The 204,477-nt window shown below is 36.5% G+C and overlaps 28 protein-coding genes, 2 long non-coding RNA genes and 2 pseudogenes across 52 annotated transcripts; 17 read left to right on the forward strand and 15 right to left on the reverse strand.

Moving 5' to 3' along the window:
* Window positions 1–773: 773 nt before the first annotated feature.
* On the reverse strand, window positions 774–2,144 carry LOC148210524 (uncharacterized). Its single transcript, XR_015791792.1, has 2 exons — window positions 1,878–2,144; window positions 774–1,137 (listed from the first exon to the last, which is right to left on the reverse strand). It is a non-coding gene; the product is annotated as an uncharacterized LOC148210524 (long non-coding RNA).
* Window positions 2,145–3,580: 1,436 nt separating this feature from the next.
* On the reverse strand, window positions 3,581–18,663 carry OVA9 (glutamine-tRNA ligase, putative / glutaminyl-tRNA synthetase, putative / GlnRS). 7 transcript variants are annotated; one of them, XM_088124977.1, is made up of 24 exons: window positions 18,355–18,660; window positions 17,040–17,267; window positions 16,704–16,754; window positions 16,501–16,572; window positions 16,243–16,342; window positions 15,886–15,981; window positions 12,198–12,259; window positions 11,970–12,071; window positions 11,786–11,878; window positions 10,404–10,556; window positions 10,241–10,296; window positions 9,958–10,048; window positions 9,796–9,882; window positions 9,363–9,560; window positions 9,184–9,282; window positions 6,217–6,348; window positions 5,986–6,122; window positions 5,778–5,877; window positions 5,606–5,701; window positions 4,990–5,090; window positions 4,809–4,914; window positions 4,623–4,712; window positions 4,415–4,544; window positions 3,581–3,904 (listed from the first exon to the last, which is right to left on the reverse strand). In XM_088124977.1, the coding sequence occupies exons 2-24, from the start codon at window positions 17,175–17,177 to the stop codon at window positions 3,810–3,812; spliced, it is 2,385 nt and encodes a 794-aa protein (XP_087981103.1). In that variant the 5' UTR covers window positions 17,178–17,267; window positions 18,355–18,660; the 3' UTR covers window positions 3,581–3,809. The 7 variants fall into 7 exon arrangements, with proteins under 7 accessions (XP_087981103.1, XP_087981099.1, XP_087981097.1 ...); XM_088124973.1 differs by lacking the exon at window positions 3,581–3,904 and having other exon boundaries at window positions 4,100–4,544; window positions 11,955–12,071; window positions 17,040–17,182; window positions 18,355–18,662; XM_088124971.1 differs by lacking the exon at window positions 3,581–3,904 and having other exon boundaries at window positions 4,100–4,544; window positions 11,955–12,071; window positions 18,355–18,662.
* Window positions 18,664–23,709: 5,046 nt separating this feature from the next.
* LOC111007150 (ribonuclease TUDOR 1) lies at window positions 23,710–32,792 on the reverse strand. The gene is made up of 17 exons (XM_022279380.2): window positions 32,540–32,792; window positions 31,877–32,057; window positions 31,424–31,498; window positions 31,174–31,287; window positions 31,006–31,110; window positions 29,276–29,482; window positions 28,945–29,160; window positions 28,771–28,878; window positions 28,166–28,336; window positions 27,880–28,077; window positions 27,448–27,804; window positions 27,114–27,344; window positions 26,857–27,045; window positions 26,713–26,790; window positions 26,449–26,643; window positions 24,347–24,724; window positions 23,710–24,130 (listed from the first exon to the last, which is right to left on the reverse strand). Exons 2-17 carry the CDS (start codon window positions 32,036–32,038, stop codon window positions 23,945–23,947), a joined length of 2,970 nt encoding a protein of 989 aa, XP_022135072.2. The 5' UTR covers window positions 32,039–32,057; window positions 32,540–32,792; the 3' UTR covers window positions 23,710–23,944.
* A 7,947-nt stretch (window positions 32,793–40,739) lies between these two features.
* LOC111007240 (short-chain dehydrogenase/reductase 2) lies at window positions 40,740–44,487 on the forward strand. Its single transcript, XM_022279533.2, has 4 exons — window positions 40,740–40,997; window positions 41,705–41,963; window positions 42,208–42,402; window positions 43,619–44,487. Exons 1-4 carry the CDS (start codon window positions 40,906–40,908, stop codon window positions 44,012–44,014), a joined length of 942 nt encoding a protein of 313 aa, XP_022135225.1. The 5' UTR covers window positions 40,740–40,905; the 3' UTR covers window positions 44,015–44,487.
* A 4,467-nt stretch (window positions 44,488–48,954) lies between these two features.
* SDHAF2 (succinate dehydrogenase assembly factor) lies at window positions 48,955–51,458 on the forward strand. 2 transcript variants are annotated; one of them, XM_022279708.2, is made up of 5 exons: window positions 48,955–49,239; window positions 49,331–49,631; window positions 49,734–49,860; window positions 50,945–51,013; window positions 51,100–51,458. In XM_022279708.2, exons 1-5 carry the CDS (start codon window positions 48,984–48,986, stop codon window positions 51,244–51,246), a joined length of 900 nt encoding a protein of 299 aa, XP_022135400.1. In that variant the 5' UTR covers window positions 48,955–48,983; the 3' UTR covers window positions 51,247–51,458. The 2 variants fall into 2 exon arrangements, with proteins under 2 accessions (XP_022135400.1, XP_022135401.1); XM_022279709.2 differs by having other exon boundaries at window positions 49,104–49,239; window positions 49,366–49,631.
* Window positions 51,459–51,773: 315 nt separating this feature from the next.
* On the reverse strand, window positions 51,774–56,636 carry LOC111007331 (putative beta-1,4-xylosyltransferase IRX10L). Of its 2 annotated transcripts, none has more exons than XM_088125469.1 (4): window positions 56,160–56,636; window positions 53,955–54,339; window positions 53,546–53,787; window positions 51,774–52,552 (listed from the first exon to the last, which is right to left on the reverse strand). In XM_088125469.1, exons 2-4 carry the CDS (start codon window positions 54,222–54,224, stop codon window positions 52,039–52,041), a joined length of 1,026 nt encoding a protein of 341 aa, XP_087981595.1. In that variant the 5' UTR covers window positions 54,225–54,339; window positions 56,160–56,636; the 3' UTR covers window positions 51,774–52,038. The 2 variants fall into 2 exon arrangements, with proteins under 2 accessions (XP_087981595.1, XP_022135359.1); XM_022279667.2 differs by having other exon boundaries at window positions 53,955–54,343.
* A 6,077-nt stretch (window positions 56,637–62,713) lies between these two features.
* On the forward strand, window positions 62,714–65,331 carry LFY (floral meristem identity control protein LEAFY). The gene is made up of 3 exons (XM_022279592.2): window positions 62,714–63,816; window positions 63,908–64,278; window positions 64,740–65,331. Exons 1-3 carry the CDS (start codon window positions 63,426–63,428, stop codon window positions 65,088–65,090), a joined length of 1,113 nt encoding a protein of 370 aa, XP_022135284.1. The 5' UTR covers window positions 62,714–63,425; the 3' UTR covers window positions 65,091–65,331.
* Window positions 65,332–69,407: 4,076 nt separating this feature from the next.
* LOC111006998 (E3 ubiquitin-protein ligase ORTHRUS 2) lies at window positions 69,408–77,977 on the forward strand. The gene is made up of 9 exons (XM_022279124.2): window positions 69,408–69,988; window positions 72,418–72,950; window positions 73,347–73,472; window positions 74,166–74,265; window positions 74,344–74,405; window positions 74,527–74,629; window positions 76,639–76,783; window positions 76,885–77,099; window positions 77,182–77,977. The coding sequence occupies exons 1-9, from the start codon at window positions 69,536–69,538 to the stop codon at window positions 77,425–77,427; spliced, it is 1,983 nt and encodes a 660-aa protein (XP_022134816.1). The 5' UTR covers window positions 69,408–69,535; the 3' UTR covers window positions 77,428–77,977.
* A 1,515-nt stretch (window positions 77,978–79,492) lies between these two features.
* Window positions 79,493–80,136, reverse strand: LOC111007360 (Integrase-type DNA-binding superfamily protein). The gene is made up of 2 exons (XM_088126082.1): window positions 79,920–80,136; window positions 79,493–79,848 (listed from the first exon to the last, which is right to left on the reverse strand). Exons 1-2 carry the CDS (start codon window positions 80,134–80,136, stop codon window positions 79,493–79,495), a joined length of 573 nt encoding a protein of 190 aa, XP_087982208.1.
* Window positions 80,137–82,239: 2,103 nt separating this feature from the next.
* LOC111007093 (protein BONZAI 1) lies at window positions 82,240–88,209 on the reverse strand. The gene is made up of 16 exons (XM_022279282.2): window positions 87,621–88,209; window positions 87,265–87,312; window positions 86,762–86,910; window positions 86,621–86,669; window positions 85,951–86,007; window positions 85,577–85,765; window positions 85,350–85,484; window positions 84,933–84,994; window positions 84,750–84,852; window positions 84,540–84,654; window positions 84,209–84,285; window positions 83,989–84,126; window positions 83,722–83,886; window positions 83,375–83,488; window positions 82,892–82,988; window positions 82,240–82,799 (listed from the first exon to the last, which is right to left on the reverse strand). The coding sequence occupies exons 1-16, from the start codon at window positions 87,759–87,761 to the stop codon at window positions 82,705–82,707; spliced, it is 1,734 nt and encodes a 577-aa protein (XP_022134974.1). The 5' UTR covers window positions 87,762–88,209; the 3' UTR covers window positions 82,240–82,704.
* A 615-nt stretch (window positions 88,210–88,824) lies between these two features.
* On the reverse strand, window positions 88,825–99,995 carry LOC111006933 (uncharacterized). Of its 6 annotated transcripts, none has more exons than XM_022279041.2 (9): window positions 96,326–99,994; window positions 94,947–95,160; window positions 94,372–94,528; window positions 94,107–94,282; window positions 93,837–93,988; window positions 93,594–93,638; window positions 90,648–90,813; window positions 90,013–90,383; window positions 88,825–89,738 (listed from the first exon to the last, which is right to left on the reverse strand). In XM_022279041.2, the coding sequence occupies exons 2-9, from the start codon at window positions 95,136–95,138 to the stop codon at window positions 89,420–89,422; spliced, it is 1,578 nt and encodes a 525-aa protein (XP_022134733.1). In that variant the 5' UTR covers window positions 95,139–95,160; window positions 96,326–99,994; the 3' UTR covers window positions 88,825–89,419. The 6 variants fall into 6 exon arrangements, with proteins under 6 accessions (XP_022134733.1, XP_022134732.1, XP_022134731.1 ...); XM_022279040.2 differs by having other exon boundaries at window positions 94,947–95,183; window positions 99,398–99,993; XM_022279039.2 differs by having other exon boundaries at window positions 94,947–95,183; window positions 96,326–99,993.
* Window positions 99,996–100,925: 930 nt separating this feature from the next.
* On the reverse strand, window positions 100,926–102,232 carry CHLM (magnesium-protoporphyrin IX methyltransferase). The gene is made up of 2 exons (XM_022279855.2): window positions 101,592–102,232; window positions 100,926–101,423 (listed from the first exon to the last, which is right to left on the reverse strand). The coding sequence occupies exons 1-2, from the start codon at window positions 102,156–102,158 to the stop codon at window positions 101,043–101,045; spliced, it is 948 nt and encodes a 315-aa protein (XP_022135547.1). The 5' UTR covers window positions 102,159–102,232; the 3' UTR covers window positions 100,926–101,042.
* A 2,664-nt stretch (window positions 102,233–104,896) lies between these two features.
* Window positions 104,897–108,465, forward strand: LOC111006832 (uncharacterized). Its single transcript, XR_002600899.2, has 4 exons — window positions 104,897–105,302; window positions 105,693–105,887; window positions 105,995–106,179; window positions 107,272–108,465. It is a non-coding gene; the product is annotated as an uncharacterized LOC111006832 (long non-coding RNA).
* Window positions 108,466–110,999: 2,534 nt separating this feature from the next.
* ARF2 (auxin response factor 2) lies at window positions 111,000–116,083 on the forward strand. Its single transcript, XM_022278949.2, has 14 exons — window positions 111,000–111,525; window positions 111,603–111,715; window positions 112,007–112,102; window positions 112,252–112,308; window positions 112,404–112,559; window positions 112,643–112,727; window positions 113,003–113,093; window positions 113,228–113,392; window positions 113,518–113,637; window positions 113,833–113,908; window positions 113,983–115,113; window positions 115,208–115,398; window positions 115,492–115,696; window positions 115,811–116,083. Exons 1-13 carry the CDS (start codon window positions 111,450–111,452, stop codon window positions 115,670–115,672), a joined length of 2,538 nt encoding a protein of 845 aa, XP_022134641.1. The 5' UTR covers window positions 111,000–111,449; the 3' UTR covers window positions 115,673–115,696; window positions 115,811–116,083.
* A 2,469-nt stretch (window positions 116,084–118,552) lies between these two features.
* Window positions 118,553–128,130, forward strand: CLPC1 (CLPC homolog 1). 2 transcript variants are annotated; one of them, XM_022278939.2, is made up of 11 exons: window positions 118,593–118,711; window positions 119,099–119,164; window positions 119,257–119,833; window positions 120,179–120,294; window positions 120,386–120,508; window positions 120,600–120,785; window positions 123,740–123,955; window positions 125,001–125,218; window positions 126,248–126,323; window positions 126,409–126,498; window positions 126,706–128,130. In XM_022278939.2, exons 3-11 carry the CDS (start codon window positions 119,269–119,271, stop codon window positions 127,882–127,884), a joined length of 2,769 nt encoding a protein of 922 aa, XP_022134631.1. In that variant the 5' UTR covers window positions 118,593–118,711; window positions 119,099–119,164; window positions 119,257–119,268; the 3' UTR covers window positions 127,885–128,130. The 2 variants fall into 2 exon arrangements, with proteins under 2 accessions (XP_022134630.1, XP_022134631.1); XM_022278938.2 differs by lacking the exon at window positions 119,099–119,164 and having other exon boundaries at window positions 118,553–118,711.
* A 1,949-nt stretch (window positions 128,131–130,079) lies between these two features.
* LOC111007103 (cytoplasmic dynein 2 light intermediate chain) lies at window positions 130,080–132,811 on the forward strand. 4 transcript variants are annotated; one of them, XR_015791592.1, is made up of 5 exons: window positions 130,081–130,463; window positions 131,235–131,423; window positions 131,756–131,960; window positions 132,081–132,210; window positions 132,441–132,811. XR_015791592.1 is itself a non-coding variant. In XM_088125424.1 (3 exons), exons 1-3 carry the CDS (start codon window positions 130,212–130,214, stop codon window positions 131,843–131,845), a joined length of 531 nt encoding a protein of 176 aa, XP_087981550.1. In that variant the 5' UTR covers window positions 130,080–130,211; the 3' UTR covers window positions 131,846–132,392. The 4 variants fall into 4 exon arrangements, 1 of the variants encoding a protein (XP_087981550.1); XR_015791594.1 differs by lacking the exon at window positions 132,081–132,210 and having other exon boundaries at window positions 130,080–130,463; XR_015791593.1 differs by lacking the exon at window positions 132,441–132,811 and having other exon boundaries at window positions 130,080–130,463; window positions 131,756–131,983; window positions 132,081–132,392.
* A 713-nt stretch (window positions 132,812–133,524) lies between these two features.
* On the forward strand, window positions 133,525–135,000 carry LOC111007102 (Rubredoxin-like superfamily protein). The gene is made up of 5 exons (XM_022279295.2): window positions 133,525–133,772; window positions 133,934–134,133; window positions 134,227–134,285; window positions 134,553–134,670; window positions 134,757–135,000. Exons 1-5 carry the CDS (start codon window positions 133,596–133,598, stop codon window positions 134,833–134,835), a joined length of 633 nt encoding a protein of 210 aa, XP_022134987.1. The 5' UTR covers window positions 133,525–133,595; the 3' UTR covers window positions 134,836–135,000.
* Window positions 135,001–135,115: 115 nt separating this feature from the next.
* On the reverse strand, window positions 135,116–138,670 carry LOC111007100 (serine carboxypeptidase-like 45). The gene is made up of 9 exons (XM_022279293.2): window positions 137,207–138,670; window positions 137,011–137,112; window positions 136,817–136,912; window positions 136,501–136,593; window positions 136,299–136,378; window positions 135,819–136,231; window positions 135,634–135,726; window positions 135,432–135,549; window positions 135,116–135,340 (listed from the first exon to the last, which is right to left on the reverse strand). The coding sequence occupies exons 1-9, from the start codon at window positions 137,457–137,459 to the stop codon at window positions 135,185–135,187; spliced, it is 1,404 nt and encodes a 467-aa protein (XP_022134985.1). The 5' UTR covers window positions 137,460–138,670; the 3' UTR covers window positions 135,116–135,184.
* Window positions 138,671–138,808: 138 nt separating this feature from the next.
* Window positions 138,809–139,926, reverse strand: LOC111007104 (acyl carrier protein 4, chloroplastic). Its single transcript, XM_022279304.2, has 4 exons — window positions 139,552–139,926; window positions 139,379–139,468; window positions 139,181–139,303; window positions 138,809–139,109 (listed from the first exon to the last, which is right to left on the reverse strand). The coding sequence occupies exons 1-4, from the start codon at window positions 139,624–139,626 to the stop codon at window positions 138,966–138,968; spliced, it is 432 nt and encodes a 143-aa protein (XP_022134996.1). The 5' UTR covers window positions 139,627–139,926; the 3' UTR covers window positions 138,809–138,965.
* Window positions 139,927–140,166: 240 nt separating this feature from the next.
* Window positions 140,167–147,380, reverse strand: LOC111007098 (uncharacterized). Of its 3 annotated transcripts, none has more exons than XR_015791591.1 (16): window positions 147,208–147,380; window positions 147,030–147,129; window positions 146,797–146,919; window positions 146,602–146,699; window positions 146,047–146,130; window positions 145,772–145,905; window positions 145,512–145,584; window positions 145,363–145,408; window positions 145,116–145,222; window positions 144,908–145,015; window positions 144,780–144,839; window positions 144,103–144,164; window positions 143,168–143,480; window positions 142,583–142,816; window positions 141,441–142,232; window positions 140,167–141,362 (listed from the first exon to the last, which is right to left on the reverse strand). XR_015791591.1 is itself a non-coding variant. In XM_022279289.2 (15 exons), the coding sequence occupies exons 1-14, from the start codon at window positions 147,301–147,303 to the stop codon at window positions 142,610–142,612; spliced, it is 1,611 nt and encodes a 536-aa protein (XP_022134981.1). In that variant the 5' UTR covers window positions 147,304–147,380; the 3' UTR covers window positions 140,167–142,232; window positions 142,583–142,609. The 3 variants fall into 3 exon arrangements, 1 of the variants encoding a protein (XP_022134981.1); XR_015791590.1 differs by having other exon boundaries at window positions 140,167–140,890; window positions 140,982–142,232; XM_022279289.2 differs by having other exon boundaries at window positions 140,167–142,232.
* Window positions 140,343–141,911, forward strand: LOC111007105 (mitochondrial phosphate carrier protein 3, mitochondrial-like; annotated as a pseudogene).
* A 2,289-nt stretch (window positions 147,381–149,669) lies between the features above and the next one.
* LOC111007101 (uncharacterized) lies at window positions 149,670–151,925 on the forward strand. Its single transcript, XM_022279294.2, has 2 exons — window positions 149,670–150,860; window positions 151,345–151,925. Exon 1 carries the CDS (start codon window positions 149,879–149,881, stop codon window positions 150,818–150,820), a length of 942 nt encoding a protein of 313 aa, XP_022134986.1. The 5' UTR covers window positions 149,670–149,878; the 3' UTR covers window positions 150,821–150,860; window positions 151,345–151,925.
* A 341-nt stretch (window positions 151,926–152,266) lies between these two features.
* Window positions 152,267–156,983, reverse strand: LOC111007099 (long chain base biosynthesis protein 2a). Its single transcript, XM_022279291.2, has 12 exons — window positions 156,561–156,983; window positions 156,387–156,452; window positions 155,929–156,017; window positions 155,616–155,761; window positions 155,413–155,537; window positions 155,238–155,331; window positions 154,976–155,139; window positions 154,573–154,734; window positions 153,920–154,046; window positions 153,632–153,798; window positions 153,419–153,526; window positions 152,267–152,620 (listed from the first exon to the last, which is right to left on the reverse strand). Exons 1-12 carry the CDS (start codon window positions 156,684–156,686, stop codon window positions 152,525–152,527), a joined length of 1,470 nt encoding a protein of 489 aa, XP_022134983.2. The 5' UTR covers window positions 156,687–156,983; the 3' UTR covers window positions 152,267–152,524.
* Window positions 156,984–159,593: 2,610 nt separating this feature from the next.
* LOC111006880 (CASP-like protein 1F2) lies at window positions 159,594–161,189 on the reverse strand. Its single transcript, XM_022278975.2, has 3 exons — window positions 160,535–161,189; window positions 160,329–160,449; window positions 159,594–160,246 (listed from the first exon to the last, which is right to left on the reverse strand). The coding sequence occupies exons 1-3, from the start codon at window positions 160,726–160,728 to the stop codon at window positions 160,016–160,018; spliced, it is 546 nt and encodes a 181-aa protein (XP_022134667.1). The 5' UTR covers window positions 160,729–161,189; the 3' UTR covers window positions 159,594–160,015.
* A 3,283-nt stretch (window positions 161,190–164,472) lies between these two features.
* UBC27 (ubiquitin-conjugating enzyme 27) lies at window positions 164,473–167,371 on the forward strand. Its single transcript, XM_022279508.2, has 5 exons — window positions 164,473–164,964; window positions 165,671–165,719; window positions 166,570–166,729; window positions 166,819–166,908; window positions 167,051–167,371. Exons 1-5 carry the CDS (start codon window positions 164,787–164,789, stop codon window positions 167,156–167,158), a joined length of 585 nt encoding a protein of 194 aa, XP_022135200.1. The 5' UTR covers window positions 164,473–164,786; the 3' UTR covers window positions 167,159–167,371.
* A 1,500-nt stretch (window positions 167,372–168,871) lies between these two features.
* LOC111006936 (uncharacterized) lies at window positions 168,872–174,310 on the forward strand. Its single transcript, XM_088124898.1, has 3 exons — window positions 168,872–169,029; window positions 169,095–169,305; window positions 169,401–174,310. Exons 1-3 carry the CDS (start codon window positions 168,874–168,876, stop codon window positions 174,140–174,142), a joined length of 5,109 nt encoding a protein of 1,702 aa, XP_087981024.1. The 5' UTR covers window positions 168,872–168,873; the 3' UTR covers window positions 174,143–174,310.
* A 1,942-nt stretch (window positions 174,311–176,252) lies between these two features.
* LOC111007222 (uncharacterized) lies at window positions 176,253–181,957 on the forward strand. The gene is made up of 3 exons (XM_022279509.2): window positions 176,253–176,569; window positions 176,654–176,864; window positions 176,954–181,957. The coding sequence occupies exons 1-3, from the start codon at window positions 176,411–176,413 to the stop codon at window positions 181,711–181,713; spliced, it is 5,130 nt and encodes a 1,709-aa protein (XP_022135201.1). The 5' UTR covers window positions 176,253–176,410; the 3' UTR covers window positions 181,714–181,957.
* A 269-nt stretch (window positions 181,958–182,226) lies between these two features.
* On the reverse strand, window positions 182,227–183,681 carry LOC111007223 (nuclear polyadenylated RNA-binding protein). 2 transcript variants are annotated; one of them, XM_022279512.2, is made up of 3 exons: window positions 182,658–183,681; window positions 182,496–182,578; window positions 182,227–182,421 (listed from the first exon to the last, which is right to left on the reverse strand). In XM_022279512.2, exons 1-3 carry the CDS (start codon window positions 183,133–183,135, stop codon window positions 182,227–182,229), a joined length of 756 nt encoding a protein of 251 aa, XP_022135204.1. In that variant the 5' UTR covers window positions 183,136–183,681. The 2 variants fall into 2 exon arrangements, with proteins under 2 accessions (XP_022135204.1, XP_022135203.1); XM_022279511.2 differs by having other exon boundaries at window positions 182,496–182,590; window positions 182,658–183,662.
* A 729-nt stretch (window positions 183,682–184,410) lies between these two features.
* LOC111007225 (NAC domain-containing protein 83) lies at window positions 184,411–185,758 on the reverse strand. 2 transcript variants are annotated; one of them, XM_022279513.2, is made up of 2 exons: window positions 185,225–185,758; window positions 184,411–185,150 (listed from the first exon to the last, which is right to left on the reverse strand). In XM_022279513.2, exons 1-2 carry the CDS (start codon window positions 185,421–185,423, stop codon window positions 184,576–184,578), a joined length of 774 nt encoding a protein of 257 aa, XP_022135205.1. In that variant the 5' UTR covers window positions 185,424–185,758; the 3' UTR covers window positions 184,411–184,575. The 2 variants fall into 2 exon arrangements, with proteins under 2 accessions (XP_022135205.1, XP_022135206.1); XM_022279514.2 differs by having other exon boundaries at window positions 184,411–185,141; window positions 185,225–185,748.
* A 510-nt stretch (window positions 185,759–186,268) lies between these two features.
* On the forward strand, window positions 186,269–187,966 carry LOC111007226 (mitochondrial import inner membrane translocase subunit TIM8). Its single transcript, XM_022279515.2, has 2 exons — window positions 186,269–186,424; window positions 187,451–187,966. Exons 1-2 carry the CDS (start codon window positions 186,377–186,379, stop codon window positions 187,634–187,636), a joined length of 234 nt encoding a protein of 77 aa, XP_022135207.1. The 5' UTR covers window positions 186,269–186,376; the 3' UTR covers window positions 187,637–187,966.
* A 4,520-nt stretch (window positions 187,967–192,486) lies between these two features.
* Window positions 192,487–194,427, forward strand: LOC148210525 (mitochondrial import inner membrane translocase subunit TIM8-like; annotated as a pseudogene). The gene is made up of 2 exons (XR_015791820.1): window positions 192,487–192,740; window positions 193,817–194,427. The product of XR_015791820.1 is annotated as a mitochondrial import inner membrane translocase subunit TIM8-like (transcript).
* A 1,558-nt stretch (window positions 194,428–195,985) lies between these two features.
* Window positions 195,986–202,828, forward strand: LOC111007211 (bidirectional sugar transporter SWEET13). Its single transcript, XM_088125693.1, has 9 exons — window positions 195,986–196,154; window positions 196,294–196,330; window positions 196,412–196,784; window positions 196,897–197,016; window positions 197,137–197,339; window positions 201,380–201,590; window positions 201,673–201,834; window positions 201,930–202,049; window positions 202,154–202,828. The coding sequence occupies exons 1-9, from the start codon at window positions 196,100–196,102 to the stop codon at window positions 202,490–202,492; spliced, it is 1,620 nt and encodes a 539-aa protein (XP_087981819.1). The 5' UTR covers window positions 195,986–196,099; the 3' UTR covers window positions 202,493–202,828.
* Window positions 202,829–204,477: the final 1,649 nt, after the last annotated feature.

Below are 204,477 nucleotides of genomic sequence, written 5' to 3' on the forward strand. Positions count from 1 at the left end.
AGCCCCAAGCCCCAAGCCCCAAGCCCCAAGCCCCAAGCCCGAAGCCCAAGCCCGAAGCCCCAAGCCCGAAGCCCCAAGCCCGAAGCCCAAGCCCGAAGCCCCAAGCCCGAAGCCCCAAGCCCGAAGCCCCAAGCCCGAAACCCCAAACCCGAACCCCAAACCCCGAACCCCAAACCCCGAACCCCAAACCCCAAACCCCAAAACCCCAAAACCCCAAACCGAAAACCCCAAAACCCCAAACCCCAAACCCCAAACCCCAAACCCCAAACCCCAATCCCCAAACCCTAAACCCCTAAAAAATAGCCCCAACATTCTATGTATAACATAACACCAAAAACCCAACACCATTTCGGTTTGGACGTCCAAGAGTACAATAAATAGTGCGTTTAGAATCATAAATGAAGGCACCATAATTTGCACGGAACTAGCAATGAGTCTAGTCATGCTAATAAGACACAGGGGAACACTTGGTAGTAATATCTACCTTCTACACCTACTACTCCTTTTCACAAGATCTGACGCTCTGGACCTATCGTTTCCCTCAAGTCCCCCTTATTCTGTTTACCAAACCCTAACAGACACGCTTTTTACTCTCTACCTAGCCCACTATCATGATCATCGCCCCCTTTCGTTTCAAAATTCACCCATAACCTTTCTTAGCAATAAATAAATACGAAGGAAGAAAAAAATCATTCGTAGCATGTGGACGTGGTGAGTGCATTTCAAACTGATATGGCTAGTCATGCATGAATAAAAAATGCCCCAGTGGCATGTGGAGTTATTCCTAATTTTTCAGATTCAAAATCTATAGTAGCAACTTTTTGAATTGATAACGTCAGATTTATATTAATTAAGCATAAAGCTACCTCAGAAACTTTTAAATATTATCTTAAAATCAAGTATAAGCCAAAAATAATAATAATAATTGAGTGCTTTTTGAAAAAGATAGGCGAATGCTACTGGTGCTGAAAATAGTAAAGGGAAGTTCAGGCTTACTCTCTTGGGCGTCCATGTTAAGGCTGACCGCTCGATCCCTTGAGTAGCAAGCCAGTCTTCTCCGCATTCACATCATCTTGTTGTCTTCTCTGGAAACTTGGGCTATGATATGGAAATACAATTGATCCAAATCAATTGAGGCTTGCAGCAGACAATGTGACAAACAGGCCGATCAGCATGAGCCCATTGCATAGTTATCAATCAAGAATTAGTCATTACAGGTAGAGTTAGAGAAAAAAAAAATCATGAAACAAGGTCACCGATTTGAAGGGAAAAAAACATGTCTATGCTTAGGATAGCGTGGAAATTTTAATTACTCAAACTTGTTTTGAAATCCTGTTGATTGTTTCAGTTATATCTGTATGATTAGTATTTGATTTGCGTTTAAAATAAGATCAGGGAAACGAAAAGGTCAATGGGACCAAAAAAGTAAAAGAAAGATAAAAGGAAAAAGGGGGAACAAAATATATGAATTTTTTGGGTCCAGAGAAACTGGTGGAAAATGAACGTTGGCACTTTACCATCATGATTTAAAGCAAAAACAATTGAAAAACCAGTTCTCAAAAGTTGCATCAAGGAAGATCGGGGACCGAGAAAGGTCGCGAACTTCAAAGACTTACTGTGCGGCTGTCAGTAAATTTCAAACGAAACAAGAACACAAATACTCTCCCCCTCGCCAATCTCTCATCGATTTCCGTAGCTCACAACACAAATTATTCAACAAAAACACAACATGGTGGAGCAAACTTCAAACAAAACAATCCTAGTGAACCGTGAAGTTACAGAACACAGAAACGATAAAATTGAGAGAAAAATCTCGAATCAACCAGCCCTAGGATCTAGCGCAAATAAGGTAAAATGCAAAAGTAAAACCAAGCAACCTTAGACTGGATTCCACGGCGGAGCCAGAGCAGCATCTCTCTACAAAAAATACATTCTGATCAAAAGTTGCAGCACCGGAACAAGAAGAAAACGAACAGTTGGGACCGAGCCCTAGGAGAAGAAATACTCTGCCATCGCCTAGCTTCGCGAGAGTGAAAATGGCGGACGGATTTTGGACAGGAGAGAGAGGGGGAAGAAGGAGAAGAAGAAGAGTCGTGTATTTAGAGAGGGAGAGAGGGAAAGGTACTATGTGGAATGGACGTGAAAGTTACGTACGGTCTTGACGCCTGAGACGAGGCGCCGAGAAATCCCATCACGGTCGCCCACGTGGCAGCATGTCGACTTGGGCTCCGCGTCTGGAGTTCACGCACTTCGTATGTGGCAATTGAAAGTCCAACTGGGCTTAAAGTGGACCCGAGAGAACTAATGGACGGGGCCCAACTACCGAGTCCTATTATATGATCCATTTTGGCGGTTTCTTTTTCCTCCCTAGTTTTCAAATGGTAACTTGTCTATTTTAGATGGGTTATTCCTTAATTATATTTACTCTCCTATTTAAAAATTTTCTGTTTTAGATGGTTAAATTTCAAAATCTGTCTAAATACAGTCTTACCATTTTTTTTAAAATCTACTTTCAAATTCTAATGAGTAACCTTAAATCAGATTTAAGATAATTATTTTATTTTATTTATTTTTTGTTAGAAACGTTTAATTCTCTAATATTAAGTCAATTGTTTTTGCTATTAATAAAAATTTGAATCCCTAAATAAAAACTTTTAATTTCCTAATTTGTTGCAATGGTATATTTGTCTAAATATTTTCTCATATTTAAAAAGAAAATGTCGTTTAGCTATTATTGCAATAGCTCATAGGGTCCTTATAATCTAAATCGTTTACTTCATTATAAACTTTGTAAAACCAAATTGTTATTTGTTTCCCTTATTATGCTCATTATCTTATTATTATATGCTAAAAAAGTGTCACAAAATATTTATACACTCAATTCATTTAAACTTCAAATTTTTACCTAATTTTATTTTGCTTCCATCATTATAATTTTAGATCTTTCATTTTACTTTCTTTAAGTTTTGGACAAATTTATAAAAATATATATTTTAATAAAAATTTAATCTTATCCTATATTAGAAATGTGTCTCAAACTAATATATACTAAATTTTGGATCTCATTCTCTAATTATTCATCTCAAGAATGAATGAAACCTTTTTTCACCTCTTTGAAATGATGATGTTAGTTGATTACGTTTAAAATTCTATGGGCCTAAGTCTGATGGAGATTGAGGATTAGCATTGGTTGCATTACCGTTCATGACATTGATTCATAAGTTCGCTGTTTCATTTTAAGTTTGAGAAAGCAGAGTACAAAGAACATTCAAGGGAGGGGCTTTTATTGGAGAGCTTGAGAATTTATATTCATCCTTTATTTATGGAACAATATATTGAAAGATGGTTTGGAAGGTCGGATTTCGTCCATAAATATACTGTTGTAAATATAGTCTGCGTTTGTTTTTCAACTTGAGCATTGCATAAAATTGAAGGGAAAAAATGATGGCAAAAGTGAAATTCAGGTAAGAAGTTGGGGAGATTTCTTTGATTAATATTCTGCCATAAAAATAATTAACTAATTAATTAATTAAAAAAAAAGTTAGACAGAGAACAGAATGTCAAATCATTTGCATAAGACTTTATCGTAAACATTGTGGTCACTTCTTTTCCTTCAAATTTTCGGTCAAAACAATCTCGAATCAAAGAGGCATAAGTTCTTTCCAGGTAAAGTCTCAGTCGTAATGATTTACACAAGACTCGAAGCACATTTAATTCTTCTACAAGATCTAAACAATATTTACGAAAAATTTGATTTGAAAGAAGGGATGCATTATGAGACCATTTGTTTTTTTTCCCTAATTTTGAACTTACTTACTGCTCTTATTATAGCCATCTCTCAGCGTGACTGTTCGATTGAATATGAGCTTTTCAGGAGTTGAGTCTTTATCAACTGCAAAATACCCTGACACATGCAGAAAATAATGGAAAACGAAAATCAAAACAGAAAGCAAAAGCTATCAGTAAGTCTTCCATGTGCTATAACATGTGTTGCATGCCTGTCTGTTCAACTGACATCTATGTTCTGACATCTATGTTCTTGAATATAATTAAAGAAGTCATTTTCAAGCTCATCCAAGCATTTGACTACAAAAAGAAGTGAAACTCATCATGCCTCCGTGATGGAGACGGTTCAAAGATATCAAGTATCTTGAAAGATATCATTCTTTACAAAAGGGATAAATTAGAACAATTCAATTAGTCTTAAGATGGTATTCTATTCCAAGTTGTATTTTTTCCAGCGTGTTGAGGTTGATGAGCAATTTTGGAGAAGTTGTGTTGGTGCATGGTTTGTGAGGAGGGGAGGATTGGGGTAGGGAATTTATGTGTAATCTTGCTTTTGTTCTTTTATCAATCTCAAAGAAACTCTCGCATAAAAGAAGATTAATAAACAAAGGGCAGCCGAAAAACTTACCAATCCTTTCAAATTGGAATGCATCTCCTACAACAGCATTCCTAAGTTCTGGTACAGCAAAAGCACTCGGGATGACTACTTTTGATTGTGGGTTCAAATCCGCGAGCCAATCATCAAGTTCAGCAGGATTCTGAAATGGCAGTAAGCCAAAATTAGGAAACAAATTACACCACACACACCCATGGAGAGAAGCTCTGGGCATTCAAACCTCAGAAAGGAATAGCTTGTCGAACAATCTAACTTCCACTTTCAGTGGATCAACTCCTGGAGAAGGTTCTGCAACCCAGTGTAGGACCCCCTGCATATAAAATACACAACAGGAAACTTGATCATTAGACTGCAACCTATAATTACACAATGAAAAACTCTGGAGTTTGGCCTCACAAAAGCAAACCTTTGGCTTTGATTTCTTGGAAGCATCATATTCTGCTCTAACCTCAAGTACAGTTTCTTTATCATCCGCAAGGATAACATCTGTACATTTAATAGGATACGCATACCTGTAACCAAAGAATAAGATTCTCATTTTCTGTCGTGTTTGCGTAAATATAGAATGGTGAAAAAAAATGCAATACCTCAGAAGGACAGACTTCCCAGGTGCAAGACCATAGTAATCTTTTGAATCATTCAACCGGAAATCTGATTGTTCTATGTACACAACATTGGAAAATGGAACCTGATGCCACAAGACAAGTAGAAAGAAAAAAAATAAATTCAGTTTCAGTTGTAAGGCACAGTAGAAAGAATACAACTTTTAAAAAAACAATATTATATTCATAAGTAAGATAAATATCATAGAGAGAAAAAGCAATGTCCTCTGACAAAGAAAATTAAAAATAACATGAAATCAAACTATTGATAAGTTACTCGGCAATAAGAAAGCAATGTAATAAGGATAGCCATAACACAATAATGCTAAAAAAAGGTTTGAGATATTCACTGGTAAAGGTTGAAATATCCACTACAAAAAGAAAATGAATAACAAGAAATCAAACATAATTACTGATAAGGTGAACTTTAAGGAGCGCCAAACTATGATTTTAAAAAATGGCTTACTAGTAGGCTGAATTATCATCCATTATACAATTTTTTGGGCGAGCTGAAAAGATGGACAGTCTTGGAGATCTGTTATCCATAAATCATCAAACACTAAATGAATATAGAACAGTATTAAGAGAAAACCAAGTCCACCTTATAAAAGGCTGATGCCTCATCTGCTTGAGCTTCAGGCCATTTCTTGGCGTCAAGATCCATTATTGATCCATTTTCTAAGTTGGTAATAACAACCTGAGAGCATACAAAAATTAGTCAAACATCAAACCAAAATTATAATTAGAGAAATCTAATAATCAAAGATGTGCACCTTAAGCGGCTGCAAAACAACCATTGCCCGTTCAGCTGACCTGTTTAGTTCTTCTCTAATGTGATATTCAAGACGATCAAACCGAATCAAACTACAGTCACTGTGGTGAAAACACCAGATAGTTATGGTAACAGCAGATGACAAATGTAGCATGAAATGCTACTGATTTCTTTGACATGCCCATATAACAAGCATACAAACTTCAAACCTTCTAGTGATTCCAATTCCTCGAACAAAAGCATTAATTGCAGTTGACGTGACACCCCTGCGCCTAAGACCAGCTAGCGTCAACAGTCGAGGATCATCCCAACCATCAACCCATTTTTCTGTCACTAGTCGATTTAACTGAGAAAGCAAAACATATATATGATCAGTAACGTATGAAAATATCTAACGTCTGAGTTATTCAAAGATGAACCTACAAGCATGCCACACCCACCTTACGCTTAGACAACACATTATTTGAAACATTGAGTCGAGAATATTCCCACACATATGGTTGATAAAGCTCCAGTGCGTGCAATAACCAATAGTATGAAGCACGACGTGTTTCAAATTCCAAGGTACACAACTGAGAAAAGAATAGAATATAAGATAAAAGATATCACATTTTGACCATCAAATACATAAATGATTGACAAACATCATTATGCAAGCAGTTTGATAATCAGAATTAAAATTCAACAGTACGGAAATGCAGCACCAACTGAATGGTGAGACACTAATGCTAACTTAAATGAATATAGATTTCGTCCAATGTAAATGGAACTTCAAATCTCCAGATACAGGAGGAGGTGGGGGAGAGTATCAAGAATGCGAGATAAACAGCTTTCAGAGCTTTTACGTGGAAGGTTAGAATTCTAAGATCAAATTTTAATGTGATGGTTTACACCGTTGGCTTCATCTATCAATTCTCATTTATAATCTTATGGCCTAGTGCCATGTTAAACATGCATTAGAAGAATGGAATAGATTTTTGGGTACTTTACAAGTGAGGTTCGCTTCAAGTACGACTTGTTTAATATTAGTCACTAGAGGAGGTGCACATGCATTCACCAGTTCTTTGGCAGACTGCTTTTTTGGCTATTCGTTTGTGCATTTGGCTAGAGAGGAACAACAAAAGCCTTGGTAATGTATTCGCATGTTTAGCTTGAGAGAAACAAAAAGCCTTTGTAGACAACTTAGCCTCGACGTGGTATTCAATGCACTGTATTGTCTCATCTTGACCTTCTCTTTACTATTTTTATAATTTCTCTCCATCAGTTCTTCTGTTCTAGCCACGCTCCTATCCTTTTTTATAATCTTTACCTTTGTCTTATCCAATGGAATCTTTCTTTTGATCATTTCTTAACGAGAAAATACATATATATATATTAAAAAAAAATCAAGTGTTTATTTTAGTAATTTGTCCATTTTAAAAATAGTTTTTAAGCAAATATAACTAACTCAATAAACAATCTATAATTCTTTGTGAGTGGAATCGTTCATATCTTAACAAGGAAAAATAAGTGTTTGTTTTAGAAAATTTTCAATTATTAAAAGAAATTAAACAAATACGAATCATTTAGAAAAAAGTTATGAAATATTAGAACCGAACGACAAAGTGGTTTATTATGAAACACTTTTTGTTAAATTACTTATAATAAAAAATACTCTAGATATAACACAAACAGCTCCCTTAAGGACTTTAGCATCTAGTATTTTGTCATGTAAGCCTCGAGGAAACATCCTTCCACCTCACCCCAGGCCTCCTACCATTTAAATAGGGTAAGATACACTTTTGGTCCCTAAATTTTAAAAAATGACAGTTTGATCTTCGACCTTTAGAAAGTAACCCTAAAAGGTCCCTAGAGTTAAACTTCCGTTGGTGTCACTAATGGAATGCTGACTCGACATTAGTGAGTTGGCAATTTTAGATGATTTATCAATATTTATTAATTTTATATTTTTTTTAACTTGAGAGACTATTTTTTCTCTTTCTATCTTCTATTTATCTCTCTTCTCCACTATTGATAAAGTGGAAAATGACCAAGTTGAGATGGTTGGTCACAAGAGGTGCCTATTATGACGTCTCTTTCGAACTCTTTGAATGTGTCCATCAATACTCATAATAGAATCTAGGCATTGCAAAATTGCTAAAAATTGACTGGCTGATGGCCTTGCAATTGTCGTAGGGGTGTAAGAAGCTGGGAATCTTGTTGTATCTAGAAGAGAGAGAGCAATTTATCATTGCAATCGATCAATTTTTGGGAGTAGTAGTAATAAATGGAGAAAACAAAGCAAGATTGGACCCAGTGAATGAACAGGGGATGCCGAAATTGTGAGACACATCAAAGACACATGGCATGAAGGGGTTTCCGCCGAGACAGGACACCTATCGATTCTCTCCAGAGCGGTTTTGGAGCATCTGCGCAAGCGCCAGCTTGCCGGAGAGCTCGAGTTGCGGCAAATAGACAACTAAATACTTCCGCCATGGGTCGTCCTCTATATAGTCGTCGTCCCAAAACTAGTCGTCGTCCCAAAACTCAAAGTCAATGAAACTAGCATCGACCAGGGAGGGGTGGTGATGGTGATATGAAGGCCATTCAAAGCGACCTTTTTTCCGAGGCGAAGCGAAGGATTAATTTGGCCTTCGGGAAGAAGGCGACGAGGCAGGACGATTGGGACTGTGCCCACCTTTTTTTTATTTCTTTGCGGTTTGGAAATGGCGATTTGGTGAGGATGAGGAGCGATGGAAGACACTTCTAGTGCTTTTAATTCCAATCTTGGGTACTTGGTTTGTATTCTCAGTTGCCAAATTTGAGAACGCATTGCGAAATACATTCCGAAATAACCAAAAGCACAGGAAGAGTGCTGGAGAAGGAGGGAAGGGAGAGAAATAGAAATGGGAAACATTAAAAAGAAATGCCACCTAAATTAAAAATATTTATAAAGATATTAAAAATTGACAAGTCATCAAAACATTGTCAACCGACTAATGTCGGTCAGCATTCCATTAGTGACACTAACGAAAGTTTGACTCCAGGGACCTATTAGAACTATTTTCTAAAAGTTAGGGACTAAACTGTCGCTTTTGAAACTTAGGGACCAAATGGAAACTTATGCTCAAACTCAAGGACTAAAAGTGTATTTTACCCTTAAAACAATTCAACACACTCGTTAAAAGGCCCTCCATTAATAACAAGGGCAACTACCAGACCACATTCTCCAAAGTATACAATAATGTAATTATTCCTATGTGATTTTAAAATGTGCATTATCCTTCTAGAAAACATACATTATACTGGATACGTTACAAGGCAATAGCCTCTATTTGCTTCTTTCATACAGCTCGACAACTCATAGTCACCAAAAAAATTCCATGAAATATGCATGAGAAACAAGCATATAAAGGAGGAAAACGTACCGAATGTGTTATATTCTCAAGAGAATCAACAATGCAGTGTGCATAGTCATAACTTGGATAAATACACCACTTGTCTCCAGCATGTGGATGAGGAGTAAACTGGATGAGAAAATTGCAACATAAAATATCAGTATTTAAAGAGTTCTGGGAGTGTGTCAACGAGTTAAAAGGTGGCTCACCTTAATGCGATATGCAATAAGGTCATACATATTAAAATTATCACTCTGCATGTCTTGCTTCATTCTAAGAGTTGCCTTGCCGTCCTCAATCAGACCTTGCTTCATTTCGTCAAACAATTTCAATGATTCAGCTACAGGCCTATCCCTCCAGGGACTATTCATCTTTTTTTCTCTGTACTCCTTTATTTCTTCAGGAGTCTAAAAAAATAATTGAAAATGTACTTTGCGTCATACAGATGCAAAAATTAACAAGGATTACAAAAGTATAGAACTAATTAATTTAAAAAAACAAAGCCAAAAAAAAAGGTAACAGATAAAGTCATGGAAATAATCAATGGATCATAGAGGCCCAACAAATGGCATTTCAAAAGCAGCCAAACAGCCCCACTATGAATTACAAACATATAAAAAGTACCATATTTTACATAATGACCTGGTGATCGACATAAGCTTGACCCGTAATTATGAGCTTCACAGCCAATTCATACAGATCTTGGAAATAATCACTAGTATAGGTGATCTGGAGAAAACAACACCACACCAAATGGTTTAGGGGTTAAAACAGATAGTTAAGCAAAGTACACTAAAATTACACCTTGAAAGGCTCCCAGCCCATCCACTTGACAATTTCTTCTATATGATCAATATATTCCTTCTTCTCAGCTTCAGGGTTTGTGTCATCATACCTACAAGCACACGTTTTGAAATAACAGTAAAAATAAAGGTGGCCAGCTATATTATACAAACTGTCGTGAAGTTGATTAGCAATGGTTACAAACTTGAACCCAACCAAGATTTAATATGGAAGAATTTAAACATAGTTACAAATCGAATGGATAAACAGAGATTGTAAGAAAATAAAAGAAGGGAAATTTAACCTTAAATAGCAGCTTCCACCTCGCTCTCTTGCCAGGCCAAAATCCACAAACATTGCCTGACCAATCATAATGATAACAAGAAGTGCAGGGAAACTTCTGGTAAGAGACGAGATGTCATTGAAATTAAAAAGTTAAAAAAAATAAATAAATAGCTGATCACTACCTTGGCATGACCAATGTGGAGATAACCATTTGGTTCAGGTGGAAATCGAGTCAAAACTCTTCCTCCCGTTGCTTTTAGGTGTTTTTCAAGCAGCTCTTTGGTGTTGCAACATCTTAGGATAGTTCCATTACTGAAAAATACCTCCGTGTGAACCTTTCAATTTTCAAACATATAAACTTGTGTTAAATATTGTATTAGTTGACAGAAAGTACTTCATTACCACTATCTACTAGTTTAATGCATCCAATCTCTTTCGTAGAGAGAGAACAGCTGAAATGTATCTAAGTGAGAAGTATGGGGAAATATTTAGAAAATGAAGAGACACAATCCATTATAAGCAACTAAATACCATTTTGAAAATTATTTTGAAAATCATTAAAGACAGCTCATGGCCCCTGGAGAGACATTCACAAGCATCGGCACATTATCTTCGATCATATCTCCTCACAGGTACGAAACAGGACATCTACATCATTCTAGATCGGTCCATGGATTCTTGGTTCCCCCTTGGCTATGCATTTCCCTCATCTCCCTGCTTTATCCAAATTCAAGGAGGCATCAGTTTCTAATTTATGGAATACAGAGTGGTTTTTGGGACTTGGGGTTCCGGCCTCATCTCAAGGATGTAGAGATTGTTGAATGGGCCTCTCTATCCAATCATTTTGCTTCCATCCACCTTATTTGTGCCAATGACTCATGGATTTGGCCCCTAGACAGTCACGGCCTTTACACCACCAAAACACTCCTTAATGATTTGGCCTTAAAGGAGTGTTACATCCATCTCTAGCGAAGGTCATTTGGGGCGATCATTACCCAAAGAAGATAAAATTCTTCATTTGGTAACTTACCCACCGCACCATAAACATCCACGATAGACTGCAGCGTCGGCTCCCCTACTACACATTGTCTCCTCATTGGTGTGTCCTTTGTAAAGAAGACAGGGAATCTCCACATCACATCACGTCTTCCACATCTGCTCCTTTGCAACTATGTTTTGGGACAAGATCCTCGCATCTTTCGATTGGACAGTGGCTCTCCCTTATGACATCAAGACATTACTCTCTTTTGTTTTTGTGGGCCACCCATTCAAGAAAGAAACAGAGGTCCTTTGGAAACACATTATTCAAGCTTTTTTATGGATCACATGAAATGAATGAAATCATAGGATCTTTACAGATAAGAACCTCCCCTCTTTCATTTTTCTCGCTATGTCTTGGTGTAAAAATTCTCCCCTCTTTCATCATTATAACATTACCACAATTTTGACCAATTGGAGAAGTTTCTTGTAACCCTTTGGTTTATGGATGCTTTACCATCCCTCTTTTGTAATTTTACCAATCAATGAAATTGTTTCTTAACAAAAAAATATATATAAATTTTACCTTATAATTATCTTGTGGCTGAGGGAATGTTAAATATGGGTTAAGATCTTCCTCAGATGGTTGTTCCGGTGAAATAGTGGCAACAGTTTTCACCTGCATAAGTGTAGTTACAACAAATAAGGTACCAAAGAACTAGTCATCACTAAAAGAGATATAGAACCGTGCATACATCAAATATACTCACGTCTACTTTAGTGGGCTTCTCTTTTTTCTTTTTTGCCGTCTTTTCATTATCTGCCGCAGTCCTTTCACCAAGTAATCCGTATAATTTGGAATCAATAAATTGCTGTCAGCATAAAATTTACAGATTGTGGAAAAGCAATGTTAGAGAAAGACAAAAAGTTAAATCAACTAAAATGCCCCATCATATATTATAAACTCCTAAAACCAATTTCTCATAATGTAGAAGTACCTTTACAATCTTTGGATCAGCCCAAGGATGCTTCTTTCGTACCTGCCCAAACAAGTCACCCACTACAACCAAAACAAATATGTAACTACAACTAAACTAACTATAACAAATTGTATATAAATACTGTGCAAAAATGAAATGAAAATTTCTATCGCAATAAAATAGGCAGCATAAGAATACCAACTGCCATGCAATCCCACACAGCAGCTAAGTGCAGAGACAATTAACTGAGCCTACGTGCAGTTTTACTCCGACAATACATTTTTTGTCCCTTACTTTCATCCCATAAGCATGTGCATTTTCACTCTCTGAAAATAGAGAGAGGGAAATAGAAATTGATTAACTGAGCTTTGCTTTTTATCTCTTTTTTACTCTCATAAAAAAAAGTTGCGACTAGCTATATGAACTTTAACTAATCATGTCTATCTCTTGAAAACCCCTGGCCCCAAAAATTTGGCACTGGAAAACCCAAAAGGATGTTTACTGTTCTAAAATTCTAATTGGCTACCATAGCATACATCTATAAGCTTGAAGATATTCAAGTTTACAACTTATTTGTTTGACCATTTTGCTAACTGCTAACCCATGGTGGTTTGGGATCAAAGGCATCTCTACGTGGCCATTAGTGCCTTGAAGTCCAAGCATATACTTAAAAGTAAAAATTAATAGAAGTGAAGTTCGTGCAGGCTGGTTGGTTCGGATACTCAAGGATATATAAAAAATAAAAAAAGAAGCTGATGTAACTAGTCATGCTTTAGATTAACTAAATAGGTGTTTTATTTAAACCATTCATTTACCAATGTAAAACTAAAATTAAAGCAACTTAGTAGCCAAGGGCTAGTTTCGACTTTCACTTCACCAAGCGATGCTTTATAGCCTATAAATAGGCAACATTGTATTTACTTTGAAAGAACTTTTGGGTAATAAAAATCATTCTACTACGCCTACACCAGTTTTGTCTCAAAGCTCCACGATCTTTGGACTCAATGACAAGTAAGAAGACTACCTCCAACATTGGAGACTCATCCCTCGTCGGAAATGAGGCAGAACCAGTCGCCGTCCTCTCCCCACGATCCACAACCACTCGCTTGCTTAGTTGAGGGGGCTGTTCAAAACCTCCTGAGGGATGTGGTGGAGATACGCCAATTGTTAGGTATGGTTGTAAGAAACCTGGAGCCCTTGAAACTACCTCAAAACTTCCCAAGAATTTACCAAGAAGGGAAAATGAGAAAGGGGAGTGCAATTTGACCTTGACAATCAACAACGAGCTCCAAGATTCAATCAAAGAACCAGCTCATGCTCCAAGAAGATTCTAAGAACCAAGAGGTCTGCAGCACAATTACAATCGGAACCCTGCATTGTATAGAAGAAAGCTATGCAGAAGATATTCCAATATGGGAGGACAACAGAAGACAATTCATCATAACCACCCTCCATACCAAGAGACTAATGACTACAAATTGAAGATAGACCATCCAAGTTTTGACGGCAAGATGAAATCGAAAGCCTTCTTGAATGGATCAAGAATGTCGAAAACTTCTTCAACTATATGAACACTCCAGGCCAAAAAAAGGTTAAACTTGTTGCCTTGAAATTACAAGGAGGTGCTTCAGCTTGATGGGATCAATTGGATACAACAAAAGGCGTTATAGCAAGCAGCCAATTCGATCATGGGAGAAAATGAAAAAACTTACGAGGGAAAGGTGCTTGCCTATAAACTACGAACAAATCCTCAATAACCTCAATGCTACAAGCAAGGGACTAGATCAATTTTTTATTACACAGAAGAGTTCCAAAGGTTAGGGGCACGTACTTTGGAGTAGGTCGAAAAATCGAGCCAATCGACCAAACCGACGTCGGTTGATCGGTTTTCATCCATTGTCGGTCGGCAGTCGGTTCTGAAATTCCAGAACCAACAGGTCGATCGATTGGATGCTGCAGATTCCCAATAACCGACCGACCAAACGAATATTATAAGTGTAGCATAATTTTTTTTATTTTTTAATACTTCTCATTTATAAATATTATAATATTATATAATTTTAGAAACCCTAAAATTAAAATGTCTTCTTGCACCTACCCCCTCCATCTGCTTCTTCCTTGCACCGCCAGTCCACCCCCCCCCCCTTCATCTGCTTCTTGGCGCCGCCCAACCCACCCTTTCATATTCTTCTTCTTGCCCCACCCACCACCACCCCTCATTTTCCTCTTATCAGTGTCGCGCTGCCCACCCTCCCTTCATCTTCATCTTCTCAACGCCGCCCACCCCTTCATCTTCATCTTCTTCCCAAAAAAAAAATTAATAATCAAACCAACAAAACCGATCGACCGAACCGAGGTCGGTCGGCCACTGAATTTGAGTCGGCTTGTCGGTTTTCTGCAAGCAGAAACCGACCTGGTCGGTTCGGCGGGGGTTTTGGCCAAAAACCGACCCGCCCGACCGATGCTCACCCCTACTTGGGAGAATCAATACTATGGATCCTGATTGTATCCAGAAGCATTATACTTCCTATTCTTCCTATTTGGGTCCTCAACTGTGTGTTCTTTGCAAACAAGACTCTGAGAGTCTTGATCACATCTTATGGCAATGTAATTTTGCCCAGAAGATTTGGAACCGGTTCTTTGAGATGTTCTAAGTTTCTTGGGCCTGGAATAGAGACTAGGGGGCTATGGTGGAGGAAGTGCTCTTGGCTTCTCCTTTCATTCAGTATTTCTTCTTCTTTCCACCCAGTATTCATTTCCATTGTATTTCGATTCTTCCACTGCTCCAATGCTACTACAGAAGGTAAGGTCTTCAGGTTTTAGTCTAGTTCTTTTACTTTTCTTCTTTGTTCTTTTTATTCTTCTTCCTCCAAATAGTATTCCTCATCTTCATTTTTCGACTCTTTCTTTTACTGTTCATCTTCCGACTATTCTGCCTTTTTGACATGTGTCCGACACCAATATTCAGCCCTTTTTTACACGTCTGTGCTTCCTAGGATTAGTTAGATAGGTGTTTTCTTTAAACCATTAATTTATCTATGTATTTACTGCTGTAAAACTAAAGTTACAGCTAGTAAGTAGGCAAAGTCTAGCTTCGACTTTTACTTCACACCAAGCCTAAGCCATGCCTTATAGCCTAAATAGGCAACCTTGTATTTACTTCGACAAAACTTTTGAGTAATAAAAATCATTCTAGTTCGCCTACACCAGAAGTGCAAAACAAATGAATAGCTAATTGAAGTAAAAAAATAAAAATAAATAAAAAAAGCAACATTTGAACTAGGAACGTTGGACTAGAAAACAACACCATGAATCATGCACAAGTACTCTGCAGTGGAGTATAACAATATGAAGCATTGGGTCACTTGTCACATCAGACCAAAAATAGTAGGGAATTGAATTATATATTGGATAAAAGATAATTTGTACAAATGTTTAAAACAATTTCCTGGAGAGACTAACTAATAAATCTTATATTAAATGATCCTACCCCTACCCAGAGAAGAAAAACACACAAACACAAACAATAGGGAGAAGATAGAGGACTGCAGAAATATTAGAGGCCTAAAAACTACATTAGGTACGTGTACCCTATACAAGGTTGAATGACCAAATAGACACATAAGATATAGCTATGAAAATAATGATGATGAAAAATGCCCCAAAGCTATCACACTTTGAAGCTCAATTAAAGAAAAATACCAACCATTTATCCGATAACGTTGCTCCAAAATTTCTTTTTTATGTTCTTCGAAAACCTCATTCACAGTCTGCTCAATTTCTTCAACTGAAACTTCTATGCCTGCATGGGCATAAAATCAGGGTATCAACTTATATAACCAAAGGATAAGTAAATACTCCTATTAAAAGCTCTAACTATCCAGCACTAGCACAACTACATTATAAAAGAATGCACGCCTTTCCAGTTAGATTAAACATGACAAAGCAGGTACCTTTTGAATCACGCACTATATAGAAAAAACTAAAGCACAAAAAATAAGGAGCTAGACACTTGAAAGAGTCCAACTTATGCCAAGCCAAATGAAAAGTAATATTATCATACCAACACCACATGCATCTTCAAACTCATTTAATTTAACATCTTCTTGGCCTGAAGCAGACAAAAATGAAAACGCTGCTTCTAATTGAGCTGCCATCTTTATCTGCAAAGCAACATAAGATATTAAACAATCACGTATTGTTGTATTATTACAATCTTGCAACTTGCTAAGAAACAAAAAGTTCAAGGAATGACACAATAAGAAGGTAATTCCAGGATATTCGATATGGTTGTTTCTTTAAGGAGTCTTCATATGAAAACCTTATTTGAGATGATATATTGCAGCAATATCGGTCGATGAACAAGAGCATTTGCTGGATACTTGGTAGCAACCTGACAGAAATGCAACGTCATGCTATTAAATAATTCGGAGAAAAATATTTCCTTCAGAAGAAGGAAAGCAATAAAAATTAGTGCTTATAATCGAGTATTTGTAGAAGCATTGAATTATTTGGAAATCTTACAGTATACAGGAGATTTCCAACAGCCCTGCTGCATCCATCAAGCACACCAGCCTGAAAAATGAAGGATGACGAGCGATGAAAAACAAACATTTATTAATTTGTGCACGTGAATTATATACGACCTCAGAGCTCCATTACGTCAAATCTGAAGAACGTATAGCAGAATTATCAAGGTAAATAAAAACAATGAATCCACCACGTCAACTACTATTCATAATGTGCATTTAATCTCGCCTTCCTTCCTTCCTTTTCTTTATATATTAGTTCACTTTTTTCTTCACTAGAATCACTTGGAATTGAAAAGAAACTAAGAGGGATGAGAAAAAGTGAGAATACCTCATGAACAACAGCATTGAGATTGGAAGTGACTTTATTGTTGGCAATGGTGTTTCGTGCAGTGCGTTCATCCAATCCAATTCTCAAAAACTGCTCCAGTAGCTTGTCCTTGTCAACGTTGTCATTCTTCATCGTCATTTGAGCTTAGAATGGAATGAAAATGGAGTTGGATGAATTGGGAGCAAGTGAGGAAGAAGGAAGGAGAAGAGTGATATATGGAGAAAATACCTAACAAAACCAATGGAATGAGAAGGAATCAGTTGAGCTAAAACCATGAGGTAAAATATTCAGGCGTTAGATTCAAAGCACTGGGTGCTTTAACTAGGGGTAAAAGTTTATCAGTTCGATTCGGTTTTTGGACAGAGAGGAAAAACCAGATTCGGTTCAGTTGACCAGGTGCGAAAACCGAACTGTACTTCGATAGTCTTTTTTTTTCACCACTACCTCTTCTATTCCACATTGATTTGAGAAAAACAAAAAACTTGTGAAATTGTGATGGCTTCAACCTTATTTCCAACAAACCTAATATATACTTTTGCAACAACATTCATAAAGTGATCGCATTCCATCTATTTTTGAAGTTTAGAAGTTTGTGCCTACAAATTAAAACATACTCAAAGAGATTCTAAATACCTTTTTCAATGCTGAGAGTGTTCAAGGAACCTCCAGGTCGTAAGAAGATGTGAACAAACGCCCAAACAAATGTTAAAGCAACTTTCTCATATTTTTTTTAAATAAAAACCAACATGAGATTACAGAGATTACAGATCAATTTTGACAAGTTCCAGCGGATTACAGAGATTACAAAAACACATCAAAGGATCTCCGAGTCCAAGGTTTGAATTTCTTAATTTTAGGTTTATTTTGAAACCCAAAAAGGAAAAATTGATTTTTGGACTATTCAGAAAATAATTTTCGGAAAGTTTATCTTCTATTTCACTCAATTCAAAATTTGTATACTTTCCTTAGCCCGATACTCACCCATTCAACAACTTTCACACACTAAGTCCTCCAACATGCTTTCTAATCCATGTCCCATGCATCAAACCACTCACAAAAATCCAACATGCGACGTATGACACAATATTCATCTCATAACAGTCCAGCATGTTTCCAGAACCAGAATATATATATTTGGCAAAGGAAAACGCAACCAACGATATGACCATCATATGTCCAGCATGCTTCAACGCAACAAGCTTCTCATAAATATTCACTATGCTTTACCAACACAAACAAGCAAGCAACAGAGCGACAACATAACTGTTAATCTCTAAGAAGTAAATCCGATTACAATACATAAACAAAGCCACACCGCCGCTGAACGCCGGAGAAGGGCTGTGCCGCCACAGATTCGGGTTCGTTGGAGAACGCCCGCGCCGCCAATCGCACGTAGCCAACGGATCTGCTCGTGAGCCACCGTCGTGGGTGTTCGCTGAGGAGCTTCGTCGCCGTTTCAATCGGCCGGAGGACACCGCGCTGCTGCCGTCGAGTCGTCGGAGGGATACCGCCGCCAGAGAAGAAAACTCGGGGGAAGGCGGCTGCCAAGGGAGGGAAAGGGAGAGGGGAAAAGGCTAGGGTTTCGTTTTCTTTTTTATTTATTTCATTTTCAATTTTATTTTCCAAAAGAGAAGAATATAACAAATAAAATAAGGTTCGTTTATCTTATTAATAAAAGGGATCAAATCCTAATTTTTTGTTTTCTTTTTTAAATGGAAACCACCCATAAAATGATGGAAATTTTGGTTGAAGAGCCCTTTTACAAAAGTAGTATTGTTTTTTACCCACTTTTTTCAAAATCTACGTTTTCTAATTTTTACTGACATCATCTTTGATATCAAATTATTTTTACTACCCCTCTACTCATTTTTAGATTTCCCTCTTGTTCTCTCTCCCTCTTTTTCCATATCTTCAAAAAGCATCATTCTTCCTCTCTTCTCATTTTTGTTTTCTTCTCTCTCATTCTCGTTCAATTTTTTCTCAAAACCTCAATTAAATTGATAGACACACTTTCTCTCTCTAAAATATAATTTATGTTGATACAGAAATTTGGCATCTTATGATTCTGCCAAATTTGCACCAATCTTCTATAATAAAAAGGATCAACGAGACTGCAAAACAGAATAACATTAAAGACCGGTGTAGCTCTTGCCACACAGGCTCCGATGCTTAAGTCAGAATTGGAGTAGTTGAGTATAAACTGTAGAGTGTTGTGAGCATCTCTTTAGGTTTGGTTTACTTCCCTATTTATAAGAGTTGAATTATGATCCCTCTAGCGATTGTGGAATTCGAATCCTGATGCATCTAGGAAATCTGGTTATCTGAATCTGAGGAGAATCTTGAAGCCATCAAGATATATCTTCCATTTTGAATTCCTCAGGAGCATTTGAATTGTAGAAATAGGGATTTTTTTCATTCATAACAATAGTTCTCACTCTCAAAGTTAAAGATTGTCAAAGTTCTACTTTGAGAGTATTTTGTCGTTCATGGCTTGACTATTTTTGTGAAATAGCCTATTTTTGGTCGCCGTTAATTATGATGACTTTTCTAACCTCCATTATCTTTTGTTGTAGTTGGCTACCATCAAGTCTCTTAACATTGAGAGTATTTATCGTTATCAGTTGTCGTTTTTATGGGCTGACCTGTTATAGCCCTCATACCCTTTTGTCGTGGTTAGTTGTAGTCAAGTCTCTTGGCTTACTCTTGGGTTTCCAACCTATGGGCTGGCTGTCATAGCCCCATGTTGTAGTTGGCTGCAATTTTAACCGTTAGATTTTGGCATTGGGATCTAACTTTCAACAGGGCCAGTGGTACCTCATTTCGGTTTCTAACCTCTTTGGCTTGTGCCCAAGTTTTATACCTCAGGTTTACTCTCGAGTTTCTAACTCATTTGGCTTTTTTCAATGACTTTTACACCCTTTGTTTAGTCGACACCCAACACCCTCGAGTATCTAACCTGTTTTAGCTTTTGCCACATGGTTTTTTACACGTGGGTTTCATTGATTGGTTAGGCTTGCCAACATTATGTTTTAACCTTGCTGGGCCGCATGCCTTTTTTAGCACATCGAGATTATTTTCCCTGGTTTCACTGATTGGCTTTTAGTTTATCGGCTTGCTTCTTAGGTCTGTCCCTGTTCGAGTTCCTTGATCAGCTATTGATTCACTTACCCATGCCCCCTACTTGAATGATTTTCATTTCGAGTAAAAAATAAACGCTCAAGTAGTAAAGATGTAATTATATTTTAGATGTCAAAAGTCTTATTCATAATATATAAAAGAGATATTTACTCAAGTAACAAGTAATTAATTAAATTTCAGACGCTTAAATATCTTTGGAAGTATAGTTACCAAAAAATCAGTCATAAATTATGCGATCTACTAAATATGCGGTTACCATAAAATTAAACCTAAACTCTTTGTAATCATAAACAACTAGAATTACGCAGCAAACTTACCATCATTTGAAGTAGAAACTCTGTATGTTAACCAATTGCTTTTTCTTTTCTGTAATTTGTTGACTCGTTTATCCCAGAGTTTGTTTTGGAATCTGTCGATTTATCTCATCCAAGATCTGTCATGGGATTTGTTCGTTCGTTCGTTTTGGGATTCGTCGATTTGTTGACTCATTGATTTTTTTTTTCGGCTACCTCAGGTAGGGGAAGCCCCCGAGTCGTATGACATTAGTCGTTAGAAAGTTGTGGTATGTCTCTAGAATACATGTCAATTCGTTTCTCCCGAGATCTCCTTGGATCTAATTAGTTCTCGGTCAATTCGTACGGCGCCAATTGTTGATGCATAAATTTGGCCTCCTAGGATTCCGCCAAATTTGCACCAATCTTTTATAATAAAAGGGATCGACGAGACCTGCAAAATAGAATAGCATTAAAGATCGGTGTTGCTCTTGCCACACAGGCTCTGATGCTTAAGTCAGAATCGGAGTAGTTGAGTATAAATTGTAAAATGTTGTGAGCATTTTTTTTAGGCTTGCTTTACTTCTCTATTTATAGGAGTTGAATCTTGATCCCTCTAGGAATTGTGGAATTCGAATCCTGACACACTTTCATAGACATAGAGAAATAATGGGAATTCGAATTGTAGAAATAGAGATTTTCTCATCCATAACAATTTAGAATAAAACAAAAACTCAATTAGTTTTATAGACACGCTTTCTCTCTCTAAAAAATAAGATTTATAATGGAACAAAAACTCAATTAATTTCATAGACGCACTTTCTCTCTCTCTAAAAATAAGACCGTCTGAGAGCGAGATCCTATCGTGGGCACCTCCGTTTTCCTTTTATTGGCCGCCGACCGCTTCGCCGTTTTCCTCTCGTTCTCAATCTTGCTCAAAATCTCTACTCTCGCTCCCGATCTCACTCACGATCATATCCGACTAATATGCAGAGACTTAGAGAGAGAGGTTTGAGGAAGATCTAGATTTTTTAGAGGGAGTGTGAGAAAGAGACAGTGAAGGGTGCGAAGAAGAGAGAAAAATATTGGGCGTGGAGTGAGAGGGTGTGAGAAAGCAAGGAAACCCTATTTTTAGAGAGAGAGAAAGAGGTGGTAAGGAAATGAGAGGAAAATTAATTTTGATTATTGAAAAAATCGAGAGAGAAATAGGGAAAAACAAAATAATAATAATTAAATTAATTTTTTTTCTCACCTCTTTCATCTTCCTCTCGATCTCCCTCATCTTCTTCTCGCTCTCTCTCCTCTCTTTCCTCCCTCCTCTTCCTTTCTTCCTTTCTTCCCCTCTCCTCTCCCCCCTCTCCCTCCTCTATTACCTTCTGTTAGTAAAAAAAAAAAGAGAAGAAAGGGAGAAATCCAAAAAACAAAAATAGAAGAATGAGATAAAAATATTCATATGTTGCAGAAAAGAAAAGAAAACAAGGAAGATGAAGAATGAGTTAATGGAAAATAAGTGGAAGAAAAAAAAATCTGGAAAAAGAGGAGAGGGAAATAGAGAGAGTGCAAAAATTTGGTATCAAAGATGATGTCAACAAATATTAGAAAACATAAGTTTTAAAAAAGTGTGAGTAAAAAACAATATTGCCTGGTAAAAGAGCTATTCAACCCAAAAAGGATTGCTGAAATATTAACTTAATTTTTAAAATCCAGTGATAAAATTCAAAAAGAGAAATTAAATTTTCAAAAATTTGGATTAAGATTTAATTAAAAACCTATTTCTAAAATTCGAAATCTTAATTTATCTTAATCTAACGAAATTAAACTAAATTTTAATTTAAATCCTAACTTACCCAAAATTAGAACTCTAAAACTTTAAAAATCCAAGAATGTAATTTATCCAAGGAGAAGACCAAAGGCACAACCTGAATATTAAAATAATTTATCGTTCTCGTTTATTGTTTTTTGTTCTTGTTTCTCATTTTTTGAGAAACAGACATGTTTGGTAATCAATCCTGTTTCTCGTTTCTAAATTTTGAGAAACATTTTAAAAACGGGACCAATTTTTTGAAACTACGAAAAGTAGTTTCGTTTTTTCTATTTTTATTTCTTTATTTTGTGTCCAGGAGTTTGACCCCTAAGGTATGCAACTTACTATTTTTTTTTTGTTCTTTTTTTTATATTTTATATTTTTTAATCGAAAATGTTTTGAAATTTTATTTTGATTTAAAATTATTATATTTTCTTAAACAAAAAATATCTTATTTTTTAAATAAAAAATATTTTACTATTTTACTATTTTTTTCTTCTTTTATATTTTATATTTTTATAATCTAAAATGTTTTGAAATTTTATTTTGATTTAAAATTTAATTCTTTATTTAAACTAATAATTGTTACTTTTATATCAAAAACAAGTTTATATTGTAAATTATATTTTATTAAACTTGTAAATTATATTTTATTTAATAAATTATAAATTTATTTTCTTATGTTTTATTTTTTTTAACTTAAAATATTTTGACAATTTATTTTTTATTTAAACTTATTATATTTTATTAAACAAAACATTTCTATTTTAAAATTAAAAATTTGAAATTTTATTCTTTATTTAAGTTAATAATGGATACTTTTATACCAAATAAATTTATATTCTAAATTATATTTTCTTTAATAAATATTATTCTTTTCATATTATTTAATTAAAAATAATATGAAATTTTATTTTTTTATTTAATTAAAATAAAATTTCATATTTTATTTACTAAATTTTATTTAATTAAAAAAATAGAAGCGAGAAATAGTTATAAACACATTTCTATTTCTTTTTTCCAAGAAACAAAAAACGTTTGTGAGGAAAACCATTTTTTTGGATGGAAGAGAGAGAGAGGAAGGAAACTAGAATTGATTTTCATATTTCTCGAGAGAGGGAAGGGCAATTTGTGTCTTTTGACATTCTTGTTGAGAGGGAAGGGCAGCCCTAACCCTCCCTCCATTCCCATCATATTCCATCGCCTCAACCGCCCAATTAATTAATTAATTCAGTTCCCATCTTGAAGTTATGTTAAAATGGTTTATGTTCCACGAAGATAATAATAAATAAAATTCTCTTTGAAATCATTTTTTCTTTGTAGGGATTGTCTTCAACTTTAGAAATAATTTAACATTATTTCAATCCAAATCCCAGGAGCAAATAAAAGGAAGAGAAAACAGATTCATTATGACTGGACTACATTTCACAAGGAAATAGACCGGGTAAAGTCTCGGTTTATTGCAACGTCTCGACTTATTATTTCTTTAGAAAAGAAAAGTCTGGTCATCCAATGTAAAAATGAAAACAAAATAAAATTTAGAAAAGAACAAAGGACAAAACTTCACAGTCTTTACGGGCAACATTGCTTAGGTTCTTATAATGAAAGGTGATTATGACTATAGCATAATTAAAACTTAGACTAATAAAGTTGTCTATTTCTTAATTTACGAAGTGGGCAAGCAAATGTGCTCATCGCCGGCCACCAGCTTTTCTCACAGGAGCTGCGTCCTCTTCGTCGGACTGAATGTCTCCGTATTGCCACATCCCTCGCCGATCTGTCCGTGCTTCCTCTTGGAATCCTTCTAAACTTCCAAACGCAGCTTGTCTTTCCTTGGATTCCCACTTTTTCCTTTTCTCTAGTCTAGCAAGTCCTTCCTGAAAATCCCAAATGGCAGAAAAACGTATAAGCAAATACGATGTTAACTGGGCCATACATCTAAACTAAAGTCCCCTCTAATCAAACAAACGGAAAACACCCCATAGGATCCAAAAGAGAACAGCACTTCCTCATACTACATGATGAAAATGCAAACTTCTCTTATATACGAACAGAGGAAATCAATCAAATTGGGAGAAGGCAATTATTCGAACCTGAAGCATCAAACCATTTAAACTAAGCTCTGACCCGACAGCAACAAGAGACACATTAAGAATATTCCCAGTACCCTGCCCTTTAACTTTTCCACCAGAAGTATCTCTGTCTTCAATTGTGGCCATGAACTCCTTTGCGCCATTAAGCATGTAATCACTCAGATACTCAGCTGCTTCTTGACCAAAATCCTCATCCAAACCGGGAACCTTGATGTGAGCAAGACTACACAGCTGGGCAAGACCAGGGGCAGAAGATACAGAAGGATCGAGTGGCCGAAGTCTACCATAAGGAACAGCCTCTTGATTTCCAAAATCTATGTAGAACACTTCGAACATATCTTTCACTGATTCAACAGCCCCTCGAGGTGTATTGATGATCTATAACAAAATTTGGAAAAGATTCAGAAGAAAGCAAACAAAAGACAGCCTAAAGGAAATTCCTGCTTGTGCGATAATATAGCCTCCATAAGCCATGGAGAACTATTCCATTCAACAGACTTCACAAAAAAAAAGGGTATTCATACAATAAGTAGGAGCACTGATTACTTTTAGGTGTCTCGCATTGCTGCAGCCTGCAAATTAAAGATCGATCTTACTGGAAAAATAGTGGTCACTTGTTCATTTTCTAATTAGACCGATTGGAATCTTGGTCCATTATAAATACAGCTCAAACATACCAGGACGCTTTCCCTCTACTACTAAAAAGGAGAAAAGCTATCTTAAATACTGTTGAGGAGTGAGTGAAGGTGAACAAGAATTCGTTATGGAGTCTAGTAAACGAAATGGAAGAAAGCCAAACTAGGATGTAGTTACTTTTTTTATTTCTTTCTTTCCTCCTTTTTTTATTTTGTATAGGAAGCTAGGAGAACTTCATTAGAAACAACAAAACTACAAAAAGAACGATAAGGAATGAACGATAAGGAATCAACCTCAAAGGGATCATAAGTTGCTCCAATTGGCATTAATAATAAAATAAGAAAAAAAGGAAAAAGAGCCATAGTTTTACAGAAAATTATGAGCTAAGAAAGACTTGAATTGAATGAACTAGATTTCTACTTCCCCTCTAAAAGGGAACTGCAGAAAATCAGGTGATTTCTTTGTAGCCAAACTTCCCAAATTAAGGCCTCTGTAACATCATTCCCACAACACCTTTGCATTCTGCTTGGAAACATGAAGGGTGTGTTGGGAAGTGGTGATATAATTAGTGATTTTGAAAAAAGAGATTTAACTATAATTGATTTAGTAAAATTACCATTATATCTTAAAAATCAATTTAAAGTGATTTTAAACTTTCATAAAATCAATTTAAAGTGATTTTAAACTTTCCTAAAATCAATTTCTGAATTTGCCAAACATGATCAATGGAAACACTCCTGAACATACCCAAACACTAAGCAGCAGCTATTAGAGGCCTTCAAAAATAGAAAAACGAGGTACACATACAGAGAAAATTGAATATATATATAGCAGTAGCCATCAAGATTCTGGGTAGTTCAACAGTGAGAGGAACACATGATTTCGAGACTCCAGCAAACTAGGAAATAGTTCAAGGCCTCAGAGATTTTAGAACACCAAAAACATTTATACTAACTACACGAACACAGGACAATGACTTACTAAAAAGACTCTTGCCACCATCCTAGGTCACACTCAACAACAAATTCATTGTTCTTCCTAATCTCTAAGCACACTAAAGAGAGAACAGTATTCTGCAAAAGTCTAAACCTAAGGTCTATTCCCACAGTACACACCATGTCTATTCATCTAAGTAACACCAAAAGAATAAAATAATTTTAAATAATTTGCACAGAAATCCCGAAAGGCAAGCTGCTATCATCAAAGCAGTGCACTTGCAAATTGATTTTTAGAATTACTCGGACTCTCAGACTCTATAACTTCACCAAAACTCGTGGAATAGTTTATATCTTGGGTATATGAACATATTAGATTTTGAACTCAATAAAGTAAATGAATTTGTCGCTACACTGATCACATTACTCAATCTAATAGCTATCAGTCGGTAGGATGACTATGCATAAAATATAAATGTAAAGAGAGGATTCATATTGGATGTAAAAGAAAGGTATCTTCCTAACACTCACCATTGCCCTGTTCCACGAATTGTCTGCACTAAATTGAGCAAGGACGATATCACCTTTCTTAGGACTAAAAGCACCAATTAAAGGGACTTCTTGAAGATTCAAAGAAGCAAGCTGTTGCTGTAGAGAAGCGACTTTATGATCCCCAACTGTCTGGACATAAAATTTGCCACCACCCAACACCTCAGTAACAATTACCTGGGAGTATCAATAGAGCAAGTGAGAAAAGCCAAAAAAAAGGTGCCTAAAAAACTTCATGTAACAAACCTTAAGCACTTCTTTCTGTTTGCTTTCAACAGCCACACCATTGGAAACTTCCTCCCCTTCAACATAATTCTCCCAAATCTGCAAAAACTCAAATCAGAATAGTGTTATACAGACACGGCTCGTTCACTTTTTTCAACTTCTAACCTTGAGTTTCTGCCGTTTTGCTGATCGTTCGGCTTGTTCAAGAAGGTGAGCATCAGGTATTCTATCACTGCTAAAGGAAGTTTGAATCCTAGCCAAGCCCGCCTCAACTAGAACCACTGCCATGTTGGTCCTTGATTCCCATAAGGATCCCAAAAAGGTTCCCGTTCTATCAACAGTTTCCACTTCAATCTGTGCAAATGAATTTGTTAGATCAATGGCACCAGAAGATTATACCACATATTGGAAGGGGGAAATACCTCTACATCTCTCTGCATTATCTTCCGCCGCATTAGAGCAATTGCTTCATCTGAATACGGCTCTTCCCGACCAGGACATCTAACACCTGAGAAAGAGAAGGCGATGCTACATGTCTCCTTCGGAATCAACAATTTGAAACGGTGACCACTGAGGACATATTCAACAACAGCTGGAATCCTTCTACTCCGGTGCAGGAATGGAAGGAAATCTCTTGATTTTTTGGCTGATGCCTGAAACGTACACACGGTACTTTGTGTTTATTTAACAACATAGTCGTCATTACAAACAATGGAAAGATATTAAAGAATTCAGGATAATGGTCAAGTTTCTTACCGCAAGAAGATCTGTTACATGCATGACAGGAGGATCCTTGGCAGAATGAATTCCTTTCTTGCCAGCAATAGCACGTGATTCAGCCGCAAGAAGGGCATCATAATAGTTTGATCTCTCTTCAAAATCACGATGCCTAATGACAGTGCCAAAACCACGTGATACCACTAGCTCAGCCACATTCACCCCAGCTTGTTGGTCACTACTACTGTTTTGAGCAGGAGAGGTGTCATCACCCTCAGCCTTAGTAGGAGACAATAGGAAGACAGATCCAAAATCCATCACTCTAGAATCTGCAGGAGCAGTTGTGGGTCCGTCCACCATGCTGACTTTCCTAGAATACTCCATTTGGACTTTAACCTAAAAAAGGAATTGTCATCTCATGTTACAATTCACTCCAGGTTCACCAGATACAGATAGTAACAAATATCATACTTGTCGACCAATGAGACGTGTTCTTAAGAACTCTTTTGCTTCACGGGCATAAGGAGCAGGTTTCTCATCCCTGCGTGGATTCCCCATTTTTGGACACCTAATACTTGATAGGTTGACCCGCCTCTCCGCTAGTGGACTTCCATATGGAACTGAATCATCAGCCACAATAATGCAGTCACCACTTACAACTTCTACCACCTGCAAATGCGAAGATAAGCAAACAGCGAAAGGGAAATAAAAGAAATCAAATAAGTTTACAATAACAGACCAATTGACAAACTACTACCTTCCCCATGAAATTCTGATCATGAATTGCCTTTGAATTCGTTGGTGGAGGTACATAGTTAGCCCATAATCGTAAACGGCTTTTCTTTGCCTGGAGCTCTGCAGACTTCAACCGCCGCTTGGCATCTTCTTCCATCATATTTGCACTCCATTCAACATACTTACCTAGACCCTGCATTTATGGGGGATGAAGATATACTTATACTCCTTTCTATATTTTAACAATATGACAGATCTCTTTCCCAAAAAATAAAAAATAAAAAAAAGACAGAATTAAGAGAACTATGCAGGGATACAAAATATTGAAGTCAGGCACACAAATACTAAAATTCAAATTTTGAAAATGAAATCAGGAATGCATAAGAAAGTGACACAATAACAGTACATTGAAATGTCAAACAACTTTGAATCATAAAGGTCTAACACCATAAGAAAAATTGACAATGAGAAAAACAAACAATTAGCTAAACATGGAACAAGAAAAACAGACTGGCAAATCGTATTTTTTAACATGAGAATATTCTATCCAACAACAATCATGCAAATGCAAATGAGACTACATGTGTACCTAGAAGATACCAATAAAGAAAAAATCTAATGGCTTACGTTTTCTACCAGCTCCAGTGCCAGGTCTTTCGCTGTTTCCCCATCAGAGTAGTACACTGACCCAATCAAATTGCTAAATTTGTCTACGCCTTCCAGCACAATCCGGACCTGTGAACCCATCCTGAATCAGACCAATTTAAAGAAAAACATGCCAATAAGCATCAGATGACTTACATCTCTATTCAGAACACGAATCTCTGTAAAATGTTTGGCTTCAACTCCAAACATTTCAGGAGCTACTTCACCAGATGATGCTGCAGAGACTGCAAGCCTTTGTGCAGAGGTTAAAGTGGCTCTTGGTTCAGCAGAAACATCACCATTAAGGTTATTAGATGAATTGTCCATTTCAGCAACAGTTTCAGGAGCTGCCCTTCTCCCCATTGATGGTGCCTGGGAAAGCAAAATAACATGAATACATAGCCATAATCCTGTAGTAAACTTGCTCTCAACTCAAGAGAAGATTGCTTCTTGACAGGCTTTCTTGTTCATAACATTTATTGTATACCTGGATTCCAGCAACGAACACTTGAACAAACTGAAACTCCGGAAGCAGGTACACCCGGATAGTACTGCCATCTCGAACCTGCTCGACAATCCCCTGCATCGGGGTACCTTTGTTAGCAGCTAACAAACCCATTGCATCCAAGTTGCTGGGATCCCCAATGGCTGAGGGTGGTAAGTTTCTAACAGATGCCTCACTAGCACCAGGAACCTACAGGAAGCAATAAGAGAGACATAAATTACTATTTTATAGCTCCTTTATGCAAAAATCTTCTACAAGATATACAAATGCAAAATATGTCCAACTTTCCAGCGAGAACACTGTATAAAGAAGATGGTGAAATATGTATTCAAAAAATGGTTTAATAAATTATTATTTAATATTACCAGTGTCCCTTATTTTCAAACATGTACTGCATTTACCATTTAGTGTGGCTAACATTGAAAAGAGTAAATTTTAAAATAAAAGAACCTATGAACCCCATGAATATCAAAACAGAAAGGCATAATAACAACTAATTCATGCCACTCATTTGAAATTATGTTTATCCACATAAAACTAAAGCTGAAATTCTACAGGCTCACATATAATTGCTTGCTTCGAAAACTCATCAGGTCAAAAAGAACCAAGAAAACATAACCAACAATATTTAGAAACAAAAAAAAACTATTTTGCAGGACCATAAATCGTTGCTTTTTCCTGAGCATTGAGAATCAACTAAAACATTCAGTTCGATAAACTTTGAACTTAGTTCAAAGTTATCATAGATTTTATAAAGAATTAAAGTACAAAAACACACACCAACAATAACTTCTCACTTGAAGTTTGAAAAGCACACCCAGTGGATGGGTTTGAGAAAACTCCTCAAGTGGACAAGAGACTAAAGAACAAGTAGCTCAGAATCAAACAAATCCCCTTTGAAATGAAAATTACAAGCACTGAATCCCCTCAAGCCTAAAGATGAAATATAAAATGAAGGAGTTCTTTGCAAATATAAATAAATAAATAAACCTTTTACCAATCCAATTATCTGCCCAAAAGTGAATACAAATCTCGTAAGTCGTACCCCCATCGATAGAGTAAAAAAGTCAATGTTACCAAAGTGAACATGGTTTTAGATGAGAAACATTGTATTAAAGAAAATCAAGTAAAAGAAGTTGGAAAGATAAGGCATCATCTCAAACTCTGAGGCCAAAGGTATTATAAAAAGAACTCCACACTTGGCATGCATTAAAGGATAATTCAAAAATAAATAAATAAATAACACCAGACAAAGAGTTCCATCTAGACAAATAAAAGAAAATCAAATCCTCCATGTCTTCCTCCATCTTTTACAAGTATTACAAAAGACTAGTTTTTTTCAAGCCAAATCACCCACAATATCATGAACCATATAATCTTAGCGTTTGATATGAAATAGTGTCCTGTTAAAGAGTTGCAAGGTAACCAAGACCTCATAAGAAAAACATCGACCCATGCAAAAAGTTTGAATAAAAGTAACAAAGAAAATTTATGTGTTAGAAGTGACGAATATCAATAAAAAAAATATTCTTCAATTGTTGATGAAAAGAAACTGAAAAATACTTCACAAACTTCCTTTGTCAATGTAACAAACAAGAATTTTCCTCAAGTATATTAATTACTTACTAGACAGGGATTCAAAAGTAAAGAAATATTCAATGTAGACTAGGACTTGGACAACAAATAATAGTATGGAGTGTCTAAGTAAGAACCTTGCTCCAACGTCCAAGACCTTGTTGCTTTGCTTGGTCTTCGAGACGTAGTAGTTCTGCTAGGTAAGGACTCACTTCACCCTTCTGCTGACCCTGCTCCCTTACCTAGGCAAAGAATCAGAAGTTAAAAAAATGGACAACCTTAGCACAGCTTAAGAAAGTACACACCTTTGCCCAGCCTTCGGAAACAACGAGTGCTGCAATATTCTTGTCACCAAGGAAAACAGAACCAAATTCTCGACCAATTGATGGCACAGTGTAGTCTACTTTAAATGCAACCTCCTACAGCAAATATGTATTGTTACACCACCACAAGATAAGGAATCTTATCGACAAAATAATGTGCAATATTTGTGCAATATATGATACAGTCCACGCAATGATTGGACAAAGAATGAAATCATTGTAGAATAATCACCTGTCCTATGCATAGCTTCCGTAAGTATTCTCTGCTATCCCATGCAAATGGCTCATCAACACCACCTCTTCGAGCCTGCATATGTCCAAACATCCAAAGAAAAATAGCACATTGTCAGTGTTTCTTTAGTATAACATTGACTAAATTTACAGATACCCAAAGAAGTTAAAGTCAAAAGAATAAGATAAAAAATTGTCTTGTTATTTTCATATATACTATATATTATTAATCAATTTATCCAGGAAAATGTCGACAGTACTTACCTTCCCAACCCTTTGAAATTATAAACCCTAAAAAGTCCGGAAATGGTATAAACAACCTTGCTAAGTGCACGTGTACACGTACAAAACAAGCATTCATGCATACAAACAAGTCACTTCTCACATGAAGAAGCCTTTGAGCATAATGGTAAAAGAAGGAATTGGCGCTAGCTGAGTCTGCGACTACACTTACCAATCTTGGAGCGATCAGAGAAGATAAAGTAATGGTCTTTTCAGGAGGGGGTCCCGGTTTGCTGCTGGCCATGGCCGTAATTACCAAGCAGTCCCCTGATGGGACAGCTTTCACCCTGCCTCTATACCATCCAGTGGCCGCCCCAGCTGTTGACGATGCCATCTCAACAGCTCAGATAAATCTATCCACAAGAAGTACAAAATTAGAGACGAACTTAGAAGTTATTTTAGTATGAAAGAGGCCCTGTTTTGAGACCGATCCCCACCACAATATTTTAGAATTTGAAAAGTAGATACACCCGGCGGTGTATGCAAGCCAAACCCGGGAGAGACAATATGATTGAGAAAAACATTGAGAGAACAAACTTCGATATCGAATCATTTATTTATGACAAACAACGGGATCTCAGACATGAAAGAGTAGTTAACGACATGCATAAGACGGATTGAATTGCAGCACTGCCATAAGACGTTTGTAGATCAGATCTATCCAACGATCACATGAATTGCGGAAGGTAATTGACACAAAATAAGAGTTCGGGATGAATACATTGGTGAGGGCGAAAGAAAGAAATAAAATCATCCAAATCAAAGCAGCGGACCCAGAAGATCTCCAATATGAAAAGGGATAAATGTTCGTGGTTGTACTTTTACATACACTTACGTGGATCGGATCGGAATCCTCCTGGCTCGGATCGGAATCCTCCTGGCTCGGATCTACAGAAGCAACGATATCAAGCCACCGTCACCTTGAATTTTTTGAATAATTAAGAAAATTGAAGGTTGAAAGCAATGGCAACAGGGAGTTTTCGGTCGAGGAAAGGCGATGGGCGGCGGATCGAGGGACAGAATAAGCGAGAGAAGGGGAATTTATATACAAGGGAACCATGGAATCGAACTTGAGAAATCGCCTTGTTGCTGCCCCCTGTTTTGGGTATAATTACTTTCTATACCATAAATAAGATAGATGAGGATCCTCTGTTTATGCACAGTCGTGCTGGTAAAATCATAAGCATCCATTTCAACATAGAGAAAATCGATGGTCCAAAACTAACCATGATATTCTATTAATAGCTACGTACTATCATTCAGCCTCCAGATTCTAAACAAATGAATCTTTTCTTCTCCTCCTGAGTATCATTATTGTCTAATTCTTACTCTTTGTTTGGGTAAAAAAAAAAGTTTGGTTTTAAATTCTGTAATTTGGAACGAGAGTAATTTAAGATAAAATAAAATAAATTCCTTTGTTTAGGCGTGAAGAAAAAATAATAATTTTACTAATTTAAACTTTTAATCTAAATTTATTAATTAAAAATTAAAATATAACGAAGTTAAATAGGTAACTTATTTTGAAAACAATATTTGAAATTCAATACTATCTAAATCATTTACAATCGTTAGCAAAATTATATTAGTCACCAAATAACATAATTCATTTGAAATCTACCATTATTTTGAAATCCCTCAAAATCTAAATAGCATTATGTGTCAAATAAATAAAAAGACATTATTTTTTCCAAGCAGCATTCATGATTCGAGATTAAAAGGGAGACTTTGTAATATACTATAATATATTATATTTTGTTCAAAATAAAATGAGTTTATAATATATTTATGATTGAAATACAATTGTTGTCTACTATTTTTTTTTCATTTTATTTCATGTACTTTTAAAAATATTAATTTTAGTATCTAAACTTTTAAATTTGGTTATTTTGAAAATGTTTATTTTGATTCATATGCTTTTAAAAAAGTGATCATTTTAGTGACTATTCGCAATATTTTAACACAAATTTTACATATAATTGAAACTATTTAATATAAAGTAATGTTTACATTGTAATAAATATATTGATGTAATATGGTGTTGATATTGTGATAGAAAAATGATATTTAAAATAAAATGAAATAACTAAAATGATCAATTTTTTAGACTACGATAATCAAAATGAACATTTTTCAAAATACAATTGCTAAAATGAATAAAAGTAGAAAGTACAATATCAAAACAAATATTTTAGATATATAAGAACTAAAATAAACCAGAAAGTACATGGATGAAACTACTATTTTAACCTATATTTATCTAAGAGATACTGTTATAAAAAAAGATTGGAGTCCTACTTTTTAAAATAGGACAAGAACCTAGAGCTGCAAATACCTGTAGTCGGAGCTTGGATTGTCAAGCCATATATACAGGAGTAGAACAATTGAAATGTAACAGTACTATAGTTGTATAGAAATAAAAATTAGTTAAAAAAACAATTCAAACACAGTTCAATCATAATTACCGTATATTTCCAATCATAAAGTTATGAGTTCAAAGCCCGCGTCTCTACATGTTGTACTAAAAAACCAATTCAAGTAAAATAAAAACAATGTAGATTCATACATCCTCTGAGACAAATCATTATCTCAAAAATACCATTAAATTTTGTCATTTGTTTAAAAACTACTCCTACAAGTCTCAATACCACCCTTGCATTTCATTAATGTTCAAAAAATAATCTTTCATGATTAATATTTAGAGCATAAAGTTGACATGAGATAATTTAGAACAATGCGTCAAAAAATCACGGGTAGAAACAATAATAATAAACTCACAATCAACCACATCAATTATAACATAAGCTTTCTGCTTAATATGTTTGTTCGATATTTTTGAGACGTTTACGGAATGTAATATTAGTGCTATTAGACATTTTAAAATAATAGAAATATTTTTTAAATAAAGTGTAAGGTTTAGAAGATTTTTTTCTTTTCTTTTCTGTTTTTAATTTAGCCTTATTTTTTTAAAGCCTAATCTCATGGTTTTAGTTTCCAATTTTAATTTTAAAAATCAAAATTAGAATATAAACAACTAAATATTATTTTCAGAATATAATCCATTTAATTTATTGGATCTAAATATCATATTATCAAAGATTTTGAATGGGTAATGTTGGGGTAAATTTATCAAACAGCTTAAACTATAAAGTATTTTTTTAGAAAATCATCTTTCAAAAGTATTTCATTAAAGGTTGCAGTAAATGGTGCACTATAGGAAGTTCTAAAGGATGTATCAAAAAAATACACTAAAGTTGCACTAAAAATGCGTATATATGTTGGCAGAACTATTTTAACACGACATATGGCTGAAAAATAGAGCGATCATGTGTGTTGTGCGATCTTCGCATAATGTAGCTCGTACACTAAAAGCCGTCCATAATTTAAAATAATGAAAATAAAATAACACAGAAAATAAAAGCCGTCCATAATTTAAGGAAATTCATGTGAGAATTTTTATTTACAAAAAAAAAAAAAACACATTCAAGTACTAAAACCCAAAAGTTTTGGGCCAAAATATTTCAAAATCTTTCTCCCACTTAAATAATGAAGGAGACCCAAAACTTCATTGAAAAAATCTAACTAACGATACTAGAGAAAAGCTGACCAGTGCTTTTGGAGGGAAAAATATACAAATCCTAATTTATTTTCTCCCACTTTCTTGTTTCTTCATCTTGAAAAAATAGACTGATATTTTTTTATTTTGAAATAGAAAAATATCTTCCATTCTACCTTTTTCTTGGTTCGACGGAATTGATAAGAAATGATTTCAAATTATAGAATTTTAAATAGTAAAAATACTTTTAAATTCCTAATTGTATTTGAACTAAATGGAATTGAAATCATTAAAAGTAAAATTTATTATTTAAATATTCACGAGAAATGAAAAAATATAATATTTTATTATTATGACCTAGCATGATATTATATTAATAATTAATAAAATATCTTAATATGAAATAGTGATGTGTCTAACCACATATGAAAATAGAATCATTTAATTAAATAATTATATTAAACTATACCTGGACAATTATTTTTAAAAAGTTATAAATAAATATTAAAAAAACTTAAAAAAGTTCGAATTATTTCAAATCTAAACAAAAATTATTCATATGTTTTTTTTTCCTTCTGGAACAATCTCTTACGTACTTATTTTTTATTTTTTAACAAGAATTTTATAGAAAAACAAATCTCGAGAAGAAAAACGCAAGAAGGGAACTTAAAAGAAATTACAAAAATGCTTAAGAAAAACTAAAGATAAATATTTTAAATGTTGCAAAAAATGTATTTTGCTTGGACAATCATTCAAAAAATGTTTTTAGAAGAGATGAGACAAAAAAAAAAAAAAGAGAAAGATAGTTTACTCAATGGCTATTTGTTTATAAAGTCATATCTGAAGATTATATTTGAATTTAGGGTAAATTTGGAATGAGATACATTTTAATTTCAAATCCGAACTATTTTAAATGAAAAATTTTGGGACTTAAAACTTATTCTTCTTTTTTCTTTTCAAACAAATACCGAAAATTATTTCAAAATCATTTTGGATTTGCAAATCCTAGTTCCAAACAAATGTAAAATTTCCTAAAACTAATTAATTAAAAAAATATTACTTTTTCATTTGATAAAATTTGGCTCCTCACAGTAATACGTATTTGACAATTGTGAGAGAAATGAAACCAAAAATTTATTTTAAAAAATAATAATTTGTAAATGTCGCTCCTACCTAACTAATAAAGAGCCAAATTTTGTAGAAAAATAGTACATGTATTAACGACGTACTAATAAAAGATAAATAGTATGCTAAAGACATCGTCTGCGAGGACAATTGAAACTCGACTGGGTGATAGGGTCTTTCATTCGAATTAGGGTCTACATTCTACATGGATATAACTAAACCACAAGATGGTAATGACAACATTATAAAAATGACTGGATTGGCCATTCTTACAGAGAATGTGATATTCCACTGCCACCACAGTTATCAGAGAAGGAATACCAATATGGCGATTGGCTTACGAGCAAATGTGCTGAAAAATCAGATTCAAAAACCTAAACCAGAAGTCACAAGAGAGGTGGAGGGACGAAAGTTCCGATGAGGAGATTGACAACAACACTGTGGCGGTGGTTGGCTGAGAACGGTACGGTGGAGAGAGAAAACGGCGATGGCATAATGGTTGATAAAATTAGGAAAGAAAAAATTTTGGCGAAAATCTCAGAAGGACATTTAAGAGACATATTATCGATTGAAAAAGAAAGCGTTGATGCTGGACTTCTGAATATAATAATTAAGGAGATTATAACGAACAATATGACAAAGATGATGGCAACAGAATTTTGGGTGAAAGAAGTTGCATTAGAAGATTGAAGACAATAGAGGGGCCAATTCCGAACAAGACGGCAAAGATGATGGCAACAAAAGGAACAAAATGTGACGATGAACATCAGTGCAGTAGCGATAAGCATAAATGGCGACAACAACAAGTAACAATGTGGTGTCGACGACGAGCAATAAGACGATGACAACAATGCAACAATTGAAGAAGACTAAAATTTTAGGGGGAGAGATGACATTTGGTTATGTAGTCACGTAGAGAAAAGAAAGACGCCATGAAATATGAGATTTGAGAGGAAGGTAGGGTTCATTAGGGTTTTGTAAACCTTGCTTAAGTTACAAAATTGCCCTTGAATTTTATTTTTTAATATAAATATTGGGATGAGATTGTATTTACAAAATAAATAATTAATTAATGAACCTTGATTAAAATGATTGAATTTTAAATATTCACCTTTTCTTTAGAAAGGCCAAATATACACTTACTTTTTATAAATTAAAAGAATAATAATAACGAAATTATCATGCACTACATTAATATCAGAATTTTTGTGTTTAAAAAAATCATAATTTTCATAGATGGTACAAGTGGTGTAGTAAATTTTCATTATTTATTTGCCACTGAAAATATTTTGAAAGAAAAATTTTTATTTGGTAACTCATATTTTCCTTCATAGTCGTCATTAATGTTTCCATTCTCATAGTCGTTTTCATATTCGCATTTAAAAGAAATAATTAAATAAATCATAATATTAAAAAATAGATAAATCATACTAAATTCATATCATGTATGAGATAAAAAAAATTACTTTCTTTTTTTACTATTGAATCTAAAAAAACCTAAGTAAAATAATATATTATAACTATAAAAAATTATTATAATTAATCAAATTTGCCCCAAAGCATTTTTAAATAAAGTTATTTCAATTAATAAAACACAAATTACAATATTAAAAAAAGTTATTACAAAAGATAAAATTATATTGACGGATAAATAATTATTTTAAGTACAACATATGGGATTGTGGTTCAAACTCACAACCTCTTATTCAGAGATATATGCATATCTACCCAAACATGTATTGTTGTTAAAATATAGATTAATCTATTTTATTAAGCTAATAAATAAGTCATCTATATAGATTATCAATTTATTATTTATTAATTTTTTTAAGTAGGGAGTGATTTATATGAATAAAAGTTAAAAATGATATACAATTAATATATGAACTTCTCCGTGGGTAGATAGCTCAAATCTCAGTCTTATAATTATCATGCTATATCCATAACACATTTATAATTTAAAAATAATAATTAAGTGAGCAACATCAAAATCACATCCATGGAAATTATAACATGTGAAAAAAATGTTGGAGTGTTTTTTCAACTTAGTTATATTATTTTAAAATTTTTAATTTAGTCTCTTATATTATACGATTTTTAAGTTAGTCTCTTACGATCAATAAATGTTAAAATTGACTAAGTATAAACTTACATGACACAGTATTTAATAAATTGGTGAAAATTTAGAAGACGAAAATATTATAATTCAATGAGTCGACAAAAAGTTATATAAGAAAATATATTATTTAGGACAATAAAGTTTTAAATTTCTACCGAGTTATTAAAATTTTTGGGAGGAATTAGAGACTCTCACATCTAAAATTACTTTTTTTTTCCTCCAAAATTTCACCAATGTCAGGTAAGTTTATCATTAGTCAAATTTAACTTACAATAGACTAAATCAAAAAATGTAAAAGGTACGAAAATAAATTGAAACTTTTTAATTATCAAAGACTAAATTAAAAAAATACATAAAGAACGAAAACATATACTTTCTCGTAAAAGTATTCAACCTACTAAATAAAATTGTATTATCTTTTTTTTTCTCTCTCTCTTTCTTTCAAATTTCCCATGGTCTATTTTGTGGTTTTCAATTTTGGGACTAATTTAGATTAATTTTACTTTTCTTCGACCAACATTAATTTTTCTGGCATAGCTTAATTCTAATTTTTTTTAATGGTACGATAAAAATATACTTTTCGAAAAGGTTATATAATATATACTTTTTATTGGTAGATACTAAAAAGTTTATATAACATTTACCATTTTGTATATACTAAACTAGGTTATATATATATATAACTTACAGTACGATATACCCACGTTATATAGTATATACCTTAAGGTCATCCAACATATACTCCATAGAATTTGAGGTTTGTTCATCGTTCACAGTACTAAACAAAGAAGTTAAATATAAAAACTTGATTTAATTAGAAAAACATATACTCAACATATACTTTATACTCCATATCCCTAAAAATATAACCAAACACATACTTATTATTTGAAAAAATAAAATTAAATATAAAAACTTTAATTAGAAAAGAATATACTCAACATATACTTTATACTCCATATCCCTAAAAATATGCCCAAACACATACTTATTATTTGAAAAAATAAAACTTGTATAATCGAGTTCAAAGAGGTTCGAGCTTTTGGTCTAATGCCAATAGGGTGAGTAACACAAATTTGATTGAGGTGTGGGTTAGCGCTGAACATTATATTAAAAGGATGTTGTTCGTGTCGGCAACGGGTGCTGCCGCAGATATGAATGTTAGAGTCGTGAATGAGATTGTCGAAGTTTGTGTCGTTCGTGGGTTATTGTCGATGAGTCCATGGGTCGCTAAAGAACGCCTCAGATATTGGGTGTTGAGTTGTTGTCGCAAGGATCTGTTGCAGATATGAGTGTCAGAGTTTTGAACGAGATTACTGCGGTGTCTGCGAGTGTTGCTATTGCTATAAATTTCCGTTTGTGGAAGGACCAAATCTCATCATAGGGTTGTTAGAGATCTCGTAATGGGATCGCTAGAGAACTCGCTCTTCATTATTGCTCAAGGATACGCTGGGCAAGTTTCTATTACCAGTCACTGACGCTTGCTCTCACCAGAGAAATGAGGAAGGGGACAGCGACAGGTTCTAGTGGGATAGAAATGAATTTTGGAAGATAATAGATTTTTCCATTTCAAATTTTTCTTCAATTATTTATTAAATATATATTACAATGGTTGTTACTTTTGTATTTATTTCTAAACAAGTCTATTTTTAGACCAAAGTTAAAATTCTCGAGAAATTAACCTATTTTCATCGTTAGAATCTCTAAACAGGCTAATAATATTACACTTTGGATCAAATGTTAAGGATCATAATAATATTTATCCCAACTTGAGAACCCAAATTCGGTCATGGGATAAAGTAGCCCAACCCAATTTACACTTTGGGTTGAATCATTCAGTTTGTTTCGGTTGCCTAATTACCTTAATACCTACAATTTTTTGGTTCTTTTTTTCTTTTTCTAATTTTTTACTAATAATATGATAATAATTTGTCAACGATACATAAATATAATTGACATATATCTCTAATTTAAAAATTATAAAAATTAATGTATATCTCTAATTAAAAAACTGTAGATTCAATCCCACGAAAACGTGTGAGTTTGAATCCACCCCTTATCCGTACTAAAACAAAAGTCGAATTAAAAAGGGAACGTGGTCCGAAAGAGAACTTTTGCAAAAAAATTGATCCGAATTTTTAGAAATTTAGAACAGAATTGAAATCAGTTAGCCAGTTACCGAGAATTAAGGGGGGGTTTGACCTTGACCTAATCGTCAGGAGAGATAAAAGGGGTGGTCGTCGAACGTAACACTTCTCTTTCTCCCTGCCTCTAGCCCTAACAGCGTCATTCTCTCAACCAAAAAGCGCTCTCCCGAAACTCAAACCAGCTGAAGGAGGTGGATTGGATTCCTTTTCTTTTGTCTTTAATCTGAATTTTCAGAATCAGAAAGAGTCGAAAGGAGATGGGCACGAAGGAAAGGGCCAAGGAACGAAGGGAAAAGAGAATGCAAGAAATATCCCTTCTCAGGACCATTCCTTACTCCGATCACCAGAGGTCTGAATGTATTACTTAATGACACACCTTGTTATTTTACACCTACTATCTTAATTCTTTCTTCGTTGCCCATAACTCATATTAGTATTGCTGAAAGTAAAGTACAATCGATTACCTTCACTCCTTATATGTATTATATAGGACTAGATTCAATCTCTTCGGATCCGATATCGAAATGTGTCCTCCAAATTATCGTATGGATTAAATTACCTGATGAAACCAGTCTGTTTACCCGTAATTTACTTCTACTTGCCCTAATTTTTTATTTAAAGATGCTATTCTTAGTACGAGACATTTTCATTTTTGTTCTGTAATAGTTCTCTTAGTATTTTACTTGTAGATATTCCATGTTCTATATTATTGCGTGCAACTGAAACTGAAGAGATAACATAAATCTATATCCATTTGATATTAAATTCTTCATGGCAACCACTTTATAGTTTTCTTCTTGCATTTCCTTTCTTTAATCATGCCTTCAGACGACGTCGTATTTTATGGAACCAAGGTGCTTGGCTGTTTAAATGATTTAAAAATTTCCTACAAATTCATTTCATCAAGGAGATGATGCTGTACTTGTTTCCAATTTTTAACGCGTTCCTTGTATCACTTTTCATTTGTCTCATTTGTTTCTCTCTTTCTATTGGCAACTTTTTTTCTGGACAGGAACCAACGCCCACATTTTACATTTCCTTGACTTTTTCTTGTAGGTGGTGGTCTACAGAAACCATTGCTGTGGTTACCGGTGGTAATAGAGGAATTGGATTTGAGATTTCAAGACAATTTGCAATGCATGGGTTGACCGTCATCTTGACATCAAGAGATGTTTCTGTTGGCCTTGAAGCAGCTAAGGTCTTACAGGAAGGTGGTCTGAATGTTGACTTTCATCAACTGGATGTCTTGGATGCTTTATCCATCAAACAGTTTGCTGATTGGCTGCTACAAAACTATGGTGGCTTGGATATTCTGGCAAGTTAATTTTTGCACTGAACTTTTCTTTGTATTGATTTTTCGAATTGGCTAAAAAGAAGAGCACGTATATTTTGTGCAGTGTGATCCAACTTTGACAAGCAACATGCTGAATGCTAACTATATATTGAAATCAACAAAAGCAATAGTGCTGAAAATATTCAAGAACATGATAATTATTGTTGCTACAGATTTTGGTGACATAATTTTCAAATGCCCCAACTACGTGCAAATATTTTTGCAGATAAATAATGCTGGAGTAAATTTCAATCTTGGGTCTAGCAATTCTGTAGAGTTTGCTCAGATGGTCATTTCTACCAACTATTTTGGCACCAAAAATATGATACAAGCAATGATTCCCTTGATGAAACCGTCAGCTGCTGGTGCTCGCATTGTTAATGTCAGCTCAAGGTTGGGCAAGCTGAATGGCAGGCGGAATGTAAGTTGAAATTCTTCCTGTTTTACCTGAAGTTCTTGTCTTCTCTATATCATGGGTGGATTGAGTACATTTAATATAATGAATTAGGGGTGTTGATGGGTTGAGTTAGCTTGGATTGAAGTACTTTTTAGGCTCAACTTAATTGTATGTTTGGGATGTAAATTTATTCAACAATCCTTATTAAATAATGAATGCATCTGAAATATTTGGGTTTTTTGGTTCAGGTTATTTGGGTCACTCATTCATAAATATTTATTTACATATTTTCTAACATTGAATCAAGATCCGTATGGTGAAAAATTACCATCCAAAAGCCCCCAAGGAGCTGTCTCGTTCTCTGTTGGCAAGGGCTTGAGGTCTCTTTGTCGTACTGGTTTAGAGGTCTCGAGTTTCAACCTCCTTGATCCTTGAGGTGAGTGCAGGTCCCCGGGGATAGGGGAGCAAAACACCGATTCCCAATTATAAATATATATATATATATATATATATATATATATATATATATTTACAATCCAAAAACTTAAAAAAGTTATTTTTTATAGTTGTTGGATAACAAATAATGCATAAAGGATTGTTGAATGAAATAAAATTAAAATAAATATAACCATATAAAATTGTATGGTAAGTAAAAGAAATAATTTCAAAATTAGTAATAAGTCTAGTTTGGTTTGGTTTCATTCAACTCAAATTTATTTTAGGTAAACCTTTGAACCAACCTAACTATATAGAGTTTTAATTCATTTGAAACCAACTCAACTCAAATTGTCTGTATTAGGTTGGATTGATCGCGTTTTATTTACCATCCCTGTTTGAATAATTATATCTTGTTTTGTCTAAATATTGAAATATAGGCATTCGCTATGATTGTTGATGGTATTATGCACTCAAAGAGATTGTTCTTTCTCCTTTATGTGGATTGACGATCGTCCACTTGCATTTTATATTGTTCCTTTTTTTTCTCTTTTTTTTTTTTGTACTTCTTTGGGGGAGAGTGTGGGGGTGGAGGTGTCTGATCTGCTGCTCCCTAGTTTCAACGCCCCCTACAAGAAATAATGTTAGATGATATTATTTTGAGCAAGGTTAGTTGTTGGGTTGGTGCTAACAGCCAATGCATTCTCAATTGTGATAATGACTGCAAATCATATGTTTTTAAATAATATCATGATAGTTTTTCACGCTCATCTTTCCTCCATGCTAATTTATGGTTTAATTACAGAGACTGGAAAATGTAGCAGTTAGAGAACTACTTAGCAATTTGGATACACTCTCAGAGGAAGTAATTGATAGGTTCGTGTCTACCTTTTTGCAACAAGTTGAAGATGGAAGTTGGGAAACTGGCGGGTGGCCTCAGTCGTTGACTGACTACTCTGTATCAAAACTTGCAGTTAATGCGTACACTAGGTTAATGGCAAAAATATTCACTGACCGACCCGAGGGTCATAAGATTTATGTGAACTGCTACTGCCCTGGTTGGGTGAAAACTCCTATGACAGGATTCGCTGGGAATGTTTCAGCTGAGGAAGGGGCTGACACTGGTGTATGGCTTACCTTACTTCCAGATCAGGCAGTAACAGGTAAATTTTTTGCTGAGCGACGGGAGATAAGCTTCTGAGGGAATTGGGCTGAAGATCAAATTACCCAGCAAGTATGAAAGAGAAGACAATCCAAGAATTTTGAAGTTTGTAAAATCGACTGTGCTTTCAGAGGTAGAAACTGTATCGCTGAAATGGAGGTGGACATGTTAAACAACCCGAGATTTTTATTATGGGAAGCCTCGAGCATTTCCATGATCGAATCTTCAGCACTCAACGGTGGTATGCCAATTACTAGCTTTCAAGCAATAATTTTGTCACTAGTTAAATACCCGCCACGAGAATAAGTGAGGTAAGACCAAAAATATGTTTGGCCAGGAATTTCAGACCATGTAAATTAGTTGCTCTTTGTATTAATTTCTTAGAAGTGCGGTCGAAATGTAGTTCTTGTTTCAAAAAACATATCTGACAGATTGCTTGATATTTCCGGGCCTCTGTTTGGGACATGATATCTTGGCGCAATTAAAAGATTTATCTTAGCAGGCGTAACAAATCAACTTTTATGCATGAAGTATAAGACACTAGAAAGAGGCAAAAAATGGTTGTGATGAACTCTCGTGACCCTAACCCTTAATATTTGCTGTAATGTGAGCTGGTATTGTTTTTTATGGTTGCATGATGGTTTGATAAGGAACTGAATTCAGTTGATTTGGTATGGTGGATTATATTTAGGATGAATTATTGCTTTAGTCCTATCATAATTGTTTGATTTCAATTTGACCCTTGCAATTTAAAATTTTCAATTTAGTTTGTTCTTTAGGTGTGTGAGTTGACTTTTAAATTACATGGAAAAGGGAGCGTAGTTTTTACATAAAAGTTGCAATACATATCTTTTTGTTCACTATGAGGCATAAACTATTAGAACAAAATGGTGAAAAATGGGGCCGTACTTCTCGTCCATCTGCATCTACACACCTTTTCCCTCCAAAACTTCAGTATAATGATTCCACATGAAAGAGTGAGTATGAAATCTTTTTGGGTGCTCAACATTGAGTATGAAATCTTTTTGGGGTGCTCAACATTAAAAAACAAAGGACAAATTGCAAAAACCGCCCCTGAAGTATGTGGTTGTTACAATTATACCATAAAACTTTCAATCGTAAAAATTAAATCCTTGAACTTTTATAAATGAAAAAATTAAAACCTCAAACTTTCAATAGTAAAAATTAAACCCCTAAACTTTCAAATATGATAAAATTGTACCCTCCAAATTAAAATTAAACCCTAAATTTTTTTTAAAATGGTCCTTTTTTTACAATTTCATCCATATCATGTACCGAAAATATTCTCATCTTCATTGATTTTGTAGACAATTTTTATAAAGCTTTTTTCCTCGGGACTTGCCGAGAAATATGGGAAGAGTGTTGCTCAAATTGCTCTTAGAGACGTCGAAGCCCGAGAGATTGCTCAAAGTTTCTAAGTTTAAGCTCACAAAGACATGAATAATTCCATCGGTGGAATTGACATGAAATACCAAACGTCCCGCCAAGTTTTCGGGCATAGATTTGTACGCATAGGTAACTAATAAATCTGATACTTTTCAAGATATGTGTTGAAAATTGAAATGGAAAATAATGTCCACTATTTTGTTAATTCTCTCACAAGTTAATGAATGATGGAACATATTCCCATTTGTAAACTATTGCTCTGAATTTAAAAATTGTCAAATAGATACAATTTTTCAAAATTTTAGATTTTACGATTTTTGAATTAGAGGGTGCAATTTTATCACATGTGAAAGTTAAGGGATTTAATTTTTACTATTGAAAGTTTGAGGGTTTAATTTTTTCATTTATAAAAGCTCGAGAGTTTAATTTTTACAATTGAAAGTTTAAGGGTGAAATTGTAACAACGACCATACTTCAGGGTGGTTTTTGCAATTTGAAAAAAAAAAAGTTCATATTGGGTTTAATCTTATTCATTTTTGTGATAAAAAAATCATTTTTTATTATTATTTTGTTTATTTTTACTTATTTTAACTTTTCACATTAAATTGATTTTGATTATTGGGATGATTGGACTAACAGCTATTCGTGATATTTTAGCTGATATTCATATTCCTGAAATTTTGCAACTTTTTTTTCTCTCTTGTTATTATTTTTAGTTGAAAAAATGTGAGGATGGAAGTTCACGTTGGCTCTAATTATTAATATATTGATAATTGTCTACAACTCAAAGAAAATATATTATTAAATATTATATTTTACTGCTTTAAATGATATGATTCAAATAAGATTTTGTTAAAGTTATAGACTTATTTTATCTTCGTTAAAATTAAAACATATAAAATATAATTTATGGTAAAATAATAAATATACAAAATTCATAAAAATTATCAATAAATTAATTGATATAACTTTAGATTAAACAAAATATTTAGGGCCCGTATAACCATTTCGTTTTTTTTTTTGGTTTTTAGTTTTTAAAAAACATAGTTGTTTTTTATTTTTAAAAATCATTTTGAAATTCTATGTAAATTTTGAAAACGAAAAAAATAGTTTTCAAAGACAAGTTTTTATTTTTCAAAATTTGATTTTTTTTTCTAATATTCAACTTTTTTTTTCTTTCTCGTATTTATCACTAAAAAATTTATTTCTCACTTTAAAATTTTTTTATTTCTAAAATTTCTCTCTATAAACTTTATTTTTTTCTCTCTAAAATTTTCATATTTTTAATAATTATTATTCGTCCATCTCCAAATTTTTATGTATTTTTGTTTATTTTTTCTCTCTAAAATTTTCATATTTTTAATAATTATTATTCGTCCATCTCCAAATTTTTATGTATTTTTGTTTTTTTCTAACAGACCAGTTTCATTTTTCTCTCTAAAAATTTAATATTTTTCTTAACTTTTTTCTCTTTAAAATTTCATATTTTATAACTTTTCTTTCTCTTCGTAATCTATTTATTCCTTTGAAAATTATATTTTCTTTTCTCGTTCAATTTTTTTAACTGGAACTTTTATTTATCTTTTGATTTATTTATTTTCTCTAAAAATTATATTTTGAATCTTGTTTTTATTTCTAAATTGCTTTCACGATAATTTTTCTCTTTCTTTATAATTTCCTTTTTTTCTTTAACATATATTTTCCTCTTGACTTTATTCTTTTTTCTCTAAAATTTTTCTGTCTGTCTTTTAACTATTTTTTTTTCTAAATCTTTTTATTTATCTTTCTAAACTTTAACTTCTATAAGTTTATTTACATCTCTCTAAACTTGGATTTTCACGTCTCTACGTTATTCGGAAGATAAAAATTTTCGCAGGGTCGAGTCCCAAAAATAGGAAATGCATGTCCCGATCTCGTCCCCGTCCCTGATTCCATTTTTTAAATAATTAATATATATTTATTACACTTTTTTATACTTAAATTATAAAAATAATTAAAAACAATTATAAAACCACATCTTTCATACCCAAGAACGAGGTGGAGATGGAGACTAAAAATTTTCACGAGCACGAGAATGGTGGAGAACATCCTCACTTGCCCCTAAATCCTATAAGTACATACCAATTGAAGCAGGTAAAGTAGTTCTCAAGTACAAGGGACCTGCAAAAGACTAAGTGCACCCACACCATTGTCATCTCTACATACATGAAATTCTCTCTTTTCAATTTTCTAACTTAAAAAAAAAAACTAAAAATGGTTACCAAACATTGGTTTTTTGTTTTTAAAAACAAAAAACAAAAAGTGCTATCAAACATGTATGGAAAAATAAAAAACTAAAAACCAAAAACTAAAAACAAAGAAAAACCAAAAACCAAAAAATAAAATGGTTATCAAACGACCCTTTAGTTTGTAATTACTTCTTACTAAACACACATTTTCAGATTCAATTACCAAATATGTACAATTCTGATTTTTATTGAATCCCTTATTTTCATATTTATTTTTTCGCATTACTAACCAAACAAATCCTAAATCATTCCATGCTTGAATCTCACAATTGGTTTGATCACACATATAAATTAGAATATGTAGAATAAGTGAGTGATCAAAATATTTATGCTAATTTTGGAGCCATCTGACGTATCATTACCGATCTTAGTTCTTCGTAAAATAACTTCTACCCATAAATATAATTCCATATGATTTAGTGAATTAAGGGTAAAGAAGCAACATGGGTCAACTGTTCGAGTTGTACCAGACTCTAGCTAATTTAAACCCGATCGAATCAGTTCTCCTGTACCAATCAATGGGCGTGAGGGTACGCTTTCATAACCTTATTTTTTTACTTCTCTCAACGAAACCCTTTTCTAATTTACACATCAAAGTATGTTGGACTTAACACCACATTGGTGTGTAGATTTTTTTTTATGTACAAGTGTTCGTTAGAACTATCGACACCAGAGACGAGAACCAAATTCCTACCTCAATCAAATTTCTACATCAATCAACACCCCCAGACGGCGTATTTTTTTGAAACGAGGCCTCTGTAACGCGACATAAAGACTCCTTATTTTATTTAAATTTTATAAAATGTAGGTAGAAGGTGGTAACAAGACTAAATACATCACACTCGGGGCATATGAAATTAAAAACTGAATTTGGAGATTTAGATATTAAAATTGTGCTGGTTGTGCTTAAAATGCAAGACAAAAAAAAAAGAAAAAAAAACTCTATTACTCATTAGCAAAATTGCTACATTATTTTTTCTATTGGGATAAATAGGAGAAGACATTAGCCAAGTGAGTTGAAGAGAAAAGTTTTTATGCTCTAGACGACACTAATAATAAGGTATATCAATGTTATTAATTTCTTCACTAGTAAAACAAATGAGCAACAAAGTTATATATTCAGGTATATCGATGACTTTCTTTTACGTGGATACAGCTAAATTTTGGCATTTTTAAAAAATTGAAAATTAGTTGCTACTCTTGCAAATTCCAATTAATTTACCCACACCTGCCAGTTTTGACATGGCATAAGAGTTGGGTGCCTTGGGCTCTTGGAGTGGTGTCTGGGCCGCTCCTTTTCAGTTTTAACGAAAATGATTTCTGGACCGCTCTCTCTCTCTTTGCCTTCGCGTCTTTTTTTATTATCTAGAAATTTCTCTCTGTTGTCTTTTTTGTTTGAGGTCTACTGGTGGTGCGATCGTTACTGTGATCAATTTGCGGTCGTTTTCTGGGTTCAAGCGGTGCGTTTCTCCTTTGAAGTCGTTTTTTTTCCCTCTCACGTCTCTGCGATCAATTCGGTCTGCTGTCTGCTGTCTGCTGGTGTTGGTGGGATCTTCTTGGAGTCGTTTGGTACGATTGCGATTGAAATTTCTGATTTGCAGTTTTTTGGGTCGTGTTCTGGTGTGCGTTGTTTTATAAGTATTTGTCTTTTTTGGTAAAGTTGATTTTCGTCCTATCGCTGTAATCATCTTGAAGAGGAGAATGGCGACTTTTATAAGGGCTATGATCAAAGCTCATCGAGTTCTATACATGGAAACCCCCGCCATTTTGAGAAGGAAAACAATGCCCTTCATGTCTGGCGCTTTTATTGGGTTGGAGAACCTGCAAACCCGATTAACTGATCATTATCAGAGTCAACATGGTTCTTTTTTTAGTTTCCGTAGCTCTTCTACAAATAAAAATCCTCTTCCGACAGACATCGATCTCTCAAATGAAGAAAGCAAGAGGCGCTTGTTCAATAGGTTCATCCTCGGTTATTTTGTCCATTATCTTTCACATCTCTCTCGCTCTCTCTCTCGATTATTGGCATTTGACTAGTCAATTTTTGTCGTTCGCTTTAACAGGCTGCTGTACCGGAGTAGACAACGAGGGCTTCTGGAATTGGATCTGATACTTGGGAAATGGGTAGAGGACCACATCAAATCTATGGATGCAGATGGTATCAAAGCCTTGATTAGTGTTCTTGACCTGGTATTTTTTTCTTGAATCTTCTACCTATTTGTGGAGTGATTTTCTTTACTTTTAGTCCATGGCTGCACTGCTCCTGTCACTTCTTCAAGTGATCGAATGCCCTATTCCCTTGGGGATTTAAAATACCACTGGAAGTTCATTGTTCTGAGTATCGGTGGTGAATTTTCAATTCTCTTGCAATGGATTTTGCGACACATTCTGTCCAATATTAAGTAGAAAAAGGCAGCTGTCCCGACGGTAATCCTAACATGGATCTCTTTTCAGTTTTGTGGGTTGTCTAGCTAAAAGGGTACAAGTGAGTGTGTCTGAGTAGAAATAGTTCATGGAAGGACATATGGAATTCAGCGCCATTTTGACGTTTCTCTTTGGACTCTCACAAACTTATTTTGTACTCATTCTATATTTTTTTGTTTACCAAAAATTTGTGTGGTGCTTTTTTTTTGGTAACTGTTGTGAATGGCATTCTTTCCCTTTGTGCTTTGTGCTTTGTTCCTTCATCTTCATTATGAGAGTTGGTTTGCATTGGATAAAAGAAAAATAAAGAGGAGGAAAGATACAGATGTGTGCATGAGAGGGTAGATTGATTACTCCAGTGGTTAAAGGTTATTTTAGTATTCGATGCATGCACATAATATGATTGCTTTGCTGATCAAAAGTAAAATTGAAAAATGTTCTCATTTTTGTCTCTTTTTTCCCTGTATCCCAATTATTGACTCTTTTTTCGCTTCAACAAGAAATTTAGTGCGAGATGTCCTCACAGACCAATGGACCATCCTTGAAGTTCCTTATTGGAGGAGCGCTTTGAAAAGAAGTGGAAATTTGATAAATAGCTCTTAAAGAGACCATATTTGAAGGAGGGTTGATCTTGGCAAGGAGTAGTCCTTACCAAAGAGAGAAGATAGGAGATGATTAGGAGGAATAGAAGTAGGGATTATGTTAGAGTAATTACTTCTGGATAGTGACATAAAGAAGTTTTGATTTCATTTGCTTTGTTGCAATAGAAAGAAATCTTAATATGTATTCCAATAAAATGAAGATAATAGAAATTACTACAAATATATTTGATCGTACATCTGTTCTTTAGGAAAATCCAGATTTGTGGAAGTGGTTGACTGGCCAGGAGAAACCCCCTGAAGCAGTGAAAACAAATCCTGTGAGACATCTAAGTGTGGCACTCCTGTTTTCCTTTTGTCTTTCAACTAAAGATGTGATTTACAATTGGAGTATTTGTCTTTGTAGGTATTTGCTGCTGTGCAAGAGAAGGTCGTGAACAATCTCAACAGACATGCCGCTCCTGAGACAAGGACGCCACCTGGGCAACAATGGGTAAGGGGTTGGGATGATTTCAAGAGTGGTCGGGATAGCCCCATAGCAGGAAACCAGTAGTTCTTTGGTCAAATGTTATGAATAAATCTATCTTAACTATTTAAGAATACAAATGAAAGCCAGTTCTCAGGGCTGTATGTTATGGTGGTGGGTAGTGATTTTGAGCCATAAGTTATCTATCAAGGTCTTTTAAAGTGCTCCAGCATAGCTTGTATTTCTTATAGTTTGTATTGATGCTATAAATCAATGGGACCATTGCTGCTTAAACAATACATTTTAGCTTGTTTTTCTCTTGGAAGTTTTGTAGGGCATTTTTTCTTTAAAATTGGAAGATATAGTTCTTGACGTCTCTTAGTTATTGGAGGAGAGTAAGTTGGTGGGCGCTAGAGAATTTAGATTGAGTGGAATGATATGTAAATTGTGAAAGAGAGATAATGAATGTCGAATGAGTTATAAGTTGGATGACAGTCTGTCAATCTAAATAGATCATAATTTTTAGTAGTTCAGCAGTAAAAACGGTAACGTATTTCCAAATTTTCAGGCATCCCGAGAGTTCACGCGATCTTGTCAGTTACTTGCACAAAATCAACAAAATTTAGATGCATTAAGGTGAAGTGGTGTTATCACACATGATTAAACAACCTTCCTTTCTAACTAGTTTTCCAACATAATTATAACCTTACATCCAACGATTTACCGAACACACGTGCAATGATGCAAATTGTGATATACAAATCCAATGTACACCTCACAAAGATACCACCTTCAAGTAACAGACTCGTCAGGGGTTACAAGGGCAGACTATATTCCGTACCCCCCTCCTCAGAAGAAAAAGAAAAAAAAGGGGGGATTTTACCAGGGTTTCAGGTCACCCACGGGACCTGCGGTCCAATTTAGAATCTTCTCACCGGGCTTGAGGTAGACACTGCTGTCATGAGGCAACTTACGGGCAAGTCCATTGAGGACCTGGTGAAACGCATCTCCTGGTTGAGCAGGCTGCGGGAATAACATTGCTTGTTTCATGGAAGGATTTGCAAGTAGTCTCTGCTTTCTTAATACCATTTCAAGTGGGATGGACGTTAATATTGTGTCCAAGTTAGCAACATCTTTCTCATCTATAAACACTCCAATTTCTTCCCAAGGAATTGCATCTGCGAAGGGCAGCACAATCTCATCTGCTATTATAACAGGGATGCAACCAAATATCACAGCCTCAACCAATCTAGGACTCCAAGGAGCCCATCCAAGCGGGCACAGACAAAACACACCTCGCTGCATATCCTCGTAGTATGTACTTGGGTGCTCTGTTGATATATCAAAAAGAGGATTATCCTTAAAGTTCTCCCACACTGCAGCTCTTGCACCTCTGTTACATTGTCAAATAAAGTTGGGACTCGGATTAGCGAAAAATGCCGTCAAACCTGCTTCTATTTCATCTTCATCTTCAACTAAAACCCATATTATTAGACTCAAGAGTGATATCGCATTTAGGCTTAATTACTAACTCAAATGTTAAATTTTCAAAGCATAGATACAAAAACAAAATCAAACAAACACCGAACGTGGATACCAATCATAGATACATACTAAGGTGTTGATTGAGTTTAGTTTTTAGAAAGAAAAAAAAAACTGTTTGGTAGATTAAGGAGCTGCTTAGATGTATTTTTTAAGAACTGTTTTCCAACTAATCTTGTAAAATTATCTTCTATTCTTTCTAAATTTAAAACTATTCGGTAGCTTTCTATTCTTCTCACTTTAAAAATACTGAATAATTATAACCAAACAATTAACTAAGTAAACATTAAAAAGAAATGTTAAAACACCAAAATATTATTTATATTTTATGCTTTCTTTTTGCAATTAAAAATTTCTTAGAACTACTAAGTAAAACGAATTTTCTACATAAAACAACTGGTTTTTACTTTTAAATATTTAAAACAGCTTGCCCTAGCCTTCTAAAAATGCATATTGTTTATAATTTTAGAACATATTTTGAAAAATATATTGGTTATAGTATTAATTTAAAAATATAAGACATTAAAATATTTCAGACTTAAAATTTAAAAAATAATTAACGATTATAGATGAACAGTAAATTAAACAAAAAAAGAAAGAGAAACATAAACATAGCCAAACATTAATTTTGTTTTCTGCTAGTTTTTGTTTAAAAATGAAATTTCCCTACCAAACAAGATTTTTACATCAATTCTTTAGAAATAGAAAACAGTTTCTGAATATGACTACCAATTCCAAAAACCTAACCTACCTTACGTAATAAACACCTGGTTAAGGTTAACCATGAACTTTGATAGCAAAGCACAAGCACGTGCATTTTGAAAAGAAGGCTTATTAGAAATACCTTGCGTAATAACCACCTTCTGGATCATTTCCAACATCATAGAATAGTCCACGAAAGTAAACAAAGATGGACCTAGGAGTTTTTTCAGGAATGAGGTGGGCGTGCATTTTCTGAGGAGGAGCGTACGGAGGAATTGTAATTGATCCCTCCTTTAAGCAAACATGATTTCGTTGTCCGAAAGTCTGAACCAAGGTAGCACGTTGCAGCAATGGAAGGATTCCTCTTTCAATTGCCTTCTCTTCCTGCAAGAGTCTAATATGTCAAAAAAAAAAAAAACAACAGCTAGCAAAGGGGGTGGAAAAGAAGGAAAGGAGGAGCGAAAATTGGAAATTTTGAAAAACACATGGATCTTATTCAAAGAAGTAATCGGGCCATTGCAAGAGGAGATATTAATAGTTTTTGCTTTTACTTGATAGTGGAAGCAAGCTCCGAAATCATGAGGCACAACAAAAAAGTGATCAGCCCCTTCTGTTCGGTTCCAATAGGGCCAGTTTGAAGAAATAAGTTGTATTGCACTTCTCATCATTCGAGGTGACTTAAACGGTAAAGGAAGACCATTTGGAGTCAGGTCGCAAGTCGTATAAACTGGAGTATAAAACCAATCGGCTTCTTCGGGGTTAAGGGTCCGAACCGGACTAGTTAAAAGAAAGCGATGCATAAAGATCTCAGCTGCAAACATGTGATTAAGGCATCTTGGGTCTTTCTGCAGAATTTTCTTGTTGTATTTGCTAGGGAGCTCGTACACAAACACTTTCAACCTTCCCACTGGATTATCCTCCAAAACATCTCCAGCACTGCCTACATTGACGTAACCAAACATAGCAACTTCAAAACTTCCATGCGAAATAGAACTCTAAAGAGTAACGAGTGAAGACTGATTTATAGTTCTTTACAGATCAATTCCAACATAGAAAGTAGTAGGTTACATTTCATGAATACAAATGAGATCTTGATTTTTTGAGATCTAGGCAACTAAGACAAGACTGTTATTTATGATTTTCCCTGGACTTAATTCTAGAATATTCATATGTACCTGTTCTAAGAAGACTAGGGCTTTACCAAACATGCTTGGTTCTCAAAAATTGGAAACAGAAACTCAAAAGAGAAACATTATTCAATAAGCATGGACGTTCAACATCTGGAGAGAAGAATTAGCAATCAAACACATCAGTTAAAACTTAATGCTACCATTTCACTTAGCCATTTTGTGATACAATAATGGTAAATATCAGATTCTTATTCTTTTAAACGGGAAAAGAAAACATCACATTCTTAAAGACAGAAAGAGTTGACTATCCATTTCTCCTATACTTCTATTCCTGTAACGGGCCTAAAAGATGATAAATACAAGAATATTCTAATATGATTCTATTAGCTTCAAATTTTATCTCTTAGATTTTTGTTTGAATCTTCAATTAGTTTTAAGGATTATTTTAGATGAGCTAGAATCATATTCAAATTATAAAATTAAAGAAATAATAATAAAACTTTGTATCCTTGATGCCTAAGACTTGAAATTCCCTGTTTCTAATTGGATTCCCAAGTCTACTTTAAGCTAATAGGTATTCTAATTGGGTTAGGTCTAGTTTTCTTGAATAAAACCATGGTAAAACTTTTCCAACGAAATACAACTATTATCAGTTTTCTAACAAATAGTTTTTGTATTAAAGGTTGATAGACTCAAGTACAAAATCCTAGAAGGGTTCTGAGTTCTTCTTCTTCTTTTCAATACAAAAAAACACCCTTAAAACTATCAAAGGGCTCGTCTTACTGCACATTGACTAATACCATAGAATAACTGCCAAATCGTATAGCATATGGCAGAGGGAGAACATATGGTGTTGAAGTTGATTCCGCGATCCTGTCATTTTCTTTCATTTTTATCCCAGAGTAGCACCAATAATCTAATTTCAGATTCCAACAAACCTTAATAAAAGACGTTAACCGTATTCCTGTCAAATTATCTTTCATTCTATCATGCCTCAACTAAGTCATTTGCGCTTAAAACTTGCTACTTTATACCATATACTAGTCTCCTCATTAACGAGTCCAATAGTCGGAAGTGTATATAGCGCATCCCTTCTCAAAATAAGAAGAAAATTACGCAGAGAGAGAGGGGCTTGGACATCAAGGCCGGTTTCCGCCAAGCTGCCAGACCCTCGGGTATAACTCTCTTATCTTCTTGATTGTATGTTTACGATCTTACTACTCATATTTCGTCAACAAAAATTCAATCAAGATCAAGAACTTACGCATAACTGTGTTATTCTATCCTTTTAAACAAGGATCTCCAAAAATCGAACAAGAACCAGCTAAAATACCCAGAAACATGGAAGTTGGTCCCAAAAGGCAAGGATTTCTTTTTCTTTTTTTCTTTACTATATATATATTTTTTGGTTGTATTGGTCAATCATATCGCGGAGCAATTGGCCGATATCTAATGACAAATTAATAAATCAGAGCTTAGCACCGCAAAAGCACCGGAAGAGACCACAAGAAAAGGAACTAGAACTGCAGATCAGAAAGAAGGACAACAAACGAAGAAAGAGAATCAAACAAACGCATAAAAGACCGAGTATAAAATTTGTAAAAGAGCGAAGTCATGAAATCACACCTGAAATTCGTTCTGTGTGTTGACTCCTTTCGCGCACGACTGCATCTGTTGTGGTTACGAAGGCAGCCAACAGAGGAACGAAGATAGCCCAGCTCAGAATATTCATTTTTGCAAAGAGACCAAGTATAATGTAAGAGGCGTAAATGGATAAATGTAGACCAAAGTAAAAAATAAGTAGGAAAGTGTAAGCGTTAAGGAAGAAGACGAGTTCTGAGTAGCAGTTGGGGAAATCCTTTTAGAGCAGATAAGCTGGACAATAACGATTCTTGTGGACTGTGAACACAGACTTCATGTAGAAATTAGATCGTGGATTACTTCTAACTTCTAAGGAACGTTTGAATTGGTTATTGGCAGCAAGAATTGGGTTCCAAATTAAACGACTGAAGAAGGATTTCATCGGCGTCCGCCCGTAGGTCTGCATCCCGAACCCGAAAGCAGATACCCGCACCCGACCCACCTCCAACTTCCATCCATGATCCAAGTGCCTTTTCTCAAAAAGAAATTAGAAATATATGTATTGCCCGCGGGCTATTAAATATCTGTGTCGACATTTTTCACATGTCCATATATTCATGAATTATATATGAATTTGATATCAATTCGAGGAGTAAATCGAGATTTCTATAATATTGCAAAAAATCGACAAATTGATAATTATCATTTCAAAAAAAATCACAGTAATATTTTTATCAAAATATTAGCGTAATAAAAAATTCATAAATGATTACATAAAACATAAAATTTTATTGGATTATTTTAACTAGTAAATGATACTTAAAGTTATAATTCAAAATACAATCCACCATTTATAATATCATATTTAAACAAGTATGAAATGCTTGTTACATAATTGAAAAAATATATGAAATATGTCTAGAATGTTTAATAACTCGTGATAATGATGTCAATCCAAATATAACTCGATGGATAAGTCATTTATATCATCCAAAATGTTGATAGACAAGGAGAAATGTGATTTGCGGCTAAAATATTCTAAAGTTGAGGATTTCAAATTTTATCCTTAAATAAATACTTTTTTTTTTCTTTTTACTTTTAAGGTTAGTTAAAATACTATTTTTATGAATTTACTATTTTACTTCCTGCTCTAGTTCATTTTGATTCTTATATTAAGGTTTATGCTCTAAAATATTATAATTAGTCAATTTTTTTTAAAAATTATTTGATTATCTAAAGTTAAAAGTGCAAAATATTAACCGTATGCGGTTGACATACATGATTGGTTGTCTTATTTTGATAACATAGTTCAATTATATTTTGTGAAAGTTACGAATGATTTGATTATAGTCGTTCATGTGAAGACATGTGGTATCATACTCAATGAGTTTGTATAAGAATGAACCACAAAATATTATATATTTCTTTGTAAATCTATTAAAAGAGAAATATTAGTATTTCACTATATAATCATATGTTACTACTCGATCTTAATCTTAAGTAAGTTAAGAACTCCTACTTGTGAGACCCATATTCTTTGATTTACATAGTTCAGCGGGACCTTTGTAACTGATTCAATAATCCTATTATTTGAGGACATAGTCGAACAGAGAGCTCGGAATACAATTTCACAAGATATAATTTACTCATTCAAATTATAGGAAGTAGACAAATAGTTCCTTTAAGTTTTGATTTTATTTACTTTAACAATAACGAGGTTCACCTTTTCATTGACCCGAGAATAACTTACTTTATAGTTGAATCATAAATAAATTGTTTATTAAAGGATCGATGATACATAAGATAATGTCAGATGTAGTTACAGACGTAAAACGAACTTTTGACCAAACTGTAAATATAAACAACTCGGTTGTATGTAGTGATTATATAAATTTACATATCCAATACTACATTACATAAAGTGCAATTTCTTGTTTACAGTAGAATAATGTTGGGTTATTGAGTTTACTAAATTAATTTTGTATCCAGTTTATAATCTGTAGGTGCCCATAAGATTCCTTTCTAGTTCATAAAATTATTGACGGATCAATTATTATGTTGACAGAGAAATAAAATTTTGAAATATTCAAATATGTATTTGATGTATTAGATATATTAAAAAGAGACTAATGTATTTTATATTAGTATATATATGAGAAAATACATGTTAGATATATTAATAAAAATATTAATTTAAATCAAAGCGAGCATAGTTCAGCGGTAATTGACATATGATACGTCATACCTTGATCAAGTTTGACTTCAATCTATTTTACGGCATAAATATGCCACTACAACAAAACGGGTCTTTAATGTCAGTTCCGAACTGACATCAGAGACATTGATGTCGGTTTAGCAACCGACATTGAATCACGTGTCATCGTAGCTAACGATGTCAACTAATCAATAATGTCAGTTGTGAATGGACATTAATATAACCGACATTGTAGTTTTACAATGTCGGTTATATTAATGTCGGTTCACAACTGATATGGAATTACGTGTCATCGTAGGGTACAATGTCGGTTGATGTAAGATGGCGGTTCCTAACTGACATGTCTATTCAAGCAATGTCAGTCATTATCTGACATTGCAATTACCGACATTGTTCTTTCGTAACTGACATTGTTTATATTTAATATTAATGCATATATTCTAAGATGGCGAATCCATCTTTCGTTTTCCCAGAAATATCAAGTAGTGTGCCAATGATATTTGTGCATACATTTTTTCGATGTGCACTACATCCAGACAATGTCGTACATGAAGATTTTTCCAATAATCTAAATAAAAAAAATTGATTTCTTCTTCCAATAACTGCTCGAAAGATCTTCTGATTTACTTCCCTTTTTATTACTTTTACCTAATATGGTTTGAAATTCACTTGTTCTTGTCAAAATTTATTCTCCACTTAAAAGTTTATTCTAGTGCTAGTTTAAATTCTTGTTCGCCGTTGAAAGTTTTCTTCTCGTTTCTATATGGATGGTATCGGGGTAAAAAGCGACGATGTCCGAGGTATGCTATCTTTTTTCTATGTTTCAATCGAATAGATGATGTTTTTTTTCCCACAAATGGGACATGTATGATATCCCTTTACACTGCAACCACATAAATTTCTATGGTCCGCATTAAAATAGCTTTTAACACAACAGTTTGATCTCAATACGCGTCATAACATGAAACTCCCTCAATCCAAAGTTTTTTTAGATCATCAACCAATAGACCTAGGTATACATCTATATCATTTCTAGGTTGTTTGAGACCAGATATTAATGTAGTTAACATCATAAACTTTCGTTTTATGCACAACCATGGTGGGAGTTTATAAATAACCAATATAACTGGCCAACAACTATACCTACTACTAAGATCACCATGTGGATTGATTCCGCCAGTAAATAAAGCTAAACGAAGATTTCTTGGCTCAAAACCAAACTCCGACCAAAGGTTGTCTATTAATTTCCAAGATGGAGAGTACATGGGGTGTCTCAAAAGCCCATCATTTTCTCCTCCTCTATCATGTCAAGCTAACAATTTAGATATTTCGGTAGTTCGAAACATTTTTTGGAACCGAGGAATAAGAGAAAAGTACCACATAACCTTAGCCGGAATACCTTTTTCTCTTCATTGGAGTCCTTACGAAGCTTCCATCTCAATGTTTTGCAAACTGGACATTTATTTTCCTCATAAAGGTCTTTCCCAAATAGGCAACAATCGTTGATACAAGCATGAATTTTCTCAAACTTCATTCCAAAAATACCCTGTCTTTTTGGCTTTATACGTAGAAGTTGAGATTTCATTCGGTTGTGGTTAACAATTCAGTAAAACTTCTATCACTTCATTCGTATTTAGCTTTTATGTTGTATAATTTAAGCAATGCAAATATTTTAGTGAAATTTTTATTGCCTGAGTACAATGATTTTTGTGCATCACCCAATAGTTGGTCAAAGTTTTCAGAATTCTTATTTGTAAAATAGTATTGTGCAGCTTCAAACATCTCAAAATATTGTGTTGGATGAATGATATGACAAAAGTAGGAGTCCCTTATAATAAAAGTAAGAATACTCTCAAAGCGAACATAGCTCAACGGTAATTGACATGTAACTTTAACCAAGAGGTTATGGAAAAAGTAAGAATACTGATTAAAAAAAATTAAATTTAACCTAGAAGTCCCATTATTATTATCATAATTATTTTAGAACAACGAGATTCAAACCTTCCATTTATAGTTAGGGAAATAAGTATGGTCTCCAAATTGCAAATATACCAGACAAGACCAACCAATTGATTAGTATTCTTAATGTGGAAGAATTTAATTGGGAAGATGCGGAAATAGTCCTTCAATATATATATATATTTTTTTTTTTTTCTTGATTGGTTAGTTTGGCACAAATCACTTAATTTTTAAAAAGGAACAGATGATTAAATTGTCTAGAGAATCGTGTTCATGTCTGCTGTTAAAATTTTCATTAGTCAAAGTAATTTGAAAAAAAATAATAGTGTCTATGTCTGCCTATTGGTTAAAGATTGAAATAAATTAGAAAGAATTAAATTCCATGTATGATTGAAAGGAAAAATGTAAGGTTTAAAAAAGAAAAAGGAAAAATATCAAGGAGTTGATAATTAGATAGCAATAAAATCCGGCTGGATCGGAGAAATTAGAAAAGTTGAAAAGCTATCCTCCAAGAAGAGTGCGCGGTTGGGTTGAAAGTTGAAAAGATAACCTCAAAGTCAAAGAAATTAGAAAAGTAGAGTAGAGGGTGAGGGGGGATGGGGGATGGGGCTGGTGCTGGTGCTGGTGCTGGTTGGGAAGAAAAAAGGACAAAACAAATTCAAAGGAAGAGTACTGTTCAGTGTACAGCTGGGTCTGGATCTGGGTCTGGGTCTGGGTCTGGGTATATATACATTACATTTTCATATGAGAAATGAGGCTTAGGTATCATGATGTGTCACTGTGTCATTCGTCCCTTCCTTCTCTTTCTTTCATTCTCAAAAGAAGATAAAAAGACCCCTCCCTATACACTATACCATCATTATTTATCATCGCTGTCAGGTTTTTATTTATTTATTTTAAAATTTTTTTTTACCAACCACACTTTCTCTTGAAATTTCTTTTTCTTTTCATGCCATCTAGACAAATATATAAAATCAAATTTTTTTATAAATAAAATGAATGGTCAATTTTTCTATGGTAGTCTCCTCTCTTAAAGAATCAAGTATTATTCATTTAAAATAACATATAAAACAATTATTAATAATTTTAAAATAACATGAGATTCATAAAATAAAATGTATCAAATTTTGAACGAGAACAATACTTATTATCTTGGTACTAGCCTTTTTCATCTTCTCCCTTGTATTTTTTCAAATTTAACTTAAAACATATCAACATCATAATTATTACACTTGTCAGCAAGGAGTACAAATAAAATGCTGCTTGACTAAGAAATAAGATGATGTATGGTATGTTAGGTAAGGACAATTATCTTTCTTAATATAATTTTTTTTTTTGTGAAATAGAAAACTGAGTCACGAAGCTTAGGCTCAAAACGTATCATATCATACCGATTCGTTGTATTTAACAATACTATTTATACCACCCTCATGTTTAGGTATTATAAGTCTAACACTATTAGTTATTTTACTTTTTATCACTTCTATCTTTATTTTTTATACATATAATATATTACTAGTAATGCACTAACACTATTTTCTGGTGCGGTTCAGTATAAACATTTGTTGCCTTATTTTTGGTTTCATTCAAAAATCACATTTGTTGCGTTATTTTTGGTTTCATTCAAAATTCGTCACATAATAAAGATAATTGTATATTTTCTAATTAATGCGAGACTCTCCCTTCAAACAAAGATCAAGATTTTCTTGGGGGAATCTTAACGCAATATTTTGCCTTCTTCCCCCGATCAAGTAGATAAATGTAAAGTGTTGGAATACTTGTAAAGAAAAATGTGGAAACCATCTGTGATGCGCTGTATTGTAAAAGCGGGAGGGAAGGTTTGGAAGGACTTATATTATTCTCTACCAAAATTTGTGTAGTTGCAGCGGCCCGGAGTTAAGTTGATCTGGTTTCACAGTTTAGGATTGTAGGGTTGGTACAATATTTGAGGCGTGAGAAATAAACAACACACATAAAAACATTAGGTCCATCTGCAACGAGATTGTTTTGTCGCCTTGTTGGACAGGTTTAAATAAAATAGGTACGCCCATATATCCTTGGGCGTAGATGACTCGTTTATGCGACCAAGTGGCCGTAGTCCCTACAATATAAAAGTGGATGCACATGCAAGTTGGAATCTGACAAGAGAATTGGTTTTGAAGGATCGTTTGTAGAAACGTTTGGTACAGAAGAAGGATTGAGCATTGTCAAAATGCTTAGGACGAGAGAAATGGTTTGGGAATATGCAAATTGCAAACCCCCCCATGTTGGACCGGAGAAAAATGTAGAATTGTATCCTGCGTTTCCTGGGTTTGAACTTGAAGATAAAATAGGGAGTAGAAATGGGGAAGGGATGAGGTGTAGGTGTAATGAAAAGAATTGGAAAGGGACTAGCTGTTGTGGTTGTGGGTGGGGAGCCGGAGGGATTAAATTAGTCTGTGTCAAAGTACAAAAGTATCAGCCTTTTCAGCGAGGTCTGGACTGGAGCAAGTGCAGCTGCTTGGCTAAAGGCAAAAATACTGACTTCGCTGAACCCTCTGCTCTGTACTTCCTCCTATTGCAATTGTTTCTTTTATTATTATTATTATTCCAACACATATATTGATGCAAATTACCAAGATGACCCTTCTCTTTTCCTAGCGCGGTGCACAGGATGTATCAAATCAAGCAAGTAAAGTAGCAACCCCACCATGGAGAATGGAGATAGAGTGAAGCGGATACTTTGAAAATACAAACAAAACAACTATCTGCCTGCTGTGCAGGTATTTACATCCGCTAGTTAGTTATAGTTATTGTTACGTTGTTGAAGTTGAAGTCGAAGTTGGAGTTTGTGTGGCTGGAGGCGAAGCAACGTCAGCCGAGGGCATTAGGCGTAATTTGGTGAAGGGTTGCCTTTATAGGGTGCAACAGCTCCCTTCCCACACACCCTTTTCTCTTGTTTTGTTTCTGTGCGTGGGCGGCTTCCTCCCTTAGCCACTTTCTTCTCTTGTCCCAACTCCCAACTCCCAAGCAGTAGAGCACAAGCCACAAGTAAAGGAAGTAAGGTCGGCAAACGAGCGACAGCTTGCAAGCTTGGTTTCTAGTTGTAGCGACCTACACATAGACTTCTCCAATCCCCAATCCCATATTGTATCGTAATGGATCCAGAAGCCCTCTCCGGCACTCTGTTCAAATGGGATCCTCGAGGCCTCCCACCACCACTACAGCCCTACTCCCTTGGGCGACTGGGAGGACTGGAGGAGCTGTTCCAGGCTTACGGTATCAGGTACTACACCGCCGCTAAAATTGCGGAACTTGGATTCACCGTCAGCACCCTCCTCGACATGAAAGACGAAGAGTTGGAGGACATGATGAACAGCCTCTCTCACATTTTTCGCTGGGACCTTCTCGTGGGAGAGAGGTACGGAATCAAGGCAGCGGTGAGAGCCGAGCGCAGACGCCTAGATGACGAGATCGACTCCTCCAGGCGCCGTCACCTCTTCTCCAACGATACCACTACCAACGTCCTCGACGCTCTTTCTCAGGAAGGTCACATATTTTTATATTTTATTTCTCAAGTAAAAGGAATTGGAGGGACAGCATATATATTCACTTAATTTGTTCGGTAAATAACTAACAGGTCTATCGGAAGAGCCGGTGCAGCAGCAGGAGAAGGAGGTGGTGGGGAGCGGAGGAGGAGGATCATGGGAGGCTGTTGCAGTTGCGGAGAGGAAGCTGAAGCAGCGGAGGAGAAACGGAAAGAAGAAGCAGCAGCAGGTGATAGAGGAGGATCACGACGAAAACGACGGAGCTGGGGAGGAGGATCAGGACAATATAGAAGTGAACGAGAGACAGCGGGAGCATCCATTTATTGTAACCGAGCCAGGGGAGGTTGCACGGGGAAAGAAGAACGGCCTCGACTACCTGTTCCACCTCTATGAGCAGTGCCGTGAATTTTTGATTCAAGTGCAGAACATTGCCAAGGAACGAGGTGAAAAATGCCCCACCAAGGTATTTTCTCTTATTTTTCAATTCGATTAACATTAACTAGGCGAGGTCACTTGCTTAAAATTAATTTTAAAGAAAAAAAAAATCGCAAACGAATAGGTTATAGTTTGTTTGGTTCACTTTTGAGTTGGAGGAGTAATAATGAATTTGAATTGAAGGGGGTCCGGTCCGTAGGGCCGAAACAAAAAGTAGTAGAAAGCGTGACAAGTGATGCAGGGAAGGGAGACGTGGAGTGGACTGCGCAATAACTTTTGTGATTTCGTACCGTATGATACTGAGGGGGGCAGTCATAGATGGCAATAGGAAGGAGGGTAAACGACAACGACGTGATAAACTCTTTTTTTTTTTAACATTTAATTAATCTGTTCCACTTCCGCCACTGGGGCATGTTGTTAGTCTTGCTTTATGTACATTACATGATGTAATATGTGTGTTTGTGTGTGTGTTATAATATAAACAAGCAGGTGACGAACCAGGTGTTCAGATATGCTAAGAAGGCGGGAGCAAGTTATATAAACAAGCCGAAAATGAGACACTACGTGCACTGCTATGCGCTGCATTGTCTGAACGAGGAGGAGTCGAATGCATTGAGGAGAGTTTTCAAAGAGAGGGGTGAAAATGTGGGAGCTTGGCGACAGGCATGCTACAAGCCTCTGGTGGCCATAGCGGGTGCCCAAGGTTGGGACATTGATGCCATTTTCAACGCACATCCACGCCTCGCCATTTGGTATGTGCCTACCAAACTCCGTCAACTCTGCCATGCCGAGCGCAACAGCGCCACCGCCTCAACCTCCGCCGATCACCTCCCTTTTTAATCAACTTCTCAACACGTCTACACACACATCATACCTGCCCCGTCCCCTACGTTTTCTTTTCATTTCATATATAATGTAATATGTGTAGACCCCATCCGCTCCATCAAATTTAACATATACAATATATATAATATAATATCGTCTTGTGTGTGGGCCGAATCCAATTAGGTGGTGTAGTATCACATATGTGTGTCCAACTAGTTCCATCCTCGTCTCCTCTTCAACCCGGCCTATCTTTAATAATAATACTTGGGTGCACCGTGCTCACCTTTCTCTCCTATAACAGAGGAAGGATAAGATTTAGTTCTTCCCACTCACATTATTCAAAGATTATCAATTTTTTTCGTATTATTATTTTTTAATTCCCTCAAAACTATCCAACCAAAACCCATCATCTAACAGATCTCATTTGGTTCTTCCTGGGGGTAAAGTTATCGGGTTGGTTCAGTTTTCGAATAGAAAGAAAAGCCCGATCTGATTGGTGCTATTAATTAAGCCAGCCCGACCTAGTTCGATTTTTTTTTTTTCTGTAGGTTCAGTTTCTTCTCAAGAATTAAATCCACATCTAAAATAATCAGTAATTTCTCCATTAACTATTAGGTACCGGTACTCAAAAAAAAAAAAAAAAACTATTTGGTACCGAAATTATTCGCTTCTGATTTATTTCTAATTGTTGTTTCGTTGCCCCCACTAAAAATAGATTAGCTAATTGAGGCAAAATGAGGAACGAAAGAAGAATACACCCTTGTTGATTTTTTAAAGTTCATAGTCATGAGGTCTGGAGAGAAAATTAAGTTCACTTGAGCAAAATATACAAAAACAACTTCATTATTTTGAGTGCCACAACCTTTATGCTCCATTTGTATTTCAAAATCAAATGAATTCTGTTGTTTTGTAGATGGGATCCATGTCGAGTTTTGCAGAATTTCATAGAATCTCCAAGTAAATTAACTATTTCAGCTCCTTATATTTTAATCTAGAATTAATAAATTTAGATTAAAAGACTAAATCAGTAAATAAAACTATTTTCTTTTCCTTTCAAACAAACACCCAAACAAATAAATTTAATTTAATTCATTTCAAATCATTCTGGTTCCAAATATGATAAAAAAATTTAAAATCATTTCTCCAATTTCAAATCACGGAATTTAAAATCATTTATTGAACTTTCTTGACGTCTAACAGGGTGTTACTTTTTATTTATATATTTTTGGGCCAACTTCTGATATGACAAAAAAAAAATTAGCAAAATAGTAACCATGTTTTTTATTTTTCAAATATAGCATTTTTTTCCAAAAAAACAGACGCTCACGTATTAAATGACAACGTTATCCTGCAGACTCAAACCCAAGCCCAGAAAACCTTACGTTTCGATTTCCTCTGATTTTCATATGATATATTATTGATATTCGTGATTGATATACTACTAATATGAGTGTCTGATATACTGCTGATATCATAATCTCATATACACCTAATATGAGTGTGTGATATACTATTGATATATATATTTGCGATATAATATTTATATGTACGTCGACATATTACTGATACGAGTGTTTGATATACCATTGAAATGAGTGTTTGATATATTATTGATGTGATAATCTGATTTACATATGAATTTTGATTTTACTTTAACAGGAGAATGAGTCGGCTCAGTTTAAAAAGTAAAGTCAAAACTCCGCCCTAGACTCGACCACTAAAACTTGCTTCTGGCCCAACCTATAAGCCCAACTCAAAGAGTCAAAATTGAATTGGGCTTCAACTGGTCCTTTAAATCGGATTTGAATGGGTCCATGTGATAAATTATTGTTTTAAAATAAAGCTTTTTGAATATTTGAATTTGTATTTTTATTTGATTATTTCGTACCATTTTTGTTTATTTTTTTAGAAGGTTATCAAAAATTTTTGTTATATCATATTGGTACAACTTGGTCATTTTTTTAATAAATTGTATTATTATATGAACATAAAATAATTTAGAGAATGAAAAATGACAATAAAAAACACCAGTAAATACAAACTAATTATAATATATTATTATATTTGATTGTATTGTCCTGGAGAGTAAAATCAGCCTACCACGTGGACCAATATCAATTGGGTGCTTTCTAATATCGAGTTATCAGTGGATAGTTTATTTTATAAGGCATACTGATCTATAAGCTTGCACCTCTATGTAATGTCTCTTTAGGCTGGATATCGAGCTAAAATATGAAACCAATCATAAATGTGCAACAACCTCTGGAATGTTTGTTAGAGAACGAGCTCTCCTCCAACTCCTATAAATATACACCAACTCTAGACCAGACCTTGGAATGATTTGAACATTAGAGTTTTTGTTTATTGTGTGCAATTTTTCTTGCCTATCTCGCTCTGTGTAGCTAGGTTAGAGAAAACAAGAAGGATGATATAATTCGTTTTTACCACAAAAATGAAAGCTAATACTTGAATTGTCACTCAACAAATTGTCAAACGCTTCTATAATAAAAAATGTGAAATATGAAAATTGAGGATTAAATTTTTATCTAATTTACTAAAATGAAAGCTGGTACTCCAATTATCACTCAACAATTTGGCAAACGCTTCTATAATTAATAATGTGCAATATGAAAATTGAGGATTAAATGAAATCTAATCTGACATATTATAATTCAAATGGTTGGTAATATAATAATGTCTCATCCTACGCGGTAGGTCAAACAATATTCTAATTGAGTCTTAGGGGCACCACAAACGCAAATCTCTCTAGCTTTGTTGACCTGAACTATAGTGGGGAGAGTGATTTACAAAATTTGGCAAGTTAGTTTAGTTAAGCTTTTTTTTTTTTTGTCCTTATTCTTTGAAATAGATTAGTTTTATTGTTCACTTAAAAGAAAAAATCTTTAGTTTTAAACGTTTAATTGTATTTGTTTATTTTGTTTAACGAATAATGAGAAAATTAAAATTTGCTCGGACAACGACGTTATAATCATGGTTATGATGATAAGAGTATCAATATTCCGTACCATGCATTCACTCATCATTAAAAGAATAAAAAATGCCATACATTTAACCTCGAAGAGACAGCAACATTTCCACACCACTATCAATGAACAATCGCAAGAAATGTACTGAAAAAAAACAAACAAAAAAACAATTGCCAGAGAAGAAAGGGTAATTAACCTTCCACTTTTTTCAAGAGCAATAACTGATTACTGACTCTACACCGCACACCCTGTTTTCGTATCATCATATTATCATACAACTGTCTTTTTTAGCGCCATACCATAACTGGCCATCTAACTTTTGTTTCTCTTTTCCCAATATTTTCCAATCACTGCTTTTCAATTTTGAAACTAAACTATACTCTTTTATGTTTTTTTTCTCATTATTATATTATGTTAACAAATTTATATTCCGCCAACGCTGCACTATGCTTCAATAAAACATGCACCATACTCCCCACATTTGTTACTCTCTTGAAAAATAAAAACAAAATTAAACTCTTATCTTTAGATTACGAAACGGACAATAAAAATCATTATATCACGAAACAGACAATAAATGAACGATATTATCAAGACATTATTATGCTAAATCATGATGATTCTTGTTTTCTTATTAAATACTTATCCGTTTCATTTATTATAATCGAGTATTTAGTAAGTGATATATCAAATTTAATACGACAAAAAAGATAATACGACAAAACATATAGCTGCACGTTTGTTAGTTGACATGAATTTTGTCGTTACCACAAAAATATATATATTCCCAATGACAAAACTTCTACTAAAAGGGATCAAAATAAATAAGAATGATTTACAAGAAATGAATTCAAATCTATGATGACTACCTACATAAGAATCAAATTTCCACGTATTTTATTGACAACAAAATATACTAGAATCAGAGTTGTCCGATAAGAATAGTAAAGGTCGGGAGGATATATATATAAAAAAACTAATAATTTTTTTTAGTACAAGAGTGTGGATCAAACTCACACCTGATAATTTTTGAAGGGTTTGAAATATGTCAAAATGTGAATAAAACCCAGCAATTTGTTGAACTAGAAAATGGAATAATTCCTTTGCGAAAAAAAAAAAAAAGAAAATGGAATAATGTGAATAAACGTAATCCTTTGTCAAAAAAAAAAAAAAACAATAATAATAAAGGTAATCCTTCCTCACTCTCCAGGTCCAGGTCCAGGTCGAGTTGTCCTAATTGTATATAATAGACTCGCCCGTATGTGATTGCTCCCGAATTTCAAAACAAGAACCAAAAGTTTCAAAAGCCCGCCGTCCCTTGCACATTCTCCTATAAAATCCATTATTGCAGCGACTAGCCGGCACGATGCGATCATCCAATCCCAATCGTTTCAATCGTCTATTCACACGGCTCTGTGCGTCGGGTCTCCCTCTATCTTCACCTTCCCGTCCTTCCATTTGCACTCCACTCTCATGGCCCAGGTTTCTCAGCTGCCCTGCGACGGAGATGGCATTTGCATGCTCTGCAAGGCCAAGCCTTCGGACCTGGAGACCATCACTTGCAAAACTTGTGTCACCCCCTGGCACGTCGCCTGTCTCTCAAATCCCCCTGAAACCCTTGCATCTACCCTTCAATGGGACTGTCCCGACTGTTCCTCCCCTCCCGGAGATGTTCCGCTTCCTCCCCCCACTGCGCCTTCTAGTCACTTGGTTGCTGCGATTCGAGCCATTGAGGCCGATGCCTTCCTTACTGATCGTCAGAAGGCAAAGAAGCGCCAGGAGCTCCTCACCGGGAACTCTCACTCCGACAAGGATGATCGCGATGCCACCAACCGCAAAAGTCTAATAGGGGACGACGTTTTGGAATTGTTTGACGAGAGATTGAACTGCTCCTTCTGCATGCAGTTACCAGAAAGGCCAGTCACAGTAAGTTCCTCGTCGCATCTTTGTTTCTTCTTTGATCACCCACACCGCCCGCTCTTTTCTTTATGTCCTTGTATTGGTTGCAATCATCTTTTTCCGTGTCTTTAGCTGTCTCTGCTACAACGAATGATGTTTCATCTTCCATCTCATCTATTTTTATTTGTGATTCACTTTCTTTTATCTCTGTAATTTGTAATTTTCATTTTTACAGTCTCACTTCAATTTTCATCTCTTCAATAGCTTGAACTAAATGAAACAAAATGCGATTGTTTATCGTGGCATTCATTTATTTCTTCTGACTTTAGGATTTAACAGATTATTTAATGCGGTTTCCCTTTTTTGTATTAATCGAAGTAATTTTCTGGTATCTAATGCGAAACACTGTCTCTTTTCGTCTCTGCAATTTAACCCATTAAGGCTCGTAATTAGAGTCTTTTTTGCCTTCAATTGCAATTTATCGTTTTTGCCTTGGCCTCAGATAGCGGATAATTCTGTCAATTAATGTCCATATGCGTTTTAGGGTGTTATTAGAATTATCATTAATACCAAAAGCTAAATGAGAGGTATTAATTTATGTTATTGTTATATCACACAAGCAAACCTTCATCAATAAGCTTGGCCCATTAGATTGAAATATGTCGTTGATGTATATTTTGATCATAGGTTATTATGGTAATGTTGATACAAAAAATGAATTTTGTCCCTCAAAGTTGTAAACGACAAATTGTATATGTTATACTCTGTCATTCATTCTTTTAAGTTTTACTCATATATCATATCCTCTCTAATACGTTATGGAAGTTTTGATAATGCTTATGCAAATTTTGGACAGAGCATTTTTTTGTTGATAACTGTCTGGATGTGCTCATCATAGTTAATATGGAGAAAGTACTGCAAATCTTATGTTTTTGATATCTGCTTCCTATAATTTTACGGACTTTTTCTAAATTTGCTGATCCATTTACTTTCAGTTTATTAAAAATTGTGTCTTAATGCTGACCAAATAGAGGCTCAACCATCCAAGTATAAATTAAATTGATAGGTAAGAAAGCACCTGGTAGTAGGATGGGAGTCTGTTTAATTTTTTGCCGTGGTATTGGTTTTGATAATGCAACAAATAGTGTTGTAATATGAGCACAATCATTCAAATATATATATATATATATATATATATATATATAAATCTGTTTTGATAAATTAATGTAGCATTAAACCCTAGTTTATAGGTGACACGAGAATTAATCTAAGAAGATTGATTATGGTTATATAATGCATCAGTCGTGTAATATGAGTTGCAATCAACATTATTGTAACTTGTTTGAGAAGATTATTGGATTCTCATCTTTTGACAAAATGTTGGTTTTTACACTTGAATGTCTAGTATTGATTGTAAAAGTTTGAGATAGTATTGTAGAGGTTTGTAGTTTGAACCTGTTATCTTCGTTTTAATATTTCATGTAAGGTTCATATAGACTGGAGTTGTTTATTCATTTTTGCGATAATGGTGGCTGCAACTGTATATTGTGTGGGTATGTAAATGGGAAACCTTGTTGTTAATTATTGTACAAACGTTATCTACAGCAATATCAATGCCAAATTCACTGTTGAGTCTGTTGGCCAATTTATGTGGAAGAAATTAAAGATGATGCTTTGTGTTAGTGTTTTGTTGGAGAGTTCTCCGTTCATGAAGCAGGTACAGTCAGTGGATCAGTAGCCAGACTTATTCTTGTATTATTTATGTTAATCATAGTAGTAAGTTAATTGAAGCTAATAATGATGCTCAAATTGATATTACTTGTGCCAGATTTGGGTCCTAATTCAAGGAATTTTTCTTAGAATGTTGTGTTTCACTATCTGAAATGCATTATTCTGTTAGAAATAAGTTCGTTCAATCATTGAACATTTCTTTTGTTTTTACCATTGAAGTTCTAATGTTCAACGAATACTTCTTAGAATGTGGTGTGCCAGATTTGTTTTTACCATTGAAGTGCTAGTTTTCGAAGTTGAACCTTTTCAGTTGTATAGTTTAGCCTTGGAATAGAAATGAGACCAATCTTTTGTAAGACTTCTTATTCACAATTATTAACTCAATTTTTTGAGGCATGATGTTTCTATCTGCCCAGGTTATTTTGGTGCATATGTTTGTTTATATCTCCTATAATCTTGTTTAGTCAATCTGTCAATAACTTGAAAATTTGTAATTGATTTGTTAAGTCTTTCCTTTTGTTAATACGATGTTTTGATGAGTAGTTAATTGCCAAACCCTTGTTGATTTGATTCCTATTGGATTTTATCTTTGAAATTATAGTATTATTGCCGACTACTTTAGGCATCTTGTTCACGTGAAAGTATAATATTAGGGGATCATCTTTGTCTATCAATTTGATAAATTTAGTTTATACTAATGAGAACATGGCCATGTCGTTATCCAGACTCCATGTGGCCACAATTTCTGCTTAAAATGTTTCCAGAAGTGGATTGGACAAGGAAAGAATACTTGTGCAAAGTGCCGTTGTGTGATTCCCTCCAAAATGGCTAGCCAGCCCCGTATTAATTCTACCCTTGTAGTGGCCATTCGTATGGCTAAAATGTCAAAATCAATTGTTTCTGGAGGACCTCAGAAGGTTTATCATTTCGTCCACAATCAGAATAGACCAGATAAAGCCTATACCACTGACCGTGCACAGAAGAAGGGAAAGGCTAATGCTGCAAGTGGAAAGATATTTGTTACAATTCCATCTGATCATTTTGGTCCTATTCCTGCTGAAAACGACCCAGAGAGAAACCAGGGTGTGCTTGTTGGTGAATGCTGGGAGGATAGGCTAGAATGTCGTCAATGGGGTGCTCACTTTCCACATGTTGCAGGTATAGCGGGGCAGTCAAGTAATGGTGCACAATCAGTGGTTCTTTCTGGTGGCTACCAGGATGATGAAGATCATGGGGAATGGTTCCTTTACACTGGAAGGTTCTTGTCTCCGTACTTTATTCATTTGTTCCATCCCTGTCTTTGTTGTTGGGTATGAAATCTGTCCTTGTTTTTCCCCAGTTCTGCTAACTTTTAACAAGCCAGGTAATCAGATGGCTTGTTCTTGCATTAGATAAACTGATGATGGACTATTCAATTCATTTTCGTTGTTTAGTACCATTCACTTATTGTTGCTGGCTTTCTTTTCCATTATATATTTCCTTCCATTATATTGCTTGCTTATAGCTTCTGAAGATTTTGAGCTGTTTGGTACAGGGTAAATTTGGAGTTTATTTGTTCATTACCTTAATAACTTTTCTTCTTTTTTACATTATTCGGTCATTATGCATGATAAACCATTATTTTTGTTGGTTTTTCATTGGAATTATATTGCAGTGGGGGTCGAGACCTTAGTGGGAACAAGCGTACGAGCAAGGATCAGTCCTTTGACCAGAAATTTGAAAAATCAAACAAAGCCCTACAAGTTAGTTGCTTGAAAGGTTATCCTGTTAGGGTTGTTAGGTAGGTGGATACAAATTAATACTTGATCTCTGTGCTTTCTGAGTTTTATATTTCAATAGATGTACTTTGTTCTTTTGTAGCCCATTTACTTATTTTGAACCTGTATTCTTATAGCATATCTCTCCCTTTGAAGACAGTGCCAGAACCTGGCTTACTGTGCCGTAGGTCTCTTGATTATTCAATTTCTACATAATTTTTATGCCTGCCCTTCAGTTCGCTCTTTCAACTAGCAAGAGAGTTTGTGACTCAGAATTTAAGATAGGGCGAGGAATTATTTGACTTTTCTACTCATATGGAACTTGAAAAACTCATGGTTTAAAATGGTCTCATTGATTTTATGTGCTTTGTGTGATTATAGTTGAACTTTTCATTTTGAAACTAGAGAAATGCAGTAAAATTTCTGTTTTGGTGGAGCCTGTTAAATGTGTTTTTCAATATTAGGTAGAGGTACGGGGAAGTCAGAAAACTTTAGCTATTTTATCTGTTATCTGTTACTTGTCAAAACTGCGCCTTTTTTTTTATGCCAAATAAGAAGCTTCTTGTATCTTTTGTTGTGGTTGCATTACAATTGGACATGCCTTGGAAAAACTAGCGTTACTTTTGGCTTCTTTATGTTGTATGTTTGAGTACGTTTCAATTCCAACCTGCGATCTGAAGTTTATTAACGGCATATATTAACATTCTTGATAACAGATCTCACAAAGAAAAGCGTTCTTCATATGCTCCAGAGAAGGGGTTGCGGTATGATGGGATTTATAGGATTGAGAAGTGTTGGCGTAAAGTTGGAATTCAGGTATTGAAGCTATTTTTTTCTTTCCCAACCTGCCATCTGCCGAACAGATTATTGATTCAATGTGTATCTTGAAACTAGGGCTTTAAGGTATGTCGGTATTTATTTGTTAGATGCGACAATGATCCTGCTCCATGGACAAGGTTTGTGTTTTCTGATCATCTAATTGTTTCAACTTCCCAAATGGTAATTTGAAGTCTCCGGCTTATGGCTCCAAGGCCTTTTCCTTCATTAGACAAACACTCAACTAGTTTTTAACTGCAGCGACGAACATGGAGATCGACCTAGAGCATTACCTGCAATTCCAGAGTTGAAAAAAGCGACAGATATTACGGAGAGAAAGGAAGGTCCATCATGGGACTTTGATGTGAGTATTCTCTAATTATGTGCCACTTGTGAGGCATCTCCTTTTCATAACGGAACAAGCATATCTTTGGCTTCTGTTCCTTTGTTTCTAATAAAACAAATTCATAAGAAGAAAATAATGAGCTTTCTATGAGTTCAGGGTGTTGGTGGTTTTAGATGATATTGGAATGGGGAAAAGTGTTTTTAGCTAATCAGAAGTAATTAACTTTTTTTTTAAATACTATTTAAAGATGTTTTTCAAAATTATGAAATTATTTTAATATATTTAGTTTGTGTTTCTTCTAAATGTGTAACACATTTTTAGTTAAAAACACTTCTATCATAAGAGCATCTCAAACTCGCCAGAACTAGAAGTTCATTTAGTCATGTCATAACATCTTCACTTTTCATTTGTTTTATGTCATAATTTTATGTTCCGTTTCTATCTGGCCACCATTGTTTCTCATCCCCAGTTCTAACTTCTATTTGATGATATCAGTCTCCTATCATCCTCCACCCACATGAACACGACCTTTGGTCTCTCTTCTCTCTCTCTCTCTCTCTACCTAACATCTTCTGTTTTCCTGGGCTATTACAAATAGACACCCAATTATTTTGATTTCAATTGTTTAATTTATTGAAGTTTCTTTATTTCTTATTCTTAAATATTATTAAATTTGTTTAATTATCATTTATTTGTTACTCTTCATTTTTTTAAAAAAATGTTTTTGAAATATTAACCAAACTAAAGAAATAACAACAAATATATTCATGTTTTTTTTAAAACAAAACTAAAATTCCAATTTTGAACTTTAATTTTACTTTGGGACATGAATTGTATCAAACTTCATAAACACTTGACAAATATTTTTTCAACTATTTTAATGCATATTACATATTTTTACATTATATCCACTAAATTTGATATGTTTTTACATTGTGTCTTAGAAATTTTCTTTGAGCTATATGAAAAAAGAACAAAGAATAGTTATCAATAAATACTTTTTTTTTTTTCTCGAGGAACAAAAAACAAAAATAATTAACAAACATATTCTTTATTTTTAGTTATACAAAAATTAGAAATAAGAAATAGGAAACAAAATACTAGGAATGAAAACTAGAAACAAGAATGTTATCAAATGAGGTCTAAAATACTTGTCCTATTGTGAACACCAGTTTTGAGGTATAAATGAGGTTATTTCTCCTCGCATTCATTTTCTTTGAACTCTAGAAGGATTTGCCATCTTTTAAAAAAATGATTGTAATTTGCTTTAAGGTATTGGTGTATTTAAAAAAACAAATTGTTATGTTATTTTCATTGATCTTTTAACATTATTTTCTTTTTTATTGTTTTTAATTTTAAAAACTGTTAAAAAATATATCTTTAATAAACAAGTATTTTGTGAAAACATGTTTTATTAATATTTGTTTGTAAAAATAAAATGGACATTTGTATGTAAACATAACTTCCTAGTAGGCCTTTAATTTCTGGGACACTTTCAATTTCTGAAAATACAATTATACATCTTATATGTTATTTCCTTAAGTTCTTTTTTCCTTTTTTTGAAATAATTATTTCCTTGAAGCTTGATACTTAATCACAATACATAACGATTATTGTGTGCCATCCTGAGCATAAGTCAATTGGTTTAGGCATATAGCTTTTGACTAAAAAGTTAGAAATTTGAATCTCTACCTCGCATATTAAACTAAATGAAGAACATTCATATCTATAATTCAAGTTTATTATTGTTTTGAAAAGGTATGATTTCACTATGTGTACTTGTATATTTTGTTTGGAGTATCATTGTTCATTTGAATCTCTAGCTTGTGAAATTGAAATTTGCAATTATTTTACATTTGCCTGGTTTAGTCTTAGTTCTTTTAAGTGTGGTTATAGCTTCTTGCAGGATAAAATGTTTTTACCACTATTGTTTTGGTTTACCGACAATTTTCGTAATTTTATCTAAGCTATCGAGTAAATTAAGTGTTGTGTAGTAAAGATATGAGCCATCTGCAAGTTTATTTTAGGAGAAAGATAGTCGGTGGAAGTGGAGCAAACCTCCACCGACGAGTAAGAAACCAGTTGAAACCGAAGATTCAGCTTCTGGGAAGAGGTCAAGGAGAAAAGTTAGGCAATCGCAGAATATGAGCGTTAGAGAAAAGTTACTGAAAGGTTGCGTTCATAATATTGAATCAAGTCGTTAAGAAATAAAGGCGGTTTGGTGTTAAGCTTTTTAATATTTTTCCATTGGCTACATATTGGTGTATATACAGAGTTTAGCTGCCTTATTTGCCGGGAGGTGATGACTCTGCCGATCACTACGCCTTGTGCGCATAACTTTTGCAAGTCATGCTTGGAAGGTGCTTTTGTGGGCAAGACGTTCTTGAGAGAGAGAAGCAGTGGTGGGCGAGCTCTTAGATCTCAAAAAAACGTCATGACTTGTCCTTGTTGCCCGACAGATATATCTGATTTTCTACAGAATCTTCAGGTAATAAACTAAGAAAGATTATTTTTGTTTTAGTATGCAGAAAATTGTTCCTTTTTCTGAGATGGGGAGTTGGTATTAATAGGTAAATAGAGAGTTGTTGGATGTGATCGAGTCGTTGAAGAGTAAGATTGAAGAAGGGGATACGTCGGAGAAGCTGTGTGAAGAAGGGACAGACGGGGAAGAGGAGGGAAAAGAGTGCAGTAGTCCTGTGGGTGTGGAAACAAGAAAGCGAGCAAAGGTGGTGGCTGATGGTGGGGAGGAGAATGGCGTGGGCGGTGATGGAGACGATTCGCCCTCAAGCCCCCTCCACGTTGATGATTTGGAGTGAACGCAAGTGTTGGTTGGGCCAATTGGGCTTTTTTTGATGGGCTTGGGTAGCAGCATAATTTTGGGTAAGATGTGCGTCTCCTGTCATTTGATCTGAAGACGATATCAGGTGGCAATGCTTTTTTAATTCGAGACGCTAGACAAACACAGACACAGTTTTATCATTTTGTTTTCCGGAACTTGTGTAAATGGGTCAGTTGTAAGTTGTAATACACAGCGGCGGTCATCATGGGTGGGTTGGAATGTACTTGCAATACACAGCGAATGTAGTTGTTATGAGGGGTCATTCCCGTTCCAACTGATGGATTCTCTTGGTCTTGATTTTGGTTTGAACATTTGGAGAAAGGTGCCGAAAGTCATGGTTCACTAATCATGGGCCGTAAACGTTGACAATTGAGCCGAAAGACCCGAGTACCACTCGTCGGCCGCTCTATTATTTTATTTTTGAAAGAAACCCATTTAATCTCCCAATGTTTTCCGTCCTGTAATTTTATCACAACTTTAATTTGTCTCGGAATCAATTACTAACTTCCTTCTGGTTTTGTGATTTATATTTAGCAGTAAGATCAGTTGTTAGGAGTGCTAATATCTGATAATTTATTATTTTTTGGAACTAAAAGCAAATTCATGAAGGTTATAGCTACAGTATCATGTACCATTGCAGAAAAGATAAAACTTGGCTTCTTCACTAGTAAGGAGAACTCGTCTTTATCACTATTGAATATTTAACAACTAAGAGTGAGAAATGTAAAAATAAAAATTTATTTTAAAATTAATGAGTGGTCAAATATTAAGGGTGGTAAGAATAAAATTGTTCCTTAACGGTGAGTAGTTAAGTTTTATTCTTGTAGAAATACGTGGAGTTTAGTCTTCTTTCCATTATAATGATAAAAAAAAGTAGGTAAAGTGTAGACTTTGGTTGTTCCTGTGAAAGGAGCTTAAATTGCAAGGTGTGAAACAAACTTTAATTTAAGTCCAGCACACACGGCAACTGGAAGTACGTCTGAAAGCGGGAGTTGGTAGGCGGGATTCAGCCGAATTGGATGACCCTTTGGTTGGAGCGCTCCCCACAAACCACATTATCCTTTTCCATCCACTTCCTCTCTACTCTTGTGTATACTGTTGTTTGCTCATATCCAACTTCCAAGGGCCAACTTCGGTTAGCATCTGTCTTGTTATTAAGGGCCAAAAGTGATCAAATTTTGGAATCTATAAAGTTTTTTTCTTCTTCCGACTCCCGAGACAACTTTAGGTTAAATATATATCTTGTGCTTAATGATATAAAACTAAATTGTGCTTTCTTTGTATCATTGAGATAAGATAATATATTCTCCATCAAAAATTCATGGGTTCGAATCCCAACTCTACAAGTTGTTGTATTAAAAAAATTAAAAATAGAAATAACAAGCATGAAATAATTATCAAACATATTTTATTTATTATTTTTTTTCAAGATACAAGAAACATAAAATAGTCACCAAATAATTTTTTGTTTCTAGTTCTAAAAAAACTAAAAACAAAAAATAAGAAGGGAGAACGTTACCAAACAGGGTCTAAATATCTTCTAAACTTCTACTCTACACATTGACATTACAGTAGCTACTTTTTCCATCAATATCGCCAATGCCCTGGAATTCAAAATTCCAATAATGTTAGGATTATTGAAGTCATAATTTTCATATCTGTAGAAGTGCGAGATATGCAGCTACCATATTTAACAAGAGAAGAATGTGTTAAATTATTAAGTTAGATAAAGTACGAAGTGGGTTCTATTCGCATGACCTTATATGGAAGCTAGATTTTAAATGTCGATGTCGATGGATATCTCTTGAAAGACTATAAAAATAAGAAGTTTTCATCAAATAAGCATTATACTAGTTAAATAAGTTTAAAATGATGCATACTAATATTATTATGTGATATTTTGTTGTAATATTACGGAAATATTCGATTTACTTGTTAGGTTGATGTTGAACCCATTGGATACATATGGATGTCGATGGAAATGTTGAGACGTTGAAAAATGAAAAGAAAAGACGCGGACAACAATGGGATAGAGAGTAGAATCAGTTGGGGGGTGCAGCATCTTGTTCCTGTTCCTGTTCGTGATCCTGATGAGAAGAATTAAAAGTGGGAGGAGGAGCGTTGAAGAAGAGGTTGTGAGGGTGAGGAGGAGGAGCGTTGAAGAAGAAGTTGTGAGGCTGAGGCTGAAGCCTCTCTGGGAAATTGAGCTTTGCTTTGGTTCCTTTGAAGCTGAGGGCAGCTTGGTCGTAAGCAAGTGCGGCAGCCTCGGCAGTGTCGAAAGTCCCCAGCCAAACTCTAGCTGCCTTTTTCGGATCACGGATCTCGGCCGCCCACTTGCCCCACGGTCTCTGCCTTACTCCACGATAGTGTCTTCTTCTGCTGCAGCTTCCGCCGCTACCTGAAATCATTAATTAATTAATTATACATATATATATATATAAATCAAGTATCCTATATGCCTATGCCTACGCCTGCCTTGTTGATCATTATCTTCATGTGGCTGCGGTTGTGGTGGTTGCGGTTGTGAAGTTGTATGATCTGAAGGGGTTCGGTTGGATTTGATGACTTCAGCTAGGGCACACACCATGGCCGACATGTCGTGTTGAGATCTAGCCGAGTACATCGGAAACAACGCCTTCTCTTCCTCCGATTCATCATCCGAACATACCGTTCTCTTCCCATGCATTTGTTTTCCAATCGGAGCCCTAATTCAAACGTCAAACTTCAAACCTTCAAACTCCCACTTAGCTTCCACCAACACCATATATCATTCATACTTCTACTTCATATCCTCTCTCTCTCTCTATATATACCAATTTTCTACCTACTCCCGCTCCCCCCTCACATCCCAACTTTAACTTTTTAAAACTTTTAACTCCATAATTTTTGCAAATACTATATCTTGCTCCGTACCTAATTGTGTATTGGACAAACTGTTGGATTTTCAAGGAGAATGCCCAATTAAAGGGCCTAGAATAACGAATGAAATATATTCAACTTTATTCGCTGTCTTTGAACTTGATAGTAAATCCTCAGCACGTATACGGCTATATTACCGATGACCCAAATTTTTAGAATATTTCTCAATTTATGTGTCAGGGTCTGTTGGATTATACGATTTGAAGCTACTTTGACCCTTTTTCATGTCCAAAACTACAATCCTGTCACCCTTTGTACTTTAATGAACAGGTCGTTTCACCCTAAATAAGCTATTTTTCTCAACTTTCAACCCCATTCATAAGTGAAAATTTTCATAATTTTCAATATATGCATCAATTAATTTTTTGCAACATTAGAGAGTAATTGCATCAGAATGAATATATGCATGTCACCGTGGCAATGTGTTATTGTGCACAAAAATTTAATACTGTTAAAAGTTGAACACTGACAAAAGTACTTATCGCAGTAATTACATTAACGCCATTGTTTGGGGAAGAAAATACCCTGGATACGTGGAGGACCCCTATTGGTGCTCCAAGATGACTCATGAGTCATGCCCAACTCGAACCGCCGAGATCACCACCACTAGTGTTGACAGATGCTAAGTATGAGGGCCGAGGTGAACCTGGCCGAGGTCCGACCTACCAGGAAGCTCGGTGGGGGCCGATATGAACTACTGTCAGCGGCGTGATTATCGGGTGTAACCGACGGCCCCGAGATTACCGGGTGAAACCGTCGTGAGAGTAGCGGGACTACCACCCATAAGTAGAGGGCCTCACTCCACGATCAGGTACGATGATTTCTGACCTCGAACTAGACTGGGAATCCGACCTATACTGACTTGATCGTCGGAGTGCTCACCTTTTTGTGCAGGTCCGCCCAAGTATTCAGATCGGTCCGGAGGCCGAGTTCGAGCTGCAACCAAAAGTACACTGTTGTGCATATCCTTGCATAAACAGCCATTAACAAAGATTTTAACGTCAATGTTTGGCTTATAACCTCGGGTATTATAGATATTGTTTGTGCACGAATTGTACTTAACAAACGATCACACGAAATCCTCTTTGTTACCTGGAGGGACCTGCAAGGTACTTCTCGTTAGGATTCACTTACCCCGCCTGTTGGAATAATTGCTGGATAAGTAAATTTCCTCGGATCACGGGACTCTTCCGAAATTACGCTCGTAGTTGGCAGTATGGAGATGACGTTTTCTGACGTTAGCTCAAAAGTCTTCCACTTTTCCACTCTAGCGATGTAACACGTGGCAATTGACTTTTATCCCCTACCATCGATATAATATTTAGAAAATAATTGTAAGTAAAATGATTTTGAGAATTAATTAATTAATTACAATTACTTTGATAGTAGTTATCAAAATTAATAATTATTCATTTACATAATATCATTGGCCATTTTGGCCTTGATATTGGTGATGTATAAACATTATGTTCGTAATGTTGCATGTTGTTCTATCGGAAAGGGTATTATATTTGGAAGGGAGAAAAGGACATGGGCATTATTGGTAGTCTTCATTTCCAAGAATTCGTGACGATGAAGCTTTAATGTCGTGGTTCTTTCATTTAAAATGATGTATTCATAACCGTCAATTGGTCCAAGGTTCAAAAAGAGCGGAGGAAATTCAAAAAGAATTTTAGAGGGAATGGATTCAAGTTAGGTTACCTAGTTAATTTTCGAATAGAATAGTATCATTCATTTCTTAGTAAATTTTGCATTCAAAAAATGATGAGAATTAATGAATAAATGTTTTTCCATGAATACACCCTTGAAATTCCGACCCAAGCTTAGAAACAAACATAAACAATGAAATAGCAAACGGAGAAAACAAAAATAACAGCAAAAGATAATGTTTTGTTTCGGCTGCCTTTACCCTTTAAGATTCAGGCATGTCCTGATGTTCAGCATTCTATTCATCGAATCAGCAAATAGAGTTCCAATGCACATGATATGAAAAGAAGAAATCTTTCTGATATTGCTTTCAATTCTTCTCTCGAATTAAGAGTAGAAGATATGGTATCACCTATCATACTCTCCAGAATAGCAAAAGGCTCCTGGCACAACTAAGCCGACAATCACTCTCGAGTAAACTTCCATCCCCCGTGGAAAAACGCCAACCATTGAACTCATATACGTATACCAGCTGCATTGGCATGAACACTGAATTGCAAACTAAAGTTTCTAAGCTCAGTGCAGTGTCGTACAACTGCCCATTCAGTGCAACTTGACTGGGATAGCGATGACAGCACAAATAAATGATCCAATATCTAGGGACAATTGTTCGGTACCATGTACTTGATCATGAATTTGGTTGAACATCTCTGCTTCGAACATAGGTCAGAAACTGATGAGGTATTTCTGCTAGCAGTGCTTGAACAACAGAAATTCCTCCACCTATAAGCAAAGTGTTAGCTATAAGCACAACGGTAGTTCTCCACACTTCACATCAAAATCAGGTTCCAATTTGATCTGATAGAATCACTCACCCTGTACGTCCCGAAATGGAACAAACTGGACTATATCACGTGAAGCCACACGTCCAGTTGTACTTTCAAGTCTCTCTCCCTTGTCCGCATCTAAAACCTGCGTACAGTTAGAACAGAATTAGCTCTAATACAATTTGAAGTTTGAAAAGATGCCTAAGAATCCAGTAAAATTACCAAGAGGGTTGCATCTCTGATTTAACGATTTTGGATATTGGAAATAAAGTACACGTATAACAAAAAAAAAATAGAAAAAATCTGATCTAACTTGGAACATTTTCTAGGTTAAAGAAAGGAAACAGGTAAGATGAATAAGACAATTGTGATCTCAAAAAAAAAAAAACAACAAAAATAGAAACAAGCAAACACCGAGCTAGTTAAAATTAATTTCCCTGTCTTTTTCGTGCCACCAAGTAGCTACCAACCAATGGTGCTCATTGCTGTACACATATCAGTTGAGAAGGGGCATATAAATAAATTAGATACCTCCATCTCTTTAAAGTCAGCTCCACCAACTCCAACAATGAGAATAGACAGTGGCAGATCAGATGCCTTGACGAGAGCATCTTTAGTTTCTTGGAGATCTGTTACCACTCCATCCTACAAATGATTGAGCATCATCAGAAAGAAAACCTTGATGCTTGTACGGGGGATATTTCAACATCCACCGGAAAAATAAGTATGAGCAACATGCCATCATGGGAAGGAATAATGGGCAAACTAGGATAAAGATGTTATTCATAATGCAAGAAGCGTGCAGAAAAAGGGCTATTTGCGGTGACAACAAAATTATCATCCAAAATAACAACATGCAACTGGTTGTTAGCTCTTACAGTGATTATTAGCAAAACAAAGTACTTCCGCCCACCATCTGCGAGAGACTGACTGGCAATTAACGCAGCATTGTTAATCACAGGCCCAAAAAGAGTTGGTCCTGCAAGAGATACATTATGGAGCGCACTTGTATATGCCATCAAAATTCCTTGAGTTCCTTCAACCTAAAAGATAACTTACAATTGTTTAACACAGAAGCATGCTGAATTTGGCAACATTATTACTAAGAGAACAGAAAGTGAATTTGTATTATGCAATCGATCCACCTCACAGTAGTGACTACTTCCATTTAGGTTGAAACAATGAGAGACTGGACCGTCAATTGGTCGTGCTCCAAAACCCCAAGCAGGAAAGCGTTTATCCGAGTCATAAAACTGCAACACCTCTCCAACTTCTAAGATTGCCTGAAATAGTCAATAGAGTAGGTCACAATGAAATAGGATCATAAAAACTTGTAGAGCTTTATAACAGGGGTCCATTTCTCACTCTCTGATATGCATTTGGCCGTCCTGAAGGATCAATGAAATGCAAGGAATCAGGAAGGCGAGGGTTTCCATTTGAAGCTGAAAGACAACAACGGAAGCCACAGTCAACAGCAAGTTCAGTTCAGCCAGCTGAGGGGAAGGTGATAAGTTAAATTCCAGGGCAAGCAAATTGCTAAAAACTAAGATGACTACTCGATACATGTAGAAAAAGCACGCTTTAGAGAACACTCCCACCAGCGAGCCATCTGACAAACTCAGTAACTAATAAATTGGAGAATAAAAATTTATATTAGTACAGAATTATAAATTTATTGTAAAAGGTAACCAACTACCTGTGAAATCAACAGCCACCATGAAGTTCATTTCATAGCCACCGGCCAAGTAATCCAGGAAAGTTTGTTGGACGCTCTCGGAGAATTTGTCCACAAATAACTGGCTTTTTAGTATCTGCAGTGAAATCAAAACACATAAATAAAATAATGACTGTAAAAACAAAGAAGAAAAACAACTCAAAGGATATCATTAGGAGTTCTATTCAAGACTTTGTTATGGTAATCGTGTCCAGCAGCAGAAAGTAAGAATAGGTTGTCCCCCTCCCCACTTAAATAAAGCTTTTCCAACTCCACCAGCGACTTTTGAACTTTTCTGATGAGATATAGAAAAGGTAACAATGAAATACATGTACTAAAAAAATCATGAAAAATAGAAAGAGCAAAGGTATTTACCCAATCAATTCGTGCTTCCCATTGCTGTTGAAGTTAAAACACTCTATAATCAAGGGGCTGTCCTGCAATTAAATACAAAGATCAACAAGAGAGCAGAAAATCAGATGCTCTCTATTAGCCATACCTATTTAATTCCTTAGGAGAAAAATATGATCTGCACTCTATAGATCAGAATGATAAAAACCTCAACCTTGAACTACCAATATGATTCTTGAGTTGTAAAGCACATGATGCACCAACTTACAGAAAAATGAACTGTAAAAGATTTCGTAGATGAAATACAAAAGCACATAATAGGATTTGTAGCATTGCATAACAACTAACTTTACAACATGGTCCATAGTAGATTTTGTGTGTGTGTGGGTTGGGGGGGAGGGGAGGGGGGTTGGGTGTAGAGTGTCCTGAGGTATGTTGTACCTTGCTTCCCACTTGTTGCATATTCAAGAATACAGGCTTCCATGTAGGATTCAAGTCATTCTTTATGACTTCGGTTTTGCAAACTGGAATTGAGCTCTTACTCTCCACAGTTTTTGAGATAACCAGAAAAGGGTCCTATACCATGAATCAGGAAATGCAACAAACATAATTCACATTCCTTGTACAAATATCAAAAGGCAATGAATTAACATCTCAACACCGCATACAATTCTTGAGAAGAGATCCTTGTGTTCCAAGTCTGAACACCTTAATATCATCTCTGTTGTGGTCTTTGAGCTAACACACTCCTCAGCATGAACAGTAAGTTTCCCACAGTGGCGTGGATGAGTAGAGCTGGTAGACTCTTCTCTATATATAAGATCCAAAGTAAGTGAGCTGTCTGCTTTGGTAACTATCTGCAAGACAGAAAGGGCTAGTGACGATCATAATCCGAATTCACTCGACTAAATAATTCACCTTAGATTGTGAATTGAAGAATGGAAAGCATACTGAAAATCCATTAACCACATTTCAGCACAACATTCTCATCATAAGTTAATACTCGGCATGATAGAACATGCAATTTAAACTACATGCATACCTCAGATAGTACACAAGTTGCTTCACCAAGATATTGCTGTTCATCTAGCTTCAGCATCTGCATCATTCATATTCTCCACCATTAACGGAATCTCAAGTATATAATTACTGTAGTAAGCACAATGCTTTTATATCAATACGTTTGAGTAAACTAACATCAATAAAACATATGATACAGTTGGCATTGGGCATTGAGGAACAAGCAACAAACCTGTGGGACAATTTTGAACCAGACTACCAAAATTGTAACTAAAGGTTTTATTTCAAGTCCTCCTTGAATTGAGAGTTAAAAAGGTGCAATAAAATTTTCTAATTTTCTCTTCCATATCTACAAGGATTATAGATAATAGACCATCTACATATTAGTTGCATCTTTTTCCATCTCATAGAAAGTTAATAATAATTAACGAATCAAGTAAGGGTTGCTGGTAAATAGTCAATAACTGATATATCCAATCTCCGAAGAGATGAATATAATAGCTGGTGTATGGAAAATAAGACACGGAAAAAAAATAGAAACAGAGCCAAATATCACATGTCACACCCTTCAGTATTGAGACTGGTAATAGTGGATCTAATATTATGTGTTTAATAGTAGATCTCTAATCAAAATTTAACTTGATTGGCACAAAGGGTTATTTTTAATCATACAAATTGCCGTGGATGCCTACCTTTACTCCTAGGTTGTGATATTGAGTATCGACGTCATATACAAAGAACCTGTAATAAGATATCAATACCTTAAATATAGCAGCACTGGTAACATGCACATCGGGTGAACTAGATATAGCAAAATGACCATTTAAACTTACACGAAAGTTTGCACAACCTCAAATTGATAGGTAATATTAAGCTTATGGATCCATTTTGGATTTAATGAATTTTGAACTACTTCCGTGCGGTCAAGCTCTTCTAGTGTTCCGTCCCTTCCTTTTGTGTAGATAACCACCATTGGATCACTCTGAGGAAAACAGAACTTATTAGAGGCTAAGATTTCTTGGGGAAAAAATGGTACTGAAAGATGGATGGATATTTACACTATCATTAATACATCCAAAGTTGGGTTCAAACCAAGCTTGGGAAAAACACGACTTCCAAGCAAATTAAAATACATAAAACATGTTCAAATCAGCGACTTCGTTATAGTTTTTCACTCAGCCTAGCGATGAAAGTACTACAGCGACTTCGAAAACTCTGGCATAAGGATGTCTAATTCATTAATTTTATTATTTCAAAGGAAATTAATGCCTGCATATTGCATGAAAAGCATTATCAACATGGACAGTCTTTCGAGGTCCGTCAAAAGGATACCAACCTTGGATAATATATCACGATCGCGCAAGTTAGATGCAGAGAATGAGAGCTGCAAGTAGAAAAGGAGATGAAATAGGAGGATGAAAGTAGTTAGATGACTTAAAATTTTATGAAATTAAGAATAAGCAGCAAGAGAGGAAGCAAACATGACTACATTTGCAGACGAAATCTAAAACCAAACCAAGGGCGATGGAGTGGTTGTAATGCAAACCAAATAATTGAACTCCAATAGAGAATAAGAACCAATTAGGAATAGTAACAGAGTAGAAAAGGCATGGCGCAGAAATAATTATGGGAAGCGGTAGGGATTAATTGAAAGAAGCAGAAAGGGGAAAAAGGAATGAGGGGGAAGAGAACCTCGATCTGAGAATAGAGGCCACGATAGCCTCGAGACAACAAGAAACAATCTACGGCGACGTTAGAAGTATCATTTTGCGAGAAGGCAGTACCGCCAACGGCAGAGCGGCCAACGGCGTCGTCGGAGAAGCAGTTACCCATAGTCCGAAAGTAAGAGCTGAAAGCTGCCTCCAGGCTCCAAGTCCTACTGGAGCTCTAAAATTGAGCACGTAACAAAAGGCAAAAAGGAAAGTAAAATCAAGGAATATGTAATGTTGGGTTCAAGTTCAAGTTCAACTCTCAGCCCTCAGGGGAAGAAAGGAAGTAAAAACGAGGGCCTGAAATTTCAACTAGTTACGAGCCATTTTCATAATTCTCCAGCTCGCAAAGGCAAATATAAGCTTGTGGGGGCTCTACTGCGCAAAATGGGTATTACCAAGTCAACGAAGACGTGGACTTGACAGATGACCAATGGGCATGGGAAATAAAAGGAAACACATTCGTAGGCAGTGGGAAGCCCAACTCCCCTTCTTTCAAATCAAACTTCAAAGCGAAAGAACCAGCGGTTGAAGCTTCCCTAACTTGATCTTAGGAATTAGGACCAATGGCGACACAGGCAAGGAAAAGACCAGCACAGCACAGCAGACACGCCAAAAATAAAGCGAACGCTCAATTTTGCTTGTCTGCTGCTTAAGTGGCAAACATAGCCTCCCATACCATACCAGACTTGTTTGCGACTTTATTTAGCTTTTCAGAAAAAGGAAATGCACCATTACTTTGCTTGCCACCATTTACTTACCCAAGCAAGCATTCCGCTTTCCATATTAACACCACAAATAAATAATCACAACGGAGGAAGGCGGAACCCTTCTGACCATCTTTCACCCGTATTCGTGTGTTAAAAACTACACCTTCTCTTCAAAGCAAGAATTTGATGTGCAGCTTCAAGTATCAAAACTGGTAACAATAGCCTCCAACTCGATTGAAATAGCCTAGCCCCCTTGCCTTTTGCAGTGGAATCAACATACTCAACAAGGCCCGGGAGGTCAACCATAGGAGTAAGGGCGCAATGAAAATTATCTGCCATTGATGGTGATGGTGATTGGTGTATGAACTTAGAACTCGGAGACTTCGGGCGTATTTGAAAGTGATTTTCGCATAATCACTTTCTTTGCCATTGATCATGCTTGGTAAATTAGAAAATTAATTTTAAGAGAATTTAAAATCACTGTAAAAGTATCACTTAGATGATGATTTTGGAAAATCAATCGTATTCAAATCTCTTTTTCAAAATCACTAATTCTACCATCACTCCCAAACACACCCTTACTCTCAACAACTCTAAAGTCAAAACGTGGACTTTTGGTCAACACTACCTACTGAAACATAATACATATTAAAAGATAAGAAGGCGACCAAAGAGGCATGGGGCCATACAATATAAGTTCGTCACAGAAGCCATGTGCCCACTAAAAGAATGAAACATCTGAACCTATGCACAGTTCGTAGAAAATTCATGTAGGACAACAAGATCAACAAATTTACATATCCCCAGAATAACACCAGGTCACAAGCTGCAACTTCGTCAGGTCTTCTTGGTTTGTCATCAGATTGTAATGTCGTCACAACCAGATTACTATCCACTGCACCCTTGCCGCATATCTTCCAACTAACTCAAACACATTTTCATGCTTCAACACTTAGATGTATCAGAACTACCTCTTGATAAGTTCCTCTGAGAAAGTAAAAAAGATGTCCAACAACGCAAGATTACCTCTGATAGTAGTTACAGTAGCATCAGTAACTTCAACGTGGAATATCTATACCATTTTGTGTAATCCAATGTTCAGGTCAGATGAAATGGAAATCAGAAGAGGAAGAGAATGGAGCCAAACAGCTTTAAAGACACGTTTCTGATGAGCTTTAATTGAACAAGATGGCATGTGAGAATTATATCTGATATCAAAAACATGAATTACAGGATCAGCTGAACCAGATGTTAGGTGCAAACCATCAGGAGACCACGCCTGGTTTATCAGAGCTGATTGAGATTCACTGCTTTCTTGCTTCCACCCAAAACCGTGGACTTCTTTCTGTTTTGACCTAATGTCAAACAGCCGAAGTTGCTTTTCTGGACTCCTGCATGTAAGACAGTAAAAACACCATTGAATGTTTTACAAACCAATGTCTCACGCACAGAAGTAGTTAGTCCAGTGGCCAAAATTTAAAACAAGTTCCTATTACTTGCCTATTAACGTTGAACTTCTCATTTAGAAATCAAATTTCTCAATGATAATGTATTTATATTTTAATAAGCAAGAAAAATATCAAGCTATGGGTTTGTTTTTAAATATATAAAACACTTGCAGATAACAATAACTAAAAACCTTGTCAATAAATAGGTGCTTCTCACCCTGTTTGGACCATGAACAGGTTAAAATCACATGGATTTGGCAAGACACTCATACATTTGCTCTCTAATTGATGCTTGAAGAGTACGCTTCCTACTTGAACATCAAAACCAAGGATCCTCTTGTCTGCACCAGCAGAAAGTACGATCTGCTTTAGCTGCATCCCAGAGACGCCCATGACAGCTGAAGAATGCAGGTCTCTGTGCAACAGTTCTGGCTTCCATGTATTCTTTTTATCTTTCATACTCCATAGAATGACAGCATGGTCACTGCCACCAGTAATGAAAGGGACAGATTCCCAGGGCAAGAAACTGATGCTGTTGATAATGCCTTTAACATAAGGCTTATCCTCTAAGAAAATCACAGAGGCCCTCTGTCAATAGATATAGACAGAAAATATTACCTCAAACCTGGAAGCCAAATAATAATATTCCTCTGCGGATACATCATATATCTTTTTTTTTAACACGATACGAACTTTTCATCGAGAGACGAAAAGGAATAAAAATTGTTCAATGATACAAATTCCAAAAGGTGCAAAAAGGAGAAAGAAGAAGAAAATATATTAAACGGAAAAAAATGACTAAAGGACCAGGAACAAGCATGCTTGAAATCAAATTATAAGCATACTACTTACCTCTTTAGTCTTGTTGAATTTCAAGATCGATATTTGAGAGTCACCACTATCGGCACTGTACACAGAAAATAGGCTGTTTCCATCCGGGTGCCAAGCTATATCTTCAGGCCATCTTCTCTGCTTTTGAGACATACAGTCAGTAGTACAAAGTAGAGAGGCCGATGACCTGATAAAATAAGAAGAGTTAAGCATGGAGCAACGAAAGAAACTAAAACACCAAGAGGCTTCATATCTTAGACTACTAAAAGGAGTAACACACTAGTAATATGGCATCCAAAATAAATTATTGCCAGCTATATGGGCTTTCTGAGGACTTCTTAATAAACCAAGTACGGGTTTTTACAATAACCAAAGTAAATTATATAACGATAACAATGAGACTAAAACCTATTCTATTATATTTTTTACTATATTATTCCAAAAATGGGTTGATAATTGATATTAAGCATTTTTTGATAGGTAAGAAAGATTGGATTATAGCTTATTTCCATTAGCCTTGTTCTTTTAACTACTAATATCGTTACTGAAAGTTAGTCATGGGTTTCTTCAATAGGGAAATGGAAAGTTGGGTGGATCTCATTCAATTATTGGATGTGGTAAGGCTTGGAGAAGGTGGCAACAGGGTTTATTAGTCTCTAGGAAAAGGGGAAGCTTTCTCCACAAAGTCTGCCTTCTTAAAGCTCTCAGAAGCCCCATTTCTTTGAAGAACTCAATTATTGCTCCCATTTGGAATTTTAAAATACCTAAGAAAATCAAAGTGTTCCTTTGGTCCTTGGCCTATAGAAGTTTAAATACTCAAAAGGTTCTTCAAAAGAAATACAGAAATTGGACTATTTCCCCCTCTATTGTTTGTGCAATTGTGAAGGTGAATCCTTAGACCACTTATTCATCAATTAGACCACTTATTCGTCCATTGTTCTTTTGCGGCCCGAGGCTGGGTCTTTCTGCTGCATTTTTTTTGGCATCTCAACCTGTTTTCCGAGATATATCAATGGATGGTTATATGAAGTCTTGATAGGTTGTCTTCACCTAGAAAGGCTAAGTTTCTATAGAACAGTGCGGCGACAGCTCTTATTTGGCACATTTGGTTAGAAAGGCATGGGCCCAAGTTTGAAGATAAGGATTCTACTTTTGACACTTTTAGTATGAAATGTACAGCATACAGCTTCTTGGTCATGTCTTGCAAATAGGAAATTCTTTTGTAATTTTTTAGTACAACAAGTCGAACTCATGACCGGTTAGAGAGAGACGTCAATTACCGTTGAGTTAAGCTCATGTTGGCTCAAAATTCTATTGTAATTATAGGTTCTCCATGTTGGTAAACAACTGGAAAGCTATTTGTTAGCGTCTCTTGGGTGGGCGTTCTCTCTACCCCAGTTCTTAGGATGTGCTAACCTTTTGTTTATTATTCTAAAAGTCTCAGGTTTCTTATCAAAAGAAAAAGAAAGTTATTCATAGGTTAATTACTGGAGTTTCAACCATGTACTTTCTATAAAATAGTTTTCTGAGTCTAACCTATGATTTGAAAACAAATATTAATATTTACCATTACTTTCTGTTGAGACTTAAAATCTAAATAATCATTATTAATTAACAGACGTAAACATTTATGAAATTTTAAATTTTTACTGAGCACTAAAGTAAGTTCAAAAAATGTATAGCAAGCATTCAAATTTTTTAAATTGAAACAAAGGTTTTCGTAGTTCAAGATTTAAGTTGGATTAATTTAAAAACAAGTGTGGAGGAAAATGAGCAAGACACAACACGAGAGAATATGCAATAGCTAAAAATTGGAATTGTAGCAATTGTTAAGTACACAATAGTTAGAATGGTAGCGATAGCTAAAATTGAATAAAAAAACAAAAATTTCAAGTAAAAAATGCTTACGTGTAATATGCTTAAAACAATAACGTATGATGTTTTTCTTATCAAATAATAACATATGATGATTTTTCCTCAAAATTTATTGCTTCATCCTCTCTATAGGAAAATAAATAAATAAAATTTTGTGACCAACAACTATTTGACTTATGTTCATGAGTGTCCAGACAACAAGTGTTTGATGCATGTCCAGCAAGTGTAGAACCCATTCTCAATTAGTTCAAACAGTGTTTCACATGTGTCTATTGTATCTAAAAAGTGTTTACATATATCCAAGAAGTGTTCAAGTTTCTAAGTGTCCAACACGTGTCGGCCACGAACATCTTATCCAAAGTAACAAGTCAAACTACATTAAAAGCAAATTGAAGGCAAATAAATGTAAATGCACAACCTCAATTATCACTCAAACTCTCTTGAAGCTAGCATAACATGATGATCTCTTTGTACTGAATAGGTAGGCTTTAATTATGGGCAATAGGTTTTTGGGTGGATCCGCTTTGCAATAGTTTTGAGTGTTGAGATCTTATAGTTTTCTCGTCTTCTCTTGGTGGAGGGTGGTTTCAGATTCTTTACTTCTTCATTCTGGCAGTTAGTTTGTGTTAAGTGATTGTTTTGGTTTCCTCCTCAACAATCAGTCCTTTTGAACTGGCAAGCTTTATTGATGAAAGTTTTTCAGCATCTTTTCTTGGGCTTCATATCTCGTCTATTTCATCGTTTTTTGTCTCTATGTTTTGGTTGTTTTTCTTATTCTTTTTTCGCTTCCCAGGAAGCTTGTATCCTTGAACTTTTTTTTTTCTTTTCATATAATCAATGAAAAGTTTGTTTCTGTTCAAAAAAATATGATGATCTCTTTATAGTGAAGTAACAAACTACATTGGTAGTCACATAAAAGCAAATGAATGACCTCGTTAAAATAACTTGCCAACTCCAATTGTGCATCATTACTCTTCATTTGGCATCGGCAAGTTGTTTATGGTCCAACCAAAAAAAAAAAAGACTACTCAATACTATTTAAAATTTACACCCGGAATAATGAGAAATAGAAGAATCAATCTAGGGGCTTACCCCTTGTACTGAACTTGCCACAAGTTGATCATTCCATCCAAAGCACTACATAAATCCCAAACATCAAGCACTTGTTAGATTCTCTAGAAACCCCAATGCTTACCATCTTGCACATTATGCATACGGAAATTTAAGCATTGGTTTCATAACAAGCAGAAGGATTTCAATTAATATGCAAGTGTGTCTCTGCACTCTATAGATGCATCTACATTTATATGTGTTCTAATAATAACAGCCGCTTACCTGGTCACAAAAAGCTGGTCATTAACTGGACATGGAGCAAGACTTCTCATTTTTCTCTTGTGCTGACTTGAGAAATAATAACTTCTATCACATTGGGCAGTTAATGGCGATGAGCTACTACGTACTAATGGAATCAATTCTTTGTGATCTTTCTGCTCTGGTATACAATGCAAACATCACGAGTCCAAACAAAAGAATGAGGGACCTGAGGTACTGTATAGAATATGAAACTAACGAAGTTGCATGAAGAAGATAGCACTGCAAGGTTACCCAACGGAAGGTTGAAGTATTACCAAACTTTCTTTTTCTTCTATCACTTTCATCTTCAACAACTCCCTCAGTAGAAGATACTGTACAAGGCCTGTCTTGTTCAGCTGTCATGGCAAGATTGAGAATTGAAGGGCTCTTTTGAGCACTGGAACCAAGAATTGTTATTGCTTTGGAACCTAAAAGTATTCTAGTTATTTCGGAGATAGTTGGAATTGTAGCAATAGCTAAGTGCAGTGTAGATTAACTAAGCAGATTATATAACAACCTCCATTGGCATGAATAGGACTGGCTGGTCTAGGCTCAGCCTCCACACATTTGAATCCAGAGTCTTGAGAACTTTTTGATGAAAGAGTATAACGCCGACCTCGAAAGCGTGCCAACATAGATTCAGATTCCTGCAATCGCTTCTCTGCTTCCTCTAGCTGTACAAGTTTTGAGAGTGCATACGAACTGATAATTATTTTTCAAGTATCTAATGAGACCTAACAAGAAATCTTGTCCAATGTGCACTAAATGTAGAAGGACATAGTATTTCAACCTTCACGCAAGTTATGAGATCACAAACAAAATGACACGAAGGATTCAGGCTCATGAGAGTTCCCATATGCAATATATATATATATATATATATATATATATATATATAAAGGAAGCAATCGAGCATTTAAAACAAAAGTTTTATCATGTTCATTGGTTGATAAAAACATGCAGCGATGACCGATAAGAGGAAGTAATGGTTTGGATTCCACTTGTTGAGATTCAGGTAAAATTTAATTAAAAGAAATGGAGTCTGAGACCAAAATTATAAGTGAAATGTGTAGAGAAAAGGAAAGTAAGAACCTGACGAGTGTAGTAGGAAATACGGTGCTGCAGATGTTGAACTTCCCGAGTACGATGCTCGACTAGTGCCAAGAGCTCCGCCTCTTGCTCTTCCGCGGTGCTATTGCATTCATCCACCGCGTCGATTGCAGTTGGTTGGGCATCGGAAACGGAAAGTTCCTCCACTTTTGGTTTCTTCAGAGGCTGGGTCATTCGTATTCCGCTTGGGTTTGCCCTATAGTTTTCCCGCCACCACCACTAGAACGGTATTTATCAAAAGATGGCTACAGTTTTTCTTTTTTCTTTTTTCCCACTCTTCCTCTCTTTTTCAAACGTTCTAAATCGTAGCTTGGTAAGATATTAATTGACCAGCCAGTCAAAACAGAAGGGTTAAGGTATATTAAAAAAAAAAGTCGTGCATGATACAGCTTATTAAATTATAAATTCGATAATGTGATTTGGATACAATTTCAATTTAGTAGCTTATTAATATTTAAAAATTTAAAATTATAAATTCGATAATGTGATTTTGATACCATTTCAATCTAATCTATACAGTCTAGATATAATTTGAATGGGGAACCTATAATTTATAAAGTTTAGTTCTTACAGTTAATTAAACCCAAAAAATTATTCCTACTATTACCTACTTGAAAACGTAACATATTCCTTTCTATTTTGTACTCAATCTTAAAGCTTTAATATAGTAAACTAATACGCTTAGTAAAAAAAAAAAACAAAACAGTTAGTTCATTATCATGTAAAAAAAATTGTTAGGATAATTGTATTGACTATTTGTGAGGTTTGACTAAATGGTAGATACCAAATTAAAATTTATAAAATTAAAAAATTTAAATTGAAACTAAATCCACACTATATAAAACTTTTAAAACTACAGATATCAAATTTATAATTTAAACCCATTTAAAAATATTCAATCAAAACGTAAAAGTGGGAATTAAACATGCATTTTTTTAGTTTAAAAACTTGATTTTTTTAAAATTATAATAATGGTTAATTATTAAAAGAAAACTTTTTTTTTTCTTATTGTTTGTCACAATTGTCTTCTTTTTAATTACAATATTACAAATAAAAGAATTAACCAACAAAAGGAGAAAGGGTACAAATATATTATGAAATTTAAATAACTAATAATTAGTATATTATATTATGTGAATAATTAGTATTACTAAATATTATTGATTAAATTAATTTTGTAACTTGAATGTGAAATTTATGACCGCTGAAGTATGCTCGCTTTAGCAAATTTATGAAATTTATTTAAATTAGAATATGTAACTAAAATATAAAATAATAAGCACTTATTAAATTGTCAAAATTATAATAAAATATTGAATAGGAGCAAAAGAGGAATCAAAAGCTTCTCCAACAAAACTTACCTATAGACCAGGCGAACAAAGATTCTCCACCATTGATCGTGGGAATCCGGCCAAGTGAAGAGACACACCAAGCGAAATCAAGATAGGCTACAACCAAACCATCCCATATCCCATATCCACAAGAAGTCGTTGCACTGCACTACCGAACTCTGATCTCCATATTATGGTGATTCAACATCTCTCTGAGTGTGAGACGCTCAACAGATTCTCCATTTGAGGAATTAAGAGCAATGTCATCATGGTGTGGAAGAACAACATCGAGCCTCATCATGCTCCTATGCTGATTTGAAATAGGTGCAGTTGCTTGCACGCACAGTTCAACCACCGCCGAAATTTTGCCGTAAAATCTCTTCAACTTGTTATCTAGAGGAGGCCCTTTCTCACATGCCATATATGATTGGCACCCACAACATCATTTGTCTGTCTTTGCCTCCTGCCATGTGTCACGGTCGTACATTTTTCAACCGTGCGGCGCCATGATCTAAGCTCGACCATGGTCAGTCTTACGGGGAACTCTAGCCCCAATCCACTTTTTGCGCCTTTTGTGGCTTCGTCAGACCTTAGGCGAGGTTCTTTCTTCCTAAGATCGAGCTTCACTTGCAGCGGAATTCTAACTTATCTTGGCAATGCACGTCGCCCGTACGTGCATTTAAACTCTATCGCGACTCTAGCCGACTTGCCTCTACTCTAAGCCAAGCCCCACGACTCTACCTTGCCTCTACTCTAGGCCAAGGTCTTCTAAACGCGACGTCGCAACTTGTTTTCAACCATCTTGGTTCTCAGCCATTCGGCCGTCCCACTCCTACGATAAGCCAAGATCTTACCGGGATGAGTTCTGACCTATAACAGGGTCAAAACGAGCTTAAAATGCCAATCGGGTACAACCGGGAGATTCCTGCCGCTTAACTCTGTCAAAACTAACTTATCGGACCCATCGGACGCCTCTAAGACCATTCCTGCCGAGAAACTAGTCAATAACGGGCTAAACGGCCTTACCGGGTACTGCCGGGATGATTCCTGCCGAGATCCGGACAAGGAATGACTACACTTGACAACCGAGATGAGTCTTGCCGCTTACCAGGCCAAGACTAGCTTTTTCTCACTTCCCGAGCGCCCACCGGTACTGTAGGATGCCACCCCGAGCATCAAGATGTCATCGGGCTTCGCTGACACTTGAGCACACTTACCGAGAATCGACCCATGGACTTGTATTTATGATCGGGACCTTTCGAACATCCATCCATCCGGACATAATCGAGGCACAACGACTCCAGCGGTCGTGCCTTGTCTTTCGAGCATACCGTATCGCATAACGGCCCCTATGTGCAACCTCTAGCCCATGGGACGAGGCACAATGCCGGCACACCTATGCCGCCCGACACTGTCCTTGAGATTCCCATTCTCGAAGGAAGATGCCCAAGACCTTAGCCTCTTCTTCATTCTGCCGATCCATAATATTCCATAAGAATGAACACCTACTCATTTCTTTGAGATATATCGCGAAATCAGACTTTCCAAAATTATCACTACTATTGGTGAAATGGCATGTCCCTACCTCGTTCTTTTCTTCACCAACTCAAATTCTGCAATTCTCCCTTCAATACTATATACAGGTTTTGTTCGTCTTTTAGAGGGGTACTTTTTCAAGATCAACACCAGCTTGGATGCGTAGCTCCAATATGGCAGGTATCCTTTGTACACCACACCTCTCGCCATGCCTGGCTCTTGGTTTCCCTACACGATCATAAAGATGGCAACACTTGGGGGAAAAAACGTGAACTCCTCTCTTCCTCCAGTTGTGAGTAGCATTTCAAAACCCACTCTTCGCACCACTGCAGGTTCAAATTTCATGACCTTCATGTCCAATATGAACCTTGAAGCAGAACCTGAGGGAAACAACCTTCAGCAAGTAAGTCTATCAGATCCTTAACTCAGCCAACATGTATATATCATTGGGCAGAACATTCAACCAATAATAGTATAATCCCAGTTTGCAGGTCAAATTTAAGCCCATCAATGTGATTTGCTTTTGATAAACAGATATGTTACCCCTCTATATGAGAAACAATTTTTATAGCAGGGAGAAGATGAGACATCTCCCAACCTTAAAAATATATAATCTCTCACCCTATCCGCCACCTGTCTGTTTAATTCCAACACCTTCAAGTCATTAAGTTCGCCAAATTCACTACCTTCGAGTAACTATATTCCAACTTCACGAAATCCCATCCCAAAGTCTATTAACTGTCTTTAGCTTAGGCTCCACCATTGCATAGTGGTCAGAGAAGCTTAATGGTTTAGTGTCCACCAGCGTCTTCCCAAAACTTAATCTTCTTTCCATCTTTTACTTCCACAGGAGAATTGTTTAGCATGTCTCATCAGCTTTACTAGGTTCTACGGAGGAAGGAAATGCCAAAAGCTACGAGTCTTCTAAAGTGAGCCACTCTTAAAGATCTCCTATTAAATTTGACATTCTTCTAAAGATGTGAGACACCACAAGCATTGATTTCTGTCTTTAGAAACAAAATCCTATGAACTAGATAGCACAGGCAAATTTCTTGAGCCTTTCTTTCCCACCAAATAAGGGGCTTCAGAACTACAACTCACCCACCTCTAGATCAAATCAACCAAACTGTAACACTGATGGTCAGTCAAGTCTCCCAAGAGGGCCATTTCACCCGCAAGGTAGTCTGCAAAATGGAAGTTCAATACCACTGGCGGACAGACAAATAAAACTCAGTGCCAGATTTAATGGGCAGATTGAACAAGTTTTCTAGCTGAGTGGATTTGGTGGAATTAGTTAAATTCCAAATAACCTCTTTTTGTGTCAAATCGAGAGCATTTAGTAGCTTAGTTACTCTAATAGTGATATTTGTTGTAATTGCCATGTTTTATTGTAATCTTCTTATTGCAGTTTTTCATACACATTGTAACTTTTCACATATCAATAAAGTTATGCTTGCATTCGTAGGTAACTGCTCCTTCAATTCCTATGTATCACAGCTCCGTAATGGTCCTTCCAGATATAATTATATTTTTCAGGATAAGCAAAGGAGAAGAAGGATGACTCACACTTAGAGGAGATGAATCATACAGATAATGTAGAATCGTACAACAGGCAACTACATAGATGAACGGGAATGGCGTCCACGAGCCTCGGCATGCCGAAGAGGAGCGATTTCCAAGCTAGGTAGAGTCTTTGAGCTACGTGGACAAGATCAGGCACCAGCAATCCATTGTCGGGGGGGGGGGGGGGGGGGGGGGGGACTTTCTGGCTTCTCTCTCCTCTTTTGCCCTCAGAATCAAAAGCTTCGTATCAGTGGTATAGGGTTTTCTTTCGGACTTCCTCGTACAGGGTTTGGGTATATCTGCATAGAGAGGATCGTGTGCGTCATGTTTAAGTTTCTATGCCGTTTGGGTGAGGGGGTGAAGGCATGCCGAGAGAAGTTCCGAGGAATACATCCACTCCTGAGGTCACGAATTTGCAGAACAATGAAACGCGGTGCTCCATCGCAGCAGAGATTTTTTAACCGAAGTTGAGTTGAGAAGTAGAACAACAGCGTCGAATGAATTCCAGGCCAGAAAACAGTGATTGCTTTCAGAAATATAAATGTTTAGATTTAATTTTTTTTTTTCGGAGGAATGTTTAAATTTAATTTAAGTTTGTTTTATTTTAGTGCTTAAAATTTCAAAATATATACTTATCTTTTTAACAAAAAAAAAACAACTATTTTAGGCTTCAAAACTTCTTAATTCATAAACTTTCAAAAACAAAAAAAAAAAACCACTTTAATCTTTTATAGACGTCTAAAATTAAATATTGGGCAACTATCAAATAGACATTTTAAAATTTTCATTCTGAAAGTTGGAATACCAGAATGAGATTTAAAGCACATAGAGCCAGAAAACACAAAGCAAGTTGGAAAAAAAAAAGGACCAAGGTCGGAAGAAATTTATTGACAAAAAATGTAAAAAATAATGGAACTTGTTTTCTAGTATGCAGAGTGTATTTTTCATTCCAATACGAGTATTTGTGATTTAATATATTTTTATTTCTAAAGTATTTTTCTTCTTTTTGAGGGTGTGAAACATTAGAATTGTAAGGTGAAAGATTCCAAATATAGGACAACAACTGAGCACAAGGGTGCATTTTTCATCTTCTAAATCATCATGTTCTATATGAGTGAAAAACAACATTTTTGTTTATACCATGGTTCCTAGTCTCGTGCATACCCTTCTTGACGAAACTCGACTGTGTGATAACAAATACCTACAATTAATTGGTTGGTATTGATCACACAACATCAACGAACTCATAGAAGTAGAAGAGTTTTATGGCGTAGGAAAGGTTGGTTTGAGAGCAGTGCAGTTTTCATGCTTGCAGGCATCCTTTACGAAATTGATAACACACGCTCAATGAGCGAGTGCAGAAGACTGATAGCAGATCCACCCCATGTTGAAAACCAACTCTAATGCCAATTAATACAAGATAGATTAATCAATCCTCCCGAAGTTAGGGAAAATGGGAAGAGGAAAAAGAGGTGGGTGAGCCTGAGGTGACACAAAAACTGCATTCAGATGGATACGAGGGGAGGCAGTGTAAATCGAAATCCGGCAATCGGCATTATAGTTGTTGTAATAAGTTGAGGAAGAGGAAGAATGATATAGTGATACAAAGGGAACAATAGACGTAGAGTACTAGAAGGGGTGTGAATCGTCAAACTGGAACTGCCTCAACCAATCTGGCAAAGTAAAACTGGGTGGTGATTAGACCCCTCTTCCTTATTTTCCACCCAACTTTCCGCAGTGCGGTCTCTACGTCTACCTCTGAGTGCAGATATGCCCTGGTTGCCTTGGAAGGTCCTGGGAACAACTCCCCCACCCTCTTCAGGAGATCGTAGTAAAATGTTTTTGGCGCAAAGCTCATGATCAAACGCTTCTCAGCCAGCGATGCAAGGTGCGCAATCATCCCGTCTGCCTTGTTCTGGGGGTAGTGTATCAGAACATCCAGACATACCACCGTATCATACTTCCCCTCCAAGCTCTCCAAATCTCTCACTTCAAATTCTGGCATCACGCCTACAAGCTCTTCTTTTGCCTGCACCACTCCCCACTCACCTCAGTTCAAAAACAGCATAAACGTCCTAATTGTAACAATCAATTTAACCAAAGTATTTGCACACCAATCCTTTCCTTATCCTTATTCAAAACAGCATCTTATCCTTGAGCAGTTCAAAAATAGAATTGAGAAATTGAGGAATTGCACCTTGTTTTGGGCTTCCAGGACCATAGCAGCAGAAATGTCGCTGGCGAAGACGATGGCGCCTTCCTTAGCCAGGGGAATGGATAAGCTACCGGTTCCACAGCCAGCATCACACACTGTTACTCCTGCGAGTGGCCCATCGTCCTTCAACATGGCCATCACATTCTCCACGGTCTTGGAGTGCCCCAACCTAATGTCTCGCTGCACCCGGTTCACATCATCCGTCTCTCCGTATATTTTCTTCCACCTCTGAAACCCCGAATTGTTAAAATATTCTCTCACCACATCCTTGTCGACGCCGCCCACCTCTTCGGCCTGGAGACGGCGGCGTCTCTCCGGGTCGGTGAGAGATACGAGGGCAGCCAATGCGGCAACCGAACCTCCACCGATTGCTGCAATTGTGGCCCCGTCGACGAGGGGGAGTTCCGTGGCCACGGCGGACACCGGTGGGGTTCTGGGAAATTTAATGAGCTTGGGAGGGGGTGGACACAGAAACAATCTGGATTTGGAATTTGAAGTAGAATCGGCGTGGAAGCAAAGTGTGGGATATAAAGACGCGGAGTGAGCCATGGTTCCGGGGGAACTGAGTCTGAGGCTATGGCTTCCTCGGCTACGTGTAAATAAATTCTGATCTCTAATCTCGACCGGCGAAGGCCAACCAAATCCACACATCCTTTTGGGATTATCCTCCCCTGATTCTCTTGGGTCCCACACCCACCCTTGCCGCTCACCTCACCGTCAAATTCTACCATTTTTTTAGAGTAAACACTGTGTACGGGTGACGGTCGTAACCGTCAACCTCACAAGGTCGTCAGTTGTCGCCATCGAATGTCTCGGTTTAATTTCTTTTTACTCGAGTCTCATATTTGTTATATTATAAACTTTGTTAAATCTTACTCTTATTTTCTTATACCAGTCCTTAATCATTAATAAGTTTGTACGGTAACTTTAACACAAATTGTCATGTTAAATAAATATCAAATTAATACAGTAACAATAGAAGTTTATTAAACATTGAAAAGTTTAAAAATCTATTAAAAACTTTAAAAATTATAAACAATGTGGCTCACAGGTGAGAACCATGGTATTTTTCATTTTATAAAGCCAATAAAGATGTAAAAGAAGGGTGTTTCCTTTATTTGCTTCACATTTATGTTAACTGTTACAGGTTACCAGGCTTTATAAGGCAAGAGAGCATGCTGAAGTTGAATTCATTGTAAGTAGCACAAACTCACAGGATATTAATATGCATTTTCAACAAACTATTTCTCTCTTATTTTGGAAACATAGCACCAACGTAAATTTGATTTCATATTGGGTCGATGCCAATACCTGTTGATGATGGAATTGGCCAAAGACTAAAGAGGCCACAACTCAGATTTCAAGTACAATTCAAAATAACAGAAAGTTTCATACTGATTCTAATGGTCGTGATTTCGTCCAAAGGATAGGGTGTGATTAAGCATAATATATTGATTTTATGGTGTTTGAGTAGTTCCAATCAACCTTGGATTGCTATGCTGTGAGTGATAGAATCATTTTTGGTTGCGGACTGAATAGGTCGGTTTGTTGTTTTGGCAGGTGCAAGATTATGGAAAAGACTGGAATAACAACAGATTTAGCCTAAATAATTGAGACTTTGTCCATGAAATTATTTATTTGGCTCACATATATAAGGTTTGCATGAATTGGAGAATGGAAAAGTTCTCTTGCGTTTGGCTCACTGACATAGGTGAATGAAACTCTTTATTATCTGCGTTTCTACAAGAATTGATGCGTGTGCTTCAACTGTCTCTTGTGATGTCTAAATACACTATTTATTCTCTTTGGTGTTTCAAATGCAAGGTTGGAGAGGACAAAGATATTTCATTGATGGCTACTGTTGAACTAAGGAAGTTGTTTCCCAAAATAAAGGTAGAACGATTATTCCTTTATCTGTTAAATGGAATGGTATAAAAGTTGAGAGTAGCGAGAAGGAAAACCAACCCACCCAACTGCTTTATCTGCACTGCCTGCGACTTGCTACTTGTACTTCTACTGACGGTACTGGTAGAGTAATTTCTTCAACTTTTAAGCTTGTGATTTTTTTCTCTACTTCGTCCACAATGTTGGACGTCAACATTTGAACTTCAGTATGCTCGAACTCGTATTTATGACTTTACAGAAGTTACTTTAGGATTCATAATTCAAAGTTGAGCCTCCTATTGACACAAAATTCAGCTTTATGCTAAATTCATGGGTTTCAAATGTCTGATAACTTTCTAATAAAATTTATTAGATACAAAATACAAAATTTTCAGCCGATATAAGATTGAAACTTCACAATTTATTAAATACTCTAAAGTCTATTAGGTACAAAAATAAAAGTTCATGGACTTGTTAGCCACAAGTTTCAATTAAACTTGTAATTTAACCTATCAAAATTTACTGTTATAGCTCACTGTTTAATTTTATGGAACTAGACTTAAATCTAGATACTCGTTCGATTTTCAGTAACTCACTTATTAATTTTAACTTTAAGTATTGTAAAAACCTCTACAATTTATTAATTTCAATGAAATACTTTGTAACAAATAAGTTTGATTATTATCTAAAAAAAAAGTTTGATTAATACACACATTGACCATTGAATACCTTATAGAGATTTTAATGGGTGGCGAAATTGGCACTTATATTTTCAAATCTTTTGCACATAAAAATAATTTTACAAATATGACAATTTTTTAATATTTCTCACAACTATTTTGACATTTTTACTTAATACCTTTTTCTCCGTATACATAGATGTACCGTTTTTACATCAATCACTAGTAGAAGTCTATTATTGATGATGTTATCGGTGATACCTCATTTTCATTTTATTCTACTGGTTTGACATATCAATGATAGACCAAATAGTAAACTATCTATTGGATTTTTTTTTCACACATTTGTATCCAAGCTAGACTTGAAATTGTTCTGATATTTGCAATTTTTTCAGCTTGGGCCATATCTGCTATTACTTTGGCTACATTTATGCAATTACCCCAATAATTTATAGACTCACAAATTTCAATAAATTTGTTTTCTCTAAAATCTTATCAATTTCATAACCGAACATGCATTTATAATTTTAACATTAATTTGTAATCTCGTAATTTTGAAATCATATATAATTTTAATTATTCTAAAAATAAATATGAAAGAAAAAAGAGAAAAATGGTTCAAATGGATTTTGACTGATATTTTTTTTCTAAAATTCGGAAGGGTTTATTTATTTATTTTTTTCCGAGCTCTTTGATGTCAGTCTAACAAGCGAAGCATCGATGTTTTTTTTTTTTTTTTTTTTTTAATGTTCATCGCTTCACAATAAACAAACAATGGTTTCAAGATTTTCGCATGACGAACCCCGGACACCGTGCAATTAGAAGCTTGCAAGAGTACGAGGCCGCGCGCTTAAATGGATTCAGAAATCCTTCATTTTAAAGTTAAATAGAAGATCTCGATAGCCATGGATGGAATTGGCCCTGTACTGGGTTTACTTCGGAGAGTCGGAGACAGATGTTTCACCACGTCATTGTGATGGCCCATCACCGATCCTAATGACGAAGATCATGGAGCTGGAGGAGGAAGATCAACCATTGTTCCTGAATCAAAATCCTACCTCCACACCGTGTCTATGCCTAGGTTTTCACAGCGATCGGTGTTGCTTTATTTGATGAACTCCTTATGATGGTACGTTCTATGTCCCTGTCTCTGTTTTTGTCGGGCATGAACTCGAGATTCTCCAACTTCCTTGCATCGTTTTGGAATTGTGACATATAGTGGTCAGGACGTGTGTGACCGAGTTTGATGCCTGATGTGGAATTAGTTGGTAGGTTTCAAGTTGTTACAGCTGCTGTCCACTTCGTCTGTGCCCTTCCATTGCCTTGACTGCGCGGCTTCTCTTTTGTATAAAATTTTCAACTGTTCTTGTTCTAAAACCTGAAATTAGAAGCGAGTTGTATTTCTATCTTTAATGTGATAAGAAGTTCTGTCCTCATTCTTTTATTATACAAGAGTCACTGGCTTGGGGAATTGTACCGGACTTGCTAAATTAAACTTGTATTGTGTAATCATTTTTAGGGGAACTGCAATGCCTTAGAACAAATTATAGTCCTTTAAGAGAGAATGGAGAGTGAATCGAATCCATTGTCTAGCAAATGGTGGACGTCAAGACAACAAGTTCAATCACAGATGGGTTGGTTTATATGAAGGAGGAACATTCTTCATTCTTCTTAATTACAATGAAATCATTTACCTTTGGGTGTTGGCATAGTGGTAAGAAATTTGAGTGTCAACACTCATGTCCCAAGTTCTAGTCCCATTGTGTTCTAAATTTGAAAATTACAATGAAATCATTTACAATTTTTTATGAACATCTTTAGTTTCAGTACGAGGAGTCAGGATGTCAAGAATGCAAAATGAAAATGCTCCCCAGGTTAAGGAGGAGCGAGGATGCAGAGTTACGAGGAGTGGGAAGAGTTGTACACTGGGGGGGCACCATTTGAATCCAAAGCTTTCTTGCTCTATCAAAATGCATAAAATAAGAACTAGAAGACCTTTACACATGGTAAGGCAACTGTACTATCACTTTCCTAATTTGCTACTTACCTTTTAATTGGTTGGCAGGTTTCTAATGCTGACCATCATATTATATTTTTGATAAATAGGAGAGCTTTTCTATAAAAAAAAATTGTATTGGTATTTTAATGGTAGTCAACGAGAAGATTCCTATGGTAGGTAAGTATTGTTCTGCCTCTACGTTTCTCTCCATGAATCTCTTCAATTGGATAATACTAGAGCATAGCATATGGTCCTTATTCCAATGCCAATTGTTTATCATGTGATCTCTATTATTATTTTTTTTCCTCTAAAGATTGCCTCCACTTGGTTGGTTGCGCTCTGAATTATTTTGTTTTCAGTTCATGTATCTAAAACTGTCTCTCGTGCTACGGAAGTAAGGACACAATAATCTAGAGAGATGGAAATTGTGGAAAGTATATTGTTGGCACGTATCTTAACTCGGGGCTCTTGAACATGAATAAATTTAATCATCTATATTGGATATCTTAACACTTTCACTCATCTGTGGGCTTGGAAAATTTGCACAAGACCAAACAAGTGGAAATGAAAATAAATGGGAAGTAAATGACAATACAAGGTTCGAACACAAGACCTTACACTCTGATGCCATCTTAAATATGAATAAACGACCAACGAACCCAAAAGCTTTACCCTAACCCATAAGCTTAAGCTTTTGGGTTCATTGGTGGTTTAAATAGTGTTTAAGATGGTATAGTGCAGGAGGTCTTGTGTTCAAATGGATGCATTGTTATTTCCTCTCATTTTATTATTTATTTAAGTCTCGTGCAATTTTCCAAGCACACGAGTGAGAGGGAGCATTAGATATCCAATATAAATTATTAAATTTACTCTAACTCATCTGTTTAAGCTTTTGGGTTCATTAGTGGTTTAATAATGTTTAAGAGGGGCCAATATGAAAGTATGATCCCCGAACTGAAAAGTCTTTTTGTTATGCGAAATATTATGCGAAATATTGAAGTCAGAGACTCCCAAGGATATATTGGTTTGCTACTTCTAATTAGGATGGTTCGCGAGATATTGGTCAGATGTTTGATCCTTAGTGATTTTGGTGATACAGATCTCCTGACGAGCAGTATTAATCAGCGGCAGTGTTGATGTGCGCTAACCAATGAGTCAGGAGTTAGAGGTACAGAAAGGTGGATGATGATGGTGTAAATGCAAGTTGGTGGTAAGAAGGCGGGAGTTTATAGCGCTATCAAGGGTCCACAACTCATAAGCGTATCAAGCATGAAACTCTCCTCTGTTATGGATCTTGGTTTTCTCTTTGCCGTGATGCAATGCGGCTGATATTTCGAATTGCCGGCTGTTGAATTAATCTGATTGTTGGTTAGTTGTTAAGTTACAATAATTACCTGGCAGTAGACAGCAAGTAGGAGGTGAAGGTGTGGCTAATAGATGAATGTGCATGCAGGTAGAGCGTTATAGGAGAAATAAAGTTGGCGATGGCGCCGGGAGTGGGAGGGGCGGGTTTAGGAAAGGCAAGCGAGTAGAGTTTGTAGGAATGTGTTTCCCATTTGCATGAGTAAGGGACGAGACTATTCGTATTGTGTCAGAAAGTCCATTGGCCATGCTGAAACTGGGGAGGGCACCATGCTCTGTCTCATGATTATGTTCTGATATTTATGGTTGAAAGAGTGAGTGTGACCCACCAGCTTATATATTGCGGTTCGTTCACAGCACGCACGCCGACGGAGTGGAGCAGAGCAGCATTACCATACATTACCCAACCCAAGTTTTGCTGTAATTAATATTCATACAAGTATGGTGACTGGTGAGATAGATAGACGAATGTGTGGGGGGTGGGATTGGGATATGTTGTGTTTATTATTATTGGGTGAAGTAAGGTGTTATATGTGCGTTGGGGAAGCCGATGAAGAACGAATAATGTAGTAGGTAGATGGAACAGTAGAGGAGGAAATTAATTGTAAGTGCATTGTGTGTGTGTGTGTGTTGTAGATTTCACGATTAAGATGTGTCGTAGCAACTTGAAGATAGTTCAAGGCGTTTTTAGGTTTTTGCTCCCATAAAAATTGTATTATATTAATGTATGGCGACAAGGTGATGGCTGGATGTCGGCAAAACAGGTGTTATTAGAGAGAGGTGAAACGTGATTATAGTAAGGAGCCGGTACTGGGATGGACAATGCAATCATTTCACACGTGGGGTATATCTTTTTACCTTCTCTTCTATATTGTTTCTATAATATAATGGGATGTGAAAAGGATGGTTTAACCTCCAAATTTGATATTTATTATATTTGTGGGGAGTGATGCTTCCGGTTTGTTTTGTTTAGGCTTAGGAGGCGTTCGTATATATTATTATTAACAAAAGCGAGCAGCGGAAGTCTGAAAAACGTGAGATGCATTAGATGGCAGATAGAGCAGGAGCGGCTGGGCAGGGTTTTTTGGTTTGTTTTCATTTGTTATAGAGTAAGCTTGAGGTTGAAAATACCAATACCAAACAGAGTTCAGAGTTGAATTAATTTCAAATATGAACGATGATTCTTTAACGAGTGGGGGTGGAAATGGAATGCGTAATTACGTGATACACCAAAACAAGGTCGTCGTGGTCCAAGCTTTGTCAGTCGCCTTTCTCCATTATTCAACTTTTTTTTTTTCCTCATGGGGGTGGGGGATGATTTAATTTGTAGTCGTGGTTGACTCATTGTTGGAATATATTTTTGTTGGAAAGTAGACAATGGTTGCTTTCCTCAACAAGATAGTGGACCTCCACCCTTGACCTGACCCATTTCACTTTCTTAATTTCCCCTTCTTCTGCTGCCTCACATGTATCTATCTCATTGTTCTTTGCATTTCAATTTTCAACCAACCGCAACCAGTCCCTCCCATGGGGCAGTGCCAAAGCCAATGGTATTCAGATGGAAGCCGCAGCACCAAAATAAGATGGTTGAAATTTAGGGTTCTCTAGGGTTTTGCAAAAAGAAAGAAGAGAGGGAGAGGTGAAGTGGGGAAGGGATTCATGATTCATGTGTTGGTTGGTGTAGCCGGCTGTAGGGTACCAACCAAAGGCAATGGCAGCGTGTTGCCTGCCGGCTGCCCCTACCTCTGCCCATTTTGAAACAGAAAAAGAAAGAATGGGCAACAAAAATAACATTAACAGCGAATCATAACTTTCACAGTTGAGTTGAGTAGCCAGCCTCCAAAAGAAAACTAGGGCTGTCTTTGTAGACACACGCGTCGACGTGTGAGTGGGGAGAACGTGTTGATCGTCTATTGGCTGCTCCTTAAAGAATCTTTATCGTATAAAGTTGTTAAACTGATTTGAATTGTGGATTTCAAGTCCGCGGATTTCGCCTCACCAATCCTGAATCCACCCCACTTGGCCCTCGTGCTGGGGTGGGGACCCAACCCTCCGCTGTCTGCTGGCACTGCTGTGGAGCTTTTATTTAGCCTGAACCTGAAACCTGAAGCCTGAAGCTAAGGCCGGATCAGGACAAGTCAGTGTATATATATATATATATATATTTTTTTTTTTTAAAAGAAAAGAAAAGGACTGGGAGGAGGGTTTGATGTTTGGTTTGGCCATCTAAAATCTAATATAATATTTGAAATTTGAATGATATAGGAATAGGAATATATAATAAAAAAAGAGAGCAAGAGAGAGAGAGGGAGGAGGGTTGTCAGTGGGTTGGGAGTCAAAGGAGAGGGTGTGAGAAATAGAAGTGTCGAGGAGAGAGGAAGCAGAGGGCCGGGCCCACCTAATTGTTATCTTAGTTACTGGGTCGAAGAATTGGAAGTGCAGTAAGGTGTTATATGCATTACCAATTTACTTGTGGGCTGCAGCAATAGCAATTAGAAATTAGGATGCGTAATTGTGTATTGGAGTACAAGAATATATTACATATGTGAGCGACTAGCGAGGGAGGAATGAGTTTGGGGTTTGTTAGTATAAATTAGAATGAAGTGGAAGTGAAACGTATGTAGTATGCTGTATGTATATAGGTTTTGGTAGTCTACTGGTAAAATATTAATGGATGAGTTGGACCCCACCCATGATGTCGACGATGGGGTTATCCTCAGCTTTAGCAGCAGTTCGTACACAGCTTTGTTGTTTCGGCTCGTGATCCTTCCCTTCCTCAAATGCCAAGGCCCCCCCGGCCCCCTTCTCCTTTTACAGCCACACCTCTCTCTTTGTGAATTAATCTTGTATTACCATTACACGGTTGTTGTGTAAAAGGGGCTAAAGAAATTATAATTATAATAAATAATAAAAAAAGGAGTGAAGGGGACAAAGATTCCAACTCTATTTTGTTGCTTTAGCCCATACACGCCACAACTGCTATTACATTACACAACACACCTGGGTCCCACTCTCCAAATCTACACGTGACCCTTCCTCAAATATTTCCCCCCCTCTCTCTGCTGTAAGTTTAAGTGTTGTGCTTGTGACTTGTTTGGGTGGGAGGGAGTTTTACCCTTTCAATTACAATGAGAGTGGTTGGGTTTTGAAATTTAAATTAAAAAAAAAAAGAAAAAGAAAAAGAAAAAGGAGAAAAAAGGGTTTAAGGAAGTAAAGTATGGTTAGGGAAGCGTGGAGTGAAGGAAGGAAGAGGGAAACGTGGTGGTTGAGGAGTGGAGGAAGGTAGTGAGTGACACATGTTAAGCATCCAATCCAAGGCTGCCCGTAGATACCACGACAAACCCATTCCCACGTTTGTATTTCTCACGCCGTTACCCCTTCTCTCAATCACACCCCGACACCTATTAACGGCGTCCGCTCGAATTATTGCCCCTCCCATCCTCTCCCTTCTCCTCTCGCTATCCTTTTCCAATCTTCACCTTCACCCATTCTTCTCCTCATTTTCCCCTCCTCCACCCAATTCACCCCGATGACCTGACCATTCTGCAGCTGCGTCAAAATTACCAAAAGGAAAAAGGATCCCATCCCATCTCACCACTGTTGCAGACAGTTGTAGAAAGGGAGAGAGCAAAGCAACCAAGTCCGAACGAAGGCCAGGCCAGGCGAAGGCGAAGGCAGAGGAGCACCTGAGTTCTGCCACCCCCATCCCAAGCTAGGGTTTCCATTCGATTACTCCTTTCTATGGGGAATCTCAATCTCCCCTCTTTCTCTTTTATCTCGTTCTCAACCTAGGGTTTTCCATCCCACCACCATCTTCCCACTTCTCTTCTCCTCTTTCCCGCTTTTGCATGACACCTACCAATTCCAGTTCCAATTTCCTACCTACCTCCCAGATCTGTCCTCATATTCACTAGAATGGCCTCCTCCGAGGTTTCCATCAACCCCAATTCTGCCAAAGACCCCGATCCACCCATCGCTCTCTCTGCCAGGGGTAATTCTAATTCCTCCCACTTCTAACTTCTTCCTCTTTCTTCTTTTCTCATTCTCCCTCTTTCTCTTTTCCTACAGATGCTGAAATCGCCCTCTACACCGAGCTTTGGAATGCTTGTGCTGGTCCTCTCGTTTCTGTCCCTCGCGAGAAAGAGCGCGTCTTCTACTTCCCCCAGGGCCACATCGAACAGGTTTTTCCTACCTTAATCTCTTCTTATAATATCATCATTCTATTTTCCTCCCTTCCTTTCACTCTTATTTATTATTATTATTTATTATTTTAAATTTCTTCTTTATCTAAAGCTCACATTTGCTTGCGTTTCATAATTCTCTTTTCCCAACTCAAAAGTTGCTTTTATGGAAAGCTTCAACCCTATTTTCACCTCAGAATGCTATGTTTTTTTATTTGTTAGCGTGCTTTCTAATCTCGATTTCTATTCAACTTTCCCGATGATCGGTTATTTGTTTGGTTCTTGAATCAGGTGGAAGCATCCACTAATCAAGTGGCGGACCAACAGATGCCTGTTTATAACCTTCCATCCAAGATCCTCTGCCGCGTTATTAATGTTCACTTAAAGGTACCGGTTGTTTAATTCTTAGACATAATTAGCAAACTGCTGTTTTCTTCTCTTTTAACAAACATCTGTGAAGTTGCAGGCACGGAGATTTCTACCAGGTAGTTTTTCTTTGTTATTGATGTGAGAAAACCTATGTCTGTGAATTGCAGGCTGAGCCGGACACTGATGAGGTATTTGCACAAATAACTTTGCTTCCAGAGGCTAATGTAAATTCCCTTCTTTATCTTACAGTTTTAAATGTTTAATTTAGCTTCTTATTTGATCTTTGATCTTGATGAACTGATGTGTTCCTTAAATACAGCAAGATGAGGATGCTGTGGACAAGGAACCCCCTCCTCCTCCCCCACGGAGATTTCATGTGCATTCCTTTTGCAAGACTCTGACTGCTTCTGACACCAGTACTCATGGGGGATTCTCAGTCTTGAGACGCCATGCTGACGAATGTCTTCCACCACTGGTTGGTACATTTGTAGTTTATATAGATTTGGATGAATTGTGATGGTATTTCTTTACTGAATGTCAAAGAGTTCACTTTGCTAGGACATGTCACGACAGCCTCCAACCCAGGAGTTGGTTGCAAAGGATTTGCATGGAAGTGAATGGCGTTTTCGTCATATATTTCGAGGTAAAGAATTATGAAATTGAATCTCTTCATGGCTCCCTCGTCTCCTTGCAGGAACAAACTGAGGCCGTGTGGTACAGTTTGTTTTATTAACGAACTCACATAAGTAATATCTGGCTGTTTGGCACAAGTTAGCTCCTTGTGCTGCCAACCTAGAAATTCTCAAGCTTAATGCCACGTGCATTGATTTAATGATATGAAAACATATTTTAACAATCATCATGTTCGTTTGAATTGTTTGATTCCATTTTTTTTAACATTTAAGCTTGGAATATCAGGACAACCACGAAGGCATTTGCTTCAGAGTGGTTGGAGTGTTTTCGTGAGCTCAAAAAGATTGGTTGCAGGAGATGCTTTTATATTCTTGAGGTTTGATGCTTCTTTGATCTGTCATGGGATATCAATATTCAATTATCATGGATGGCAGAACTTTGCTGAACGTGTCATTTATTTTATTTGTCTATGTTTTGGTCAAAATGGAAATAACGTGTATTTGCTGATAGGGGTGAGAATGGAGAACTGCGTGTTGGTGTTAGGCGAGCCATGAGACAACATGGCAATGTCCCCTCGTCAGTCATATCTAGTCATAGCATGCATCTTGGTGTGCTTGCAACTGCTTGGCATGCCATTTCCACAGGCACGATGTTCACCGTCTATTATAAGCCTAGGTAATGCTTTTGTTATGGTATTTTCCCTATTGTGTATATTTTGTGATTTATCCAAGCAGTTTGTACGATGTATGTTTTGCAATTGGATTTTTTGAACCCAAAGCTTTTTGCTGCACGTGTGTCAGGACAAGCCCTTCTGAATTCATTGTTCCATATGACCAGTATATGGAGTCCATTAAGAAGAGCTACACCATAGGAATGAGGTTCAAAATGAGATTTGAAGGTGAAGAAGCTCCTGAGCAGAGGTATGTGCCCATGTAATTGGTAATTTCCGGTCTTACCAGAAAAATTGGTATTGACTGGAGTTTTACCTTGGAGCTATTGGTCGAAATTGCATTCAACTGTCTAATAGTGTTTCCATTTCTTTCTTTCTTAATGAAGTTTGTGGTAATTCTCTAAGGTAACTCATTGACGATACGATTCTAATTCTTATGTTCTAGATTCACGGGCACTATCATTGGATGTGAAGATGCTGATCCCAAGAGGTGGAAAGATTCCAAGTGGAGATGCCTGAAGGTAGTATGAAGTTCTTAAAAGACGTGTAACCTTATTTTTTGAATGTTAATGCAGCCATTTTTATTTTCTTCTAGGTGAGATGGGATGAGACTTCTACTATTTCACGTCCTGAGAGAGTCTCACCTTGGAAAATTGAGCCTGCTCTTGCTCCTCCTGCACTAAACCCAATTCCAATTACTAGGCCTAAAAGGCCTCGATCAAATATGGTGCCTACATCCCCTGATTCCTCTGTCCTTACACGAGAAGGCTCATCAAGATTGGCTGTAGACCCTTCACCAGCCAGTGCATTTACAAGGGTCTTGCAAGGTCAAGAATTCTCGACCTTGAGAGGCAATTTTGGTGATGGTAATGACCCTGATGCAGCTGAAAAGTCTGTTATGTGGCCTCCTTCGCTTGATGATGAGAAGATTGATGTGGTTTCCACGCCTAATAAACATGGAGCAGACAGCTGGATGCCTCCAGGAAGGAGCGAGACAACCTATGCAGATCTTCTGTCAGGTTTTGGAACTAATCTTGATTCTCCGCATGGTGTCCGAGCTGCCATGGGAGATTCAGCAGTAGTAGCTGCGAGTTCAATCAGAAAGCATGCAATGGATCAAGATGGAAAGTTTAACTTCCTTGGTGGTAGGTCATGGTCTGTCATGTCTTCTGGTGGTCTCTCGCTCAACCTGGTTGACTCTAGTCAGAAGGCTCATATTCAGGGTGGTGACTTACCTTACCAAGTGAGAGGAAATGCTACCTTTAATGGCTTCGGTGATCATACCATGGCCCATTGTCATGGAGTTGAACACTCTCGGGGAAACTGGTTCATGCCTCCACCTTCATCTCATTTTGATTATCCAGTTCATTCAACTGAATTGATGTCGAAGCCCATGTTATTTCAGAACCAAGATGTTCTCAAACCCAAAGATGGTAATTGCAAGCTTTTTGGCATCTCTCTCATTAAGAATCCTGCTATTCAAGCTATTCCAGACCCTGCAGGATTTAATAGAAATATGATGAACGAGGCAGATGTTGTGCATCTTAATACACATCAAATGCATTCAAACGAGTCTGGCCTCAAGTCTGAATTATCTAAGGGTTCAAAGTTGGTGGATAAATCCCTTGCTGTCATTGAGGTCGATAAATCACAGCAAACATGCACACAGAACTTGAAGGATGCGCAGAGCAAATCACAGGGTGGTTCAACGAGGAGTTGTACAAAGGTTGCTCTCTTTACTCCCTTTCTCCCACGTTCTTTTAACTTGTTGATTGGTTTGAAGATGGGCCTGAACTGGCATAAGGTATTGTTGATTCCAGGTCCACAAGCAGGGGATTGCACTTGGAAGGTCAGTAGATCTTAGCAAGTTCAATAATTACGATGAATTGGTTGCTGAATTGGACGAACTGTTTGAATTTGGTGGCGAGTTGCTGGCTCCGAAAAAGAATTGGCTCATCGTATATACGGATGATGAAGGTGATATGATGCTTGTTGGAGACGATCCCTGGCAGTAAGGACTTTTCATGCATGATCATCTATTATCTCTTAATTGTCTTAGTGGAATCAAAATCTTGAATAACTTGTGGATTCTTGGCTTTGTCAGGGAGTTTTGTGGCATGGTTCGGAAGATATTTATCTATACAAGAGAGGAGGTGCAGAAGATGAATCCAGCAGGATCCCTAAATTTAAAACGTGATGAGAATCCATCTGTTGGTGAAGGGGAAGAAGCAAAAGAGATTAAAAGTCAGGCAGTACCTTCAATGTCAGCACCCGAGAGTTCTTAGGTCTTTGCTTTTGTGGGGGTATAGGTGAGACCCGAAGTGTATTATTGATGTTCAAATTATTAGAAACTTTAAACGTTTCTATTATTCCATTGCGTGGGTATTCATTTGAATGCTGACAAATTTGTTGTTTTGTGCCAGGTTTTTGGTGCGGTATGAAAGGAGTTAAGCAGAGTAATGCGACGAGGCCAGAAGGCTGCGGCCTTATGTTATAGGTAGATGATAGAAATGATGTATTGAATTTTGGACACGTGAAGTTAGTATTATGGAGTCCACTCTTATACGTAAAAATATGATGTATATGCCCGCCCATAAGTCTTGGGGGCTTGAGTTTCCAGACCATAATTCCACCTTGTATATAGGCTCTTGTAACTCAAGGAATGTAGTGAATCTAAATTCAATTGGGTGCGTTTACTAGTTGTAGTTGGTGGTGTGTGTATCAGCTGGAATCTGCAATTGGTTGCTCTTGCTTTTGCTTGCTGCCTTTATCGTGATGCCAAGGCCAGAAGAAAAGAACACAACACAACACGCTCGCACCAGACCAGTGGAAAGTTGTCTAAAGAGGAGGGAGGATCGGATGAGATGATGGCACTGTAATAAACCTGAGGTTGGGTAATGGCCACGGCTACTTCGAGAACGAAGGGTCCATGGCATGCAATGGAATAAATTTTTATGAAATCAAAGTATATCCGATGCGTGAAAGTCTAGGATGAGCTGCCCTTTATTTCCCCGCCCCTCATCCCTAGTCGAAAGCAAAGATGTTCCCCGTTGGCTATTAACTTTAACGTACACTTCTTTGGGGAGCTTATTTATGCAATGGCTCGGCCAAGGTACCAATTTTTGTGCGTTTGATCATGATGTCAGCTCGCATCGTTGTCTTTACGGGTGTTGTGGGTTTAGTTTCGAATTTCATTTAATTGTTTAGGTTATAAGTTTGTTCAATAAAATGACTTAAGTTGTTAATCTAATCATTAAATATGTTTAGGTTTGATTGAGTCAAGATATTTAAGTTATTTATTCAATCTTTTATTTTAATCCAACTCAAACTTATTTTTTGAATCATCAATTTCTTTTTTAACTGAGAAAAGAATCATCAAATTTTTTTAACATTCTTATGCAGTTTATTTCATGTGTACCGGTTCTTTTTTTTAAATTTATTGACAGCAAAAAATGTTTAGTATAGACTGTATAGTATAGCTTATTATTATTACTACTACTACTACGGGGTGGTCCCAGATATTAGTTGCGTAGAAGGCCATCGTTCTTGACTTTTATCTTAATGGAAGAAAACGTGTGTCGTACACGTTTTATGCTTGTGCTGGAGTATGGGACGATGATGTTTCCATGGTCTAAATTACAGTCATAATAAAAATACACCTAACTTTAAGGGATTTAAACAGAAGCCCTTTTATTTTTTCTTTCCCCCTCAAGAATTGAAGCAATCCCATCTAGAATTCCGGAAGTGTCTAATTTCTAGGATATTACAGACATGTGCAGTCATTAATTGCACATTTCAAGTTATAATACTCACCCAATTTTATTCTGTAGATTTGAATATCGAAAAAAGAGTATATACCTTAATTGCATACTCAAAATATAAATACATGTGTTTCTACGGAAAAAGTTGGAGTAAAAACAATGAGATCTCCAAAAAAAAACCCCAAAGATAAGATCTTGCAAAAAAAGGAGCTAGCACTCCAAAAGTTTTGTTAGTACATGATATTAATTAATCTTGAGTAAAAAAAATCTAATCTCAAAGTTCATAGAGATCGTTGGTGTAAAGAGTTCAAATTCACAATTATCTCCAACATTTCAGGCGTAAAGTACATGTTAAGGGGAGGAAGTATGGTTGTGCAGTTATCCACTCGAATGTTAAAATCGATTTTGGATATAAACACTCGAGTTCGATAATTTTCACCACGAGAGTCCTCCGAACTCCAACTCTTGCCTTACGAGGTCCGTACACGTGGCTTGTCGATCAAGCTATCAATGATGTGTTCCTCACGTGAAATTCCGCCTTCATCACCATGTGTAAATATATTTTAAAAGAAAAATATAATAATTTAATATTGTAGTTATTAGCATCACAAATTTTCTTGTTTGAAATAATAGTTATAGTGTAGCATCCTAAATGATGGAAATCACATTTGAAAATAAAAATAAATTCTATCTCTAAATAGTTATAAATTTCAAATTCGCACTTCATAATTATGATGTTATATTATTAAAAGAATGGTATTTTTTTAAAGTTCTGGAAAATAGACCCACTCTTAGAAACCCTAATTGATAATCATTTCATTTTTAATTCTTTTGTTTTTAAAAATCAAGTTTTCTTTATCTCGTCTTTTTTTTTCTTTATGAAAGTTTTCTTTATCTTGTCATATAGTTTTTAATTTTTTTTTAAATCTAAGCTAAAAAACCTGTTATCGATTTTGAAATTTTTAGTTAAAAATTCAAATATGCTTTCAAGGGGGGTGAAAAATGTACTAACGGAATAATACAAAAACAAATATGGTTTTTAAAAATAGAAAACAAAAAACGAAATAATTATCAAACAATACCTACGATGAAGTTTTGTAGTAAAATCAACATCTTGAGGCAAGAGAAATATTGAGATCTCTTAAATTAAAGATTTTAAAATCATAAAATAACCGGAAATGAATAAGATATTTTAACAATTTATGTTAAGTACCAACAAATAAGATTTTTTTGGTTGAGTATAAAAATACGTGGGGTGAAATTAAACTCAGCCCAATTGATTAAAGTTTGTATATTTGATCAAAAGATGATATTTTCGGAACCCGGGTTCTTTGAGCAACTGTCACACAGCAAATAAGCGGATTGGTGGTGTATAAATGCTATAATTTTAATTTTGTGGACACCACATTTTTCGAATTATATATCTTCCTTGGAAAGCCGACTTATCAAACGCTTCGTCATCATAAATAATAATAGAGGAGGTTCCTCCTCTCAGTTTCAGTCTCATCTCATCTTCTCCGCCTTCCCTCCCAACGAACAACCTATCAAGTATCAACTATCAAGGTCTCTCTTTCTAATCTTTCATCTTACTTCCGTTTATCTCTCATCTTTACTTCTATTACTTTGTTCTTCACTCCTACCTCACTCTGACTGAATTAGCTTTTCTGAGCTCTCTCTTCTAACCTTCACCTCCATCTCAATTCACTTCTGAGGTTGCGAAAGCGCAAGTTTTTTTTTTTTTTTTTCCTTCTAAATTTTTAGTCGTAGTTGGATTTTCCTGCTGCAGTGTTTGACGTCGACTTCGACAGTGTTGCTATTTTGGCAACTGGATTTCCCCCTGGTTGCCTCCTATTTTCATCCATACAAGGATATGCCCGCCCCTTTACCTTACGACGACAAGATTCAGAAGCCCTAATTGATAAAATTATACTGACTTTTATAATCTTTCAGATTTCGGATTGTGTCCTGACGTTATCTCCATTTCTTTAATATTTGGTTTTTGACAGACTTCCTTTGGTATTACTATCGAGCTTTTATAGATTATTTTCAAGCTAGCAGTACCTCCTTTGAGACTCTCCATTAATATCTTTCTCTTTAAACGCTGACAGATAGTGGAAATCATGGCTAGAGTTCTGGTTCAGTCAACAAATATTCCTGGCTTGGTCGGTGGAAGAAAGAACGGCATATCAAGGGGATCGGGAAATGTTAAACGGGCTGTTAAAATGATGGCTAGTGTACATTCACCTGGTTTGAGAATAAGAAGTTTCTCCGGACTTAGAGGATTTAATGCTTTGGATAACATGTTGAGAACTGGACGAGATTTTCATTCCAAGATGGCCATTACGATCTCTTCTAGGAGAGGAAAGGCTACCAGATGCGTTCCAAGAGCCATGTTTGAGCGATTCACGGAAAAGGCAATTAAAGTGATTATGCTTGCCCAGGAGGAAGCGAGACGTCTTGGTCACAATTTTGTTGGCACGGAGCAGATCCTTTTGGGTCTAATTGGCGAAGGCACTGGTATCGCTGCTAAGGTTCTTAAGTCTATGGGAATTAATCTTAAAGATGCACGCGTGGAGGTGGAGAAGATAATTGGTCGTGGCAGTGGGTTTGTTGCAGTAGAAATTCCATTCACCCCTCGTGCAAAGCGTGTTTTGGAACTTTCTCTTGAGGAAGCTCGCCAACTTGGTAACATCTCTTTCCCCACCTCCCTCCTCGGGGAAAAAAATAAAGAAAGGAAAAGAAAAAGAAAACATAAAATCAATTTGATTTTTCTTTGAATAGTTTCCCGTAGCAATTTTCTTAGTTTTAATGCATACTTCTATTTTGTTTCTTCATTTAACAAGATACTGGGTTCAAGTCTAGAACGCCTAATAAGAGACACTTTGCATTGTTACTTAGAATGCATTGTTACTCAGAGCAAGTATTGTGGAGAATGCATAGTCTCTCCATGAAGTAGTAGGAGCCTTGTGTGTGTGTGTGTGTGTGTGTGACAACTAAACTAGCATGAAACTTATCTTATTGCATTTTCAGGGCACAATTATATTGGGTCAGAGCACTTGCTTTTGGGACTACTTCGTGAAGGTGAGGGTGTTGCAGCTCGTGTTCTTGAAAATTTAGGTGCTGACCCTAGTAATATTCGCACCCAGGCAAGAATTTTATCCTTTAACACTATATATTTAGTTTATTAGAGATAAACATTTTATTTTTAACGTAATATTTTATAAATCAAGCGAACAGGTTATTCGAATGGTGGGTGAGAGCACAGAGGCTGTTGGTGCTGGTGTTGGAGGAGGGAGCAGTGGGAATAAGATGCCAACCTTGGAAGAGTATGGCACAAACTTAACTAAGCTGGCAGAAGAGGTGCTCTGGGAATATATTTCCTGTGACTCATGTCAAGGAGTTGTTTGTTATCTTGAATACAGGTTCTAACATCAGTTTCTTGCCTCTCCAGGGCAAACTAGATCCTGTTGTTGGAAGGCAGCAGCAAATAGAACGTGTAACCCAAATTTTGGGTAGGCGGACAAAAAATAATCCTTGCCTCATTGGTGAACCTGGTGTTGGGAAAACTGCTATTGCAGAAGGTCTCGCACAAAGGATTGCTAATGGGGATGTTCCTGAAACAATAGAAGGAAAAAAGGTTAGAGTTCTATTTGTATTATTTTTTAATTTTCTAATTTTTCCAATGCCTGGTCTAGATTTCATACCTCCTTCGCTCCTTATGTATTGAAATTGAACTTCTAATTGCTGGTGTCCTCAATACTAAAGCAGTGATTTTTGTGGTTTCCAGCCGTGTGGTTCTCTTGGAAATTTGGGAAGAAAGGAACTTTAGAATGTTTGTGAATAGGGCTAGAGAATGGGTGAGATGTGGGATTTGGTTCAGTCTGTGAGTTTCCATTGGTGTATTCTGGCCTTCTCTCGCATGGTGTATTGTTTAGTAGAAACTTGTTGGAGCATCTCTCAATGAGCTCCTTCAGTTTCCCTTCCTTCTGTACTTCCACCTTTTTAACTGAAAGTATCTTTTTTTTGTCCAAAAAAAGGGAGAAAAACTGAAGAGTTAGAAGAAAAGAGTAAGATCTTTGTTGCATTGTATTTGTTGTAATTATTGTGCATTAAATTTAACTGGGAAAATATGAAGATCGCGCCTATGAAGTATGAACTTTAATTTCTGTTTCCGTAACTTCACTCCTGCATTTTTTTTCCCCTTTGATTATTTCCTGAAAATTTTTGAACATGTGGTATTGGTAACATTTGAAGTGATGGTATACTGTTTTAATCACCCAGTTCCCGGGTTATAAAAGAGTGTGTATATTTTTAGGAATCTAACTTGATTGTAACAAACGGAAGAGATCCTTTGTCTTTAAACACTAATGTATTTTAGATTACGATGAACTGAACTTTTTAATGGACCTTCTGTAGGTTGGGACATCTAGCCCCTGTATTAAAAGCTCTTTTTTTTTTGTGGGGGGGGGGGGGGGGGGTGGGGGGGTGGGATAAGAAACAGAAGAATGTATAACCCAAAAGAATAGAGAACAAACTAAAGGCGGGGGATGAGAAATCTCCTCCAAAGGGGACTAGTACAAAACAGCTTTGAAATCCAAATTGATATGAACATATTCACAAAAACTCTCAAAAGGACGACCAATGTTGTTGAAGATCTGTTGATTTTGGAAGTAAATGCACCACAAAATATATCTAGCAGCACAATTCCAAAAAGATTTTTGCCTTTCCTTTTGAAAACCAGCCCTGAAGAACTTCAATGAGCCACTCATCCACTAATTTGGGAAAGCAAGCAGCAAAACCAAATTCCCTTAGCAAGAAGAACCACATTTTGTACGAAAAAGAGCAATGTAAGAAGATGTGGTCATTACTTTCAGCATTCTTTCAGCCAAAGCAGCAAACCGAAGGAGATTAGGTCCAAGTAGGAAGGTTTTTTTTGCAGTTTATCGTGAGTATTTAAGCTTTTGTAAGCAAGGCTCCACAAAAAACTTGATCTTTTTTGGATAGTTGAAATTCCCAATCAAATTGATGATAGTGGCCTTTAGTTTTGGAGGGGTTTCTGTCAATTTGAGAAAGTGGATTTGGTGGATAATTTTTTATGATTTTCAAGGGACCACTCTGCGTTGTCTTCCCATCCTTTCCAATGAAAGGAATTGAGCAAGTCCACCAAGCACAGCCAACTATCCAATTCACTATCTTTAATTCCTCTTCTCAAGCCCAAGTTCCAATCCTCATGAATTCCATTCCAACATTCAGCAACTGTGTACTATTTTTTGGTTGAAATACTAAAGAGTTCAGGAAACTGATGGTGTAAAGGCATGGATCCCAGCCACGTGTCTTTCCAAAACTTGATTCTTTGATCGCTCTGCACCTTAAAGGTGTAAACTTCATGGAAGAATGACTGTATTTAGCTATATCTACCCACTTTCGAAAGGATCCATCCAAGGGGTCCTTCCTATAAATACTCAGAATAACCCGTCTCCAAAGTGCACTTTCCTCTCGAGTGAGTCTCACAGCAACTTTTGAAACAGGGGCCTTGTTTCTTTACTTAAGCGCTCCCTGCCTAAGCCTCCATAAACTTTGGGTAAAGAGGTATGATTGCAATTCACCTAGTGTCTCTGAGGGTGACATCCTCCACCACTCCAAAAGAAATTTCTAAGACCGCGCTCCGTTTCCAGCACTACTTTGTTAGGGGCTTGAAAAATTGAGAGTGCATAGAGTGGGAGACTATTCAAAACAGACGGGGCAAGAGTGAGCCTACCTCCTTTGGACAACATCATCAATTCTCTAACTTGCTTCAATTTGTCAACGGTCCCAAAAACTTGGCTCCTGTGGTTTCCCCCAGTGTTACACCAACGTGTTTAGTGGGAAGGTCTTCAATTTTGCAACCAATCTCCGAAGCATGGGCATTGAGCACATCCCTATCGACATTAACTCCAATCAAAGCCTTTTTTTTTCCATATTGTGAGATACCTGACCCAAGAACTGTTCTTCAAGCTTTCATTTTGCCCGTTTATTAGAAGTCCTGGTAAGCTTGTTGAAATATGTTATATTTATTATACTACTATTCAACCTTTAAATTTTATCTTTTTTATGGCTTTGTTTTTGTTTTGAAAATACCTGTGATTTTAACATTTGTGGATTTTTTTTTTGTTGGCACAATAATATATTTTCTAGATACGTTCATTATTAGTCAATCCTTGATCTGGGTTATGCATTTTCAGCATGTGGTTTCTTCTAAATTGCATTATCTTGCAACCTTCAAGTTTATGTTAGTACATCGTGCAGTCATGTTCATCCATATCATAATGGTAGTTCAGCAGTACGATGGTCTGTGTTATGTTTGGTATTAGTGGGCTTTGTAGGCCACTTTTATGGCTTAACTTGTACTAAAATAGTCTTTAGTTCTGCAAGCCAGCTAGCTCTGGCAAATGTTTTTTTTTTGAGACAAATCAAGAATTTGATGGACAGATTGAATTGCATGTGTGTTAAACCCGGTGTCAACATTTGTTTCAACTAGTAAGCTGTTTTTCTCCATTTCGTTTGGAAATAACTTGTTATTGAAGTATTTATTTAAAATTTTCTGTTGTGTAGGTTATAACCCTGGATATGGGCCTTCTTGTAGCTGGCACAAAATACCGTGGAGAGTTTGAGGAAAGATTAAAGAAACTGATGGAGGAGATTAAACAAAGTGATGAGATTATCCTTTTTATTGATGAGGTGCACACATTAATTGGAGCAGGGGCTGCAGAAGGAGCTATTGATGCGGCAAACATATTGAAGCCTGCTCTTGCAAGAGGTGAACTACAGGTAATCTGGAGCATCTCATTAAGATGGCATCTCCAACATGTGGTCGTGTAACAAACAAGATCACAAAAACTATGTTTTTATCTTTCTCGTGAAAGTTTTTTCTGGTTTCTTTACAACCATGAGGGCCACAAAAAAGGCTACAATGGCACAGTTCTAACTATTTATAGCTTTTCCTTTCAACAACCAATCTGAGAGAGCTTCATGACCAACCTTTACTGTGATTGGAGTAGCAAAAGTAGACATCAAAAAGACTCAACAAAAAGGACCAGCCTCTAGAGGTAAAACGATAGTGTAGGAAAAGATGATGGAAGCAAAAATAGTAACCCAAGGGGAGAAGGGCCCAACTTTGATTTTTCATTGGGATTCTAACTTCCGTATTTAAGCTTCTGTATGCAAGGGTCCTCTGAAAAACTCCACTTGGAAAGCAAAAACAGTAATCTGACGGGAGATGAGCCAACTTTGACTTTTATTTGGGAGTTTAACTCGAGTATTTAACCTTCTGTATGCAAGTTGCCACCACCAATAAGCTCAATTTTTTGAAAGCAAAAACAGGAACTGAAGGGGAGAAGAGCCCAACTTCATTTTTCTTTGGGAGTATAACTTGAGTTTTAAGCTTTTGTATGCAAGGGACCACTGGAAAAAACTGAGACTTTCTTTGGTACTTAACTGTAGCAAACTATATGCTCAAGGATAAGCTTCAGTTTCTGAGGGAGTAGTTGGGAGCTTTAAGAGTGCTGATTTACGAGTCTAAGAACAGGAACTATCAAGGGTCCATGTCACCTTATCTTTTATTAGAACCAAGATTAACATCTCAATCTTGTTTCTACATTTATCAGCCAAGTTTTATTTTGGGTAGATTGTAGTATTTTGTTGGATAAGAGATATCCAGCATGAAGAATGAGATGTTAAACCTCATTTGATTTTTTAACAATACCAGCTGGTAGAGTTTTCAATCAGTGTAAGTCTTATAATGGTACTTTTGAAGTTAAACCTCTTAATTCTCTACTCCGGGTGTTGTCTAATTATCTGGTATCTATTTCTACAGTGCATTGGAGCCACAACACTGGATGAATACAGAAAGCACATTGAGAAAGACCCAGCCTTAGAAAGGCGATTCCAGCCAGTGAAAGTACCGGAACCATCTGTGGATGAAACCATACAGATTTTGCAAGGGCTTAGAGAGCGTTATGAAATCCACCACAAGCTTCGTTACACAGATGAAGCATTAGTAGCTGCTGCTCAGCTGTCATACCAGTACATCAGGTATGTTATTGGTTATTACTGAGTGATTCATCTGGGAAAATATCTGTTGCAAAAATCTGACCGTGTTCATAAAGTATGAAGATGAAAATGGCTTGTTATTGTGTCTGCCATATATTCTATCTCCTTGATCAACGACTTAATTGATGGGGTGGAGTACATTTTTTTATGCAGAGTATCTATTCTGGAACTGTGGTGTACAGTTTTACAGTTCCTTTTTCATTTTCCCTGTGCAGTTTATGTCTGAGATTAGAATGTATTGGGTCTGTATGCAACTACTCCTCATATATATTGTTCATCTGCTTTAGTGTTTTGGGGAGCTTGACCGAAGTATCATATGACCTTGAAATTTTATTTTCAAAGTGAGGTGTGCCTGATGATTTCAGTATGGTGCTAAGGCACCTGCTGCAGTACTTTTTTTCCCTCTTAAAATCCATATAAGACTTAAAAGTTAAAAACTAAGGACATTAAAAAAAAACATTTAGATTTCATGCACCAGTCTTGGTCCAAATCCAAATAATCGGTCAATTTTAATTTCATCAGGGTAAAATGTTATGGTTTTCTTTATTTCCAAACTTTCTTTTATTATTGTATTATGCACCTCACCTCGTTAAAGCTCACCTTTTTCACCCTGTGACTCAGCTCCTGAGAACTATTGTATCCTAGTACCTCTCACCCTTTAAAATATAATGCCTTGAAGGAAAATATTTAGCTAGTTGAAGAAAAAGGCTCTGTTATGTTTGATGTCCGCTTGCTCTACCTCCCAAGTATTGAGTTAAGTTATATTTTGGTTGGATAAAGATATCACATTCACGACATTGAAGTCTACATATCTAAGTAGATCAGGTTAGCACTGATGAATGTGTATGAAATTATTGCCTCGACTTGTCTATGAATTATGATAATATTGACTTGTGTAGTTGATAGGTTGCCTTGTCATCTCTATGCTCTGGTATAATTTGTTAAGATCCTAGTTGCTTTTCCTAATCAGTTTGTGAAAGGTGTGTTTTGACGAATAACTGTAAATTTCAGTGATCGATTCTTACCTGATAAGGCAATCGACTTGGTTGATGAAGCAGGTTCTCGGGTTCGCCTTCGTCATGCTCAGGTATGTTCTCATCATCGTTGCAACTTCTCCCTCCATGCACCCAGTTTTATACATGATTATGCTAAATTTTTAATATTATTTGCAGCTACCTGAGGAAGCTAGGGAGCTTGAGAAAGAGCTCAGGCAGATCACAAAGGAGAAGAATGAGGCTGTTCGAAGTCAGGACTTTGAGAAGGTAAGTTCGTTCTCTTTAATTTTTTTCCCGTGGCTTTGTAGCATTTTATGGTTTAGTTTTCTGGAATTTCATGATGCTGGTTTTTCTTTTTTTGAACTTGCTAATGAATGATCAAGTGGGAGCAATATGTAAACTTTTAGTCTTGCCATTTCATTACAATAGTCGATTCTACCCTAGAAGATGAAACTTAGGTGAATTTTTAAACAGGCTGGAGAATTGCGTGATAGAGAAATGGAACTTAAGACCAAGATCTCTGCTTTAGTAGATAAGGGCAAGGAGATGAGCAAGGCAGAAAGCGAGGCAGGAGATGTAGGTCCTGTTGTGACTGAAGTTGATATTCAGCATATTGTCTCCTCCTGGACTGGCATTCCTGTCGAAAAAGTATCTACCGATGAATCTGACCGCCTCCTCAAAATGGAAGAGACCCTCCATAAGAGGGTCATTGGTCAAGATGAAGCAGTTAAAGCCATTAGTCGTGCCATACGGCGAGCTCGCGTTGGACTAAAGAATCCCAATCGTCCAATTGCAAGCTTTATATTTTCTGGTCCAACCGGGGTTGGTAAATCTGAGTTGGCAAAAGCATTGGCTGCTTACTATTTTGGCTCTGAAGAAGCGATGATTCGTCTTGACATGAGTGAATTTATGGAAAGGCATACAGTCTCGAAACTGATTGGTTCGCCCCCTGGTTATGTTGGTTACACAGAGGGCGGTCAATTAACTGAGGCCGTTCGTCGTCGTCCATACACAGTGGTGCTATTTGATGAGATTGAAAAGGCTCATCCAGACGTGTTCAACATGATGCTTCAAATATTAGAGGATGGAAGGTTAACCGATAGCAAGGGCAGGACTGTGGACTTCAAGAATACACTTTTGATAATGACATCAAACGTGGGAAGCAGTGTAATAGAGAAGGGAGGTCGCAGAATAGGGTTTGACCTTGATTACGACGAGAAAGACAGTAGTTACAACCGTATTAAGAGCTTGGTGACGGAGGAACTGAAACAATACTTTAGGCCAGAGTTCTTGAATAGGTTGGACGAGATGATCGTGTTCCGTCAGCTGACAAAACAAGAGGTGAAGGAGATAGCGGATATAATGTTGAAGGAGGTATTTGATAGGTTAAAAGCAAAAGAAATAGAACTTCAAGTGACGGAGAGATTTAGAGATAGGGTGGTTGAGGAAGGATATAACCCAAGCTACGGTGCGAGACCACTGAGAAGGGCGATCATGAGACTTCTGGAGGACAGCATGGCTGAGAAGATGCTGGCAAGGGAGATCAAGGAGGGCGACTCGGTAATAGTTGACGTTGATTCAGAGGGAAACGTCACGGTGCTCAACGGCAGCAGTGGTGCTCCCGAGGCCTTGCCAGATGCCATCCCCGTCTAGCTCTCTATACATCTTATCTTCTTATCTAATGCCTTTGCCTTTTCCTTTGCCTTGTAGTCTATAGCTGTTTCTAACTCATCTGGATCCCACTAGGAAGTATAGTTCATTTATTTACTACTACTCTTCTCCCCACTTGTGTTGTGTTTGTTAAATACAACTTTCTAACTACCTTCTTCCATCTTTTAAATACTTAAAAACTTTTCATCTTTCTCAATTTTGTAAATATATCCACTTTTTATTTTCTTACCTTTTTCTAGATTGGAGTTAAATTTTTTCAATTATGTAGTGAATTTTCATCTTTACTTTTTCTATTCTTTTATTGTTATATAAATGTCTTTAGAAAGTCATAAATAAACAATAATGACCTTTATTGAAAACAAATTAATGACATATTAAAAATCATTATATAAAATACTAATAACATGGAGTGGAGAAAGCTACCCTACATACCACGTAAAAGAAATAACGACTTATTAAAACTTTTATATATATACCCAAGTTACAAAAAGACGTATTTGTTTGAATAGAAAAGGTGATACGTATGTAATGTGCAAATCATGATACTAGTAAGTAGTAGCTAAAAACAGAACAACCTTTCCCCCCAGACGACTATTTTGATACATAGATGTGAAATCCGTAAGAAAAGGATCAGATATTTCTATGGCTTTCTCTGGGGACAAGAATTGTGCTGAACTCATGCAATAGAATCCAAAACAATTCTCAGAGCTATTAATGCTTTCATCGTCATTGCACCGTCTATGCTCCCAACTACTCAGACCCGCATTTTCCCCACAATTTGGAAAAAATTTCATCGTTGGTTTCCACTGCCACTCAATGGAAACTTTTCCATGCATTCTTCCATCTAATTCTAGTAATATTTTAGCCAGCCCATCATTAGGCAGTCATAAACAAAGTTTGACCCATTTAGTGATAAAAGTTGCAGTTTTAACTTACTTTCTGAGCATCAGGTAAGCAAGAACTAATGTGACACTTCTGCTCGTCCCTTCAAACCAATGAACCAGGACCTTTCCACCTTTACTTTCAACATCATCAATAAAATCACAAGCTTCTTCAAAGATACTGCTGATGTTTCCCCCCAATAGATCTTTAACGTTAATGTCCCTTCAAAACAACCATCAAACATACATGCAATTACAACAATTTCAATTCTTATCCATTTAGAATTTTATATTGTGTGCTTTATAGAAACCGAATGGTGATTAATAACATAGACCAGAGCAAGCTAAGGTAAGCTTAAAGGTAGGTTGTAGGGACATACCAAACAAGTAGACAGACTGCTGATATATTTTTCTGCTGTAACAATAGCCAGAGTGTTAAAATCACAAGGCACCATTTGGAGATTATATTACCCTGTTAACCAAGCTGATTGGCCAGTACCTTTTGACTCTCCTCGCTCTCTCTTTTCTTTAATAAGAAAAACGAAGTTCTCTCTAAGACAAAAGTTATGATTTTGAAAAGATACAAGGTTTGAATTAATTACAGAGGTAGAATACTTCTACAGAGGTAAGGAAAAGGCAAACAACAAGGAAAATGAAACTTTGTATGACCTTTATATTAATCAGGCTTTTACATACAACTAGTTTAGGTTCTACTCACACCCAACAAATTTTGAGGGCTAAAGAAGTTTGTATTTGGGATCATTTATCTTCACAGGAAAGTAATGAACAAAAGGAGGAAAAGCATTTTCCCCTATCATTAACATATATTCCTTATTTATATATAGGATGGGGATTGGGGAGGATCATTGTACAGATTGGGCTACAATTTACTTGAGGGAATCAGGGTTCACAGCCAATTCTCATAAACATTCCTTATTAATTCAAGCTGATCGTTAGCTAATGTTCTCATTTCTAATCTTTCAAGAAACAAATGCATTTTCTGGTCTTGTTTTGCACTTCACTTTTTAAGACATTCTTTGAACAACATACCTATTTTGGAAAGAAATATTTATTTTTGGTTTCTTGATTCCTATTACTAATCTTTCAGAAAATTAATGAAATTTGTAGTTACTATCTGTAACTTGTGGATTCTGTATATCGCAGAAGAAAAATTTGCCAGTGATAGAGAAACGCGATAGGAGAAGAGTGAGGGGGCGGGTGGGAAATTTGGGGAAAGTTAGGGTTTTTCTTAGAGGACAATAAGGTCTTTTAACCTCCTAAAATTGCTCCCAAAAATCTAGTAGCCCCTTTAAAGTTGGCTTATTAACTTACAAGGGAAGCGGATCGTTCTCAACCATTTCACAAACTTCAACTGTCAGCTCTACTTGCGAAACCCTATTTTTCTGAATTAAAGCGATTTGGATAGCCATGACTGGATTTGGCCATGGATTGCGTGTACTTCGGAGACAGATGCATCTCCCTCATCAACGTGAATGTCCATCAGAGATTCTAAAGGGACAGATCGCAGAGTTGGAGAGACGTAGGAAGGGGAGGAAAAATCCGAAGAAGGATCAGTTCATTGTGGATGTTCCTGAATCAAAATCATTCCTTGACACTGCTTCTATGCCCATGATTCTCACTGCCGTTGGAGTTGCTCTCTTTGCTAAACTCCTAATGATGGTATGCCCTTCTCCACCTCACCTTGGTTCTCCTTTTTTTCCCCTCTCCATTTCGTAAAGTTGATTATTTTATTGAGTAGAATGAAATATCATGAGACATTTGTGTGATGGTCGCTTAGGACATCTATCCAAATCTTGGTGATATATTTATATATATTTTTTGTCGAGATTCTCCAACCATTTGGAATCGTTTAGGAGTGTTAGTATACACAATAATCAAGGTGTGTGGACTGAGTTTGGTACATTATGTGAAATTAGTTGAACTTCAAGTTGATCCTACAATTGCTCCCGTTGTCCAATGTGCGCTTCGAGTGTCTTGTCTAAGTCTAGGAGCATGAAATTGAGATTTTACTGTGATGAGAAGTTTTCTTTCGTCATTTTGTTCTAGAGAAGTCCCTGATATGAGGTGCAAGTGTAAAAAACTAGAATCTTTTGTCTGCCTGCTAGCAAATACATGTATCGCTAAAGGAAAATTGAGAATCTCAAAATAAAAAACCAATTGAAAGAACGTTTTTGTGGATGTGGTCTTTTTGCTTTCCTTTTGGTTTGAATGCTACTGGCTTGCGCTTGCTCTTGTTAGAATTTTGTAGGCAATATCCTTTCTCGTTCAATCAATGTTTTACCATTTTTGGGAAAACTGCAAAGCCCTTTTGATGAAATCATGATCTCATTTTAGCATGTGGTGGAGGTAGACTCTTGAGAGTATAATTTCACCCACCACTTCGGTTGGGTTTATATCAAGCGAATCTTATGGAATTATGTTTGTTTTCAGTATGATGAGTCAAGATCTGAAGAGTTGATAGAGCGCAAAATAAAAAATGCCCCCCCAGGTCAAGGAACTGTGAGGATGCTCAGTCGTGAGGAGTGGGAGGAAATTCGAGATGTTCGACCAAGGACTCCTTTTGAATCCAAGCTTGCTCGTCCAAATGCAAGAATTAGAACTGGAGAACCTTTACACATGGTAAGGCAATTGTATCGCTGGCCTCGTATGCAAATGGATATGGAAGCCTCCGGATTTCTCAACTCTTATCCCAACCCCTTGATGATGAAAATGTGTTTCCCTACTCCCATGCTTATTACTGATTTGTTTGATCTACTTCATGAAACTTCCCAGTTTCGACCAGTTATGTGGTTGCGTTTTTAAACATTGCAGTTTCCATTATTATTTCTTAATGATTTGTTATGATATGAAGATATGTAGGACGAAACATTCCTACCTAATGATTTGAGGCAGATTTACGATGGGGTGATAATTTTTTAAAAAGCATTTGCTTTGTCAATTGTTTGATGCAGGAGGATTTGAAGGACTGGACAATTGATGTGCTGACAGATGCACTTGCTCGGGCTGAAGAAAGTGTTAGACATGGTTCCACTTCCAAATGACTGCTCTCAAGTGCCTCCTAAATTTGGAAACAATGTCAAACTCACCTGAACGCCTGTTTGGTCATGCAAAATTGTTTATCGTTCAACTCCAGGAATGTGGTTTGAATGATGGTTGGTTAGTATTTAGTAACACATTTCGTAAGTTTGCTTGTTTCTATGTTTGATCTCATGTGATCTGGATCATGTAAGTCTACTAGGTATTACCTAATTGAAATATTGTTGATACTTTATGTAGAGGATAATCCGGCATGCAGCAGCGATCAATCAGGATAGAGAGAGTAGGTAATAAAATGTGTCTGGATTGCAATCTGGTGGTGGAAAAGCATGGATATTGCTGGTTCTTTATTTGTATCTTGGTTTCAGAGGTGATAACCTCGCAGGGTCATTAATCTATTTTCATCTTTTGTTGCATCTTCAACACATTTTCTGGTCTCTTTGTTGTGACTTTAATAGATTATCTGGTTGCCAAATCTTATTATTATTGGCACCAGTTTAACTTCCTTTCCTCAAGGAACATGCTAAACATGAGTTATTTTGTGGCCTTTTATTTGTTTTTTTTTCTCTCTTAAAACGTGCTCACCTATTATTAATGCAGGAGCAGGATACAACCATCTAGGTGTTGCAGCTGGGTATTGTAAACGAGTCCGAAGAAGATGTACACTTCTCATAACATATTAATTATCAAAACTTTATGCATTTCTATCTTATTGCATTTGGTTGAAAAAGTGTAAAATCTTGTGCCATCTCTGATGCATGTTTGCCTCTATGGTATCTTAATGAAAGATAACAAATCAAACCGAATCAACTTATACTAGGTGGATTGTCTTTTTGTTTTTTGTTTTTATGAAATGTAGCTTGACTGCTCAACAATATACTTGTATTTTATTTGTAGATCTTTTTTCTATGAGTTCAACGAGGCGAGGGATTTTTAGGAAAGTAAATAATGTGACTATTTGACCTTACTCATGTTGGCAGCTATTTGTTACAACTGATTCTTTATACTTCAGCTTCTTTTTTTTTTGGGCGCATTTCAAATTTCGATAAGATAGACCATATTTTAAAAATATAATAATGTTATTATTTTTATACTTTCTATCATTTTAGCTGTAACTTGGATATTGTTGATAAGAAGCAATTTTTTTTCTATTGTCTAAGGTAATTGATTTTATTAACAATAGCCTTTAAAATTCAAACTACAATTAAAAATGGAAATAGTGAAAAGATAATTTCACTAAAATGACTTCCTAGCACCTCAACTGGATTTGGTGGATAGTGATCAACGAGATTGTAGGTTGTCATTTTTAAGGATAGGGTTTTGCCTTTTGTCTTAAAAATACTATTATCGAGTTTCAATACTACTCTTGATATTTCATAAATGTTTCAATACCACATTTTCTTTTTGGACTTAATTTTGCGTTAGAATCTTTCTCTATTGTCAAGAGAATTTAATTTTGCCCTAGTCTTCTTAAAAAAATTTATTTATTTACTTTTTAGACAGCATTTCTTCTCTTAAAAATACTAAGGGACACATGGGATGTAACTTCCAAATAATAAAATAAAATAAAATAAGAATATTTTAAAATAAAAAATTATTTAGAAAAAAAGGAATTGTTAAAGATTGAACAGTGTAGGCATAAAAAAGGGTGAATGAGGAGTGAGTATTTTGGTTCGAGGGTGTTGGGTGTGTAGATAGGATCCGATAAAATTGATTGATTGTCCGCCACTCGTAGTCTGTATTCACTATTCGCCCATGTCTCTCGTTTTCTGGCCGAAGCCCCAATCTCTATCTCCCCTTCCTTCTCTTCTCTTCTCTTCTCTGATTGATTCTCTTCTTCACTTTCTTTTCTGTCTTAGCTCCACCCTCCACCCACCAATGGCTTCTGTTTCAGCTACTTCTCTCAGGAGCTTCCAGCTGCCACATTCTAAGGTTTTTCCTCTGCTCCGCTCCTTCTAAGTTCTAACCTTAATTTACACTCCCTCCAATGTCACGGTGACTGCAGTCTCAACTAGCGAACACCATCTTTTTAATATTAATTTATTTTGTTTTGTTTTTATCCAAATCATCTTTTTGATATTAATTTCTTTAAGGAAGACGGCGGCGCTGATCGGCACTCCAACTCCAACCGCTTGTATCTGAAATCGTCCTTCTTCTCTCCTTTACGCACTCCCTCCAACTCCAAGATTCCTCCTTTAGGGAGCCAAAAATCTGGTAAAATTGCAGCTGCACCCAAGTTCTCCATCTCCATGCGCGTCGCCTCCAAGCAAGCCTATATCTGTCGTGATTGCGGGTATCACTTTCTATCTCTCCCCCACTTTCCATCTCCATCGCTATAATGAAATGAACCTATCTTTTTTCTTTTTCTTTTTCTTTTTCTAATTAGGTACATTTACAATGATCGAACTCCTTTTGACAAATTGCCTGATAAGTATTTCTGTCCTGGTAATCTCCTTCCCTATATCTTGTTTGCATTCATAATTCATGCCATCTTCTTTCCAAATTTTTCATTTTATCTAATCTTTGAGTCTCGAGTTAGAATCAATGTCAACAATTCCCTTCCCTATTCATGTTTTTGTTCAACAGCATAACTTCCTGCTAGATATCTCCCAAGAAAAAAGTAGAGAAAGAACCAACTTCGTATCATTTACTTTGTGTTCCAAAGAAATTGGAAACCTATTCAATTATAATGTAAATGATCATGCCTTGCAGTCTGTGGTGCTCCTAAGCGACGATTTAGACCTTATGAGCAATCCGTGACAAAAAATGTTAACGAACTCGATGTGAGGAAGGCGAGGAAGGCGCAGATTCAGAGAGATGAAGCTGTTGGGTAAGACGGAAAATGGACTTTATATATTATCACAGTTTTTAATGATTATTTATCGAGTCTGATTGATATCTGGTAAAACGGTATAGGAATGTGCTGCCTATTGCTGCTGCAGTTGGAATCGTGGCACTTGTAGGTTTATACTTGTACCTGAATAGCGTGTATTAGATCCAGTGGCCAGTGGGTGGCTCAGTGCTTCTCACTATTATGTTATATTGATTTACATTCTATATGTATTTTTTCCACCCCCCAATTCAAAAACCTGGCATATTGCTATAACGTTGAGGCATGCAAGATTATTTTTATATTAAATTGTTTCTTGAGACTTGAACATGTTAATTTGTGTTGAATGGGGTTTGATTCGGTAGTTAATTTGATGAATGAGGTGCACCACCAGGAAATGTGCTTCTAAGGATGGTTAGTGAAGTGAGATTAGGATCTTGTGTGATTTGGAACTGAAAATTGGTGGTTGTTTTTTATTGTGATTTGTACAATAAATCTGAAACATGGATCAGGATCACGTAACTCGAGGTGGAGGCGTGTTATCCAGAAATGACTTGAACAGTATAAGTGACCTTTGGGGTTGAGAGAATGGAGCTTCGTGAGAGGCACCTCGAATGGTGGCAAATGAAAGGATATTACCATTACCATAAACTTGGCTCCAACCTCCAACCTGAGAAGTGAGACACAGGCCCAGGGGGAAATGCTTAATTCACAATCTCCAACCAAATCAGGACTCGGGACTCGGGACAAATACGGCTTACCTGCTTTCCATGGAACCAAGCTCCGTATGGAACACTCGTGTTCAGACCCAGCTCTGTTGCCAACCTGTGAACCAGCCGCCGACTTCCCATCAATGGAATTACCGAATCTTGATCTCCACTGAAACCAAAGAATTAAGGTCCCTTTAATTTTAATGTATATGTACGGTTTGGTAACGCTCGTCAAATTGTAACCCTAACCCACCTGTAAATCAAGACTCGTATGCCGGTTCTGACAAGTGACCCAACAATGGAGATGGTTGGTATTTCCAGGTTGAGTAGCTCATAGTCCAGAGCTCTGGTGTAATGTCATTGACAAATAGTCAATAGTCAATAGTCAATAGTCAGACTCAGAATTCAGAAATGAAAATCAAAGCAGAGTGGAATTACTCGCTGCAAACAGCCCACTTGTGGACTCCGACGAGACGGGCATGAAGGGCCTTTTTCACATCCTCTCGGTTCAGATATTTAACAGTTTCATCTTCGATGCAAACATCTATCCTTTCTCGGACATGCTGCGGCTGTGGGCTTAAGTACTTGGACTGTGAGAGCACTGAAGGAATGCAGACATCGAGAGTAACGTCATATTTGTCCACGAACTTACTGGTTTCTGTGTTGACTTGGGTCATCACCCGCAGACAAACCCCTGAGATTGAGTCTCTGTAGTACTCGCTAACATACCGGGAATAGTTACAAGCACATGTGAACAATCTGTAAGTGGAGTCTGATATCAGACCATGCGACCAAAAGAACTCCGCCCTTGAATTCAAGTCTGTCGCATATTCCATAACCGGATTCCCTAGCTGCACATCAAACACTTTCATTTTTCCCTTTCTTTTCTCTTCCACGCCACATAAAAACAAAACTTACAGCAATTCCCTGCAGATTGAATAACTTTTCCTTCCTGTTCAACTCGGTCATAAGCCTCGCCAGCTGAGGAATGTAATGGCCTGGTATAATAAGGAAAAAGATTTGGTTTTTCTCTTTTCTTTGGGGGGTTCCCATTGCAAGAGAGAGAGGGAGAAGGAGGAGAGAGAGAGAAAAAAGGGAGAAATGTCTTTTATCTGGGTACCTGCGTAACTCTCTCCTGTTAGAAATAGATCTCTATGTTTGTAATGAGGGAATTTACTGAACCACCTTTGCAAGAATATGAGATTGTCTCTTGCTGAAGATAGCAACATGAAAAAACGTAGGTTTGAAGCATGAATAAAAGACACAAGCATACAGCATGATTTGTGTTCTTTTTTAGCATTGACAAAAATACTGACTAAAACATAAGTAAATTTCTCAGTAATTTCTTTGCCAAATCAATAATCATCTTCTGAAGAGAGAGAGAGAGAAGGGGTTGCGCTACCCTTGAACAGAAGGCAGAAGGGATGCAAAAATACCTGTGGCCTCGTCATCCATTGTCGCATGAGAGGCGCTATTATCAGCATAAGAGAACCCAACTCCTGCGGGTGTCTCTAAGTACAACATGTTTGCTTCTGAAATGATCAAATTTGAACTTGCTTTTACTGATCAGCAGCTATATAATATCCAGCAAATATGGAGAAACTGGTGTAGTTGATATAGAAGTAGATACCTCGGTTCCAACTGTATTCATTTTTCACCAAAACCTCCCCGTTCGGCCTAAAAGGTCCATTTTCTGAGAACGCCCCAACTCCAAGGGAAGAACAACCAGGGCCTGCAAGAAATCAGAAAAATGTCCTCCCTAACCAGTCAAGCAAGTTTGAAGGACTTGGAATTAAAGAAGGTAAGAAGGTAAGGAGTCAACACACCTCCATTAAGCCAGAGAACCAAAGGCTTGGAATCAGGGTCAGTTTCTGCTTCAACCAAGTAGTAAAACAGTGCTCTCTGCTTTTGGTCATCTACATGAATGTAACCTGAAAACTGGTGAAACCCCACACGCGGCTGTCCAGGAAGGCTAGTGATCTTGTCAGAATGTGCAAAAGAGGAGCCAACCTCCTTGCAAATGCAAAGATGAAGAATAAGAGCAGCCATTGTCGCGGCCTTCCATGTTGAAGAAAACATGGTTTAGACGGTGAGAGACAACTAAGACAAAAGGACCTAGAGAAAGTGCTGTTTAAAATGCTGCTCGGTGGATGGGGGGTCGGCGTGGGGTACTAAATAAGCAGGCGATCTAATATTTAAACCGCCATCATACTTGAGCCTTATTACTTGGCAGGCCTGATACAGAATAAAACTAATCAATTTTGCGATTTCTGTTCATATCCAATAGCATTATTTGGTAGGACACATCCAAAACATAAAAGATTGGTTTTTCGAAAATGAAGAAACAAATGGAATATAAGGCTGCTTTATCAGAATTCAGAGCCCTGAAAGTGCTGTTATGATGTTTCCCTATCTTCTGTTCTCTAACAACAACAAAAAAGTGTCTCTCGTGAGGCGTACATTGTAAAGTGGCTTTACACAAACTACTTTCCACTCTCAGAAATCAGTTGTACAGTTATTTGTAACACAAATTTCTATTAGATTTCAAGTATGGTATGATTATCTGACAGACTCTTGGGGGATTTTGAAGAATCTTGACAGGATTTTCAGGGGTTCTTTTTAGTTTTTCGAGGAGACAATTGGGTTTTCTTGTTCGACTTGTACTTCGCCTATAACTGCACTGCTCTACAGCCAAATAATAGGTTGTATCCCGACTTTCAAATGCTCCTTCAGGTTCAAATAAGATAATCTGGAAGGGAAGTGAGGGTGCGGGAAAGAATGCCTTAATCTAATTATTGGTTATCATCAAGATCCACATGCTTGAACCAACCCCCCAATTTATGATAATGGTAATGGGGCCTCTCCCTCACTTCATATTTCATAATTCATATCATGCCTACTGGTAGCTTTAGTGTAGTAGGTGAGCTACCAAGAAGCAGCGGATCCAAACGAAACCATTTTCTCATTTGTTGTATAGCTATAGATGGAGACTTTACAGTGTGTAGTGTAGTGTAGTGTAGGCCTTTGGACCACTCTGGAAAAGGTGCCAGTGGGGTTCCTCTGATTTGCTTAAATTGTGGCGCTCTACAAATAACACCAACCACCAAAATACAAAGCGACACACAGGTACCAATATCATTTTCCATACCATGCGCTTAACCCCCGGCCCCAACACACTCAATAATGCATTTTTTTATCATTTGAGTTTTAGAAATTGGATTTTCATATCTACAACTACAATCACTTTGTTTCCGCCTTGCCTTCTCTCTTTCCGAGGCAAAAAGGTAGAGAGCTTTATCTTAAAAGAGACTCTATGCTTTGAAAAGCTTTGGTTAGTAGGGCAGTAGCGTCAACTCCGGTCTCCACCACACCCCCACAATCCATGAAATTGACTGGTCGAGCCGCCCCTCGTCTCGAGAGGCACAAAATTAAACAATACAACACGACAAACTTCACATTGAGTTCTCTTCAAGTTCTAACAAAGCTGAAATGAATTACTTGCATCTCTTAGAACAGGTCCAATTTGGTTTTTGACTTCCTCAAGTAGAATGTTGGTTTGGTTGAAAAAATCGTTTTTTGAGGAAACTACTCAACCGTGGGGTTAAGATTGGGGTTAACAACGAGGTCCTCGATCAAATCTGCAGCTTCTTGAACGGTGGTTATGTTCTGAGCGTTATCCTCCTCGATATTGATGTCAAATTCTTCCTCTAAGGCCATAATTATCTCCACCTGTCAGTTGATTGGTGTGAGCATAGAAAAGGGTAAGGCCGTGGCCGTAAAGGTGGAGATGGATTACATACAAGGTCGAGGGAGTCGGCACCCAGAGCTAAGAACTTGGATTCAGGGGTGAGCTCTGATTCGGCAGGCAAGGCCAATTGTTTCCTCACAACTGAACACACTTTATCAACTGTCTCTGGTTTTGCCTGCATTAATTCCACTTTTTAATACTTGCTTTGCCAATGGACACCACAATGTCAAACTAATTATTAAATAATTACCGCACAAGAGATACGGAGCTGGGATGTTCTCAGAACATGCAAACCATTCTTTCTCCATCCAAATTTCACACTTGAAATTCTTCTCACAACCTGCCACCATATACAAATGCATTCCACAACATTTTAACTTTGGCAAAAATCATATTTTAATTATAGGCTGGTTCAGAGAATACCTGGTTGATGTTGATCTTGGTGGGCGGGATTAGAGGTAGCTGGAATCTCAGGCAAGAAGCTGAAAAGGAAGCCATTGTAATTATAAGAAGAAAGAGAGTTTAGTTATATGGAAAAGGCGAAACTGTATAAGGTGAAGGAGTTGGAAGGAGAGGGAATGGATTGGATATGTAGCTGAGGTGAGTGAGAACTGAGGGATGAACGAGTGGTGCCCATTGCCTCTCCTTCATCAATTTCATCGATTCCTATCTACTTCTCACTTCTCACTGGCCGAATTTTGACACACCCATCTCGTGGGCCCATTTTTTAAATATCGCTCTTCTTTTTTCTTTTAACAAAGTTCAACTAAAAATAGAATGCAAATAAATACCCACGTTTTTTTTTTCAAATTTGCACTATATGCAAATAAAAAATAGTAATTCTACCAACTTGTATGGTGAGTGACATCTATTCTAGGTCTCCCAGCCTTGGCATTGGCACATGCACAAAAAGAAAGTTTAAAGCAACGTGTGTTTGCGTTTGTGGGTGTCTCTGCATGACTTACCCTAGCCAATGCTTATAAACAGGGAAAGCCCCGAGAAATTCTCAACCGTTTTTGTTGGTGTGTTCTGACAATATAATTCTCAAACATTTTCCAGTGCAATCGATATTATAAAATTTTTATCTGCCAATAATTATCACCACATATATTCCAATTCCCCCGCCCTTTTTATAGTCAAATCCATATTCTCTTCCTTAAAGAGATTAGTGTCAGGAGGACACCAATTACCAATTACTAAGAGGCAACGCACCAATGGCTCTCTCCAAAGATGTCCAGCAATCTCTCATCCCGAGCTTTCTATACTCATCTTCCCGTACACTGCGTAGTACGGAATCGACGCGATCCAGTTATGGCAAGAGCTTCCCAATTCCAGCTCCAAAGGAGAAGATTAAGATGCATTCACCGGCCTTCTACGCAGCATGCACAGCAGGCGGAATTTTGAGCTGTGGACTCACCCACATGGCTGTCACCCCCCTCGATCTCGTCAAGTGCAATATGCAGGTCCTCAATAATTACTATATCTAAGTTCAATCTCCCTCATGATCTTATCTTCACGCCATTAAACAATTGTTAGTTTCATACTCCTAACTCTACCAATATACAGAAAACATGTTCTTTTAATATACTCTTCTGGTTCTGGCCAGTGGCCACTATTTTAATTTCTATTCCAAATTTTAGATCGACCCCACAAAGTACAAGAATATCTCGTCGGGTTTTGGAATTCTGCTCAAGGAGCAGGGAGCGAGAGGGTTCTTCCGGGGGTGGGTGCCGACCTTGCTTGGTTACAGTGCTCAGGGTGCCTGCAAGTTTGGATTTTACGAGTTCTTCAAGAAGTTCTATTCTGACAAGGTTGGAGCAGAGAATGCAGCCAAGTACAAAACTTTGTTATACCTTGCTGGTTCGGCATCTGCCGAAGTAATTGCAGACGTTGCTCTCTGCCCCATGGAGGCCGTCAAAGTTCGCGTCCAAACTCAACCTGGTTTTGCTAGGGGTTTGGCAGATGGGTTCGCAAAGTTTGTAAAATCTGAGGGTGTTTCTGGGTACGACACTAAATAATGAATGCTTCCTCCTCAACACTTTGTTCCTCCTAATTAATAACTTAAAATCTCTGGATGTCAGGCTCTACAAAGGTCTGGTTCCTCTTTGGGGACGTCAGATACCATGTAAGTTCTAAAAAAAAACGTCAAAATCCCTTAAACAAGCAATCTTTCCTTTCCTCAACAGTCCTGGTCCTCCATCAATTTCCCCGTGTTTAGCAATTCACTGCTTATTCTGCAAATGTGAAAACTGACCCTCGTTAAATAGAGAATGGTTTGGGATGATAAAGCTGGGTTGGGGTTTTGCAGATACCATGATGAAATTTGCATCTTTCGAGACAATTGTAGAGATGCTGTACAAGTATGCCATCCCAAGGCCTAAAGAGCAGTGTAGCAAATCTCTGCAGCTTGGAGTGAGCTTTGCCGGGGGATGTGGCGGGCGTCCTCTGTGCTGTGGTCTCACACCCGGCTGATAATCTTGTCTCTTTTCTCAACAATGCCAAGGGAGCAACCGCCGGAGATGTAAGTTTGATGATGTAAATTAAGATGAACGTGTGCGTCCACATTTCTTATTGTCTACTGTACTGTGGTTTTGCAGGCAGTCAGGCAACTAGGTCTATGGGGTCTTTTTACTCGTGGGCTTCCCCTTCGGATTGTTATGATTGGAACCCTTACTGGGTCTCAATGGGGAATATATGACGCATTCAAAGTTTTCGTCGGACTGTACGGCTTTCTTCGTACATGCCCGTTTCCAGCTCCATTCAACCTCTCAATACTTTATTAAATTTGATTTGTTTCATCTTGTAGGCCAACAACTGGCGGCGCTACCCCTGTTACTCCTGCAAACAAGTGAACGCGATTTGTCCCCACTAATTGCCAACAACTGCAAATGTTTGTAGCTCCAAGAGTTGGAAATGATTCTAATCATCGTTAGGACCGTAAAATTGAGGGTTTTGACACCAAGGAAGCACTTTTTGTAGGAACTGCTACATTCCGTTGCCAATTGCATAATTCTCCTCTCTGATTTTGATATTTGGGAACCCTCTGTAAATTCAAGCAATTTGATGACAGATTCGGTCTCCCACCTAAATGGTGCAAATGACACCTAGATAAAAGGGAAAGAAAAAAAAAAAGCTTTCATATCTTTAATACATCGGTTACTGTAAACTTTCTCCAACAATTTTACATCGACACAAAGCATATGTAAACAAATTCCCTAGATACTGGCTCAAATGATCAAAAATAATAAATGAATATAACCTTTTCTTTTAGATAATCTACCCCCCATTGAGTCAACAACTTCTGGATGAAAAGCGATCTCTAGATCATGCACGAACGATTTTCAGTAATTACCTAAACTTCTAGAAGATTCTAAAGATGACCCAATGAACCTGACCTACCTCTGGCAGACTGGCAGTGTAAAAAACATAGTTAAAGCTTAAGATGTTCCCATACCTGGCCCTTTCGTCATATCTTAAAAATTTATACTTGGGTATGATTGAGATTAAGAGGGTAGATAGTGTCAAACACAATCCTTGCAAAGACATGCCGAAGTTCTAGCAGGTTTCCAAGAGCCAGAGACTCATAATTAATGTTTCCTCGCTTTGGAGCAAACCCTCTCTCCGCACCATGCACAACGCACTCAAAAACTTTGCATACCTTCAAGTACACTGTAAACGGGATAAAAACCTGCAAAATGTAAAATTGTTAGCATACGATTCCACGAGCAATAATATATGTTGGCAAAGAAGCTTGTTAAGCACACACGCGTGAGCTAGGTAATTATCTCAAGCCTCAAGCAGAATTGTTATTCAAAATGCAATCTCACATCAAAATAAACTCGATCGAAAAGTTCATATTCCAGCAGAAAGGGTCAACATTTTTTTCTTTTTTTTGAAACAACTACAATAAGCTCAGTATTCTAGAACCTAAAATAATAATTGATTGCATATATAAACGGCAGCAACCTTAAAATCTTCTGCAGCTTATACATTTCAAGATTTTGAAAAAGAAAGGAGAGGTCAAAATGCAGAAAGTTACCAGATCTGATGCTGGTGCTTGAGGATACATTTCCAGGGCCAGAGACACAGAATTCTCATCGGTCATCTTAAGAAGTGCATCTTTAACAGACGTAGTAAGATCCATAACCTCATCAATCAATGCTTGAACATCCAGATCGTCAGGTTCTAACAATTCATGAAACTGCACATTATGTTCTCTATTGATGTTCCTAGCTATGCTGATTGCTTCTATCATATTGCCACCATTGTGCACTGCAAGGCTAAATGCTGCAACCACTAAAGGACTCCTAGGCTGGTCAGACAGGGCAGCGTGGAACGCTAATACTGCAACCCTGAAAGAGAATGCTATTTGAGACTTGCTTGGCGTGTCCAAGTAAAAGCCAGCTTGTGACATAAATGCTTAATCTCAAAAGAGAGACCAAAGTTTGGAAACAAGTACTGTCAATACCCATAAATGGAATACTAATTAACAAGTTTAAATCTGGTTACACCAACATTTTACAGTATCAATGCCAATAGGAGGTTTCAGCTATAAGCCATAAGCTGTACTACGATTATCTGATTGGCAACACACATTACCCACATCTAAGAATATTGGATATAATGTAGCTTCTTTATTTTTGGAAGATGCATGCTTTTCCAAAACTAAAATCAAGAACATATATATTACTGTTTTCTGTCATGCTCCATTCAACTTTGAAATTCAACCAATAACACAAAGGGGATTACTAGTTAAATAGTTCAGCTATCTATTAGGATATTCCAAAGGTATAAGTTTAGATTTCAATAACATATCAAACTGAATTTTAGGCACTCTTCGCTAGAATTGGTAAGTTCCAATTTTATAGATAGGATACCAGTACTCTAAACTTCATTTTGATACCATGCTGAATCCTGACTATAATAATAGATAGCAACAGTAGAGCAGTGGATTTTTGTTAACAACAATCTTACCATAAACTACAGTGACAGGGCCTATTAGGTGCCAGAAGTTTATCCAAGCTTGAAAATAGGGACTGCATACTTATCAACAATGTTAGTTACTAACAAGTAATTGCCACTGACCATTTACGTCATAGATTCATAATCAGGTAGAAAATCGTCAAATTGACATAGCCAATGCCCTATCTTTATTCTGCAGCAATTTACTTGATGTTTATTGCAGCATACATCACCAAGGGGTCTATTCTTTCTACACTCCAGAATAAATCCGTAGGACATGGTAAAATATACTGAAAGCATTCAAGATAACTCACTCTTGAGCTATTTAAGACTTCGGGGAAGTGGGGAGGGCGAACTAAAGAAAAAGAAGGAAATTATGAATATCAGAAACTTTGAATTTATCACGAACATTCTTCTCAGTACATGATATGCTCTATCCATAATTAATTTTTCCATCCACAACATTGTCCAAAACCAGCCACATTGCACACATTATATTGATCTTCTTCTTCTCAAAAAATATGTTACATGCAACTTATCACGAGGCCAACAAACTACTAGTACAACTTAGAAGTGAAAAAAAAAAAAAGTTTGGTCTTTCGCTTGGTTTAGAAAATCTTGTAAGAAGAGTAAATTGTGATGAGCACCAAACGGTCACTGATAGTAAGAAAAAGGAAAGAGACAATTACCAAAAGCATATTCGACCTCTTGTCAGACCTCCGAAATCCACATTGGATAAAGTATGCTGCCTACAATATTAAACTGTCTCACTTATTTGTAGTCCATAACTGGGGAAAAAAGTCAAGTGTCCATTCACCTGAATTGGTAGGAGTATTTCTAGTAATCCATATTTCCATAACAATCTCAAAGAAGCCTCAGCAGAACCATAAGACAACATATAGTTCATCTCCATTAGAAGCCTTCCCTGGTATTTTAATAAAAGATAATCAATTAGAACAATTGTTCATGAATGTTACAAGTCAAGGAAACATTACGGAGGAAATATGATGGAAATATAAAAAAACCTTAAGTCTAGACACCAAGCAGGATAATTTTTTAATAGACCGAGCAGTATCCTTTGAAATGTGGAACCCTAAACGAGCAGCAACTCTGATTGCTCGCAGTATTCGAGCTGTCAAAATAGATGAAGTTGGGTATTGCTTTGCTTTCTGGGTAGACATTCACTTAAACTCACGTATGTTTCTCACCTACACATTCAGCTCTATGGCCTAGTCAACATATGATAATGGAATATTGCAAATGAAAACTCACCACAATCCTCTTGGAAGGAAGAATGGGCAGGAACCACGGTTTGTACCTATGCGCAGAGAAGATTGTAGAAGAGAAATTTACAATATCCACTTGAGTGATTTTAAGTAATTCTATAAATAATAAGTTAATAACTCGAAATAAATGCATACTTTAGCTCGTCTTATATCCTCCATTCCTCCCAAGTAGTCGTACACTATACTGTTGTATGGGTCAAACATCAACCTGCAAGTCAAACGTTAGTTGAGAATTGAAGGGAGAAAACCACTATTTGTATGCCTGTGTGTTTGGAGGGGGACCCAAATATTTAAATTTTTATTTCCCAATAAAACCCACTATTTAAGAAATTTTTAGAAGTTGTATCATAGAAATAGGAATTTGTATTCTCAAGAAGCAGGATCTCATAAACCACCCGTTAATGGTAAAGTCACGTTGCAAGCAATTCTTCCAACGGACATAATCTTCCTCTTCACAGTTCTCAGGCTTTTCAAGAGCACAGTTCAAGTGTCTATCAATTGGTCGACTGGCTGTGCTAAAACTTGACACCTGATATTTTAAAGAAAGTAGAAGATCAGCATTACAACATGAAATCATAAAATATTAAATGTTGTAATATCCATAAATACCAAGCCTGCTAAACAATTATATACGGTTAATATATTTCTAATGATAGGAAGATAATCAAACCTCTACAATGGTATCATCGATGTGCACATGGCATATAGGAAACCTCCTCCCAACTATTTCACACCATGAGAACGTCCTTGACACCTTTAAATGGCAATAATACTATATATTAATAAATGAGTGGCAAACTTTCAATGATATTTATAAAGTACTCGTAAACAAAAATTGAGAAAATAGGCCAATACACAGTGTTCTTTATTAAGAAAATTCAACTTGAATAATAGTCTCTGATGAACCTAAACTTGCAACATATATTTATGGAGCTTTTGACCCAAAAAAGGCTCCAAAATGTTAAGGCCTTTTGGTGGAGATCTATAAAATTCACAGTCTCATATCTGCTATAGAACATAAAGTACGTGTTCAGTATCGAATAGATATTCCGCTTCATTGCATTCCAGTCAATGGTATCACAACGCAATGAGGAAATAAAAATAGATTTGAAAATTTATACATGTGTTCCCTCACAACTTGATTTCCTTATGTCAGAAAATAAAATTTCCTCCGTAGGGATGAAAGAAATATTAAACATTATGGAAGAGATAGGTTGAGACGAACCTCCTTAAGCTCAGCTGAAGTGATTATGTCAAAATCCTTCGGCGTTCTGTTCAAGATCAGATCCCGGACACAACCTCCTACAAGGTAAACTTCATATCCTAGAGCATGAAGTAATAATCACAGGATTAGTTATGAAATACTAGAAGACACTTTGAGACGAGGTATGAATACACGAAGGAGAGAACGTATGGTTACCTTTTTTCTTGAGCCCGTTAAGAACTTTTCTGGTAGGTCTGGGAATCATGAAATTACTAATCCCAAGCTCGTTGGAAGAAAACCTCTTCCAGTTGGGCAGCTTAGAATCATTATCAGCGGATTCTTCACCAGCAAATAAAATTGAAACAATAAAAAGAGAAGAAAGTAACCCTGTCTGAAAACAAGAAGAAGCCAGTTATGAACTGAAAAGGTAGTTGGCGAGTGGAAAGAACCAGTAAAAGGCGTTCGGAGAGAGGAATAATTGATGTGGACATTGGGCGGGGAATGTGTTTGACGAAGCGTCTGTCCCAGCGCAATCAAAGTGAGGCGAAGCTGAATTATATAAGATAAGGCGGCTGAATCAGGTGATTGAGAAAGGGAAGAGAAAGCATAGCAGCAGAGCAGAATTACCTTGCGAATGCGAATGCGGAAGCGGAAGAGTGGTGTGTGGAGAGGGAGATAAGATCTGCAAGATACACCACCTAAACTCGATATCGATACCGCCATGTCCAAATCAAAATGACAACGGAGGACTGGAGCTGGAGGAGAGGGCTAGGAGGAGGAACTGGAAGTGAAGTTAAAACTCAAGTCTTAAACCCGCGCCAAGGGTTTTACCGTTTTAGGACAAAAAATAAAATGCTGAAATTCAGGACATGGGCTTGGGCCCACAAGCGGATTCTCTACTGGGCCGCACCTCAGGCCTTACACGGTGAAAACTCCCGTTGGGCCGACATTTCGACACCCAATCCCAACTCCTCTCTTCGGAGGTGCAGTAAACAATTACTTTAATGGCCGGGTATTTGATTCTCGTTCGTTTTGCAATAATATACAGGATATCCTGATTATCTCTTTATATTTTTACCTTTCATTCGTTTTTAATATATTTTCTTTCATCAACTTTCTTTACTTTTATTTTTAATTTTATATTTAAATAAATTAATGCTCATCGAGAGAAACAACTTTATGCAATGAAGGATAATTATATAATATCTTCACTTATTTTTAATATTTAGAAGGAATATTATTAATAATATTTGTTATAAAAAATAATTATACAATACCTCCATTTATTTTTAATATTTAAAAGAAATTATTATCAATAATATTTGTTATCTTAAATATATAATTTTAATATTTTTCTTCTTAAAAGAATATAATTTAATATTATAATAAATAAATTTCACCTCCATAACATTATATGTTTGTATTTTTTGAAAAATAGTTTATATTTAATATTAATTTTTTTTCTTTTATAAAATCTTACATTAATATATGAAATCTACAAAATAACATACAAAAATTAATACATACAAAATTAATATAAAACAAATAAAATATTAAATTAATAAAAACAAATATATTATATAAATGCAAACTCTATTAAATTAATATATAAATTATATGAATATTTGTAAGGACATTTTTTAAACATTATATAAATTTAGAACATTCTCAAGAATAATTAGTGCTAAACAAACATGACTATCTAAATATTCCCGAACATCTTTATAAATTTTCCTATAAAATAAACGTGGCTATTTAAAGGATTGGAAGAATCATATGTGCATCACTCAAAAGATTCTAAATACAACTGATGTCGAGCCGACTCAGCATCTGTACGTGCAAACGTCTAATAGAATCTCAGACGACATATTGTGATTCTCAAGACTTTTGGAGAGTCATTGTAATGTTGTCAGAAGTCCTATCAAAAGCTTACCTCTATGAATAGAGATCTCCACTTCATTTACCAGGTACTCGAAACTATTTTCTTTCGAGTAATAGATCAAATAAATACTGACTTGAATATTGGAGCAGTTACTCCTCTTTTGCAGGTTGATTCATTCGTCAGTCAACAATTCAAGTTTCGTTACATACTGGTGAATTTCTTGATATAGATTGGTCATGGACTTGGACCACACTCAACTCACACTGGCCATTGGTCACAGACAAAACCCAAGCAACAATACCAATATGGGTTATTCTATTTCATGTTTACAATTGTTGTAGATATTTCTTGACTTGGTGCACACATCAACGATCATCTATAATGACGATATCAAATGATATAAATTTGGTTCAAGCATATACTTGTAAAATAAGAGATGTTCACATCCATAATGTCTATCATAACATCCTGTTATACTTACCTTAGAACATATTCATGAGTTAGAGTTTATAGGGTAATAGCACATGGGTGATTTCTCTTTCTATTATCGAAAAAAGTGGTGAAATTATCATAGCCAATACAATAGTTGCATTACACTGACAAGTATATTTTACATGTGCTTTTTACTATTATGAATGATGGATGACTTGACAGTGACAATATTTAGATTGTCTTAATTCAATTAGATAGCTAATAGTCAATTGATGATTAAGAAATGTCTCGAGCTTACTTATTAAGCTGTTCTTGAGTTTACTATCTCTTTTCTCAAGTCAAATATCTAACATAGTGAGCTGGATCGATGAGCTAAGGTATTTATTAATAATAATAATAAAGATATATTTGGATTATATTTTATGTCGGTTAAGTTACAAATTTAATTTCTATAACTTAGACTAGTTTTAATTTAGTATAGAGGGTTCCGAATGAATTTCGAATGCCCTAAGAAATAAAAATTAACTATAATTATCAACATGATTATAACTTAACTAAAGGTGAAGTATGAGGATTATGCAGTGTAATTATAAGAGCAGTGGTGTCTGTTTTGGAGAAATTGTGGAAAAGCTAGGGTTCGTAAATTACCCAAATTCGCAAGCGCAGATATCCGGGAGGCCCAACCCCAAATCCAATCATGAAGTGAAGTATCGAGACACGCGGCAAATTCCCAGATTTACATGGCACCTCTCTTTCCATTTCCAATTCCCCCTTCTTCCCCTTGGCCTTCCCCTTTCCTCCACTCGCTCTCGCTAATCACTTCCTCCTTCCACTATCTAAATTCTAATTCCCCCTTCCTCCTTCATAAAACCAATCAAACCTGCTCTCTCTCCCTTTCCTCGCTCCATTCCAACTCCTCACTTTAAGCCCTCGCCCTCGCCCTCGCCCTCCACTAACGCACAACACAATTAGCCCTCTAATTTAATGGCCGATATTCAGCCACCGGACGCCCAGTTGAACGGCGGACCTGTCCCACTCGTCGTCTCCTCCGAAACCGTTGGATCCAAACGCCAGCGAAGGCCCAGCGTCCGATTGGGGGATATCGGCGGCGACCAACCCTATGACTCCTACGCGCGCCGCACCACCAATAAGCCCTGGAAGTTTGCTATGGATAATCGAAAGGACTCCGCTGCCTCTGCCAAAAACTCCAAAACTCGGCCTTTGACCAACTTGAGCTCGGCCGGGGCTGGGGGCGCTGAGTTTCACGAGACCCTAGAGTGCGAGGACAAGGAAAACAATTTAGACAGCGTTGCGATTGGTAGTTGGAGATTAAAGGATTCCAAGAGGAGAGGCTCGGCGGCCACCAAGAGGGTCAGAACTAATTGGGTATCCTCCAAGCACGACGAGGGCGGTGGAGGCGGGGAAGCCGATGAAAAATATAGCGGCGGCGAAGATGTCGATGAGGGGTATCGGGATTACGACAACTCGGAAAGTCCCTTAAAAGAACAGAGCTCAATGCATTCGCTTGAGAATTTGGCGATGGAAGGTCAAGGGAATGAAAGGGAGATGCTATATCAGGGGAATAGAAGATCCATTCGGTCTAGGGTTTCGGAGGGGAGGGAGCACCAGGAGGGACTGGAATTTTCAGGGCCTTCGGATACTGATGCGAGGAATTGGAAGTGTGGGACTAGTGGCGATAGGAATGGGAATGGTGGGAGAGGACTATGTGGGGAAGATGGGGTTAGGGTTTGGCTCAACGGTTTAGGGTTAGGTCGGTATGCTCCAGTTTTTGAAATTCACGAGGTGGACGATGAGGTTTTGCCAATGTTGACACTCGAGGATCTCAAGGATATGGGAATAAGTGCAGTTGGGTCGCGGAGAAAAATGTACTGTGCAATTCAGAAGTTAGGGAAGGGATTTTCATGACTTTTGGTCTGAATGTATCAAAAATTTCAGCCATGGCAATGTAAGCTGCATGCCTCGACTAGTCTTTGAGCCTTTTTGCTACATTTTCTCGTATTGGACAATTATAGGTTCTTCTGTTAGTCTTTCACATTTCTGATTTTAGTACTTACATCTTCTCCCATATGCAATTTTCCCAGAATCTTTTTCCATTTGATTGTGAAATCTATGTGGTGAAATAAGAGTACTGCCACTGCTTGCTACAACGTACAAAAGAACCAAAAAGAAACCATTTATTGCCCCACTCTGTGATGTGACTGAACTGATTCCCTTGCCCTAGCATAGTATTTGACCATTATGATTTCTCAGTAATGTCTCTTAGGCTTGTCTTACATTGGAAGATTTTGCATATTGTGTCCTCCTCATAATAGTACAACTGCATTAGATATCTCGCCATGTATTTCCACTCGGGGAACAGAAAGCTAATGATGTTGTTATTGTGATCTCAAATCTGGTGGCTCATGGGTTTGCATACTATACAAAAATAGAGCATGTCCATGTTGAATGGGGATAATGAATAATCCATTTTGCGAAGGAATGCCTGGGGGCAAGGTAGTCTCCATTTTCCCAGAGAGATGAAGAAGTTGAGCCATCCATCTATGTTTTAATATGAAGACATGCAGTAGATTCATGCCAGTTTCTGCTGTGCTGAAGATTGAAAGTCAAGCCCCTTTGGGAAGAGTTACATTACCCAAATTCAGTTTGATGGAGTAACTAGCTGTGTTTGGTTGAGGCCTCTTTTAAATTTCTTTCAGTATTTGATATGTAAACGCTCGTCACTGGGAAGAAGAAAACAGGACAACTGTTGCCCCATTTCTGTAGCTGTAGCTGTAACTGTAAGATGGATTTCATTGGTGCGCTTCCTCCTGCTGCTCAAATATTAGCAGAGTGTTCACCAGAGAGGGAATCCGCACCATCGAATCTCATTCTCCTCAAATTAACCCGTCCCCTAATTCTGCACTTTCTTGAGAGTCAGTCAATAGGTGGTTTGTTTCAACCTTATTTTTGTCCTTCACGATTGTTTCAATCTTCTCCTTATATTTATAAATATCCTGTTTAAATCTTTCAAGCTTGGTCGAACGAATTTCTATATTACATATTTAGTGAAAGAAATCCTTTTTGAGGCAATACTAAATTCTCTTAGTGACCGATTGGTACCTAAAAAATTTTTTGTTACTAAATTGTTTGGTCATTGAAGAATTGAATAGCGACTGATCAATTATGAATCGGATAGACGTCCCAAGGTTATAATCTAATGTCAGAATTCCAGGTGTTTGGGAAATCTTAATGCTAATCGTTCACTGGGGCCGGGGAGTAAGAAATGAAGTAACCGTACGTGAAAGTAACATTTTAGAAATAGTCACAAGACTCACAAGTCAGAATGTATTTAAAACTAGGAAATCCTGCGACTGACTCACAACAATACCCGTGCATTAATATACCAAAATTCATGAAGATCGCATGTCACATATGGGTACAAGAGAAGAGATGCAGTTTCAGAAACTTTCCTTCCACTATTCACAACCAAGTGGCCTCTACCTTCACCTGCCCTGCTCTGACAACTATTGGAGGAACTAAACTGCCTTGAAAACAAGTTCCTGCCACCAACATTTATCACACAAAACTCCAAAACCCAATTTCTCTTCAACTCCGTTCTGTTTTTTCTTTCTAATCCACCTTCTGAGGATCTTTTTCGGTCTGCTGCTTATGGGCCTCCGCAGGGAAGTACTTAATACCAACCAAATCACCAACTCGACTGATAACCTGTCAAACATTCAACACAAAAGAACTGCGGTTATCTTCTATATTAACCTCCTACAATTCAACTGACAACAAGCCATCAATCCTAGAAAATTCAAAGCAATTCTACAGAACCCAGAGGCTCCTCAACTCTGAACATGAAATCTACACACCCACACCATGGTACAAAAATCTGAGAAACATTATAACTACGGCTACATCAACGTGATCTAAAAATTTATAGCTTTTCACTTCACTTTTTAACCTCAAGGTCCTTTGCTTCCACAAAAATATGGGGGAAAGTGCGTGTGTAATAGAAACAAATACTTCCCCACACAGTAACTGTTCCCTCAAATTCACATAGTCTGAAATCTATCAAATGGCATCTAAAGAACAATGTTCTCAACCAAGAAACTTTGTTAATCATTCAGAACAAGCATTAAGAACCATAGATTTCACCAGCAATTAAGAACTGTCACTTTACGAAGAACCGATAAGGCACCTGAAAACTGTATTAAATCATTGAAGAGGCTCTTTGTAGTCAATTTACAATTACATCATAATTTTCTCACTAGTTTCCTACCACAAAATAGTTTGACTAAATAATTAAAGTCGATCATGTCAAGTAAATGTCTTCATTTAGATGCTTCATTTATTCTTCAATAAGATGACATTTTAAAATCAAGAAGGCGTGATACACTGTAAAGTTGAGTTTTTGCTCAACTCAGATATACAATTTGAAGGTGAGAAACAAAAGAATAAACTGTGCTAAAAATGGTAAAGTAAAAAAATTATAGTACGTAACCACAAGTAAAGTTTAACCTCTAAGGCTTTAAGGAGGTCGTCCTTTGTATGTGAGGCAGATATGCAAATGCGAGCCCTTGCCAGAAGAAGAGGAGTAGCTGGAAAAGCAACAGTGACAACAGCAACCTGTCCAACCACAAGCAAAGTAACATACACACCATAAGAAGACTTCGAAGAGAATGTCTACAATGAATTACACTATCAGGCTAGCCACGTAAAATGCAGACTTACATTCTGCTTGAGGCATTCCCTAGAGAAGGCTGGAATTTTTGCAGGGTTGTAAAGCATTATAGGCATTACGGGAGAATCATTATCTCCAAGAACCTCAAATCCCATTTTTTGCAGCTCAGACCTAAAAAAGTTGCTGTTTTCACGTATCCTAGCAAGTTTCTGAGCACCTGTTTAGCAAGGAAGAGAATTAATTTGTTCAAAACTCAGTAACCTTCCGTTTAAGGACGACATGAGCACACACTCTATAGGGATGAGAGCCACGAGGCTATGGATGGAAACTATTCTGACCTCTACTAGAACCATCCTCTCCGAGAATAACTTTAATAGAAGATATGATTTGTTGAGCAGCCGGTGGCGAAACAGATGTTGCATAAAGGTGAGCAGGACAAGTGTACTTGAGGTATTGTATAAGCTCCTGAAATGACAAGACAAATAATATATTTGATGAATTCATCATTGAATGCTTTAAGCCGCAAAATAAAACTTTAAGAAGTTGCTATAATAAAAAAATTGAAAAAGCAACCAAGAAACTAATAAATTTAATAGTACAAATGAGTGACTCCTTGTATATGAGAACAACAAGCAGACAGGAAAAGATTGCCAGAAATTAAAAAAGTTCAACACCCTGATATTTCCAGAAAGGAGACTACAAGACAAACTGGCTCGTTTGGAAATAACATTGTACAAACATCAACTGATCAGTTATAACCCTAGGTGGCACCAAAAATTTAGAGGGAAAAAGGACTAATTCTTTTTGACAGCAAATTAAAGAAACTCAAAGATGACTAAACATCGTGTTGTGATTAACAGTATTAATTAAATATACGAAACAAATACTGCTAGAGTCTTCAAATTACTTTGTCGACCAATTTCATTTAACAATGTCACAAAACCCACTTTTTTATTGTTAGAATGTATGTATTGAATAGAATAAATTTAACCTTGGATCCTGCAATGTAGCCTCCACAAGAGCCAAATGATTTTGTAAAAGTTCCCATCATGATGTCTACATCAGCTGTGTCCACTCCCAAGAGTTCACAGACACCCCTGCCCGTTTTTCCAACTGCTCCTATGCTGTGAGCTTCATCCAAATAGACATATGCCTAAAATAAAGAGAAAAAATGAAGAATGAGAACTTTGTGATCAAGATCGATTCAACATTTTTCCATTGCCAATTTCACAGTTTTTTCCTTTTTCTTTCTTTCTTTCCTTTTTTTTTTCCAATCTCAAGAAGCCGGTAATCCCAAAACTAAGAACATGTTCTTGGATTAGTGAAGAGGGGGAACCCTTAAAAGTCCAGAGGACAACATTCATACTCTGAGTGAATAATTCATGCATAATTACTTTATATTTCTTGCAAATGGCAACAATTTCTGGGAGTTTGCATATTTCCCCTTCCATGCTATATATGCCTTCAACAACAACAATTATCTTCTTCCAAGGCCTGTGCGTCCTGGGTTGTCCATCAGCAATTTGCTCTCTCAAAACTTTATCCAAATGTGAAGGAGCTAAAAGTGGGGGAAAGGGGAGTCAGAAAATTAGAGTTCTTACCTTGACTAGAAATTACAATAATCAGATAAAACAATTAAGGTTCTATACCACTTACTATTATGTTGAAAAACACGAACTGTAGCTCCTGATCCCCTAGCACCGTTAACTATTGAATTATGATTCAATGAATCGCTAATAATTAGCCCTCCCTGCAGTTGAACAAAAGGTCACATTTTCGCACACCTCTTATTTAATATGCAAGAGTACTTTCAATTAGTATATCCATTTACCTTCCCTATTAGGACAGGAAGAATGGCAGAGTTAGTTACATAGCCCATACCAAACACTAAAGCAGCTGGCTTTCCAACAAATTTCGCCACACACACCTCCAATTCTTCATGCAGTGAAGTGGTTCCTAAAACCGAAAAAGTTAGTTAGTACATTCTGGATGCTAGAGTAGAAACATGGTGCAAAGTTCATTGGATTGAATTACCTCCATCAACACGAGCACTACATGTGCTTGGAGAGAACCTTTTCAATGATTCAATTACACGAGGCGTGCAATATTCATCCGATGCAGCAAAGCCTAGATAATTGTAGGATCCAAGGTTAAGACACCTTGAGACATTTGTGGTTCTCCTGTATGATAAACGCATTAACAAGTTATTGATGTCAAGATTCGAAAACATAGCCCATATCTAACAAGATTAAAAGAGGTAATATAGCCGTCCATAGGGGAAGTGTTAAAAAACAACAAAAAGGACAAGGAAAATGAAGAGGATATAGGGAATTCATCAAAAACAAACTTCAGCGTCTTGTTATAGTCATTGGAGTAACGCTCAACCACATCAAACCAAGCATCTGGAGCACTTGCTATGGGTCGTCCAAAACAGTCCTGTCCGGAAAAGAAAAGGTATAAGAAGATCAAGAAAATGAGGCTCCGATTTCTTTAACGTAAAGTGGAAACATAAAGCTGTAGTAAAATAGTAATAGTCGAAGATTTGAATACGATAGGTCTGTGAAAAGACCAGGCAGTACTCAGTTTGATTCTGCACGTATCTCAACTCAACATAGTAATCATGATATCATGTACTGAAATACTTGTTAACAGGATCGTTAGTAGAAACTATGTGCGAGAGGTAAAGGGACATTCAACTAGGCGCAATCTAACTACCGGTCGGTATGGATATTTAGTAAATTGAAAAAGTAAACAAACACCCATAAATATTATTCCAGTTAGTGAATTAAATGTCCAAATCAATACCTGAATGCGGAGATACAGCCGGCGGATGTAAAAATCCTCAAGTCCTAAGCAGATCGGAGCGTACCCCTGTTGAAGGGAATTACATGGTTATCCAGTTCGCAAAACGGCACAATTAGGGATGAAGCTTATAGATATGCATTGAGAAGAGGGGAAAAAATCTGAAACCGGAGGGACCTGAAGATTGCTAGAGTTCCACCGATCAAAAATTTTTCTGAAAAAATCGCGGAATTGACCAAAGGCGAAGAGCAGGCCATAGCTAAAATAGGTGGTCAAGGCGGTCAAGTATGGGATGGTAATCATCTGGACCTATATTTGCCGGGAATTGGAAACCTCTTTCGACAGTGGCTCGATCTGGAAGCTAAGAGAGGGCTGGGTTGGAATTGGACGAGGGATTGCTCTCCTTCAAGAAATAAGGATTTTCCTTTTTCTTTTTCTTAAATTTTGAGAAAACGAAGGCATGCATAAGAAATTAATAATTCTTTTATATAATCAGAAAGATCGAAATCCAGCGGGGACCAGTTCTTCGTTGCGCTTCAATTGAACAAAAAAAAAAAGTTTGGGAAAAGGAAAATAAAATTGATTTTTCGGAATTGAAACTCGTGTGGGCTGGAAACTAACCTCGTCGCAAACGAAAAATAATCAAAAACAAAAAGTAAATAACCATGAAAAGTTAACTTTTGCAAAAGCATTCCGGAGTGTCTTAGTTAACTCTCCTTTTATAAAGGTAAGCATTGTGTCCAAATCGGAGAGAGCCATATTATTTACCATATTTTCTTTATTAGCCCAGTTTAATTATTTCCTTCTACTTGATTAATAGCCAGTGTAATAAGATTCAAACCTTTGATTTTTTGTTCGATGATACATATCCTAACAAATTGAATTATATTTATAAGTTAGCTACATTTTCTTAGTATGGTAAAAAAATAGAAAAAGATAAAATAAATTAAGGAGATGAGCGTCCTTGTGAAGAGTAGGAATAACTTATTTGAACAACTTTGAGTCGTGAGTCTTTCGAACGTAAATTAATTGTTGAGATGGTAGCCTCCCTTTTTATAATTTACTTTTCCACATAAAAGGATAGTTAGGTGATTCTTGAAAATAATAGAACACATTCGTGTGTCATATAGAGACGTAGTTTTTTAAAATTAAAATTGATTTATTATTTAATATCTTTCTCTCTCCTTTCTCTATTAATTATGTATGTGAAGTTGAATGAGGAAGCTTAAACCTAGGCATTCTATTATTATTATTTGTTTAGTAAGTAAGACATGTAAAACAACTAAATCGTCCTTAAAAACTAAATTCAGCAACCACAGTTTGGAAAATCGATGCTCCAATCAGCAATCAGGTTGTGTTTCATGGCTGTTGGGAGGCCAGCTGCACATGACCGACCTGTTCGAACAATTTTGAGAAAGCCGACCTAACAAGTCGGGACTAAATATTTCGGTAAAAAGCGAAAACGTCAGGACTCCATCGTTGAAGGCAGAAAAGGGACCGGTCAAACCCACGGATCAAAGGTCGCATAAGGGAGCCCGATGCGAGCAGTAAAATACTCAAATGTGACAAATAGCTACTCCATTGACCATTATAAATACACCACCACCTCCGACGAACCCAAATATGAAAAATATATCTAAAGTTAATTTGTCTAGATTCGGATTCCTAAATTAATTTGGGTGGTGGAGTGACCTACCTGTTTTGTAAGTACTCCAAAAAGATTTCACCCCAAGTCGCTCACGACGACCTCTCGGGTCATTCTCCGTCCCTTAGGCATATTTTCACATCAAAATAGCCGTCCATGCAATTTCGTGTGCTGTTATGTTTCCTTCTCCGGCCCCTTAGGTGTTTCTTTTGAAACCAATCATATTTCCTCACCAGCTCTTAGCCTCTTCAATTAACCATAGGAACCTCCGTGATGTTTTGAGTTTGGCCTTGAGAATATGAACTGCCTCAAGTGAGTCAGTTTGGAGGTGACCAGATTGCAATCGGTGAGCCATCACTTCTACAAATCATGTTAGTGTCACAAATACTTGTTAATTTAAATACTGTTGTAATTAATATACAGACATTACTTTCAAAAATCAATCATATTTTTTAGGAACACACCCCGTATTTAATTTGCACTAGAAGTGTCATATATATAAAATTGAGATTTAAAAAACTCAATTCACATCCAACTTCTCAAGACGCCAGCCAACCAACAGATATGCTTAACCACTGCCGATCCTAATACATTATGTTACCCTATTGTTTTTATATTTTTAATGGCGGTTCGAATCATTTAGCATGTCCCTTGTTGGAGGAAATTTTAACTTGAATATCATGCTACAATTAAAAGTTTAGAAAATACTTGACTTTCTCATAGAGGAGACCAATCTTATCTTCACACCATCAGATTTTGATCATAACTAAGAGAGAAAAATAAAAAAAAAACATATATTCTTTTAATAATGAGAGGTAAAATTTTCAATTACGGTAAGGACAAGATTTTTTCCTCCAAGAAAGGAGTCTAGTATTTCTTAAAATTTTTCATACTTTCTATTTATTGTTGACCGTATCATTTGCAAATATCACAAACAATTCAAACGGTTCACCTTGTACTTTGGCTCTGAGATGGACTCATGTGATACAAATTAGGAGGATAGGATCACAAAAATTGGAGAAATTATTAGAAGAAACCGCCGCAACGTAGCCGAACAATGTTAGTTGCACCAATAAATTTAGAAGAGAAAAAATCACAAAAGTAACTTGAATTTTATCTATTAGGTGTATGAAGATTTTCATTATTTGAATTTGATGGTTATAAGTAGGACAGAAAATTCACAAAAGTATTTTGAATTTATATCCATTATTAGGGATATGCAATTATATAACGTGCGGTCTCATTCAACAATTTTTCCAAAAACCGCAACTCTGTAGGGATAACGACGATGCCAAGTGTCGAACAAACTTTGATCCAAACATAATTATAAGTAATACTAATAAAATGACGATTTTCTTTTTCCCTAATATAATTGAATAATTGTTTATCGGTTTTTGTTTTGGTTGATTGTATACCACCATTCTAGAAGTAGCCTTAAATTCAAAACCATATAACTAATATTATATATATGTTGGAAAGAGAAAAAAAGGTGGAAGGAAAATACGAGAGATTGAGAAAAAAACGAAAAAGAAAGAAAGTAATGCGGTTGGAACACAGAAGGTAAGTGACAAAGAAAGAGGAAATGCAGACATGAGTTTTAATTCCCAATATGAAGAGTTGACAGACACGTTACACGTTGTATTGCATTTTGTGTTGTCAGTGGCCATGTTTTTTTGTTTTTCTTGGTTGAGTAATACGACGATGTTGATACAGCACACAAAGTTAAACGTAACGTACAGGCCCACAGGACCAGATTACATTACCACGTAGTTGTAGACGGTGACGACGGACACACAGCTCCTCCGTTGCGTTGTACAGATTCCCCTTTGGGAGAGAGAGAACAACGTACGTAGATATACAAGGATACCTGCAGGATTTGTGATCAAGTAGTGTTGTTGTTGTTGTTGTTATTGCGTACGTTGATAAAATATCCAATGCCATCTTGAATACCAATGTTGTAATGATCTAATAAATATATATAATAGTGCTAGTGGGCATTATTGTTGTTTGAGGCAGATTTGGTTGCAGAGATTATGGTGAGTATGAGGAGGCAGATGACGGCCAAATAAGAGATGGCAACGGAAGTGGTGACGCGATTGCAAAACTTGCCAAAATGATCACAGATGGGTGACCACCCGGTGTGGCTATTCCCGTACTTCCCCACGTACCCGATCGCCGTCGAGGCCGCGCACCCGCTCGCCACCAGTACCATCATCAACTGCCCATGCGCATATTACACTTATAAATCCACATACATACGCATTAGAAACTAATTAATTTAGCCATAGCCATATACATACCAAATCGTGGAGGAACAAGATGTAGTTTGGTTGATTGTGTAAACGATGACTTAATACGAAGAGGAGGAGGACGGAGAGAAAACAGAAGCCACATGCAATAGCATTAGCCAAAGCAAAAAACCTGCACCGTGTGGTCCATAAAAATCAAAGTTAAAAGAAAGAAAGGTAATTGAGATCATTGAATTGGAAATGGGAATTAAAGTTACTTGAAAGCAGGGGAGTAGCTGTATCGGGCGTCCAAAGGGATGCCAAAAACGATGACGGATTGCTTGGCGGTGAGCATGAGCCAGGCGGCGGCCAATGTGGAGGCAATCACCAAGCCTCTCAGGATGGTCTGGGAACAGAGGTGGAGATTGTGAGAAGTGTTGGACTTGTTGGATTCCAGCTCAATGTCGGCCATGGCGGATGGGATATGTGTGTGAGAATTGACAGTAACTTCACAAATCAAAAGCAGGGAAAGGGGCGAGTATTAATAGGCAAATTAAAGGCGAAAAAGGAATTATGGATGCGATGAATTGGGCATGCGTAACACACCCTCAGCCAACTCTGACGTCCTGCGACCACTCTCCGCCCTTCCATGCTTTGACCCTTAAATTCCGCACACTAATCGGACTCGGTTTTTCTTTCCCCTCCTTTTAACCTCCCACACCCTCTCCCTTTTTCTCTTTTACTCGAACAATAAATATATCTATTCTTAAAAAAATAAAAAAAAAAATTAACGCCCAATCAACCAACACATGAAAATAAGATTAAAATGTTCTTAAATTAGTAACGGAAGGAATAGGGAGACAAAAATACATATGCATATACAAGATATTTGCGGAATGAGATTGGATTGAATAAGGGAATGTTGATGGGCTTATGGCTATGGCCATGCTTCTACTGCATGTCTAACTAACGCTGTATATCTTTCGAATAAAATGAGAAACTTTACACAAATTCTCTATTTTTTTTTCTTATTCTTTTTTTTAGTACTACACAAATTCTCTATTAGTAGCAAATCAAAAGTGAAATATGCCAAATTTCCTTGGCACGTTGCTTTATTTCCATAGGGAAGTGCGGCCTAACTCATCAATGTTACCTAATTTCATTAATTACGTAATCAACAAAACCATATTACAATTTTATTTTATTCAGAAAAATTAAAGACCAACCGTTCAATACCATACCATACACCATTTTGAGGAAATTTTATTGATTTCCTCTAAACATAAAATAAATATATATACACTTTTTTTTAAACACGTAACGTCTAAAATATTACTTAATATCTAAGTATAATTCAGTGGATTAATGTCTAATCTGCTATAAAAAAAATTGGTGTGTTCAAATCCTACTCCTATACTAAAAACATCTAAACATTAAATAAATATTAAATACTCTTCAAACAAAATAAATATTTAATGATGATTAGTCTTAAATTTTTAATATGTTTATAGTTTTTTTCCTATTTTCTTTTAGTATATAAATATTTTTACAGGTAACATTTTAATTACCTTAAAGAAACGTAAAAAGAGTAAAGTAGAAAAGGAAAAACGTAATTCAAATCAATTATTTCATTAAAATTAAACATGAAGGCATTTAAATCCATTTAGTAATCATTGAATTTGTCAACTACGTACCTTTCTTAAAAGATAAAATAAAATTGTCCAATTTAAACTTTGGATAAATTGAATAAGGTCACCATCTTAGTTTAGGGATCGGGGTGGGAATTCCCTACGGGGAGTTCATGAGAATCGGGCTCCCGCAAGGAACTTTTCCCTATTTCTTTTTTTTTTATGTTTTAAATTATTTGTCAATAAATATTTTTTTCTTACAGAAAATTTATTTAGTTGCTTAATTTATAAGGTCTAATTCTCTCAAATATTGGGTGGGTGGGTAGAGAACAATACACGATATTTTTTTTACATATATATTTAAAGAGAATAATATAATTATTTTAGAATGTATATGTATATACATAAATATTAAAAACAATGATGGGGGCGGGGAATGAGGAATGGGGATGGGGAACGTATTCCGTGTCCTCGTCCCCACTTAGGTGGTGGGGAAAATTTTTCCCACATCCCCATCTCGTGGGAAATTTAAATGTGGATTTTGTCCTATTTAGTAAGGTTCCCACAGGATGGGGTTCCATGGAGAAAATGAACCGCTCTAATCTTAGTTCAAGAAACTCAACAAAAAAAAGTCGTACTTCAAACTCTCCCATCTCATATATATTGTTAGGTTCAAAAAAAAAAGGTAGACATGGATCATAAAATTATCAGCTTAAATCGAAGGAACAAAACACATAATAGGTCAATTTTATGTTAAGGATCTCTCATTGAAAAGAAGATGGACCTTATCATAGTTTATAATAAACCTGAAGTATTCCCCTTATTGCAATTGATTTAGAGATGGAATCCATAAAAATTGATAAATTTTATATAATATAACTCAGGATAAGTCCGAGATAAAAGAATTCAGATCTCGAAAAGTTGATGGAAGAATTCTGGAAAGACTAATCAATTGAAATGAATTTATTTGTATACTCTTTTTATACTGTTCTTCAACGATGTCTTCTATGTATGACACAATATTTTTAAAAAATGAAAATTAAAATCTCAATCCAAACCCAATTTGCTTTCTTTGTGTTTGGATGTGTAGGAAAGCTAAACGATGGTGTTATGAGGGGGAAAAATTGAGCTGCCATGTGTGAAATATTCAGAGGGCATGGCAATCTGGTTACATCAGGTCGATTGCAGGGGATGAGTTTGGTCATGTATTGCCATTATCGTCATCAACGTGCACCAAAGACGGAATTGACTGTGTAGTCAGCGTCCATCGCGAAACTAGCCCTCGTTAAAATTAAGGGAGGAAGCTCGACCTTCCTCATCAAACCAATCCAGAATCGAGCACCTACAAGAAAGTTTGGGTAATTCGTTAGTCAAGTATGTTTGAATTCCTTCTAAATACTCTACTTATCTTCTACCACCTTCCTTAATTTTGAAATCGAAATGCTCATTTCTATTTTGCATATCACTCGATTTGTGGAAGGATAAACCACTTCGACTGGATACACGAACGGATGTGTCCCACCTTTAACTTCAACTTGCAATGTGGACTCCACCTATAACTTAAACTTGCAATGTGGACTTATGTAAATAGTTCTACCAAACCAGTGAAATACACACCGTAGAATATGTCAAACTTGCACACATGGCAATCAACTAAGAGCTCTAGTAAAATTTCAAAAAAATGATATATGATAAATTAATAGTTGGACGGAATTATGTACATAAAAAATTCCAGCACACTGCATCGAAATTAATTAAACAATGCACGTGATCAAAACTAATGAAATGTTTTTAATAATATGGACCACGCATGTAATTGTTTAATGTGTTTGATAAATTTTCATATAGAGGAATAATTATAGACTAACCAAGGGTGAAACGTATAAATAACATAAATTAATTTATAATTTTACGAGAGCTCTCAATTAGAAATAATGAAACATAGTTTAGTAAGTGAGTTAGTTACCTTTCGTATCTTATGGACACTTGCCCATTTATGGCTTCTTACATTTGAAATGTTATGACATTATTGTCGCATGAACGTCTTCTTCCATCTTTAAATTTAAGGATTTGGATTCCTAGCCCTAGTTTTTAGGATTGGAATTGGATTGATGATATTCTAATGAAATTTTTCCGTCTTAAAGAAATTATACATTACAATTGTTCGGGGATACTGGTTTCTTAATTATCAAACCTTCTTCTTTGCCGTGTTTGGATCCTTATGTCAAGCTAATAGTTCTTTGTTGGAGGACCCGATTGTTTATCGCTACTTCATAGAATGTCTTCTTTACCTCACTGTTTCTTGTCCAAACATTATTTTTATTGTTCCGAAGTTAAGTCAAATTAGCATGTTACTAAAATAAAATAAAGTTGAACTTTTGCCTTTTTTTATATATATATAGGAAAGTTTACTTTTGACTTGGTTAAAAATTATATTAGCATATTATTTGGCTAACGTATTCTTAAGAATGTAAGATTTTGATTGGAGACAATTGGTAATGCTAAGAGAGAAAATGAACGAAATCATATTTTGATTCTCATTAATTTCGTTTTCTTAAAAAGAAAAAGAAAAAGAATTCCCATTCCGAATCCCAACGGGTAAAGGAGGCATGTCCAAATAAATGAGAAGCCACAGAAGTTTAAAGGGCAGCCGCAGGAGGAGTCGACTGGAATTGGATAGCCACAGCCAGCGGCAGCGCACAAATCACAATACAGTGACACACAAGGAGGAAGGGACAGACTAGAGAGTGAAAGTGAAACCAGGCAACCAACGTTAGTTGCGCGATTTTCAATTCTCCCTTTTCCCTTCTCTCCAACCTTGCGCGATTCCCGATTCCTGTTCAAATTTCAAAGTAGGGTTACTTCACATTCATTCCTTCTGATATATCCATCACTCACCAAGATGATAGACTTCGCTCGCGTCCAAAAGGAGCTCCAGGAATGCACTAAAGACATCGAGGCCTCCGGTATTCGAGTCACCCCCAAAGCTGATAATCTTGCCCATTTGCTCGGCACCATTCCCGGCCCTATCGCTACTCCTTATGAAGGTGGCACCTTCCAAATTGACATCACATTGCCAGGTCCCTCTCATCCTCCTTTTCTTCCGCTTTTGCCCAAATTTTTATCTGCACAACCTAAATGATCTGTATCGGATCACCATTACCATTAGGGTTTCCTCCTAGACATGTTAGTTCTGAGGTTTTTTCAAATTTTCTTGAACCCAGCCCTGCTGCGAGTTCGAGTGATTTAAGATCAATTCTCGGTCAGAGATTTGTTGAAAGAACCATTCCTTACTCCATTGAAATTTTATGGTAAAATATTGTAAATTGGCTGAGCGTTTTCTGTGATTTCTTATCATGTTCCCTGATAGTTTTTATACCTTATCCTTACCTATATAGCTGGCTTAATGTCAAAAATTATAACTGCCACAAGTGAAGTCTTCAATGTTTCTTAAAGTGTGAGGACTAAAGTGCTGTAGCCCTCTAGAGCTCAAGCCCAAAACACAATAAAAAGTGAGGGGTTTCGGTTGGTGAGGCACACTATAGAAAAGTATTGCATTATGAGTAAGAAGATAACGAAAATTTTAAGAATTTAGCACTTTTGTAGGATTGTTTAAAGAAATGAGGGATTTTGGAGTATCTTAATTTAAAAAATTTTAAATGTTGAGGCATTGCGGCATGCACTTCATTGAGCTGCCTTTCCATGGATTTCCCAGACACACTTCCAAAAACACTTGTTTGTCTGAATCCTTATCATGTATCTTAGGCGTGGGTTTTTCCCTTGCAGATGGGTATCCATTTGAGCCTCCCAAAATGCAGTTTGCTACAAAAGTCTGGTAAGGACAATTTATGCATGGTTTCCTTTATTTTTACATCTGCTGAGCAGACGAAATTGAGATATCTTATATTCGTGCATAGATTGAGTTCATGTTTAGTTGATGAAGTTGCATTTTAGAAAGTATAATTCTTTGGAATAACATGCGATTTATTATTATTATTTTTGAATGTAATCAAACAATAACACTATCATGGGTTGATTAATGATCAATAAGAACCAGTGTCAATGTAAATAGTAGATGGTTTGGAGGGAATGAGTCAAACTATGGTGGGCATCAGCTAAGGATTTAATATCCTACGAGTTATCTTGGCAACCAAATGTGTAGGGTCAAGCAGTTGTCCCTTGAAAATATTCAAGGGACCAGAAACTCAGGGATATCGAGGGAAAACAAAGAAAAGTAGGATTCTAATATTGTTGAGTTCGTATCCATAAAGATTACTGATTTAACTTTCTTAACTATGGATGAATGCTTGCTCCTCTTTCCATGTCGATTCTGAAATGATGATATTAAATGGGCAAATTGGGGGCATCATCTTAGATGGGTAGTCTTGTTTGAAGCTTAGATGCCTCCTGAATTCCAAAGGTGGATGCTGGGCTTGACCACATTTTTCCTTCTTAATATTGGAATTGGAGATTTGGAGATCGTCAAGTGTGCATCTGGTGTTGGGATTTTCCTACAACATGTTGTCGTTGCTATGCAGTTTGAACTATTCTAAAATGTTTTTAACATCTGGAAGTTTGTGGATCCTTCGTTTTGTTGGCCTAGTTCTAGCGGGCCTATAAAATGTTTGCATGAAGTTCTTTTGAGCTTTTGGTCTTTAATTGGTATTTCTATTGTGTTTTTGAAGGCACCCTAATATCAGTAGTCAAAGTGGTGCAATATGCCTTGACATATTGAAAGATCAGTGGAGCCCAGCACTTACGTTGAAGACAGCCCTGCTTTCTGTGCAGGCATTGCTTTCTGCTCCTCAACCTGATGATCCTCAAGATGCTGTCGTGGCACAACAGGTATAGACTGCATGTATGTTCATTAATTTTGCCTTGGGATGTTAGCACTGGAGATAGGAGCTTTAATATACCAACAAATATTGCTGCAGTATCTTAGAGACTACCAGACTTTCGCTGGCACAGCTCGGTATTGGACAGAAACTTTTGCCAAAACGTCATCTCTTGGGGTGGAAGAAAAGGTTCGAGCCTTAATTTTGATTTTACGGGTTGTGTACAATTGCACGAGAAATCAGATAGTTTTGAGTTTGAGTAGTTTTTTTTTGTTACTGTGGAAAATGAAAAAGCGTGTGTACTGAAGATTGATGTGAGTGAGTGGTGCAGGTGCAGAAACTTGTCGAGATGGGATTTCCGGAGGCTCAAGTAAGGAGCAGTTTGGAAGCTGTGGGTGGGGATGAAAATTTGGCTCTGGAAAAGCTCTGTTCCGGCTAATTTTTCACTTCTCTGCCACCAACAAAATACGAGTACACTGATCCAAAGGATCCTATTTACTACTTATATTATAGGTTCTTAATTTCTGTTTCTAGTTGGTATGTCCCTTTTTTTTTTTTTTTTTAATGTGGAGGGTCTCCTCCATAACCCACCCCCACCTGCCCCTATCATATCGCCTCTCTGATATACAGTAACATGCTTCAACTTCTGATCTGCGGTTGAGTTTCAGTTTTCATCACTTATTTTAATTCATAATTTCTTTTTGTAAAGTTAAAACTTAGTTATAAATAGTTCCAGTGGTAATATATACTTTTTCTTTCTAAAATTGGAAACAGAAGATGTTGTCGTTAAATTTGAAAAATGATATTGTTGGACAGATTTTGTATCGAAGGGTGTATTGTAGTTGCTCGGTTTTGTTAAAAGTATCCTCTATTTTTAAAGAAAACACTGTAATTACACTTCTTTGAGTTATTACACCATTCTTTCTTCACACATGCAAACTTAATAACATTCATATGCTTATTTGAAAGTGGGGGAACAAGCCAAATTTAGTACTATTTTGTATCGAAGGGTGTAATGTGCTACTGCTAGCATTCCATAAGTTGTTAAGATGGAAAAATAAATCCACCTCAACCCGATCTTTAAACTAGTTTTAGGAGTAGTGTATATAAAATGTTGAAAGGAAAAAAATGCTGTGGAAGATGATGCGGCCGCCAAAGAAGAGAGAAAAAGTAACAACAGTACATAAATTTATTAATCCCATTAATTGGATTGAATCTTCAAATTCAAATTAAAGAAACATGGAAAATCATCCAATCTAATGTTGTACTAAACAAACCAAAAAAAAGAAAAAAAGAAAGAAATAATCAAATCTAATAATGTTGTACTAAACAAACCAAAAAAAAAAAAAATAAACAAGTTATCATTTTAAGATTGGACCTCCATCTTTTGTTTGAAGTATTGTATTTAAAAAAACTGATGTGGTTGCTATTTTACTAATTCTACTAAACGGATAAGGGAAAAATCAAATCAAAATCAAATATAAGTAAAAGAAAATCTAAAAAATTGACTCTTTTTCACTTTTTGTTTTTGTAAAATTATCAAAATATCTCTTTAGAAAATTAACTATTTAATATTTTATGATGTGATTTGAATTTTTGTTTTAAATAGCTATTTTTCTTATTAGATTCATAATTGATTTTTTAAGTTTAAAAATAATATTTTTTTAGATTTGTAATTGATTATTCAAATAAAAAGTTAAGATTTTTTTCATATAGAAATTTGTAAAGAGATTGATGGAGGGAATAAAGATCGGGAAGAAATTTATTTTTTTGTACCATAAAAAATATTAGTCACGAATAAGAGATTTTAGGAAGAGGGTAAAAAGTAGAAATTGAATTAAGAGAAAGGGGGAAAAATCCCAATTTTGCTTGGAGGATCATCCTATTCCTTGAAGAGGAAGAGAGACATCACGCAGTCTTTCCGGTTTCCATGCACACGCACTAGCAACGAGTCACAGGTCACGAGTCACGACCTTCTCTGTGTGTATTCTGCAGTGGCAGAGCGCCAAAAACTTGCTCCTTCTTCTGCTGCAATCAACCTTAAATCCGTAAGCCTTATTGTGGCATTCCAGTAGTGTTGCTGATTTTTCGTTTTGCTACATGGGTACATAGTACGAGCTTCATTTGTGTATGTATTTGTCTGCAGGCTGCAAAATGGGCCCTAAAGAGCACATTGAAGAAATCAGGAGAAGCAAGTTTTCTATCGGAGGAGTACCCAACCCCTTGACCCAGGATTTCCACCATGCTGTCAGCAACCTTTCTGCGGAGCTTTACACCAAGGACGTTCACTTTCTAATGGAACTTATTCAGGTATAATACCATACCATACCATACCACCATTTTCCCCTCAACTCTCAACTCTGATCAACACGCAGAATGCTGAAGATAACGACTATTCCACCTCTGTCAAACCCTCCTTCGAGTTCATTGTAACGTCTCGAGACGTCACCCAAACTGGAGCTCCTACCACACTACTTATTTTCAACAACGAGACTGGCTTTTCTTCAAGCAACATTGATTCTATTTGCAGCGTGGGCCGCTCCACCAAAAACAACAAGAGGAAGCGCGGTTATATTGGGGAGAAAGGTTTTCTTTCCTTTCCTTTCCATTCCATTCCATCTATTTTCTTTTTTTTTACTCGCATCATCTAATTGGATTTATTCTCAATCTCAAATCTGCAGGAATTGGATTCAAAAGTGTTTTTTTAATTACTTCTCAGCCTTACATATTCAGTAACGGATATCAGATACGCTTCAACGAACAACCTTGCCCACATTGTGGCGTTGGATACGTTGTTCCTGAGTGGGTTGAAGAGAATCCAGTTCTTTCCAACATCAAGAAAATTTACGGTCAGCATTCTAAACTGCCAGCAACCACAATAGTTTTGCCGTTGAAGCCTGACAAGATCAAACCTGTGAAGCAGCAGCTTTCTAGCATTCAACCGGAAGTTCTATTGTTCCTTTCAAAGATTAAGCAGCTTTCCTATAGGGAAGCCAGTGAGGATCCTAAGTCCAACGCTGTAAGTGCCATTGCTATTTTCACGGAGACAAACTTCATTACAAGGAAGAACGTCGATGCTGAATCCTACACTCTCCATCTCTCTTCCGAGGAAAATGACTCCGGAATCGATGACCAATTATCCTACTACATGTGGAAGCAGAGGTTTCCAGTCAAGGAAGAAAACAGAGTGGAACGGAGGATGGGAGTGGAGGAATTGGTGATAACATTGGCATTTCCAAATGGAGAGCCTCTCGATAGTGGAGTAAAGTCACCTGGGGTCTACGCTTTCCTTCCCACCGAGATGGTAACCAACTTTCCCTTTATAATTCAGGCAGATTTTGTTTTATCATCATCCAGGGAAACCATTCTCCTTGATAACAAATGGAATCAGGGGATTCTTGACTGTGTTCCCTCTGCTTTTGTCAATGCTTTCGTCTCATTGGTGAAAACATCAGATGAGGCTCCCTTGCCTTCTTTGGCCCGTATGTTCAACTTCTTACCCATCATTCCTTCTTCCTATGAGAAGTTGAATGTTGTGAGGGATTTAATAAAAAAAAGGTTGCTTGAAGAAAATATCATTCCTAGTCATTCATTCTTGAAGCAGAGGTTCTTCCACAAACCTCCTGAAGTGGGTAGAATTATGCCGGCCTTTTGGAATATATTAACGAAGGCACACAAGCAAGGGGTGAGTTTGCTTAATCTATCGTCCCATGGAAAGTACATTTTAAGTTCGTCATTCGATATAAAGGAATACGATCAGGTTCTTAGTTTCCTTGGTGTGAAGCCAGTGGACGATGAATGGTATGCAAAATGCCTGCAGGGTACTAACATCGTGGAGGCTGTGTCGGATGATGTTTATTTGGAGCTTCTACAATTTCTTGCAGACAACTGGAGTTCAAGATTTCATGTTACAAACATGAAGAACGTACCACTTGTACGATATGTTGGTCTTGATGGGAATGTTTTCCGATGTAGTTTAAATGAATGTCGTGCAAGAAAGGTGCACCTTGCGCATCATGATCATCTACCATGGCTGAATAAATTGAATAGGGAGTTCAGATTTGTTGCCAAGTGTTTCTTTATGCCAGAAAGCACGCAGAAATCCATCCGGTCATTTCCTAAGAAAGACACGTTGTTGCAATGGCTTCGAGACCAGGTTAAAGTTGATGCCATCGGCGTATTTCAATTTGGAAAACTCCTTGTCGAGTCTCTTGGCTATAACCCAAAGCACATAATTACCTATGTTCACTTCCTATATCATTCATTATCGAAAAATTATCTGACAAATGTTGAGGTCAAGTCTCTGTGCAGTGTTAATGTTATGCCAGTAGTAGACAGATATGGCGCTGTCATCAGACAGAGACCGAGACTTCTCATCCCAGCGGATGGTAGTAAATGGGCAGAATTGTTTGATTCAAATCCCTGGCAAAATTATGGCTATGTTGAGTTGGGAGCAGATTACATCAGCCCGGCCTATTTTGCCGGTGAAACTATGACTAGAACACAGCTCATAGATTTTCTCAGAACACATATTGGTGCTTTGGATATCCCTTTTTTGTCTCCCCCCAACACAGAAATTTCTGTTGTTTCTTCACCACTTACTGTGCAGAATGTGCTTTTGCTATTAGATTGGATTCGCAGCTTGAAAACTAGAGAATTTCCCATTCCTTGCAAATTTTTGAAATGCATAAAGGAAGGTTGCTGGCTAAGAGTTACTCTGAATGGATCTCCTGGTTATAGGCCACCATCGCAGTCTTTTGACCTCTCCTCATTGTGTGCAAGTATTCTGCAAAATGGACCAACTCCTGTGGAAATCCCACTGATTGATCACAAATTCTATGCTGGCGGGTTAAAGGGCTATGAAGAGGAGCTGAAAACTATTGGCGTCATGTTTGAAAATGTTGAAGTATTACAATTTATTGGGAACCACCTCATGTCAGTGGCGAGTTTATTAAGTTTAACAAGAGAAAACGTCATCTCCATATTAAAATTCATCCGGTTTTTGAAAAATCAGTTTTGTGTTGAAAGCTTTATTGCTAGCATAAGAAAAGGAACATGGCTTAAGACACGTCATGGTTACACCACACCAGATGGATCGGTGTTGTACAATAAGGAGTGGAGGACAGCTTCACTTATTAGCAACATCCCTTTTATTGACGAGGATTACTATGGTGATGAGATTCTTTCATTCCGGGAGGAACTTAAGTTGCTTGGTGTGGTGGTTGACTTCCAGGAAGTTTCCCAACTTGTCGTGGACAATTTGAAGCCACCTTCTCAGTTAACTTGTCTGAGAGCCGAGCCATTTCAGTTGATTCTTCACTATATATTAAGATCAAGGTCAGCCGATTTTTTTGTTAACACATTCAAAGGTGTGAAATGCGTCAAAACAAATCTAGGCTACAAACCTCCTGGTGAATGTTACTTGTCAGACCCTTCTTGGGTTTCCATTCTGCAGGTTTTTAGTGATTTCCCTCTAGTTGATTGTGATTTCTATGGGAGTTGCATCTTATCTTACAAGAGGGAACTGAGAAAAATGGGAGTGGTGGTCGATTTTGAGGAAGCAATCAAAGCATTTTGTCAAGAGTTCAGGCAACGAGTAGCTACAAGTTCTCTAACAAAGGACAGTGCGATATTGCTTCTGTCAAGCTACAAACAGTCGAAAGCGCCCAAAGAATTTCCTTCGGATCTTAAGAAGTGCATTCATGAGTTGAAGTGGTTGTGGACTCGACTCGGTGATCATAGATCTCCTAAAAATTGCATATTGTATGGTCCAAGTTGGGAATCTATATCTGCAATTGCTCTCCTTCCTTTTATCGATGATAGTACAAACTCCTATGGAAACCACATTCATGAATACAAAGAAGAGTTGAAGAATATGGGAGTTGTTACTGACTTTGCAGATGGTGCTCATATGGTTGCTGCTGGGCTTTGTCTCCCACAAAATCCTGTTAACATTACTTCTGAAAATGTGCTTTCACTTTTAGGCTGCATCCGGACTTTAATGGAGAAGAATTATTCCTTTTCAAATGATTTCTCCAGAAAGGTCTCGCAGAGATGGTTGAAGACTTCTTTCGGTTATAGGGCTCCGGAGGAGAGTTTGCTCTTCATTCCTGAATTGGAATCTTTTCTGAAACCTACTGATGGGCCTTTTATTGATGAAGAATTTTACACGTTTGACATTAAGTTGTATAAAAATGAGCTCAAAGAGATAGGGGTGATAGTTGATTTGGACCATGGATGTCAATTAATGTCAAGTTTCCTTGATTTTCATAGCGACTTCTCCACAATAATACGAATCTATACTTATTTGAGTACATTCAATTGGGAGCCAGACACCGAAGTTGCTAAAAGGATTTGGTCACCTTATGGAAATAATAATGGACAGTGGATCAACCCAAAAGAGTGTGTACTTTTTGACAAGGAAGACCTGTTTGGTTTGCACTTGACAGTTCTAGAGAGGTACTATAAACAAGATTTACTCAATTTCTTTTCCAAAGCCTTTAAAGTAAGGTCCAATCCTTCAATTGACGATTACTGCAAACTCTGGAAAGGTTGGGAAAGTAATCAAGATCAACTATCTCATGACGAGTGCTTTAAGTTTTGGAAATATGCTACTAAGCATTGTAATTCAAAAACTGAGCGAGCTTTCACTGATGCCATTACCAAAGTACCGGCAATTTCTGGCTCAGATGGAGTTCTTTTATTTGATAAACACGACATATTTATTCCCGACGATCTTCAATTGAAGGATTTATTTGAACGAATGTATCCTCATCCGCTTTTTGTATGGTATCCTCAACAAAGCTCACCTTCCCTGCCTCAAGCAAGGTTGTTGGAAGTTTATAAGAACATAGGGGTTCAGAATATTTCTGAGTCTGTTCAGAGGGTCGAGGCAGCCATGGTTGGTGGAATCACACTCAAGCAAGTGAATCCAAATGACATTTCAATTGGAAGAGGACTGGTGCAACTCATTCTTGGTTTTTTAGCTGATCCCGTTAAGAAAATTGAAGCTACGAAGAGGCACGAAGCTGTTCAATGTCTCCTCAATATTTCTGTCCTTGAGACTGCAGAGCCTGTAATGATAAACTATAGTTTATCCCTGACTTCTGGGGAGGTCATCAATGCTAGTGCAAGCCGATTGATACGTTGGGAGCGGAAGAGTTCAAAGTTCTTCACCCAGAAAATGGTAGGTGGATATAAGGGGATGATAGAGTATGCTACCTTCTTTTCTGAGGTCATATCTGAAGGTGTCCTTTGGGAGTATAGTGATTATATATGTGCATTATCTGAGCTGATCAAGTTGGCCTTTGTGCTGAATTTTGATGATGAAGCTGTTAATTTCATAATGAAATCCAAGAATCTGGCAATCTTCAAGGAGGATGAGGATTTCCTCTCTTCTGCGTTCAGTGAGCAATCCAAGTAGATTTATTTTTAATTTTGCTAGTTCATGAAAAAAGTGCACATGGATCATCTGCTGCTATTTGCATATTTTGATGCTCTTTTGCCAGTATTTATTCACTTGTATTTTGATGTAAATTTTTGTGAATCTGTGATATATTTATGCAGAATAGTGGAATGCAAATTTTGATACTTTGGGATGCAATAATGAAATATTATTAACTATGACTTTAGTGGCGCGGATCTGTCAATATCTCTGATTTTGTTATTGAATAAGGCTTGGTGTATAGTTAAAAAGACATGCACATTGGCTACTAGAACAATGTTAAAGAGATGATTGCTGAATAACCAGCCTTTTAAATGAATACATTCATATTGCACTATAAAGTACAGATTCTACCTTTATCGGGTCTTTGGTTATATTGGAGAGAATCTTTCAACATTCGACGACACCCTTTTCTTAAGCTGTCATGCCTTGGCGACTGTATTTCGCGTATCACAACTTCTCCTGTGAGACATCGTCTTTATTCTGTTCATCTTACATTAATGCAATCAAATAGGAGAGTTGACATATGATATGATGTGATTTACCTTCAACATGTTGTCATTGCTATGCATTCTGAAATTGTTGTAAAATGTTTAAAGTCATACCATCAAGAAGTTTGTAGATCCTTGTGTCTTGTTGGCTAGTTTGAGCTCCAGTAGGCATTACGTATTTTATAAATGAAGTTGTGCTGAAGCATTGGATCAGTTTGGTTGGTATTTCTATTTGTATTATGTTTTCCAAGGCACCCTAATGTCAGTAGTCGAACATCGGCATTTTTGAAGGATCAGTGGAGACAGCCCTGCTTTCTGCTCCTCAAGATGTTGTCGTGGTTCAACGGCAACATGCTTCAAATACTGGTATGCGGTTGAGTTTTAGTTCATCCACTTATTTAAACTACTTACTAATTAAATCTAATATGGTATAATTTATAATTTTATTAATAATTAAAATTAGTTTTTATTTCACAAAGTTTTTAATCTTTTATATTAACATATATCTTATTTGTTATTAAAAAATCATAGTTATATTTTAAAGTTAAAAATATATTTTAAAAATTTGAATGAAAATAAAAATTATTATATTAGAGTTGTGGTTGCTCAATTTTCTTTAAACTTTAGAATAAAATTCACTTTTAATCCTTGATATTTGAACTTGAGGTTTAAAGGGTGTTTAGAAGGGATACTAATTGGTCTAGGGAGTGTTTAAAAGACATTGAGATTTTTTTTTTTTAAATTTTAAAAACCAAATACATCTAGATTGTTCTTTATTTAATGTAAAAAAAAAAAAAGATATTTCAAGATTTGTATTTCTTAAGCTTTACAATTGCACTTTTTTTTAATAGTTGTACAGGTAGGGCTGCGGCTCTGCACTATTTCTTTCTGTGGGAGACGATGTCGGGAGAGAAAGGAATGCGTCGAGGGGACTACAAACTAAAATTATTTATCATGCAAATTCATGGAGTAAAATATAGTGTTTAATAGAAAATTTTAAAAAATTATAGGGATCCTAATCCATTTGAAATTGGGACATTTTTCTTTTTTATAATTTTATAAACAATATAACAATTTATTTAAATATATTATTTGCAAACAATTTTAGAAAATATTGCAGTTATAATGATTGTTTAGAGAGACGACGTTGTAGACGAAGACTAGAGGTAGAGACTACCTTAGATGGTAGAGGAGTATTTTTCTTTTTCCTTTTTCATGTTTAATAGTGTACGTCCATGCAATATGCATTGTGGACGACGACCTCCAACGAATTATTGTGGGCCCAATTTGAAAGATTTGCACTTGGAAAAGTTCAGGAGAGATTTGGGGTTTGGTTTTGCGATTCAGGGAAGATCGGTAGGAAATCCCCAAATTTTAAGTAATGACTTCCTACTTCTGTGGACTAGGTTTGATTTGATACGACTTAATTAAATCAACAATATTTTGAAAAAAGAAAGCAACGGTGAACATGAATCGAACATCCTTGTAGAGCACGCTAATGATGCATGGTCGTCGACGAGTGACCAATGACCAGCGACCTTTCAATTCTCTTCTCGAACCAGACAAGTATTTCCACAAACTTTTGGAATAGCGCCAATGCCAAGCACTTTTATTTTATCACTCGGTTTTCTCTTTTGTTTGCTCAAGTTCGTACTTCCTTTTCTTCATCCCTAAGTTTTCCACCTTCCTTTGAGTGCCACTGCCAGTACTGTTGATTTCTTCATCCGTCTCTCTCTGTTTTCCTCTGCTGCCGCCAATGGCTACCCCGAAAGAGCACATTGAAGATATAAGGCGAACCAAGTTTTCCATTGGAGGACCTCCCAATCCCTTAACTGAGGATCTCCATCAGGCCGTCACCAACCTCTCTGCCGAGCTTTACACCAAGGATGTTCACTTTCTCATGGAGCTCATTCAGGTACCGCCATTTATTTAAGTTTAACAACTTCTCTTACTCTCATTAATATCCTTCTCCTTCTCCTTCTCCCTCTCCCTCTCCCAGAATGCTGAAGATAACGACTATTCCGCTTCTGTAAAACCCTCGCTCCAGCTCATTCTAACATCCCGCGACGTTACCGCCACTGGAGCTGCTACCACACTACTTATTTTCAACAACGAGACCGGCTTTTCTTCCAAAAACATCGACTCCATTTGCAGCGTTGGCCGCTCCACCAAGAAGAACAACAGGAAACGCGGCTATATTGGGGAGAAAGGTACCTTGCCCTCCCCTCTCTTTTCCTGATCTCTTCCTCTTTCAATTTTCACCCACTTCACCCCATCCTTTATCTCCCCAACTCCGCAGGAATCGGATTCAAAAGTGTGTTCCTCGTTACTTCTCACCCTTACATATTCAGCAACGGATATCAGATACGCTTCAGTGAACATCCCTGCCCACATTCTGGTGTTGGCTACGTTGTTCCCGAGTGGGTTGAACACAACCCCATTCTTTCTAACATCAAGGAAATTTATGGTCCCCATTCTCAACTCCCAACAACCACAATAGTCTTGCCATTGAAGCCCGACAAGATTGTACCCGTCAAGCGCCAACTTTCAACCATTCACCCAGAAGTTCTACTGTTCCTTTCAAAGATTAAGCAGTTTACTGTCAGGGAAGTCAACGAGGATCCCAATTCCAACACTGTTAGTGCAATTGCCATTTCCAGCGAGACGGACTTCGTTACAAGGAAGAACATTCATGCTGAATCCTACACTCTCCATCTCTCTTCCGAGGGAAGTAACTGTGAAATTGATACCCAATGCTCCTACTACATGTGGAAGCAGAAGTTTCCAGTCAAGGAACAAAACAGAGTAGAACGAAGGATGGGAGTGGAGGAATTGGTGATCACGTTGGCATTTCCAAAAGGAGAGCGTCTCAATAGAGGATTAAACTCCCCTGGGGTCTACTCTTTCCTTCCTACCGAGATGATAACCAACTTTCCCTTTATAATTCAGGCAGATTTTGTTTTATCATCATCCAGGGAAACCATTCTGCTTGATAACAAATGGAATCAGGGGATTCTTGATTGTGTTCCCTCCGCTTTTGTCAATGCTTTCATCTCATTGGTCAAAAATACGGTTGAAGCTCCCTTGTCTTCTTTGGCCCATATGTTCAACTTCCTGCCCATCATTTCTTCTTCCTACGAGAAGTTGAATGTTGTTATGAATTTAATCAGAGAAAAGTTGCTTGAAACAAATATTGTTCCTAGTCATTCTTTCCTGAAGCAGAGGTTCTTCCACAAACCTCCTGAAGTGGGTAGAATTATGCCGGCTTTTTGGAATATTTTAATGAAGGCACACAATCAAGGAGTGAGTTTGCTTAATCTAGCGTCCCATGGAAAGTACATCTTAAGTTCTTCATTCGATATAGAGGAATACGATCAGGTTCTTAGTTTCCTTGGTGTGAAACCAGTTGATGATGAATGGTATGCAAAGTGCCTGCAGGGTACTAACATTGTGGAGGGTGTGTCGGATGACGTTTATTTGGAGCTTTTACAATTTCTTGCTGACAATTGGAGTTCGAGATTTCATGTCACAAACATGAAGAATGTACCACTTGTAAGATATGTTGGTGTTGATGGGAATGTTTCCCTATGCAGTTTAAATGAATCTGCTCGGAATGGTGGAAGAAGGGTTCACCTAGCTTGTCATGACCATAATGTATCATGGCTGAATAAATCGAACGGGGAATTCAAATTCGTTGCCAACTGTTTTTTTATGCCTGAAAGCACACATAAATCCATCCGGTTATGTTCTAGGAAAGACACGTTGTTGCGATGGCTTAGAGACCAGGCTAAAGTTGATACCATCAGCGTATATCAATTTGCAGAACTCCTTGTCTATTCTATTGGCGATAACCCAAAGAACATTATTAGGTATGTTCACTTCCTGTATCACTCATCATCAAAAAGGTATCTGACAGATGACGAGGTCAAGTCTCTGTGCAGTGTTATGCCAATAGTAGACAAATACGGTGTTGTTATCAAACACAAGCAGGTGCTTCTCATCCCAGCAGATGGTAGCAAATGGGCACAATTGCTTGATTCAAATCCTTGGAAAAATAATGGCTATGTTGAGTTGGGAGCTGATTACATCTGTCCAGTCCATTTTGCCGGTGAATCTATAACTAGAAAACAACTCATGGATTTTCTCATAACCCATGTTGGTGCTTCTGATATCCCTTTTATATCTCCTCCTAATACAGAAATTTCTGTTGTTTCTTCACCACTGACCGCGCAGAATGGGCTTTTGCTATTGGGTTGGATTCACAACTTGAAAACTAGACGAGTTTCAATTCCTTGCAAGTTTTTGAAATGCATAAAGGAAGGTTGCTGGCTGAGAACTACTCTGAATGGATCTCCTTGTTATAGACCACCATCTCAATCTTTTGACCTCTCCACGTCATGTGCAAGTATTTTGGAAAATGGATCAGTTCTGGTGGACATTCCTTTAATTGATCATAAATTCTACGCTGATGGGTTCAAAGTCTATGCAGAGGAGCTGAAAACTATTGGTGTCATGTTTGAATATGGTGAAGTTTTAGAATTTATTGGGAATCACCTCATGTCAGTGGCGACTTTATCAAGTTTGACAAGAGAAAATGTCTTCTCTATGTTAAAATTCATCAGATTTTTGAAAAATCATTTGCATGTTGAAAGCTTTGTTGCTGGCATAAGAAAAGGAACATGGCTTAAGACATGTCGTGGCTATACCTCTCCAGTTGGATCAGTATTGCACACCGAGGAGTGGAAGACAGCATCACTTGTGAGCAACATCCCTTTTATTGACAAGGATTACTATGGTGATGAGATATTGTCATTCCGGGAGGAGCTTAAGTTGCTTGGTGTGGTGGTCGATTCATCGGATAATTCCCAACTTGTTGTGGACAATTTGAAGCCACCTACTCAATTAACTTGTCTGGGAGCCGAGGCATTTCTATTGATTCTTCACTGTATATTGGAATCAAGATCAGCCGATTATCTTGTCAACACATTCAAAAGTGTGAAATGCCTCAAGACAAATCTAGGCTACAAATCTCCGGCTGAATGTTACTTGTCAGATCCTTCGTGGGGTTGCATTATGCAGGTTTTTACTGGTTTCCCTGTTGTTGATTGTGACTTCTATGGAAGCTGCATTATCTCATCTTACAAGAGGGAATTGAAAAAACTGGGAGTGGTGGTCGATTTAGAAGAAGCAGTAAAAGCATTTTCTCAAGTATTCAGGCAACGAGCGACTAAAAATTCTCTAACAAAGGAAAGTGTGATGTCGTTTCTGTCAAGCTACAAACAGCTTAAAGCAACTACAAAGTTTCCTTCGGAACTTAAGAAGTGCATTCATGAGTTGAAGTGGTTACGGACTCGACTCGGTGATCATAGATCTCCTAAAGATTGCATATTGTATGGTCCAAGTTGGGAATCTATATCTGCAATTGCTCTCCTTCCTTTTATCGATGATAGTGAAAACTACTATGAAAACCATATTCATGAATATAAAAATGAGTTGAAGAATATGGGAGTTGTTACTGACTTTAAAGATGGTGCTCAAATGGTTGCTGATGGGCTTTATCTTCCACAAAATCCCGTCAATATTACTTCTGAAAACGTTCTTTCACTTCTGGACTGCATCCGAACTTTGATGGAGAAGAATTATTCCTTTTCAGATAATTTCTCCAGAAAGGTCTCGCAGAGATGGTTGAAGACCTCTTTTGGTTACCAGTCTCCAAAAGAGTGTTTGCTCTTCATTCCTGAGTGGGGTCCTCATCTGAAGCCGACTGATGGGCCTTTTATGGACGAAGAATTTTACAAGTTTGACATCAAGTCCTATAAGAAGGAGCTCAAAAAATTGGGGGTGATAGTTGATTTGGACCATGGTTGTGAACTAGTGTCAAGTTTCCTTGATTTTCATAGCGAGTTCTCCACTATTGTACGAATGTATACTTATTTGAGTGCATTCAACTGGGAGCCAGAAACTGAAGCTGCTAGAAGGATTTGGGTACCTGATGGAAATAATGGTGGCCAGTGGATCAACCCAGAAGATTGTGTTCTTTTTGACAAGGAAGACCTTTTTGGTCTGCAGTTGACAGTTCTCGAGAGGTACTATAAACAAGATTTACTCATTTTCTTTTCCAAAGCCTTTCAAGTAAGATCCAATCCTTCGATTGTCGACTACTGCAAACTCTGGAAAAGTTGGGAAAGAAATCAGGACCAACTATCTCATGACAAGTGCTTTAAGTTTTGGAAATATGTCACTAAGCACTATAATTCAAAAACGGAGCAAGCTGTCATTGATGCCATTGCCAAAGTGCCTGCAGTTTCTGGTTCAGATGAGTCAGTTTTTTTGTTTGATAAGCGTGACGTGTTTGTTGCCGATGATCTTCGATTGAAGGATGTATTTGAAGAAAACTCTCCTCATCCCATTTTTGTGTGGTATCCTCAGCCGAGCTCACCTTTCTTGCCTCGATCAAGGTTGCTGGAAGTTTATAAGAACATAGGAGTTCGGAATCTATCTGAGTCTGTTGAGATGGTAGAGGCAGACATGGTTGATGGAATCAGTATGAAGCAGGTGAATCCAGATGACATTTGGATTGGAAGAGGGGTGGTGCGACTCATTCTTGGTTTTTTAGCAGACCCTACTAAGAAAATTGAAGCAGAAAAGAGGCATGAAGTTGTTCAATGTCTCCTCAATCTTTCTGTTTTTGAGACTGTAGAACCTGTGATGATAAAATATAGTCTATCCCTGACTTCAGGAAAGGTCATTGAAGCGCCTGCAGGTGGGTTGATGCGTTGGGAACGGGACAGTTCAAAGTTGTTCATCCAGAAAATGGTGATATCAGGTGGACAGAAGGAGATGATAAAGCGTGCTACCTACTTTTCTGAGGTCATATCTGAGGGTGTCCTTTGGCAGTATAGTGATTACATATGTGCATTATCTGAGCTGATAAAGTTGGCCTTTTTGGTGAATTTTGATGATGAGGCTGTTAATTTTATACTGAAATGCAAGAATCTGGAGATCTTCAAGGAGGATGAGGACTTCCTCTCTTCTGCTTTCACTAAGCACCCCGAGTAGGCAAACTTTTAATTTTGCTAGTTCATGAAAAAAAGTGCACAACTAACATCCAATCTACTACTATTTGCATATGTATTTGCATCACAGTTTTTTTTGTTTGTGTTTTGAAAATATAGATCAATGTGGATCTATAATGTTTTAAGTGGTAGAATCATGCAACTTGAATTTGATATTTTGTGATGTAGTGAAAAAAAAAGAAGCTCAGATATGAATATAGTGGTGTAAATCCACGTGTTTCTGATTTTGTTATCAAAGAAGGTTGGGGATTAGAATTAAAAAAAAAATGGCGCCATATTGGACATTAGAACAATGTATTAGAGATGGTTGCCGAGTAAGCAGCGGCTTGAATGAATGTATTGATATTACATTGATAAAGTAATTAATGATTCTACCTATGGTACGTTTGATGAGATGGAGGGAGAGACAGAGGGAATGTTTAGCGAAGTAAAAGGCAGTAATGTCCTAATAAACGAGGAGCAGCAGACCTCTGTTCCCCAAGCCCCTTGAGAATGATTAATAAGCTTGAGCTTGAGCTTTTCTAGCAAGAAGCTGAGTGGATCTGTCGTTGCCAGAACAACGTAAATGGTAGCAAGATTTGACATTCAACAGATTCCTTACACCACCTTGTCTTTTCTTACTACTAATGGCCTTTGTACAACTCCTGGATCCTTCTTTTCCTTTCGTTATGATCACCTTGCTGTCTTGGGCCTGTCAGATCAAGAATGTGAGAAACGTGAGTTATATAAGTTGAGAGGAAGTATAGGTATGGTGGGCAGGCGTACCTGGCCAAAATTTGCACAAGTGGTGGTGGTGGTGGTGGTGTCGATTCTGTCATGGGTTGGGGAGTTGTTGTGCGAGACATCGTCTTTGATTTCAACTGCAAAATATGTGCTTGGTCTCATAATTGCAAAATGGATATTCGTAAAAGTGATTCGTGAGCTCACCGCTTGCTTTGTCATCATCTTCTTCTTCAACGAAATAAACTCTGAAACTGGGGGATCCAGGACAGATGATGGACCGAGCAGTGTCTTCGATGTGATCTTCTCCTGATTTCTTGTTGTGGTCTTCATGGAGGTCCTCTTTGATTGCATTGTTGCTAGAGAGGGGAATGGGAATTGGTGAATAATCTTCATCGTCCTTGTTGTCCTGTTTGTTGATGTGTGCAGGTGCAGGTGCAGGTTTGGTGCTGCCACTAGGTGAAGAATAAGATGAAAAAGATACGCTTTTTTTATCAATAACATGCATAGAGGTAGAGTTGTCTTCGTGATCTTTGAGAAGCACTTTCTTCGAGAGCGTTCCAGTCTCCAGATTGCTTCCGTTCTTACGCCTCCTCAAATCCGAAAATCTAAGGCGCATAAGTGGGCGAATCCGGGCAGGAATCGACTCTCCATCCGGGATAAGCCTCGAGTTTCCGCACCCCATTGTTGTAAGCCTCGAGATTGTTGAATTGGCCGACACAGAAAATTGATTGATTTGTTTCTTGGGGGTGCGTTAAACAAGGCAGAAGCAGAACCAAGGATTTTGAAGACGAACACTGAATTTCACCAGCTGAATTTGACACCACCATAACACGATGCCGCATTGGAACACACTGTCTCCCCTAACAATAGTAAAAAACAGGCTCCCATAACTCCTTCCAGTTACTTTATTTGTTATCTTTTCTTTTTACATCCATTGCTCTTTAATTTCCTTCTGGACATTCAACTTACTTTTCATAAGCCCCAATTTGCCAATAATAAACTCCACGCAACAATCTACCTTTCAGGTGCTATTCTATCTTTACCCTTTTTTTTCTCCCCCAAAAGAAAATACATATATATATTTATATATTTATCCAAAGATGTACATTTATTTATTATTTAAAAGCCACATGCAAATTAAATGAAATTTCCAGATTTTTTTTAATTACTTTACATTTTCGTTTTATGAAATCATACAACATGAATGAACTAATCCTGAGATGAATAATACAGATGATATGACACTGAATATTTCTCTTTTTAACTTATATTAATAATTTGTAAAGATTAATCAATGTAAATAGTAGGGGCAATTTCAGGAATAATGTATTTTTAAAAGAAAATTTTAAAAGTATAATAGTTTTTAAAATAATATTAAATATCATGCAAACTAAACATTTTTTTTAATTAAAGTAGAATATATAGAAAAATATTGATAAAAATAGGTTAGTTTTTTTACAATCGGAGGGGACGTATGTTCGAACTGATCGAAGATAGATGTCTTAACCTTTTGAAATTTGAACTATATTTATGTTGCTTAATAAGTAGAGATTTATATATGGCAAGTGAGAAATATGCATATATATCCCCATTGTATAAGATTTTTTTAAAAAAAATTTACACCAAATTCAGTTCTTTGGTCCGGTGGTGTGTTCGGCTGCCATGGGGAACATGTGACAATTTGGTTAAAATAAAATTCTAATTATTTTATTATTTAAAATAAATTAGTAAACATATTTATGTACATGATTTGACAAAAATTGTTTATATATAAAAAGGAAAAGAAAGATATATGAGGTAGAAGAAATAAAAATGAGGTGGATTAGAGATTAAATGGTGGCAGAAACAAATATTATGTTGGATTATTTGTTTATGTGAGAAGGTAAAAAGATGAGTATATTGATTTGCATGTAATATTGTTGAAAGTTGAAGATTAGAGATTAGAGGAAGAGGAAAGTTTGATAAGAAAATTGAGGGCGAACCATGAGTTGATGATGGGAAAAAGTAAAAGCGAGACATGAATAATTAGAAAAAGAAAAGAAAAGTAATTAGAGAAATGATATTGATGCCATTTGAGTGGGAGTGAGATCAATGGAAATGGCGTTGGGGTGGAATAGATGAATTATTGATGGGGATTGTAAGAAGAGGATGAGGAGGAGGAGGAGGAGGAGGAAACAGTAGTAGAAGTGCAGGGACGGCGCCGCCCATAATGCATATCATCAATCTCTTCCATATCCATGTGATTTGGGTCCATCATCATAAAATCCGACTCATAATTGGTGGTGGTGGTGTTGTTGTTGTTGCTGCAGAAAATGCGGCACACAACCCAATTATTCTCCGTATGATCCATTTGAGTTTGAGTAGGGAGGAAGAGGCTATATTCATGCATTACCCACCGGCTTCGGGTCCTCCTCATCCTCTTTGTTTTACCTTTAGCTTTGCTGGTGCTGAAGAAAACTAGAGTCTTCTTAATCCCCACACTAGTGCTGCTGCTGCTGCTGCTGCTGTAACTATTATTATTCTTATTACTACTCCAATTGGAATTGGACGGCGAAGAAGAAGCTACTATTTTGGTATCCCGACCCGTGGGCTTCCAGTACCCGCTAGGAGTGCTCCGCTTCCCATTTCCATTTCCATTTCGGTTCTTGCTGAACAAGTATCTCATCTCTTCCTCATTCCCATCGCCACCTACACGTACTACAATTAATTACAATTCATAATTACATACCAAATAGGATAATTAAACACATCAAAATCAAATTAATACCCACCTGGAACTGGAATATCCCAAGGATCGAAGTTGCACACATCCAATATCTCTGGAATTATGGAAGCACACAAGTTCAAACTAGACGAGGAGGACAGCAGCTTGCATTTTAGATACTCGAACACCAGCTCTTGTTCCGTCGGCTCAAAACGAAATCCCGGAGGCAATCCCCTAATTCCATCGAATCTCACTAACTTATCCATTCAACAATTAATTTCCCTCTACTTACCTAATTTAATTTCACTACTCTCAATCACCACGCATTGGCATTGCCCTTCCCTTCACTCACCCTATGGCCTATACTTACTATATATATATATATATATATATATATACACACATGCAGATTTAATTCCCTTCGCGCATAAAGAGAAGAGAATCCCACTTTAATTTTCTTTCTTTCTCCCACTCCCACTGCAGCCATCTAACTTTGACTCTAAGAAAACACTTCATTATTAACCCCGATCTCTCATCTCTTACTTGCCTTTTTCAATTTTACTCAACTCACCTCTCTAGCTCACTATGGACATTATGAAGGACGACTGCTCCCAGCACAGTACAATATCACCATTCAATTTACTTTGGTCATATATCATTTATTCTAATTATGGATTGCATGTGAGTGCGAGGGATTGGATGTTCGACTTCTGTGGATTGTGCGAAGATGACACATAAAGCTCCCATTGGGACTTTGTAAATCACCATAAAATCAACTACCTCCCTTCTTTCCATCACCAACTTTATTTTGTTTATCAATTTCTAAAAGTTGGGCTCACAAAGTTACATAACATCGTTCTTTATTTCCTCATCTATTTTATTTTTTTCCACAAAGAAAAGCAGAAAAAGGGGCCAAAATAAACTTCATTCAAAGGTTCCTATAAAAGTCAATTTCCAATGCTACTTTTCTTCCTCGTGAAGATGTTGCCTCTTCCTCTCTGTCTACAATAATGGGCCATTCCGTTTCTTTTACAAACAGCCCAGCTCGCTTTAACTGGGCCCTTCCTCAGCTCGACGGCCCAAATCAAAAGTTTGGTGCGGCCCAGACTCGCCATTTTCTCTTTCATTTTCTGGTCTCCGGGGTGTTAGGGTTTTCTAGTCGGTCACGGCTGAGAGATTCACGACCCTAAAGTTTTGTCATCAACCTTCCTAACTTTCCATGGATTCCTCGTCTCTTAACTCCCCGGAGCTGATGAATTTCATCAATGTGAGTTAACTATCGGTTTTTTCTTTTTAGATTGTCACTTCTACTCTCTCATTCGGGCCCGATCAGGCATCACAAAGATCTGAGTTCTTGGTGTTTCATTATTGCATGTCTTTGCTCAAATCCGAATATAGACGACTTCTATTTTTTTATCGTCTATTATATCCATCCCTTAAAATTAGCTCGTAGAATAGAATATCCGAGGATGGTGAATTTGATATGAGTCATGATTATTTCTGCGGTTTGTAATTTATTAGGGACTGACAGCTCTGTTATTTATCTATGTGCTATTTAGTGCCAAATAGCATAGTAGGACGAAATACTTCTGCAAGAAACTATTTCGTAGAATCAACTGGCGGAGTGCTTGAAACGGAGGTTTATAGGACAAACGTATTTTAATTACATTTTATACTGAAGAATTTGAACTCGAGGTTGTAGAAGCAACTTCTTACTCTGTTCCAAGGTGAACTTTGAAGGTGTAACTTTGGTCTGGAGACTTCAGTGATGCCATTGATGATTGTACTGCTGTATGGAATATTAATATATCCAATTCTGGAAAGAATATGTGAATTTTGAAAAACTTGAGTTTTTGCTGTTTACTTTTTCAAGAAAACAGAAAGAAACATTTTTCTGTATAATGATATCAACTGAGATCAAAAGCCATACAAGTAAAGTAATAGTATAGTATGGAATTCTATGGGTTTCACATCACTGAAAAGATCTTTGTTTTTCTGAATTTAAGGTTACTATTGTGTTTCTTTTGGATGTTAAATTTGATGTGTTGTTAAAACTGTTCAATCATCATAATTAAGTATCATTGAAATTGTGTTTTTTTGATTTAACCAGTCATGGGGGGCAGTTTGTTGACTACTAGATCTGTGTTGCCTGCCCTTAAACTACACAAAGCTTTCTTCACTACTGAATTTAATCCCTTTCCCAAGAGTTAGATATATAGCTGGATGAGATTGAGATAGTAGTGTCAGAAACCTTAATGCTTTTGGTAAACTATTTGGTCATTTTGTTACACAGGAAGAGAAGCAAAGAGCTATGGTTGCTGAGATGGTGGCAAAGCTCACCAGTGTGTGTTGGGACAAGTGTATCACTGGTTCACCAGGGAGTAAGTTCAGCTCCAGCGAATCCAACTGTCTATCAAACTGCGCTCAACGCTATATGGATATGAGCATCATCATTATGAAACGGTTCCAAAACAGTTAGTTGATTCTGCTCAACGGGAGGCTTGATTTTCCAATTACAAGACGATGTATTTTGCTCGAATTTATCTTTCAATCATCTCTTCAAACTGAAAGGAGAAGGTCTAATTTGAAAGTTGATCCATTCCATAAATCAAACTGTTTTACATCTGATCTTGATGATAATGGTATGAAAAAAAAAGTAGTCATGGTGGTGATGTTATTTCTTTCCTCTTTGAATTGGATGGTCCAATATTGGGATTAAGTGAGCACTAATATCATCCATATAGATGTAATTATACATTGTTTGTGGAGGATTGAATTGGAGCCAAGAGTACCAATACCTATTTTTATAGATCGTTGGTTATAATCTACTCTATATGTTATATTGTACTCCATATTTCTTTTTTCAAACTTGCATTCAACTGTGTCCATTTCGTTTCATTTTCTAGAAATGAGAAAAATTGGCGTTTTGACATGACTAACATCATCCTTGAGTTCTTTCGAAGGCGAATAGCTGATTTTGATCCTATCGAAACGACGCAATCTAGAGTATATCTTTTAGTTAACTAGCAGACATTAATCAATATAAAATCTTAACAGCCTATTCATTGTTATTTTTTCTTTTGAGATAGCTGTTTTCAAATCGAAAATGTATAAATTATATAACAAAAAAGAGGAATTATTTTATGTTAAATTACCTTTATACACGAACTAATAATTATTATTTTGAATTTTTTATATTTTTAAGACTAAACTAATGCCAACAAATCAATCATTTGGCCGACACATAAGCAGTGGTCACGGCATTACCAGCTAAGGATCGGAAAATTTCTCTCTTATTACATGAAATCCAGTTTTCATTTCATCAGAGAAAAAGTCTTATTTTTTTTCCCTAGTACGAGAATAGAAAAATTCATTAAATAATGAATGAGATTCTAAACTTGAACTGACAATGAAATCAACCATTCAAAGTTGTTTTATTGTTTATTATTGATAAACCGACGTTTATATTATAAGTGTGGGAAGATAAGTTTGAGAAATAATAAGTTTATTTGACATCTCTTCATCTTCTCTTCTAAAAGTCAGTCAAAATTTTGAAACTCTCTATGAACCAAAGAAACATATCAGCTAACGGTAATGTGAAAAAAGTTCAAATATAGTGCACACATTTTTCTATTTAATTTAACATATTTTTTTACAATTTTTTTAGTACAACTTAATAAGAAAAAAAAAACGAGAATATGTAATTTTTGGAGAGGGTAAAACATAACTTAGAGGACTTTCATCTTCTCGTGACGCGTCTCCGGGGTGTTAGGGTTTTGTAGTCGCTCACGACTGAGAGATTCAAAGTTTTGTCATCAACTGATAAGCACCAAGGTTGCTCGTGTTTACAAAGCTAGAGGTCCTTCTAGGATCCTTGCAAACATTCACAAAATAGACAACTTTTCCCGTGCCATCTTTGCTCCATTCTCTTCTTGACTCATTTAAGTAACATTATGAATAAATTCGGGCTCAAAACTCTTTGTTGGTTCTTGTGCATTAACAAGCTTTTGAAGGTGCAGTGTGAAAGCCTCTTGAATCTTCCTTGCCTTTCTTGTAATAATTGCTCCTTTGATATATGTAATTGGTCACAAATGGATTCGTATCATCCCCCCTTTCTTTAAAAGGATTTGTCCTCAAATCAAGGTTTCATTTCCTTCATCAAAACGAATCAAGTTAGTCCAATGATAAGCCTTAACAACTTGTTCCTTACCTTGTGAGTTGTATATTGGAGCTTGAAGATTTATGATTTTCTTCGTTGGACATGTCACTTCTTTCTTCTTGAAAATTTCTATGGCCCTTTCTTGTTTGCCTTCTTTGAGTTAACACCACTTTTTGACTTCCTTGAAGTGCAATCTTGAAGTCTTCATGTAATATCATCCTTCTTAGTCTTCTTATGTTTGGACTTGGACAAATTCTTCGTTCCTTCCAAAAGTGCTTCCAAACCCAATCACTTGGTTTGTTGAAATTGTGCTCGGATTTATTTTTCCTCCACTTGGTACTTTGCATTTGCATTCTCCAACATACAATTCTGCGTTCTCGGCCATGGAATTCTTTATGCGACTTCTTAGACAAATACTTTTCCACAATGCCTTTCACTTTAGGTTTCTTTTGTTCATGGTTACCTACACAATAAGGAAGCAAGTTAGTATCTTCAAAATCAAGATCTATTTTATACTTACCTTGTAATACAATCTTTGGATCATGAATAGATGATAGGATAACTCTCGTTGGCTCCATCATAGCTTCCATCGTTACTTGTGTTCGACCACACTTGATTTGAAGAGTTGGAACTTCCTGCAAAAATCTTAGAAAAGTAGAAACACTAGGATAAAGTATGTTAGCTTGATAGTAAGGGTCCTTATGCAACAATGTCATAAGATTTGGCTTATATTGGCAAATGGATTGGATCTTGCTCTTGTCCTCTTCTTTCTCCTTTGAATTCCTTTCTCTTAACTCTTCTCTTTCTCTCTTTTCTTTCAACTCACTTTCATCAACATCAGAATGTTTGCTATCTTGTTTAATAAATTCATCAACATGTGCTTTAGATTCTTCCTCAAATTTTGCATCATATTTCTCACAACCATCATTTGAATCAATGACACCATTTCTTATTACCATGACTTCTTTATTGACACATTATTTGCTCATGTGTCCAAACCTTTTGCACTTCCAACATTTAAGAGAATTAGTCTTCTCCCTTACCTCTTTTGGAACTTCATTGTTTTTGGCATTGGAGCTCTCGGCCTTCACTCTTTTGGCAGCACCAAACTTCCCTTTTGGTTGCATGAATTCATTCCATTTGGAATGCTCCTCTTCTTTCCTCAATTGATCTTCAATTTTGATAGCATGGTGATACATATCTTCCAAGTAAGGTGGTGGATTTCTATCAATATGATGAACAATTTCCAGATTCAAACCTCCAAGGAATCTAGACATGGTTTCTTCCTCTTCTTCTCGAATGTGTGCTTTTTCCATTAAAATCACCATCTCTTGATAATACTCATCAACACTTTTTGTTCCCTGCCTCAAAGCTTGCAGTTTAGTTTTCAAATCATTTTTATAATGTTTGGGAGTATACCTCATTCTCATGCCTTCTTTGAGTTTTTCCCAAGTTTCTATTTGATCCTCATCTTTCCTTCTTTTCTCGGATTTGAGATGTTGATACCATTCATTAGCATGATTAATGAATTCGGCAATGACAAGTCTCATCTTCTTATTTTCACTATATGTAGAGCAATGAAATACACGTTCTATCTTCCTTTCCCATCGCAAGTAAGCATCGGGGTCCGCCGTTCCACTAAATGGTGGAATTTTGAGTTTAGCTCCACCATCTCTCTTTTCATTTACTCTTTCCCATCTCCTCGGTTGCATAATGTTGGCAAAGTTATTCCTTCCTCTACTCCCAACTTGTTCTTTTTGTACATCGAAGTCAAACATACCTTCATCTTCCTGTAAGACTCGTTCTTCTCTTCGTTGTTGCACCCTTCTTTCCTGCCTATCTTCCCTCATCATTTCCACCATACCTTGAATTGATTGAAGAATGGCCATAGTAGGATCTTGCGGTACTCCCTGTGACATTTTGTTAGAAAAATAAAATAACAAAATAAGGACCTTTCCACTCCTCTCACTAGGATTTCACTCAAGGACACTCGTGTTTATCACTCGAGGGTAGGCTTTTGGTACTAGGTCAAAGATGTAAGGGTTGGCTTAAATTTTGGTGCAATCTTGCTTAAAGCTTGATATAACTAATTCAATGATCAACTCTCACAAACTAAGACTACAGCAACTCAATCTTAGGATAAAAAAACTTGATAATTTAAACAAAACACAACATAATGAAAAGAACTTTTCATGTGCCTCGGATCTTCGAATGCTTTTTTTTTTGTGCTACTGTTTTCTTTCTTTTGCTACTGATTTTTGTTTCTTTTGCTTCTGTTTTTTTTTCCTCTTTTGCTTCTATTTTTTTTTTCTTTGCTAATAATCCGAGAGCAAAAATACAAGAATTTCAAGGCAAGTTGTAGTATGTCTTGTTACACTTTGTAAGAACTACTTTCGAAAAAAGAAAAAATGACAGAATATAAAATTAGACAAAGTAAAGATATTTCACCTCTAGAGCCGGCCAAAGGATGTCGACCAATTCTCTGATACCAAATGATAAGCACCAAGGTTGCTCGTGTTTACAAAGCTAGAGGTCCTTCTAGGATCCTTGCAAACATTCACAAAAACGACTAACTTACCGAATGATTCCAACCAAGAGTAAGGTTAGAAGATGAATCACTCTTAGATCGGACTTAGAATCTACGATAGACACTCCTAGATCCTAAGACGACTCACTCCAGAATTAGCTTGATCGAGACTAATCCAATGAATCGGTTTAACATCAAACCTAAAGCAAGATTTGAAAGAAGCAACACCAAAAGTGTTAAGGAACAAAAGTTCTTGAATTTCAATATGTTTTAATCTTAAGTTCTCCATAACAAGAGCATTACAAGCCTTTAAATAGGCCAAATGGTCGTTCAACATAAGAACACCAAAAGTTTTTTCAAAATACTACTTAATGCAAATTGTAGAAAATAAGACATGCAAATTAAAACTTGATTGCACATCATTCTAGACACTTAAATGCGGATCAGAAAACGTAGTCATGCTTCAAATGGTCTTATCTATGTGCTGTAGGAGGCGCTTCACATTTGGATATGGTTTGACAACTTTTGACTTCACAAACTCCAAAGAGGTGCAATCTGCAAAGGCACCTGTTCACGAATCTGCACACTTTTTTTGTCCTCCATGCCATCTCTCAAAATAGACAACTTTTCCCGTGCCATCTTTGCTCAATTCTCTTCTTGACTCATTTAAGTAACATTATGAATAAATTCGGGCTCAAAACTCTTTGTTGGTTCTTGTGCATTAACAAGCTTTTGAAGGTGCAGTGTGAAAGCCTCTTGAATCTTCCTTGCCTTTCTTGTAATAATTGCTCCTTTGATATATGTAATTGGTCACAAATGGATTCGTATCATCAACCTTCCTAACTTTCCATGGATTCCTCGTCTCTTACTTCCCCGGAACTGATGAGTTTCATCAATGTGAGTTGGCTATCCTTTTCTTTCTTTTTAGATTGTCACTTCTACCCTCTGATTCCTTCCGGATGAGAGCTGAGACCACAAAAAGTACCTCAATTCTTGGTGTTTAATTATTTCACGTTTTTGTTACAACTTACAATCCGAATATAGAGGACTTGTATTTTTCTTTTTCTTTTTTGGTTGCTTTTTCGACTTTATCGTCTATTATATCCATCCCCTAATTAGCTCGTAGAATATCCGAGGATGGTGAATTTGACGAGTCATATTTATTTCTTCGGTTTCTAATTTATTAGGGATTGACAGCTCTGTTATTTATTTACATGCTATTTTGTGCCAAATAGGATACGATGAAATACTTTTGCAAGTAACTATTTTGTAGAATCAATGAGCAGAGTGCTTGAAACAGAGGTTTATATGGGCCCATTTCAAAAGACAGGTCTTAAGCTATGCATCCTGATTATAGGAGAAACGTATTTTAATTACATTCCATATTGAAGAATTTGAACTCGAGATTGTAGAAGCAACTTCTTACTCTGTTCCAAGGTGAACTTTGAAGGTGTGAATTTGGTCTTAAGACTTCAGTGATGCCATTGATAATTGTACTGCTGTATGAAATATTAATATATCCAAATCTGGAAAGAATATGTGAATGTCGAAACTCTTGCTGTTTACTTTTTCAAGAAACACAGAAAGAAACATTTTTCTGTATAATGATATCCACTGAGATCAAAAGCCATACAAGTAATAGTAGAGTATGGAATTCTATGGGTTTCACATCACTGAAAAGATCTTTGTTTTTCTGAATTTGGATGTTAAATTTGATGTGTTGTTAAAACTGTTCAATCATCATAATTAAGTATCATTGAAATTATGTTTTATTAATTTAACCAATCATAGGGGGCAGTTAGTTGACTACTAGATCTGTGTTGCCTGTCCTTAAACTACACAACTTCCAGCTTTCTTCACTACTGAATTTAATCCCTTTCCCAAGAGTTAGATATATAGCGGGATGAGATTGAGATAGTAGTGTCGGAAACCTTAATGCTTTTGGTAAACTATTTGGTCATTTTGTTACACAGGAAGAGAAGAAAAGAGCTATGGTTGCTGAGATGGTGGCAAAGCTTACCAGTGTGTGCTGGGACAAAGTGTATCACTGGTTCGCCAGGGAGTAAGTTCAGCTCCAGGGAATCCAACTGTCTATCAAACTGCGCCCAACGCTATATGGATATGAGCATCATCATTATGAAACGGTTCCAAAACAGTTAGTTGATGCAGCTCAACGGGAGGCTTGATTTTCCAATTACAAGACAATGTATTTTGCTCGAATTCTCAAGGGGAGGGGCTCAACTCAACTCATTGTGGAGCGCCGCCTGTGAGTCTGAATTCTATTTTACGGTGGGACCTTTTTCAGGGCCTTAGTTGATGACGCGTCACAGTGCACAATGCGAATAATTTTTACTATCAAGATTTAAATGCTCATCCTCTTTAACTTTTAACCGTCTTTATCCTCTAAAGGGTTATAGTTGAAGACCAATAAAAGGAGCTTTGGATATGGGTGGAGCATGTTTTATTCATGCTCGTTTTGACATTGGGTAGTTATTTGTGTAATTATAACCATTTAGTTTATGTAGTTCTACTTTTTAAAAAAACAAAAGATGTAAACTTTATACAATTTTCTTGGCCTCGAAGGTTATCCTCATTGGCGTTCCCACTTTTTTTCCAGTTTACCCGATTCCCACTATATCAGCTTCCAATTGATCTGATAATGACAGATTGAAATTTGATTAGTAGAAGAACACCAACCCACGACGAGGTTTTAATAATGAAAAGGGAAAAGGTCAGGAAAGAGGAGAGATGAATATCAAGTAATAAAGAGGGATTAGCATTTAGATGTGCAGAGCTTAAAGGAATTGCGTATGGGGTTGTTCACCAGAGCATATCTCCCATTTTGAGTCTCTTCTGTCAAACATTCCAAATGTCAATTCTCTTATCTAATCAAACACGGAAACCGAATATATCCATTTCTGAGTTCGTAAACTAAGAAATTAATGATAACAATCTGTTATTAGTACAAAGTATAAGTAGGAATTCACGTATACTATCTATTATGGTTTATTTCTATTGGGTAAACGATATTAGTGGAATCCACACTTTTTAAATATAAATAAACCAAACTAGAATGAAACGTACCATCAGAAAATAAGGGGCGAGTCAAGTTGTGTTCTTGTGCAAATATGTTGGGGGTTATTCGTCATTGTATCGACCTTCAACATAATAATAACAATAATAGTCTTGATAGCTGAAAGAGAGAGAGAGAGAGAGAGAGAGAGAGAAAAAAACACAATAATATTAATAGGTACCCGTCTTTGGACCACTGGGAAAAAAACACAGAGATTAAAGTTGCATACGAAATCACCCGATGAATATCTTGTTCCGCTTCCGATATAGTTTATTGCATTTAGTGAGTAGTGGTGATTATTATATTCCAGTAAATTAAGGTAGCTAATGTTTATAAATTGGAATCCCGAAACAGAAGAAATACAAAATCTTATCTTTTCAGGTGTAATCGTTTGTGAACTATACACCTGCCATATCCAACGAATCAAGAAGACTAAGACTAATCAACTTATAATTATCTCTTGCTTTCTTCCTTTAAATTTAAACTTATAAAATATATTGTAATCTTATTAATTAGTATTGTTATAATGTTTGTGCGGTCGGATTCATATAGTTTTCATCAGTTTAAAAGGTGACAGCTGCCCCGAGAGGAGATTTTGAATTCCCCGTTCACGCGTGAGTTCCAAAAGCTACAACCACAAAGATAGAGCGCAATAACTGTATAAATTCACTACCAGCAAAACATAAATATAACATATTAAATATTAAATAATTGACTTGATTTGATATATACATTCTGCATCTGCATGCACGCCCCCATGTATGATCTATGTAAGTGTCAAATTGGGCCGCCTGGTGGGCCTTTGTGGTGAGGGGTTTGGGCAGCTGCCAAATGGGTGGAGAGAAGCAAAAGGAGTAATAAAGAGTGAAACAAACTTAATTAATTGCGATGGAGTTACATATAAAAAGTGAAGTGGGTTTTGGGTAGGAAGGCTTTAGCGCAAGGATATCTTAAAAATGTAGTTTCCATTTCCACTTTAAAAATTAAAGTTAATAAACCGGCCACATAACAAACAAATATGACATGGGAAGAATATTTAGTAGCACTATAAATATGAGTCCTCGTTACGTTGAGGTGCAGCAAGGCTTGAGATTGAATAGAGAGATACATAATTTCTCCATTCACATATCTTAGCTTGCTCCTTCAAAATCCCATTTGGGTTTTCGAGTGGCTAACAAGTAGAATGGCTCTTAATTTTGTGAATCACAATCCCTGGATTTTTGCGTTTGGTCTCCTAGGTACGTGTATATAATAATGTTGATGTATGTGGATGATCCAGTAACATGCAGTTATATGTAATATATATATTATTACATGAAATCAGTGATGAGATGTTGATGTTGATGTTGATGATGTTGTTGTTGTTCGTTTTTGTAGGCAACATTTTCTCGTTCATCGTTTTTCTGGCCCCAGTGTAAGTAGTAATCGATTAAGTGGGTTGAATTGTGATTATATTAATTAGAGATGTTGATGATGTGGGTGTGGTGTGGTGCAGGCCTACATTTATAAGGGTGTGCAGAAAGAAATCAACGGAAGGATTCCAATCAATTCCGTACGTGGTTGCGCTGTTCAGTGCAATGCTACTGATATACTACTCCACGCTGAACGCGGACGAGTTCTTCCTGATGACCATCAACTCATTCGGGTGTTTCATTGAGACTCTTTACATCGCTTTGTACATTGCGTACGCTCCCAAGAAGGCTCGGATTTTCACGGTGCGCTTTGTTCTTCTGTTGGACGTTGTCGGATTCTGCTCCATTCTTTTGGTCACCCAATTTTTGGTGAAGCCACACTACCGAGCCAGAGTGATTGGGTTCGTCTGTGGAGGCCTGTCCGTCAGTGTTTTTGCTGCGCCTCTCAGCATAATGGTGTGTGCCTCTGCCTCTCCCGCTATCTCTACATCTCAATCAGAAAGATTACTTAATTTGCTTATTAACGCTCTGCTCTGCTCTGCTCTTCTCTTCTCTGTTATTTTTGCAGAGGACGGTTATTCGCACCAAGAGCGTGGAGTTCATGCCCTTTTCTCTCTCCTTCTTTCTCACACTCAGTGCCGTTATGTGGCTCTTATATGGCTTGCTCCTCAAGGATTTCTTCGTCGCGGTATATATATATATATATATATATATATATATATATATATATATATAATTGTGATTAATTAATTCAATCAATTAAAGTTCATATTTCCAAATATATAATATAATTGACAATAACCTGCAGCTTCCAAACACGTTGGGGTTCACCTTCGGAATGGCCCAGATGATACTGTACGGCATCTACAGAAACGCGAAGCCTGCAGGTATTCCAGAAGAGCTAAAGCTTCCAGAACACAAAGGCGACATTACTGCTACAACGGCGGGCGACGCTGCTACTGAGCTCCAAATGCAGGCCGCTCCTCCACCTCAAAATGAATCGGACGGTGGGCGTGGGGAAGGGGACGCAGTTGCAGTTGCAGTCGATCCCAATGAGAAATACTGCATGGACATCCCCCGCGGCCCACCCATCCTCAATTGTCAGGCTTGAATACCTCCAATCCCCTCCTCTCCACCGCTATCTCTTCTCTTTAATCTCTAATGTTTAATGTTTATGTAATATAAATTATATAACTAAAACTAGTCATTTTAATTTTACAACTCTATCTCTACGTCGTAACCTTCGGAGAGGCTCCATGTCCCATATCAAATTCATGTACCATATATATAATAACATCTCTACCCTTTGCTCATCTCTCTGTATGTAATATTATTTTTCTTCCATATTTAACAATTAGGAGAGAAATACAAAAACAACATATCATTCTTTAAAAGATAATGACAGGTCAATTTTCAATAGTAGTCAAAATATGACAAATAAAAACTAACTAGTCTCATTTCCCTCTCTATCAAAAATTTAATGAACTTTTTGAAATTGTGGAGTTATTTTCGAAAAAAAATAAAAAGAATAGATAGGTTTGAAAATATTTAGAGAAACAAATAGACCCAAGGCCTTAAACAACTATATAATTTCAAAAAGTCAAACATTTTAATATAATTCATATTGCCTGCCTAAATTTCTATATATAACAGAATAATACTGCCCTTGTCCAAACATCTTCATTAAGCTTAAAGATGCCCATGCTCTGGCCTTGGTAGGGAGTAAATGTTACATAATATTAATTATTTGATTATCATCATATGTTGATGATCGATCGTTTAATTAAAGTTTCCACTAATCTCGTACGGGATGCGATTTAATATTTGTATATAATCAAAAGTGGGATATATCATATATGAAATCTCTTTGGCGAATTAAAATTTTCCTTACCCAAAACTAAAGTCCAATCAATAATAAATTCACTTTTCATAAAAAAAAAAAAAAGTCAATAATCAATTCAGCAGTCAAAAGCCAGGGGTAATAGAATGGGGTACCTACGTAAGCGGTAAGCTGGTTCTTCTCAGCGTTCTCCCCCTAATTGGTAATTTCAATACACAATCCCTCTCCAAAATAATTGGTAAAAAAAGTCTTCATTTTAATGTTTATTGAGCGTATCACTATCACCTTTTTATCAAATTAAATGACTAGAATACCATCTGATCTTCAAACAATTAAGACCACCTAGCCAATGATTTTTATTTATTTATAATGATAAAGTACACTGTGTTTACCAAGGGCAAAAAAAAAAAAAAAAAAGCCATGATTCCTTATATACTAGTTAGTTTTTGAGTAATATGCTAGTTACTACCTATAGTTATGGTTTCCACCAACTGTTGCCTTTTCATCTTTAACTTTTTTTTTTGGAGGTCTCGGCCGTAGGAGAATAATTGAAATTGGTCACGCACTATATCACCAAAAAATAAAAAAACAATAAATTTAGTTAAAACTTGGTTAATTTGGATGTGGTAGGACCCATTTAACTAATTTTGTTGTGTTAGCTGAGCGAAAGGGCAATATGATTGAGTAATACGTTAATTAGAAGTGGTAGCCTAGCTAGTTGTATATCCATCCGTGAGTGTTTATATGCCAAATCAATTTCCCGTAATTGGAACTTCCAAATTCCATTACAAAACAATTTGGCAATGATGCTTGTTTTTGGAATTTGAATTTGCATTTTGCCAAACTCATCCTATTTCCCTATTTGAACACCAAATCTCTGGTAATCCTCACTTTAATTTCATTATCACTATGTACATGTTTGATTCATTTAATTCTTTACTAATTAAACACAAAATAAATCATGAACAAACAAAATCGTGTGGTTCACATTCTTTGGTTTGGCTTCGGATACACACACCTCCCACAACAGCAAGCAAGCATTATGAATTGTGACATCCACCTCGCTCACAATTTTGTACATTACTTACACTTGCATGCAACGCACCCCTCTCTTTCAATTGTATTCTATAATTAATTAATGACACCTATTTCTTAAAGTTTTCAAATATAGCACAAATTTCTCGGAATTAAATCTTTAGTAGTAATATTAGGGTTGATGAGATGAAGGAAAATATGGATGGAAATTAAATAGTGTGATTAAGAATGAATGTGCATTAATTAAGGAATAAGGAGTTGGAGGGGGGGATGTTAATATTTATATAATTAAGGAAAGGATATATGGAAGTTGAGTGGGAGAAGTGTGTGTGTATTATTGTAATAAATGAATGACGTGTTTTATGTTGTTAAATTACTTAATTTGGGAAAATGAAGAGATAAGGAGGCGGAGGGGAGTGTGGCACGTGAGAAGAAATATAAATGTGTGTGTGGATGGGGGAATAATGTGTGAGCTACGAAGTCAACTGAAGTATATAGTTACGGATTGGGAAAGAGAGGGCAGCATATTATTATTGTAGGAGAGGAGATGGTGAAGGGAATTAAGCTGGGAATGGCATGTGTGGTTTTGGACCGTCTGATCGGGCTACGATATGTGATGGGCGATGGGGATATTTCAATTAATTTCAGTGCGATTACACATCAAAAGCCGTATCTCTGCCCTCTGCCTCTGCATCTGCATCTGCGTGCGTGGGAGTGGAATCTCAGTCTCTCCATACCATTCTTCAACTTGGGATCCATCAAAGATGCGATTGCCCAACCCAACTTGCCCAACTTGCCTATTCTTCTAATTCCTATTTTTAAATACTATTTGAAGCGAAGAATGAGTTCCGGCAAGATCGATCATCACCAATTCATATTACCTTACCCAGTACCCACCAATCTTTTCAGACTGGTGCATGTTAAATAATTCCCAATCACAACTGAATCGAAAAAAATGCCTACTTCAATTCCCAAGTCCCACCAATTCATACTTTGCTTCTCACCCACTCTCATCTCCGCTAGTGCTCTACACACACATTATCGGCAAACTTTCCGGATTTGAGTGTGTGTTATCTACAAATTTATCTTTCCAAAATGCAAAACCAAACCATTAATTAATGCAATTCATTGGTCAAAGCATCAATAAAATTGGCACATGTATGCTAAATCCACCCATATTTGTAGCTTATATCTCCAAATTTAGAATAAGTGATAACTGGATGGGCTGTAATCAATTAAGACAAAGAGCAGCGTGAGGCCGGTTGTAGTGTACTGGAGGGATTTTAGTTTCCAAGTGGTATGAGGAAGTAAAAGTATGAGTTGGAGGGCTTAAAAGAATATGGTGGGTGACACATCATAAAGAAGCCCGGTGGGGGCCTCAACTGGTATTTGTGGATGTACCCCGACGCTCTACCTAGCTAATTAATTCTACTTTGTACTCACAAATATATAACCATCGGCGTAGATAATCCCGAGCCCCAGGTTGAGGTATATTGGATGAATTGAACAACTGGAAAGTTTAAAAAAAGAAAAAGAAAAGTTAGGGTGCAGGTGCGGGTGCGGGTGCTGCTGCGTCACATTTTATTGTTGGTTGGTTGTGAGAGAGAGGGGGACGCCAAGTTGAGAGTTGGGTGCACTATAAATGCGTCTCCTTCGCACATTATTTTCAGTGCAGTGCAAGTTAAAATAGCTCAGCGCTACCACTCCTAAGCTTGCTTCCAATCCCTTCTCTTGAGAGCTAGCAAGCTCTTACAAAGCAAAGCGATGGCCATTAGTCCCGACACTCTGGCTTTTGTATTTGGCCTTTTAGGTACCTGTCCATCCTCTCCTTCCCTCCCATGCATTATGCATAGCGTGTTACGTTGTTGTACGTGACAGTACATCCGGCCCCGGCCGTTTCTTCGTTTGTGTTTATGCTTATCATATACATGCACAATGCACAATGCACAATGCACCATGTATATTTGTATGGAGGCCGGATATATATATGAGCTAGGACGATGATTTTGAGCGAACTCATATACATGTATATTCCTTGTGTGCAGGGAATGTTATCTCCTTTATGGTCTTCCTAGCTCCACTGTAAGCAGTTACACCGTACCAGCTTAATTACTGAATTGGATATGATCCAAATATATATATATATATTTATTTAATATTTTTCATGGTTGCGCAGGCCAACGTTTTACAAGATATACAAGAAAAAATCGGCGGAAGGGTATCAGGCCTTACCTTATGTGGTTGCACTGTTCAGCGCCATGCTTTGGATTTACTACGCCCTTCTCAAGACAAAGGCCACCTTTCTTATTACCATCAACTCCTTTGGGTGTGTGATTGAGACCCTTTACATCCTTCTATTTCTGTATTACGCGCCGCGAAAGTCAAGGGTAAGTGCGAGCAATTTGATTGAAATTAATGAATAAATGATAATTAGTTAATAATTAATAAATGATTGAATGGTTATTCCAGTTCCAAACGGCGAAGCTGCTAGTGTTGTTGAATGTTTTGGGGTTCGGGTTGATGCTGGGTTTGACTCTTGCTTTAGCCAAAGGAGAGAAGCGTCTCCAGGTTCTTGGTTGGATATGCTTGGTGTTTAATCTCAGTGTGTTCGCCGCACCCCTTTTCATCATGGTAAACAACGTACCACGTTCCACCTGATTTATTTCCTTCTTCCTTCTTAGATTAATTAATCAATTAATTCCTTATTATTCAATTTTCATATGCAGAGTAAAGTGATAAGGACTAAGAGCGTGGAGTACATGCCTTTTGCATTGTCGTTCTTTCTCACTCTCAATGCAGTCATGTGGTTCTTTTACGGCCTTCTTCTCAAAGACTATTACATTGCGGTACGTAACAAATTTATAAAACAACTATATATTCTTCTTCTTCTTAATTAGCTAGATTATTAGTGGTTAATAATGAATGAATTTGGAATGCGGTACACCTGCAGCTGCCGAACGTGGTAGGGTTCGTGTTTGGCATAATCCAGATGATCATGTACGTGATATACAAGAATGCCGGGAAGAAATTAAGCAGTAATAAGACGAAGGCGGCGGCGGCAGGTGCAGAAGAGGCGCCAAAGCTTCACGAACTGTCGGAACACATAATCGACGTCGTGAAGTTGGGGACGATGGTGTGCACTGAACTGAGCCCTGTGGGCGTGGGCGTTCTTCACCCAAATGTGGAGGTGGTGGACGCTGTGGTGGAAGCAGTTATCGACAACATCCAAAAGAAGAGCGAAAAGAAATTAGAACCCGCCGCCCCCGCCGATATTATTGTCAAGGCTTAGGCTAATTAATAGTTTTTACTGTGATTGGTACGGTGTCGACTAGTGGTGGGGGCCGGGGTAAGTTTAGTTAGTTCAGTAATTAGTTTATGGTCATCAATTAACTTATTAATTTAGAGTACGTAGTAGATATTTGGGTTTGGGTTTGGGTTTGGGTTTGGGTTTGTGTTTGTGTTCTGTGGTTTGTTGTTAACTTGTACCCATAGTCAAGTCAAGTCAAGAGAGGCGAGCAAACCCAGAGGCGGAGCCATGGCGCCCTCTCTCTATGTTTGTTTTCTTTGTAGTTTGTACTCTAACTTTTTAGTTTTATTCAAAATTAATAAACCCTTTATTCTTATACTTTTTTGGAGCTGAGTTCATTATTCTCCCTGCACCCTACAAAAGGAAAAACAAACAAAACTGCGCCCTGCCTACTTTTCACTTAAATATCCAATGTCCAACGTCCCAAAGGTTTCGGAATTTATACACCTTTCTTATACATAAATTAATTAAATTCACTATATCTTCACAATTGTATTAATTTAATGGGAATTTATTTACAGCTTATTACATTCAAAATAATAATAATAATAATTTATTTGCCATGTATTTATCAGTGTTCGTACACTCAATATGTGCGACAAAAGATTTTCTATTTATGAATCACATAATATATGTAAGTAGAAAGTAAAAAAAACAAAATACCCTTACAAATATGGCTCAATTTTGACATGTGGCCTACCTAGGGGTCATTCAGAATGATCCTTCTTCCTACCTAGAATTAAGTAATGTCCGAGTATATTTGTAACGAATATTCTTTCTTTTCTCACATATATATTTTTCTTAATAATATTCTTGAAAAGGAATAAATTATAGGGTGGAGTATAGGACACGCTTTTTTCCCGTGAGTGTCTTGACCAACTTAGTTGTACCTCGACTAATCTCATGAGACAGTCATCTCTCCTACAACATTTGGTGTCAGAAAACACATAAAAATTAATTATTAAAGTAAGTAGTCATCATGTGATTTGAACTCATTCTCATCTTAGAATCTAAAAACATGCCCTGAATTATTTCAACAAAGATGAAGTAGATATGCTGCTTCAACCACTGTAACTGTGTTCCAATTGATTTTTGTAAAATTGAATTTTTGTAACTTATATTTGTATAAAATTAATTTATAATATAGTGTAGTGTTTATAATCTTTGATTTTTTTTATGTTGTTACTATTTCTTTTTTTTTTTTTTTTGTGAGAAAGAGGTACCACCTTCATTAAGTATGTATAACAATTTGAACCAGCATTGGATTTATATGTAGCTCAATGCAAGAGGAACAATTTGAGATCATCAGAACTTGGATACTAATCATGGATACTAATCATAAAATCAAAATCGTATGGATACTTATAATCGAGACTCTTTTTTGGATAGAACAATAATTGTGATTTGTGCACGACTTGAACCTGGAAGGTTGGAATTAAAATAACTCAAATCTATTACCACTGTGCCATCGGAAGGAGAAATAGTACACATTATAATAATGGGCTAATTCTTATAATATCTAAGGAGGCCATCTAAATATTACTTCCTCGTCACGATATAATATTAGATGAGGTTTTAATTATAAAAATATGGATGAAAATGAAAATTTTTGCTCTCGGAATATTACCCCGCTGGTGATAAATTTATATATATACACCCAATGCGTGTAATTTGTGGTTTTCCAAATATAGATATAGGCGAGCTTCATTGATAAACTATTTTGTCCCAATAAAATCATCAGGTTTGCTAAAAAAAGCTTCGGCAATGAATTGCTTCTAATTTAGACGCATTTTCCGAAACAAATAAAGTTGTCTGGGTGAATTGAAGAACTATTATCTCTTTTATCTTTTTTATTTTTCTATATATAAAAAATCACAATATTACACAAACGCTCTCAGATGAATTTGTTTCCTTGTAATTTCGTTATTCAATTCTAATAATAAAGAGAAGAAAAAGAAATCAGGTTT

The sequence above is a fragment of the Momordica charantia genome (genome assembly GCF_013281855.1).
Source record: "Momordica charantia cultivar OHB3-1 chromosome 6 unlocalized genomic scaffold, Mcharantia_2.0 BLBB01000006.1, whole genome shotgun sequence".
Taxonomy (NCBI): Eukaryota; Viridiplantae; Streptophyta; class Magnoliopsida; order Cucurbitales; family Cucurbitaceae; genus Momordica; species Momordica charantia.

Excerpts from the sequence above, each read along its gene's own strand:
- OVA9 (XM_088124973.1), bottom strand. The coding sequence starts at position 17,177 with ATGACGATGAAGAATGACAACGTTGACAAGGACAAGCTACTGGAGCAG. Across the intron at positions 12,260-15,885 it reads GCAACGTTATCGGATAAATG|TGGGTGACTTGTTTGGGCAG; the intron begins GTTGGTATTTTT and ends TTTTGGTTGTAG. Across the intron at positions 10,297-10,403 it reads TCCACATTGGTCATGCCAAG|GCAATGTTTGTGGATTTTGG; the intron begins GTAGTGATCAGC and ends ATGATTGGTCAG.
- LOC111007150 (XM_022279380.2), bottom strand. The coding sequence starts at position 32,038 with ATGGCATCGTCAACAGCTGGGGCGGCCACTGGATGGTATAGAGGCAGG. Across the intron at positions 28,337-28,770 it reads CACTGGAGCTGGTAGAAAAC|GGTCTAGGTAAGTATGTTGA; the intron begins GTAAGCCATTAG and ends CCATAAATGCAG. Across the intron at positions 27,805-27,879 it reads CACGTCTCATTGGTCGACAA|GTTAAAGTCCAAATGGAGTA; the intron begins GTATGATATTTG and ends TTCCTTTTTTAG.
- LOC111007240 (XM_022279533.2), top strand. The coding sequence starts at position 40,906 with ATGGGCACGAAGGAAAGGGCCAAGGAACGAAGGGAAAAGAGAATGCAA. Across the intron at positions 41,964-42,207 it reads ATGGTGGCTTGGATATTCTG|ATAAATAATGCTGGAGTAAA; the intron begins GCAAGTTAATTT and ends ATATTTTTGCAG. Across the intron at positions 42,403-43,618 it reads AGCTGAATGGCAGGCGGAAT|AGACTGGAAAATGTAGCAGT; the intron begins GTAAGTTGAAAT and ends GTTTAATTACAG.
- SDHAF2 (XM_022279708.2), top strand. The coding sequence starts at position 48,984 with ATGATTTCTGGACCGCTCTCTCTCTCTTTGCCTTCGCGTCTTTTTTTA. Across the intron at positions 49,240-49,330 it reads GATCTTCTTGGAGTCGTTTG|TTGATTTTCGTCCTATCGCT; the intron begins GTACGATTGCGA and ends TTTTTGGTAAAG. Across the intron at positions 49,632-49,733 it reads AAGAGGCGCTTGTTCAATAG|GCTGCTGTACCGGAGTAGAC; the intron begins GTTCATCCTCGG and ends TCGCTTTAACAG.
- LOC111007331 (XM_022279667.2), bottom strand. The coding sequence starts at position 56,265 with ATGAATATTCTGAGCTGGGCTATCTTCGTTCCTCTGTTGGCTGCCTTC. Across the intron at positions 54,344-56,159 it reads ACACACAGAACGAATTTCAG|GCAGTGCTGGAGATGTTTTG; the intron begins GTGTGATTTCAT and ends ACGTCAATGTAG. Across the intron at positions 53,788-53,954 it reads GAGCTTGCTTCCACTATCAA|GAAGAGAAGGCAATTGAAAG; the intron begins GTAAAAGCAAAA and ends AGACTCTTGCAG.
- LFY (XM_022279592.2), top strand. The coding sequence starts at position 63,426 with ATGGATCCAGAAGCCCTCTCCGGCACTCTGTTCAAATGGGATCCTCGA. Across the intron at positions 63,817-63,907 it reads CGACGCTCTTTCTCAGGAAG|GTCTATCGGAAGAGCCGGTG; the intron begins GTCACATATTTT and ends AATAACTAACAG. Across the intron at positions 64,279-64,739 it reads GTGAAAAATGCCCCACCAAG|GTGACGAACCAGGTGTTCAG; the intron begins GTATTTTCTCTT and ends ATAAACAAGCAG.
- LOC111006998 (XM_022279124.2), top strand. The coding sequence starts at position 69,536 with ATGGCCCAGGTTTCTCAGCTGCCCTGCGACGGAGATGGCATTTGCATG. Across the intron at positions 69,989-72,417 it reads TACCAGAAAGGCCAGTCACA|ACTCCATGTGGCCACAATTT; the intron begins GTAAGTTCCTCG and ends GTCGTTATCCAG. Across the intron at positions 72,951-73,346 it reads TGGTTCCTTTACACTGGAAG|TGGGGGTCGAGACCTTAGTG; the intron begins GTTCTTGTCTCC and ends ATTATATTGCAG.
- LOC111007360 (XM_088126082.1), bottom strand. The coding sequence starts at position 80,136 with ATGCATGGGAAGAGAACGGTATGTTCGGATGATGAATCGGAGGAAGAG. Across the intron at positions 79,849-79,919 it reads TAATGATCAACAAGGCAGGC|GTAGCGGCGGAAGCTGCAGC; the intron begins GTAGGCATAGGC and ends TAATGATTTCAG.
- LOC111007093 (XM_022279282.2), bottom strand. The coding sequence starts at position 87,761 with ATGGGTAACTGCTTCTCCGACGACGCCGTTGGCCGCTCTGCCGTTGGC. Across the intron at positions 86,670-86,761 it reads GAGGTTGTGCAAACTTTCGT|GTTCTTTGTATATGACGTCG; the intron begins GTAAGTTTAAAT and ends ATCTTATTACAG. Across the intron at positions 83,887-83,988 it reads GAAGTAGTCACTACTGTGAG|GTTGAAGGAACTCAAGGAAT; the intron begins GTGGATCGATTG and ends GTTATCTTTTAG.
- LOC111006933 (XM_022279041.2), bottom strand. The coding sequence starts at position 95,138 with ATGACCCAGCCTCTGAAGAAACCAAAAGTGGAGGAACTTTCCGTTTCC. Across the intron at positions 94,283-94,371 it reads TCCTATTCATGCCAATGGAG|GTTCCAAAGCAATAACAATT; the intron begins GTTGTTATATAA and ends GAATACTTTTAG. Across the intron at positions 90,384-90,647 it reads AATTCAACAAGACTAAAGAG|AGGGCCTCTGTGATTTTCTT; the intron begins GTAAGTAGTATG and ends ATCTATTGACAG.
- CHLM (XM_022279855.2), bottom strand. The coding sequence starts at position 102,158 with ATGGCTCACTCCGCGTCTTTATATCCCACACTTTGCTTCCACGCCGAT. Across the intron at positions 101,424-101,591 it reads TCCTGGAAGCCCAAAACAAG|GCAAAAGAAGAGCTTGTAGG; the intron begins GTGCAATTCCTC and ends GGAGTGGTGCAG.
- ARF2 (XM_022278949.2), top strand. The coding sequence starts at position 111,450 with ATGGCCTCCTCCGAGGTTTCCATCAACCCCAATTCTGCCAAAGACCCC. Across the intron at positions 111,526-111,602 it reads CATCGCTCTCTCTGCCAGGG|ATGCTGAAATCGCCCTCTAC; the intron begins GTAATTCTAATT and ends CTTTTCCTACAG. Across the intron at positions 112,560-112,642 it reads ACGAATGTCTTCCACCACTG|GACATGTCACGACAGCCTCC; the intron begins GTTGGTACATTT and ends TCACTTTGCTAG.
- CLPC1 (XM_022278938.2), top strand. The coding sequence starts at position 119,269 with ATGGCTAGAGTTCTGGTTCAGTCAACAAATATTCCTGGCTTGGTCGGT. Across the intron at positions 119,834-120,178 it reads TGAGGAAGCTCGCCAACTTG|GGCACAATTATATTGGGTCA; the intron begins GTAACATCTCTT and ends TTGCATTTTCAG. Across the intron at positions 126,499-126,705 it reads GAAGTCAGGACTTTGAGAAG|GCTGGAGAATTGCGTGATAG; the intron begins GTAAGTTCGTTC and ends ATTTTTAAACAG.
- LOC111007103 (XM_088125424.1), top strand. The coding sequence starts at position 130,212 with ATGACTGGATTTGGCCATGGATTGCGTGTACTTCGGAGACAGATGCAT. Across the intron at positions 130,464-131,234 it reads TTGCTAAACTCCTAATGATG|TATGATGAGTCAAGATCTGA; the intron begins GTATGCCCTTCT and ends GTTTGTTTTCAG. Across the intron at positions 131,424-131,755 it reads CTGGAGAACCTTTACACATG|GAGGATTTGAAGGACTGGAC; the intron begins GTAAGGCAATTG and ends TGTTTGATGCAG.
- LOC111007102 (XM_022279295.2), top strand. The coding sequence starts at position 133,596 with ATGTCTCTCGTTTTCTGGCCGAAGCCCCAATCTCTATCTCCCCTTCCT. Across the intron at positions 134,134-134,226 it reads TATATCTGTCGTGATTGCGG|GTACATTTACAATGATCGAA; the intron begins GTATCACTTTCT and ends TTTTCTAATTAG. Across the intron at positions 134,671-134,756 it reads CAGAGAGATGAAGCTGTTGG|GAATGTGCTGCCTATTGCTG; the intron begins GTAAGACGGAAA and ends AAAACGGTATAG.
- LOC111007100 (XM_022279293.2), bottom strand. The coding sequence starts at position 137,459 with ATGTTTTCTTCAACATGGAAGGCCGCGACAATGGCTGCTCTTATTCTT. Across the intron at positions 136,232-136,298 it reads TCAATCTGCAGGGAATTGCT|CTAGGGAATCCGGTTATGGA; the intron begins GTAAGTTTTGTT and ends TTTGATGTGCAG. Across the intron at positions 135,341-135,431 it reads CTTGGTTCCATGGAAAGCAG|GTTGGAGGTTGGAGCCAAGT; the intron begins GTAAGCCGTATT and ends CTCACTTCTCAG.
- LOC111007104 (XM_022279304.2), bottom strand. The coding sequence starts at position 139,626 with ATGGCTTCCTTTTCAGCTTCTTGCCTGAGATTCCAGCTACCTCTAATC. Across the intron at positions 139,469-139,551 it reads CCAAGATCAACATCAACCAG|GTTGTGAGAAGAATTTCAAG; the intron begins GTATTCTCTGAA and ends ATATGGTGGCAG. Across the intron at positions 139,110-139,180 it reads GTGCCGACTCCCTCGACCTT|GTGGAGATAATTATGGCCTT; the intron begins GTATGTAATCCA and ends ATCAACTGACAG.
- LOC111007098 (XM_022279289.2), bottom strand. The coding sequence starts at position 147,303 with ATGGCGGTATCGATATCGAGTTTAGGTGGTGTATCTTGCAGATCTTAT. Across the intron at positions 146,920-147,029 it reads TCTCCGAACGCCTTTTACTG|AATCCGCTGATAATGATTCT; the intron begins GTTCTTTCCACT and ends TTGCTGGTGAAG. Across the intron at positions 146,131-146,601 it reads CTTCAGCTGAGCTTAAGGAG|GTGTCAAGGACGTTCTCATG; the intron begins GTTCGTCTCAAC and ends TGCCATTTAAAG.
- LOC111007101 (XM_022279294.2), top strand. The coding sequence starts at position 149,879 with ATGGCCGATATTCAGCCACCGGACGCCCAGTTGAACGGCGGACCTGTC.
- LOC111007099 (XM_022279291.2), bottom strand. The coding sequence starts at position 156,686 with ATGATTACCATCCCATACTTGACCGCCTTGACCACCTATTTTAGCTAT. Across the intron at positions 155,538-155,615 it reads TAGTGCTCGTGTTGATGGAG|GAACCACTTCACTGCATGAA; the intron begins GTAATTCAATCC and ends TTTCGGTTTTAG. Across the intron at positions 155,140-155,237 it reads TCGTGTTTTTCAACATAATA|CTCCTTCACATTTGGATAAA; the intron begins GTAAGTGGTATA and ends CCCCACTTTTAG.
- LOC111006880 (XM_022278975.2), bottom strand. The coding sequence starts at position 160,728 with ATGGCCGACATTGAGCTGGAATCCAACAAGTCCAACACTTCTCACAAT. Across the intron at positions 160,450-160,534 it reads AGCTACTCCCCTGCTTTCAA|GTTTTTTGCTTTGGCTAATG; the intron begins GTAACTTTAATT and ends CACACGGTGCAG. Across the intron at positions 160,247-160,328 it reads TCTTGTTCCTCCACGATTTG|TTGATGATGGTACTGGTGGC; the intron begins GTATGTATATGG and ends GCGCATGGGCAG.
- UBC27 (XM_022279508.2), top strand. The coding sequence starts at position 164,787 with ATGATAGACTTCGCTCGCGTCCAAAAGGAGCTCCAGGAATGCACTAAA. Across the intron at positions 164,965-165,670 it reads AATTGACATCACATTGCCAG|ATGGGTATCCATTTGAGCCT; the intron begins GTCCCTCTCATC and ends TTTCCCTTGCAG. Across the intron at positions 166,730-166,818 it reads ATGCTGTCGTGGCACAACAG|TATCTTAGAGACTACCAGAC; the intron begins GTATAGACTGCA and ends ATATTGCTGCAG.
- LOC111006936 (XM_088124898.1), top strand. The coding sequence starts at position 168,874 with ATGGGCCCTAAAGAGCACATTGAAGAAATCAGGAGAAGCAAGTTTTCT. Across the intron at positions 169,030-169,094 it reads TTCTAATGGAACTTATTCAG|AATGCTGAAGATAACGACTA; the intron begins GTATAATACCAT and ends ATCAACACGCAG. Across the intron at positions 169,306-169,400 it reads CGGTTATATTGGGGAGAAAG|GAATTGGATTCAAAAGTGTT; the intron begins GTTTTCTTTCCT and ends TCAAATCTGCAG.
- LOC111007222 (XM_022279509.2), top strand. The coding sequence starts at position 176,411 with ATGGCTACCCCGAAAGAGCACATTGAAGATATAAGGCGAACCAAGTTT. Across the intron at positions 176,570-176,653 it reads TTCTCATGGAGCTCATTCAG|AATGCTGAAGATAACGACTA; the intron begins GTACCGCCATTT and ends TCCCTCTCCCAG. Across the intron at positions 176,865-176,953 it reads CGGCTATATTGGGGAGAAAG|GAATCGGATTCAAAAGTGTG; the intron begins GTACCTTGCCCT and ends CCAACTCCGCAG.
- LOC111007223 (XM_022279511.2), bottom strand. The coding sequence starts at position 183,135 with ATGGGGTGCGGAAACTCGAGGCTTATCCCGGATGGAGAGTCGATTCCT. Across the intron at positions 182,591-182,657 it reads AGATGATGACAAAGCAAGCG|TTGAAATCAAAGACGATGTC; the intron begins GTGAGCTCACGA and ends CATATTTTGCAG. Across the intron at positions 182,422-182,495 it reads CTTGTGCAAATTTTGGCCAG|GCCCAAGACAGCAAGGTGAT; the intron begins GTACGCCTGCCC and ends TTGATCTGACAG.
- LOC111007225 (XM_022279513.2), bottom strand. The coding sequence starts at position 185,423 with ATGGATAAGTTAGTGAGATTCGATGGAATTAGGGGATTGCCTCCGGGA. Across the intron at positions 185,151-185,224 it reads TTGGGATATTCCAGTTCCAG|TACGTGTAGGTGGCGATGGG; the intron begins GTGGGTATTAAT and ends AATTAATTGTAG.
- LOC111007226 (XM_022279515.2), top strand. The coding sequence starts at position 186,377 with ATGGATTCCTCGTCTCTTAACTCCCCGGAGCTGATGAATTTCATCAAT. Across the intron at positions 186,425-187,450 it reads AGCTGATGAATTTCATCAAT|GAAGAGAAGCAAAGAGCTAT; the intron begins GTGAGTTAACTA and ends TTTGTTACACAG.
- LOC111007211 (XM_088125693.1), top strand. The coding sequence starts at position 196,100 with ATGGCTCTTAATTTTGTGAATCACAATCCCTGGATTTTTGCGTTTGGT. Across the intron at positions 196,155-196,293 it reads TTTTGCGTTTGGTCTCCTAG|GCAACATTTTCTCGTTCATC; the intron begins GTACGTGTATAT and ends TCGTTTTTGTAG. Across the intron at positions 197,017-197,136 it reads TCAAGGATTTCTTCGTCGCG|CTTCCAAACACGTTGGGGTT; the intron begins GTATATATATAT and ends AATAACCTGCAG.